Source organism: Bombus pyrosoma, linkage group LG2, assembly GCF_014825855.1.
Source record: "Bombus pyrosoma isolate SC7728 linkage group LG2, ASM1482585v1, whole genome shotgun sequence".
NCBI classification, from domain to species: Eukaryota; Metazoa; Arthropoda; class Insecta; order Hymenoptera; family Apidae; genus Bombus; species Bombus pyrosoma.
The window spans coordinates 1,635,546-1,923,903 of record NC_057771.1 but is presented as its reverse complement, the minus strand read 5'-3'; the positions used below and the strand labels follow the sequence as shown (position 1 = coordinate 1,923,903).

The 288,358-nt window shown below is 32.2% G+C and overlaps 25 protein-coding genes and 4 long non-coding RNA genes across 62 annotated transcripts in view; 11 read left to right on the top strand and 18 right to left on the bottom strand.

The window, feature by feature from the left end:
- LOC122574267 (protein trapped in endoderm-1) overlaps nucleotides 1-8,749 on the bottom strand; it is a 9,625-nt gene extending 876 nt beyond the window's left edge. Inside the window, exons 1-6 of one of the 9 annotated variants that reach the window (XM_043741686.1) lie at nucleotides 6,637-7,658; nucleotides 6,270-6,440; nucleotides 2,796-3,023; nucleotides 2,391-2,596; nucleotides 1,390-1,636; nucleotides 1-618 (exon numbers count right to left, since the gene is read on the bottom strand). The exon at nucleotides 1-618 is cut by the window's left edge and continues 876 nt beyond it. In XM_043741686.1, the coding sequence (XP_043597621.1) occupies nucleotides 1-618; nucleotides 1,390-1,636; nucleotides 2,391-2,523 (998 nt within the window). In that variant the 5' untranslated portion in view covers nucleotides 2,524-2,596; nucleotides 2,796-3,023; nucleotides 6,270-6,440; nucleotides 6,637-7,658. Of the gene's footprint in view, nucleotides 619-1,389; nucleotides 1,637-2,390; nucleotides 2,597-2,795; nucleotides 5,228-6,269; nucleotides 6,441-6,636; nucleotides 7,659-8,292; nucleotides 8,444-8,471 lie in introns of those variants that run through there. The other 8 variants (XM_043741728.1, XM_043741694.1, XM_043741703.1 and 5 more) reach the window with 8 other exon arrangements.
- A 4,126-nt stretch (nucleotides 8,750-12,875) lies between these two features.
- LOC122571921 (laminin subunit beta-1) lies at nucleotides 12,876-25,776 on the bottom strand. Of its 2 annotated transcripts, XM_043736265.1 has the most exons (13): nucleotides 25,137-25,776; nucleotides 23,428-23,554; nucleotides 22,120-22,167; nucleotides 21,694-21,780; nucleotides 20,888-21,113; nucleotides 20,396-20,695; nucleotides 18,879-19,441; nucleotides 18,524-18,703; nucleotides 18,052-18,377; nucleotides 16,872-17,925; nucleotides 16,194-16,701; nucleotides 15,010-16,093; nucleotides 12,876-14,912 (listed from the first exon to the last, which is right to left on the bottom strand). In XM_043736265.1, the coding sequence occupies exons 2-13, from the start codon at nucleotides 23,489-23,491 to the stop codon at nucleotides 13,941-13,943; spliced, it is 5,412 nt and encodes a 1,803-aa protein (XP_043592200.1). In that variant the 5' UTR covers nucleotides 23,492-23,554; nucleotides 25,137-25,776; the 3' UTR covers nucleotides 12,876-13,940. The 2 variants fall into 2 exon arrangements, with proteins under 2 accessions (XP_043592200.1, XP_043592210.1); XM_043736275.1 differs by lacking the exon at nucleotides 21,694-21,780 and having other exon boundaries at nucleotides 25,137-25,452.
- Nucleotides 25,777-27,225: 1,449 nt separating this feature from the next.
- LOC122571940 lies at nucleotides 27,226-28,490 on the bottom strand. Its single transcript, XM_043736311.1, has 3 exons — nucleotides 28,199-28,490; nucleotides 27,593-27,826; nucleotides 27,226-27,518 (listed from the first exon to the last, which is right to left on the bottom strand). The coding sequence occupies exons 1-3, from the start codon at nucleotides 28,355-28,357 to the stop codon at nucleotides 27,342-27,344; spliced, it is 570 nt and encodes a 189-aa protein (XP_043592246.1). The 5' UTR covers nucleotides 28,358-28,490; the 3' UTR covers nucleotides 27,226-27,341.
- Nucleotides 28,491-31,409: 2,919 nt separating this feature from the next.
- On the bottom strand, nucleotides 31,410-40,327 carry LOC122571929 (glycine receptor subunit alpha-3). 2 transcript variants are annotated; one of them, XM_043736288.1, is made up of 9 exons: nucleotides 38,138-40,327; nucleotides 36,629-36,773; nucleotides 36,266-36,348; nucleotides 35,970-36,113; nucleotides 35,709-35,791; nucleotides 34,994-35,128; nucleotides 34,626-34,726; nucleotides 33,931-34,245; nucleotides 31,410-33,258 (listed from the first exon to the last, which is right to left on the bottom strand). In XM_043736288.1, exons 1-9 carry the CDS (start codon nucleotides 38,230-38,232, stop codon nucleotides 33,073-33,075), a joined length of 1,287 nt encoding a protein of 428 aa, XP_043592223.1. In that variant the 5' UTR covers nucleotides 38,233-40,327; the 3' UTR covers nucleotides 31,410-33,072. The 2 variants fall into 2 exon arrangements, with proteins under 2 accessions (XP_043592223.1, XP_043592232.1); XM_043736297.1 differs by having other exon boundaries at nucleotides 31,410-33,225; nucleotides 38,138-40,326.
- Nucleotides 40,328-66,097: 25,770 nt separating this feature from the next.
- On the bottom strand, nucleotides 66,098-75,451 carry LOC122577718 (titin homolog). Of its 3 annotated transcripts, none has more exons than XM_043749226.1 (11): nucleotides 75,199-75,451; nucleotides 73,979-74,130; nucleotides 73,753-73,911; nucleotides 72,768-73,180; nucleotides 72,211-72,688; nucleotides 71,787-72,127; nucleotides 71,513-71,721; nucleotides 71,142-71,427; nucleotides 70,922-71,061; nucleotides 70,648-70,797; nucleotides 66,098-69,511 (listed from the first exon to the last, which is right to left on the bottom strand). In XM_043749226.1, the coding sequence occupies exons 2-11, from the start codon at nucleotides 74,099-74,101 to the stop codon at nucleotides 66,396-66,398; spliced, it is 5,415 nt and encodes a 1,804-aa protein (XP_043605161.1). In that variant the 5' UTR covers nucleotides 74,102-74,130; nucleotides 75,199-75,451; the 3' UTR covers nucleotides 66,098-66,395. The 3 variants fall into 3 exon arrangements, with proteins under 3 accessions (XP_043605161.1, XP_043605162.1, XP_043605163.1); XM_043749227.1 differs by having other exon boundaries at nucleotides 71,513-71,718; XM_043749228.1 differs by lacking the exons at nucleotides 73,753-73,911; nucleotides 73,979-74,130; nucleotides 75,199-75,451 and adding an exon at nucleotides 73,385-73,713.
- Nucleotides 75,452-76,389: 938 nt separating this feature from the next.
- Nucleotides 76,390-78,069, bottom strand: LOC122577737. Its single transcript, XR_006320410.1, has 2 exons — nucleotides 77,939-78,069; nucleotides 76,390-76,959 (listed from the first exon to the last, which is right to left on the bottom strand). It is a non-coding gene; the product is annotated as an uncharacterized LOC122577737 (long non-coding RNA).
- Nucleotides 76,954-81,057, top strand: LOC122577729. Its single transcript, XM_043749250.1, has 10 exons — nucleotides 76,954-78,580; nucleotides 78,664-78,767; nucleotides 78,836-78,907; nucleotides 78,967-79,067; nucleotides 79,161-79,264; nucleotides 79,524-79,765; nucleotides 79,836-80,011; nucleotides 80,141-80,279; nucleotides 80,343-80,542; nucleotides 80,605-81,057. Exons 1-10 carry the CDS (start codon nucleotides 78,490-78,492, stop codon nucleotides 80,825-80,827), a joined length of 1,452 nt encoding a protein of 483 aa, XP_043605185.1. The 5' UTR covers nucleotides 76,954-78,489; the 3' UTR covers nucleotides 80,828-81,057.
- Nucleotides 80,927-83,718, bottom strand: LOC122577734 (60S ribosomal protein L18). Its single transcript, XM_043749259.1, has 5 exons — nucleotides 83,574-83,718; nucleotides 82,397-82,479; nucleotides 82,172-82,258; nucleotides 81,445-81,651; nucleotides 80,927-81,333 (listed from the first exon to the last, which is right to left on the bottom strand). The coding sequence occupies exons 2-5, from the start codon at nucleotides 82,397-82,399 to the stop codon at nucleotides 81,064-81,066; spliced, it is 567 nt and encodes a 188-aa protein (XP_043605194.1). The 5' UTR covers nucleotides 82,400-82,479; nucleotides 83,574-83,718; the 3' UTR covers nucleotides 80,927-81,063.
- Nucleotides 83,719-83,858: 140 nt separating this feature from the next.
- Nucleotides 83,859-106,236, top strand: LOC122577726 (sphingosine kinase 2-like). Of its 2 annotated transcripts, XM_043749245.1 has the most exons (7): nucleotides 83,860-84,945; nucleotides 96,927-97,278; nucleotides 100,849-101,217; nucleotides 102,052-102,302; nucleotides 102,580-102,672; nucleotides 103,293-103,432; nucleotides 104,203-106,236. In XM_043749245.1, exons 1-7 carry the CDS (start codon nucleotides 84,390-84,392, stop codon nucleotides 104,389-104,391), a joined length of 1,950 nt encoding a protein of 649 aa, XP_043605180.1. In that variant the 5' UTR covers nucleotides 83,860-84,389; the 3' UTR covers nucleotides 104,392-106,236. The 2 variants fall into 2 exon arrangements, with proteins under 2 accessions (XP_043605181.1, XP_043605180.1); XM_043749246.1 differs by lacking the exon at nucleotides 100,849-101,217 and having other exon boundaries at nucleotides 83,859-84,945.
- Nucleotides 102,310-103,286, bottom strand: LOC122577739. Its single transcript, XR_006320413.1, has 3 exons — nucleotides 102,791-103,286; nucleotides 102,546-102,691; nucleotides 102,310-102,454 (listed from the first exon to the last, which is right to left on the bottom strand). It is a non-coding gene; the product is annotated as an uncharacterized LOC122577739 (long non-coding RNA).
- Nucleotides 106,237-107,711: 1,475 nt separating the features above from the next.
- LOC122577731 (ankyrin repeat domain-containing protein 54-like) lies at nucleotides 107,712-112,067 on the bottom strand. Its single transcript, XM_043749254.1, has 4 exons — nucleotides 111,427-112,067; nucleotides 111,042-111,114; nucleotides 110,640-110,859; nucleotides 107,712-110,557 (listed from the first exon to the last, which is right to left on the bottom strand). The coding sequence occupies exons 1-4, from the start codon at nucleotides 111,721-111,723 to the stop codon at nucleotides 110,125-110,127; spliced, it is 1,023 nt and encodes a 340-aa protein (XP_043605189.1). The 5' UTR covers nucleotides 111,724-112,067; the 3' UTR covers nucleotides 107,712-110,124.
- A 546-nt stretch (nucleotides 112,068-112,613) lies between these two features.
- On the top strand, nucleotides 112,614-113,523 carry LOC122577736 (39S ribosomal protein L52, mitochondrial). 4 transcript variants are annotated; one of them, XM_043749263.1, is made up of 4 exons: nucleotides 112,614-112,656; nucleotides 112,954-113,023; nucleotides 113,105-113,237; nucleotides 113,313-113,523. In XM_043749263.1, exons 1-4 carry the CDS (start codon nucleotides 112,629-112,631, stop codon nucleotides 113,454-113,456), a joined length of 375 nt encoding a protein of 124 aa, XP_043605198.1. In that variant the 5' UTR covers nucleotides 112,614-112,628; the 3' UTR covers nucleotides 113,457-113,523. The 4 variants fall into 4 exon arrangements, with proteins under 4 accessions (XP_043605198.1, XP_043605197.1, XP_043605196.1 ...); XM_043749262.1 differs by having other exon boundaries at nucleotides 112,633-112,761; XM_043749261.1 differs by having other exon boundaries at nucleotides 112,642-112,767.
- Nucleotides 113,524-113,589: 66 nt separating this feature from the next.
- On the bottom strand, nucleotides 113,590-114,671 carry LOC122577735 (39S ribosomal protein L13, mitochondrial). Its single transcript, XM_043749260.1, has 4 exons — nucleotides 114,504-114,671; nucleotides 114,206-114,329; nucleotides 113,961-114,115; nucleotides 113,590-113,870 (listed from the first exon to the last, which is right to left on the bottom strand). Exons 1-4 carry the CDS (start codon nucleotides 114,525-114,527, stop codon nucleotides 113,637-113,639), a joined length of 537 nt encoding a protein of 178 aa, XP_043605195.1. The 5' UTR covers nucleotides 114,528-114,671; the 3' UTR covers nucleotides 113,590-113,636.
- A 49-nt stretch (nucleotides 114,672-114,720) lies between these two features.
- Nucleotides 114,721-118,008, top strand: LOC122577740. The gene is made up of 2 exons (XR_006320414.1): nucleotides 114,721-114,830; nucleotides 114,960-118,008. It is a non-coding gene; the product is annotated as an uncharacterized LOC122577740 (long non-coding RNA).
- Nucleotides 118,009-118,180: 172 nt separating this feature from the next.
- On the bottom strand, nucleotides 118,181-152,044 carry LOC122577719 (rho guanine nucleotide exchange factor 11). Of its 6 annotated transcripts, none has more exons than XM_043749229.1 (27): nucleotides 151,681-152,044; nucleotides 147,190-147,425; nucleotides 145,989-146,038; nucleotides 145,709-145,766; nucleotides 141,091-141,329; nucleotides 140,759-140,980; nucleotides 139,883-140,131; nucleotides 138,947-139,228; nucleotides 138,784-138,873; nucleotides 138,574-138,687; nucleotides 138,387-138,485; nucleotides 138,215-138,307; nucleotides 137,949-138,142; nucleotides 137,569-137,858; nucleotides 137,278-137,454; nucleotides 137,055-137,108; nucleotides 130,488-130,623; nucleotides 129,992-130,073; nucleotides 129,714-129,766; nucleotides 121,813-122,084; nucleotides 120,150-121,445; nucleotides 119,916-120,026; nucleotides 119,635-119,811; nucleotides 119,281-119,501; nucleotides 118,842-118,992; nucleotides 118,538-118,584; nucleotides 118,181-118,441 (listed from the first exon to the last, which is right to left on the bottom strand). In XM_043749229.1, exons 2-27 carry the CDS (start codon nucleotides 147,359-147,361, stop codon nucleotides 118,343-118,345), a joined length of 5,028 nt encoding a protein of 1,675 aa, XP_043605164.1. In that variant the 5' UTR covers nucleotides 147,362-147,425; nucleotides 151,681-152,044; the 3' UTR covers nucleotides 118,181-118,342. The 6 variants fall into 6 exon arrangements, with proteins under 6 accessions (XP_043605164.1, XP_043605165.1, XP_043605167.1 ...); XM_043749230.1 differs by having other exon boundaries at nucleotides 121,813-122,072; nucleotides 151,681-152,043; XM_043749232.1 differs by lacking the exon at nucleotides 139,883-140,131 and having other exon boundaries at nucleotides 151,681-152,039.
- LOC122577738 lies at nucleotides 142,200-147,336 on the top strand. 2 transcript variants are annotated; one of them, XR_006320412.1, is made up of 3 exons: nucleotides 142,200-142,332; nucleotides 142,423-142,723; nucleotides 147,202-147,336. It is a non-coding gene; the product is annotated as an uncharacterized LOC122577738 (long non-coding RNA). The 2 variants fall into 2 exon arrangements; XR_006320411.1 differs by having other exon boundaries at nucleotides 142,217-142,345.
- Nucleotides 152,045-152,306: 262 nt separating the features above from the next.
- LOC122573608 (tectonic-1-like) lies at nucleotides 152,307-156,794 on the bottom strand. Its single transcript, XM_043740228.1, has 8 exons — nucleotides 156,659-156,794; nucleotides 156,322-156,582; nucleotides 156,073-156,245; nucleotides 155,626-155,982; nucleotides 155,309-155,542; nucleotides 155,072-155,231; nucleotides 154,783-154,979; nucleotides 152,307-154,701 (listed from the first exon to the last, which is right to left on the bottom strand). The coding sequence occupies exons 1-8, from the start codon at nucleotides 156,744-156,746 to the stop codon at nucleotides 153,616-153,618; spliced, it is 2,556 nt and encodes an 851-aa protein (XP_043596163.1). The 5' UTR covers nucleotides 156,747-156,794; the 3' UTR covers nucleotides 152,307-153,615.
- Nucleotides 156,795-157,542: 748 nt separating this feature from the next.
- LOC122577730 (trafficking protein particle complex subunit 13) lies at nucleotides 157,543-160,660 on the top strand. 3 transcript variants are annotated; one of them, XM_043749252.1, is made up of 10 exons: nucleotides 157,543-157,684; nucleotides 157,832-158,000; nucleotides 158,200-158,284; nucleotides 158,387-158,514; nucleotides 158,583-158,706; nucleotides 158,782-158,878; nucleotides 158,951-159,177; nucleotides 159,240-159,340; nucleotides 159,440-159,587; nucleotides 160,414-160,660. In XM_043749252.1, the coding sequence occupies exons 1-10, from the start codon at nucleotides 157,642-157,644 to the stop codon at nucleotides 160,504-160,506; spliced, it is 1,215 nt and encodes a 404-aa protein (XP_043605187.1). In that variant the 5' UTR covers nucleotides 157,543-157,641; the 3' UTR covers nucleotides 160,507-160,660. The 3 variants fall into 3 exon arrangements, with proteins under 3 accessions (XP_043605187.1, XP_043605186.1, XP_043605188.1); XM_043749251.1 differs by lacking the exon at nucleotides 160,414-160,660 and adding an exon at nucleotides 159,731-160,391; XM_043749253.1 differs by lacking the exon at nucleotides 160,414-160,660 and adding an exon at nucleotides 159,673-159,800.
- Nucleotides 160,507-161,980, bottom strand: LOC122577732 (GPN-loop GTPase 2). 2 transcript variants are annotated; one of them, XM_043749256.1, is made up of 5 exons: nucleotides 161,722-161,980; nucleotides 161,432-161,637; nucleotides 161,244-161,358; nucleotides 160,976-161,171; nucleotides 160,507-160,888 (listed from the first exon to the last, which is right to left on the bottom strand). In XM_043749256.1, exons 1-5 carry the CDS (start codon nucleotides 161,840-161,842, stop codon nucleotides 160,651-160,653), a joined length of 876 nt encoding a protein of 291 aa, XP_043605191.1. In that variant the 5' UTR covers nucleotides 161,843-161,980; the 3' UTR covers nucleotides 160,507-160,650. The 2 variants fall into 2 exon arrangements, with proteins under 2 accessions (XP_043605191.1, XP_043605192.1); XM_043749257.1 differs by having other exon boundaries at nucleotides 160,976-161,033.
- LOC122573603 (proteasome assembly chaperone 3-like) lies at nucleotides 161,852-162,388 on the bottom strand. Its single transcript, XM_043740214.1, has 3 exons — nucleotides 162,324-162,388; nucleotides 162,091-162,198; nucleotides 161,852-162,014 (listed from the first exon to the last, which is right to left on the bottom strand). Exons 1-3 carry the CDS (start codon nucleotides 162,386-162,388, stop codon nucleotides 161,852-161,854), a joined length of 336 nt encoding a protein of 111 aa, XP_043596149.1.
- A 344-nt stretch (nucleotides 162,389-162,732) lies between these two features.
- On the top strand, nucleotides 162,733-168,766 carry LOC122577723 (PAX3- and PAX7-binding protein 1). The gene is made up of 16 exons (XM_043749243.1): nucleotides 162,733-163,288; nucleotides 163,593-163,771; nucleotides 164,308-164,467; nucleotides 164,589-164,688; nucleotides 164,804-164,961; nucleotides 165,036-165,118; nucleotides 165,187-165,386; nucleotides 165,503-165,692; nucleotides 166,640-166,763; nucleotides 166,892-167,080; nucleotides 167,224-167,423; nucleotides 167,521-167,671; nucleotides 167,750-167,945; nucleotides 168,030-168,228; nucleotides 168,336-168,454; nucleotides 168,683-168,766. The coding sequence occupies exons 1-16, from the start codon at nucleotides 163,102-163,104 to the stop codon at nucleotides 168,732-168,734; spliced, it is 2,487 nt and encodes an 828-aa protein (XP_043605178.1). The 5' UTR covers nucleotides 162,733-163,101; the 3' UTR covers nucleotides 168,735-168,766.
- A 605-nt stretch (nucleotides 168,767-169,371) lies between these two features.
- LOC122577720 lies at nucleotides 169,372-176,134 on the top strand. 2 transcript variants are annotated; one of them, XM_043749236.1, is made up of 22 exons: nucleotides 169,376-169,650; nucleotides 169,939-170,174; nucleotides 170,319-170,564; nucleotides 170,655-170,813; nucleotides 170,896-171,038; nucleotides 171,125-171,272; nucleotides 171,343-171,527; nucleotides 171,615-171,934; nucleotides 172,019-172,194; nucleotides 172,264-172,481; nucleotides 172,567-172,783; nucleotides 172,864-173,065; nucleotides 173,154-173,370; nucleotides 173,441-173,598; nucleotides 173,668-173,810; nucleotides 173,885-174,018; nucleotides 174,114-174,240; nucleotides 174,315-174,497; nucleotides 174,567-174,896; nucleotides 174,984-175,239; nucleotides 175,353-175,632; nucleotides 175,743-176,134. In XM_043749236.1, exons 1-22 carry the CDS (start codon nucleotides 169,638-169,640, stop codon nucleotides 175,912-175,914), a joined length of 4,263 nt encoding a protein of 1,420 aa, XP_043605171.1. In that variant the 5' UTR covers nucleotides 169,376-169,637; the 3' UTR covers nucleotides 175,915-176,134. The 2 variants fall into 2 exon arrangements, with proteins under 2 accessions (XP_043605172.1, XP_043605171.1); XM_043749237.1 differs by lacking the exon at nucleotides 175,743-176,134 and having other exon boundaries at nucleotides 169,372-169,650; nucleotides 175,320-175,495.
- Nucleotides 176,135-176,313: 179 nt separating this feature from the next.
- Nucleotides 176,314-179,425, bottom strand: LOC122577725 (DNA-dependent metalloprotease dvc-1). Its single transcript, XM_043749244.1, has 5 exons — nucleotides 178,691-179,425; nucleotides 178,433-178,593; nucleotides 178,242-178,350; nucleotides 178,029-178,148; nucleotides 176,314-177,943 (listed from the first exon to the last, which is right to left on the bottom strand). Exons 1-5 carry the CDS (start codon nucleotides 178,790-178,792, stop codon nucleotides 176,471-176,473), a joined length of 1,965 nt encoding a protein of 654 aa, XP_043605179.1. The 5' UTR covers nucleotides 178,793-179,425; the 3' UTR covers nucleotides 176,314-176,470.
- On the top strand, nucleotides 179,420-182,566 carry LOC122577728 (coatomer subunit delta). The gene is made up of 8 exons (XM_043749249.1): nucleotides 179,420-179,558; nucleotides 179,740-179,779; nucleotides 180,232-180,455; nucleotides 180,576-180,964; nucleotides 181,043-181,213; nucleotides 181,292-181,605; nucleotides 181,709-182,025; nucleotides 182,132-182,566. Exons 1-8 carry the CDS (start codon nucleotides 179,556-179,558, stop codon nucleotides 182,219-182,221), a joined length of 1,548 nt encoding a protein of 515 aa, XP_043605184.1. The 5' UTR covers nucleotides 179,420-179,555; the 3' UTR covers nucleotides 182,222-182,566.
- A 539-nt stretch (nucleotides 182,567-183,105) lies between these two features.
- Nucleotides 183,106-185,109, bottom strand: LOC122577733 (DNA-binding protein RFXANK). The gene is made up of 6 exons (XM_043749258.1): nucleotides 185,091-185,109; nucleotides 184,096-184,377; nucleotides 183,875-184,007; nucleotides 183,583-183,803; nucleotides 183,360-183,507; nucleotides 183,106-183,279 (listed from the first exon to the last, which is right to left on the bottom strand). Exons 2-6 carry the CDS (start codon nucleotides 184,369-184,371, stop codon nucleotides 183,212-183,214), a joined length of 846 nt encoding a protein of 281 aa, XP_043605193.1. The 5' UTR covers nucleotides 184,372-184,377; nucleotides 185,091-185,109; the 3' UTR covers nucleotides 183,106-183,211.
- On the top strand, nucleotides 184,529-187,471 carry LOC122577727 (probable arginine--tRNA ligase, mitochondrial). The gene is made up of 5 exons (XM_043749248.1): nucleotides 184,529-185,069; nucleotides 185,423-186,578; nucleotides 186,663-186,790; nucleotides 186,886-187,109; nucleotides 187,209-187,471. Exons 1-5 carry the CDS (start codon nucleotides 185,034-185,036, stop codon nucleotides 187,357-187,359), a joined length of 1,695 nt encoding a protein of 564 aa, XP_043605183.1. The 5' UTR covers nucleotides 184,529-185,033; the 3' UTR covers nucleotides 187,360-187,471.
- A 21-nt stretch (nucleotides 187,472-187,492) lies between these two features.
- LOC122577721 (transient receptor potential channel pyrexia) lies at nucleotides 187,493-209,010 on the bottom strand. 5 transcript variants are annotated; one of them, XM_043749242.1, is made up of 14 exons: nucleotides 208,585-208,605; nucleotides 208,347-208,466; nucleotides 208,090-208,244; nucleotides 206,278-208,016; nucleotides 204,388-204,514; nucleotides 204,201-204,304; nucleotides 203,797-203,970; nucleotides 203,630-203,715; nucleotides 203,459-203,534; nucleotides 203,261-203,386; nucleotides 203,143-203,185; nucleotides 202,877-202,992; nucleotides 188,597-188,759; nucleotides 187,493-187,749 (listed from the first exon to the last, which is right to left on the bottom strand). In XM_043749242.1, coding segments are annotated over exons 2-14 (3,003 nt in total). In that variant the 5' UTR covers nucleotides 208,349-208,466; nucleotides 208,585-208,605; the 3' UTR covers nucleotides 187,493-187,657. The 5 variants fall into 5 exon arrangements, with proteins under 5 accessions (XP_043605177.1, XP_043605173.1, XP_043605174.1 ...); XM_043749238.1 differs by having other exon boundaries at nucleotides 208,347-208,989; XM_043749240.1 differs by lacking the exons at nucleotides 187,493-187,749; nucleotides 188,597-188,759 and adding an exon at nucleotides 199,617-199,783 and having other exon boundaries at nucleotides 208,347-209,010.
- Nucleotides 209,011-209,708: 698 nt separating this feature from the next.
- Nucleotides 209,709-214,888, bottom strand: LOC122577701 (serine/threonine-protein kinase VRK1-like). 2 transcript variants are annotated; one of them, XR_006320408.1, is made up of 11 exons: nucleotides 214,613-214,888; nucleotides 213,385-213,555; nucleotides 213,101-213,226; nucleotides 212,833-213,029; nucleotides 212,512-212,755; nucleotides 212,227-212,427; nucleotides 211,819-212,042; nucleotides 211,497-211,747; nucleotides 211,306-211,439; nucleotides 210,933-211,208; nucleotides 209,709-210,863 (listed from the first exon to the last, which is right to left on the bottom strand). XR_006320408.1 is itself a non-coding variant. In XM_043749181.1 (10 exons), the coding sequence occupies exons 2-10, from the start codon at nucleotides 213,548-213,550 to the stop codon at nucleotides 211,141-211,143; spliced, it is 1,611 nt and encodes a 536-aa protein (XP_043605116.1). In that variant the 5' UTR covers nucleotides 213,551-213,555; nucleotides 214,613-214,888; the 3' UTR covers nucleotides 209,709-211,140. The 2 variants fall into 2 exon arrangements, 1 of the variants encoding a protein (XP_043605116.1); XM_043749181.1 differs by having other exon boundaries at nucleotides 209,709-211,208.
- An 881-nt stretch (nucleotides 214,889-215,769) lies between these two features.
- LOC122573430 (RNA-binding protein 25) lies at nucleotides 215,770-225,300 on the top strand. 3 transcript variants are annotated; one of them, XM_043739793.1, is made up of 12 exons: nucleotides 215,773-215,971; nucleotides 216,486-216,628; nucleotides 217,524-217,848; nucleotides 217,930-218,124; nucleotides 218,205-218,320; nucleotides 222,197-222,408; nucleotides 222,500-223,118; nucleotides 223,256-223,673; nucleotides 223,747-223,968; nucleotides 224,513-224,688; nucleotides 224,753-224,899; nucleotides 224,976-225,300. In XM_043739793.1, exons 2-12 carry the CDS (start codon nucleotides 216,521-216,523, stop codon nucleotides 225,066-225,068), a joined length of 2,631 nt encoding a protein of 876 aa, XP_043595728.1. In that variant the 5' UTR covers nucleotides 215,773-215,971; nucleotides 216,486-216,520; the 3' UTR covers nucleotides 225,069-225,300. The 3 variants fall into 3 exon arrangements, 2 of the variants coding, with proteins under 2 accessions (XP_043595728.1, XP_043595720.1); XM_043739785.1 differs by having other exon boundaries at nucleotides 217,494-217,848; XR_006318740.1 differs by lacking the exons at nucleotides 224,753-224,899; nucleotides 224,976-225,300 and adding an exon at nucleotides 224,305-224,436 and having other exon boundaries at nucleotides 215,770-215,971; nucleotides 217,494-217,848; nucleotides 224,513-224,648.
- The last annotated feature ends 63,058 nt before the right edge of the window (nucleotides 225,301-288,358 follow it).

The following is a 288,358-nucleotide window of genomic DNA, read 5'->3' as shown; positions in this document are numbered from 1 at the left end:
GAATGCGAATGCGTCGGTTTCGGTCCAGTGGTCGGTAGTTTGCTAGAAACTGGACACAAAACTTGCTTATAGGCCTCTCTGTACAGCTTATTAGTGCCAGCATAGATGAAAGGATTAATTACAGAGGAGGCCCACGCAAGTACAGAACCTATCACATGAAAAACCGGGACTTTTATTTTGTCATCGATCACGTTGACCAACATCAATGGCATGAAACACAAAAGGAAACACAAAAATATGGTCAACATCAATCTGGTCACTCTGGAATCCTCTCTTCGTTGAAATCCTCCAGTTTTCCTCCTGGAGGCTCCAGTATGAGCCTCCAGATTCTTTCTGCTCTTTCTTACACGCCAATAAATGCAAAGATAAGATACGCTTATTACCACGCAAGGCACGACAAATCCTAGAACGAACAAGAATTTCTTTGGACTCGCACCATTCTTCTTTAGAATCGTACAGGAAAATGTAGATGGTTCTAAACCGAGTGTCCCCCAAAAACCGAGTAATGGCGGCAAAAGTAGGGAGAAACTCAGCGTCCAAATGGCGATCAGCATTAGAATGATCCGTTTCGTGGTGTATAATTGAGCGTATATCTCTGATCTCGAGATCAGTATGTACCTGAAATTTATCGATTAATCAGTTTTATATGTAGGGTTCCTTCTCGAATAATTTATTACTTATTTATTTGAGCTATTGTAATTGTTAGTAGAGGCGGATTTATTCTAACACTTTGACAATATACTAAAGTCCCTTATATTTATAGAAAAAAGAATATCGACGTTAATGCAGTTAATGTCTGTTCATAATTTGGTGGACTAAAAAAATCACAGTGATGTAAGTGAAAATTTTGATTTTCATTTCATTTTTCATCTCAATTCTTAAAAGTATCGTTCCTTTAGTTTCATAATTACTTACGAATTTAGAACTTTGTTCTCTACTATGATACGTTTCCATGGTTTAGAAGAAATATGATGAATTTTATATTATAGTAGATGCGAAACATTATTTTGCAAAAAATATCAGCAGACAGACTTGTGCGTCTTTAAAACATTTTTTCAACGAACAGTTGTAATTTTTTGATAAAGATATCGATGCAAATTCAATGAGGCCGATAATTTAATACAATATCAGGAGCAGCTGTTGGTATTGGATTTATCATGCGTACATTTGATCCTATTCGGATGAGCAATAAACGATTAAGTTCCATAGAAGTATGCTGACTTTGTAAAATCAATAATATAATTCGTCAGCATATCTCAAAATAAACTGAACCAAACACTTTGTCGAGATCAGGTGTCTCCTTATACGCCAAAGTATTAGAAACAATAGAATAATTCTTAATATGCTCTGAGTCTATAACGAATATGATTAAAGCTATTTTATACAAACCGATTGATCGTAATCGCCACCATACTGAGCAGAGACACTGCTACATTCCCATAAAAGAAGAGCGGAAATATTTTGCATAGGGTTTCACCCAGTACCCACGCCTCGTTTAAATATCTGCTCGCAGTTAATGGTAAATTTACGGCAGAGAAAATCAAGTCTGAAATACTAAGACTTATCACGAATGCGGTCGTAGCATGCCGTCTCAGCCTTGTATATTTTAACAGTGCTATCACCGTTACTAAATTACCTGAAATGTAAGAAAATATTTAAGAAATGTAAAAAGGGTAAAGTGGAAGCTATAAGTATTCATTTTTAAGAATTTCATTCAGAGATTAATGATTAATTATTCGAATTTTAGTTCAACGCTCTGTCATTCTCGAACATGTGAATAGTATTATGTTTAAAAGGGTATATAGAAAAATTTAACAACGAATTTCTGAAAGTATTTTTTCAAAACAATTCTCGTGATTATAACTGAAACATTGCCACCATAAAGAGAGTGCAGAAGCAAGTGAACAATTGAAAAAGGAGATATTAATCGGTCTAATTCCTGACACTCTCTGGCATAAATTAGGGGCGTTAATAAGTCATAAACCGAGAAATGCCACCCATGGGTCAACGAGAACTTAACCATAGAATTTAAACGTCCAATTAAGGGTTTATCCATTATGAACTTACATCTGTAGGCTATTTTCTTTGTATACTATAACAAATAACTCTGGAACTTCTTCCAACAATAGAATCTCTAAAATAAATTTTTCAAACTTTTACGAACCTTATGATCAAATTTAATCTTTACTCTAAGTCGTATTTCGTAAACTTATGAATGACTTAATTTTCTGTATCTTCCATATTTGATTAATTAATTTTGTAATTTCATTGCAGCTTTTCTATTTGTGACAAAGGTTAATGTGTGCGCAATTACGATACGGTAATTTTTAAAGAACCTCATTCATAATTACACATATTACAAGCGTAAAGTTGAAGAAACTGGATTTTACCCGCAACTCCGACGATGCTAAAAATTATCGCACAAATCGCAGCTGCGATAGTAACTGATCGTGGAAAATGCTTGAGGCTCTCATCTCCGGATACGAGATCGAAAATTGTGCCGTTTGTTAGAGAATCATCCATTTTGTATCGTGTTCATATGCTCCTTCGTTGTGACATGTTTTCAATAAGTGAAATGCAAGACGAAATGAACACGCTTTAAAAAAAGAAAATGGTGTCATTAAAGAACACTTACGCTTAATAATGGCAAGATATTTACAATGTACTCTGACCGTTATACAAAATTTGTAAATTTTTCATTTATATGTTCTAAATGAACGGATATTAAGACGTATACGTATATATAAAATTCTAAGTAATTTTTTAGATTTGAGTTAAGTATATATCGTACTTACGTGTCGGTATCAATATTAGTCATCGTATCTGCACGTAAAATCACAAGGTCTCAATTCTCTTCTCTTTGAAATTCATAATCCAATTATGTACTTCGAAATTTTTGTACGAAATTCCATTTACGTTGTACTCAATATTTTCAGCATCGCTGCATAAAAATACGTAAAACAAATATTTACCAGTTAAGAATTTTCCAATGGTTTCCATTGACTCCATAAAAAGTACCTCTTCTAAAACAGAAGCAACCACGTATTGTGATTAAATTTATTATCCATAATTAATAAAAAATCTTCATTTATTAATCAAGATCAATAGCAACAAATTTTTGGTCGAATCATTTTCAAGCGAATAGCACTTTTGATAACTCCAAAACTTTCCTTCCTTACAACATCAATCCTTTCCTTATCTTTATACACGAATTAAAAAGATCCATACGGTATCAGAAAACAAATTAGTTTCATTTATTCAAAACATACTAGCGTTACGTTTCCACGAACAAGATCCCTTTATCCAACAATTCGGAAACGGAAAACGAAATCTGAAAATCCAACGATCCGATTAGCCACAACATCTCTTATTATTCGAACGACACACAAGTGCCACTCTCGATTTGCATATGCATTCGACGATACAGTCGTTGCTCCGACGACCCTCGACAGTGTCTGGAACGATAAAACGCACGAGGGTTCCTTATCCGAGGCAAACCATTCAAATATGATTCTCTCTACGCGTTTCGTCTTCTTTTTGCTCGTTAGTTAGCAGCTTCGTTAACTCGTTCTATTCGTATCGTTCGTCGATTTTCTTGCCATCTCTGTGGCGACGTCAAAAAAACGGGACGAGAGAATCCTTTAGACGTTGACCTCGAGGAAAGAATTTCCTCTTATAGCCCTTTCGTCTCTCAGGCGGGATTTCAACTTGTTGCGACAGCCGCCTTCTACTCCGAACTATCAGAGTCCGATGAACTTCGACCTTGTCTTATTGAAAATAATTGATTTTCGCCGCTTTCTCGGAAATACTGTCGACGCGTTTCCTCTGATACGATACGTTCGTATTCGTCGATAATCACTTTCTTCTTGGTCTTGAGAAACGCTTTCGTAATCTTGAAAAGCAGTCGGTGAACGTATTGAAAATCTTGGATCGTTCTTAATTTTTAATTTATTCTAATAGTCTTACAAATTCAGAATTAAGTATTTTTAAATGAATTAATATCGTAATAGCGACCTGTCGATTCCTTCGTTCGGCATCATCGCTTTCACGATTCTAGCTTGATTAAGCAAATCCAATCGTAATTGAAAAGATAATCGCTCAAAGATAGCTATTTTAGAATATTTTCAGCCATCTATGTAGTTTGAATTTCTCACTTCTTCCTTCTCTTTTTATATCAAATCACTATCGATAACGCTTCACAAAGGGTCGCATTCAGTTCAAATGCCTGTTGTTCAGTAGCACACTTTATTTCACTATTCCATCCTTCACTACTAAAACAGCTTCAACGTACGCGATAACATGTTATCCTAATTCTATAACCTTCATTTGCTCAACCAATCGCAACTCGACTATTTATATCATTTTCGTTAATTGTTCACAAAAATATCTAACTAAAAACAACTGTCGTTTAGAATTAACGAAAAAGAAAACTATTTGCCATATATAGCATCAATACTATTTTATGAAATTCTAAGGCACACTTTGTCCATGAAAAGAACCCTGTACAATTATAATTTACTGCAATTTTCCGGCAATTCTTCGAGACAAGAACACTTGTTGAGTCTTGTAGTCTAGCTGGCACAACGAACATTCGTCGACTGACCAACTTGGTCGACGTATTACTCCCCTTTTACACGAGGAATACACGAGGTCTCCTTATCTGCCACTTCTTTCACTTAACTCTCTCGCTTCCTCCGCCGCTGCCTTTTTTCGGCTGTTTCGTATTCCGCTCTCCGAACCCTTGCCTCTTTCACTCGAGCACCACTGCCGCCAAGGAATCATAATTAATTAATCTCTCTTTGGAGATCATTGTTAAGTACAAGCATCGTTCAAGTACAATCGAGCGAAATGATACTACTCCTCGAGCTATGCCGGCCGTCGCGTCGTGTCGTGAGAATTCTCGGATCCTTATTCTGCATCTTTCAAACGATTTCTCTTTCATAGCAACGGAATTCTTCCGATTTGCATATTCCACATTCTATTATTTTTTATTTCGATAGTAAAGCTTCGCATACTTTATTATTAGACAGAAAATCCGTATGCAAATTCATATTCTCATCAACACATCTAAAAGCTAGAACCTAGGTACAGATTTGTTTCACCTACTAAATATTATAACGAGTGTTATATTGAATATTTTATATATTTCTGTATATTATGTACATTCTATGCGTCTTAGCATCTACGAATTCTCCATAGATGCATAAAAGTCCGCTATCTATTTATTATTCATTCTCTCCGTTTACTTTTTTCTTTTTTTGGGGGGGGGGGAATTATATGTGAAATTTAAAGATATGCTTATAATCGGTCAGATCTAAATTTAATATAAAGAATGAATATTTAAATTATAAAATATAGGAACTTTTCAATTTTCCCATTAGCTATAATAAACACTGTTATTTCTATGCTAATGAAACAAAGCATTCAATTTGATCTTCATCATATACAATGTGAAGGTAAAAATTGTGAATGGACATACTATATTATGCAGAGGTGGAAAAATTACTACCTACGAGTAGACATTTCACGTGTTCTATCTAATCTACTAAAATTGCTTCCTTAGGAGTCTGCGTAGATTGCGTAGGCTTAATAGTCTGCTAAAATTAGCATATTGTCTGACAGAAAATAATAATTTCGAAATCAAATTTGTATAGAATTTAAGACATTTGTAAGATCCTATTTATTTAATATAATATGATCGATACGAAATTTCGGATATTCTTCCTTTCTATAAAATTTTTGTTTTACAAGAATTTTTTTCGTATATAGATGGCTATAAATATATAATGGAAAAGTAGAACAACAAACGTCATAGTAAAATTTGATGTTCCAATTTATTTCTTTTCTGTTGCCATCGCCGATGTACGAACATGACACGATGACTACATTATTGTGTAACAGAAAAATAATGCAAAAAAATAAAAAATAATGTAAAATTACAAAGTGAATCATTTAAATGTCTCGACTGTTCGTGTTAAAGGAAAACAAGAATGTTTTAGTTGTATAAAATAAATGTGAATCTTTTTTTAAAAATCAATACTACGTACGAACATTACGTAAAAAGATAATACGTAAATAGCTAAAAAGGGAATGATATTCATAAATTTAGAGAAGTTTTTTTTATAAAAAAAAAGACTTTAACGTCACGAGGGTAGATAATAGCGATATGAATTTCTCTCTTCTACTTGATGAATATATGCTGGTAAAGTTAATTTCTTTAATTTTGCACTGCTATCCGTTCTAGATTCATCTTCTTTAGTATTACTTACACCTCATGATTGAAATTTCATATATGATTTAAACCACAATCTTTCTTTACTTTGCAGTACTTCCGCTTGGAATAGCAGCAAAACTCTGAACACTCAACACATACACTCCTCGCCAAAAAGACAGCCCAGGTGCTCTATCTTTAATTTCTCGAGGCGTGTAAAGTTTTTCGTCTGTAACGTATAATATCAAAACATTATGAGGTCAGAATATGCGGTTCGTTGAAAATAATTAAAAATATTATGAGATTTAGTGTGTAACAAAAAAAATTGTTTTATTTTAAGAACGAAATGATAGCACATGTGCAGTAAGAAAATAATAATCAACATAAATTGTAACTAACAATAATTACTTATCAAACATATATACTTATTTAATAATGGGTACATCTCCCTTTATTTTCTATTACTTCTATTATACGATTTGGTATCGATTTATATAGTTTCTGGATATAATTTTGACTTAACGTATCCCATTCGCGTACAATTGCATTTTTTAATTCCTGTACGTGTTAATACTGCTTTCCATTCACGTATACGCCGTGAATAAGTTCTTCCAAGCAATTTTCAATAATATTAAGGTCCAGGAAGCGTGCAGACCACGGCAAAATAGATATATTATTTTCATTAAAATATGATTGGACCAATCTTGATGTGTATACAGATGCATTATCTTGTTGAAAGATGTAATCAGGTCCAGAAATGCGTTTTGCATGATTATTTATTTGTTCTTTGATTAAATTTATGTATCGGATACTATTCATTCTTTTATTGATGAACTTGATACTTGTCTTACCGAAATAACGGATGCCGTTCCAAACGATCACGCTGCCTGCTTCCATTTGTCGTCGAATTGCTGATATTGTCTCTTTTCTTATATCATGAAAATAATATTGGAACCCATCAGGACCATCCAAGTTGAATCTTTTTTCGTCTGAAAATAGTACCCTTCTCCATTTCTTTTTCCAATGCACTCTTTTTTTTGCAAAGCGTAAACATTCTACTTTGTGTTTCGTTGTTAACGAAGATTTCTTTTTCAAATTTAGCCTCTTAATATTTTTTCAGGATAGTAGAACTCGACGAACACTTGAAACACTGGCACTAACACTAGATTTTTCCATTATTTGTTTCGTTGTTAACTGCGAGTTGAAAGCTACATCCAAAGTTGCTCGCTTATCACGATCGGATAACGATGACGACCGACGAGTACTTTTCTTTTTGCCATAATCTTCAACATTTTTAAAGAAATTGTGTATCACTTTACGACTTCTTCTTATTATTTTCAATATTTTTGCTACTAATAACTGTTACTGTTTTAGTTCAAGAATTTGCTTTTTTCAGACTCGTTTAATTTTTTCCGCGTCTCATACTTACAAATTTATATAATCTTTACTCGTTGATAGATCATGGAGTACTGAGCAATTTCTAAACATATTAACAAAGTGTGCTATCATTTCGACCTTAGTATGGAACAGTTTTTCTTTATTGTATACAAACATCTACGACATTGTGACTTATTTCCAGTAAGCCGCATATTCTAAGCTCATAATGTTTTGATATTATACGTTACAGACGAAAAACTTTACATGCGTCGTTGAGAAATTAAAAATAACATCTGGGCTATCATTTTGGCGAGGAGGTAAGAAATTTAGTTTAGAAAAGGTAAATTGTGAAAAAATGAGACATAAAAATTATTTCCAGCATCTACAACGTACATTTAGATCAAACAATATTTAAATAAATTGTTTCCTATTCGTTTATACAAATAAATGGTTAAAAATTATTTAGATTTAAGAAATGTTTTACGTCTCTCAAATGAAAAATTGTTATATAAATATAAATTAAAAATTGTATGTATTGAAAAGTAACTATTTTCCTTGATAAAAATATTTTTTTATGTTGTTGATGAATATACTACTATTTACAAATAATCTAAAGAAAATGATTACGTAAATTACGATTCTCAACATAACAAATATTGATTGACAATATTGAGCGACAATATTTATAAGTCTTTGGCATTTACCTCAAATCAGAATCACCAATTCTTCAATAGCATTTTTCTCAATTACAATCCGTCCTTCGATAACCACAAAACGAAAGTCCACGTTTAATTTTTCGAAATTAGGATCCTTCTACTATATCTAATACTACTTTAATTGATTAATTAAATAATAATTAATTACTACTTTAACTAAATCTTACTTTAATTAATCGAAACACAACTGCATTCTTTTTCACATAGAACTACGAGTCACGTCACATTCACATTTCTCTTTTTCCATGAATCAATTTACTTCAACGTAAAAGAAGAAACATATAACATAATTGTAGTGACAAAAATCGGAAAGGAATTATTTCTTTGAATTATTAAACTCTTTCTTTTTAACTGTTATTAATGCTTTGAAAATTTCACCCTGTAAACGACTCGTTTGAAAACACGATCTCTAAAGTTCCAAGCTTTACGGTTGGTTCGTTCCTCGCGGCACGCGTTTCACATACTGACGGTTGTTCCTTATAGTGAGATCGGACTGATGGTGAAAATAGTCGAGGGATCGGTTGTCGAGACACGATTGGCACGCGCTGGAATTAACGCGGTCAACCGGCTGCAAGAGGGTGGCGATGAATGGCAACGTTTGCACATTTTTCCTTCTGCACGGGCCATTAATTCTTCCATTAATTTAGTGTATCGATTGGACATTATTGGCGCAAAGTGTCGAGTAATAACTTATTTATATTGTTATCAGCCGATTATCCGATAAAAATGTAATAATTCAATTGGAAAACAAGTATGTAATATACTTGATATTTGAAGAACGAATCGTATAAAAATCATTGAACTTTCGATGGAGATTAATTAATTGATTCTTCATTGGATACTCAATAGTCGGAAAATTAAGTTACTTCAATTTGTTTAAACTCTTCCAAACTTGTACCTCAATCGAGAATTATTTTAAATATTCAATTAATATATCGTTGCACTACTCGATCATTTTATTTAAGCATTTAAACAGTAATCAGTTGTTAGGATTGAATTAATATATGGAGCATGAACTATACCCATGCACAGACAGAATATGAAATAATATTTTAATAATATCCTGATTATTATTTACATACTACGATAAAAAATAATCGTATAATTTTTACTAGAGTTAGGATAATGCAGTATTCCTATATTATTATTTTATCGTACTTTTTTATCCACAGCAGGAGTCCCATCAAGCGTACTAAACATAATTATGCGTCGACTTTCTCATGAAAAATTTCAATACAACTTAACTCCCCATTGATGTTAAAAGATAGCTATAAAGACAACTTACCACCCCGGAGGCCAGCTGTTGGCGGACTCGGCACAAAGCCAGAGCTTAACAATCGAAAGGAACGGTCCAACAAACAAAACTTACCCTCGGCGTCCCTTTCATCCCCTCTATAAGTTTCACCTGGTTCTCTACCCTGTGATTAAAAGTGAACTTGGAAAATTCTCGTTGGCCTGTCGATCCTAAATCCGAGAATCGTTAATTCGCAAAAACTAAGAGAAATACATATCTGTTCTTTTTATCCCAATTTTTATTATTACCTTTCTTCTATTTTTACATTTGTTAATCTACATAGAAAATTTAATTAAACTAATGTGTAGCAAAAATACAATTTAATCTCAAAACGATGTAAAAAATAATATAAGGACTGATTAACAGCGTAACAAATTTTTAAATTGCTTTTCCATAACAAACGGAAGATTTGGCTTGTCGCATTTAAAGTATAAAAGCTTGAAGAATGCATAATATAAATCGTTAACATCAAATTCTATAGAATTTATTTCCAAACCTTAAAGCTAGACACGTGTCTCATACCTTTTTGTTATAGAATATTCTACTAATTCCACTAATTCTTTTTATTTCTTTCGTCTTCCTAAACATCTATACATTTTAATGCAATGGTTTTCTTCCGTTCCTTTGTCAGGAAAATTCCATACGAATTCGTTCTTTTCTCCAAAATAACACGAAAATACCAGAAAATCGTCTCGCCTTCCAAACCGAGGCTGTTTTGCATAACCAACCCCGATTGGACCGGTTCACGTAACCTGCCTAGTAAAGGAATGCACCGTGAGAAAAACAGTATTCTTATAGCCGTTTTCAGGACAACGAAGACTAAACTTTTAAACTTAGGGCGAAAGGTTCGTGTAATCACACTGTGCATACAATGGACATTTTACCCAAACCTTCACTATCGTTACGACAATATTTCATCTTTGAGAAAAAAACGAATTCATCTCGTTATTTTCGCTTTCGTCCTTTCGAAAATAATTTTCAATTTACATAGCATGTTGTTTTATGATTACAGGAAGGTTTTTGCGTCTATAAACTAGCTAGGTTTTACATCATTGGTAAATATTCTTGGGAATAGAATTGAAATTGTGTAACTAATTCGAAAGGGCTTTTTCGCTGAAAATATCTCTTAGGATAAATTATATGTCGTAAATATGTGTCTAAACCATTGAAAATTTGTCAATTGCATTTATTATCGATTTTTATCGATTTATTATTTATTTCTTATCGACTTTTTGGTTGTGTTCCAAATATTTAAGGCAAATGTATAGATAATGCTGGTATAAAAACGCCGGAATTCCGTCGTCTATATTTATTACCGATAAGCTATCTACGATAAAGCATCCAAAAGCAGGCCTCGTCTTATATGCATTCACACTTTCATACTGATTAATTTTTTTCTACTCAATTAACAGTGGTGCTTTTAAGCTTTAATATAGAAATTTTACTATTTTACTTGAATACATACTATAATAGTGTATTATAACAATATTCGAATCATACACTACGAGTAAATTTAATAAACAATTATTTGAAAAAATGATAAATTTCGTTTATAATTCGTGTTAAACCGATACAGTTCCAATATTTTTATAATTTCCGTGTCCATTTAGCACTTCTCAATTATTCAATAAAATATAGATATAAATATCGATAACATAAATACGATAAAAATATTAGGACGAAACAGAATAAAATAACCAACAGCGAAAATGACCATGTTAATATTTACAATAGTTTCCATATATACTTGTAAGAAAGTTATTTTACTGCCTACGAAATATAATTAACGATTTATTTACGGCAACCGATTGTAACTTTATACTTTACATCCTGACCGGAAAGACTAAGAATCTGACCGTACATAATGCTTACTAATATATATGCATTTGCAGATAGTCATAATCTTCGTCCAATAAAAGTAATCGGTTTTATAAGTTTCACGAGGCATTAATGATAAAGGTCGTGAATTATGCATTGAAAAACTCTTTGTTAATGATGAGTCACCATTAGACTGAGATACTTTCCTCTGTATCACGAATCAAGCTTACGCATTTTCATCAATTTCCACTAAACGATTTTGACATGCGTACGTAAATGATCATTTTTTTAAATATATGTACTTGCTTGAAGTTGTTTATAATTTCAAAATTCTGTTTCTAATAGTAATGTCGGACAACCACTGGTGCGCGTTCTGAATGAACTCATTATGCATAGTACCACGAGCCCATACACCATTTCAATTCAACAGTGCCGTCTATTCACAAAATACTACAGCGTCTGAAGTCGATTCTAAAAGCCAAAAGGCTTAAGCACGAATAGGTGCGTCGAAATAATAAATGAAAAAGATTCATCTACAAGAAGAGAAGTTCGACGGTTGATATGTAAGTGCTTTTTAAAACATAACCAATTTTTTCATCGTCATAAAAGTTTTATCTTGACGCGTGCGTTCTTTACATTTTGTTTCTGACGAAATGGCAATAATTTCAGATATATGTTTATAATTATTAATTCGTTTATTTAATTGTTTCTAAGCTTCTAAAAAATAAAAAGAATAGTAAAATCATGTGGAAATTGATTAAATGAGAACCTCTGTTAGATTCGACGCGAATTGAGGAAGTTCAAATGCAGACAGACGGGACACGATGTCAAGATTTTTGACAGGGGCACGAAACAGCGGGGTGCACGTGTAGATCGAAACCAGACTCTGCGATAATAAACTACAAATACTATTTTTATAAAGGAGTCGTTACACATGTATCGACCGAACTGAAATATGCTGGGAACTTTCCTGACAACCTATCCTAATTTTCTCTTATAGGAAGAACTAGCAATAAGTACAAGATAGATTCAAAGTTGCTAAATTCATTTTATGAAAAATATTTCAAATAAAAATTTTTTGTTTACTTATGATATATATCAAATAATTTTTCATGCTAATAATGCTTTGCTTTAATATGCTGTATGATTAATAATATGTTTACGACATAGAGTAAATTCAAATAATACAGAACATACCAGGTACATATTTTAACACGGGATCTTTATTTAAAATAAAATCCTAACAACGAAAATATTTTATCACCGCGGTTCCACGTTTCCGGCAAGTCCTTCCGTCTTTTAACAGCGACACAGCCATACGTTAAGCAAATATTGTTATCACGTCGAAATCCACGATGTTTCATGTTATCGTGCTATCGTCGGATAAGATTTTCTTTGTGTTTTTCTTACAAATTCAAAATAACGTTAAATATAACTTTTTAATAAATGAGATGAAAAATTGTTTTTTCAAAATTATTTATTTTTTTTTAATCTGTACTTCTCTCTCGTTGTACAAACGTAGCTATTCATTAAATACAATTAAAAATCGTTTGGTTCATTTAAAGCTTTGTTCCATTTCTCGCCCGAACAAGAACAGATATGCAATAATGGCCGTTACTGACAATATCAATAGTTCGGTTGTTACTCTAAAACATAGATTTATAAATAACTGTAATGCTTTTTTTATCGAGGAATTCTCTTTTTGGTATTTTTAATAGCTTCCTCGACACGTATTATTCGTACATTTCAAATCTCGTGACTTCCATAACATAACACATTTATACAACTGCCTAATATTCTACAATAATTTATCGAAATTCTATTATATTCATTAAAAATATGTAATCAATGAAAAAATGCAGTTTTGCGAAAAGGCGTAATAATATATTTACAAAATATTGATAAAAATTGTATCTATCTATTGCGCCCGTGTCTTATTACAAATGCAATGTATGTAATAAATGCAACATATTTTATATAAGTACAAATCTTATCTTGAGATGTATAGAACAATAACATTTATTGTGAATCAGGTATCGATATTGATACTTTAATTTCTATTATATATTAACTAGCTCAATCATTTTTCTCGAATAATAGACGATTTATGCGGTGTCCGGTTCATTTTAAAATGTTTGGTCCATGATAATAAATGCAATGAGAAAATTCGATTTTCGTTTATTGGCACTTTTTACGGTCATTTGAAAAACGATTTAGAGGATTTTCCATTATTAGATTTTCGAAAAGTTACGTACGAATGCGTGTATAAAATACGTAATATGTCAACAAATAAATGGCCCCTTCGTTTACCACTATGGCACTGGAAAAATTATTTCCTTCGTTTCTTTAGAATCAATATAATTTATTATAGAATCCGAATAATTTTTAGGAAAAATAAGTCTCGGTTTAAGATTTAACGATCCTCTCTTTAAAGTGACCCATGTTCTATATATTATTTCTTTATATTCACATTGATTCGGTCATAGTAATATATGTTATTTCTTTACGTTTTAATTACAGTCACTCAAGGAGTACAGTGCTTGTACCGTTGGGCTTTTTGTTCGATTTCCGCCAAATATTTCTCCATCTCTCCATTTAAAGAATCAACCTCCGCCATCAAATCGGATAACATTCTTTCGTTATCTCTGTAAACACTCTCCATACCGTCCAAGTCCTTCAATTTCGTTGAAGTATCGGCTGTCAACTCGGAGGCTTTTTGTAAGAGCTTCTTCGCCCTCAATATATTCCCTTTGCTCTTGTTTGCCCTCGAATTCAACGCTTCGTCCGCTTTTCTGTATTCCATAGCGAGTTCCTTCGTCTTAGCATCGACCTTTTGCGCTTCATCAGCTACCTTCCGCGCCTCGACCCTAATTTCTTCATTCAAAACAAAATCGTTTCTGACCGATTGCGTTTGTAATTGTTTCAAGCGAGCGTCCAAAGAGTCGACCGTCTGAGTGGTGCTGTTTGCCTGCATCTGAGCTCCCCTGGTCACCTCGGCTATCTCTTCCAAGTCATTTTCGAATCTCTTGACATCGCGTTCAGCTTGATCGATCGCTGCTTGAGCTCGATCTTGAGCCCTCTGAGCATCACTCAATAAAATTACCACTTTGTTAGCTAGATTTTGTTTCGCGATCGCTTCCTCTTTTGCTCTGTCAGCATCGTTCTTTAACTTTTCGGCCAACTGAAGGTCGTCCCTAGTATCCGCGAGGATTTTCTCGGAATCGGTCAAGGAACCGACGATACTCTTAATACGATCGGCTAATATTTTGATCTCGTCGGGCTTTAGTTTGATGTTTTTAGCCAATACTTCGTTGGCCAAGTCTCTGACCATAGCTGGTGTGGGTTGGTCCTCCTCTAAGATGTTACGGAGTCGTTTGTTTATGTCAGCGAGATCTTTGCTCAAAGTATCGGTTAGATTACGAGCTCTTAAGGCATGGTTAAAGGCATCTTGAGCATTCGACCTGGCTGCCGTTGCATCGCGTTTCACTTGAACCATCTGGACAAACAAAATTTGGAACATAGAAAACTTCGAAATAAAAAGTTCGTTTTAGCAAATTTATGAAATGAAATTGAAAAAATATGTCAGAACTTACATTACGAAGTAACTGTTCAGCCTCGTCCTTGTGGTTCTTGATCTCAGCAGCCTGTTTCTTAGCTACGTCCAGAGCTTGATTAGCCTTTGTCACAGCACCCGCGTCGCAAGACAGTCCACCACAGAAACCACAGCCAGCGCCGCCACAGACGCTGCTGCAATCCGTCACGTTATCTCCACACATTTCAAGATTTAATCCTGGCATAATTCCATCAAAGTTCTTCAATTCCTCATTTATTTTATTCAATGACTCCTGGTTTCTCTCCTGTGCCTCTATCACGAAAGCACGATTCTTAGCTAACAAGCTCTCAGTATGTTTGCGGAATCTTTCAGCGTCGGCCAGAACGTTGCTAGTGTCGTTGGCCATTTTTTCCGCTTGTCTAGACTGTTCCGCCATTTGCTGGGTAACGTTAAGAGCGCCTAGGACATTCTCTTCCTGCAATCTAGTCGCATTTTCTTTGAGATCGGCAGCAGCTTGGTGCAAGTTGTTCGTTCTATTCTTCAAATTTTTAAGAGCAGCATCCCCTAGATTTACTCTTTGACTGACATTCTCCAAAAGATTGTTCACTTCTTCTAATTTCTTGGTGGATTCTAATTTCTTATTATTCAAATCTATAGCCAAGTCATTTAATTCGTCCAAATCTTGACTTCTAATGGAAGCGTTACTGATCAGTGCTTGGACTTGATCCAGAGATTCAACCATGTCGTCGAATTCTTGGCTGTAGACACCGGTCGTTCCAACCTTTTGAATTCTCGATGCCTCTTCGATCACAAGATTCGTCTTGTTTCTCAAACCAGTCAGCGTCAAGTCCCAATTGTCGAAACACTCTCCGCAAGGATTGCATTGAGGCGCATTTCCATAGTAGCCACGATCGCACTGATCACATTTTTCGCCACCGATTCCCTTGTGACAGACGCACATTCCTGTTTCTCTGTCGCACTGCTGACTGGCAGAACCGGTTAAATCACAATCACACGGATAACATTCGACATTAGGGTTTCCCCAGTAGTTGGTTTGGCACTCGTTACAACGTCTTCCTCCGAAACCTGGTCTGCACTCGCAAGTACCGTCGTACGGGTTACATCTATCGACAAAAATAGTAGAAAGTACATTTTAAAAATCGACTTTTTTAGGCAGATTTATTTGAAAATATTTAAATATTTAATAAAAATTGGCGTACGAACCTGTCGGAAACGCTCCCAACCGCGTCACACTCGCAAGGATCGCAACCTTGGCCACTAGCGATTCTCCAATGATTCTCTTCACAAGAATCGCAGAGTAAACCGATAACGTGAGGCAAGCAGGAACACTGTCCAGTTCGATGGTCACAAGGACCAGCGTTTCTATCTGTACCCAAAACGTCGCACATGCAGTCCTCGCAATCCTGTTCCAGAGCATTTCCGTAAAATCCTGCCTTGCAAATCTGACAGTTGGCTCCATCAGTGTTGTAGAGACATTGAAGACAGCGTCCAGTTTCAGGATCGCAATTTCCAGGTCGACGTAAGTCCGTGTTATTGTTGCAATTACAGGACTCACAGCTACCACCGGGAACTTCAGGATTACCGAAATAGTTCTCCGCGCAGCTTTCACAACGCGGACCGGTGTATCCATCGAAACATTCGCAAATCACGTCGTGAGTCACCGGGTCTAGAGAACAACTCTCGGCGTACGAATGTCCAGAATCTATGGTTCCTATAAATTTGTGAAAATTTGGCGAATGAATAACACTTTAGTAAATAAACATTATGCATGTAGGGTCTATACAAAACAGCCGACAAGATACCATGAAAATTTTATATCTATACATAGTATATATATATATATATATATTTATATTTCATTACTAATCTAATCTAACTTACCCGGACAAGGACACGCTCTACATGGAATATCCACACCGATCCTAGGATCACCGTAATACGTCTCGATGCATCTATCACAATTGTGTCCGGTCGTGTAGTCCCGACAATTTATACAGGCGCCTGTCTTGGAATCACAACTTTCAGCATGACCATTACACTCGCACCGTTGACAATGAGGGAAATTCCAGAAGCCAGGTTCGCATTGACCGCAAGTTCTGCCATAAGTATTTGGTCGACATTTGCATCGACCTGTTTCGATGTCGCAAAAATTATCCAGCGCCCCTACACCGTCGCAATCACAGGGAATGCAACCCTCCGGACTAAATCCGTAAGTACCAGGCGCGCAACGATCGCAACGCCTGCCAACAACGTTTTGTTTACAAGGGCACGTGCCTCCGTAATTTTCACACAGCAAACTGTGCGATCCAGTCGGATTACACTCGCAAGAATGTGCTCCGTCATAAACGTAGTAACCGATACTATTTTGATACTTCTTGCAAACGTCCGGGATATTATTCGTTATGGCGTTAAAATCGTTATAGAAATCACTACAATGATATATTTCGTATTCCTGTCGACGAAGTTCACCAACTACAGGCGTTTTAAAGAAAGGAATGGAGTCTATTTTCGGTCTCAGGACGATAGAGTCGACCAAAATGGACGCGGACGGTGTGTCCATGTGATTATTGAATTTACGGAATTGTAACAGAATATTGTATCGTTTCCCTGCTTCCAAACAAACGGATGGTTGCACAACGACGCTTCTCGATCTTAAGGGAAGTTGCGCGTATAGTTGATCGTACTCGGGTCTCCATTCGGCACAAGGACCATTCGGATCCACTGGACTTTCTCTCTCGATGATTATTTGAACATTCTCCCAAGATCCAGCCTGAACTGGCTCATATCGTACGATGATATCGTACCACAAACTTTTACGTATATCGTCGATCGTGAAATTCAACACTGAACCTTCGAGTGCTTTCATAAAGCCAGTTCCGGTCCACGTACTATTCCTTCCGTCGCGATAGGGCTCTCTTATCACCACTTGGCAATTCTAAAATAGATTACATTACAAACAAAGTTATAGAAATATTCGCAAGAAGAAATTGTGTTTTATATTTCGGCAATCTATAAGTTGACCTTTTAATTATTTTTAACCAGAAAAAAATTGAATAATTACATCGCTGGCTCTGGATAATTCACCCTCGTAAATGAGAAAGTCTAACGATCCAGTGTAGTAGCTTTGTTCAGGTTGGTTACAAGTTCTGCCGCTGACGTGAGGTCTACAGCGGCACTGGCCAGTGACTACGTCGCAAGAATTCTCATAGGAACCACCAGGATCGCAATCGCAAGGCTTGCAACCGTCTGGATCTTCCGAAAGTCCCCAATATTCTGGGAGACATTGGTTACAATCGCGAGCAGTAACGTAACGCTTGCAAGTACACTCGCCAGTTACCATATTACATCCACGATTGTCGATGGTACCCAGGATGTTGCAGGTGCAAGCTAAACAGAACAATTTATTTTCACTTCTTTTATTAATTTTGGAAATTTATATCATCTGCTGCTTGAAAAATCTGGAGAAAAATTTAACCAAACGTATCCTAAATCGTGAAAGAAAAATTTGTGCTAAACCGTTTACGAATCAATACCTTGACATCCCTCGGGATTTTCAGGATCGAAGTTCCAGAAACCATTTTTACAACGATCGCAACGACGACCTTCGACATTTGCTTTACAGTTACAGCGGCCAGATTCGCCTCCGGTGAGAGGATTGGTTATCGAATCGCATATACCGTCGTCCAAGGAACCACCTAGGTCGCAGTCACAAGCTACGAATAGATAAGAAAAAAGAAAGTTTAAAATTCCATTTATCATGAAGTACACTATGAAGAGAAATTCGGATTATCTTTAAATTTCCCATAGATGTATAAAAATCCGAAGTCTTCTAATGGAACAAAATCTACCAAAGATGTGATTGATACTAGTAATAGATAAGCAACTTACGCAGACATGCTTCAGGATGAGTAATATCTTTAGTCACGTCGTGATAGAAGAATGGTTTGCAGAGTTCACAGTTCTTTCCCATAGTATTGTGTTGACAGTCATCGCAAACACCGCCAGATACTCTTCCAGAATTTTCATAAACAGCTTCGTCGAAATGGCAAGAGTTCGTGTGATTGTTACAAATACAAGGTCTACAAGCGTTCGTCTGTTTTCCAACAGCTGGTTTCCACGGAAGGTCATTGTAAAAGTCTTGACATTTTTCACAATTCAAGCCCGTAGTATTATGAGTACACTCGCATCTGCCGTGCACCATGTTTTCCTCATCAGGAACTCCAGGAAGCGGAAGACATCTAGACGCGTGACCGTAACAGGAACAAGATCCGCGAATCACTATGTTTTGAATGGCATAGTAATATTTCTCTCGAATTTCTGCGCGGTCGTCGAGAAGATCGTCTCCTAGAGTGTGCAACCTAGTCATGTTTATGCGAAGGTTCGTTATTTTCAGTTGGTTCTGCACTTCCTTGGAGTAGGGGTTGTCTATCTCCAAATTCTGAGGCAATACTCTGGAAACAATGAAAAATTTATTCAATTATTATTCAGATAAGTAAAGTAATTGTGTTTAACACTTAGCCAACCGCGCGCGCCACAATGAGCTATATGTTACTCATCGCGCTCGGACAAGCTGTCCACCGCGCATTTTTCCAAGTATCGAGGACTAATGTTCACTACTTAAAAAACAAAGAAGTCTAAAAATTATTTAAGTGGTCAATTATATTTTATGGTAATGATATTATTTAGAGATTTCACATATTGTTTATACAAAACATAAAATCAAAAGTATATAATAAAAGTATAAAAAATATAGGTAAAATTAAAAACATTAAAGATGATTAAAGATAAATAACACGACTTGAACGTGAAATTAAAAATTCATAATGCATTTTAATATTTTTTCACAATGTGGTGTTGTTCGATTATAACTTTATTTAGTCATAACTGATAGTGTAACTTTTTAATTCATTTTAACAGCACTAAATTGGTGTATTTTATCATACACTGTACTTTATAAAAGTAGAAAAAGTGGCGCAATTAATTGGAAACATTTCCAGGTAAACAATAACTGATAATAACAAAAAAGAAGAAAACGCGTTGCAAAAATCAAAAAGGGAGATCTCCCCGTTCGGTCACGCAGCGATGTATTTTACAGAGGGGAGATCTCCCTATTCAGTTAGCTAAGTGTTAATCCATTGAGAACCAAATTATTTGTCATAATTTAAAAAATGTAAACATAAAATCATTTTCATCTGTCACACTTTCTTTATACAATAACGATTCTTAATTATTTTCCATCAAAATAATCATATACATAAAATCATATCTCGAATTACAAGACACATACTCTGTAAATTAATCACTGAAAGATGTAATCATTAGAAATGTCAGTTACATGCAACGTATCTAAACGCAGCGTTGTGCTATTGAAGTTAAATGATCCCTGGTTATCGTTATTTACATACCTAAAGATAACATCACCTCCAGACGATGGCGCCACGGCGGAATACCTCGTCTCGCAGATAACATCCGTCAGTCTCTGAGGTTGTTCCGTAGACACTCCAGGGAAGTACTTTTCGCAGTTGTGCGCGAAGTATCGATACACTTGCCACGTTTTACCAAAATCGGACGATCGTTCAATCAACATCTTCGCCGGTCTAAACGTTTTGAAACGGATGATGCTGTGGGTGAAATGGAACTCTGCTTCCAGATCGAAGCGTATCGTTACGTTCTCCACGCCATTTTCCGCTTGCCACCAATTTTTACTGTTGGATTAAACGAGTAAAATTGCGACGCCATTATGTAAGAATGATATAAATATAATTAATAGCACCAAAGTAGAAATTTTATTTTTCTTATTCAAGATAAGTGTTTGAATAGAAGTGATAAAAGATATTTTTGTAAAAAAAAAAGGAAGTATTGTAAAACATAAACGTATAATTTAATGGATTACTTACTCGGTAACTACATTTTCGATGTTATGTTGCTTGTTAGGCGACGATGCGTCGCAAAAGAAGCACTTCTTCCGCTCCTTTAAATGCGAAACGATGCAGTACCTTTCAGGTTTTGTAAGACCGCAAGTAGATGATGCGGCCAATCGATTTTTTCGACCGATTAATAAATTTCCTGTAGAGGGGTAACACGAGCTCTGCTCGCAGGGATGCTTCCTCTTTATTTGTGCGCCTAAAGAGAACATAATCGAATTTTAACAAATTTCTTCGCGAAAGAAGAATCGAGTTAGCTATTATTTTAGTAATTTATCTTCATCCCCTTCAGCCAGTTCAAGTATCCTTACATCGTCAATTGGTAATTACGTTAATCGACTGTTTGTTATTTACACTGGGTTAACAAGATTCCCAGATACCAAAAGTTAGTGATCAAAAATATAGTTTCCAGATATAATTACCTCAACCAAATTAAAAAGATACGAGGAAAGAAATGTAGGATTACTCGCTAATCTTTTTGACCTTCTGCTTCGAAAGATGAAACGTGAATGTAAGTCATCGACTTGCATAAGACAGGAAAGATCTATGTTAGATCGTTCGAACGATGTAGCAAAAATTATTTTAATCAACAAGAAGTACTGTCGATATTAATCATGTACACCTGTGATAGTTTAATCATAGAACATGTCATTCCATGTAGACAATATATTAAGCAACGTTATCATTATAACGATAATAGAGCAGCTCTATCATGCTGGTTTTAATTGTCTGTAAACAATGAATAACGTGAGTTTTTGAAACCAGCGAGAACGGACTACCTCTTGGATTGTGAATGATCTGCCTTGGCCAATAATGGCGATCTTCGCTCACCTCCGTAGGTGACATATCTCCTCTCTGGATTGATCCTATAACACCCCGCTTTTATCTCCAATGCTCACTGCTATCTAATTCTATGTATTTTTACAATAAATTTCTTAACAGTTGTTAAAACTTTATTTTGATATAAATTCTTTAAAATGAAACTTTTATTTTAATGTATATTTTGGAGATTCAAAATATTTCCTATGTATTATGTCCTGTATATGTGTATATAAAAACTATATATGTATTATAATTTATATCAGAAATGCTGATGTTATCAAATTGAAATGAAATATTGATCATTGAGTTGCATTCACGGTTTTCCGATTCTTTTTATTGTTTTTTTATTATTTTAAAGTAATCGAAAAGATATTGAAGCTCACCTCTGGCTGGAATAACCCTTTCCCTGCCAGATTGAGGCTCTGCGATATCTGAAAGCGGAAATGATCTGGTTAAAAAACCATTTTGTAGACTTAATATCTCTCTACATGTTTTATCATTCGTCGTTTAAACCGATAAACACAGACTATCTTACATAAAATAATCAACATGAATTTCTTTTACTAAAAATTTCCTCAAAAATATAGGAAATCTTTTAACACTTTTTTTTTTAATCTACAAATCTAAAGAATACTGTTCATTTTTTGGAGACACTGGACATGGATAATAAATATAGGATGAAAATTAATAGCTACGATTTTTCGGAGAAAAGTTTAAACGAAGATAGAATTATTCAGTTATCACGTAGAGTTCTACTACCGGTTGAAGCTATCGCAAGTAACAACCGGATGTTTATGATGTAGCTTCTCTAGAGACCGTTAAAAATGAATGAAAATTCTCCAAAACTCATAAAAAATTACGTTTTATTGATTTTAAATTTCTGATAACTCTATTATATTATGTTATTCACTAACAAGAATTCTAACTTTTTCTAAATTCTTACGTTATCATACATAAATATTTCAATATAATTTGCATAGAATATTTTACCGTAAAATTATTTTGTTCTATAACAGTTATAATTTTAAAGAAAATAAAATGCTACTAGATATCTTCCCATATTTTCTTAAAATATTTAAATTGTAAATGTTGGGATAAAATGGAACATTTAAACGAGCAAATACTTTACAAGAACATTTTTTAATGATCTATTGATGCTAAACGCCTTTTGATATTATTACTTGAGATTTCTAGAGCGCTTAGATTTTGGAGACTGAAATAAACTTGAGAAATTCAGAAGAAAGGCAGGTCGAGGGGTCGAATCGCTATCTAATCGTGTGGATAAAGTGTCTTCCAGGCCACATTAAGAATAATAACTGGATAGCATGTTAAAATCAAGACGAATTTCAACTATACTGTTTTAACCTAATTTTTTTTTCTTCTTGTTCAACCAGAAGCACATATCGACAATTGAAATATTCAAAGTAAATTTTAGGAAGCTTCAATTTTCTTTAATCAATCTTTATGAAAGGAAACTTTGTAATTTTACAAATATATTAAGTTGACACCAAAAATTTTTATTCTAATTTTTTCGAAATAATTATTATCTTATAATCTTATTGTATCTTACAAAATTTTATTAAAGTCATGTATACAAATGATATAATGCTCGATAAGTACAAATGCGAAAAAATTAATGATAACTGCGGCAAATATGTGTTGAATTAAACGTATTACTAAATAATACTTACCCGACACAATAATTATTGCAAGTAATAGTGTTGCAAAAATTGCCTGAGAAAATGCTCGAGCCATATTTTCTCCTCCCCCCTATCGTTTAAATTTCTCGAACAGAATTTAAGCCATCGGCATTATATTCTGGAAACAAAAAACATTTGCTTTTTAAAAATACATTTTATTATTTTATTATTTTATTTCGTCTTTGAACAACAATGGCAAAATGATACTAAAAGCGATCATAGCTGAAATTTTTCTTTGAAGTTCGATGAATAACCAAACTTATCTCGAGGTAAGTCCATTCCAGAAAGATTTGAAATCTTGGAATTCTTATTTTCTTGGAATTCTATAGAGAAAATTTCCTTTGAACGCTGTAGATTTTACAATGTGTTTCTGTCAGGCATAAGTCTTTCCAGTATCTGATATTTACTATTTTTTTGAAGAGGTAATGAATCACCTCGGTTGTAGATTTTACTTTTGTGTAGATTTTACCAGTAAGATTTTATTTTCAATATGTATTTTGTGTTACAAGAGTCTCCTAAAAAATTAGAATTCAAATTTCGTCAGTTTTATATCAATAATATTAGTTGCTTTCACATAAATTTATAAACCTAGTAAACAAACATAATGCTCGTATATTAAACAATTTGAGCAATAAATAAGTGCAGGATTTATCTACAGTGTATTAAGAATCACGATGTTTGCCATACATATTTCGAATCGTCAATGAAGCACTTTCGATACAGAGAATCACATTAGCTATTACCACATTTTTATAAACGATAATATATATATATATAACTTTTTAGTCTTTCGATTGTTTAATATTGGCGTATAAAAAGAATCACTACTAATGAACTCCAGTTTTGTAAATGTTTATCGCGCATAGTTCAATGACCAAACGCTTTCGTAGATCTGGAACGTCTGATAAGTTGTTAAATGTTCACGTTGAACGAATATCTTCTTTTTTTAATGTTTCAGATTCGAATATTTTAAGCAATGTAATTGAGATCGTCCTAATTCATTATTTTAGCAATATATTAAAAAATACATATATTATCTCCCATATAAAAAAGTATCCTACATTCAAGACAACTTTATATTGAATGTAATAATCACAAATATTGCATATCACAAATATTGTCTTTGTTATATTATATTCAAAATATACTATCTCTACTATACTACACTCAAATATTACTGTACTTTATTTTATTCCAACTTCCTTATTCCGAAAAGTTTTACACATTTCCATATAAATAATTACTTCTTATCAAACCTATATCTTAAATTTAAAATTACAAAACTCTCAATCTGCAATTCTAAAATTTGAAGCTAACTTCTAAATCAATTTACACTTTACATATCAACAATTTTTGGTCATTCGATATTTTTATTCCTAAATGGTACCTATTGTTAAACGTTAAATTCTTCCATGCAATTCTCTAGAAGGACAATGTCAACAACTAATATTCGCACAATTTTTAAACCGCGTCTAATCAAAACCACACACACGCATTTACATACATATATGCACATAAGCTTTCTTTCGTATCGGTCAGATTTTTAATACATCATTACTTGACAAAAAAAAAGCAGTAAGCCGTTATTTCTAAAATGATGAGGCTTACAAACAAGTAAACGATCCTGATACGGTCGAGAGCGAAGCAGCGTCGAATGAAGAAATGAGAATAGCAGGTACAAACTGCGAGAAACGTCTTACCTAACTCGGTGTATCGTGTATCTCCCTTGAGAGAGTGCCTCGTGTTGTGAGCTGGCAGACGCCTCGATAGATCCACAACGAGAATCGAACGACACAAGTAAACTGATTGAAAAGCCAATGATCCAGAGTGCACTCGATCCCCGCGATACACTGTTCCGATCAATGAGATGAGGAATGGACGAGAGACAAAGTCGTTGTGAACGCCTCTGGTGACGCGTCTCTCTCACGGTGTTTCTCGGTTAAGGAGAGCCTCCGACAGTGGCCAGTGCCGTACGTAGAATGAGGTCCCTTCTTCGTCGGCTCGTGACGAGGGTGCTGACACAGGCTGAGGGGCAAAGCGAAGTTTCTTAGAACGATACCGGAGTAGGGGAACGAATACGGGGGCGTCTATCAAGGAAAGGTTTACTTAGGGATTAGCCGCTTGCAATAATTTTATCTGCAAACGAGGAGACTCGTTTAGTTTCTCTTTGTTTATTTGATAGATTAAAGGATCCCAAACGAAATTAAACGAAAGGTTGAATTGATTCACCGGTTATTGTAGTTGGCTTAGACTTAGTGATAGGTCAGAAAAGTTATGTATTTATTAGTTTCGTGGATTCCATTCGCGGGAATTGATGTACTAAGTTTTTAATTAGAGGTCTGAGAATTTGTTTTGCGAAAGGTATTTAAAAATTCTTTAAAAATTTGTATACTTACATTTGTGTATATTTTAGATATTTTATATGTATATTTATTTTATATTGTACCTTGAAAGTATTAAAATTAATAGAATCTTTAACAATAAAACAATATAATCTTTAAAATACCATAATTACTGTAAATTATTAACTTTAGACTACGTACACATGTATATTGAGCAAGCTTTTGGTAAACCATTGTGTTCCGTTTAGCCCATCATGCACTAAGGGAAACAGCTTAATTTATGGCACCCTCAAATGTCTTCTCCTTTTCTTCTTAAAATCGAGGGTGACAAAAGTTAGACGATCGCTCCAAGCGTCAAGGCTTTTTTACATATATATACATACATGTATGTATGTATGTTAAAAGGAGGAGGTAAGTTATTGTTATTTTAAAACTGAAAAACTAAATTGTCTCTGTGTAACAAAAATTATATTCGGGCATTAGTAATACGTAAAAAGTTATCGTGTAACAATGCAAAATTATTACTGATATAGTAGTATATGTATATACATAAAAGGTACATAATACATAAAAGATATGCTGTCCTGTGATATTCACAAGGCGTTGTGTCGCGCTGCGATGTACATTACATCAACCAGTTGGCTACGGTTCACATGTGCAGCACACTTGTATTCGGTTTCCTTTATTCCTTTTCGCTTCGGTTTATAGCTAGCACACCAAACTGTTGAGACTGACTGACTGACCAGTATCTCGGTTGTTGGCTATAATCAGAGGTCTTTTCTACAAAAACGACTTAGTACAATCGTTCGAGAAGGTCCCCTCCTCCTTTTGAATTTAGATAGAATTACAAATATCTACGATTCTTATAACATATTAAAATTAATTAAAGTATTATGCAAATAGTATTGATAAATCTTTGGTATTTGCTGTCCATGGTTATATAATTATTATAATTACAATATATTATAAAATATATTGTAATTTAAAATTGTTTGAAATTGTATCTTTTTAATCTGCCATATTTTGAAATATCGACTAATTTTGTTTTAAGTTCAAAATGGAACAAGAGTACAATGACCTTTATAACAGAAGTGCAGTAATGAAGTAGAACTCGTACACGCGAAATGTGACAAACGAATGTGATCATCGAAAAGGAAGGAAGAGTAGTGTGGGCTGTTTTATCACTATAACGTATCCCGGTTATGATAGTAACGTACGATTGCCTCCTCATTCTTGTCTTTTCTCTGTCTTCCCTATTTTTTTTTTTTTTTTTTTAACTAACACACCGACACAGAATCAACGATTAATAAATCACTCATACATTCAATAATTAATTTTTAAAAGAATTCTCTGAATTATTTATAATTGATATAGCAATTCTTTGAAAACTGTTCAAACGAACAAATGACATTCTTAAATAAAATTATTATTTTAATTGGCACTAAAACAAATGTAACATCTTTATTTCTTAAAATGAAAATTAAATTTTGTTTGTGTTATACATCTTTTTAATAATCATACAAAATATAACAATAACATTAATGTGTAAAAAATATAATTTTATTACAATTGTTTGAATTCATTAGTAGATTCATTAGGAGATTCAGTAATAGATTCATTAAGTAGTAGATCTATATAGGCATTTGCTATCAAATCTTCATGTTTTATACCTAATTTAGACATTAAGTCCTGAGCAATCTTCTCACCAGTTTCTATATCCTGTTCATCAGTCAAGACTACCTAAAATAATGATACTACTATATTATTTTATAAGTGCAAATGTGTGATGATCTATTCCTTGTGGTTCTACGAACCTCTAATTCCAAAAAAGTTCCTAAACCTTCAACATCATCAATATGTACACGAGTTTGACCAATCATATACAATTTTCTAGTCTTTTTTACAATGCCTAGACAACCATTTGATGCACTTAAAATATTTGCGACACGACTACAAGCAGATTTGTTTAGGGTTACTTTTTCATAATCGCAAAGCTTTGGACCAAACTTAGTAGATCTTTTGTAGTAAATTAATTCTCCTGAGTCATCCTATATGAGAAAAATATTTATCTTATTACATAATTAGGTGATTGTTAAGATCAATAGTAATAGTTATTCTCTCATATTTTACTGTGTCATTGAAAGCATCGTCATTGCTTTTTGACTGGTTTTATCTTTTGCATCAGGTTCTAATATATATTTCTATCAAATTGATAATCATTGTTATATGAAGAGGAGAGGAAATAGAAACAGGAATTAAAAAATGTATAACTATTTATTCTCTGAAACCTTGTATAATAAACACTGTTATTTATATGTATATAGTTTTATATATAGTAACATATATATGTATATATGTTATATATATATAGAAAAACAAGAAAGTAACAATCCTATATAAAAACGTAATTATTTTCTTACTTGGAATTTTCGTAATTTTAATCTTCCTTCCCTGACTTTAAAAAAAGTATCATGTTGTTTCATGACTTTCATGATACCGTTCTGCTTTGTTAATTGTATAACTCGAAAAATCTTAAGGTCTGGATCATCAATTTTTGCTTTTATTTCGATATTACGCATTGTTAATGATTTATAATAATAATTATTGTATTTTGATATAAATCACTCACGAATACTACTTTTGTATACTACTTTTGTACTCGATACTTAAACTACCATAGACGAAGCATAAGATAGATCTATCATTCAGCAGCTCAACACGTACATTGCGTCACATGATTCAAAGACTAGGCAAACTATTATCATTTTCATATCACTTCCAACATTACCGATCTAACACAGAGTAAGTTTAATTTATCACAGAAAAGATATATTTTTTTATATAAATGACATAAAACGATATTTATTCATTTTACCAATTTCAGTGGTTGGGTATATACATATATATGATTATCTATATAAATATAATTATATATATATATAATATAAATAATATATATATAATTTGTTAAATGTAAATTTGTTACATGGTCGATGTTTTGGTTTCCATGATATCAAATTATACGAGATACTAGATCTATGCAATACATCGTCTATGATTAAAACCTAACCAATATCTCTCTACCAACATAAACTTAGCAAAACAATTTGAAGATTTGAATCAAGACGAGATAAAATCATCGTATGTAATCAACGTATTAACCTTCTCCTTCTGACTTCTAAACATTTAATCCGAAATAGAATAAATGAATCGCATCGCTGTAAATGGAATAAACTAAACTAAATGAACTAATTAACAAAATCAAACACATACCAAATTAAGGTAAAAGTAAAATAGTAAAGGAAAATAGAAAAGTAAAGAATTCAACAACCACAAAATTGATACAGTCATTATTAATTTAATATGTAATAGACGACGTTATTCTTATATTAAATATTATGTAATATACAATGGTGTGCTTGAAAATGATTTTGCTCTAAAGGAGACATAATGTTAAAGCAATCTTTTACATTTGCTAATAGACCTTATTGTTTCTTTCTTTCTGCTTAAATCAGCAGACGAACTCCTTTTAAATTCAATAATTATATGTATTATGGATATTAGTTTAAAACTTTTTTATTTTTTTCGCATCTTTAAAAAACTAGCAATTAATCAATAGCATAATATATATAAATTAATTGGATTTCTATATTCTACAATAGATTGTTTGAAGTTTTGGTTAAAACTTTATTTCATTTAAAGTGCGAAAACAATTGTATTAACGCCCTTAATTGTTTATCGAAAGTATGTAATCGTTAAAATAAATATCGTATCGAGAAAACTAAAACATCGATTTTAATCGATCGTGAGGAGTATTCAAATCGATATCATATATCGTTTCTATCAATCAATTTTTTAATGAAATGAAATGGTAGTAATATTAAATTAAAAATGGTAGAAATTACCATAGCGTATGTTGTTTTCTCTTAAATATAGAACAGGGATGTCTATTTATGCGTCACCTTTTAACTCTTTGAGGTGGTCGTGTTTTAGTGAGAGATAAAAGAGCGGATAAAGTGCATTCTCAAAATCCTTGAAAACATAGAAGACTGATCCTTAACAGCAACGCAATTTTTAATATTTAGGACATCCTTCAACGTATTTTAAACATAGAATGAATAATGAACTTTTGTTCGAGTTAAAATATAGTAACGGCAATCCTATAATCGCAAAGAAATTGAGAAATTAATAAAACAAATATATTTAAATAAAAATTGATTCGTAAATTTTTTCGTAATTCGAATTATGAGATTTTTTATTTTTATGTTTACATTTTTCCGAATTTGTTACGCGTTATAAGTTTAAACAAATGAATGTATCTTGAATGTTTCTCAACCTATTGATTTTAACAGTATTACACATACTATCAATCATAAGTTCGATACCACCTCTTAAGGAATTAGTTTACAGAAATTTTAACAATTCACGCGCAAATCTATCTATTACTTAAAGAGGAAAAATTGTTCCTACTACTATTAAAACGACTACTTTTAACTGTGTAATTCCTAATCTACATACACTTCAAACGTACCTGTCTTTGAATTCTAGTGCATTATTATTATGTGTCTCATTACTCAAAATAATAATTAAATCGAATCAAACTATACTGCATATATATACTGCATGCAGGTAAATGACAATTACTTGTGATTTATAAATATAGCTGTTTACTTACTACCCTTCAAATTGTAATACTGAAAAAGATAGTGTTAATTCTGTATTACCAATATGTATAATTAACTTATATTTAGGTTAATTTTATATTTTCTAGGGCCCCCTCCGCAACGCGCTTGGTACGACCATCGTGGGGTTTTAGTCGGTAAGTCCGACATTACCGCGCGGTCCATAAGGATTTCCCCACGTAAAAAAAAAGTTGATTTTATATTTATGATGTACTGTTTGCGTGTGTATACAACTAAAACAAGAACTTTAAGAAAAACTATAAAATGTCCAAAATACTAAGAGATATAATATACACTTTAGAAAATATAAAAACTTTTATGATAATAGGTAAAGGTGGTAGTCGGAAATAAAACTTATGATCCATAGTATAGATAAACAGTAAAAAATTCAAATATAGAGCTGCATAAAGTTTATGACAGTCAGAAATGAATTTAGGCACCCCTTGTACAAAAGACTAAACAGAGAAAATCAGTATGACACATTTACGAGTAAACGCCATCATATTTCGGCCGGATTCGTAAATATAGTATTGTAGTAGTTTTCTCAAACGAAACAAGTGTTCTGCTACGTCTATTTGCTGTACACGTGCGTTCAACGCATAGCGTTAATTAAAAGTCTTCGAACCAGAGTTATGTAAAAATCCGTAAATACTGGAGATTTGAATTAGGTTAAATAACGTACTAGAAATCCACAATTCTACAATTTTTCGACATTTATGCATAACTGATTCGAATCTTTCTATTCGAAACGTTTAATTTAAATCCATTTTACGTTACGTTTCATTCAATGTTTCCCGCATTTTTGTGAGCGTTTTTAGTACTGCATTCTCTTCTCTTTCTCCTCCTTCTGTTTAATATCATGACTACATTATACATATATATATATATTATATATATTTATATTTATATTATATATATAGATATAAATAATAATTTATATTAATTATTGTAATTTATAATTATATTATATATAAATATAAATATATATATAGTATATCTAGATTATTTATGTATATAGATATGTATCTATAAATGTAGACTATATATAGTCTACATTTTTTATTCATTCGTGCCGTCGCGATAAAATTTCGCCAAGAAAGATTTAGAGTTTAGAATTTTATTCTATAACAATTTTGATATTTTTTCATCGAAGTTTCTGGAACGACATGTGTTTCACTGAAATTCCATATTTTGTAATTACTTTGATATCGTAGCACTGTGACGTACGCGATAAACATGTTACAAATAATTTCGGAAGCAAAAATTTCAAAAATTACAACAAGATGATCAAGCTTTCTCGGAACAAGGATATTCATTACAGAAACGTTTTAGCTGTAAAGATATGAGAATAATCTTGTGTAATACCTTCTCGTATTTGATAATCATTGTTAATAAACGGAAAGACAGCGAGCAGAATGTAACGATCTTGTTACAATACCTGTCCACTGTTAATTTACTAATTAGTTTAATTAGGTTTACGTTAATAATTGTACAGTTATGAATTATTAACAATTAATTCAGCGACATTTATCACCAATGAGTAAGTTCTTACAACAAAACACGTATTATCTTTTAACAATAGTATAGTTATAAATTTAAAACAATTTAATAGTAGATTCTCGAATATTTTAATATGCATTCTCAATATTTCACTTTTTGTAATCTAACGTGAAACGATTGTGAAATTATTGAACAGGTCAAACGGTGCATTCAAACAGTTCCATATTCCACTTATCATGAACGAATGTATATGCAAATTCTTCGATACAGTTTTAATATTCACTCAGACGCATCGATCACCGTTAACTACTGTTTCACGTATCTTTTTTCTCTTTTTTTTCTCCTTTCGTTCGCTCGTAATGAAAAGGATAAAACAGCGTATTAATCGATGCCTTTAAAAGAATACAATTAACGATCGCTTATTTTCTCGTACCACTTTTCTGCCGTTATTTTGTTCTCATTTTCCTTTGAGTTACGATTCGATAAATGAACGTACAGTTTATATTTGTAATCAATGGATTTTATTATACGAAGTATATATCACGTGTATTCATTAAGTAGAGTGGGTTGAAAATAACGGTGCAATGGAGAAGAAAGTCAATTTTTATTCACAAAGAAAGAGTTAAGTTTGATACTTTTTACTTCCATTCAAACATAAACTCTATAAAATTATATATACAAGACCTCAATAATTTTTGCGATTTTTAGACTTTTCAAAATACTTTGAGCAACGTTCCTTTTTTATAAGAAGAGAACGCTTTTATTTATTGCTTCTACACGTTCTTCTTCATTGTACCAAGATTCTTCCATCTACTCTATGCAACTTGAAACCCTCGATCTCTAGCACTGTTCTATCAATTAGGGCAACAACCTGAACAAAAACAAGCCTATCAATGAAGATTCACTTTCAGAATCGACTTTCAATATGTAACACTTTCTCAATCAAAACATTCTATTCGACCGTATCCTTGAAGAATACAGCTACGATCAGGACTCGTTTCCGCATCTTCTTCCAGCATCGTCTCTTCCTTTTCGTCTGATATCTCGTTTTTCAACATCGACGTTTCCGTTTCTATTTGTTCGAGCTCGTTGCAATCGGTTTCCACGATAGCTTAAATGTACTCGGCGAACATTATCCAGTAAGTTACATTTAATACGGCGAATAAGAAAGGGAAGAAGACACGCGAGACTCGATCGATGTTGAGGGCACGCATTCGCGCCCTTTGGGCAGGTGTGGGGCCTGGCGGTGGACCGGTTGTCGATTTCTGCGATCGGCCGGATAACAATATTGTGTTCTCCTGCGTGATAACGATCGCAACTTGAACTGCCGCTGTGCAGACAACGCTTCTGTGCCTCGGAACCGTGGAGAGATGAACGCATGGTCGATAACGCGGTGAAATAATTTTCGTACCTTCTATCGAGGAACCTTCTAATTTCTTTCTCTTCTTTCTCTTTTTCACCGCGCCGATAGATTTTTGGCTAAGTTAACTTCAATATACTTTTTTTTTCAAAGTTACAGATGTTAACATAAAATTTCTCAAATATCTCTTTCGTAAAAGCACGATGAATTAAAAAATATCATTGCGTCTACATTTTATGATTCTTAAAGAAGATGACTGTGTTTTAGCTATCGATTTAAATCAAAGTTTATTTAATTTCAAAGTTTTTGCAAAGTAACAAGCTTCTTCAAATAATTGTAAAAACTACTTACGTTAGAATTATTTTTAAAAATATCCAGCAACTATCTGTCTGGAATGTTATTTAAGACACGATAAAAAGGCATCAACATTTGTTGTAAAAGATGATGCGAAGGACGTAAAACGTTATAAATTTGGATAAATCAACTTTCTTTAAGCCAATCATATTTTCTACGCAATTTTCAAAAACGCAAACGATAGAACGAACTTCTATCCTCCTTCTCCGAGGCACAGAAGCTGTCTGAGTCATTTAGATGTTCATCCAGGCGTTACCTTAGTAGCGATGTCGAAAATTTTATCGAGCTTTGCGGCATCGGTGCCGCTGGAAGATGGCGGCTGAGGCGGAGGTGCCGGTTTCGGAGGCGTATCTGAGTCGCCGAGAACGATGTTGACCAAACAATACTCCATCAACGCCATGAACACGAAGACCGTGCAAACCGACATGAACGCATCCACGGCCTTTAGGTACGAAACGGGAGGCAAAGAAGCTTGACTCTTCGCGTGTTGCGTCGAAAGGGTCAGCAAGGAAGTTACACCCAGCGTTACCCTGGCTGGTGCCGCTTCCGGTTTTATCCAAAAGGAAACCCACTACGCAAGATATAAATAACTGATTTCGAAATAAAGGTAACGTTATAAATGTTACAAAATTAATAGGAAAAGTATTAAAATAAATGGCTGATTGTTGATAATTGTCTTCATAAGAGTTAGAAGTTAAATGAAGTGTGATTAAGATCGGATCAAAAGTTTGAAATATGAAAAGAGAGATTATATCTCTAAGAAACAGATCGATTAGTCTATATTTAAATACGACAAAGTAAGATTGCAGGATTGTAGAAATGAAATAAAAATCAGATTAATCATTATAGAAAAAATATCTAGAATGTTAATAATTTTAAAAGCATAGTGTGTTCTATGATAACAGAAAAATAAGACATCTTTTATTATCCGTATTTCAACCTCGGACTTACCGACATGATAACGATTAGACAGGTAGGAACGTAAGTATGAAACAAGTAATAGCCAAGTCTACGTTTCAAAACGAACACTACCTCGAGGCAAGTGAAGTTACCTGAACATTAAAAAGTTTCAATTAATTCTATTAATTCATCTACGCTCGACTCTGAACCTTTCTTAACTTAATAACGCGAAGACACGCCGGACATCAACATTTATCCACGAACAACACCATTCACACGAAAGTCACTTTCAAGCGAAACTGATTCTTGGTTGACGTTCCTCTTCGATTTCGAGGCATATTTAAAACAGTTAATTAGGAAGAAAAAGAGCGTTCTTTCTTCCATGGCTAAAAACGACGTCGACACGAAGCGTCACTTACCAGTAGAGTAGACTTGCGTGCAGTCGGCCGTGTAATTCTTAACCAGTTGCAGCTGTGGCAGCTCAATGTTTTCATCGACGACGAGTGGCACGTCAGGATCCCATTGGAAGATCATTTCATCCGTCGTGTGCGATACTGTTGACCGAGTTGTTTTGTCCTTGTGAAATGGCACGGCATTCACTCCGTAAAATTAAAGGAATATTCATGCAGGTCTACGGTACCGTTCCGAAATGAAACACGATTGTCCGATCTCCTGTGACTCAACTCGATTCTCGCTAATATTGGACGTCTTTCGAGGACTTTTTTACACTATATCAGCGACAGTACATGTTCTATCGATATCTATCGATCGTTTTCCATCTTTGATGCTTCAAAGACGTGACTATGTTTTAAGGAATCGTGGCGAATTGGTTGGAAAATTGGAACGCAGATAAAAATGTATTATCGAAAAGTGAAGATAAAGTAGACTGTGTAATAATAATAGAAGGAAATCGTAAAAATTCCCGAAAATTGTATATGGAAGAAACTGTAATGAATTAAATGGTAAGATTAGAGCGCAGATGATGAAGATGAATCGTTATGAAGTGAGGATAAAATAAAATGTATGGTAACGATGGAAAATATAAGAGGAAGTTGCGCTAACATTCTATTTTACTACAGATAAAATATAAAGTGAAGGATTTAGAAGTTGATATAGAGGGAGAGCGTCACTCACAGCTTTCCATTTGTAATTTACACTCTTGCGTGTCGTGAGGATAGATCAGGAAGTTCATGGCACAGGATAACTTCAGCGTTAATCTGAAACATCGTACAAAAATTTTGTTTCTTTAATGAAGAAGAAGAAGAGACAGAGGTGAGAAATAAAAGCTTTCTAATCAAGAGCTAAAACAAGCTATACTACTATTACTACCACTGTAAAAGTAGAATAAAAATGATCGACAATAGTATTGAGAATCTTAGAGCTTTCTTTTCTTACTTGACCATGTATAAAATAGTCTTGTCTTTGTACAACCATAAGTAATGATTCGGTATAGTCATCGTTTGAAAAGTCACCGATTTGGCATTCTTGAAGAACGAATCCGGCCGCCACATATTCTTCAACCAATCGACTTCCAGCAATCTTGAACGATACATTTGATAATTTTTTACATATATTTATAAAACAAAAAAAATAGTATAAAGAACACTATGCCTAAAAATATTTTCCTTTAATTGGAATTTACGACAAAGAAAACAATATTTTTTAAATTAAATCATGATAATTCCACATACCTGTATTCAGATGTCATATTTTCTGGCAACCGTAATCTGTTATCTTTCCAAGTTTGAGCGAAGAATATATCAGCTGCGTAGGTCTGCAAAAGTAAATCACGAAAATCGACATATCAAAGTTTAATATCAATTACCCATTAAAGCTTAAGTACTCTAATTTCTTTTGTGAAACAGAATATAGCATTTATGATTAAAGTAAAAATTTTGAAATCACTTCAGCGATGTAAAAATTAACAGCCACGGAAGTTACGAGAATCTCTTTGAACTTGAGATCATATCCATGTTAAGGCCATAAGCAGTTTAAAAACAATGTAATGGTTAGTGAATTTAAAGAAGTCTTTTAATTTAAAAATTGCACCTTACCATTGAATTTTCATCTATGGAATCAAGACCCATAACAGTAACATGGAAATAAACGATAGTCGCCTGTCCATCTTTCTTTGGCGGTCGCATTTTATCGTACAGTTTAGGATCTTCCGGCAGCAGATCGAAGAACTCCAAACTCCTCCTGAAATTTCGGATCGCAATTTCAAAAAAGTTCAGACATTTTGTTAATCGAATCATATAATCTATGTATAAATTTCCACATAAATATTTTGTGTTAATAGTAATCCATAAATCAGAATTATCCTCATATTTTGTTAGCACCAAAATTTTATAACGAAACAAAATCTTAAGCGATTAAAACATAGAAGTAATTTGCGCAAAATCTTTCTCGGATTCACTCCCAGAAATTTGTTTCACAAGCGTTTCACTGTTTTCTAACTTGCAGTTTTCTACCGTCGCGAAAGAAAAATGAGATTTCACTGTATGTTTCAATGTTTCTTAACACACTGTGTACGAAACACACGAAGCGAAAAATTACGACTGAAATTCATAAAAGCTCAGAACTGCTTCTCCACACACTCCCGCGTTCGTTTATTATGCTTCGTTGATTATTTTTTTACCATTTTTAACACATTGCTTTGCGACACTTTAATATCATACACATATTTGCACAACTACTTGGAATTATCGTAGATATTATCAAATTATTTTGACATGAACAACAGTTTTATTACACGCTACACATTGCGCTTTATCGACTTCGCTGCAATTTTGTTTAACACTTTAAACTTTTGCTTCCGAACTTCTTCGAAAGTATCTCAAATTCTTCATGGTGATTTCATCGGGTTTGGAATCCTCTGCTTGCGGTGTTCTGAAGATTTCATATACCAACTAAATATAATATTTTATTCAAATTTGAGAAAACGTTTAGATGCCTACATTAATAATTTTTACATACGTATTATTGTTATTTTTTCATTGGAAAATGAATAATTGAGAACATGATATAACTAAAGGGAAATTCATTAGAAGTAATCAAAAAATATCTATATGTTACAATTTCCTGAATATTATTCTGAATATGAAAAAATTGATATTTTGCTAGTAAACAAAAAGCATTACAATTTTGTTCCAGATTGTCTATCGAAAGAAACCTTTTTAGAACTAAAATCTTACTCAAGGAAATACCAAAATTTCCACTTAAAAAACCAACAAACTCTAAGGCACGGAAAAAATATAACTACAAAAACAACGGTATTCGATATAGTTATTGCAGTATCTTTGCATCAGAGAATCCTACATTCATGGGAAACATTTCTTACCAACAATTCTTTCTTACGAACTAATTACTCGTAAAACAAGAAAATTCTACAATTACATCCCTCCAACGAGATATGTCGTTAAGATGTTGGAATTCCCGAGAATCTTGGTACAAAGATATAAACCGAAGGAGAGGATCTGGCCTTGCGGAGGAGCTTAAGATGGCCGGCAATGTCGACTGGAAAAGCGGAAGAGGAAGAGGCCATCTACGGAGAAGAATCTTACTGAGCGTCTGCGGTGCGTCCGAGCAGAAGAAGAAGCACGATCGAGGAAAGGATTGCGGGAACCATGCTGCCTCCATTCGTCTCGTCCATCGACATTCTTCGTCGATCAGCTCTCAGCGCATCTTCCTCGTGGTAGAAGCGGAATGAACCAACAGCGAAGCGGAGAACAACGAAAAAGCGTTCCGGACAGGGAAGACGACAGACGAAGGCAAGATGCAGGGAAGGCGAGACGGAAGAGAAAGGAGAAAAGAACGTTGTTTGCGGCAGCTCCTGGCTAGAAGACAAGGCGGCTCTCAGTTGGTGACAGTGACTACGATTCCTTTGCTTCTTTCTTCTCTCTTCCCCCTGAACGCTATTCCCCGAATCGCGAGAACGTACAACCGTCGACTGACTTCTTCAAACGACTTTGCCGAAGCTGCAGAATCCTCATCGTTGCTTCGTAGAGAGGCAGAGGTGGAGGTGGATGCTCGATGGTAGCGCGGTGGTGGTAGCGATGGAGGTGGTGGACCAGCAAGTACCACCGGAGGTACATCCCAATATACCTCGCCGCCACCCCGCCGTTTCTTCCTCTTAACTCGATACAGAGGGATGAAGAAAGGGGAAAGAAGGGGTAACTCTCTCTCGCGAGCTTGGTGACGTGTACAGAAAACGAAGACAGGGGTTGGAAAGGGTCGAGAAAGAGAGAGTACCGCGCGAGGACCGACGTGTTGAAAGAAGTGGTGGTAATCCCCAGTGGGTCCCTAAAGCGTTACGAGATGGTTCCGACGACACGAATTTACCCCAATGCGGCATGTCCGTGACATCCTCCGCTTTAGATAGGTGCCGTAATCGCGCACAACTCGCAACACACTCCACCATCGCATGCTAATTGCCACGATGAATACTACCAGGTAAGAATAACGCACCGATGAATAAGGAACCATGCGAAATTCGCACGTGTTTCGTTCGCCCACTTCGCGTCGTTACATCATGATGTCGTTACATATTTTTCTTCTCAGTAGACTTGTTTCCTGGAATTTTAAAGCGCACTTGGGATTTAATGTTATTTACAGAAATTATCAAGCCGTTGATAGAATAGCACAAATTAATTTCTCATACTCACTTTCTATTCCATTCTCTGTTCACAAGAACATCATACTTAAAAGCAACACGACAGAGGTGTCAGTGGAACAGTTAAATTGTTTTTCATTGCCGGAGATTCATTAGCAGAATTCATTCCGCACGATGAAAACGTGTCTATTCGCTAGGTTTAGAATACTCCACGGAGAAGCGCGTAACGAGTGGTGAAGAACAGAATATCAAGGCACAGCTTTCTTTGATGTGGTTGCAACCTAAGAACGTGTACAAGCCAAAACCACCTTTCGTTTTCTTACGTTTTCTGATAAGATCTCTAAAAAGAAGAAGGATCAGGAAGAAGACGTTTAATGTAATTAGCGAAAAATAATTTTTATTTGATATTTTGAAATTTCATATACAAAATATCAACAAAACGCGCCAAATATATTAGAAATATTATAAAAGCATTGAAATACTCAATCTTCGAATTGCAAAGAAGATTTAACTACGACACATATTTTCTTTAAAATAAGAAAGTAATTACAGACTTCGTTGAACGCATATAAACGTTCAAAGGCCAAGATCGTGAATTTTGCTTGATGCATACATGCATTTTTAATCTCAAAATAATTAGGAAAAGACAGATTTCCATAATTGATACTTCAAACTCTCCAAAACAATTGCTACGCGATCATCAAAAATCAAAGATCTGATAATCGACAAAACGAACCCAATGAAAAATTGAAAGACCAATCGAAATTACGATGAAAACACGGGCAGAAAGAAGAAGAGAAGAGTGGAGAGGAAGCACGTCACCGTTGACGAGAAGAAGAGAAAGCAGAAGAATCGAGGTGGAAAGGAAAGGAATGGGTCCTGCAATCTCTCCTCTCGCTCTCGCCACCCTCCTTAAGGGTGACTCTCAGAGACGTTAACTACCGTGCTATTTGAAGACATTGTCGTCGACCAACGGGACATGCCGCTCGATATATCGATCCTCGAAAATTGTGCCGCGAATAGAACGCTACGTGTTCGCGTCGCTCGTGCATCGTGAAGTGGCCGCTCTTCGAGAAGGTATATAGACACGCATGAGCACTCACGAGCGCGCACACGTACACATGTTCACTCACTTTCCCGAAATTATGTATACAATCCCGTCTATAGTCACCGAACACTTACGAACTTTAAATATAAACTTCCCTAAATCAGACTTATCATAGAATATTCGAAGTATAATATATGTTCATTTTTCCTATAATACACAGGCTTAATGAGTTTCAACGTCATTTAATAATTGAGGGATTCAGAAGAAAAGTAATACAACTGAGGAAATCCGTAGTTTAAGAAAATCCTAAAATTCAATTTTGAAAGGAAGTTAAATAATTAACTTTCTAAAAAGTATTGCAGACTTATGGACACTAACATATATATAAGTGCGTGGTCTTTTCGACAGATGCTATGGAATATATTTTCATAACGATGTCTCTATTGGTCGTTAACAATGGGATTTAGAAATTCATTGGAAGCCTGAAGTATTAACAATAGAGTATTACCTTTTAGAATCCTCTTATGTAAAAGATAAAATAGGAAGCGAGAAATATTAAGTGACGAGAAAGAGATAGGCGTCAAAACTCGAGGAGATAAAGCCACCTGCGGTACATCTCACTATAGAAATGCACTTCTCTGCAAGGGTGGTTCGACATCAAAAGTGGCCCCGATCGTTATCAATGATTTCCAGAAACTTTGCATTGTTATCAATAGCCCAAAGCACGCTCGTCGTTGTCCTTACCCCGAAGTCATCACTTTATGTTCACCTTTTTAAGAACAAGGTCGTTATTTTTCCTACACAATATTCAAAAAGTACATCCATTCTGTCTTTTATATGAAACGTTTGAAATATAATAGTTTTAAAATAAGGGAGGAGAGAGATATTATTTTTATCGAAAGACTGTTACTTAGAGTAGAGAATTTAATATGCATATTAGAAATAATTGGAACCACCGATATAAAATATACTTATTCACCAGCGATACATCTCCGTATGTCCGGAAATGTTTTTCAATCGAAGTATTAAATCGTTCTTATTTCTCAGCTTATAGTCAAATAATCATTACATATAACTATTCTCATTAAACGAATGATACTGATACTATCATTAACAGTGGATGATAATCAAGATCAATGTTCTACCTTAAAATGACACTTCTTTACCACGTGGCACGTGAGGGAGAATCTGTGTTCGCTCTCCTTAGTATATACCACCACAATTAACAACGTAAGTTTCCTCAGAAATCTTGATACTCTTCGTCTACGTAGAATCGTAATTCACGTCACGGTAATGTTTACGAAAATTCTTTCCGATCGAATTTTGTTGATTTACGTATACGTACATTTAATAGAGTAATGTGTAACGTCCATCTTTAAAAATTAATTATTTAATTTTGGTGTAATAAAGCGTTATACGTGTTTTCAACAACGAACGAAGAATTTTTCGTATTTCTTTATGTATAAAACTTTTCTTTCATTTTAGGAATACGAAATAGCTAAAAAAATAAAGGAAGAAAGAAGTTTTATGAAGGGCTGCAAATCATAAGGTCATTGATCTTTTTATAAATGCCAGGGATTCCACAGTTTATTAAAATTATTAATTAAAAGATTACAAACAAATTGTAAACATCCAAAATTAAACACTTTAAGAGAAATTTGATCAAAGAATGTGTATAAAACATGAAATCGCGAAGAAAAGTAGAAATTTAGTATCGTCGTATAATTTATGAATAATACTTAGTCAAGGCGAGTATATTTACTTCTACCTTGACCTCGTGACATTACCTTGAAAATGATAAGAACGAATTCCTTTTCCCTTCACTGATTCTAAGTCGTAGTATCGACCAGCCTCTTTGAAAGACGCGTTTCCACAATGCCTTTCTAATTGTTGAGTGCTGTATGCGATATGGCAACACATTGGCGCAGACGTTGCTACGTCTGGATTCATTTGAGAATGAAAATTATCAAGAAAAATAAAAAATTCAATGTTGCTTCTACATCCGAATAGTACGATAAATATCTCTTGAAATCGGTACCTTTGTCTTTAAAGATGAGTTTGCATTCTTCCTCCAAAAAGGAACACTGAAATTGATTTGATTATCATAGGATTTTCTTTAGTTGTGTCTTTTATATTATATTCGAAACTTAAAACATATTCGGCCATTAGGGTCATTAGCAGTCTCAAAAAAATTAATTTTATTTGCTGTAAATATTTTGCTTTGTTTACGGTTGTATGGTAGTGTTTCTTCAACATTTAACATTGAGGGCCAACGTTAAAACAAGGTTTTATTTGTAATCTTTTTCAATCATCTCATTTATGATAAAAAGGTGGTTGTACAATGTACAAGTAGTAAATTCTAAAGTGAATTTCACAGAATAATGTTAATAACATCGTCGCTTTTTTTTTACTTTTCAATCTATGGTATTGATAAGTATGATTTATATATGATTCGTAAAAAGCAATAAAATACACCGCACTTTCGAATTCCCCATAAATATATAAACATCCTAATTACTGTATTAAAGAATATAAATAATCAACTGAATAGCAACCAGATGTACAAGTATTCCCAAAGAGATACTTCCTTTTTGTATATCTTGGAAAACTCCCTTATTTCGCCAGAATAAAACCGATATTGATCGATATTCTTAGGTTCACGGCAATACGATGACAAACATACATGACACATGCCAAAATCAGATATATATTTCGATGCGTCTGGTGACGTCATTTTTCGTAGTACTGACGTCGATACTGCAGCTGACTGTCGTTAGAAAGGAAAGAGCCGAGAAATGGATTGCTGAAGGAGCGGTTCGAGTGGTTCACGGCATTCTGCTATTCCCAGTGGTGTTGCAGGCCCAATGACCTGATTGTCGAGGTAAAAAGAAGCTGCTCTCGATGGTTCGTTACCACGAACCGCCCCTCTCCGTCCCCCGACAGCAGGATCATGTCTGCGGCATTTCCACCAGTGAAAAGTGTCTCGCCGTCTATTGCCACCACTTTCGGATTCATTTTTTCTATTCCTTCGAGACCGTTCCATTAGTGTAACTCGCTCGCCACTTCTAACAAACGGAGTCGACGAGCATGAATTGGAAATCTTGCACGATACTCAATGATACATGAATAAGGCAGCTTGGATGATTGATTACAGGATATGTGTAACGTTTCAGAAGTACGATACAGCTTTCTTCGGTAGATGATTTTGTGTCATTGAAAAATACAATGGAATAGTTTGTAAAGTATTATCTTTAAATTTCAGTTTATGAGTATGATAAAATTTTAAGAGTGGGTGTAATCTTAGTTCTGATTTTCGGGAAAATTTCTTATCATGGAAAAGAGAAATGTTATCCGACGCAAATTATTCTTGAAATCTGCATTCTCTTAGCTAGAAGTATTATGAGGACTATTGTTGAAGTAATTACTTCAAGCAAAAGTCTACACTTTTTCTTTTGTATATCCGTGACCTGGAGATCGCTGTTACGAAGAAAATAGAATTTAGTGAAACAAAAAATTCGAAATAAGGAGAGGTCCATATTATTGAGCTCTTGAATATAAATTTTATTTTGGCTTACAAGGTCTAGAAACAAAGAGCTATAAGTAGATTTCTGTTGCTATTTTTTGTAGCCTTCAGCTAGAGCTACAAGTTTAACTTTTTGGTAATGTCCTTTTTGCTATAAATATATGCTATCACAGCTTCTTCTATTGTATTGTAACGCTGAGGATCTGGATCAGCATACACTATACCTGTACGTATATCTATACTTATTTCAATATATTTTTCTATTACAAGTTCATCCACTCGTTCCTCTATCAGTCAACCTCAACAAGTACTATCTCAAACTTTCAAGCTCATTCTCATATATGAGCTATTAAGAAGCAACATTGATCAACTTCGTTAATTGAAAAGTATAAAAAATTCATATTTCTACAGTTGAAAGCCTTCTGAGAATTGAATATTAATCGTGTATTTATATAATGAAACTAAAAATCTATTTTAATACGTCAAAGATAGCAACTTTGTCGTTTCTTCCGTATGCTGTTAAACACTTTTTCTTTTGGTGAAGGTTTCCCGATAAGAGGAAGCGATTATCGGAACAAGATCATCCTATTATCGAATTTAAAGATCTATATTTGACTCGCTCGAGGATGAACGCGGGGATGAACGTTTAAAAAATCGAACTCGTCTCAAGTGGCCGAAGTGTTGCCAGCTTCTCTTCGATCACTAACGGCGAAGCATTTACGTCAAAGACTGTATGACGTCACCCAATGAGCTAGAATGTCAGTTAAAAACGTTAAATATTTAATATATTTTTTTTCTGCAAATAAAAGTCGTTTGTTTTCAGAGAAAGGAAAGATCGGTGTTGAAATATTTTGCGTTCTAAAACCTTTCCTTTACAAAGAAAACATAGAGCTGCCCTTTTATATCGGTCGTTTTCAATCTTACTACAAAGCTGTCTACGAAGAATTTCGTATCAAGGGAACGTTGAATAATATCTTCCAAATATCAAGATGTAGAAAAAATGTTAAAATTACACGTACTTTCTATTCCCTCGAATGATGATTAAAAGTATAAGTGCCCTAATTATTTTCACAATTAGAAATTTTTCATTTTATAGTGGCAAATGATAATACTTATCAAAGTAAACATAAATTTCATTCTACCACAGTTTTCTTATTTTCATTTATATTGAAAGTTAATACCTTGCATCTCCTTATAGAAATATATTTTCTATAAAATTTTATAAATTAGACATCTGTCTTCTAAACGTAGAATGACAGGTTCTTACAAAGTAATTGCATGAAAAAAGTGTCTGTAAAACCAATGATATCTATCGATTATTAAAATCAACAGACAAAGTTTGTCATTGACGATGTCATCGATGGTTGAGTGCTGGCTACGTATCGTCGTGATATCACACTTTGAGAAATACCTGCTCATAAGACATTGTAACTGTGACACGTACCTCTAATTATAAGAAAAAAACTCATAGAACGAGAATACCATAATATCTGCTATCTCTAAAAATATAAAATTTGTCTTCACCTATAAATAGACAACTGGTACTTAGTGGATTAAGTATCGTGTTTTCAGCTATCCGGTCAATAGATCCCTTATGTAATTCATTCTGTTTTCGCGATCGTATCATTTTTCTCTTTTAATTATGCACTGCTTAAGTATATCTGCGTATAACTGCGTTGTAATTAATAAATCAAGTATCATTGGAGTCTCTTTAATTGTCAGTCTTTGAATTAACAAGAGTCAATTTCGTAATACTTCTCTGAAATATTAAGGCATGATCTTCTCATTCTACGGTCGAAGCTCGATCTTGAGGAAAGTAATGAATACATATCCTAACGTCCCACGAACGCGAAATCGCTTCCGTCAGTCGGCAGCATAAAATGAATATGTATATACTTCTTCGTGTAAGACGTACGTTTTCGTAGTACATTTATATAACTTCATTTCATCTTTATATCAAAGGTAATATCTCAAAATCTGCCAAATGTTTAGAGATTGCACGATGCCGATGAACGAAACAATGACCATTATTATATCAGAAAGAGCTTTCTCCTTTTAATCAATTAAAGTTTGATCGAATTAGTGAACAATAATCCAGATGAATATTTATAGATGAATGGACAAATTATCAGACGGTAAACACCAGTAACAGTATTCGTGTTCCGTTAGATCTAACAACAATACTACGGACGCAGCTTATACCGAAATCAAGCTTCCAGTTTGAAAATTGAACGATCATTGAAATAACGATTGACACAACGACGATCAAAAAGGCGATCATTGATGTAACGACGATCGATCGATGTTATGATATTTAACGAAGCAAATATTATCGATGAAGATCCTGCGGTCGAGTGTAAGTACACGATGACACACGTCGTGCCATCGGTAGTGTTTTTGCGATGTCAGCTGAGGTACTCTTGGCCGAGGCACATCGAGAAGTACGGTCGGATGTGGAGGGATACCGGTCGGGCTTAGCTTGCCGTTGGAGAAGCGTTTCGAGGCAGCTGGAGACGATGCACGATAAGCACGCCCGTTCCTCTTTCTTCTGACCTCACGCCGTTTTTCATCCCCCTCCCTCACCCCGTCGAGCCGAAACTCTACCCCACCGACCGCCTGTCTATTATTTTCGACCGATTGCCAATTGTCGTGCAACTGCCGACGTAGCTGCTCCTGCTGGAAAATTCTGGTTCGCCGGAGAAAGGTAACAGGACTCCTGGAACTATCGTTGCCACTCGATCCTCCAATTTTTGCTCTTCGTCGCTCAATCTTCTATCTTCTTTCCTCTCTCTCTCTCTCTCTCTCTTTGATTTCATTCGGTGACGTACCTGAAGTGAATTTTAGAAGAGATAGATCTATACAGTGGCTATAAAAAGTACCTTTTCACTATTATACTTTTTATATATTTTAGCATTTACATACTAATTGATTAAATCGTCTACCAAATTTCGTATCGATAGTACTCTTATGACTTCAAAAATTTATGCATTACGAAAGTATACAGAACTCGATAAAAAATAATACTTCACGAAAGAAACGTATATGTAAATACTTTTTGTAGCTACTGCATTTTTAAGAGAATAGGTCTTTCGATGATGGTATATGGGTAGAATTATTATTAGGCGTGTGATAGAGATAACGTTATGAGATTGCATGGTTGATACGAAGTATCGTAATCGCTTTGTTTCGTTCTATGTGTAATACGTTGAATATTCTGTTGATTTGTTCTCTATGGACTGCTTTGTGACTATATCTCAATCTTTATACAGAACATGCTTTCTTTGCCAAAATTAAGGTACTATAAGTTTTTATTGACACTGAAATACAAGACGGATCGTGGTAATTTACTAGAGAATTATGGCATACCAATTATCGGAACTACTTAAAGGAAGACATTTTGGAGAAAAGCAATAATTGATCGACGATCGAATTAATAATCGGCGGTGGCCGATGACGCGCAAGATCACCCCGTTTTCTCGAGATTTCGAGGTCGATCACGTCCTCGTCCCAGAAACCCAGGGATGAGGATGCACTCTCCGTTTATCCCACGGAAAATGGCATACTCGGCTACTTGAATTAATTATTTCGGTGCGTCAAACATTTGACATTTTTTTAAGTGCTTACGCTTGTGAGCTTACATAATCAACAGAAACAATCTCGTAATAGTGATTCAACTTTTTCTATCATAATCTGTCTGTGCTTAAATCTTTCAAGTTTGTTGGTTATGCTAGCATTTTTCATTTATTTTATTTTTCGTTTAAGCATATCAAAATATATTTTTGTCAAATTTATATTTCAGAATGAAATAGTAAATGTCCTATCAATCATGCAAAACGATAAAAATGATAAAAATTGAGATTACGCGCTAAATTTTTTTAACCATTTTTCATTACCTGTAACCATGTTCTCGGGTGTCTTTGCGATATAAGCTTCCTGAAAAAATGTGTTTCAAAAATGGAAAGTTCGTGCTTATCGTAAGTTCGATAAAGAAAAAAGAAATGCTTGATAATAGTAAATGCTTTAATACATACTTATCTTAAATAAAGTATTCGTATCTGAAATTGAACGAGAGCACTTAGTGTAAAGACCTGGAAATAGTGACACGAAATAAACAGACAATAAAATTCCAAGCACACGACAACCCTGTTCAGCCTTAAGATTTTATAAAACACAATTTGCGCGCAATACAATCAGTTCATCCGACAAGTTTATCGTGAAATTTCGATAATATTAACATCTAGAAAAAATAACTAAATAATATCTAGAAATAAAAAGAATCCACACTTCCTTCTTTTCTGTCTTCATTTTTAACCATTTTTAACACGATTCGATTCAGACTCGATCTTCCGAATGTGCTTGTACAACAATTAGGAAAAAGATTGATGAATTCGTAAAAATTGTTCTCGTACAAATAGTCTCACGTGTTTGATTAAACAGCCTACTCCTCTCTGAAACGAAATTACGAATATTTGTCCGTGACATTCATTCTTCTTCCACTATTTCTGTCTCATCGCAACGAACTATCTCAGTTCGCTATACCGAAAGATAAATATTTCCACGAACATCGAGTGTGATTGTGTCTTACGCAATTGTACCATTAAAACAGTGTACGTGACCCTTCCAGATTTGAAAAACCTGATCAACATCGATACATCGAGGGAATATCGTTCAAAAATTCCACCATTATTGCGAGTGTTTATATATTTATAGGAAATTTAAAGATGAAAAAATACACACAATATACAAAAATGTATAAAATATTCAAAGTAAAGTATTCGTTATGATATAATAACTTTTTTATAATATTACTTTCCATTTCTTTAGTTACGTTCGTGTATTATATAAACATCTGCCCTCTAATAGTTAGATAAATGAAATTCTCCTTGCGTATAATGGATAAATTTATACTGAAAAGCAAACGAAAAGATAACAGTACAATAGGTTACTATACGTATAGTCTGATGGTCCGATCTACTGAACAAATCTCAGGTGAAGATTCATGTCTGGAAGAATCGATAGACAAATTATAACTTGCAGCGACGGTGCTAACAAACATTTATATTATCATACAAAGAAATGCGTATATTGTATTCTTAAATGTGTAAAACCAAAAAATTGACCGTCCAAGTGAAGATCCCCGTTTTCTTCTTGACTTTATCTTTGTACTCTGCAAGCGTATTGCTATTATTAATTTGGTAACTCGTGTGTATTGAACGCTTCCTCCAAACATCGGCATTCGTACCACCAAAAGACATGGAAATGCACGTTGATTTTAAACAACTCAAAATCTTAATTTTTGCTTCAAGTATTTAAAGACGTTGATTTACAAGGGGAGGCAATTCGTCGATTGGTAGTACGAAAATTAAAAGCATACAGTGAATCTATTGAATTTCATACATACACATATCTGCTTGAGATGTAATCCTTGTGACTTACGACACACTGAATCGAAGTATTCGCTTAATAAACTTACTTTATCACGGCGCAACGTTATAAATGATCGTTAGCATTACGTTTGTGAAATATCGATTACCTCGTGATATACAGTATGGACCGAATGTATAATGGAATAAGAAAGAAGGAATGTTTTTGATAAAATCTATTGAATATAATAATATTTGAGGAAAATTATCTCCCAAAATCGTAAGTTAAGTTGAATTTTTGTTAAATTTCAAAGTTTAAAAATCAATTCTATAAACAATACTATTATCGACAGGAAGATTTTCTTTCGTTTTTCACGAGAGACACAATCTTATCCTTTGGACTCTATTGCCGTTTCTCAGTCCATTCTGTATAGTTTTTCTGAAACTTCCAATAAACTTCTGCTAAACACAAAACATTTTTCGATCGTTGGCACTTTTTAGAGGTAACATTAAAGAAATGCGGAATGGAATCAGACCAAGAAACGCATGCCATTTTCTTTGCGACCTCTCGAAATGCAATCCGTCGATAAAAATTAAATGTGAAAATCGCTAAAAAAGAAAAGTGAACGGAACATGTATTAAATTTCGAAGAAATCATTGGTGGACATGCTACGGCAAAATAGCTGTTCATCATTCTCTTCATCGGATAAAAGCCACGCTGCAAGTGAAGTCGAGAAGCATTCGAGAATTTCAAGCTTGTTCCTCCATGCGCTTATATGCCACTAAGAAAAGTCCGACAACATTCGAACAAACGGATAAGTTAGAACAAAAACGTTGAACAGAATGCGTGGAATATTCAAACACGTTCCATTTTGTTTCGCTAAAACGTCAATGCTTAAAACCTTCGTTAGTTAACACAAGTCGCAAAAATCCTCGCGATCTCACGTAAAAGTTTTATAAAAATAATTATTGTCCTCGTAAGTTTTAATTTCTCGTGTCTAATTAGCGAAGATCTCCCGGAATTTTTGCTCAATGCGTCCAATTAAAGAAGCAAAAAGAAGAATATCGATTCGAAAGCTACAGGATCTGAGAATCTCGCGTAATAGGTCAGTCGCAGAAAGCCTATGAATGGGAATTTATATGAGAAACGGCTACACTTACTTATATAACTCTCTTAAAGCTCTCTATTAGATTAACACGTTCAGTATCCGAGATTTAACTTGATTGAAACTAGCCCTTGCGTTAGAAATATGGGTCGTTCAGAAGACACGTTGGTCAATTCCATAAATCAAAAAGTGATGGTATTACAAATATGCATCATTTGTTTCTCGGGAATTAAATATTAAGCGCGTACTTATGTAACAATATTGAGAAAGTAACAAAAAATAGAGATAATTAATTTGGTTTCTCAGATTCATATATTATTTGAAATTTCATACATCCTTGTATATGGCGTATATTATGACTTATTGTTAACGAATTATGAACGTGTTAATCGTTAGTAAACTGCGGATATTTATGCATTTATCAGAAATATGAATGATGCAAAAATGTACAAGAACAAATGCAAATTCTAAAAAAATCAGAAGTATGATGCATATTGTTGCATTTAAAAAATAGAACATTATTTCATTCGAGTTGAAATTGTTTGTCTGAATTTGTAAAGACATGAACCTGCATAAAAATCCGCGGCCTAATCGTTAGCTGTTAGCTATAGATTTCGATCGGCCGATCTCTTGACAGAACATTCATGCGACCCGGATTAATATGCAACGCGTCGCTCTGCATATACGATATTAGACAATATAATTTAATGACCGTCATTGTGTGACTTGCTAATGTGCATCGCGTATCGGAGCTTGCGAACTCGCTTATGATCCCTATAAAAATGAATCTCTCAACGACATGAGACAATGTTTTAGAAAGTAAAAGGTAGAAAAATATATTGCATACGCCGCTTTACCCGTTTCTCTGTGATCTCGTGCCGCGTGCAGATGTGTCCTTGGAAAGCTTTCATTCTGCGTCCTCTGTATTTTTCTATTCTTCACCTCTGACACTTCGTTCACCCACCGCGGATACACGCTGAGCTTTGTAGAAACTTACGGTAAAAGGGGAATGCGAATTTTTTAACAGTCTCTACGAAGCTTTCTACGTTCTCTTATCGTGTTTTTCTCATCACATCGTACAATCCGTCGAGTTTTCAACGTTTCACACGACGCTCTTTCGCGTTATACTGGCTCTGAAATATCGATGGACCCCTTTCGCTTATGCACCGCTTCCGGAGATTCTATTTTCTATTTGTACTTTACAGTTTACACTAACACTAGCGATCGAACATTCTTCGATTATACTTTATTCTTTAACGATGCTAATTTATACTGAAACCACATAAATACAAAAAAAGCGGTAGATAGAAGTGGATTATTATTCGTGTATGATAAAAATAACTGTAGATTGCTAAATAGAGATCGTGCCCTTTTGGTATATAATTTTGCCAGCATTGCTCCTTAGTTTGTCGAATTTGGAAGTATAAAGTGGTATAAAATGCATTGATCTCGGCACAGCATCCTGGGATAAGACACCAGTGCTGATAGATTATTCTAGTATAAAATATGTTATCGCTTATTATTACACAGTAGACAGGAAACAGAAACGAAAACCTGCAACTTTCGATTCAACTAGCCGCATCAACGATAAAAGTTATTTACCAAAAGGGTACAATTTACAGCAAGATCGTATAATTTGCCTACGATAATCCAGATATTAATGCAAGAAATGAAACTATTCTTTTCCTAGATCACACTTTTCTATAACCAATGAGAAAGATCAAAACGAAGAGTACGGGGTCCATCGCGCTGCAACACGGTAATAAACTCTTCCCAACAGACAGAGCACCACTTTCATTCTACGCGACTACGACACATTCGAATAAAAAACATCGCTTATTAAATAAACTCCTTCCACTGTTGCTTCTTCACAAAACTTCTCCTCGGTCCTTTTCTCTCTACCGTTTCGAACCGTTTCAAAATTTGAATCTTTTCGTCAAACGTCACGCTTGCAGTAAAAGCAACACTCGAAGGGTCATCGTGGCTGATCAACTTCGTGCTACATTGCTTTCTCGAGTCCGGAAGATGCAGATCGCGAGCACGATTCCTGAATAATTTGTTCCTTTACTGTTATATCTTTTCTTTTTTGCACGAACCTGAAAAGAAGCGGCCACCGAATCGTTTCGTTGTCGAATAATCGACCGAAACACCGAAAGAGGAGGAGAGATTCGCTTTCTCTATCACACTCTCATCGTTTTCGTGCAGCGTTCGATCTTGTCGTTCTTTCAGAACCAAGGAAACTCTGTTAAACCCTTGTGTCCTGTCAGAACGAATTCTGAAAACGTTATGCAGTGATTCTTTCCGTTTTTCTCATTTTTTTGCCGTTTCTTCTTTTTATTCGGCTGTTTTTCTCTATCTTTCAGACGTGCTGCACATTTACATACGCGCTTTCGATTTGGACTTTTACACAACTTTTACAGGTGGATCGATGTAAAAAAAGGGAATGGTTTCAAAAGAATCGAAGGAAATCGACAGATAGAGGAAGATACACGGCTCTTCCGCTTCTGGCCGTTCGCACGATACAGCATTCTCCGCATTCTTTTGCATAAAAGCAACTCGATCATTCGTGTATAAACTGATCTCGTCTGTACAAATGTGTGACTACACTCTGTTTTCTTGGTTTCTTATCTTTTTTTGCTTTTTTTCATTTTTTCCCACTGTTCAACAATTTTTCTCGGTGTTTTTTCTTTTCTTTTTTCCTTTTTTATAAAACGTCGCAGTTTCCTTTACTTTTTTTCTTACTTTCTCTTTTAAATATTCGTACTAAAAATTGGTCATCGAACGATACGAGAGGCAGTCATTGGATTTTCTCTTCTTCTCCATACAAAATTCTCAAATGTAACAAGAAAATCGAAAAAAAATTGAAAAGCAATTGAAAGTTAAAGCAAGAGAAAAATTTGTATAAATATTCATGAGGTTACTATCAATCCTCAAAATGATCAGAGAAAGAAACGAGAGGAACCTTTTTGTAATAGAAAAAAATGCGCCATGACTGCAACTCGCATAGTGGCATGAAACTAAAAGATTTGAACGATAACCGTAACACGTCCCAATACCCTCTCATTTGGCGCGTACAAAGGCTAAAATTGTTATCAATAACAGAAGAAATGCATTGATTAAAAGATCAAAGAACATTTTTCAAGCTCCGTAATAAGCAGCAAATCTCGTTATATATGTATAGTGATAACAATCGAATCTCGCGCTTACGCTTAAAGAGTATAAAATGCAATTGTATCCTTTATTTTTGTTTGCTTTACCATTGGAAGTAGAATATTTTTTTCTTTTTTTGCTTACATTCGTTATTCGGTGGTTACCAAAAGCTACGTAATATACGAAGATACGATTAAAAACGGTCGGTTATCATGCGTAATTGCCGTTATGATATAAAACTTTCAAAAAAGGAAAGAAAAGAAAGATTCAGCGATTTTATATCACCTCGCATATTTTTTTTTTTTTTTGCTTTTTCTTTTTTTTTTCTCTTAGTGTTCTAGAACAGCATGTGCCATTCAAGAACGAACAAAAATAACGCTGTTCGCTCTTATGCCACTGAATTTTGTACAATCTTATATGATGCACTGACCGAAGCGTTTCATGGCCGGAAAGAAGAAACAAATTTATTCGACTCCGTTTATCGCTTTCCTTTCGGCTTCTATGCATATCTAATATCGTACGAAAATAGAATACTTCACGCGTTGTAAAACTGATATCGTGTCTCGTGTAAGCAGACTTTTTTCTTCTACACCTGGGATTCTCAAACTATCATAATTTCCAACACGGTTGCAGAATATTTTTACAGAAAATTGTTCACAAATTTTGTCATCACAATTTTCAGCATTTATTTATTTCAGTATCACTCTGAGTTTTATATGACTGTAACACTGAATTTTTTTTTTATAAATAAATGAAGTGATCTTAGAATGCCTTTTTATACGAATGTAACGAAGCGTCGCAGATACTTGAATTATTATAAAGAAGAATAATAACTCGCGACAGTTTGAGAAACCCCGTTGTAAGTCTTTCGCATAGTGCTCATCTTTTTCTTTAACCCACTCGATACTATAACAGTCATCAATTATTTATTATATAAAATAAAATTAGCCTGAAGGAAATATCGTCCTTCATCGAAACAGAAAGCATACTCGTTAATGTAATGGATACATTTTTTTAATTATCATGGTCTGTTCTTTAACAATAAAAGTATTAACAAATTCTATAGTCAATTCCATTCCAATCGCTAGAGGATCGATCGAATTAACAGATCTATCAGATCAGTCAAAAGTTCGTACAAGATACGTACCTATATAAAATCCCGTGGAATATTTTCACGATACTCGCTTGAACCTTTCCTGGTACCGTTGATCATAGACGAGTACTTCTGCTCCAATCTAACGGTACCAGTCGACAAATTAATCCATTAAGAAAATAGAAAGATACGGAAAACCCAATTTTAATGAGAAAGCGATCAACGTATATAAATAAGTAAAAATCTAAACCCTAGTTGCATCTCATCTAAGTGTTAAAAATTATCCTCGAAAAAATTTCCTCGAAGTTTCTTCTTTCAAAGCGAACGCCTCGGTCGACTCGCGTTTTCTCTATAATCCCTCCAAGAAAGTTCGAGGTAAAAAGAAATTTGGTTACCGCGCGAGTGTCACGTGCACATTTTTTGGGAGAGGGAGGAGAAAGCTCACAGAAATGGCACAGCGGTATACTTCCTTTTGTTGTTTCTTTAGTTATCCTTTTCCTTTTTATCCCCGCAAGTCCCCGGCTTGTTTGAGCAGAAAATCGGAATTACTTGCAGTGGCACAGAGCCAGTAACGATTCTCGTACGATTTATCTGAGACAGCGCAACCATTTCGGTAACAGGGCTGCGCATCTCAAATAATCTCAAATGGATCCGCTACTATCACCAGGAAAGACCATCATGTTTTCAGCACCATAGGAAGGTGTTGGCGAACCCCTTGCATCCAGAGAAGCTCTGCTTGCCGAACTAAAGCTACTCGAACTTAGGTCCTCGTAACTGGCAACCGATTGGCTACCACCTGCAACAGATAAAATCAATTTTTCTTTTTCACGTCTTCATATCGATTGATTTTACGGCCATACATTTGCTGATTTATATGTTTCGCCTAAACATTCATTTTTATCACTCTAAAATATTTAGAAACACGGACTACCGGCGACTACCGTAGCAATCAACGTGTTAAAGAATGTTGGAGTTGTATTTCGTACATAATGGAAGAATTCTCAATTTCTCAATAATTCTCAATTTGTTAAACAGGAAACAATAAGAAAATTCGTAATTATCATTTTATTAAAATCAATTTTCTGAGATCTATTTTCGTAATCGTAGTTCTATCGTTTATTCGTTAGTGGATTTTTACTTACTAGAATTCAAATTTTATCTCAAGTAATATCACGATTAACGTGTATTTTGTACATACTTGCTTTAGATAACTAATCGACACACACACACAGTGTGTTTACATTCAAAATTGAATTACGGATTCTCGAATTACTTCTTATTAGTGATGACACAAAAATCAGGAAAAACAAAATTGTTGTATGCTGAAAAGCGGATAGCTTCCCAAAATGAAGCAGACTAATCCTGGGTGTGACGCTAATATTTTTATTTCTGTCGTATTCTTCTGTGCTCTCCCCTATTATAAATCTAGTAATATCGAATTGCTTCTTTTCGTAAATAAAGATTCTGCGTATCAGTTTATCTTTGTTATACTTCTCTTTTTGTTCACAATTATCTTTAAAAACAATTACATACATACATATATGCATGTGTATCGTGCATTTTACATTACAATAAATCTTTTCCCCGGGCATTCGAATCTCAACCTCAACTATTCGGCTGTCAACAACGAATGAAAACGATAGCGCCGCACATTTTTCGTTTTTTCCTCATTCCTTCTTTTTTACATTCCCACATACGATCCGTGTATTCTCGTACGATGAAACTGACCGTTAGATTCAGTTAGGTAAAAATATACAATAAAATCGCTAGACGCATTAAATACGCAATAGATACAATTCAATCATATAATTTCTCTTTAGCGTGAACATTTGTCTAAATCGTTATTGATCGTCTAATGGATCGTAGGATATTCAGAACAGGTTGAAACATTAATCACTGTTATCATGATTAATTCCAAAACTACCAGAATGATCAAAATTAGCAATTCGTTCTCTTTTTATAGAAATTTTGTAAATTCGTTAGCGTGCCTCTTTGTTTTCTCTTTGACACAAATTTTATATTTTAGTCTTAGGTAGTTTTGGTGTTGATCTCTATCGTTTATTGTGCTCTATAATATAGCAATCTATTGAAATGACATATAATTTTATGAGGAAGAGCAGATTTACATGTGACTTAATGCAAACTAGTTTCTAGCATGTTTCGCGTCTTATTTTATTATCTTACATTTTCATAAATATTTGCGCAGTGATCAATGTCCTGTCCTATGTTGCAGAAAAATTTTCCTCTTTTCTTTATGATTCTTCTATCAACAAAGTAAATACATTCGTGACAAAAATTTACAAATTTTCTACGAACATTGGGCATTAACTTTAAATTATCACACAACGTTCGAATCTCTTATTGTTAGTCGTTTGTCATTCGCAAAACACAGGTTTCTCAATCACATAAAACTCGCTTGATAAGTCTAATTCGCAAGTTATAACGGAAATAATATCCGAATACATGTAATCCAGTAATTATCTAAAGATTCATCACACGTGATCGTAATGCAAGAACCACACAGTATCTACGCGGGTGCTCGCTTTTCTCGCGAAAGATTATTAAACTAAGTACTTCGTCGAAGCTGCTTAATCTTCTAACGACCGGAGAATAATTACGACGTGTCGTGTTTGGGACCTCTTAAAATGATAAATTAATAGTACCATTTGTTTCTGATTTGTTCTCTGATTGGCAGTTGTTGCAGAGTATCACCTGGTATGACTTTCTATTTTTAACCCATAGAATCGGCAAAACGATGACGAAAATCGATAGCACATTAACACAAACACGATATTACAATCCATACGTACACATACATCGAGTATAATAATTACATTCTTCATTGTTCGTATGATAAAGAAAGCTACGCGTAAAACGCATTTCGCTAAAACAATTACTAAATAATTATATTTTCTCGTTATATTGTTATGTATTTATAAATCGTCAATTATTACTCTAAGTAATTGATAAATATTATTATCAACGCAATGACTGCCGAATAGCTACATTGTGTACGTTATCGCTTTATTAAAAACTAAGATTCTTTAATCTGTTCACGATTCGTTTAATACAATCGTCCCTCAATTTACGCGGAGTATCCGTTCAATGTGCATTCATTTTCACGTAAATTCAAAATCGCGTAAATAAAGTCTATCAGTACAAAAGAAAAAATATATATACGTATGATGACTAACACAACGTAATGTATTTTTATTCTTGTCTCATACAGCACTAACGCGTTTCAACAGAATAAATTACACTTGTTACTTTTCAAACTTCTAGGAAAATATATTTTCTGGCCGCGTAAATTGCGCTATAATCATTCGCGTAAAAAGAAAGACTCCCGTAAAAAAAAACTCGCCTAAATTAAGGGACGCTTGTGCTTTATATTGTACCATTGAATAATTATCGAAGTTTTTCCCAATATGACTGTTTATTTCATCTAAACGCTTTAATTAATTCCAACATGGCCAATAACAATCAATGATGATTATGAGGTCAGTGACAACTATAGACCTTCATAGCAGTCAACGTGTTGATTACGCATAGACCTATATAACGTATAAAATACACAATCCTCGAAGCTATCTGCGGTCCACGCGACTCTCACCGGCGTTTAGAGGATTAAATCGCCGAAATAAATACACTACTATCATTTTTCTTCGTCGGAAGAAATATGGGATAAAAGTGAGTGGCTGAGGTAGCGAAAATAAAGAAGAGAGAGAAAGATACGTGTGTTATACTATAATATGAAGATAAGGAAGTTGCAAAAAAATTTCACAATTTGGTGTTAACTTGTGCTTTTTTTCTCTCGAAATATTATTTTTTTTGCTCGAAGCAGAGTCGTGTGTCTGCTATACACTTTATACAAAAAAAAAGAGTCACGCGTTCTACCAAGAAATACAACGTTCCGTATTTTGTTAGATACTATGTGTATAATTCGTCGGTTTTTTCTTTTTCGCATCAAGTTGTGAGTATTTATAATAAATTTGATGCATTCACTCAAATAGTTTCATATTTTTTCGTCCGTTACGAACGATTTTTGCGGAAATCGAAGGAGGGATAGAGGATTCAAGGATTTGCAGACAATTGGTACCTAAGTTTATTCGATAAAGGGACGAATATGCTTTCGCTTGAATTATACGTGTAACTTTGCATTCTAACGAAACCTCTATAACACAAAATAAAAGTATTCTGGCGGTATGCACCAACATTTAAATCTCTGCGTTTTTTAATACCAACGAATGCCCTCGATGACACTGCATTTGCTACGTCGAGAGAAGCACAAACTCTTTTAGTTATCGAACAGTAAATTCATCTAATACTTCATAATACATAATCATTGTTCTCGTTTTATGAGAAAAATGACATTTATGGCTCGCCTTTGATTATTTTAAAAGGTTCAACTACGAAATACGTACCTAGAAATTTAAATTACTAATAAAACAACTTTTGAAATATTATCACGTGCGTTGCATGAATTTATATATTAATAAAATATTCCTAATAGATATTAGATTGACTTTTGATTAAAAAATAAATTTTAATATTAGTTATTTCATAACTAGCAACCAGCTATGTTTACTGTGTTAGTCATTATAAAGAAATGCAAAACGAAACATTCAAACTACAGATATCTTCTTCGATAAACATGAAAACAAATAAAACGAAAAATATTCTACTTTCGATATACAATAAAAATCTATCACCAAGTTAGTAAATTATATTATATACTCACTGAGTAATTTATATTGAACACATAAAACGCGTCTAAAGACAATATTCTTCGTAATATCAGCCAAGATTATTTATTTTTATATTATTCACAGAATAATAGAACGATCTTATTAAAATTAATTTTTTATAATTATATATACCTATGGCAGAAATCATCATGTTATTACTATATCTTGATAAAAAGATGATTTATAAGTTACCCTAAACTTTACAGATTTTCACTTGAGACAGATGTAATATTTATATTCTGACATTTAATACTTCATTATAAGATTAGTATTTTTTTATATATTATATTTCTATAGAATCGCGATAATTTTATAAATATATTGATTATGAAGAAAATACTAGAACGCATATATCCACAAGATTAATCCACAAAAATGATTGTTAGCATAAAAAGCTAAAAATGTAACAAAAAACATCACATAAATTAAATGAAGGAAACCTGCTCACATCAAGAAATATCAAAATTTATATGACTATACCTCTATATTCAAAGAGCATTATTACTTTATTAAATATTGATATAATAACAAACTATAACACTTAAAAGATTGTACTTTAAAAAAGACCTCGAACGCTATACATATAACAAAACATTAGCACTTTCATGATAAGTATGATTGACTTTTAAATTAATATATGAATATGAGTCAAGAATATCAGAAACAAAGAGTAGTATGATGCATCAATGCTGATTAGTACAAATCGTTTATTAAAAACTAATTTTTGTTTTTTTTAATACCATGTTTGTTATTGGCAGTCAACGTTATGATTTTGTAAGTGAAGATCATAAATTTAAAAGAAACTCATGATTTTATTATACGTCTATAATTACTGCATTTAGTAACATAAATGAATAAAAAACAGACAGTAAAAAGTAATATATGTTGAAGTAATTCTCACTTCTAGGAAAACTCTACATCTTTCTTTTGTATACCCGTTACCTGAACACCGCCGCTACGAAGGAAATAGAATTTAGTGAAGCAAAGGAAAAAAATAAAAAGAAAGGTCAATATAAACGTTGTTTGAATTACAGGGTCCAGAAATAAAGAGCTATAAATAGATTTTTATTGCTGTCTCTTGTAATTTTCAGTTAGAATTACACACCAAGGCTAATTTTTTTGTAAATTTTGTAAATGTATTAACGTGCTCTCTATCACTTTCAATTGTAATGTAATTATTAAAATTATAATGTACTTATATTTATAACCTCGACAACATGTAATAATAGAGAATACGATTAATTTAAATCTAAAAAAAAAACAAACAGCATCATAGCAGATATTTCTGCAAAACTAACTACTGGTCAATCTCATCGTACAAAATTTTATTTACTCCTTCGATTCTTGCTTTCCTTCAAGACCACATAAATTCGAAAAAAAATAAAAAAAGAACGAATGAAGGAAAATGTTAACAAAAACAACTCATCGCACCAAAAATAGCGTACACGTGATAAATAATTACTATAAGTAAGTTACTGCTAATGATTGCCCCAACTCGAATTAATAAATACATTCCATCATTTTTACATACTACACTCGTAAAGAAAACTTCTCCCTTCAGTAAAGGAATTAAAGAAATTCTAATAAGAAATTCGTCGTTGAAATTCTAATAAAAATAAGCTTGAAGAACGATATCATTGTTAAAGCATTGCACCTACTTTCGACATTTTTGTTCGTTGTTTCTTTATGAAAAAAAAATAAAGAGGGAAAATATGATGAAATATCGTTTCCCTCGACGTAGCAGCGAATACATACAGTGAATCACGAAACATAATCACAGCATTTACGAGGACGAAAGTGATGATTAGAAGCTTTGTACTAAATCTCACGGCTAAATCCTCGAAAAGAGACCTTGTTCGTTCCACCGAAAAGATCTCATCGTTTTCCATTTGTACTAGCAACAAACTCTAACGAGTTAGAAGTTATATATATATATATATTTATATATATTTATATCTATATAAACGAACAATCGATTTGTTGCTCGACACATGATTCTCTATTAAACACGAGAGTGGTTTCAATCAATCGGTAATCGAAATGTTCAACAAAAAGCAAAAGAACACAAAAGGAAGGAAGAAAGAAGAGATATCAGAGATTGTGGCCAAACCCTTTGAAAGAAAACATATAAATAGAACATGATTACTTGTAGAAAAAAAACAGGGAAACGTACAGAAAAGAATTGGACTAAGTAATAGAGTCGAAGATCCTGGTCAAAGACTTCCCGATTTTCTTTGATCGTTGGTACAATCAGAAAGCGGTAATTCTGCATGAAAAAATAAGCCAAGAAGATAGACTAAAATTTTGCTCGAACTCTAAAACAATCATATATTTTGATTGTATAATACTTTTAATTTCTTCGGAATACACAATGAATTTAATATTGCTCCATAGATAAAAATCAAGCGAAGGTTGACTCAGATATACCAGGCAAATATTTTAAGTCAATTTTCTCGGAAACAAAGTCCCTTCTTCGTGTAGAATCAACCCTTTACCGATTATACCACTAACTACAAAATACCTTATATGAAATGAGAACCTCTTCTCCGTGAAAGTATTAAATAGAACGTAAAAATAATAACTATATTTCTCGATTCGCGTAATACCACTGTACAGTGCTATTGTGTATTTGTTAAAATTGTTCTAAGATACCTATTTTCACTAAGGATCCGCGATACTAACATCTTCTCCGTGAAACTAAACGAACAATTCTGCGGCATAAGGTATTATTCACGAAATTACATGTCATTTGGATTATTAATGTGCTGAAAATAAAACTATAGTCCCCACACTACTAACGTTTCCGCTTATGCAACTAATCGATTACAACCCATCTTTGGCTCTTCAGGAATTCTTTCTCCTTTTTTTCCAAGATTACCTAGCAACACCTAATTCGCGGTTACGGGTTTAAAGAGGGTAGTTATCTGTGATGAAACGTGTCAAAAATATATATATATGCTATTTTATCGTTCGTGTGATCTAATACTTACGCAGAAATTGTATCGAAAAGATATCGAGGTAAGAGATTGTAGCAAGAACCTCGAGTATTTACAATTTCGAAAAGTTTCTGAAGCCACTGACATCTACCACACGATAAACGTAGTAATCTCGAGAATTGAATCAATGGGATGAATTTATCTGTTGCGTCCTTAGTGAACAGAAACTACTAAGATATTAAATATTATAAATTCGAAAGCTTTTGAAGAGAACCAAGAACTTGCGTACGTAACCAGGTACGACAAATGAAAAGATTATCTAGCATACTGGAACCGAGATTCTGGATCGATATGACATACATACAGAATCCCGTTTCCCTTTTCAAACTCTTGCTCGTATACAATGCAAGAAATATTACGCTCGTACTTTACGCACATCGATATTACATGACAAACCCTTGCTCGTATACAATGCAAGAATTATTACTCTCGTACTTTACGCACATCGATATTACACGACAAACTCTTGTTCGTATACGATGCAAGAATTATTATTCTCGTACTTTACGCACATCGATATTACACGACAAACATCCAATCATTATATGAATTATGGATTTATACCATCGATGATCTTCACAATAAAATATGCAGTGAATGTTCGCTTGTTTCGCACGATTTGTATCACAAATCAACTAAAATCCTTTGGATTCAAAAGCAAATTTTTTTGCAAAATAGTCGAATTTTTATACGTAGATACGCATATATATATAACGCAATGTAATACAATTTAGGTATACTTTATATAACACTTATTTTATACGTTTCATTCTACCGATACCTTTCCTAAACTACGCGTTATTAACGAATTTCTTTCATTCAGAAAAAAAAGTTTCCTCGAATATCAACCAAAGACCATTTCCTCGTTCGGATATACAACGGTCGATATAATAATCGACAAAAACGAAGAACAATGATTTTTCAGCTAATTTTATCCAAGTCTGAACACCACTTAGCGAAACTCGATCTTTTACTATATTAGAAATAGACGTCTCACTTCGCAATATACAGGGCTGTTGCATAAACAAATCGTTAAAATTCCCGGAGAACTCGGAACAGCCAGAGGGAAGTTTTCATTCGTTAAACGCGATTAATCCGTTCGAACAAATTTCCTCTGGATCCGTGAAAATATATTGCGGATGGCTTTCATGGAAAGCATGTCTCGACGGCGGATATAAAAAATAGAGACAAGCGCGACGATCTCGATCGGACACATTTTTGTATGGAGGCGGATGCGAGTAGCTTTGTGCTAAACCGAAACGTGTATTATAATGAATCCGTGAAAAGCCACACTGATCGAATTCCACTTTTTGTTAATTTATATAATTTCACTACATAAATTCATGATTAATGTTCAATTTTTAAATTCATTTATCACAAGAAGATGACACAAATAATAGTAAACTTTAAGGCAAATCTAAGAAACAGTGTTTATAACATCACTTTTCTATATTTTTCAACTTATAGAGTTGATCAATGCGGCTTCTTCTGAACCGCCCATATGTATACAATTTGCTCGTGCTATTAGTTCTCAATATCTTCTTTTTTTTCTTTTTTCTCTGTTCCTTTTTCTTTTTCCTAAATAATAGATTTTTGATAGCAAAATAGGAAATGATAACGTTTAACCAATTTATATTCATTATCATATAAATGCAATTAAATTCAATTTTAAAATTCAATTTTAGAATGAGAATTTCCACTTTTCCGTCCTTGTAACTACAGTAGCTCACAATAATATTTGAACACTTATGGAAACTTTTTGTGAATATATTGTATGTTTTATAAAAAAACATTTTGAAATTTTATTAACATTGTAATGAGACACGACTATTGCGGTTATTAACAAGACGCAATAAGTAATGAGACTATCTTTAGTACTAACTGTATGTTTAAAACCATGATTCATGTTGCATAGTAATTTTTTATTAAGTGTTATGTTTGCAAGAAATGTCTTGTTACTTTTATATATAGTTTTGGATTAATTTGGTTTTCAAATTTTAGAAATGCAATCACGATACTGGTGTCACTACAATGATAGTGAAATTTTAAAAAGTTTTGTATATCGCACATAATATATTCATAAAAATACTACTGTACATTCTTTGTATTAGGGCTGTACATGCTTATTATGTAAAAACCATGTCAGATTAAAGAAATTTGTTCATTATATTGCCAATAAAAAGTAGTAAAATTTTGATCTTCTCTATTCTCTTTCTCCAGAAAGTTTCATATCATTTATAAATAAAGATTCTTGGAACTAATAACGTGAAAATCCTTTAACAGTACGAATCGCAGTCGCCGTATTAAAGAAGTATTCAAAGTGCTTAAATTACCGGTGAATGGCTACGAATCGATTCGTCCGTTTCATTTGAATTTCATTGATCGTAATAAAAAGCTAGAACACTTCTCGTATGCACCACACGGACAACGTACAACGCATTCTCGTTCGACTCGACGTCGATGTAAGGCAGTCGGAACAGAAATCGATATATGTGTTTCATTTTTTTTCTCATTTTTTCTTGTTTTGATTTTCCTTTAGATATCTATGTGTATGTATGTATATATATATATATATATATATTTATATATACATGGTGCATCACAATATGTGGAACCCACTGCAGGAGTGAACAGGCGGCACAAAAACAATGAAAAAAGTTCTCATATGGACATGAGTCCGATCTGGCTTTCTTTCGAATTTATAGCCACTTTAACATTTCAATAATCCGCAACTGTTCAATGAAATGACTACCTTCGTTGTGTCAAAGAATTTCGCAATTTTTCAAAAATTCCACGTGTATGTCGAATAATACAGATCGCGGGTGGCCATTAAGTATGGACCATCTTCAATGAAGATAGGCAGTTATGGATTTAAAACGAAAAATGGCTATAAATTTGAAACAAGGTCAGATAAAACATATGTTGAGATGAACCCTTCTCATTGTTTTTATGCCTTCTGTCCACTCTTGAAGTAGGCCCCATATGATATACTTTGTATATAGAAGTTTTTTTGTCTTATTTTAACACTTAGCCAACCGAATAGGGAGATCTCCCCTCTGTGAAGAACATCGTTGCGTGACCGAACCGAGAGATCTCCCTTTTTTACTTTAGCAACGTGTTTTTTTTTTTTTTTTGTTATTATCAGTTACTGTTTACCTGGAATTGTTCCCAATTAATTGCGCCACTTTTTCTACTTTTATAAAGTACGGTATATAATAAAATACACCAATTTAGTGGTGTTAAAGTTAATTAACAAGTTACACTATCAATTATAACTAAATAAAGTTATAATCAAACGATACTACACTGCAAAAAAATATTAAAATGTATTATAAATTTTTAATTTCACGGTCAACTCGTTTTATCTTTAATGTTTTTAATTTTACCTATATTTTTTTATACTTTTAATATATACTTTTAATTTAATATTTTGTATAAACAATATGTGAAATAAGTAAAATCATTACCGCGAAAAATAATTAACCATTTAAATAACTTTTAGACTTCTTTGTTTTTTAAGTAGTGAATATTAGTCCTTGATACTTGGAAAAATGCACGATGGACAGCGTATAGGTTGGCTTGTCCGAGCGCGGTGGAAACGTATAGCTCGCTGCGGAGCGCGCGGTTGGCTGAGTGTTAAGTGTATATCTGGCGCGCGCGCGCGCGCGTGTGTGTGTGTGTGTGTGTATTATTTCCAATTGTTTATTTGTTCCACAAATTCGACTCGAATATTAGCGAACGTAAATCCAATGATTACAGCCTTGCCCTTGTTATTATCATAAGAAATTTCATCGAGTGCCTCTAGAACGTTATTTCATGTTGATTCTTTTCTAACGCGGTTACTAAATCAACATATATGTACTACTGTTATTTCTATTTGTTCGATAATTCCTCTTTTTTTTTTAGAAAATATTTTCAAAAATATCAAATCTGACAAGATGCCAGACACTTGTCGTTCCATGAAAACGGAGCTACAGCTTGTTCCACTCGTGAAAAGTGATTATATAACACGTGCTTCCTAAGATAATTGTTTTTCGATAAAACGAGCATGCTAACTTGATTAGAATGAAAATCGGAAACGCGAATTGTTCCCGGTTTATACTCCTGCTAATCAACTCCAGTTACTTGCATCAGGAGTATGTAAAGGGCAAGGCTGGCCCTAGGTACATCCATGCAATCCTCTACTCATCTGCGTTTTTTTTTCTTCGACCTATTGCCTTTCTTGGACGTGGCGCAAACTGAGGTATTCGTCGCGCTCCTCTCAGCTGTCTCACGACCCGAATACTCTCCTTCGACGTTCGTGAGCACCACGTTTGGGTTCAACTCGTCCGAAGAAGTCGAACGTTCAGGCACGATCTCCTGCTCCGAATCGCTCCTCTTCTCTAGCTCGGTATCTCTTTCAGGTTCCAAGGAATCTTCTTTCGTAAACGTTGCACCTACCAACGGTCCACCGACATTCCACTTGTTTGAATCGTTTGGAACTTTTTCATCGATCTCGCTTACAGCTTCTAATTTCGAAACTTTCTCGGATGAGATGCTTTCACTTGCAGATGAGTTTGTCTCGTGCTCATTTTTAATTTCCGACAAATTGGTCGGTAGATCCAGCTTTTTGTGAATTTTCTGTTCAACAATTTTTTTTCTCGTAGACTCGCTTTCTGCGATGGAGACAGGTTTTTTCTTAACGATGAAACTCCCAGATTCTTCTGTTGCATGTACAAATGGTTCTTCCACGGTTGTTTCCTTAACAGCTTCTTTCAATTGATCCACCATCGTTGAGGATGGATCAGTCAAAGATTCCTCTTTTCGACAAATTTTCCTTTCTTCATTGCTCGCGTCTTCCGCTATTGGATCGAGGTCAGATTCCTTCTTTGTCTCATTTTCAGCAGAGAAAGTATTTTTCTTCTTGACGATGGAGCTCCAGGAAATTTCCTCTTCAGGATATAATTCCAAGTTACACTCTCGAACTTTGTCTACCATCTGAGAACTCGAACTCTTTTTGTCTAAATTCTTTCTCAACGAAGACTCGTGTATCTTCTTCTTCAAAGATTCTATTTTCTCCAAGATAGGCGTGCACGACGAGACTTCGATAGGATTGAATGATTCAGTTTTCAGCTTATCATCCTCGACTTTATCTTCTCTTCGCGTTTCTGACTCAGCCACGGGAAAATCATTTTTCTTCTTTACTACAGCGCTCCAGGAAAATTCAGGCAACGGCTCTTGCGAGCTTGATTCCTTTAAAACATCTTCGACAGGTTTTACAGGCTCGATAGAAGCTTCGGAAATTTGTACGTTGCTTTCGTTGGTGGCTTTCTTACTCTTCCGATACTTCTTTGCACGAGTCCCACAGACCTCGGGTCCAGCGAGGATCTTACATTCAGAAACAGATGTAGTATCGGTTAGTACTTTCATCTCAGCTTTCTGCATCGCGTCGATGTCGATTATCTCGATTCCTGCTTGCGATCGTTTGGATGCGACGTTTGAAGATGTTTTAGCGGAACGAACTTTAGTTTTTCTTAATGGACTAACATTTTCAGTAGTCGGGATATCTTTTGTGTTATCAGATTCTTCCAATTCCTCTTTTCTCTCTGTACTCTTATTCTTCCAACTATCAACCGGTTTAAAGATTACAGTCACATCAGCATCCGATGTGTCGCTTTCGATCACCACGATATCCTTTGTCTTCTTAGCATTCTTAGATGCCAACGCTGATTCTGCTGTAATCTCCTGAGATCTCCTCGTGCTTCTTTCACACGCATCCTTAGCTCTTTCAGATGGTACATCATAGACGTCCGAATGGTGTATGTGTTCCATATCGTCGTCAGACGATGAAGGTTTACTCCTTGTCGTGGTCGATTCACTATCACTAGTTTTAATAATTTCAAACTTCAAATCTTCTTTGCAAATTTTGTCAGATATTTCTACTAGTTCAGAAGCATGTATGTACTCTATATCGTCATCAGATATCGTATTCTTGCTGTTCTTCCTCTGCATAATAGGTGAAGAACCTGCGCAACTTATCACGTCCACACATTTATCGCTGTCGATGCATTCAGCCTGCTGTAATTGAGTGATCTCGGAGCTTTGGATATGTTCAATGTCTTCGTCGGACTGAATCGAAGTACCATGTTTGCTGCAACAAGGTGTATCGACGATGTGATATTCACTGGAACTGAAATCGTCGTTCGAATCCGATGTCGATGATTTATATTTATCGGTTTCTTTAGTTAATACATCCGCACTTATGGTCGGCTTGAAATCTTTCTTCTTATCGGTTTCTTCGATTACAACATCCATTTCTATGATCGGTTCTACCTGCTTCAACGAACTTTTGCTTTCCACAAGAAATTCAACTTTTTCTTTGTAATTCTGAGCCATGGAAGACTTTGATTTGTTTTTACATTTCCCAATTACAGTTTCTTTCGAATACTCTCTGCTTTTACTTTCAGAATTTTTACTGTCCGTATCTTCGATCACGCTTTTTCCGCAGCCTACCTTCTGGCTGCAATTATTCTTAGAATCGTCGCAAGTAATGTCTTCAATAATGATACTATCTCCGTGTTCTTTTAGAATATACTTCTTAGTCTCGGTTTGTTTATTAGAGCATACAGAGGACCCGACCTTCTCCGACTTCTTCGCAACCTTTCCAAACTCGCAAATTTTTTTACTCTCAGTTTTACAATGTACCAACGTATTCTTTTTTTCATGAGCTGCCTTATTTTCCATCAAAACTACATTATCCTCATCATAGTTGACTACGTATTGTGCCTCGGATACGTTCCTCTCGTGAACCCCTCTGTCTTCCCTTTTATCAACTTTCCTGCACCAAGCAGCTTCCTTTGCCTGGGTCATAGGACTGCTGGGGATTTCACCCTGTTCTACGCATAGACTCAAGCTGGTCGGTACATCGCGGAAAGCTTCTTCTTTCTCGAAGTCAATAGTAGAGTTCCCAGGGTTCGTAATGGAAGCGATCTCGACGCACAACGCTTTTCTCTCCTTCACCTCACAGATGTTCTCATCCGGCACGCTGTCGATCGCAGGCTCGCCAGCTGAACGCATTTCCGCGCAGATCTCGGTGAGATCGCGCAGAGTTTGACTCTCCGGCTCGAAATCGCCGAGAGAAGCCGGACCTTCTTCGGCGCACACGCTCCTAGGTGGTTCCGGCACGTGGCTCTCCTCCGCGAAATCGAACTCCTGACTGGAGATAATGTCCTCCTCATCGGCCGATACAGTAATCACGGTGCCCAGAGGGTTGACGACTTTAGTTACCGGTTGACCCACCCTCTCAAATACCGATCGCCTCCCTAGTAACAGAAAAAGCCGTTGGCAGGTATCAATATCGAGTCACAATATCTCCCTTGTTTGTTTTTTTGTTTGGCCTTTTTTATGAGATGCATCGCCTAAGGTATAATGAGGTATTACTGTTCTCGATACGGTTCGGCAATGGAGAGAGATTTTAAGTGACATCATCGAATACTAATTCAAATGTTGCATCGTGAGGAAATACAGAGTTACGAGAACGGGGTACGTGAAAGAGAAAGAGAGAAAATAAAAGAGTAATTAATCTTGACTTCTAATGTAAAGCTGATATATATATATATATTATATATATACTCGATCCGAGTCGTCACACTGCACACCACAAAAACACAAACTTCACGTCACAATATACGTGTCGAGATCGAATGGTACATTGTAAAGAGAACAAGTTAGAACAGTTGCTTTCAACCTATGTAATTTCTTTCGTGTTCATTGGTACTTCAAAAAGGAAAAGATTCTTATAGGATTAATAACTGCGACTGCCCGCAGCCATTTGCAACTATTTACCTCGACTTAAAGGGTAGACGTTGATAAAATGTATCGCTGTTAGTGATTAGATGTAATATTGATAAAGGGGAGGGGGGGAAACGGAGATACCTGCCTCTGGCCAGTTCTGTATCCACACAAACTTACAATCTAACAATCATCCGTCACCAAATGCAGAAAGCACGAGTATCGTATCCGTATTTAAAAATACGTGCTTGGAAAAATTATCAAATACTCCCACAAATTCAAATTACAAGTTTCTAGAATAAAGTAAAACGTGATCTATATTTTGTGTTTTACAATTTTTCCCATCAAGACGTAATTGAAATCAGTGATGATCGTTTAAAGAGATAAAATTAATTTAGTCGCGTTGGAATTAACTTTACTGCATTTAGCAGGAAGATCTTCACGATTGTAAGAATCGTAAATTCAAGAATCTATTAAAATCGCGTATTTGAGGCACTCAGAAATATAAGTTTCCAAATATCCAAATCATATAGAATACTTTTGTTCTTCTTACTAATTACAACAATGTATAGAAATTTTACGAAATATCGACAATTGGGATATATCAGGATTCGTGATCTTCTACTTCAAAGCAAAGCATCACAAGTTCCATGTAATGATTACTTACCTGGAGCACGGTGTGGTGCGATCGATGTCTCTAACATAGCTTCGGCCAAATCTTCTCTCAATTGATTTTCACCACCGCCAACGCCAGCATTTTCACTATCTAAGGGATCACCATACGCTTCCATAAATCTTGGAGACTGCTCATAACTGCCTAAACAATAAAAGGAACCCACATGAACGTGCAGTACAAATATTAAATGAAATGAATACAAATATAATCTTAACAACAAAAATAAATATGCTAATATAATATTTAATAAATAATATAAACTTACTTCCTGATCCATCAATAACCACAGGTACCAATGATCTGGATGCAGCATGCGGCATATTGACTGGATTTGATCTCGCAGGACGAGATCCACCGGTTACTCCAATTTCAACAGCCTCTGCTTCGACAAGATTCACAGTAGCTCTACATTAATAAAATTTTATTGTAATGATGTTACAATCTTAAAAACAATGTTACATATGTTACATCTCTAGAAAACTAACCCACTAGTTGCATTATAGGTTTTAAAAACAAACTGAGGTCCCATCCAAAGTCGCCTATGTGGACCAGCGTGTGTTACAATTTCTACTTGACTTAACCAACGATCCTCCGCTAAATCGCCATCTTGAATGTCTTTCGGTATAATATTGACATTTAGTAAAGGGCTAGACGTTGGCAAAGGTGGTACAATCTCTAAAGTATTCGGAGATCTTAGAAGAGGCCATTGACCTTTGGCTTCGACCTCTAATTCTATCATCGTATCGTCACATACTTTTTCTTTTGGTATACCTAAAATGTGTCATTAAATAGTACTTATATATTATAATAAATATATATTGACATTAATCCTGACTTAAATTAATATTTTATTCACCTGCAGCTGGTTTGGGTTCTAAATCATATTGTATCATATTTCCGTGACATGCCATAATAAACAAAGAATCAACTGCTCTCTTCATAACTTTTGCAGTAGATTCCCTTTGCGCATACATCCAAGCTCTTGGAGGTGCAAAACAAGCACATATTTTTAATGGTAATGTTCCACTATCGTCCGAGTGCAATCGTTGTCGTTGCTGTGGCCTGCTATATAATATACGACAAATAAATTTACCCAATAATAGTAAATTCCGTAGATAATTAATAATTACCTTTGTTGAACTTGACTGTTTATGTGATTTAATGAAGATGGTTGTCGTATCTGTGCCAGAGGATGTAGTACAGTTGGATGAGGGTACGGAGGGAGTCTTGGATTAGAATATGGATACACTGACAAAGGCAACTCTGTATGAGATACGGGAGAATGAGATCTGGTACCGTCGTCCATTAAACCTGCACTTCTATGAAATCTTGAAAGTCTATTTACAACATGAGGTGTGGAATGAGTTCGTATTCCTACTGGTCCACCATATGGTGCAACAGGAAACACATGAGTAGTGCCCCGCACAGTTGATATCGCAGCCCATCGAGTATCACTCGAAAAAGCCATATCCTATTATAATAAAACACGAATCTTTAAAATACATAAAGTCTTGAAAGCACAGACATTAAAATTTGATTTAAAGATATATGTACCTGCACTTTCGCAGTAGTATCTCCACGATGTAGAATATACAAATGATGTACTGCTGCCAAAGTGGGACCACCTGGATGTGGCTGAATTCTAAATACATGAAAATCATGCCCCCTTTTGTCAGCGGTCATTAGCAATGCACCACTTAAATCAAAAGTCATAGCAACGATTGCATCACTATGGGCAGTAAAATGAGCAACGACAGTCTCTATATTCGCATCGTCTAATTCTTTCTCCTCTTTTGCTGCTTGGAGATCTAATATCGTAATCACTCCTGGTTGAGTTACATCACTGCTGGTATTATTAATGACTACTGGTGATACTGAATTGCCAGTTAAACTGGATGCAACTGTTTCCCCCAAACCACGCAATCCTTTCCCTAAAGATTTTGCTGCATATAGAACAGTTGCTGTATAACTTTGAACTCCTTCACTTTCGCAACCACCGCTACTTCTTTTTGCTGGTAGTAACTTTTTTTCACTAAAAATATTTTCTATTATAACAAAACGTAATTTACTTTAAATAACTGCTAAGATTTTATAATCGTGGGGATTTTTACCTGTAAGCAAGCCATCTTGTGCCTAAAGTAACAGGATTTGGATTTGGACCAGGACTGGCATAGCAAGTAGTAACTGTTAATACATCTTCCAATGTTCGAGCATCAAACACCGCGATCTTTTCTAAAAATGTTACTACTATGGATCGTTTATTTACCAAAATGTCACAAACAGGATTTTTAAATTTTATGCTTTTAGCTTGTTCCCCAGTTTTTAATGAAATGAAACTAATGTTGCAAAATTGAGGTCCAGGTCCAGCTGAATCACATATTGCTACCATTGGCCGTTTCAATTCAAACAAATCAACATGTTCATCATCAGTCTTTGGATTTGGTAAAATTCTCAGAGTACGAACAACACCTTGTCGCCATGATAACACTTCAGTTCCTTCTCCGGTTGCTGCTATCAACCATACCTATATTACATAATATTTGTTACTTTGACTTTACAATATCACTTTTAAAACAACATTATAATATAAGATACAACATTATATTCTATAATAATTATGAGTTTTCTAAACAAAATTTAAAGCATAAATGCTCAACTTAAATATATAAATTCTTTTATATGATCAAACTTCAAATATCATATTATTATCTCTGCAAACTACATGTACCTTGTTATTTTGATAATGAATGTGCTTGTTTACATATTATGCCTCCTAGATAAAATAAGATTCAAGTCATTCATAAACACAGACACAGTTTTAAAGCTACTACACAAGAACAGTGTTCTATAATTAGAAACTTGATAAATCTATAAAGGCCCCTCATGCTCAGTATCTAATATGTACACTTAACTTAAATCATATTTCAATTGATACATATTCATATATGTTCTTTGAAGAATATTTCCTACTTTAAGACTGTCTAAATTGCATATAACTTTTAAAAAACACCAAAGACATTGCAAAAAATTATTTTAACACACAATCTTTTGCACAAGTAATGTAAATACTTAAAGGACAAATGAACAAGATCAAACCTGAACTCCAGTTGTATAGCCAAGTACCAATAATAAAGGTGGTGTATTAGAGCCTTCATTGTAGTCTGGATACAGGGTAGGATCATTAATGTCTGCATACTCAAACCTTGCCCATGATATAGACTCTTTGTTCTCAGAATTTGGTGTGCCAGTATAAGCCTATATTTAAACAATGTAATATATATCTTAATAAAAGATCATCAACAGAATATTTTAATGTACGAACCTGTGGAACAATATCATTAATTATTCCTGCAACACTATCTATAATTGAACGATCAACTATTGGCTGAGGTGATACAACTTGTACTCCTTTATGCACACCACGCCTTGGAGAGTCTGCAGACATTTTTTCTTTCCCAAACTGAATATTTTTACCTAACAATAAATACATATAAAGTAATATTAACTACATATTACTGCATTAAAGAATAATTACATAATCATTTCTAATATTTATTAAGTCATGAAGAAAAGAAAATTATATTAATATCATTATGGATAAATATATAGAAACAATATTGTACATTTATTTTTATTATATTTATTATTATAAAAATATAATGATCAAACAATTTTTAATAATTTCCACAAACAATAAATGAACTGTAATCTCAATAAACTCGATATTTTGTGTTGTTAAATCTTCCCATTAAAAATTTATTTAAAGTTAACAAAAATCACTATATAACAAGGTCATATTTCAATTATAAATATCTCTGAAGAAACATAATTTAAATTTATGATACATTACTTACATTGTGTTAATATAAAACAGAAAAATTTGTAAATTTAAAGACCAAAATATCATATTATATAAACCTAAAACAGGTATTTAAATTAAAAAGTATAGTAATGTGCAAAAAATATAGATTAAGAATCTGTATACATTACATATTCATAATTTATTTGCATAAATATCAAATATATGCAACACACATTTCTATTAATAATAATATGAGATATAACAGATAAAAATTAAGCAAAACGACGAAATAAATAATTAATCAAAGATATTGTTATTATTTATATAAGGAAATTTACGAAATATTATATCTGTATATTTGATAATATAAAAATGAATAACAGAAAAGTAGTGGGAGAATCTATTTTACTTATTAAAGAATATTACACAATCCAACTACAGCTGTTCGTCGTGTACACTCAGGGACGATTAGTAAAAAAGAAACACAAATGTCAAAAGACGATGAAACGAAAACTTTCATGATCTCTGTTGCAATAATACGAATATATTAAATTTGAATAAAATAAATGAACACTGACATTAAAATAACGACCCTGACATTTCGTCGAACAAAGGGGTAGAAGGCAGTTTCTCACAACAAAGCCATCTCTCCTTTCCCGACCGTCGTTATTTGTCTTACGAGCAAATTTTTTCCGTTTCGATCGTTTTTGAATTAACAGAAAATAGAATCTCCGATTTACCTCGCCATAAAATTGTATTTTCATACTGGGAAGCTCGCCATCTCTGAGACGACCTTCTACTGCGTCATTCTGTAAGTGACTGACACAACACAACCAGAAAACGATAGTGATGTCACCCCGCCCGCGAAACGTTAATCTTTTTGTTCGAAATATTCAAGCGCGTCGATGGTGTTCCTTATTGCAAGAGATCGTCAGATCCGCTCTCCGTTTTGACGCGCCGACGAGGTTCTCCCGGAAAGTCGTTCGTTAAAAGGTATCACGTATCATAACTACTGTAACGGTCAGATTCGTTGAAAATACGAAAACAATAATCAGCTGATTCAGATAAGGAAATGGTAGGAAAGGAGGGGAGAATAAGAGAAAAGCGAACTCTAATACTCGTATCTAAAATACATCTAGATGGCGTAATCGATGTTCAAATTTCATTTCATCTGTATTATTAACGGTAAATGTGTATGCAAAATATGTAAATGGATAATTGCGTGTTAATCATATCTTTTGTTTTAATGGAAAAACTATTTAAACTAAAACTACATAGCTCTACATTGATTATAAACAACAGAATTTTTCATAACATCTTTCTCAATCCTAGAATGCAAGAAAAAATGTAAGTTATGAAGATTAACTTAAGAATGTTGAAAAAATTAAAAGGACTATTCTAATAAATAAATTAAATATACATTAATGTAAAACGTAAATAATTTTATTTATTATTATAGTGGTAGCACTGCACAAGTTTGTATTGTACAACCTGAAATGTTATGCTGCTAAAATATCTGAATATTACAAAATGAAATTATCATCTTTATCACGTTTTATTATTATGTTTTAAAGTGCTGATTAAATATTTAATATAACACAACAAAATGCCATGATGTTAGTGAGGAATATAATATAAAGTTATATATTTTGTGTAACATAAGCTACCATTGAAAGAAATTATGAATATATACATATGTATGTATATTATATCAATCGATGCATTATTTTCTACATGGATACTGATGCATTCATTAGTGTTTTATCATAAAAATTACTTTACAAGAGCGGTATTTTTATAAAATTCCACGACTTAGTGATAACGCCACCTAGGAGTACAATACTATTTAAATTAAATCGGTATGTCCACAATATACATACATAATATTGATAACAGTTTTTATTTAAGGAGTTACAGTAACAAATTTAAACTTCATATTTAATCAAGCCTATAATTTTCAAAAAATAAATACAAATATTTTTTTATATACATTTTATTTTATTCTATATTATTGTATTCTTAAGAGATATCACTAATTTTAACTGAGCTGTTGAAGTAATTACTTCAAGAAAAACTCTACACCTCTTCTTTTGTATATCCGTGACCTGGAAATCGCTGTTATGAAGAGAATAGAATTTAGTAAAACAAAAAAATCGAAATAAAGGGAGCTCCATATTATTGTGTCCTTGAATATAAATTTTATTTTGGCTTACAAGAACTAGAAACAGAAGAGCTATAAGTAGATTTCTGTTGATGTTTCTTATAGCCTTCAGCTAGAGCTACAAGGTTAACTTTTTGGTAATGTCCTTTTTGCTTTATTGCTTTATATATTTATATATATACTACCATAGCTTCTTCTATTATATTGTAACACTGTAAGAGTAAGATATACCTATTTCAATATATTTTCTATTATAAATTCATCCACTCTATGAGACAACCTCAACATGAGCAATTTTAGCATGTCTATATTGCGTGTTACTTCATAATTATGTCATTATCTAGCAAAGAGAAGTAAAACTTGTAGACACGAACATTTTACATGGTATATAATTATGCGACAAAACATAAATTTAAGAGGGAGAAAGATATAAATGTATACAATTTTTAATGGAACATATTTCATTTTTCACTGATTATGTAGATGAATTTAGGAAGCAAAAGTTTCAGATACGTATTCTCTTTTTTCAAAAATTATTAAACGTAAAAGCAATTAAAAATTAAACAATCCGAACGTTTCGGATCACGTACCGAATATACCCGAAGAACATTGTGACGTCACAAGTGTGCGACGGTGCTACACAATTCGCTTTCTTAATTCGCTATACAACACCGCACTGGCGCGCGTACACACCAGAGCATGATCGAGTACGTATACAATCATGCAGAAGGCATACTCGTGACATCACAAAAAAGGCACATTTCAACGCCGCTCAAATATCAGCAAAGTTTTAATTTATTTACTTTGATTCTTGATTTATTAAGTAAATATATGTAACGAAAACACGACCTAATTGTTTCTAGTAATCCAAAGTTTTGTTTTCAGTAGTATTTTTAACCAAAAAGAATGCAATAACCGGAATTAAAATATACATTTCTTAAAATAAAATATAAAATCAAATAGAGAAAGATTTTTCCACAAGAAAATTTCTTCACGAAAAGGAAAGGAAAGTGAATTTCTACTATCATAAAATAATACGGAAGTAATATATTACACGCGGTCTCGCTATCCATCATTCAAATAGAAAAGAAAGAAATAGCTTTCCTGCTGTCTCATAATCGATTTAATATGTACAATGATTAAATTTATATCTTTTGACAGGAGCTTCATAATGTAGTAGGATTATCGTGCAACTATTCATGCAGCTCGATAAATCGTGCTACCTTATGAACCATAGTACCGATACACGCAGTTATAATTGCAGAATTTAGAGCAACATTAATATTTCATGTCGGTAGGAAAATGTAGGAAATTCTTACCGTATTATCCTTAGGCTACTAGTGTACTGTAATTATCTGTGCGTGTATTTGTGCAGCGAGAATCCAACTTAATCGGTAAAGTTTGCGTGTTCTCCATGTCACCGACGTCCCCGTGCAATAAATCGGAAGGGAATGGTCCTCCTCCTCCGAGATATTCCGTTACTACAGTTCCTCCCTGCACTTCGTTCGAGACAGATCAAAGGAATAGTAACTTAAATCCAGTGTTATTAAAAAACAAAATATCTTGATTCTAAAAAAAATTTAATATATTTCAAACATGATGCGACGAAAAAGGGTACTTTGCTCTTTACCCGCGTTCTTCCGATTATTGCAAATTATAATTAATTTTTAAATTTCATTCCGTTCATGTACTTTAAGTGAAATGATTTAAAATCTTCGATCATTTATACTATTTATATTATTTAAATAGATTACTATTAGATATTAGATAGACTAGATAAGACTATTAAATGTTAAATAGATTACTATTAGAGTTTGAGAACTCAAAAATGATTAACTTTTCATAGGGTGGTTTAAAGACTGCGCGAAAGATGGCCAAAAAGACAACACCGGCGGCATTACAAACTGAAATTTCTAATAACGAAGATTGGGAAAAGCTTCTTACAAAACCAGGGTTAATAGGAATGTATAAGTTACCTATTTAAAACTGAGCTTGGATAGAAACTTAAAAAATGTTACGTGTAAAGTTTTTAATAATCTTTCAGTGGTCGACATATATTCAGAATGGAGTGGACCCTGCACAGGGATGGTAAGCACTCTTAAAAAAATCAAAATGGAAATTGGAGGAGATACGTTGAGTTACGCCATGGTAATTTTATAATTGTAAATAATTATAGATGTTAAGTAAATAATTACTGTATATTACTATAAATATAGGCAATGTGCGATTATATCACGAACTTAGAACGTTTTCAAGGGAAAAGTGAACCAACATGGATGTTCATACACGTAAGTTTAATATATAATTAAGATAAATTTTAAAGCTACAATAAATGCAATCCTATTAGAATGGTCGGATGGTAAATCTTATATTTGGTGCTGACTGCCCACAATTATTAAAAGTATTAACAATGGAATTGCAACGAGTACAAAATAACGAGGAACACGAGTATGTAAAATACATAATTTTTAGTAAAACAAGTAGCCATTAAAAATTAGCATTGTTGAAATAGAAGTTATTAAAATAAACGTACACGTGTAGGTTTTCTTTAGATGTATCGGAAAGAAGTCCAGAAGAAATAAAACGATTAAAAATTATTGAAGAAACTAGAATAGCTAAAGAAACGGCAAAGAAGGCTCGAAAAGGTTTCGCAAGATCTCTCATAAAAAAAGATACAGATATATTACTAGAACGATTACCTTGCACGTACACACAAATAAATCATTATTTCTTTATTTACTTTAAATTTTATATAAAGAAAAACCTCTATTGTCCTGGAGTCACATAATGCACGCTTTATTTTTTAATTGGTTATTAGATATATATAAATATAACACTACAATGAAATGTCTAATTTTCATTATTTGTAATAATAAATTTTCCTGTAATTTCTATTTAATATAGAAGCGGAAGGTATAGCACGATATGAAGCCGAAATGTTGTATCTGACTACTTCACTAAGCAAAGAAACTTGTCTTTTACTTTTTCCGTGGGTTTTTAAGGATGAAGAATGTCATAAAAGAGATAAAAGATCTAGCCCTCCGTACATAGAATTGGTTGAAGAAATACTAATAGGAAATTACACCGTCGAACAAGAAATACGAAAACGACTCAATGAAGATATTCTATCTACGATGTTTAATGAAGTAATATATTTAATATATCGCTAACAAAAATTATTCAAAAGCAGACTTTCCAAATTAAACAATTTTACAGTCTCATTACGTATTATCACCAAATGCTAAACAACTACTTCTAGATGGGAAGTGTATGTTTATGCGATTAAAAGTTAGCGAAACAAAGCCAGAAATTGATATTCATAAATATTTGTTAAATCTTTTATTTGGAGAACCGAAATTACCCAATATGGAAACAATTCTTAATGAAGAATGGTACGTAAATACATAGAACATATAATATTTAAAATTATATCTTTCATAATAATACGATTTGTGGCAGAACAATTCTAAAATTAACTTTTACATTAATCCAAATTTAAGCAATTTCCTTCTTTTCTTTAGTTACGCTGGTCGACATCGTCCTGCGTATATAACAAGCGAAAATGAAATTTTTCCAATCGTATGGACACCACCAAATTGTCGAAATAAGGCAATTGTTTTTCGCACTATTTTTCCAACATATACCAATACTACATATCACGTAAGTTTTAAATTTTAATATGTCTAAAATAAATATTATATGTCACATATTATAATTTTAAAGTATGAAGATAAAACTACGAAGGTACCTATAGTAGTATTCAAATATGACTACATGAGAAAGAATGAGCTGAAAATGGTCTTACAAGAATTTGAAGACGAAGTAGTTAACTTTGGCATTTTTGAATCTGATAAGCCACTAGAAGCAAAACTTATAGCAAAGAATATTACGGAATTTGAATTGAATACAAGGGAAAGAACAGGGTAAATATTAAGAAAAATTTGAAATTTATAATTAAAAATAAAAATGTAATGTCGATTTCCAGATACGAGATATTTGTATGTGTTGTAAAAAAAGTAGGATGTGAAGCGTTTTTAGGATTTGCAGGTATTGGACCTTATCATGTAAGTGAAAATCTGGAAAAGGGCATAGAGGAATCAAAACAATACTTCCCAGATGTTACTGCTTCCGAAGAAACACAATCAGACGACGAAGAAAAACCGGAAGAGTTAATAGAAAATGCGGAAGAAAACAAAAATGGAACATGAAATATTACTTACAGGTGTATATAAATTTGCATCTTATTTGAAATTATAATTTCAATTGTACGTTTCATAAAAAGTGAAGGAATTAATAACATATAAAAATGTTGTTATGAAGCCAACATTTATTTTCCAGCTAACTAAACTTGCTATATGAAAGAATGTAGAAATAGACAAACTGTCTAAATATTGCAAGTCAATGTAAGGTTGTGGTACAATAAATGATGGCAAATAAACAAAATTTATTTTTTATAACCACAACTACGCCTACGTCCCCTTGCTCTTTCAAACTTTCGACCCTTTGAGCGTACTAATGGTTTTGTATGAGAGTGTGGTACACCAGGTGCAGGTCCAAAATGTTTCACTGCTTCACGAGCTTTACGACGACCTTGCATTAAAACTGTTCGCTCACCAATAGGTGTACGTAATGCCAATTGATCAAAAGTGATCAATTCGCCTCCAGCTTTTAATATACGTGCTCTAGCTCTTTCAGTAACACGTAGAGCACATACCTATAAAAAATTATGAAATTATACATTAATAATTTTTTCAAGCAAATACAAAATAACATTTTATTTATACAAAATCAAAATTAAATTCTGATAATTATTTCTATTGCTTACTGTAAGTTTAGGAATTTCAAAAATCCTAGCGTCATCCGTCACTGTGCCAACGATTACTGCAATAGCATTTTCTCGTCCAGGTTTCTTCATAAACCTGACAATACGTGCAAGAGATATTGGAGGACGGTGTATTTTACTCATAAAAAGTCTCTTAAGAACAATCTTATTAAACTTAGAATTCGTACGTCTTGCCAGAAAACGGTAAAGCTATAACAAAAATAAATCCATATACTTCTATATTTTTATTGTATAAAAAGATACTTTGATAAAAAATCACAATAATATTTTACCAGTTTCATTACGAAATTATAAAAAAAAACAGTACAAACTTTGCATTAAAACGCAATAATATATAATTTCTTAATAAGAAATATGAACTTCTATAAACTTTCTGATTAGCATTGTGTCAGCTAATATAATCGTCTTTTACATAAAGAAAAAAGACGGAATAGGAAAGTTGACTAAATTTTTCTAGCGAACGTTCAAATTGGATCAGACTATAATAGTACTGACACAGAGTGCGGTTCGCAAAAGAAATTTATCTGTTTCAAAACTCACGTGTTTATGACAACAATATAGTATTAGATCAGTTCTAATACACAATTAATTTTCAACACAAGTTACAAGAGTGGCGTTAGTTTGTAAATAAAATACAGAATACAACTGATACAAAATTAAAGAGGTAATAAAATATATATATACTTAAAGATGCATGTAAAACACTTACTTTGACGAGAAGTCGTAAGTAGACATCTTGCGACTTAGGTTCTGTGCGCCGAACCTTTCTATCGTGTTTGTGGTTTATATCGATACCCTGTAAAGAAAATAATTTATGTTAACTTACTTTAACATTTTTCAAATTTAATAAACAACTTTATTTATATCGATTAACACAAATAAACCAAAACTCTATTGATTTTATAAATATAACAATGCCACTGCACCACCCTACCATTTTGATACACCGGAAAAGAAACGGACGAGCTTATAGACAGATCAGATATAAACCCATGTAAACGGATGTCCAAGGGGGCGCTGTTGGAGAATGGAAAATTGGCACAATGAATACCAACTATGTAAAAACTATGGAGTGAACAACTTAATGTGTAAATTTATATTAATTTTTCATCCAAATGAAAGTGGAAATAAACTTAAAAATAAACAAATTTATTCATTCTTTACATAAATCTAGGTTAGTAATTTTGATGTGTATATAAATGTATCACTAAATCAGAATTGCCAAGATAAAGAAAAAAAATTATTTAATATAAATTTTAGAAATTACTATATACAATCGTTAAAAAATATATATATAACTTTTTTTAACACAAACTTTTACATGAAGAAATAAAACAATCAATTTTTAAATATTTAATTTAAGCTACGTACAATACTCAGTAATGTGCTTAGTATATTATACATACATATGTTTGGATACAGTTTAAATTAATGTAAATTAGATTTTTATTTCTTTTTTAATCTATTTTTTGAAGAAATTAATTTATAATTTTCACTCGATATTATTTATGTAGAAATAAATTAATTTTTAAAAGGAAATGTATTTGTTTCATTTGGTAAAAGCAGTAAATAGGATGAAAACAAGTTCTATACATTTTCAATTTGATTAACTATAAATACATATATATATATATATGTACAACTAGAACAATTTTTTTACATATAGTACAATATATGTATTCAATATATACCGGAGAAGAAAATAAACTGAAATTAAAACTGAAATATTTTCTTAGTATTATCAAAGAAAAATATGATCATATTGCACGTGTAGAATAACAAAAACGGAGAAAATATGTATACAAAAACAGTCTTAATTCTACAAATTAGATAAATCTATAATTTATAAAGACAACTTATAAAGAAAGCTAACTATTTTTTGAAGCTTTAGTAAAAAATCACAAGTATAGTTTGTAGAACCGATATAGTAAAGTCATAAATTAAAATACTAAATGTCAACAATCAATTGATATAGCCCTACTCAGAGTAATATATATATATGATTGAATATATATATATATTCTGTAAAAAATACCAGGTTATGTATATCTAAAATAAATTATTATATAAACTTTTTTTAAATATACTACAAAACAAGAAACAATTCTTACATTGTACGGTCCTGAACAGGGCCCTGGTTCCTTATCTACCCCAATAGGTTTTAAATTCCTGTTTTGATTGTCGGAACATGTAAATTTAACGTTTAGTAGAGTTTACGACTATTTTTATGACTTCGTCAACTCGTTTTTACCAACTGTACAAAATCTCACCGTCATACTAAATATACATATGTAGCTTCCTTGCACAAGAAACATGTTGGTGAATTGCAATTTATCAACACAAGGTAGCGCTGGGGTGCTCCAGCAATCGGTCCGTCAAGTTTCAAGTTTCACATAAACAGTATATGCCGTGACTTCGGTGTGTTCGAAGCAGTTTGATGTTCGAATGCGCGCAAGTACAGAAGAGGCCGAGATAATGGTGAGATAATTTCTTTTAATCGAAATACAGAGTAGTACATTCTTTTGATTAATCGTACATGGTTCGAAAAAAACCTTGACTATGTTACGTGGTGGCGATTTAAATACCGTCCTTCCGTAAAATGGATTCTTTAATGAGAGATAATGTTATGAGTGTATTACTCGGGAAACTGCACGTGCTTCATTAAATTCGCAACACAACAGTTCAAGTAATTAAATGATGAAAAAATGTCTGAGAGAATGAAAGAATCTAGCAAGAGAAATTAACTCGTTAAGTGAATTGGGAATTCTTTCTTAAATGGAATGGTACGAAGCAACAATTCTTTACCGTGGCAATAAAGGAAACTTTATCAAGATAGGAAAGAGATGTCTGTTTATCACGTGCCTTAATTACCACGATAATGATCTTCTTATGGTATGATTATCAATGTGATTGGTGTATCTTACTGAATGACAGACAATCATCAGTGTGTCATGGAGGACGGTGGTCAAGTGCATTCTAACACTCTTCTTGAGGAAATATTTTATGTTACGTCGAAGAAAAACACTTACTACAAGGTGAGACTAACAGAAAAGGGTCTCAGCTTAGAGAAAGACAATAATGGTGCGACGAAGGTTGAAACGATCGTTCTAAACGACATAATAGGGTGCAGATGTATGCGTTCGAAACGCAAAAGCGCGGGAAGCTGTGTTTGTGGACCAGGTACCTCAAGATCTCAATTTAAGCTGGTCGAGTCTGTGGAAGCATATCAATCCTACGACGAGTTTGACACTTCGGCCTATCTTTATATTTATGCGTACACGCTGAAGAAGGCACGTATGAAAGGTATCAAGAGACGAGAAAGGACCACGATCACGCTACGATTCCGCAGCTTTGACAAATACGAAGATAATTTACGAGAGGCCAGCAGGTGGCGATTAGCTATAAAATGTCTCATTGTTGGCTTGCCTGTGCCTAAAAGTTTTATGAGCCCCAGTCACGAGAATCTGGAATCGTTGATTAGCGGTGAGTTCAATCTCTTTTTCGTTTTCTTTTTCTTTTTCATCGTACCAAGACATTCACATAGCGATAATTCGATAAATTATGTTTCTTTTCCCACCCTTCTAACGAAAACGTTTAAGGTAGGATCATGTTAGGTAATCAATGCTAGAAATTACGAAATAATAAAACGTGAAAAAGCTTCATTAAAATTCCTTCTACATGTTTACGCTAATGAACTTACACGTTATGGATGAATCTAGGTATTAATGATTGAATGTTAATTTCAATAACATGATTGTATCTTATTGAGATGAAAATAATTAATAAATCAGGAATGGTATTGTAACATGGGATAAAAGGTAATTAATATAAAATATTGTTTATTAATAATAATTAACATTTGTAAATATAATCAACTATTTTGTAAATATAGTTTAAATTATAGTAGGTACATTGTTATATATATATATATATAATCATCTCAAATGCTTTCTATTATGTGAAATGCTTTCTATTATATATCCAATATATGCAGGCCAAACGCCAATGTTTCTTTTCTTGAGTAGGTCTAGATTCTAGATAATGTGTATTAGAATAACTGTACTTTCATTTGCAGCAAATGTTTTTTCTTCTGCACATCATTTTTAACATTTATTTTTTTCCTTTTTAAATACATTATTGCTTATTGTTTATAGAAATATATTCATTTGAATAATGATAGTTACATTTTTTAATAATCGATTATATAGAAGACTACTTAATGTTCCAGTAAGGCAATATCGAAACGGAGGAAGTTGTATGTTGTCGTTATAGAGTTATAGAGTACATTTTTACAATGATTAATGTATTTGAAATTCAACAAAAATGATTGCATGAATAAAAGAATCCCAAATACGAAATTATATTATACGCACGTTATTCTACGCACAATTTCCTTAATTATATCTAAAGGAATATTAAATTACACACACACATACACACAAAAAAAACAATTTACAAGTTTCTTACGTTGATTCATGCAAAGATTAAGATTTTTTATTTGTATTTCCAAAAGAAATTTTTAATACGCACGCTATCAGTCATTTGCAATATCATACGAACGGATTTCCACATACATTCATTTCAGATAAACGATACAATAATTTTCTATATCTCGATTCATAACCATTGCAACTTATTTAATTTTTAAATTTGAAAAAATTTATTTATTTAAAATTTATTCGTAAAATTAAACATTGGAAGAAATTTAGATTCAAATCGCCTTTAATTACTTCATTCATTTAAAATGCATTTGCTCACCACATTTATAAATATTGCAATCATGTGGAAATCAAAGATTCATACGCACACATATTTTTCAATGTTTGCTTTCATTTACGAATCGTAGGTGTACGTTCGTCCCAGTATTTCTTGTATTTACATTTTCTCCGGAAACATAAAAGATGCGTTAGAACTATTAAATACACTACTAAAAAAGTGTTTGCGTCAAGGACGATTTTTTTGTTTTAATTGGATTTAAAACAATTTAAATGTGTAAATTCCAAAGTTTTAAATCATTATCTTGAAAGAAACATTTATGTACTGTAAAATTCAGTACAGATCAATGCTTAAAAAAGATATTGTGTTATTTCGTGGAAATAAAATGTTCTAGTTACTTTGAGCAATATACTTTAAAGTTTTTTAAATATTTTGTTTAAAGTTGCAACGACTACCATATGGTCACCTTTAAAGTTGTATTTACATATTATTAGAATAAATATGTCTTGTCTTATTAGTGTTAGAACACCAACAATTTTTACAGATTTCGTGTTTCTCCACTTTCTGCTTCAAACTTTCGGAATATGTACCATGCTCTTTTTGAATTTCCGAAATATCGTAAAACAAAGTTTCACCTTCTTACATATCTGTTCCATTTTTTCTCCTTAACCTTGTTTTACACAATAGAACATCTGCAATTGAGCAAAAAAATCATTATTCACCGTCTCTGAATCGTAATCATAATTCTTGCAGAATTTATGTTTCTTCTCGTCCTACTTCAAACTTTTCGAATATTGTTACCCTTCTGTGTTTTCGAAATGTCTGCCAACATATTTCCATCAAAAGTTTTTCAATCTCCTTTAATGCGTCATGCTTACCTCTGGTTATTAAAAGTTTTCTGGACGTTAAGAATCGACAGAGCGATGATTATATTTCCGCATTTTATTCTTAAATAATATTTATTTTGACTGAAATATTTCTCTGGTTCACAATGTCAATAATGTTATGTTAATTTAGAAGCTACACAGGTTAACATCGTGTTATTTATGCGTGTCGCTAAAATGCGTAAATCTCAGAATTATGTAACTTCTAATCGAATCTGATTATGCCCATTTATAAATTAAAGGCAATAAATCGCGTCTATATTGGGAATTTATTATTAAAATTTCGAAATAGGAGAATTAAGCATTATCGTATTTCTTAAAAACAAAAATTTATATTTATCGTCCCAATGCTCTTTTTGTACTATATTCTTTTTATTTCTTATTTAAAAAGTAATTTTAAAATTGTGATTTTCCATATTTTTGGTATAGACTAAAAATAATGATATGATAATAATAAGACTTGTTCATTTACTAATTACTCGTATGCTGTAATTATTACACTTCCCGTATATATACATGCTTGTCATTCAAGAACATTGCTAGTCATTGCATTTATTTGCAAGACAGTATAACAACATGGTAATAATAAGCGTGAATGATGTTTTTCAGGAACAGAACTTTAAACGAAGTAATATTGAATAAAGTCATTATGACTTCCCCGAAATTGAACTATCTTAGTTTAAAAACCAAACGAAGTTCAGCTTTGCATTTTTCCTCGTTTAATTCATCTTTGCTGTATGTTTCTACATAATTCTATGTATATATTGAATACATTATCCTTTTTGTATATTATTATACGGTAACGATAACTCAGTTATAGATATACATTTTTAGAATTAGTATTACTTGCTTAAATAAATAAGAAACTGCCTATTACCAGTCTTCGGGCACTTAAATTATTTCTCTTTTTGCTTTTCAATCGATTTTGTTCTTACGTCAGTACTGTAAGTCAGAATTCTGAGAATTTGAATTAATCATGTTTTTCAACTGCTGAAAATATCATGTGTTTAGTTTTGCAGTAAGCTAAATTATAACTTTAGTTTCTTTGTGGAAAATGATATATCAAAATACCGAGAATGATACATTAATAAGACATCATTTTATCAAAATTGCAGTGGTCTGGCATACGTCATTGTAAATTAATAATTAACAAAATTATATAATTAAATCTTATATATCAACAAAATATTCCTATAATAATGCTTATGAAATCGCTTATGTCATAGATAATGTAACACGTTTCTCATAGTCAATATTCAAAATAATGATACTACTTATCTTGTAAACAGGATATGATCGTTTTGTGATTATCCATTAAGTGTTGAAAATTCCAAATGTGAAAAAATGTGAGAAATGAAAAACTCATATGTTTGTTAAATTTTTGAAAGATCAATAAAATTCGTAATCATAATTTATTTTCGAAAAAGTTGTAATCTTTCGTCTTCATCCTTTTTCAATATTATTTTATTACTAATTTTACTACTAATTGAATATATTACATAAATACACAATACGTTGTTGAAAAGTTAATCGTTAGGTTATTCGTTAGTTATTCATTAGGTTCAAGTACCCCGTTTTTTTTATCAACTTTCACGTTCGTAAATATTTTGTTCATTGAAAATTGATATCAGATTCCCTTGCTTGATAACTCGGCAAGGCTTCGTGAAATATTTTAATTTACCGTAATCGAATGCGATTCACTTTGAATTTTCACTTCATTGTGTGTATACAACGCATATGTTTCCACTTGAGAAGAAAAAGACGTACAATTGTACACCTTTTTTATAGCACGATCCGCTTTGAAATTTAGTTGCACAAATTAAAGCGGTTCAATATAAAGTACGGAACACAAGAGAATAATCTTTTCACCACATATGTATGCAGTCTACCTTTTTAACAAAAGTTTCGAATAAGTTATACTATGTAATGATAAAATACACGATGATAATAAATAATGAAAATTCAGAATAGTAATAGTCATATGTATAGTAAAATGTTATTTTAAATAATAATTAGTATTTACTGATAATTGCAGTACTGTTGCTATTGTTCGTTATTGGCTCGTTATTACAAGCATTGCGTTGTGCCCTGATGCATGAAATGTTAGTTTTCAATTGTATAACGCAATAAAAAGATCGTGTAATTGTGTCTGGTATGATGCAATTCTGTAATAAGGATACATTTTTATGAACTCGAGGAAGAACTGAGTTTCCATGGAAAAATTCAAATGTAATAATTATTTAAATTTTGTTTATTATTTAATATTATTTTAAAGAAATATATGTAATATGGTATGAAATCATACGTTCAATAAATTTAGATATAAAGTAGAAATTTATTAACCCACTACGAGATTATTACTATTTGGACTTTCAAAGGTAACTGATTCCAAGATTTTGCTGCATCAATGCCAAGACTTTATCTCTTTAATAACACCAACAACCTGTGGAATAGTGAGAATTGTGTGGCTAATGAATTGCTTTCTTTATCGACAAAAATATTTTGATGATAATATTTTTGTATCTTTATCCTACTCGATAAAGAAGTTATTTTAGTAAGGAATTAGTTTGATTAAAATAAAGATGGTTTAATACATTAATAGCAGCAATATTTTTGATTTATATTCTGTTGATTTTGAATTTGCGTAGACAAATTGTATGCTATAAGAAAATTGAGAACTATAGGAAAAAGGATTAGAAATAAATGCTTGCTATTAATCTTTTCGATTTTGAACAACAATAATAGCGAATAGTAATTAAATTACATACAATATTGTAAATTGTAAACTATATAAATAATTTTAGTACTAATATTGCTGTGAATAGTACTGTCAATGGTGTTAGTCTCAATGCCATTAATATTCCAATACTATCAATAGTTTGATCAAATATTATTCATAATAGATACATGTATTGATTTTTTTTATTTGCAATTATCTGTATCAGTATTACAATTTGTAATATGACATACTTTTCTATTGCATTATATGATTCTTCATTGTAAAGATTTTTTATTTATTTAAAGTCCTGTATTTACTTACTATTGATTATAATTTCTTAATCTGACATCTAGGAATACAATTATTACTAAAAAAAAGTTGGTTAATGTCAATAATAATACTATTATAATTATAACAAGATCTAATATTTTAATGATAATGTAAAACTGTTTATTTATAGACCTATAGTTATTAAATTTTCAAGTCAAATTATATAGAACTAAAAATAAGGTTTAATTGGTATTTTTAATCACTGATATAAGCATAGATCAACATATATCTCTGATTAAAAAGTGATATCTATCGAAACTAATATCTCCAACATTAGCAAAGTTCATAAAAAAGAAAAGTCTTCCTTTTTTATAGCAAAATTACAAATCGTTTTATAACATCCTTTTTACGTCACTTTGCGCAAAAACAGTACATAATAGCAATGCTAATTTGAGCGTTACATGACGCACTAAACTTTAATACGATAAAAATGTTATCTATTTGACACTGATATTATCAATAGAGAAAGAATTTTAATAAGCTATGCAAATTTATTCGGATTGATATACGTGTATTTTAGTTAAAAAACAAATTAGCAAATCTAGAGAAGACAGACTTTTGCAGTAATCAAAACGTTAATGTGTGTTAGTAATATTTTATTTTATCTTTATTATGTTTACAAAAATTTATAATAACCAAAATCTTTTTACTTTCTTTTATTATGATTATGAAATAATTAGTATTTTCAAATCGCGAATTTTTTAAACTAATATTTGCGAAGCAAAAAGAAAAATATTTATGTCGGTCTCGCTGCTTATTACGATTAGGTGCATAAGTATTAAAACGTTGTCATGCCATGGTTGGTAAAAATTTATCGCATTTATGTCCAAGGCAAGAAAATTATCGCGCCAGTCGGACTCGGTCGAAGTTCGATATTTGCAATGATCTACCGATAGCGTATTCTTTCTCAGATTGAATATTTTTTATTTGTTAATGTTTGTAAACATATGCACATGCTTGATGTATTGATGTTTGAATCTATGCATATCCATATTTAATATTATAGAATGTATAATAGTGTAAAATATATAGAATAAATAAAATGTAATAATAAATAGTGTAATATAGTAAAAAGACTAAACTAAATCGCATAAAATAAACAACCAAAAAACCAGCATATCTTTTTTATAGATGAATTATGATACTTGTATGACGCACAGTAATGAAACAATTCACCGACGTGTAGATTCTGACCGAATGAGTGAAAAAGGTTAATTTTCATTGCAGCCTATTCATTTCGTGTTTTTCCGTCTCTTTTCTCAAATAATACCCATGTATTTATTTGATATAGCGCGAATTTTCATGTTTATATCTTATTGAATATTCTGTCAGCGGTTAATTTATAAACAAAAACGTATAATGCTACTTACTACTAAACGTTTAATACTACATACATACATATGTGTATATATTTGTATATTGTTCTATGTTGCGTGTTACAAAGTATCTACATATCAAGTTGTAATCAATACAAAATTTCTGCTTGTCAATGGTTCAGTGTATTAATACTATAATGTATATAGCATTACTATCTGCACTAAAGAAATTTTTTCATTACAATATCTACCAAAATCTACTCGTTGATAGTATAATGTTATGTATAATACAATGTTATATCGTTATAGTTTTTTATTCATATCAGTAAAATTGTTATAAATTTTTTGGCACAAAAGCTATTTGTCGATAGTACACAATAACGCATCTCCGAGTTTTCATCGCTATTTATCTTCAGTGATGAAATTTTCACATATTTTTGAATGGCTGTTTCATACAGAATGATCAAATTTAATATGTTTTAACTTGATAATTTAATAAAATCGAATTGCATTCGAAAAGTAACAAAACAAACATACACATTTTTTTCATCTCTCACAAAATCAATAATTGAGGCAATATTTCAAATATCATGTTTTCCGGAACATCCTGTTTTCATCCAGACAGTTTCGCTTTATATCAAACTGCAGGTTAATTTATATTTTATTGTTGGCGCAAAGGCAATCGATATTGGTTAAGAGGAAGGGATTTATCCTGCATCATAATGTTTGACCATTAGTTCCAACATGCGTTTCCGTTAGAATAATGTTTTACCATGGGACATGCTTGAAACTCTCGAAAGGGGGTAACTTTAATGGAGCTCTGAGAATATAAAAGAAGATTAAACGAGAGGAAATACATATTATGAAAAACGTTTTTTTCTCAAGTTTTGATCTTATTTTCTTCTTCTCTTTGTTTTTTCTTCAAAAAAATACAGCTGCAAGGATTAATTTCTCCGCTTTTTATCAGTCTGTTGTTCAATAAAACACAAGGCCTTGTATTAAATACATTGAACTATTGCTGTGCATTCCGTTTACGTCACTCCTTGATTTATTGTGCATTGACGAAAATAACCGTCCATCTACTCTGTTCCTCTTTTGACACAGTCCTTTGAGATCGATGTAGTTCAATAATTCACACTAATTTTTGAAGATAGTCTCGAATATACAGATCACAGTGGCTGATATGTAGGTACCTACATATTGTACATATTTTTTATACTAGTCGATATCATATAATTTATTTCAAGTTTCATATTAGTATACTTAGAAAACTTTTATGTTTAATAAAGTATCGTCTATATTATTCAATAATATATGACGAATGGATGAGTGGTGTGTTTATTTTATATTGGTTTAGTGGATTAGATATATTAAATAATAAATTGGTCGATGCTACACGCTGACCACATGTTATTTCACATTCCAAAGTGTGCTATTCACCTGTATCGATACATACTAATCCCTAACATCAACATACTGTTGAGCATATTCCACAAGCGTAACATTAATTCAGTATGTCTAGCTTGTTTTAACGTATAATTTTAACATAAATTATTTATCTTGTAATAAGTAATATATTCAGAGTAAAATCATTACCATTTTTTCACGTTCCATATTTTTGTTGTAGCTTTTATAATGTTTTTAAAAACTTTTGTCCATATGACATAATATTATAAAATATGTTGGCAAGATTTATACGGAGTTCTGCTATTACATATCTAATATTATTTATTTTGTTATTAAGTGATATTTAGTAATATATTACACAATATTATTCACTGCACAATACATACCGTTTTGAATTCGCTAAGGATACGCTTCGCTTGATAATGCTTTCTAAAATTTCTTTGGAAACTTACACTTGCCACGTACCGTTCAACCCTAAAAATGCTCATCCTCGCAAATATATAAATATATTACACACTCGCGTATAGCTTAAATATTGTGGTGGTATGTCCGTGCATTCACAGGGTTCTAATTTCTAAACGTAACAGAGGCATGCTTTCCTCGTCAAATATTCTCTCGTGCGTCGTTGCAACGTTGGAACACAAATGATTACCGGAGTAGAGCTAGAATATTTATTCGTGTGTGATTTTCAGCTTTTTTAGAAGGCTTTAAAGTGACGTCGATTTCACGCAAACTACAGACTTTCAAGTCCTGGAGGTGCTTTAAAGTAATAACTTTAATTAAAATGCTGTTGTGAGTCAAGCATATTTAAAACGCGGATGATACTTATATCTTACAAAAGTATTGGAATACTTAGTATAGAAACTTTTTATCAGTAGAATCGTAAAATTCGTTTTAAATTCTATCCATATAATTACGAGCCGTGTTTTACAGTACTAATGAAATTTCAAACTGTTTTTTTATAATATATATAAACATATATAGTGTAGTCTATCATGTTTCTATAAGTAGGTATTTAAATACTCTCGTCAAACAATGTGTTATTTGAAATGCCAACAATAAAAAGAGCAGTAAAAAATAAAACATAAATCGGTAAATAGTCGAAGTCCGTAGGTCCAAACACGTAACAACGATGATGAACAATCCCTTCTTCATCTATCCGAGATATGACGCGAAAATATGAATAGCATTAGGAATCGGAAATAACACATTCATAGCTTAAACCTGACCACCGGTTTGAATAGTTGGTGATCGGGATACGCTAAAAGTTTCATAGCGACTGGCTGATTCCGTCAATTCTCAAATTGTTCTCTTGACAAGTTTGTTTACAGTGCGCGTTTGATGAATGGCCACGTATTACTTACGTGGTCATCCGTTATATAACATTCGGCCATATGCATAGATGCTTTATTTATGAGCTTATCAGTGATATCGACGTGAAACAAATGTGGCAAACCGTGCGTACATAAGACGCAAGACAAAAGAACAATTGGGTCGTGTATATGTCGCGTCTTCGCGTCGCCAGAAGTGTTTCGACATTTTTCTCAAGCAACAGACCATGTGGCTACCAGCCAAATTAATTCAAAATGACCTACATAAAATTGCTGATTGCATCTTGTTACAGGGATCGATCGTTGTTCGTTGTTTGCGGTTATCGAATATTGGTTCAGTTGCCCGAACCAAAGCTTTTCGGTTTGTTGCTCCTCGAATCGTAGCCGATTCTGTGATGAAATTGGATAAGGGCGAAATTCATTTACATTTTTAGCCAGAAATCGTTTCACGATATCTGTTATCTTTGATAATATATTTTTTTGCACTTATGTATCTATGCATGTATATATACGTATATTGTAAATATAGATATAGCATATGGCATAGATCAGTATGCGAAAGATGGTGGTACGAGAATAATCCGTGCAAAATACACATGTACTTTATTGTCGTCGACCTTGAATTCCAATTTGCAGAAAAAGCGATTTTTATAAAGCGATGCTAAAATTTTTTGACTTTGATTGAAAACTGTTTTCAGTTTCTAGTAAAAATTGTCGCAAATGGTTTTAATAAATTCTTATCTTCCTATTAAAAATCTTAAACAAGTCAAATTAGCCATAAATATACTTTGGAAACTAAATCGCGCATATCATATTTTTCGCAAGATAATTTTGCAAAGTTTAGCATAAAATGGTAAAGAGATTAAATAACAGAGTCATGCACGACGGTTATGTTATTATACCTTTTTATCCGCTATGTTGAATACAATTTTTGTCAAATTATATAAATGAAGCTGCGAGGAACGATATAAGATGATATACGATTAATTCACTCCAAAAATTTTCTCTCGACTCTCAGACCTTTTTAGTTGGTGTTACTTTATCTGTACTTTCACTAGTTGCGTTTAACGACCCATACTCCTAGGTTTACGTAAATACAAGCAGAGCCTGTTTAAATTGCTGCTCAGACAGAAAATAGTAACGTTCGTTAGTTCGGAAACCTATTTCCTCCATTTTTCTCCCGGAGATGTAGGCAACACATTTTTCAGAAGATGGACTTTCTCGTTCTATAAATTTGATCGAACACAGATTGTTTACGTTGTTAGGTTTTATATAAATAAACGCAACTATCGGTATAAAATCTGTTTTGCAAAGTCGTATCAAATATTCATTTGACTATACCACACATAATTTTTAAAAATTTGTTACTATGTACTTTCATAAAATCAGTTATTCACATTTATATAAATATTTAGTAGTAAGCTTATTCCAATGATAGTCCATACATCTCGATTAATTAAGAAATGCTCAATTATTATCGCAGTAATCAATTCCTTTGTTCTTTTTTTATTGTATTTCAATCTCAACTAATTGCGAGCAAAGAAATCCTTCATGCAATTCAGAATTATTAAATAGGAAATATAATTTTATAAAAATGCATAAATTATAAGCTAATTAACCAATAATCGTATATAATTAACAGAAAATTGTATCGCAAATATTTTACGCAAAAATAAACAGCATGCTTCATGATAAAATAAAAACTAGGTATACATTAAAATACATTTGTAAGAAATTATTCAAGATAATCGAACACGACTGAACTGCAGAGAAATCTCCGCAAAGGGGTTTGCTGCGGTGGCGTCTGCAGGGGCGTCTTCCAAAGATTAAAACACGCTCGTTGCGTTACACGTCACGTAATCATCCAGGGGTTTCTTGCTTCGTAGAAATTTTCTTTACCCTCGATTAACTTCTCCTTATTGTACGAGATTATATGGCCAAAGATTTCTCATAAAATTTTCAAATATATTCTGGACCTCAAGATTAACAAAATACAATCAAACTCGGGTCTGAAACATATATAGATTCTAGCTTTCTACTGTAAGATTGAAAAAAAATATTTTAGATTTTAAAATTAACGGAAAAGTTTCAGTAAACATAAACACTAGGACCACAAAGAACCAAAAAGAAAATAAAGCCAATTTCAAGTATAGCATGAATTACTCGCGTGACTTCGAAACTGAAATGATTGTCAAGAAAACGGTCAGTATTGCAGCACTTAGGAATTGCAATGACGTGCATAATGTGCCTACGGTTTCATAAGAAATCACCCATAAATTGTACGCATAACACGAGTAAACGTGATTGTATCTTGATACATTACCAACTAAACAAGTCAAATACTGAAGAAATATTTTTAGAAAAATCAATACAAAATATATGACATAATATAAACTTGGAAAATAATAATCTATCGAACTTTTTAACGAAAGAAAATTTCCTTAATATATAAAGAATTGTTTCTCCTAAAGTAGCAGTCTCCACTTTCATTAGATTGCAAATGAATGCATTTTTCATTAAAAAAATCATTTTAGCTTTTTCAAGTCATGAAAACGTACCACGGTTAAGTATAAAGTTATAACTTAATTAATTATGAAACTAAATTTAAATGATAGTTTTAATAGTTGAAACATAACTAAATGCTAATTTTCAAAATCATCGCTTATATTACTATGATCTTCAACCCGCCATATGACATTGCAGCGTACAAATGGAAAAAGAACAGGAAAAAGGAAGCAAAACTCCTTTGAATTGATTGCAGCGTGTCCAGGTGAGCAACGAAAGATCCTGGTGTTGCTGAATCCAAAGTCGGGACCAGGAAGAGGTCGAGAAACGTTCCAGAAAAGGATCCATCCGATTCTATCGGAAGCTGAGAGGCCTTATGATGTTCACATCACCAAGTGTCCCAATTACGCACGCGAGTTCGTGCGTACGAGGGACATCTATCAATGGAGCGGGCTGCTGATGGTCGGAGGCGACGGTATCGTGTTCGAAGTAGTAAATGGGCTTTTTCAAAGGCCTGATTGGGAAAAAGCTCTGAAGGAATTATCCCTTGGTGTGATACCCTGTGGTTCCGGTAATGGTCTGGCGAAATCCATCGCGTACTCTAAACAGTAAGTCTCTTTTAGGATCATCCGGGTTCGTGATTTATTTTATGTGTCTGGCTCGGTCGTTCCGAGGAAGTCGTTATTTCCGCCCGCAATCGGCTCGTTCAGTTTATATGCATGCTCGTAGGAAGGCGTTTCTGCAATTTCGGCAGACAATGGATTTGTTTTAATAATGATTTTACTAAAATCTTCAAGAAAATTCTTCTCACTCGTGTATACCTTGTATTTATGTATTATAGAATTTCTGTACTGTTTAATTAAGTTCAAATATATTAAATTTAGTATCATGGAAATGAAATATAGAACCTGGTAAAAAGATGTTTTATTGGCAAATAAGAATATTCCTTTTGTAACCACTATATTTTGTAACCACCTTTTTGTACTATATAACGTACTATAATTGTACACTATTCTTGCCTCATTCTTTTAATTTTCTGTGGAAAAATTTTATAATCTTATAACGTTACCGTGCTTCAAACATGTTGTTGGAGATTAGAATGATAGTTATATGTATGTTACAAGAATGAAATTATTTTAAAAAGCACTTAAAATAAAGATTGAATGATTTGATAAATAAATTGTTAGAAAATATCGAAGGTCGCATAGAGAAAACAGATACAGGCGCCATTTAAAGAAGATATTAGTAAGCGAGTGCATCAATCTGCACCATATTGGTTCATTGTATCGAATATTGTTGCAGAGCAAAGGGTTAATTATACACATGTGAGCGACATAACATCGCTTAACAGGCATCACTGTTATCAATTTATTCTGTAAATTAGTATGAATTTCACGACAGGCAAGTTGCAATCTTCGAACATAGGCATTGTTACAATCACATAGTCTGTATCATTTATTTTAATTTTCCTTGGCTCTTAAACAGAATTTTAGTATAGATAAACAAGATAAAAAAGATTTAAATCGAATCAAACTAATTTTTATAAATATCCGAAACGAAAATTTATATGCAGTAATCTATTTATCCTTTCATTAATATATACATAAGATGAAATATTCAAGGTCCACTGGCTTAGATTTATGATACGATGATTAACTCGGTGCATTGCAAATTTTCTGATCAATGAATTTGTAATTTTTCAACAGTTATGACTATTCTACAACGATATGCACGTGATAAAATTTCGTGTTTTTAAGGATCGGACGATAACTCGGATGAGCACTGTAAACTAACGATAAATCGACCTAATTTTCGTTTAGCCATTAAAGCGTCGAGGACTACAAGTGCCCCTGCATTTTTCGTCAAATTCAATTGCTTTCATTATCTTTCATTTAGCTTTTCCTCTCATTCATATTTCCTACGTCATAACAAATTTCTAATATCTATCCTACATCATATTCATAAAATGAATCATGAAACTATAAAGCGATTATGATATTATCATCGTTTTACTGACGTTAAAAATTTATTGGAAATATTTATTAGGTAAAAAATTGCGACAAATTATAAAACTGCAATAATTTTAAACTCCTATTTATTTTTAATTTTCTTTAAGTAAACTTATAATGTAATAACATTGTAATACAACGATTGCATATATATTTGTTCTTTGAAGTATTATCGAGTAGATAGTATCGAAATAAGTATGCTGTTATTTCTTATGAAATAACTGACGTATATTAGATTAATCAGCATCAAGCTAACATGAAATTTGCACATTTCTTGATATCCGTGGTTTTCATACCTATTTAAAGAATCACTCGGATTTTTCCGCTTGTTAAATGCTCACTTGTTGCCGTCAATAGTCGTAAAAAATTCGTTAAAATGTTGTACAATATTTACGATATATATATATATACGATAACAGATATAAATATGTTTTAAAAAAAAAATATTCATATACTTTTGTGTTGTTATCGTTTATCATTATCGTTACTGTTATTAAAGATGCGTAAGGCACTTGTTGAATATCTGTGCAATAAAAAGTAAAAAAAAAGTATTACACAATCAGTAACATTCTACGCTATAGTAGGTATATTAAATCTTCATGTCTGAAAGCAATATTGTTCTAATAATTTAAAAACGGTCGTTTGTTCATTATATTTTCACTAATATTTTTGAAATTAAGAAACCAATACTTTAATTTCATGAATATTTAAAAAAAAATAAGTTGCACATTATAAGATAATAATTACTTACATTAACTTATTATTGTAATGAGAGAACTATATATGTAGTTAGTATCGGTCATTGGGTGACGTTACTTATCTTATGTAACTCAAGAGAACACTATCATATCGATGTAAAACTAAAGCGTTTTTTACTCCCGCACGTTTAATACTAATGTGTTTTAACGTTTCAATGTGTTTCACCATCCTTGAAGTATACTTTCCATATTGTAATTATGATCATATCAAGCAACAACCGAGATGAAAAATATCAACAACAATAATATTCATAGTACAGATAATGAAAGAAATTTGCACGATCGAAGAAATATTTAACGTAGAATATTTTTCGAACTATATATGTAGCTTGTTGATGTGGTTGTGCACAAGTTGATACCTGGTACGTGAGTCTTCAATTTTTGTTCAAACTTTATTCTTAAATCGTAACGAGAGGTAATGCGTTGTAAATGACCTTGTTTCATTTCATTCGATATCGGTCTTTACGAACACGTTTTTGGTTTCTCACAACACTTCGTTTTATAAAACATACGCTATTCTATGAATCATTTGAAACTACTATTCGTTTCGTAAAATTTGTGTTGATTATCTAGAAAAATTATAGACTGCGGTTTAATTATTGGACATTTCCTTTACTATAAATGGCCCCCATCCACACACATACACACGCAGACATATGTAAACTTTGTAAAATATATATGAAATAAAATTAAATATTACAGAGCTCCAATTGAGATTATTCTGCGTTTCCTGTTTTAAGCATATAGCTTAGTATCGATTTTACATTGAGAAATAGAGGCAATTGGATGAAACGCGGCGATAACGACAAAAAGTAGTTATTTAATACGCGTTTAGCGAAAAGAGAAAAATTGTAAAGGAAATTTCATTGTTACAAAATTATAGTAATTATGATATAAGGACACAAGAAAGATTCAATTTTCTTGATGCAGCATTAAATAAACTAGATAGTCGATCATTATTCTCTTGTGGTCATCCGTAATATTATCGATTCTTAGTTACAAAACACAAACAGTTCCAAATTTCACATTACACAGAAAATTAAAAAACCGAATAATTATATTAATAATAATAAAATTAACCCTATCGTTCTCTTTAGCGTTTAAATATATCACCCGAAATAGATGTTATATCTTTCAATAAATATTACTAAAATAGAGAAATATTTGGTGTCTATATTCAATATAATTTTACTAGCTTTTGTGTACTTCACGCTTTTTATGAGATAAAGTACTCTAAAAAAGGAAACATTTGTAACGATACAAACGTATAGAAGAAGTGAGAAGAATAGCAGGGTTAATGGAAATCGTGCTATAATTAAATAATTACAATTATTTTATTTAAGAAAAATCGTAATTTGCTTTAAAAATAATAATCATGCGCATTTACCAATAGTAACGGATTCTATTTCAGGGAGCCGTACGATTATAATCCTCTTCTCGTCAGCGCACTGTCCGTGGTGAAGTTTAAAAAGGCGCAGATGGACCTGGTACGCGTTGAAACAAGGAATCAGATTCTATTTTCGTTTTTATCGGTCGGCTGGGGTTTACTCGCCGACATTGACATTGAGAGTGAACGTCTCCGTGCAATAGGCGGTCAGAGATTCACCATATGGACTATCGCCCGGCTGATAGGTTTGAGGACATACAAAGGAAAGGTATCTTATTTAGCTTGCGATAAAGTACCGTCCGTGGAGAATTTGGGTAATGGCAAGGCCTACAATGAGTACGCACAGGAAACGCAGATATCACATTCAAGGAGCTGTGGCGATGATTTAGATCGGTACGTTGTTGCTTTATCACGCATTACCTCTATTATTTGCGCATGAAAAATGCCAAATGAAACAAGCATCATATTCGACAAGATAATCCTTTAACAGAATTCTGAGGTCAAATGGGAAAGATGGAGTGAAAATTTTCGCTTAATAGATAACAGACTAGTACGAATACAAACTTCAATTATCTGTTCTTTGAAGTAACGATACTCTTGTGCAAACATCTTACTTTCTCGCAAAGTATTATATCGATTAACGTATTATAAAAGTCGTAAGAAATATGTAAATACATTTGTCAAGTTTACGTAAGTTTATAGAAACTGAAATGACACTTTGCATATGGATGTCTCGAGTTTACGTAACATTCTGAATACATACATACATATACATTGTAGTTATCATACGAGATACGTTCTCTATTAATTTTCTATTGACTATAAAATAAGAATCTTATTATCACGAAAAAAGACTTACGTAGAATATCAGTAAAATAACGCAGAATGTCAAACAAGAGATATTTTTGTATTCAGTATCTGGAATATTGGAGAGATTCTATCTGAATTTAAAATGACATATGATGTAATTCGTTCAAAGTTTCATCTGCTTTGTGAATTTATTCTTAATAAATCCGATAGAAATAACACCGAAGACAATCGTTTAAAGTCCCAACATCAGGAACTCATAAAAATTTTATTTGTGGTTTGCATTTATCAGCATACAAGTTCAATTCTCAAATTACAGTATTTTGTAAATTGACGTTTGAAATGTATATTCTCAAAAAATGCTTAAATAAAAGTAATAAAATATGAGTTTTTTTAAATATTATTCTATCATATGTTTAGATACAGCAAAATCAGTGAATCAAAAAGCTTCCATGATACAATCGATGGAGATCCTGCTATTTTTGATGGATCGTTTGATAGCTGTGATGATAACGAAATAATAAGCGATAATATCACTCTGGAAACAGAAGCTGAGAGAAGACAGAGGCTAGACAGCTTCTACTCTGCGACATCCGCAAAGTCAACTTATTTTAGCACGGGATCAATTTCTAGTTACCATAGCATCGATGATCCCAATAATGAAGATATTGGTAAGCTTTTAATTCATACATTAATAATTTTCATATCTCGACGAAACGTTTTTCTTATTGTGTGCTGTTACTCGCATATCATATTTTTACTTTATCTACTTATGCTCGCTTGTAAACGTCTTATGTATTATTACATATTATGTTCTTAGAAACTAAGAGTAGATAAAAAAATTGGTCTAATTTCTTGATTAGTTTAGTACATTACAAGCATCTGAATTAATTTAAAGTTGCTGTACTCTGTACCTCTTCCTAAAATAATAATATGGCTATAATTAAGATCCAGAGAACAGTAGTCAAGTTATGTATGGTCCATCCTCAAGGCTGCCCGCTCTAACTTCAGAAGTATCAAATTCTTGGACGCAAATTGAAGGTAATATCTTTAATAGTTTCTAAAATAACAAATAATAATTTTTATTATTTTTAATAATTCCCTTCTAAGGTAATAAAAAGTACCGTTAAAATAGAGAGTAATATTTAAAGTCTATTACCTAATGCATATGAAATTAGATGATAAGTTACAATTTATGCAAGGCAAATGTATGCTAGTTTAGCCCTTAATAGTCTGCATGCATCTTACGTTGCGTTTCTTTACACATTATGTAATTCGCAGCTTTATTTGCCGCGATGCTAAACTTGATAATGCTAGTACACTTGCTTCCCGTTGAAAAACGGCATCGGGAACAGCATCGCAAGGACAAACATTGCTGCAAATAGTATTACTAACCATAACCCATACTTGTACATAGTGTATACAGTTAGCTTATGAGTAAAGCTATGAAAATGCGTACAATATAACCAGAACTGGAATATACTAAGAAAATGTGCAAACAAATATACCAACGTTATTATCCCATTTACACAATAGTATCCTAGACTTAAGTGCCTAATTTAAATGATGTTATAGTAGGATATTTTAATTCGAATGATATTTCCAATATAAATCAATGAATATATTATTTAATGAATTTGTTTGTGTGCTTGAAATTTCAGGAGAGTTCGTTATGGTTCACGCGGCATATCAGTCTCATTTGGGCCAGGATTATTTCTTTGCACCTCGTGCCAAATTGGCGGACGGTGTTATTTGGCTTATGATAATAAAAGCCGGAATTACTCGAGCTAATTTACTCCAGGTAAATAGTTCGATTAAAAACAATATGTCTGGCTTATCTAATTCTAATTCATTGCCAAACAAGTGAAACGTTTTTAAAAGCGGAACGCTTATTAGGTCCTTATTTATTGATAAAGTAATTTAACCCTTTGTGATCTATTCGTCGTTTTAAGTAATACAATGAACTTCCATTTCTCGATTTATCTTGGGTATATACCCATATATATAAATTATAAAGAACATTATCATAAAAACATATCTGAGCTATGTTGCCAAAAGATCTGCACATCTGAATTCCATCATCTGAATTTCACAATTTATACACATAGTTCAATGGCGGCTGGTTCAAGAATGAGAATGCTTCCGCGATTCAAATAGATTTGCGAATTTTTCGGTGACATAGCTTAACTGTAATTCAAAACAGGCTTTAAAAATATACGATATTGATAGATAAATGAAAAGTAAACAAAATTATGCTTGCGTATCAGACATGTACTTAGACTGTTTTACCAATTTATCAAGTTATTATTAACCAACAAATCTAAACAACTTTCTTGAAACAATTTGTACGTTGCCAAAACTTTGATTACAAAGAACTAGCCAATTTTACTATAAGAAATCTAAATTAATATATGAAAAATTTCAATCATTCTAATATAAGTAAGAAAATGCAACTTTTTTTATAAGGTATTATGATGTAATTATGATGGAATTAAAATGAAGTTAGAAGCAGATTCAACATATTATAAATACGATATCAACATATTAAGAATTATTTACTATGTCTGTTAGTTCCTGTTGGGATTAAATAATGGTACCCATGTAACACGGTCTGGTGTCGACATGATACCGGTAAAGGCGTTTCGAATAGAACCAGAAGAAGGAGCGAACGGTTACATTACAGTGGATGGAGAAAAAGTAGATTATGGACCTTTGCAAGCCGAGATATTCCCATCTCTAGCGTCGGTAATGTCTCCTTGATACAAATTAGCATTACACTTCGTACAGAGTTAGCAATGGAAATCAAATTGTACAATCCTAAAATCTTAAGTTCAATAAGATATACGTTGTGGTAGCATGGCCTGGTGACAATACTGTATTAATATATTCCAGTTCGCAATACGTAAATACGATTTAGCTCAAAGAATTGCGATAGATGTACATCCTAAACTATGATATTAAATCGTTTCATCAGATGTATACGAGTACATATGTATAAATTAGCGATATTAATGTAGCTATAATTTGTATAGGCTCAACTTGTTATTTCCTAGAGGTTTATCGTTTGTACGACATAATCCGATGCTGTTATTTGAAACTTTACAGACGTGTTTTACGCATCAAAATTAAATACATTGAAAATACTAATTAGATTAAAACCTTTTTTTATTTTAATTAATTTTTTATCTGGAGATAGTTTTATATTAGTAATTTTAACTGTAATAAAAATTAAAGTATTCCCATGCATTTTAAAGTACATTCCTAATTGCATCACATAAATAAAACTCGATTGAATTTGCATCCAAAGGAGATAAAAATTTCAAAAATTCATATAATTTCTCTCCTACAACGCATTCAGTTTCCAAAAAAAGTCATTTAAAGATTAACGGCTATTTAACATTCCTTTGTGTAACTATAAAAATTGTATAGCTTAATTCACTTTAGAATCTTTCAATTTATAAATATTATAAGTATCTTAAACACGTAAGTTGTTTAATTATTTAAAATGTATAAAACGTCTGGAAATTTTCGGAAGCGGTTGATGAACCATACCATATAACACCGTTCAATAATGCTTACTAACTAGTTATCTGTAATTTTATTAATTAGCCTAAATCCTAACTTTTTGGACTGTTTCCTATGCGACGTATAATAGTATAACTTCAAAATATTTCATGGATTTTATGCTAGTTTTCCTAATCCTCGATTTACACAACGAATTGGTCATGAAAGTTAAATATAAATCGAAATCAATATTAGAAGAGTATGATAATAAGTCGAGTAATTCGATGATTAGATTATCTTCCTCCTTGTTATTTACCAAAGGGTATTATTAAAATTCATCAAGGATTAACGATAATTTCCTCCGTTCATTACCTTCTGGTTGTTCTTTCAGTGATGTAAATAAGTACATGTATTATATTTCTTAAACGATTGTATAGCATATAATACGTTGTAGCTTCCATTGTAAGCATAAAAGAATTAATTTCGATCTTCTCGATCGAATTTGTAAAGATTCTAATTTTTTAAGCTTGTATGCATTTTATCGACCAGGTTGTTATTATCACGCGGTCTAAATGCTGGCATACAGTATTGATTTAATCGCGATAGTTCTCAAATCTTGTACATTTAGACGCATTTTAGATTAAACAAAGAACATGTCAATCTTTCGATACAACGCACAGATACCGTCTTTTGATCTTACGCTTACGAAATATTTTTTCGAGACATCATTAGCCGCTATAAGAACGACATAAGAACATATCATGATAATTAACAGATAATATGCGGCACGTTAAAGATCTAATATCTGATTTATAAGAGTGCACAATTTAAAAAGAGAAGAAGAACTAATATCGAGGGGACACTAGAGAGGTGTTTGATACTGTTATATAGTTGCGCTTTAATATCGAAACGAAGAACTTTCATTTATTATAGAAAAATTTCATCGATGTTCTCTTAGTTGCTAAAAGCATTTTTATAGAGATAATCGATATAACGTTTAACAAATATTGCGATGATTATAATTTGTATAAATTGTATTATTTTATACGTGTAAATTTGTGCCAAGAGATGCGTAAAGATAATTAAGAAGTATATAGATGATTTCCTTTTTCTCTATATCATTTCTTTTAAGGTTTTATTATTCCAGCTTTAGTTTCGTGCCAAATCTTGTGTTTATGCTTGTGTCATAAATGCCAAGGATCGTCATGTACATTCGCATATATTTCGAGGGGTTAAAACTTTTCACAAAACAAAGAAATCAATTATATATATTTATTATTTTATTTATTGTTACATGCTGTGCAGTACAAAAGGGTTTGTAAATTGTTAATGTTTTCCCAAAAATCAAATGAACACAAGAATTTTATTCACAAAAGGCACAAAACAAAAGAACAGTAAATAATATTGACATAATTCTATTTGTGCTATTTTCAGACAATCAATTTCATTTCATAGCACAGTCAACAAGAAGAAATAAAAATTATCATCTTATAAATTATGTACAAAATATATTGCAAATTCAGTATGGATAAGATTTCAATGGCACACTTGTAATAGAAAATTAATGATCCTTTATAATTGCAGATATGTTTACAATTGCTAGGAAGAGTTCTAGTTGATCCTTTCTAGTCACATAACACATTTGTATGCTCCTTGATGTTATCAATTTAATATATATAAAATTTTTCCAAGAAATGAATTTACTTCAATTAAGACACATTTTTTTTAAATTTATGCACCAATATAGTAATGAGCTAAGAAACTATTGTGAATACTGAAGAATGCTTAGAGCCTCTAAAGATCGATAATCAAAGTTTTGAGGTTAACTACAATGATTAAACAATTATTTTATAAAAATGTTTTTTGTAGAAATGTGACTAATAAGGGTTTTTAACTTAAAGCATAAGGCTGTAAATGACATTTTTGTTCGATATTTGTCCCAAAATTTTCAACAAATGTAATTGTGTTACACATGATCTTTTTCTAATTTTTTTCATTTCTATTAGTTCCCTTCAATATATATTATACCATCAAAAATAGGACAAATAGTCATCTCGTTGTAAAAGAAAAATAAAGAAGTGCTAAATTTTTGCATATTCTTAGGAAAACGCTACATTACCGCTCAAAGGAAAAAAATTTGTCATCGATGAGATCAATATTGTAATGTATATTGATTTTTGTTATTCCGCTATTTTTCGGCGGAACGATCGTTAATGTTTTTGAGAATAATGAAAGTTATTTAGTATGATAGCAAATATATATGATAATAAAGTTCTTTACATAAAATCTCTATCATCCCGTGGTTTGCTTAAAACTATTATAGTTAATGAATATTATTTCTTTGCCTAAAAATTGCATATTTATAGTTGCCAGTGTGTAACATATTAGAGTATACCAATATAAATGTGAGTCATGCTGAATCATATTTATAATTTGATGAGTATTACGAAAGTTGCAAGTTATAAAAAGACATTACTATCTATATTTTACGATGATAGCACAAAAATTAATTACAAATTATTTATAATTTACGAAAACATTCACACTTATAAAATTATGTACATAAAAAAGAAACACTAGTTTATTACTTATTTATTTCGATATTGATACAAGGAAAATCACCACAAAATTTCTTTCAATCTGGTTAATCAAACCAAGCTTCTTTCAATCTGATACAACTATAATTTTTCCAATGTTATACATATTTTTATTTGCATACAGCTACGACATAACCAGAAAAAATGAACGAAAAGGAACTGATATATATCAGAATATGAGGAAAACTCACAGTTTTCTTTAATACACTTGATTGAAGTAGCTTATACACAGGGAAAATTAGAGTATAACATAAATTCGTATGAAACAAGGTATTTTTTTTTTATTTATAGATCTACCGTAAGTATTGCTAACAGGGAAATCACTTATTTACAGTTATATAAATTATAAACTTACACATAAGTTGCTTATAAGTTTATATATAGATGGAGAACACAAAACACGAACCTTCACGATTGTCAGTTCTAGTCTTACAAAAGTATCGCGACCATAAATTGTATTTCCGTCATATCAAAACTCGTATCATGATATATATATAGAACTTAGCTTTCAATAATACACTAGAAAAATCACTCTAATTCATTATACTTGAAAAATTACACCAATTTTCACTATCATCTTAATATTGTATAAGAATAAAAAGTACTGTAAGATTCAAACAGAATTTCATTTAGTTAATATCATGCAATATTATGTAAATGAATAATTTGCAAGAAGTTATACAAAACCTTAACTATGTTCAATGTTAAAGATTAAATATTTCACTCTTTTTTCAGTTGAAAATATCAATGTAAAAGATATAGATTTACAAGGTAAATGCTGACAACTTGAATTTGACATAATTTGTTCATATGTTCACACATTTATATAATTCTCATAGTTAGTGTTGAGGCTGCAAACAGAGTGAAAGAATATATACAACAATGCGACAACTACAATATTTAACAAAATTGATACACTGTTATAGCACACAATATTTCATATGAGAATCAAAATATTTTGAAGACATTTATTAGGAATGCACTTTAAGATTCTTTCTATTTGGAATTTTTTATGAAAGTGAATGAGGATATATGTTTACAACCATACTTTATTTGTTAGTTTATGTATTTGTCTAAAATTTAAAAAATCTCATATATCCTAAAATAGTAGATAAATAATAAAAGTACAAAGTATGTATATGCTACAATATATCTTGCAGCCTACTTTTATATCTTTGTTTTGTATTGTTTGAAAACCTAAAAAGGGGGACATCAATGAAATATTTAATAACTCAAAGATATGTATAGAAAATATTAATATAAAAAGAAATTATTGAAGAACAAAATAATACATGTAAATATGTATATTATGTAAAATAAATATGTAAAAAATAAAGCAAAATCCTTTTTTCAAAATTTATAGAGATAAAATTTACATAAGCAACCTTACTCTATCAATATCTATAAATTGTATAAATTTCAGCTTTCATTTTTGCACTCTATTTGCAGCTTTATAAATTTAAAAAAGTTAATGTAACACATCATTTTTTAATCGTTTTGAAGAAAAACTATTTGCACGTTATATGCATAACAACTTATCAAAATCAAATCATATTAATTTCTTAAATTAATAACCCTACAGTTATTTAGCAATTATTATTTAAACCAACTAGTTGAGTAAAGGAAAGGAAAATACAAACTTTCATATTAGTGTAAGTATATATATATAGTTAATATATAATATATAATAATGAATTAAAATTTATGATGAATATGAAATTTATGAGGATTATGGTTTGTATCAAATACATACTTGATTTAATGATGTTATATCCTACGATTTATTTTTTTGTACTGTATGGAATCCACATCAAGTTTTGTAAATACAATACAATCCAAAACAATAGTAATTTAAAAAGACATGAAAATATAGCACACAAAGTATAACACTTGGAGGCCAAGATGAAATTTATAAAATGTGTTTCATAAAATACTTATAGCTAATTATTGAAACTTGATTTGTTTTGTGGCCCATAGAAACATACAGAATCAAATCAGAATAATAAGCGAGCGAAATATAGTTTGACTATAAGGAAATGTAAATATTTCTTTTTATCGTCAATGAGTCAAAGATATCAACAATACCACAAGCATACATAAATAGAGCTACCCAATGTAATAATTACATACTTCTTAATCCGCGATACTTTACTTTATTAACATTCGCACAACTTTCCAAATTATAGCTCTACTCTGTTCTGCTGTATATCAAAACTTTACCATTATATTGCGCACTTATATAAATTAGAAAAAAAAAATTTCAGTGTGTAAATTAATTGATTAAAATGAACTCATTTCAAGCAAACTAAATTTAATGCATACTGTTAATCACTTTTTTAGTTTTACATAAATTTATTTATAAAACTATTAGTTTGGTCAAGTGAATAAGTGATTACTGTGTTATAGATAGAGCATTTAAATTAGCCAACAAATCTTTCACATCATCCTGAACTTGATTCGATGTGTTTGATAAAGATAAACGTGAACACAAACTACTCAAGGTTTCCATATTTTTGTGATTATCTTTATACTTTTGTAAATATGCCAACAACATACTAATTATGCTTTGCACTTCCTCTTTGATCTTCAACATATCCTTCCCTTTACAGTTTTGCAATAACTTTAATTTTGTTTGTGCTAAGTGTAATGGATTATAACCATATTGATCTAAGCACAAGGGATCCGTTCCAGCATTTAAAAGGAGTGTAACTACAGATATTTTGCTTGTCACGGCTGCTAAATGTAATGGCGTATTACCTACAGAATCACGAATATTGGGATCTGCACCATGTTCCAATAACAAACGAACCATTTCTGTATAACCCCTGTAATAGTATATAATATTACTACTATGAAATATTTATTAAAAATTGGTAATTTAGTGTTGGTTATGCGGGTCAAATTCACCTGCAAGAGGCAAGATGAAGAGGAGTTCGTCCTTGTTTATCACAAGCATTAGGTGAAACACCAGAATTTAAAAGACATCTCATCACCATGGTGTTGTTTGTAGCTGCTGCAATTCTCATTCTATGTTCAATAATACGTCTATGAGCATCAAACATAGAAAGAACGTGACGGTTTCTACGTTTTTCATTAACAGATTTAGTTTTGCTACAATAAACATATCCTAAAAAGAATAATGCAGAACATTATTAGTAAAAGACAATTATGTTGTTAAAATATGTATAAGGTAATCATTAATATTTTCTTGTTATATATATTTTGTTAATTATTATTGCACAAAAATTTGTATTTCTGTAATTTGAATTGAAAGTATCATAATTAAAAAGGATTTACACAGTAACTTACTATCTACTAAAAGTGTTCTAGCTGTTGGTGAATGGATAGAATTATACTTGTTAGGAAGCTTAATCTCAGAAACCTGCAACAAATTATTTTTGATGACATACTTTATACGTTACATTGTGATTACTTCTCAAAATTTGTACGATATTTTCTTAATAAGAAAAATAAGTAGTTATATTAATCACCTCTATATTATTATAAGTAATCTAATTGTTCGCTATAATTTATTATATCATAAATTAATAATTTCACATACTAACAATAATTACATTATAAATAACGAAAAAGTATTAAACGCGTTCATATTAATAAGAGGAGAAACAATCAAAGGTGATCACCAAAATATAAAAGTATGTAAAAATATTTTATATAAAAAAACAATACTTACATTAGGTGGTACACTAATACATGGTATTGAACTACTTGCTGATAAAGAATCTTGAATAATATCGTGTATACCTGATAAGCAAAAAGCCAAATCTGGATTATATTTAGCGTGAATAATAGCCTGTTCAATTACTTGCATATCATTCTGATTATTATTGCAGGTTATTATTGCAGGAGCTGATCTGGCATTACTAATTTCTTCTATTGTCGTATCTTCACTTTGAGCGATCGAACTATCGTCTGAATTGTTACTTGTTTCAATTCCTGAATCCACAGATGTCATTTTGCATTTAAACATTCACCAACGTATTAAATACAAAACACTTCCCTTCCTAAATCCAACTTATACTACGTATATATTCTCCTACCAGGGGACAAAGACTCAGGACTGTGTCGGTATAACAATAATAACAGTTCTGAAATTAGTCACTTAGGTTTACACCATATTGCCAACTTTATAATTCGTTTTAAAACTTCAAACAATTCGACGTTTAAATGAAGAAATACATAACAATAAAGATTAACTCGAACAATAATTTTTTTTTAAAAACTAATTATATTTAAAACTAAGTATTTATAATAGATTGATTACTTTAATAAGATTTGCGCTTCAATAAAATTTATTTAGACACTGAGTTCAGCGTGACGGTCCTAACGATCTAACGATTCTAACGTTTCTCTATTTTTTGGGTCACAAAGTGACCCATTTATTCGCTTGGATTTACATGAGAATCTACGATTAATTTGTTATCCAATAAGACAAATTCTTACTAACTAATGCTAGTAAACATTATTTTGATTGGAATTTACAATATTAAAAAGCGAGCGATTTATGCCTCGTTGACAATGTTCTTTCCCATGGTAACGAAAATACATACTAAATTTAAGAGCAATCACAGTTGTTACTGATAAATAATTTTAAAATTTAATCGATAAATTTGTTAAATAACTTTTATTCGTTGCATCAGCTACGCCGCTGTACAATTAAATTCGCGACATTGTAATTTACCCTATATCACACTAAAGGGAGCCACCAGTTGACAACAATAAAAAGTTATGTATAAAAGATTTTATTTTTAATATACATATAAAATAAATAGGTACAGTTATATAAAAAAAATTAATAAATTATATCTTTATATATTTCCTTTGTCATGTGAAATATAAACATTAAATGTAGTCTACCTCATTAATACATATTCTATGGTTTATGTACCTAGTATCACCAGAGGTATCGCTTAAATGAACTGTATTATAAATATTCCTTAAAAATATTGTCGAAATAAAATGTCATTATCTACGTCAAAAATAATACTTCGAACAAGCTACTCGACGCGTCAGTGTAAAATAGTATTTTAGTTTCTATGAGTAATTATTTAAAATAGTTATTTAAAATAATTACAATATGATGAAATAATTACTCTACCAAAATCATATATATTCCATCACAATTGTTAAACTTCTTTTACTGTTTTTATACAACAACTAAAAAATTTGTCCAGATAACAACTATATTTTTGTTTTTTAGATTTTACTGTTGCTATCAATAAATTTCATACAACTTTCCCAATATATTTGGATCAGAAATGGAGGGCGGCGTAAGGATAAATTTTATGTGAAATATAAACTTATATCTATATATATTAGTTGTGAAATGTCATATGATTTAATAATTACAGAAGAAATTTGACAAAAAATCCAAATACTACTGGTCCATTGGTTACTTTGTCTGATTATTCTTTTAAAGATAATAAACCTGTCCCATATGCTTCAAGACAATTGAAGCGTATACAAAAGCATCAAGAATATATGGTATTATTTCAAACATCATTTTCTTAATAAAATTTTCAGTAAAATGGTGTAATAAATAAAATGCTTAATTTACAGAGAAAAATTATTAAACTAGTTGGAGAAATTGATTTTGCAGTTGAACGACATAGCAGATTATTGAAAGAAAAGGAAGAACAAGAACAGAAAATTTTGGATAGTCAATTGAAACCTAAAGGTGTGTTGCCAATTGTCAATCAATAATAGTTTTTAATTCATTTCACAATTTGTAAATAAGTGTAAAAAAATAAAATATGCTATATAAATTTTACTACTTTATTTTTCAATATCTTTCCATTACTTTCATGTGACAATTTATCAAAATGAAGCAAACAAATTTTTTAAAATAGTATGATAATTTATTTTAAATCTATATATATAACTTTATTTGAGCTGGTAATCACTAGGATATTTTATAAGTCGTGGAATTTTATCTCTTTCCTCTTGTGGAATATCATACAGTTTAACTGGAACAGATCTTAATTGTTTGATCTGATTGGTAACATTATCTAACATTTCTTTGGGTACATTATCATCAGGAAAAATGTGTAACCTCTGCATGGTATATCTTCTTTGTAGAGTTCCATCCATTGCTTTATAAACTGCTTTCTTAACAATCTATATGTTATAAATAAAAAAATATATATAATGTAATAATACATTCAAATTTTTTAATATATTAGTAGTTCATGGAAATCTATCAACTACCATAGTAGGATCTTTACTATGTAATTCCCATGCAAGAGTCCAAGTAGCTCCACCATGGAATCCAGTATGATGAAAATATACTCGCTTTTGCCACTCATCTCCACGCAATGCAATTTCTTTGCTATTTATTACTATTACGTGGTCACCACACTGGTCTATATAAAAATTAACATTTGGAATATCATTTATGCCAATCTTGCAATCTGTGCTATTATATCCATATGTATGTATTTCATTTGACTTACTCATAGGATGATATATAGGTTTGTATAATCCCATAAGGTATTTTTTTATCAAATGTGCACTTCTATATGGATTTTGCCAAGCTGCATCGAAAATGTGCCAAACACATGCAAAAGTACCCCAATGCTAGAAGTGAAATGAATAGATGATAAATTAATTAATTAGTGTAATATCAAAATGTAGTGACAGACATTTAAGGTGCACTTAACGAAAAAATGTTTAAAGATTGTTTTTAAATTCATTAATCTAAAAAGTTTAAGAAAACATAAATAATGAAATGAAGTAAATAAAAAAGCTAACCTGTCCTTTGCGCAGAAGAGACATTCTGTAGTTTGTATTCAAAATTTAGTTTTGAATGTACAAATAATAATATATATTTTTAGATTGTGTTAAACATCGTATTTTTAGGGTTAAATTCTTATATCAAGTGTACGATCTTCTAACTAAAATTTTCCTAACGTTGGCAATACTTAGACTATAAAACACTATTACCATCTAACGTTGAATAGATGGAACTAATCAAGGTGGCAAAATCAGAAAATCCAAATTTTTCAGCTGTTGGGCAGAATTTTTTAATTTTTGAGGGCTGAAATGAAAGTTCAGAATCTACGGAATCAATTAAGCAAGGTTAGTTACAAGCAAGTTTAAAAAATCGTCCAACCAAGAATTTTTAATTTTACTGCCTATCGATAAAACGTATAATAAAATCATGTGATTTATATCCTTCCAATTTAAAATTATTCTTTCGTTTGCAAGGTACTTCAAGGTCATTGTAATCAAGTTGTTAAACTTATTTTTACGTATACTATAATATCGCATTATGCAAAATATATGTTGACATACAAACAAATTTTAATGAAACGTTTGAAACACTATCAAGATGACCTTCACAGGCCTTTCTTTCATCACAACCAAATGCACATCTCGAAAACATTTAAGTCCTCTTTTAGTCCAATAATGTTGGAAATAATTTAAATGTTCAATTTAAAATTAACACTCTATATACTTAATAATACACAAAATATTTTTGTTTTTGCGCAACATTATCAGATAGATAAGTTTTACATTTATTTACATATTTAAAATATCATATTAGGACCAAATTACAAAAGTTATTAAAATAAATTTGAAGAGGAGTTTTTTGGTAACGATAATGAAACTGTATTTCAAATGTGTTGAATTTGTCTATTAACACAGACAAAATATAACATATAAATTATTGAAACTAATCTTCATATTATATTCAAGTATAAAAAAGTTAAAGCAATAATAACAAATTAAATCTATTTAGATCCTGACTTTCTGATGCTTTTATTAATACCTTATGATGTAAGTTTAAAATGTATAGAGTAATACATGATAAAAATTTAAAATTATAGGAAAATAAAGAATGCTAGAATTTGTTTGTGCAGGTAAAACAATGTAAAAGAATTACAAGATAATTTACAATTTATAAGTATTTTAATGCAATAATAATATAATAATAATAATCAATAATATCAACTAATAATGTTATTAAATACTTTATACATGTACATAGTAATGTATTTATAATTATTCGCATTTTATCATTAAGGAATTATTAGTATTTAATAGTAGCAAAGATTTTATGTAAACAGGTAAGTCTTTTCGCACGATCAGTCCTTTGTTACAAAAAGTAGTACATTTTGTTACTCCAACTGTGTTTTCTAATTTGAAAGTATCACTGAGAAACCAATATTAGTATTAATTAAACAGCAGTAAAATATTTTTTATAATATTTCACCCATGCATGATTCTATATATTTAGTTATTATAAATTCATTTGAGAAAGTGTTTTACATTAGTTATAGTTTTTTCTTATCTATGAATATTGATAATTTTGAAGTTACCAATCATGTTCAGGATTGTACAAATAGTATACAAATCTTTGTTTACTTTCTTATTTCTATTTCTAAATTCCATTATAATCAAAAGAGGAACTTGATTGTTCATTTAGGCAAGTATAGCACCAAGAGGTAAATATTGTTTTCCAAAGCAAATGTTGTTAGTAAATAATGTGGAAAAGTCAACAGGATAGATACAAATTCATAATTTTGTTCTTGTGTTTATGCAGTTTTACATAATAATGAAAAGCATCATTATATATACATATATGTATACTGATTGTATAAATGATATGGACATTAATTTTTCAATTTCGTGATTTTTCTATAATAAGTAAATACTATTTTATAAATTAATCCCTACTAAAAGGAAGTCTTACTGTAAAGAAAGTAAAAGGATTTAATTTTTCTCTCTTACAAAAGATTCAGAACGTGATTTATGATGCTTAATGCATTAAAAGTAGGTACATTTTAATTATATTTCATGAATTATTACTTAGAATGATTTGGTTGTAAACAATTCTTTGAATTCTATTACAAGTTCGTTATTAGTAACATGTATTTAAAAATTCTTAAATAATTTTTGTAAACACACTTTTATGATTCTTTATGTTAGATTTTATGTCGAATTAAATGCTTGTGCTTTTCAAGTTATTAAGAAGAAGGTAAAAAGATCAGAAAAAACAAGGGTTAAATAATTAAATAAAGTATCGACAAAAGAATTGAAATGAAACTATGAACTAATACACTGTATTAATGTGATTTATAAATTTTAATAACTTAATTGTTTTTCTATCTTTTAAAAGTTAAATACAGTTAACTATATATTAAGAATAAAGTTTTTAATAAATTTGTTGGTCAAAATTTAATTATTTTCATATTGTTATTGTAAACTATTAGTAAGAATGTAGAATAGAATTATTCTTAGCATTATATGAAATTCTGCTATTTCCTTTTTGTTTTACTAACTTTAGTAACTTTTTGAATTGACTTTACATTGGTTTAAGTTATTGTAATTGTTGTAAAATTACTATAAATTATAAAAATAATACTTCAAGGCTGCAATAATTTTAATAATAATAATCATAGTCATGATAATAATAATAATAAACATTAGGATGCAAACACATTTGCCTTATGTTTTGTATCATAACAGAAATAATATGATATATTATGTTAATAATTACCATTAGGTGCTTTTCGTTTAATTGATACAATTTAGAAATCAATCAGCATTTCCGCCACTGGATCGAATATCCTGAACATTTGGTCACGAAATACAAGGCAAGTATGTAAAAGCGTATTATTCAATGATAACTAGTTGAAAATCGTTATTTTCCATTAATATATGCTTTGCATTTTTTTATATACTTTGAAATATCGACGCATCTTCTGATCATATATCTTTATATAAATGCAAATTATATTTCATGACTATTGAATTATTATAGTAACACAGTTGGTTCCAAATATGCCGTAGCAGATCACAAAAGGTAGTTTCTTGAAACGAACGACTAAGTTGCGCTAAACGTATACAACACATTTACGTAAATGTTTCTGTATAAAATGCACTAGTAATAAGTATTTCAAAGAGTTGACTTGTCTCCTAAAAAGCATCTTAAGGAAAGATTTTCAGTATACAAATCGATGTATATAAAACAATATGTTATAGAAATCGATATCATTCAAGACATGATGTAACAACTTTTATACAATAAGTATTATTAGAGTACTATAACAGTGTAGATTTTAAAATAATTCACAGTAAAAGAATTCTTCAATAATCATATAAAGCTCCTATTTAAATTATTAATCTATGTATTTGTGTGTGTATAGTATATGAGAGAGAGAGAGAGAGAGAGAGAGAGAGAGAGAGAGAGAGAGAGAGAGAGATTAAATTTGAGTTATAGCAATCTCTAGAATTCTCTTTTTGAACAGATTTCCTTCACCATATTATTTCAGAAATTCCGTCGTTATACTATTGGTAATAAAAAATTTATGTAATTTCCAGTCATTGATATAATATGACGTATGCGCGCCATGCTACTACGTCATGTAGATCCAGTTACATAAAATCTTTGGCAAAGGTATGATTAATCATTGACCCATGACTCTGTAAATACGTATCTAATATTATTGTATTCCATAAACAGCTACTCGCCATTTGTCATTTTTTACATAATTTTGATTTCTTCCAGTATGAGCATTCGGAAACAATCTTGCTCGTAAAATGCACCTGGTCGACATTATTTTGATACAATAATCATGCACGTTTCAACCAACACTATCCCCCATTACTATTGTTTCTGTTTCATGTTCTATGTGTTCTGATTCTTCATTTGTCTCAGATTCACCACGTGCATCCACAAATTCCTGTGAACAGAGTAATATTAAATTTATGACATAAATAATCTAAGGAGAAGTTAGAAACGGGAATAATTTACTAGCACGTTAAATTAAGATCCTTACATCACGAGTGGGATCGTCAATACTGCTATCTGCATTTAAAACTTCACCTAAAAACCCCCCCAAAAAAGGAAAGAAATTAATATTCCGAAAATATCTTTATTCCAAGAAATGAGGTGCTTTGTAAGTATTATGATTCAAGCTATTGACTTTATAACGGACAACCTACTTATGTACGTTGCAGTTTTTGTAATTAAAACAAGTAAAATTTAATTTTGTCAATCGTACGTAAGTATATGGTCGTCATTGTAGATCAACGAATATTATCAACCTACATTCTGAAAAATTGAAAAAGTAATGAACTAACTGGATTTCGTTTGTGTTTGACTTGACACAGTGCATGTTTCTGAAAATTCACGACGTTGTATATCTGCATCAAGGGCATGAAGACGTTCTCTACTTCTGCGTAACTCTTTTCTCAACGTTTCACGTTCCTCTTCCCTTTCTTTTATAATTTCCTAGAATATATAAGAAAATACATTTTACTGAAAAAGTATTGATTTTTTTTGTAACTTTAAGTATTAGGTTGTCTCAAAAGCTTTTTTCGTTTTATAAGGAAGTAATAGAAGTACAAAATTTTTTGTTTTATTTTATTTTACTCAATTATATATGGTCGATTTGGTTATAGAACAAAACATAAAATGTTGTTCTTTTATTACTTCTATAATTTATTACTTCTTTATAAAACGAAAGAAATTTTTGGGACAATCTAATACACAAGTACATTGTCAAAAGTGAAATATTACCAGTAATTGCGACAATTGAGAGGTCAAAGAGTGACACACTGGTTGTAAACTCGCAATTGATATCGCTGGTTGCTGAGGATGAAGGTGCAATCGTGGTGATGGACAGCCAGTCGCTTCGCAACTTGGTGGTGTTGTTAATGCCGATACCCCACGCGATGCAAGGACAGTTTCCGTTTCACTTACATTTAACGCGGAATTTAACATTCCTACTAATTGATTCGCTGCGAAAATAAAATAAAATATTACATATCTCTAGAAATATTGATAGGATTAATAGACTAACAATTTATTCGAGAAATTTCTGAGAGATAATTTATATATAATGATAATACTATTATTTATTAATAAAAATACCTTGACTAATAGCAGCGAGTATAAGCTCGGAAGGTTCTTTTTCCATGCTCGATGGCTCGGATGCCATGTCTGCTACATGTTCGAAATCCTCTTTCGGAATATTTAATATATCTGCTACCAATAATTGTTTTTCGATTAAAGCTTGTTTAATAATCTCGTCTTTTCTTCTAAGACATTCTGAAAATTTAGAAAAAATAATCACGTCGCTTATGAAATATATGTTATATCAACCGTTAAAGTAACAAAAGAGATACATATTATATAATAAACAAATAACATACCTATTGGTGTAAGCACTGGTTCCGCAACATGTACAGGCGGTACTTCTACGTGAACTTCAAGCGGGTCAATTAACGATGCTTGTGTACAAGTAACTAATCGTAATGGTTCTCCTGTACCAAATTAAACAAAATATCACACATTATGTAATAAATATTCTACACAAGATAATCTTTAAAATTTTATTTCAGAAAACAACATAACAATATACTAGATCATAATAAAAGACACAAAACCTGTTGTCGAAGGTTCAGACGAGTGTTGGTGTGGCTGTTGCTGTTTCGTTTGGTCAGTCCTTGAAATCTCAGGCCCAGAAGTATTAGGCAGCTCTCCTTCTTGCTCCACACTAGTATCTTGCGCAGATTCCTTTGTTTCTAGTTCATGTTCCTGTTCTTGATCCGTTTTATTAGGAATATTGTCATGTTCCATCGAAGAAGGATCTTCAATTGTAGGTCCAGGTTCTTCTGGCAGTGTAGTAGGCGGAGTAGGTCTTCTGCCTTGCTTATCACGAGCCTTGTACGCTTCAGCTGCCTCGGAGATGTGCTTAAACCATTGCTTTTGTTCCGCAGGCGAAGCTGCGACTAAATCATGGATTTGCGCACCGTTTTGCGATGTGTTGACCAGATAGAGAGAATTTTTGTCCACGGCGTTATTCCTGACGAGAACAGTGGATACCTTTACGATAGGACTCAATACAGAGTTCGCTTGGTTTGGGTTGATGAATTTTAGCAGGTACTTTTCGTCCTGTCGATGCAACAGGAGTATCGTGTCGTCGAGTAACACCACATGCAGGTCGACCGGTTTCGCTCGATTTTGTTCAGTTCTGCGCCACTGTAACGGACCTTCGTATATCAATTTACGTTTCGTAATGTCTAGATTCTTGAATTCCTGAACGGTCGGATGATCGAATTTATCGAATGCAGATCTATCAATTGTACGTTGGATTTCTGCCAACCTTTGATAATCTTCAGCCTCGCGTACGGCTTGGTTAACACAACTGAGAATTTCCTTGCTTCGATCGAGACTTCGCAAAACCGCGGCTCGTTCCTTTTCGTTACTCTCTGGCGTGAATTTCGCCAAATTCTCAAAGAGCAGAGGGTATTTGGTCAATCGAAGCATTCCCGTCAGGATATGATCTTTGAGCTGTAGCCTTCGACAAAGGGGATTAGCCTCGATCTCGTTCAGAAAGGAATTCAATTTCGGATCCTTGCGACGACGGTCTCGTAAGGCATCCAAGGCTACTTGCTGTTTTGCACAGTAGGTGGATGCGGCTCTCTCAAACGCCTCTCCGTTCTCGCCATCGAACATCTCTAGGAGAAGATCCCCGACATCACCAACACACGGGTTTTCCTTCTTTTTGCGTTTCATCGTTTGATTGAAGCGCGAATGAATTGTTAACATTTCGTCTAAATTGGAAAATAGTAACTGTATTTGGTCTAAGGGAAGTACTTGAGATTCAAGGAGCGGCTTGTGGAAGACGTGTGACAATACTCTAAGCGCCCGCACGTGTGATCGCTCCGTGTGAAAGAGTTCTGAAAAACAATACACAGAAATTACGTTTTACAGAGAACTTTTACAGTAACTATTCCTTGTTTCACAAGAAATATAGAATAATGTCTAATTTCTAAGATAAAGCCTTTACACCAAAGTACAAAATAATTTTATAATAAAACTAATTCGTCTTACTAATCTTACTGTTTCACAATTATTTTTCCTACTTTTACGTATACTAACAACTTCATTAATTATTAATTATTAATAATTACGAATTAAATACAGTATCACATCAGGAATAATTTAAGAGTTGTAGGGAAAAATAGTGTCATCACAAGGGTTAAATAAAAAAATGGACAAAGAGTCGTCTATGTATGTCACAATGAAATAGAAGGAGAAACAAACCATTGATAACTTCTTGTCGTTTTTTCTCCGCGTTACTGAGTCGCGCAAGTACATCCTCGGCAACGCCTTGACTCCAATCTGGTGGATCCGGTTCAACATCAACATCGCTGTCCCACGAGGTCGATGTGTTGGTTGCAGAGGTTGCTGGGTGTACCTGTTCCAGACTGGTACTGGGACTGTCCAAACTTCTCGTCGACAGGCTACTGTTCGACGAACTGCCCGCTGAATTCCCAGGAAATGTCCCAGCTTGCTCGCAGTCACTGAAACCAGCCCTATAGTCAATCGTTAGCGAATGAAGCATTCTACTACGTTTAAACTGTACCGCTACTACAGCCATTTGAAACCTTTTCAATACCTATACGCAAATTCGCTGATGTCACTGCCAATTATGCTTCCTCGGATTTCCTCGGAAATTAGACTGTCGTTAAATATATTTTATAACAAAGAGTGCTATATCTATTTCTACTATAATATTTTCTTTTCTTTGTAATCTTTCTTTTTCTCAAATTGAATATTTGTTAATTGTATCTGACACGATTATTGAGTCAACCTAATGAAAGCAAGAAATACGCTTTTGTATACTTATAGGTATGATAAGGTATTTTGCGATCAAATTTTCTATAAATCACAAATGTTGATCAATGAACTTTTCTCACAGTTTCACTAAATTTTCATTAATTCTGATAAATTGCCCAAGCGTCAAACTTCACTGCTTATCAAAAGCAAATTTATACAACATCAAAATTGTACATATTAATTTCCCCTATTATTAATCTTTGACTTTAATTTCTTTCAAATGTCAATCTCCAATTACCTACATTGTCTAATCTCCGCTAATTTTTTATAAGAATATATTCATTTTTCAAGCAATAATATAAAAGTTGCAAACTTGTAGATACAAATTAATCATTAGGGTGTCAAACAAGTAACAAAGCGTTAGATAAAGAATTATACCTCTCGGACCTTGTACGACGTTCATTAACACCGCGTCTCTCGTGATTAGGGGCGTCGTTAGGAAGTTCTTGTAGCCGTTCTTCGATGTTCGAGCAGCCCGGTGAAATGTCGTTTGACTGATCAAAGGGAGATGACGGTTCCGTAGAGGATATCGAACTAGTTAAATTTTCGTTGCCGCGAGAATTAGGTCGAGGACGGACACGTCGAGAACCACGTTGTCTCATCTTTTATATCTCCTTAGCCCTAAAGGGCTTCCTCGATGGGGTAAAGCTGGCAGGCATGTGCTGCCTCTGCTGTAAACGCGATGATGTTACGTATGGACATTTTTGTGCGGGACTTCCCCAATGAAGGAATATTACGTTACATCCACGAATAATTCCACTGATTCTTTTCTTTCGTTTTCTTTTTTTTTCTTTATTCAACAACGTGTACGATTTAAGATTTTAAACGAGAAATTAGAATTTGTATTATTTAAGATTAGAATTATCAAAATGAGACTTTTTGTATACGTCTATATATTTTTTTATTTTCATTCTACTAATTTAATTTTATTCATCTATGTGTAGGATATTTATTGTAGCGTATGAAAGGTCGATAATTTAGAGTTAATTGTAAGTGGCAATTAGATTGGATGAAATTTGGTAGTGCATGAAGATGAAACTGTTCAGTTCGTTAAGATACCTTTTTAATTTGTCGATATTTTCCGTATTATAGCAATAAATACTAAACGTTTGAAATAACCCATAACTTTACTGACAAATAAATTTTGTAAGTAGATTGGTAGAAGCAAATTGTTATGTTAGAAGATTTCACCAGCTTAAAGGTTACGCGTTCTTTCTACGACAAAAGTCGGTTGACAGTACATTGGCATTTTGGCTAGATTGTCGCATTTATTATACCTTTGCTTGCATACCCTTTCCACCGAGTTCCAAGACAACTACCAAAAAGCGAGGAGATCTTAATGAAAATACTACCCCTTTAACGCCTCGGTAATTTAAAATTATGACATATTTGGTCACGATCGATATAGGAAAATATAAATTTCATCAGGAAAAAAAATTATTTTCATATTTTAAAAATAAAACGACTCAGATCTCAGTTGCTAAATAATTGATTGATGATGAATTGACTGAACGATTTTCACTGGATTTTGAGAGGTTTTTTATGTATTTGAAATAATCGAATAATGAGGTCGATAAGATGTATCAAGTAAAAACGAGAACTTAATTGACATCGATCAAGCTAAGGCTTATCGAAGCCGCTCCTTCATCACTTTAATCAACCTCGTAGATATAGAAACGACATCGACTTGTGGTTGATACACTACCTTATGCATACAGTTGTACGTACTCATCAATGGTACGACTATTCTTCCGAAGTGTACAAAATTGACGAATAGAGTTCTTTGTTTCGCGTTGATGCCTCCTTTAACAAACGTTTGAAATTTGTTATGAAATCTTTTGCAATCACGCGCAAGAAATCGAGCTTTCTTATCGATTCGACAAATTTTATCAAATTAATGATTTCTTAGCTAGGAATTAAAATATATAATTTCTTACTGGGCGAAATCATCGATCGATGTTTATCGATAATTCGAATAATTTCCTTTAATTGGAAGATACCAGTTAATTGTAGCTGTCATAGTCTCAAAATTTAATTGAGACATCCAACAATGATGAATTATTGGTGGCGATTTCGATTACGAAAAAATTGACGCTTGTGCAGAATGGGCCAACGATAAAGAGGCTGGAAAAGAAGCTAAGCGTACGGCCGATGTATTGATTCGAAAGTATCGATTGCCTCAAAAATAAAGGACAAGACATCTATCCGTAGCCTGATATCGTTTTGGTTCTCGTTTACAGCCGTGTACACGTATTACGGCCGGATCGATACAAAACGGATCACTTTCTTTTTCCTCCCCATTTATGCGCATCGATCTTTTTAAAACCAGATGCATTAGCCAGCTAATTCATGCGAATCGTACTAATAGCCATGAGATATTAATGACTAAAAATGTATACGTGGGCTAGAGGAAATAAACTCTCTATTGCATTGCATTTATCTATAACCCTTTGAAAGCATTAAGCTTTTCGTTTCTTGTTCTATTTATTTACTTAAATTAAAAATGATAAAAAAGATATAAAAGTATATTAGAAGCTTCAGGAAATATCATTGACATTATAGTGTTCGTATTTAATTCAAGCCTACGATTGTTTTAAAAGAGAGAAGAAGAATGATTCTGAGAGATAAGGAAATTTGTCAATGCCATGAACATTTTCTAATTATTGTCTATTGATTTTAATTGTGATGAACGTGACCCATATGTCAGACAGTTATTCCCAGAAACCTATCCCTCCATTATGCGAAACGCGTTCATACAAAGTTAATAATTTTCAATGAACTAATTGCTCTCAAATCGATTCTATGCATCACTAAGCTAAGCACTGAATCGTTGAGAATTTTTTTTCTCCATGTTTGATGGATGTAATCAAATGTTTCAATAAGTCGACGAACAAAGAGAAAGACTAGGGTACAATAAAAAAAAAACAAAAGGTATCGTACCGGCGGAAGAGAAAGCTATAAAAGAGTAATTAACCATAATGTACCTCGCTGATATTAGGATCCAACGTGCTCGTCTGCATGTTCTATCGAACAGTCATAAAAGGGACGCCTATTTCTAATTCAGGATTTAAACGATATTTACTTTTACTAATTATCTTTAAATATTATTTTACCAACAGATTGAACATTTTTCCTTCATTTAAAACTCTAATAAGAATAATAAAAAATTTTTTACTAATGCCTATTCATCCACAAGATATTTGCAGTAATTTCTATACTCACAACAATCCAAACAGATTCCAATATTTATTGAATGACGTTTAAACACAGACGACACTGACGGCGGTCCAAACGAAAATAAAGTCGAGATACAGTGAAATTCTTTGCAAGCGCTCTCTCTTTTAAAAATTATGGGAAAAGAAATAAAGAAACTTTCATCTCTCTCATGAGAGAGGATTTATAACATTCCTATTCTCGACGCGTGCTTGCAAGGCGTTTTACGTCTCTCATGCTCGAATCATTAAATCACCAACGCATTAGCCGCAAACCTTGCTACACGTGTATTTTTACTGTTGTCTCTACAACGAATGCGCGCGCCGTGGCTTGATTTTTATTAATGATATTACGAAATTATTATCGTTTACGTTTTTCCAAAAATAAACACACGACAATGACGAAGATACCGACACCAGTTATTTATTTATCGAACCACGGACTCAAAGAGCCGCAATGTAGTTTCATGCTTCATCAAGTAAAAGTGAACTTCACAGTTGTTCCGTAAGGTCAATAATCTTGTGTAGTTTTTCAAAGAAAAAGAAAGAGAAAGGAGACAATAAAAAAAGGAAGAAGAAAGAAAGAAAGACGGGAAAGAGGGAAGTAAAAATACACCAACGATTGTAAAATCCTCAAGAACATTAACAATCCGCGAGTACAATTCATTGCGAGATTAATCGTCGATTCATTGGATTTTAAACGCGAAGCAATAATTATTCTTCCGTTTCCTCATTGAGAATTGACATCGACTTAAGCTCTGGAGCATTACTGCACACGAGGGATGCGATGTCACTACCATGTCAAGCTGATGTGATTCGACCTACATTTCCAATAATGCGATACGAATGTATACCGTTGTAAGTGATTAACAAAAATTGCAACGATGCTGCAGATTTAAAACTATTGTAACGCACGTCACAATTGTAGAATTGTAAAATAATAAAAAATTGCAGACATTATCGGTATGCAGAATTTAAGTATTGAACATTCTTTGAATTTTTCATCGAAGAAATTTGCTCTTAAAGATGAATACTGATGAAAGGATAGATCTAGTTTCGTAATAAAGGAAATGTAAGCTTCGATAAAATTTTCAATTCAATTTAAAAAAATTAGGTAAATAGTAAACAACGAATGATTCTTTGTTGTTTAATGTAAATGTTCAATTTTATTTATGCTATGAAGTAACTAAAATACAATTAATTGTAAGTAGTCCAAAGTGCGTTATCATGTTCATTGACGCAGCGTCACTAATGCGAGATCGTAATGACATCGCATCGCTCGTATGCACCTATTGTTCTTCATAGACTGATAATGGATGAACAACTCGCGAAATACAATTTAATTGTTCAGATATGTTTCTAAAAAATGGAATGAAAAGGTTTGGATTCTGAATAAACGAGTTAGTTAGTTTTAATAGGATAAAATAGGTGAGTTCGATAAAGTATTAATAACTTGAAAATTTTGGACAACGAAAGAAATTGTAACTGGAACTATAAATGATTGTGAAATGTCGGTATGGTCAATTGATTCGTTTGTTCTTTTGCATTCTATTATAATATTGTACTTATTATAACAAGATATCCATTTTCTTTTTAATTTAAACGTTTTAATAAAGAATTCCTGAAATTTACGATTAAACAATTTATAACACCGTGCGTAGCGTGTAAGTGACAATGTTGTGTGTAGTTAAAACGAGTGACATCCATATGCGTAGTTTAGGAATAATTTCCACTTCCTTTAATTTTACTAATTTAAATACTTTTATCTCATGGCGCTAATTCTTTGTACAATTATAGTTATTCTACTCCATTCTTTAAATTTCACAGCAAATTTGGATTTGAACTTCGAAGCAAATTATATTTTTCAATTCAATTTTTACTTTATTAGGACGTAAATTCTAATAGAAGTATGGACTTGTACGATATTACTATGTTATAGGATATCTTTATATAATAATTCTGTGTGAGAAATCTCAATATACATTGTCTGAAGAAAAGGCATTGAAATCACCAAATAGAGACTCGAAATTTTTATAATATCGTTAAAACCATATGTCAAAAAAATTAAGAAAGGTTCTTTACTAAAATATTTTGCAGTATCTGAATGACTTAAAGCGTAATTTATAACAAAAGTTAATCGTCAAATGAAATCGACTGATCCCCTGATCTTATTCGAACGTTAAAAAACGTAAATTAAAAACTAACTTCGTCCACTACAACGTTTTAACTCTGATTAGTGTATATTTAAATAATGCCAACGTTTCACAGTCATCGTCTGTTTATTTTCAAATTAATGAAAACCTACTCTCGTTCCCTCCAAAAGTCCAACTTCAGCCGTCGGTGCTTAATTACTATTGGCTAAAATTCCAACTGGATCAATCATAATATGCATCACAGCCTCGAACAATTATATAATCTAATGTACGAAGTTAAAAATTTGTCTGGCACAAAAAATGCGATCGTTCGATCAATTTACACGAAGAACAAATCGATCGATAGACACCCCAATGAGTTTAATCTCGATTCGCGAATAACACGAGCGATCGTCAGAAACAATCAAGTAGAAATCAAGTCGACAGACAGAAGGAAATCGCGAAACGAGACCGTAGAACAATAATCGATGTTCGATGCGTTTCGGGAAAACGGAACGGGTGAACGCGTGGGTGTTTCGTACTGTCGAAGCGACGCAATAGCTACCCGCGGAATTGAACGTTTAACGTCAGACTGAAGGTCTTCTGACTGGCATGCATACACACCTTTGCCAGAGGAAGAGCAACGAGTCGAGTCTGCGCTGTTTGCACGTGAACGTGGATCTAGAGCGTCAAGAAACGAGAAGTCGCCGGTTAAGAACCGGAGGACTCTGCCAAAAATCTATACACGGTGTGTCTGCAAAATTCCAGTCCCGAGTGAAAAGCCGGGAATAGACTTTCTAGCTGATCTTCGAACTACGGATCAAACATGCGTCTGATATTATGGACGAACAAAAAGAGGAGATGAATATGTCAGGAAATAAAGGGAGGTATTAAGGACTTTATTAGATATTTAATGGATTAGGATATGTTGAAATTGTGGATATAAGTATAGTCTTCGAAACTATACTGTTAAAATAAGATAATCGAATGGCTTTTTATGTAATGAATATATGATGAAGGAGATGATGTAAAGGAATATATCTGACAAATGAAATGTAGGTTATAGTTTTGGTAAGTCAGTCAGTTATAATATTACATAAAAATGAAATACTCAGAGATAGTAAAATATAAAGATAGTAAACAAATCTTTATGATGTCTTTTCCCATTACTCCTTATATTTAAAATTTATTATTTTGGCATAGATTATTCTGTCCGTCTGTGGTCAACATGTCATCAATGAAATATTCGAATAAAATATGGGAAACGTAAATGCGTTGCCTCTTAGGTAGTTTCCTTACTTACTCAACTTTAAGATTTTACAGTTATACCCTATATTTATTAGATTCCAGGTAAGCACGTGAAATACAAGACGACAAATGACGATGCCTCAAGGAATTTTATCGCTATTAAATGTTTTCACTAAGAAATTGAACGAACTTGCAAATTTCAGCTTTCAGAGATAAATTGCACGAGAAGGTAGGAAAAATATAAAAATTAGGATAATCAAAGTAAAATGATGGAAGTTTGTTATATGTTATTCGATCAATTAATATTGTTGCTTCATAAATTTATAAACAGTTTCAATAAAATGAAATCGTATAGAGTAGACCCATATTTCTCAGTAAAGGCTTCTTAAATGTACATCGGGGAACGCAAGCTATCAATGTGAAATCCAAATTCGTTTGGAAATAGTGCCGAACTTCGTAACGTTTCTATTTTGGCAATTATACAATTGCGTAATAAAACAGCAGTGACAGTTTGACGGAGCAGTAGAAACAATTTGAGAAATAGTTTATTGTTTCGCATCGACAACAGCGTGAGTATTTCGTTAAAATAAAATTTATGGAAAATCTGTGAAATATTAAATCTAATAAACTATCGAAATTCTACGAGTAAACTCAAATTTTTATAGTTAGGAAATTAGAGTTTTCACTCGTATTATCAATTATCATGCGTATATCAAATACATTGTCTACTCACTTTGTTTTGGAGAGGTTTGGATCGCTGGTCTTCCTCTTTTCTCGTAACTGTCGCTACAATGAAAACAGTCACATGATACTCAGACATACATACCAACGATAAATACTAAATTAATTTGTCCGAAATGAAATCTCGTTTCATCGAAGTTTATGTAAAAATCAATTTTGCGAAACTCAAACGATATTTCCGGTCTTGAAATTTTAATTCGTTCGACGAATCATCTGTTTATACGTTACACGCTAGAAAAATTTCGAAATAAAAGTTGTTGGAATTCTTACCTTGTGATGTATCCGCTCCTTGTAACTTTCAGACCTATTTATGTTTGACGTCTTTGGCTTACTGGAAATATTTTGCTGCACCCTAAGTAATCGTAATTAATAAAGCATAAATTAATGTCTATAGCAAAAATCAGCTGAAGGACTGCGATTAATAAAATGAAAACATATTGATGAAACTATGATACTAAATCAAAGCTCTTCGAAAATCACATGTTAGAAAAAATAACGCGGATCTTATAAATACAAAGTTATGAAATTGATGAGATAACTACGAGATGAAAACAATTTGAAAACAAATTTCTATAATATGCTTGTATCATTGAACGGTTTAAAAAATTGTTATGACGAAATATGAATAAAAGAAACGCAAGGATTTGTTACAAGAATTCCTATAAGTTGCGCATGTCTTTTTATTATAGGGATCAATAGAACAGGGTTGAAGCAATTCAAAGAAAATGTTCTTTTTAGCAATCTCATGCAAGTATGAAGTGCATACATTTCAGAAATATCTTCCCGCGAAGAAGGATTGTCCATACTATCGGCGTGATCGGAGGCTCCGCTGTAAGCGGAAATGCGTCCTCTTTCGCTACTACTACGCGTGTTTCCGGCTATGACGCCCCCACGATGTTCTCCTAAAAACATGAAATAAACGAACGTATTCATTAATTATTTCAATATCTGTACTGGTCTAATACACTAATTTGGCTAATCGCCGATAAATATATTTTCAATTTTAATTTACTTATATTCAATCAACTTTGTTTTATATTATATAGATTACTTTTCCTATACATAATGTTTATAGGATATCAAAGACTCTTCTAGACTTTTCAGTATAATTTGAATATAGCGTTAGAAGAATTGATTGTAGTTTTCAATATGCATTTATTGTACTTTCCGTTTTTGTTAAGAAATGAAAGAATTTAACAGGATAAAGAAATCGTAGTGTAACAGAATCGGTAACACAGTATAGTTAAATTATTTTGATTCGCATGAATGCACCATAAAAAAAAAGGCCATCGCAGGTGTGTTACAAGCGAACCTATCGATTTTCGATATTATACTTCTGTACGCTTACTTTTCCTTCTCGGATATACTGTTCTTTTAAAATGCATTAAATTTATAAACAGTGTTTTAAAAATACAAATGGATCTCTAAATACTCATTGTTATTATAGAAATTTCTCCAACTTGTAAAATTCACACAAATCTATTGTAATAAATGTATTAAGTATAAATTAAAAAAAAAAGAAACGTAATTGAATTTAACGTGCATATTATTTGAAGAATCGATTAAAGGCAATCATGATAATTAGACAAGATCGCTGTTCTTCGTTCTTTTTTTTCACAAATTAGAGTATGTCGAATATGACTAATTTTGTCCAGAAATTCCACATAATAATACGAAAGAGTCTTCCTATCGCAGCGATAATGGAAATGAAAGGAATATTTCGATTTAACTCGTCTATTTGATGCCAGCAAGCATCAAATTAACATGGTCCATGATGTCTGGCATTTCTCCAACTATCCAGTCTTATGTGGAGGCTTATCAGGTAAGGAATGCGGTTCAGGGTAAAAGCAGATCATGAGAGCATGTGCGGAGAGGGTGGTTACATTTAATCTCCAGCTAAGCAAATATACAAATCAAAATCAATTTATCACATCAATAAAATACCGTAAATCGATCAAAGGAACATAATTCTAACGTAATTCTCTAACTGTAGACAACATGCAATCAGCTAAATTAAATAGGTATTTTTGAGCTGACTGAATACACCAGTGTATAGTATTATATCCGTCTATAATCGCCGATTTAAAATTCTTCGTAGAAAATTTCGCATTCGTTCCGTTCAAAGAAAACTAAGCAATTATTCGATAATAAGTAAATTATTTTGTCACAGCCGTGAGGTCTAGAAGTCTATCACCCACTAAATTAACATCCAACAATATGAATTTAACTAACGTTTGTCACAATTCCTTTCCTAAATTATCTGAAAGACCAAATGGACGATGATTAAGCATCGCTAACCCCGTGAAGTTTGAAGATCGAGGAAGGAGGTCAAATAATCCGAGTGAAATCGTAATATCATCAAAGACCACCGATGTCAGCATTTCGCTGACTGGAAAAAAATTAAATGGCTAAGTAAATATCCAATGAAGGTTCGGTACCGCCTAAAAATAGCATCGTAAAAAAGTTGGTGTTCTTGAACCCCGTAAGCAGACAGATAGTTATAGATCAGCAGGGGTAGGTATGCTGAGGGGATGCAACGAAGGAAAAGCTTAAGTCTCGAGTATTTTTAGATAGGGCGATGTAGGCGCGTGTCGCAGAGGCCGGAAATCGTTTTGTGGGCCCCTCCTTCCCGTTTTCTTCTTCGTTGTTGTCGTTGCCGTCTGCGTTCGTGCCGCACAAGATCTGTCTTATTTTCTTTCCTCTCGTTTCAACGCATACTTGCCACACAGTTACAGCAAATGACAATCATCATTCAAATAAAGTCACTCAGTCAGAAATGAAAACTGGCGATCCAACTATCGGAAAATCTTTTTCATACGAAACAATTTTTCATATCTTAGAAATATTTAAAATCTGTTTTTGCATGCAAATTATTTAACTATTATATTAATAATAAATCATATGTTGCTATTTGAACTTGGGATAGAGAAAAAAAAGAAAATGTCTTTACCATACAGAATTAACTAGTTTTGTAAAAAAAATACTTAAATATATATTACCTAATATATATTATTAAATATATGACCTCTGTTCTGTACTCTGCATTTTATATACAAGTCACGGTTGCACCTTGATATCTGCTTCGAACTTTAGATATTTCATCATAAAAATTATCAATGTATTATATTTAATACAGGACCAAAATACTCGTATCTTCATATAAGCTTAAAATACTTTTCTGTAATATTTCAAAGTTCATCCTTAACTACATGAATACTTATAGTTTGCATCACAGTATGATCACGATAATTATGTCTGTATATACTCAATACAGAACGATGAAATTTATATTAATGAAAGAGTGAATTCAAAGGTTGAAATGTTTCTTTACGAGGAAGAAATCCATGTTTCTCTTCAATGAAATCACGAAGAAGCATGTATAGATGCAAAAAATAAACAATCCGTCTACATGACTGCGTGCGATTTCCAGTACATTCTGGTCTAATTTTGTCTAGACACGTAGTATTTGTATAGCCGCAAGGTTCCCCGTTCATGAGATATCTGCCGGAGAAAAGCCAAAGATGACGACAAAATCGCCACCCATATCATCTTCAATATTGGCTTTATAGCCGCAGTGAAAATTTATGAACGTATCTGACGAGCAACACGCGGCAAGAATTTCTACTGAGTGGCTTGTTAAAGCTTCGCAATTCCTGTTTTTAACTTCTACGACTCCACCGAAACGTTCCGACGCGCCAGAGAAACATTCCCTTCCGAAAGTTCACAACTTTCAATGTTACTAACAAAAATTTGATCAATCAGAGTTTACCATTGCCGTATAGATCAAAACTTTTAGAACGTATCCAATTTTATGAAAATTTGAGAAGATCGATAAATAACCAAACAAATTGAATCCCTTCAAAAATATCGCGAATCATGTAGAAGTAGTTACAAGACTCGAAGAAATACTTCAAATTTGATTTTCGATTTTATATTGATCTTCTTAGTTGATTTCTGATTTTTCATTTTTTACACTCATCCGATACATTTATTTGGCAAACGCGAAAGACAAAACGAGAACTGTTGAAACAAACCTGTCTCTTCCTCTACACCAGTAATTTCCTTCAAACCGGTGTCGTCAGGCTTGCTCGAAGAATCAGTCCCATCGTAGAATACACTATCGTTCACGTTTTCACAACACGTTGATACATTTAGACGATCCAAACCAACGATCAAAGCTGTTTCTATAATTTTGCTCGGTTCGCGTGTCTTTCTTACAGCGGCAAAAGTCTCCCAAACTTTACCGGCAAATGAGCCTTTGCTCATGTGTGGCACCACGGTTCTCTGCTTGATCGTTTTCAGCTTCGTTTTCTTTGCAACTTTGTCTTTGCTTACTTTTTCGCGCACCACTATCGAACCTAATCCGATTGATATATTTTTCTAACGTTTCTCGCGAATCCAAACATCCATTATAGAATCCATTTGAAATTCGAAGAATCTCCATTCGTGTTTAGTAGATACGTTATTATTTAATTAATTATTTCAAAAACTGATTCTGAGAACTGTGATTTCTTGCAATAGTTTATGAATCATAATGTGAAACACGACATACGTTAAAAAGTTACAAGCTACAACTTCTCATAATCAAATATTAAATAGTGAACTTCTATATTGATAAATTCTATTCACATCGGTATAATTAGTTTCCTTTCCTAAATTAATTTATCGCTACAATCTTTAACAATACTATTCACGTAAAAATACATATCAGCACAAACTTTACTGTTTCAATAATCTTCGTATTTCCTCATGAACGTTCCGATAACGATATCGAAACGACGATAATGAAAACCAGAATGTTTAGTCACTAGCATCACGTAATTATCAAAAAGAAGAAAAAATACAATAAAACGCGCCGCCTAGAGGAGGCTCTTCGATCCAAATGAATTATTAGATATTCACGCCATCTTTACCGTCACCCTTCAGCTTCCGATTGAATCTGTTCCTGCATCTTCCCGAGGAAAGCCTGAAGCTAGCAAAGCCAGCGATCAGGGGCGAGGGGTTGGTGGTCGTTGGGTAAGGGTTGCAGTCCGGTTCCCCCTCCAAGGGATCACGCAACTGTTGCACCTCGACCATGTGCACACCTCGATGTTTCACCACCGAGAAAATAATAATCGGAGTGGTTTCTCTACTTCTCGCGGCAACAACCGAGCTGACACTAATTTCCCTTGAAGTCGCTCTCGCTTCTTTTCCTCGGAGACTGCCGTTGGTTTCCGGTTAGACCCCACCAGGCCGCCTCCCCCCCGCTCGTTTTACAACTACGTTCACGCGTAAGTGTATTCACGAATGTATAGGGTGTGCGTGTGATTCTGATTTTCAAATCCCTCCGACCTAACCCTCGGGGAACATCAAGGACGATCTTCACGTTCAAGATATTGATGTACTTAAAGTCTCTCTTAAAGGGTAGCTCTCTCTTGCTCGATTTTTCTTCTGTTAGCTCTTACAACGCCGAGAGATACTACTTGCCGGACCCCAGCTTTGTTTTACTTGTTTACGTTGTTTGTTACGAGCGTAAAAACGTTAATGAGAGAAGTGATCGCTGTGGAATTCTTTGTGGCTTGTTGAGACTTTGAGGCTTTTTCGTTAATTTTGTATACGTAGTCGTTGGTTTTATGAATGGATACTTTTGAGAAATTTACGGATTCGTATTTAACAGAGAATAGATTGTGATAACATGTACAAGGTTCCCTAAATATTATAAAATTCTTGAAAATTAATATAAACAGTAAGAGAATAATAAGTGAACAAGTTAACAAAATGATAATTGAGCTGTTACAAGTGTAACTCGTTTAATTTATGTGTGCAACTTAGAAAACTTACAACAGAAAGTTTTTGTAAGATGATTATACGTATTATCTTTAAGCAAACAACAAATTGCTTATACACCCTGTATATAAATACAAATCTATGTGGTTGTGATTCTAGGCCTCTTTCTGTGGTTTCCTCTCTCCTCTATTCTTCCTTCCTTCTTCTTTTCTTTTATAAATTCAGTAGAAAAGAATGCAGTGCACAACCAACACAATTCGTTTTGCGAAACTTCCTTATCGGACAACGCGATTATTGTAACAACGAAACTTGATAAAAACCTACACTCCGTCTCAAACATATGAAATATCGATTATGTACTTCAACATTGACACTCTTCTCTTCAATTTTTTGTTTTAAACGATTAATATGCATAACATTACTTAAAATAATTACTACTTTCGATAGAATCGTCACTAGAAACGTGGAATAATCCTTAATATTTTTGTAGCGAATCGATGTATTTTTACAAAACTTGCATATATTCACGAAAACGTTTTATCAAGCCAACACACTATCAATTTAAAAGGCTGAGGAGAGGATGTCGATAAAGAACCATCGAGGGTCGTGACAAACAATTTTCAACGAATCTTTCAAGTGGGAATTTTTGCACAACTAACTTCTTTACACTTCTTTCACCATTGGCGATATGCTTTAAATTATTTTTTAATAAAAGAGAATGAGAGTTATCATTAATTTACAATAAATGTTAAGTGCTCCCGACGAGACAAACAATCGTAACAATGGCCGACGTATGACCTACGTTCGTCAAGGAACGCCTCATTCGAAATGAAGACAGTAAACTACGAGATAACGGATAACATTAACAAAAAGGAAGAAAAATATATAGGCATCACACTTACATAGTTAAACAAGCATACGTAATTGTAAGTTGCAACGACAGTATGATGTACAACAAAACATTGCGAATTGATATAGATATTATCGTCATGGAAAATGTATGTTTAACGAAAAGTTGAATTTATTTGTACTTTGTCACTCTAAACAAAGTACATATACTTGTATTTAGCAGCACAAAATTATTTATGGTGCATCGTGTGCGGTGCAAAATATAGATTTTGTTCTGAGAAATACACTAAAATTAATAGCATTTGGCAAGTTATCACGCTATGTAACGAATGAACTGATTAATATAGACGTATTCTTACTTTATATATAATATGAAAAAAAAAGATTTATTGTCGATTTTCCACGAATTAATAAATTTGACTATCATGAGATTTAAAAAATTTTAGTATATCATCATATATTTAAAAATAAAGCAGTAAATATGTTATTGTATACTACGAGATATAAAATATCAAAATTTATTTCCTTTGATTGGAACAAAATATAGCTACGAAAACTTTAAAGACAACAAACAATAAATGATTAAACAATAAATCATAACGTTAACGCAACGGCGTATGTAGTTACAAATTCCATTGTTTTATACGATTACTGCAGTTAAAAGTATATTTTTCTAATATTATTTCATTTAATAGTTTAATGCAAATAGCAAACTTACCATTTTCACCATCAGTCAATGTACCGGTATCTTCTTCGCTCCTTTTAATCTTGTCTGTAACAATAAAATATCCTATATTATAAAAATAAACTATTAAAAGACAAAGAAGCCTACAGAATTCACATTTGTACATTTTATTTACAATATACGTGTACATAGAAGAGAAGAAGTACAACAAATCTTTCTAAGTCATAGAGTGTAATGTAAAATTCGAATTATTTACCATGAAGCATGTGATTTTGAGGATGATGATGGTGTGATGATGGTGGTTTCCTTTCAGGCCTGATACGCTCCATCAATTTGCTTATACGATCATTGCCTCTTTCCTTTCTAACCAATGGTCCAGGACAATTTTCTTCTACTACTCGAACACATTGACGATGAACACTTAGAGAACAATCTGTAACAAAATGGAAAAGTTGCTTCAATTTTTAATTGTGTCGATATTCGCACGTGATCTCAAATTTATATTTTCTAATTTTTAATTTAGTAATATCTATATAAATTTACACACCACTACATAAATATCCTTGAGGTCCAATTCCACCAATGATAAGTTGACAATGATTACAATAAGTAATAGTAAAGTATTGATGAGCTACAAAATGATGACCTCTGATTGTCATTTTTCTTGTTTTTCCTGTAAGCAGGCGGGCTTTGAGATTTGACTTATCTTTTGCGACAAAAGTAGGTACTCGGTCAAGTGATACTGGTCGAACTTGAAAAATTTTTGTTAATATTGTTGCCAAACCAGCTGCTGTTGTGAATTGTCGCAAATCTACGTGTTCTTTTTCAATATCTTCTCTGAAACATTATATAAATAATAATGTAACGCTATATGCCATTATATGTTAAGAATTAAAACTATGTATACTTTTTTGTTAATGAACTTACAGATAAGGCTCCATTTTGGGTAAGAGGTATGTTTCTATGATTTTTGTTTCTCGCGCCTTATCAGATGCACTTTCATCCAACTGAGCGTCGCTTGGGCCAAATAACGTACCTAATCCAGCAGTTCTCTTTTGTTGAAAGTCTGCAAGTTGCTCGTTTAGCTCTTCTTTTGCACGTGTACGAGCTTTCCAAAATATCTGCCAAGAATACAATATTTTATATAATCATATCCAGCAAACTATGCATATATACTTCTGCATAACACATACTTTTCGTAGAATCTCTTCCTTATCAGATTCCTTTAAAAGAACGTCGTCTATTTCATGTGCTACATTTTCGTCTACATTATGCAGACGGAGAGGCTATATATAAAACAGTTTTAAGTTAAATACGATCCCCATATATTCAAGAGAAAAAAGATATCCTTTTCAAATTACTTACTGCACCAGGTACTAAAAAACTAGAATGAATTTCATATGCCCACTTCCTCATTTCTTTTGCATTGCCTTCTTTGTACAGATCCGTTACCAAGTAGAACAACTAAAATAATATGAATAATTTAAAATGACTTTGGGTAATAAAATTCAATATTCGAAGACATCACTACTATATATCACGTAATACTTACCAGACTGGAGGGATCACTGTTTGACAAAACATAATTAATAAATACAGCAAGGTGTGCATGATGTCCCCATAATCGAGACAAAGATTTGAATGGTCCATGATCTTCTAACTGTCCCTACAACGACAATTAACATAGCAATTATGAACCAATATGAATGATTTCATTTAAAACTAAAAACAAAAAACTATATATAAAATTTATAAAACTCACAACTTCTTGATCACTCATATCATCGTCTTCCATTGACATAATTGGCTGCTGTAATATTGGCAATCCAGGAATGCCTTCATTTAATATTGTCTAAAGAAGGAAAAATACATGAGTAAGTATCACAGATTATTTAAGGAACTCAGCTTTTTGATTAAAAACTTACATCATTAATAGTAGAACTGGAGGTATCATTTCCTGGACTAGCAACTGGATATGGTGGAGGTGGAGTTCCTGGAGGAGTGATATGAGGTAATTCATCTATATCAATGTCACTATGCCTTACATGCCTTGGAGGAGAAAGATCATTCATTGACTCTGATGCTATTAAACGTCTACTAGCTTCTGATGGAGAAATAGTTGTTGTTCCCAATTGTTCTGGACTGGATTTCGTTCGTTGATGTTTATTAAGTGAATTTGAGGAACCCAAGTTTGCACCCTGTGAAAGCTATAAAGAAATTAAATACTTATTTATTAAATAATAGATAATCAGAACATTATATCAGTAAATTAAATACAAGAATAAACTAGAATATTGAGTGATTCATTATGCAGAAATACTATAAAATTGTACTATATGCATTTCATACCACACACCATAAGAATTGCTAAACACTGCAATCACAGTAAATAAAATAAAACATATACTTAACAGACAATGTTTAAAGGTACATACTGCATAACCATAAATTTTTCTTAAATCACATAAAGTACATATCACAAACATACTTAAAATACATTACTTAATAAAATTACTCAAGCAACACTTCAATGAACAAGCACAGTTTCTGAAATGTAATATTTGTCATAAGTTTTTAGTGGAACTACACATAAGGTATTTGCAAAAGAAGCAAAACAAAGTATTATTATAACATAGGTACTTGATTATTATTTAACATAATTGTGATAGATGTATTAAATGATATGAATTTTAATAGGAATGATATTTATAAAATATATTTTAAAATATAAAAGTATAAATTGTCCAATATATAAATATCTGTTAAAGGTATTCACATTGTGATTCTGTGGTACTTCTCTTTCACCATGCATACATTGATATAAATTATTTATTTAATAACTTAGCGATTAGGCTACTTACAGAGTTAGGTATGCCATGACTGGTGGTTGAGGGCGTTAAATGAGTCAACAGATGACGCTCCAGCTCCAACTGGGCTACGTGGTGCGTATTTGTAGTAGGCGGAGGTCTGGGAGGCAATGGTGGCGGAGACAGGCTTTGCATGGACAAGGATTTACGAGATGGTAGAGGCGGTGGTACATCACCACTGCTACTACTCAAGGGTGAATAATAACCCGGGGAACACGAGGTGTTTGTTACCAACGAGCAAAGCTGTAAGACACAACAAAAGCTGGTTAGATAAAGTTAGCAAAAGCTTAAATACATCCCTATATGGCTGCATTTGAAAATTTCAATTGTAATACAAGCACACATTGTATAAAAATTGTATTTATACAGCTCAAAAAATATACGTATAAAAGCAGAACGTAGGCTTTGTTATTTCTTATTGTTTACCATAATATACTGTAAGCTATTAATAAATATATCAAAGATTACCGAACTACTATAATAATCAATGATTAAACTTATATTCATACTCTCATCACTATGCTTTCCATTCATAAAAATAAACATCTCAATAATATCATGCCGAGCAACTATTTAATACACTGAATAACATAAACTGGAATTGTCAAACATTGACACAAAAGCAAGACACAATAAAATATATAGGGACATAAGAAATGTTAATGAATGTAAGCGTTAAAACGAATTCACGTCTTTATGAATAAGATTATGAATAATAAGATAATATTTATGATGTAATATATGTATGAACAATGAACAATTATAGTTTACTGGTATAAAATTAATGCAGGATATTAATGCAATAATTAGAAATTTTCAAAATAACTTGAACGTATTATTAAAGCATACCATAAGATTAAAAAACCATACCTGTTCATTGGTTGTAATAGCAGCTAGCTGGTCCTGCAGAGTGCGTACCCTCCTTTCGGCGCCCGCTAGTTCTGTTTGTCGTGCTACAACATTAACATTACTACTACCAGTACTAGCTTTCGCGAGTTCGCTGCGAAGCTTATCAACGTAACTTTGTTCTTTCTCCAACATAAGCTGGAATGTATGAACGCGCTGAGTTTCCAATTGCCGTTTTTTCTCATGCTAAAATATAAGAAAAGGATTTTTATTATATTATACTTTTATTATATTAAAAAGCTATTGAATCCAATTTATAAATCTCTTCGTAAATAAAGCAAAAAATATCGACTTACATCAACGGGTTGAGGTCCCGTAATACGTGCGTTACACGGTGCACCGGTCGCTGGAGCAGTCGACGCCCTGAGTAAAGAAGTCGCCGGTTGTGAGGGTGATACCATCGTGGTACCGGCTGATAAACTAACTGGTCGCTGGTGTCCACCCGCCAAACCAACTTGCAGCCCTGTGGCCGTCGTTGTCGCGCTATTCGTTGCAACTGGCTTCTGCTGTACCGTCAGTACCACCTGCGTCGAAGCTGCAACAAGGGTTCAAGGACGATGATTAGTCACCTTTCGCATACCTCCGCCGGTCCTTCCCCCGCGTTTGACCCTCCACCTTTCTTTTGAGAGTTGCTCGAACAGTCAGTACTTGTATTTTCTTTTACAACAATTTAGATTCCTCTCGACTACAAAATGTTCTCTATGGATAATCTGTGTACACTAAATACTACGTAATTAGGAAAATTTGTCAATTGAAATCATCAGTAATATTGTACTGTACTGATTTTAAGATTTTGACATGCCTTTATGCTTAATGTAAATTGTGTGTGTTTTTTTTTAATTATTTGTATGTATTTAATAAACGATCATGCGATCGTTGATACGCAATATCTGATAAGTAATCTGAGAAGTATAGGTCCTGTATACGATATTGCGACAACCAGATGTTCATTAAGAAATCGTAAAGTCCTATATACTTTGTAAAGGATTAAACTGTTAAAATTTATCGATGACAAATTTTTGATAGACCTAAGGCTACTTATCCAAGCAGAGTATAAAAGAATTCCCAGATCTCTTATCAGACAAAAAAAATCGTAATAATGAATAAAAATGCAAACAGAATACATTTATCATGAATAGAATGTTTATATAGAACTAACTACAAATCTAGTCTCTGCTTACGCCATCAATGACTCATTCCTACGCTCAGCTGAGACGTATGACGTCATTATATTTTTCTAATTCTGGAAATGCATATCCGTATCAGAAAATTGATTAACAACACCGACATCAAAATCTCAAATTCGATATATAACTCCGCAACGACGGCTTGGATTTCGAAAACGCGAGTGTATCGTGGTATCTCTTCCTCAAAGTTGCTGCCTAAACAAGCACTCCGAAAATATGCACAACTTGCCAAATATTTGCATTTTTATGGAATCAGAGAATATAAATATTACTCGAGGAACCTGCAACTTTACACAGTTTGTAACGGCTGCAATTTCGTGTTTCTCTGATACGAAGGAATCACAAATGATCGTACGAGAAATAAGTAAAATTCCAACGAACAATAATCCGTGTCCTAACGGTAAAATTACATAATTGCGAACATGAACGTAAACGTTTCAGAAGAAGCTGAAAATACCAGAGTACGCTTTCGTACGAGCTTTCTTCCAAGCTTGCCTGAGGTCATACGTGGTTCGCGTCTTCATATAGATACACAACGTCGACGAGAACAAACACGTTCGAACCGGTAAATCGATCTTTCAATGAAATTTTGGTATCAGCGATTCGAGGATGTACAGTTTCACGGAGAGATATCACGCGCATCGAGAGCCGTGTCGTCTGCAAAACTGCGTAAAACGATTGGCGATGACCGAGGCGATACGTGGAGCAGTAAAGACATTCGTACCGAGAAACTTGGCCCCAGGTACGTGTATTAATATGAATGACGAGATTCTTATGTTTACACGCGCGTATACGACTAATCCTCGATATATGACCAGATCTCGTCATTTGACTATGTGCTATAACACCTCGGTAAATCCACTTTAATACTATAATTCGTTTTTGCAACGTAAAAATCTCGATAACTGGGAATTACTAGGAAATAGATCTACGGATGTTTTCCTATCGTAACGATGGAAATCTCCTACGTGTGTGTTTTGTTTTTCAGCAAAGTTTACTTTTTGTCTTTTATTACAAGATATTGCTGTAGTTATTTTTAGTTTCAATTATTTTTCTAGACAATTTTTTATAGAAAACATTTCAAATTTTATGAATGAAGATACGTTTTGTTTACGATAAAGAAGTACATAATTTCCTTTTACATCTAATAATCAAATTTCTTAAGCCAAGAACTTTAATCTATAAAATAAAAAGAAGTTTATGATACAAGATTGGATTTTCTTCTTAAAAGATTAGAATTTTCCTGAAACTTTATATAAACTTTATATCTGGTAAAATTAAGATGATTTTTCGTTCCATTTTTCTGTATGATTGAGTACTTGAAACGTTACTCTTTCTTTATCGAAATACAAATTAGCATAATGATTTGGAAAATCCCGAAGGAAAGATTGACTCAGCTGTAAATGGCAGTGATTTAACGGTCAGTTAAGGATCTTCTCGTATTCTGCACATGAACGCCTTTCCTCATAAAACTATCTTTATTTATTTTCACAAGACAAAAGTTACTTCAACCAGTAAAACGTTCTAACACGGTTAATTCCCGTTAAAATACTCATACTAGTCTATACCCTGTTTGTTCTCAGTAATTCTCATGCTGAACATCTGCAAGTTTTCTAATTTGCAAATTCAAATTATTTTACCGATACATCTTTAGAAGTGCGTTTATTACACGGAAAAACTTCGCCAACTTTGGTATACTGTTATGACTTGGTATGCAAATGAGATTTTTATTGTATTTGTTGAAAAATGTTTGTGTTGAATCGATTTTAAATATTCATGAGTCTAGCGAAATCTGAATACGTGTAAGAGTTGCTGCCTTATGAAATGATTAAGTAGGACAGTTAGCGTACTTTGGAAAGTTATTAGATTTGGATACACAACACCATCTCACATTTAAAAAGTGTTAGATTACGCGACATATTGCATCCGGTTTCGAAATCTTTTACATGTTACAAACTCTTTTACAACTCTCTAATTATTTATTTTACTTTTGAATTATTAGCTAGCAATAATGATTACAGAGTGAATAGAAACATACAAATGAACACGACATAAAAGGAAAACTAATTGCTTTTTACACAAAGAAATTTATTTTACTCCAATATCTCAAGGAACTAATCGCAACGTGATAAAATAAGAGGGAATAACGCAACCTGAAATAACTCTCGTTTCATTTCGTTCACGCGTTATGCCTGAAACGTAATAGAATTTTGTGGAATTACAGCACAGTTAAAACTACGATGGAAAAGACACGTTTATAGTCATTGTGTTGTACCTGAATTGTTAGGAAGAGGAAGATAGACTCTATGAACCAACCGTCACCGCTATAAACTCGCATGCTTACATCACTGGAAACGTCGCCACAGAAGCTTCGTTGACGTCGGTATATCCAAGATAAAATCACCGACAATCATTCGTGATCTTTATAAATGTCTCTTTTCTCAAATACAACAAACAAATTTAACTCTTTTTTTCGATTTTTTGTAATATATAAACGTTGGTCATGCGTCACTGCACTTGACATATCTCTCTAGATACTTTAATTTATAGAAAAGACAGAGACAGATTGCTCGATGGAGTTTCGCATACTCAAACGTTTATTATCCTAACTACACGTAGAATGAACTTCCTTTCGCAAGCCTCCGCGCTTCCTTCTTTTTTTACGCAATTTCTGTGATACAGCTTCAAATTAAATTGCATTGCCCGCTCAAATCGATGAGCTTTACGGATCAATTTCGATAAAAGCTTTCCAGACATGAAATATACCCCGACAGGTTTTGATCAAGCACCAGTTTGAGTATGGAAAAACAAAAAACATTGAAAAGCAATATGAGGTTTGATTCTACTTTTACTCGATTTCGCTTAATTGAACAGAGTTTTGTGAGAGCTAGAATAAATAAATCGTAATGTAATTCAATAAAATTAAATTGCAGTTTAATCTTGTTCAGAGAATCATTTATATCAATAAGATATCAATTATAGTTCTATTAGATATATAACCATTTATTCAATTTACATTTCTTTCTTTTAATATCTAATTAATATTCTAAATACAAGATGCTTTTATTATCTAAAAATAATTAACCATATTACTCTTCTATCTCAATTTGTTACTTTGAAGATAATTCTTTTAAAACATAATACCTAAGTACTTTATCTACTTTTATAAAACACAGGTCAATAGCCTGGCCTATACTAAGCTAGATTGAATTATACGCACCCCTTGTGATGATCAATGACACATAAGAATACCTTAGAAAGTATGAACTACCCCATGTGTGTTTATATTACAAGTTTACTAGACTGACTACGTAAAAATGCTCAATCGACGGGAAAATCCTATCATGGAGAAAAAATATTCTTCCCCTTTGTATTCGTGAGTATATAAAGGAAAACTAGAATAGGAAATAATATTGTTATTAATAAAATATTAAGCGATCAAATTTTTATTATATTAAACAATAAAAGATAATAAATATCATTTGGTACAAAACCGAGATCTTTCTATAATCTCTCTATAATGGAATTAATACTTTCCGCTATTGATAATGAAAAGTACTTTGAAACGTTTTAACATTTAGATAGTGTCCGATTCTGTAATATGTCGGTCTCTTCACAGAGAAACACTTATTCTGTTTCGCTGCCAAATAACGTACCCACGTCTTGGAAATAAAAGAGAAAGAACAAAAAAGAGGTCGTAGAAAAGAAAGAAAGTATGTAAACTTACACTTTATGAGCTGTACAACATCCGTATGCGTGGACTGCATTACATTCACGCCGTTAACCTGGAAATACCAATCATGGTTATAAATAGTGAAAATATATTGCAGCAAATGCACATTTTATAGACGCAAGTAATTTAAATTCACACATGGTACGCGTTTATTGATCGTTTAAATTTTCAAAAATAAATATTTCGATTCATAATTTACATTCAATCGATAATTTCACTGGAAATATCTTAGTTAGTGTTACTTCGCGATAACGTAAATTCGAAATAGGCTCACCTTGATGATTTTGTCGCCCGCGTGAAGGCCAGCTCTCGCGGCTGCACCGCCTACAATATATCATTGTTTGCTTTTAACTCTTTTCTTTATGGAGACATTTAAGTATTAGAAAAATTTGCGAACAATTTAATAATCATTTCCTTAGCCAAAATTATAGCTTAACTTTTATCACTCTTTACAGTTTACAGACAATATTTGGAATAAAGATTGAATAATTTTCTGATACAAATATAGACATGATGCAAAAATAATTTGGTATGTGAACCATTATAAATTTTGTGCATTGAAAAAAAATTCTTTATATAAAAATTGGCACAGATTTTATATTATGTTATTTATAAATAAATTGAAAGTATTTCTTCAAAGATAAAACTTTTATCGTGAAAACATATATTACAATGTTGGTTTAAATGTAGCCTAAAATGTTTTACATCCCATTAATTAAATAAATTAATTTTAGTGGTAAATGTGTTAAGTATCTGAGCATAACTCGATGAAATGTCATCACTTTATATTACTCAAGACAATTAGTATCATATTAAGTAGTAGTAGCACTTGTACTATTAATACACTACTAACTTGTAACATCAGTATTGTGTGAACTTACTGTTACAATTAAATAAATACAATTAATAAATTAAATGTAATTAAAAGAAGATGATAATACGTTGTTCTGAACAATAAAAACGACTACTTTCTTAAACAGTTTAGCTATTAATGTATACAAAATGCGTTAAGAAATACATAATGCGTTACCAAAAACAGTAACATATACATTGAATATGTAAATTATAAGATTCAACAAAATACCTGAAACATAATAACAAAATTAAGGACACTAAATTGGCTCTAATATTCAAACCAAATTAAACTTGCATAATTTATTAAAATTTTCGAAACAAAATATAATAAATAATATAAATTCAGTATATTATAATAATAGCTCCACTGGTTCATATCTTGCACATCATTATTTAAAATATTTACTAAAAATACTCAATATATTCTGTCAATATAATTTCCAGCGTCTATTTCGATCAACATATGTAATATCATATCCCTAAACCCTTTTATTAAAGCCACCAGTGAAATCGATTCTGTCATGATTATTATAATCCAATGTATTAACATATTTCTAAACTATTCTTTTTTAAAAACGAAAAATCGACTATATGCAAATGTTAAAACTCCAACAACACACCTTCCTTCACAGATTGAACATAGACAGGGTTATCACCGGAGACTTTCATCCCGTATCCGGCCTCGTCCTTGTAGACGACGAGGGTGGCAACGGGTGCTGGTTCAACGGTTCCACCCCCGGCGGCGCCTCCGCCACCCCCGACGCTGCGTCGCAACGCCGCCGTTCCATTCATCCCTTCTTCGATCTCCGCCTGGCCTCCCCTCACCTCTGCCCCGGCTGCAGCACGACTGTATGACCTGCAACCAAAATGAAATAACATTAACAAGTTTCCGAAAGTCAAATAATCGTCATTCGATAAACTATTGCTTTTTTTCAATTATTCTCTTTCTTTCTGCGACTCGAACAATTGCCACGAGAAAAATAAAGCTTCTGCGCGAAGAGCAGAAAAGTAGGGAGAAAATACAGTTGATGGGAAACATCGATTTCCTAGACCCTTTTAAACAGCAGAGGTAGGAATACGAGTTTTACCGTGTTTTTAACCCCTTAAGAGTTCACTTCATTTTAGCAAGATGCGATAATATTTTTTTTAGTTCGTTATATAAATGTTTATAGAAATGTAATAAAGAAGATTTTCTGGAAAAAATGATAGTTTTGTATTAATAATAAGAGATTGTATATATATGCAATCCAATTAAATACGTAATATTATAGAAATAGAATATTAAGTCACGACAAATGTAATATTACAGAGATGGATTTAAGTGAATAGAACTATCAATGTTAATATTGGCTTTAGAAGAATGATAAAGAGAATGTTGTATATGTTATAGTGATAATTAATATTCTATCCTTAGATATTGGATGGACGAAATTAAAATAACAAATAATAAGATTTACTATCACATAAGATTAATAAATATTGTAGATGGTCGACTATTTGAAGATTAAGATTTTTTGGGGAAAACAATAAAAGCAAACATAAGGAAACTTTCAGTGTTTAATAATTTAACATGTAACAAAATTTTCTTTCCACCAGAATTTTTTCAAGTCCGAAAATCTGCTTTTTGAACTTAATTCTTTCTATGGAAGTTACGTAATCATTGGATCGTAATCTTTTTCACTTGCAACATTACCTCAATGCAAAATCGATAAAATATGGAAATTATCCAATATATAAAATACTATAAATTTATTCTTCTGATTTACAAACAGATTGAATAAAATCTGTAAAATCATCTAAAATACAGTGACAATCAAATTTGTCGAATACAAAATATTTTGATTTAATTAACAGATCATGCTTTAAAATGAGGGTATGTATCTGAATTAAAACAACTGTTATATTTTGAAGAGTAATTGCTCCTTAACGAATGCAGGATATTTGATCATTTACGGTGTACGAAGCTAATAAATAATCATGTCCCCTTATCAACGGGATTATATCTATCGTTGCTGTGTACTTTCACGAGCTTATAATCATATGTATTTTACGTCCCTGTTTAATTATTATTATTACTGCGTCGTCCATCAATATACCGAATTTATGTGTTGTACGATTTTCAATTAATTGTCATATAATAAAACCTAAAGTAATGAAACTTCTTAAGATGTCTTGTTAATGGAACAATGTAAAATTGAAAAAAATGAATCGTTATTTAATTCTTTAGTAATATAAAATGCTTTTTAGAAATAACTAACGCGCTCAATAAAAACTTATTTAAAAAAAATACCTTTTCTGTTTATCTTATTTAAAAAAAAGTAGTCAAAGAATTAAATTTCTACATAATATTTATTACATATAAAAGTATCGTATATAGAAGACGTGTCTTCTAAGAAGTATTCAACTTTTACAAGATTTATTCGTACTTTCAACAGTAAAGACAATCCATCCAGATTTATTATTAACTGTCCCATATAAATAATAATTCTAGAAGATTCTAATAACTATGATAATTATATAGTCATGACTATAAAAACTTATCGAATCATTGGTGAAGCACGATTAGAAAGAGTTAACGATTCACTTTGTGCACATAGTAATTCTTTAAAAAAGAACTTTTATATCGAGATGTTTATTACACTTGTATTCTTACAGATAAATCTCTAGAATCCAATACTTTATCCATTTTTTCTTTTTCAATAAAAAATTGTTTTCCTATAGAAGATCGATAATCACATCAGGACATATTCGATGCTATACTTGTTATTCTTGAAATAGCACAAGACTGGCCTACTAGATGCATATTTAACCCTTATCCGACTGAAATATTTTAAGAACACGTCCCACTGAAATTTGTCCAGTGAAGACAAATTAAATAAAACTGTATACGACATTACAGTTTATATACGCGGGAATCGTATCGTTTCTTTTGATAGAAAATGCGTGTAATTAATTTCTAATAAACAAATAACTAAATGGTACCATAAATACAATTTTGAAGATTTAATGATTTATCAGTTCTCATTAATAAGATTGTTGAGCATAAATTTTCATATTATGCTCCTTTATAGATCGATTATTATAGCTACTGAAACTAGTTTAATAGAACGTAAACAATGGAATAATAATTGCTTCTTTACTGACGAAGTAGATTTTTTGTACAAATAATTTCTTTATTGCTCCGACAAAAATTATTATCATGTTAAAAGTAAGCAAATTGATTTCATTAGCATGAAAATTATTCCATATTTGATTTCGTGAATTTTCTCGTTACATTTTCAGAAAAAAAGCTTTTTATTCTTTGTTTTTGTTCCACGATATCGATCATTATGTAAAATAATAAAAAAATATATAAAGCACATCCGACTAAAAAGAAACAAGGTTTTCTATAAATGCCTAAGTATGAAACGGTATAACATTACTGAAAATTAAATGATAATTAATTCCGTATAAGTGATATACCGTAATATAACATAGTGTTCAAAGAAGTTAATGCACTCGATGCCTAGTTTAAATTAAGGACAAGAACATTTCAACGCGATTTTATTCTTTTGCCCACAAATTCTTCTAAATATCTAATGGAACTTATAGTAATCTGTAAATAATTTTATACCTCATTAAAGAAAGTAACTGCAATTATTACAAATAGTAATTTAATCGAGTTAGTCCTAAATTATGTGATATTATACACCATAATTTACATTTTAAAAAATTAAATATCACGTTAATAAATAATAAGCTATGATAATAAAACAAGAACTTAGAACATAATGCATTTTATATAGATTTTAAAAATAATATTTCAAAATAATTACAATGAATTATACTTGTCGTAATGCGAGAAACGAAAATTACTTTTTTTTGTAATAGTTGCATAGGAAATTACCATAAAATCATCATATAATTAAAATTATCATAAAAGATAAAAACCGAGGAATAAAAATCTTAATTTATAAGATTTTTAATTTAATAATTATTTATAATTTATTGATTTATAATTTAATAAGTAATTCTTATTAAATTATATTATATCGTAGTACATCTTAAAAGTATTCGTCATAAATAGCAAATATAGTCATCGAAAATTTTCAATTTTTTATTTAAACTTGGTGATACATCACATCAATTTATCGTAAGGTCGGTTTAGTAGTAACTTCGATATCATATTGGTAATTTACACACATGTTTTGTGCAAAACATGAGCCGAATCCTCTTACGACGAGTTTTGAACGAATCGTGCGCAGTAATGACATTCTGAACAACTTTTTTTCTTGTTAACAATGTACTATCAATATCACCAACTTATTAAATCACTTTTTCGTAACGAACGATTATAATAAATATTTAATTTGTGATAAACTTTGTTGTTTTTTTTGTACTTATAAAAATTTAATATAAAATATTTCTTTCTTAAATGTCGTCTATATATTATAAACGAAATATTACTCCTCAAAAAAATACAGTTGCATAAAATGCAATATTAAGGTTAGTATATAGATCATTATATTTAATTTAAGTAGAATAAACAGAAAATGCTGATTCCAAAATTTTCTATATATTTATTCCTGCCAAAAATCATATTGAGGATAAAATAAACAGTTCCATAAGACATCAAATTAAATCGAAATATTTTTCTTCTAACAACGCACTATGATTAAATTTCATTACTAATGTTACTGCCATGTTTAGTTTGCTCATTCTCGTCCCTGAACTGTAAGACTTTTTATGTTGAGGTATCGTAAACAATAGAATTACGCGAATAAGAATTATATTAAAGCAATGTTAAAAATCGAGGGTTTATTTCAATAATACATCGCAACAGTCATTGACGATCGTTAAAGTGTCGCCAATTGGAAATTATACGATTCTAAGAAATTATAAAACAATGACAGCAACTAAAATTGAAAGAATATGTCAAAGAAAAGCTAAGAAACCATATATGACATCACGTTAATCGATATAACAGGTTAATAGGTCAGTCGGTTCTTATACTTTGTAAGCACAAGGAGCTATAGAAAAAGACAATCGAAAAAAGAGAAAATACACGAATATACGGTTTCAAGAATATCTCGTGAATAGGCGTACCGAAGATAGAGCAAATACATACATACCTTTCATTTAATCTATTTTGTAGTGGAACGAATCTTGTACCAAACACTAGTGACAGAATAGAAGCGCAACAAAGCGAGATATCACTTCACCTTGGCACTATATTCCACAAGAATTATATCACAATTGTCATAACAAAAGAACACATATGAATATGGCTGGTGACGGGTAATTATTCTGCCTCTAGCACTTTCACGGCACATTTTGATATCTCTTGATAATACATTATAAGGGAACTATTTGGTTAAAAAAGAAAGAGCACTTCTGTACTAGTTGTACAAACATGCACGCACCATACGTGAATACGAAGGCACTGATTTTTTTATAAAATACACATTCGATAAAACGAAAATACACTACTAACAAGTGTCAGCCATCTTGTATTGGAGCGAAGCACAACCCAACGTCCCATAGTGCAACACGACAGCTGCAGGAGCTCGTACCATAGACATATAGCTCGTACCAAGTTCATAGTGGCAAGATTTTAGAGAAGAGACAAACCAAGTTTGATTGGCGAATGATTTAAATTGACGACTCTCATTGGTTAACGTTATATTAGTGAATTTTCTTTCATATTATGATGATTCTTTTGAAATGCGTTTGATGCAGTTTTTAACCAATCATCTAATATTATTCTAAAATATTACTGAATCATTGGATAATGTATCTGTAATAATATGCACATAGATAAAGATATATGTTATTAAATCGTTGACTAAACTTTGCAGATTTCTTACCGGAAAATATTTATTAAAATATTTTTTCTCAATTGAAATAATGATCTCTAGCTTTTATTACCTTTTCTTATTTCCACAGTAGAAAAATGCTTATTCCTTGGATGTGAAAAAATTATCAATTCAATTCTTCACTTCATGGTTATCTTTGAAGAGCTACACTTTCAAATCGCTGCATTAATTGAAACAGGTAGTTGTCCAAAGGTACACTAACTGAGAAGTAAGCAAGGTGAGAAAGAACTCATCCCGACTTTGATATAGTTTCAGAGGTGGTTTTAATAACGTGCAATCCAGCATTATCAGGCTGCAAGATTACTCCTGACCGCTTTGACACCAGTAACAATAGAAAAACGTTTCTTCTTTCATTTTCTTTTCGTCAATTGGTAACTGTTAAGTGCAGCTTTGAATGTTTTACCAAGCATCAAATATTCATAATAAATTACACTTTTTCCATTCTACGGTACACAGCAAACTACTTTATGATCGTGGATGTTGTGTCTTGGAATATATGAAGTATATTTGCATCCAAATAACTTCGTTTGTAATAATGTATCCACTTTTCGTCTTATGTGATAATGCAACTCAAAAACTTTTCTTTTTGAAAAACGGAAATGGCTAATTTTCGAGAAACGGAAGAAAATCGGCGCGAAATATAAACTGCTATAGCCTATCAGCATCTACGAGTGATTCGCAAGACTTAGTTAACGATGTCATACATTTGCATACAAAGCAGAAAAGATTTTGATTCAGGAATAATAGATTCAGAAAAAAATTTTTTAATTACATCAGCGATAACAAAATATTAAAAATTAAAAAATATAAATATATATATATTTTTTATTACTAGGGGAATGAAACGAGCTATTACAAAGCACTTTCCATTTATTTATTTTAAACACACATTGTTTCATGAGTAAAATAAATTAAATGTATCATAAAATAGCAGTTTTAGTATTTTATATGATTTCTCCTTCTTTTATTTATAAATGTAAAATTACTTTTATTCTATCCCATGTGCATAATTTAAATTGTAATATGTGCCTTATGCACTTTGATAAAACATACATTTTGATAACAAATTAGTGTAATCATTGAGATTTTAAAATCAATAAGATAAATTGTACAAAATCACGCTTTTAATATCATAGTAAATAAATATGTATCCTAAGTACAAATATGAAATATATACTTTAATAATTAAGATCAATAAAATAAATTGTGCAAAGCTACAGTTGATATTATACTGATTAAAAAGATACTTGACTTAATACAGGTTGAACTACTCAAAAAAGGGTAAAAAAAATCATATGGCAAAGTAATATCTAAGTTAGGTCCTCCTGCAAAGTAATACTTTGATGGTTTCGATATATCATGAAATGTAACATAACTAATAATGTCTGTTTTAAGTATATCTGAACAGTTTTCATATAAACATTTAGACCAAGACATATTGGATTCTGCAGAAAATTTAATACCAATCCCTACTATAATGTAATTGTTTAATGTTTCGGATTTTTTTAAAGCAGAATATAAAATGTTTAAATGTACAGATGTTATTAGTCCTGAACAATATAAACGACCATTAACAACCTGTGCGACTGTAGTATTTTGTGGTATCCTATCCAGTAAAATTTGTGTCCAATCAGTGATATCATTGCTAGAAAAATTGCCTGTCTTTGCAACATAAATATTGTACTGGTCTGTTTGTGTAATATTAAATAGAGAATCTTTCATTAAAAAATGCATAGTAAGATTTTGTAACTTTATACAGGACATTGTACTAAAATTATTAGTGTGTATAAATACAGAGCACTTTAGCTTAATATCTTCTCCAAAGGTAAGAGTATACCTATCGATTTTATTACATTCACCAGCTTTTGTAGCCATAGGTAATGTCAAAAAACTACTAGTTTTATTAAAATTGATGTATCTAGTTTCCACCTTATTAGTCTTATTTATTTTTAAGGTGCCAATAATTAACGGTCTTCCAATAATATAACCAGGATTACCACTCAGAAAGAAACTTTTCTCTTTATCCAATTCTGCCCATTCATAAGTTACTTCAAATTGTTGATAAAAATGTCGAGAAACATTACCTATGTTAAAATATACGTCAACATTATTAATTCCCATAGATCCATTGTGAACAATCAAGTACTTTACACCTGTTACAATGTTATAACACTTTCCATTGGAACATGATCCTAATACAGTATTATTGCTACAAGTTTTCCAATAATGTTTACAATAATAACTAGTTAAAGATAAACATATATTTTGGGGGCAAACCTGGAAATTATAAATTTAAATGTTATTAACTTTTTTAATGGATATATAACTTTTTAAAGATAGTTACTATCTTTTATATACCTGATCCAATACTTGAATATATGTTTCATTTAATAAATGAGGAGATACTATAACTGTAAAATTATTAAATGCCATAGGAAATAAAAACTTATTTGTGTTAATTAATTCAGTTTGCAAACACTGATCTTTCCAACCATGAAGATATTTTAAAGTTTTCTTAAAAGAACACAATGAAGTAAATCCAGATTGTAGTATTTCTAAATTTATAAAAAAGAGATATTGATAAAGAAACATTAATGTAATAAGATTTTAATATACTAATAAAAATAACGTTATACATAGTATATACCAAAAGGTTGAATATAATTATTATGTACTATCCACATAATACCATCATCTTGATAATGACTAAAAGTATTATATCCAGGTACATGTAATTGGTCTTCCCATTTCCACGTCGGTCTATTTGAATTTATTGCTTTCCTTAAATCTTTTTCGGTTTTTACATCCTATATAAAATAAAGTAAAATAAAAATTATAATTTTATAGTAAAATGTAATTTGACATGTATACATACTAATCTTACCAATTTATTGTTAATATCATAAGTAGGTGGAAGATTATCATATAAAATACAAAAGAGATTGTTTGCCAATTTTTCAAGTATAAATGGAGTATTATTTCGTTGTATAAAATTTCTATTATAACAATAACGTTTATCAAATAATTCTGGTTGATGACTTTCACAGTACGAAAACACAGTAAAATGGAAACTGTTACAATCTTTGTCACAACAGCAATTAATGTCACAAGATGATATCTATTATATAAACAAAAAATTTTAAATTAACTTAAAAAAATTACGTGTTTAATCCAAAATTGTATTAAGAAACAAAAATTTACTGTTAAATCACATTCACATATATCAGAATGCATTTTATATACACTTTGGTTTCTGAATTCATTATTGAACTGTATTTTATGAGGAATCTCTGTTGTTGGTATTATTTGAATTTTTGGAGTTTGCGTTGGATACATAGAACTACTGATAATGTTATTAGTTGTGTTATAAATATTTTCAGCAGTAATGCTTGAAGTTTCTTCTAAAATGTCCTTTTCTATTAGTTCATCACATTCTGTTTCATTCATACATGTAAATATTTCTTCAAGTTTCTTTGCATATATTGATTCATTTAATATAAAGTATAAAACCATTAACATAAATTTTGTTGTAAACATGTTGACTTTTGTTTCTATGTGCTTTATAATTTAGGATATATTCATTGACAAATAAATTCCTATTCCACGTTCTTTAACTATACGATATATTGAAATAATGTACATTCATACATGACATCCATATTTTTCAAAATTTCGTGCAATTATATGCAATTCAATTTTGACTGTACCCATACTTTCTGTAAGTAACTCAAATCTATCCAAGGAATTAACTAAAACGCTTGGTGATTTTAATTGTAAAGTTATCCCCAAAAACTTATCTCTTAGTCTATCTTTCCAATTACCTATATATCAGGAATAAAATAAACATGAAATATAACAAAGTGTTAGTAAAATTTCATTAAAAAATATTCAACCTACCAATTGGTTTCCACGTATGACACTTTATTGAATGCAATCCAGGAGATAAAGGGATATTACAAACACCATACGACCCAAATAATACTCTTCCATGTGTATCTCTATGAAATATTTGTAACAAAAGTTTTGGTGAATTTTGAAGAGTTTGTGTTGTATAGTGTACATCTATGGGATGGTCCCAAACTGGCTTATTTGTATATAGATCACAACTTTCTTGAGTTTGTCCCTCTTCACAACCATCTAAAACTTTCCATCCACTACCTATGAAAAAAATAAAATTATCAAGTATATGATAATAAATAATAATAAACGTTTTATATGATAATGATTCCATTACCAGCGTGAAAACTCCACTTGCATAAAAGTCGTGTTTGTGTGAAATCTTTTGCGGACGAAATTCGACCAATTATATGCAATTCAGCCATTCCATAAGATCACTTCATTTTATTACATATTGTAATGAATTAATAAATTGGTGTCATATGTGGCTTTAAACATACTACGCTTGTATGATGTAGTATACATGTTTTGTAACAAAAGTTTTATTAGTACATAATCATTGTTCGTTATCGTATTTCTGATCAATACATTCTTTCCTTTATCTCCAGAACGTAAGGATTACGAATGAGAAGTTGAAAATACTAGTTCAAATAACAAATGTTTAAAGAAATATATGTGATACTATTATACATACATATATCTTATTCAAACAATTGAAAATAAATCAATGATCTTTGAATTACAAATGTATTATGATACATTTGTTGACATATTCAGGGTGCGGTGTGCGGTGCATTATATAAGTACGCCCTCTTGTCAAGTTTTAATTATATAGTGCATTATAAAATTTTCAATTTTATTTTTTTCAATGTTATACATGCTGTAACGTCCTATAATGTTATATGTAATATATTTAATATTTAAACATTTTATCGAATATTATAGATTGTATTCATTTTTATTACAGATATCTTTTATTATAAACGTCCTGTAAAATCGAAAGTATTGTATCGTCTTCTTTCATGTTTCTTTCAGATTTCTACAATTATAATACTCCTAACTATTTTTGAATTTACAAAACAAAAATCAAGAAAATTAGCAGAATGCTTCTAAAATACTATTTTTAAAGATAATCTAATGCTTTTTATTAAACTATCGATTTGATAAATCGAATCGAATTGAATGTTATGTGTATTATGTATCACAGGCGTAGGTTATATATATTTTCTAAGTGACATTTAGTGATAGCTCTATTCTCATTTGACATTAATAAAGATTTATTTTTGTAAACAACTCTGCTATTTATCTTTCACAATCTAAATGGAAACTAAACCAAAAAGTGAACATCTACTAGAATTGAAAGGTAATAAAAACGATTTTGATGTCGTTTTAAATTAAAAGAAAACAAAACATATTGTTTATTTTGATATATTAACTAAGACTATCATATAGCACTATGTATACTATATATAGCACTAATAATTGTATCTTTATTTTTTACCATTTTTAGTAATGAGGTTAACACGACCTATGCTTGCAAGTCCAGTAGTTATTACTTGTGATTCAACAGATCTTCCTGGTAATACTTTAAATAATGAGCTTAAGAATGATTGTACTGCATTACAAGGAATGGAAACCCTTGCAGTAGGACAGTTTATGGTATTACCGCAAAGTTTCGGGTATGTACATGATTATATATCACAATTAAAATTTATTTTGAGCTTTTGAGCTACGTAATTTGTAATTAATTATCCATACTTCATATATGAACAGTGATAATTATACAATGTAATAATATATGTATATGATTATTTTATTTAAATATAATTTCACAAAAAATAATTTATGTTGAAATTTTATGTATGTATATTCTTTCAGTAACATTTATTTAGGTGAAATATTTTCAAGTTATCTTTGTGTACATAATGGCAGCAATCAGATCGTAAAGAATGTTACTGTTAAAGTAAGTTAATTGTGCAAATAAATTAGTCAATAAGATGTAATAACTGTATCTATGCTATGTGCCATATAAAACTTATAAACGATAATATATTTTATATTGTAGGCAGATTTACAAACAAGCACTCAGAATATATCTCTTTGTGGTAATAGTGGAGAAATGAAAGATTTAGCACCTGACAGTACAGTTGATGAAGTCATACACCACGAAGTAAAAGAAATAGGCACACATATGTAAGAGGCCAACCATTAAAATTGTAATATGTGTTGAGTAAATAATTAATCAATGTATACTTTTCCAGATTAGTATGTGAAGTAACTTATACCCCAGGAAATTTAGGTAGCACTGCACAATCATTTAGAAAATATTTTAAATTTCAAGTGGTAAAACCATTAGATGTTAAAACAAAATTTTACAATGCAGAGGTAATATTATGGTAATAATTTTTTTATAATAGCAATATTTAATTAATTAAAATGATATGTATAATCTTTTTGAAGTCAGATGAAGTATATCTGGAAGCACAAATACAGAATCTCACAGCTGGCCCAATTTGTTTAGAAAAGGTTTCGCTTGAATCATCTCATTTATTTAGTGGTGGGTTCACTTAAAATGATTGGTTTAGATGATTATGAACCTGAATTTGTATGATAATTATTATATTTCTAGTATCAACGTTAAATACAAATGAAAAGGGAGAATCTATTTATGGATTAGTTAATATATTAGATACTGATTGTAGTAGACAATATTTATATTGTTTAAAACCACAATTGAGTTTATTGAAAGATCCAAAAATGATGCATAATGCAACAAACATTGGAAAGTTAGATATTGTTTGGAGAAGTAATTTGGGGGAAAGAGGAAGATTACAGACAAGTCAATTACAAAGAATGGTTTGTAGTTTATCATTTCATTTGTAATTATATCATATTTGTAATCCTTTACCTAATTTTAGGCACCTGAATTTGGTGATATACGAGTTACAATGAAAAATATTCCTCTCACAGTTTACCTTGAGCAATCAGTGAATTTTAATTGTCATATAATAAATACGTCGTAAGTATTTATATCATGTACATATATGATACAGATAAGAAAAATAGTTCTAAATTCTAATCGTTGTACCGATTAAAATTTTTATTTTATTACCATTAGTGAAAGAAGCATGGATTTAATGTTAAGTTTGGAATCAAGTAGCTCTATAGCATGGTGTGGAATATCTAATACAGTGATAGGAACATTGAAACCTGGTGTTTCAATAGATATTCCTTTATGTTTAATTCCCTTACGTAGTGGTATAATAGTAAGTATTTTTGTATAAACATTATAATGATGTTACGTTACGATATGCGTTACGGAAAGTAGTACATTTCATTTGTCTTATGAAGACTAGTACATTTCATCATTTCCATCAATAACTGCATGTTTAACATTAATCACGATAAGGGGAGCACGATTCACAGTACACCACGAAATATGATATCACAATATCATATTTCGAACATTGCGGCGAAGAGTGGCAGGTTCTATTTGTCCTATGAAGATTCAAATGAAAAAGGTACGTAAATGAAAATTTTGAAACGGTACGTCTCAAAGTAGGATATTATAGAATATAGATTATAAATTGTATAAGATACTAAAATTCAATTATTTAAAAAAAATTTATCAGCATTAGTGCTTAAAAGGTCTTATCCTAAGGGAATGTATTCAATGTTATAGTAATATTATTAATTAAATAAATTAGTTTGTTTGTATTTCATTAAGTTCTACTTATTTTACTAGACATTTATTTCACTTAAAAGAACCGTTTACCTTTTTATTCTTGTAATAGAATGTTAGACAACCTATTTAATATAATATTTTTGACAGCTACAAGTGCAACACGTTGTTTTTTGCAACAACTACTGAAACGTGGTAATTTTTATAGCGCAAAAACAATACGAGTTATTCTTTGTTGCTACAAATAAGAACATGTTACCTTTCGATTTAAAATTGAAAAGCGCTGCTTTTCATGGTCACAGAATCCAAAGAAAGTTGTCTTTGTAAGACAAATGGAACGTACGAACTTTTCGTAACGCATGTCTATAAATATTTCAGCATATTATTTAATATTATTATATATACTTTAGACAATTTCGGGATTAAAATTAACGGATACATTTTTGAAGAGGGTATATGATTATGATGACTTGGCACAAATATTTGTTAGCCAAACAGACTAGTCAAAAGGTTAAGTAGTTAGTAAAATTACGTTCATTAACCTAATATATTTTACTAAATAAATAGACATTTATTAATATATTAAGGAATACCAATATGGAAAGGAAAAAAATAAGAAGGACAATGATTTTTTTAAAATAAATTCTTTAAAAATAAGCATCTATTGTAGACATTTTTTCAGTTTCACTCATTGCTCCTACAGCACAAGCAAGTAAAGTTTGAACATCTTGAGGTTCGTTACCGCCAAAAATATAACCATTAGCCTTATCCACTGCATTTTTTACTTGTAATAACAATGTTTGATTAGAAATATCTAATGGTATAAAGCTAACAAGACTATAATCTTCTATAAGTGATACAAATGCTGCATTTAATTTTTTGTATCTATAAATGTAAAATATTTCAAATTTTATACTTGGATTGATTCATAGAAATTTATTAGAAATAATAAAATTCAATAGAAAATCTTACTTTGATGTAAAAGGGCCTTCATCCAATTTATCTAGCAAATAGTTCAAATCCAACACTTCTGTATAAAAATCTATATTAAAATCTAGGCAGTGACTAAATTTTTTCATTTCATCAAATTTGGTCATTACATTAACATGAGGTAAACCTAATTTTAACATAGTTGTTGTACAAAGAATTAAAGAAGATAAATATTTACCTATAATAAAAAAAATATCTTTTTTAATTACAAGTCTGTTAAATTATGGTGTACTATATATATAGAAATTACCAGCATCGCTGCAATGATGAGAATCAACAAGGTGTACACTGCATAATCTTACTAAATTTTGTCCTAATTTTTCGGCAATTGCACTAACTGAATTGTGATGTGTATATAACTCAACCTATTAATAAACATGAATACAACATGTAATTATCTTAGTAGTGCAATATTTATGTATGTATATAAACACAGACCTGCCCTGGGCAATCAAATATAAGATAATGATCTTTCAAATTTAAAACTTTTGTAATTAACCATTTTATATTAGCTTCTAAAAATTCCATACAGTACACCAGCGCTCCATTTGGACCAAGTCCATAGTGTGACATTACTTCCTCATGTTTAATTAATTCAGATATATCTACTGTTGGTGTATATTGCATATTTTCATTTGCAGGATCTGTAACATAATAGTATGTTCGTTTAAATACACAAATGTAAGGTTTCGATTACTATTAATCATTAAAATACTATTAGCTTTTACCAATATTAATAACAGCCACTTTTCTTCCAAGCTTCTCCAAAAATTTGGTCATAGCATAACAATATGTAGTTTTTCCACTCCCAGGTGGACCAATAACTAATTGACCAAATATTAAACTCATATTTGGTTCTCACACTTTCATATCATTTATAGCTGCAACTATAGGTTTTAAAGTATCTGGTTCATAATCCTTTAAAGATATTGAAATTAATAATGGTTTATCTACATTAATTTGCTCTGCTATATATCGGGCAGCTGCCACAAGTTCAACATCATCTTTCCCAAACAATACTCTAAAATCAATGTTATTATTTACTGTTAAAATAATTTGTAACTATAGATACGTTATATGATGATAATATTACTTACTTGGTAGAATATATACTATTATTATACTGATTGAATGAAGATCCACGGCTTATGGCTATCAGTGATCCAAATTTTTTAAAATGTGTTATGATTAATAATATGCGGTTACTAAAAACAAATATAAATAGTTATCAATCTAAAAAAGTATTCTTAAGCAGCTTAAATCTATAATTTTGATCTAAAACAAATACAAATTATGAAAACAAAAATGAATATATTCTTTATTCTATTACCTATAAATCTTCAAAGCAATATCGGTATGATGACCGTGAGTAACTACACAAGAATGATTTTTCATATTTGCTAGGTTATCTGTAATTTAAATTACAAGTGTCGAAAAATTTATAAAATTTATAGTACTGAACTAAACATAATTTAACGAATAAAGCATACCTATATTAATTTAAAACATGTTAAATAATTTCTGTTAATTTCATACAAAATAATCGCTCAATTTACACTATATGTCTCTAGTACATTTTAAAATTATAGTAAGTGTTGTCTACACTGGTAATATTATAGTAATTTTCTTCAAGTTACATTATAATGTTATGATAACAAAAGCCTAATATGAAATAATAAGCTTGATATAAAAAGAATTAGAAATCATAAAATTTCAGAAGTAATTAGCGAGAGAAATGAAAATTTATCTAAAAATTAAATGCTCATGAAAATTAACAAAGGTAAGCCAATCAGTAACTCAAACAGGGAAATGCATTAAATTCATGTGTACAAAGTTTAGAAGCTTTACTTGGAGCCGATTCTACAACGATTCTTATTCAACGGATAATCCATATTACAATTTCACGAAGGTGTCCCGTTTTTTTATTAATGTTGCGTATTTATGAATTTAAAATACGTTATATGAAGTAGTAGATGCACATTTTACAAAATTTTTTGTTATATTAGCTTACATGATATGAAATTCTGAATTATTTTTTTAACATTAGTAATTTAAGAAGTTAACCTAAGGACAGTATATATGTGTGAATAGTTTAAACAGACTGGTTGATGTTAAGGACAATGTCATTATTTAATAAACCGAAGAGAAACATCCGCCGTCGACCTTTCAACGACGATGATGAAGATAATGAAAATAGGATGGAAGTGGAGGACACCCAGCCTGTAAAATCGAAAACAAAGAAGAAGGATAAACCAAAGCAGACGCTCCTCAGTTTTGGAGAGGAGCTGGAAGAAGGTAATTTTTTTGAAGATTGTACATGCACGTACATATATACAGATGCATTTATCATAAAATGAAAATGTGTTTCGGGATCTTTTATTTATAATAATTTCAGCTAAAACAAGTCGCATACGATATTAAAATTACGAATTTCGTTATATTTAATGTTGAGATCATAATAAAATGGAAAAAATTAATGCAATTTTAGAAATAAATAAAACATTTCAGTTAATTATATTTTATTCAGTCATTATAAAATTCTTTGAAGAGGCTCCAAATATTACATATAATAAAAATCTAATAATCTGTTATCTTACAGCGGATGATGGAGAAGTCTTTAAAGTGAAGAAATCATCTAGGAGCAAAAAATTGATGAAACAGCTAGATCACGAAAGGAGAAAAAAGAAAGGTGAAGAGAAAATGCAAATGGACTCTGAGCAACCACACATGTCCGTTAAAGTGGAAAAAGAATTAGAAATAAAGACAGATGATCTAGTAGTAAGCTATTTCTATGATGTTTATTATTATTAGAATTTCCCAGATGTAAAATATTTTGTTATTCTTAAATCAAAATTTATTTCTTTATAATACTTCATATTTAGTATTCACTGAAAGTATAGCAAAAATTGTCAATATGTGCAAATATAACTTTGTTAGAATTTATTTTTATAAGCTGTGTTATTTTTGAAATGTGAAAATGTTTTAACATATTTTATGTGAAATGTGATTCTATTAACATAATAAATATACATTCATATAATGTAATACAAATAAGTTCTAAATATATTAAGTATGTATATACATATAATTATTAAAATATGAATGTGTACAATTAGTTAAATCTTTTTATAAGGAAGATTTTAATATTACATTTTAACAATATTTAATAATTTTTTACTTTTCTGAAATACAAAAATATTTTCTAATCTTTCAATATAATATGTTATTAGCTACGTCTGTTCAATAATAACTATTAATCAATTAATTGATTAAATTATTATTTCTCCTATTAAGTTAAAATTTTTTATTACTAGGTGAAAATAAAAAATGCAGGACCTTTAATTCTGAATGGGCGAGCTGCATTGGCAGCTGGAAAGGATGATTATACATCTGATGAAGAGGAAGATGAACCACGTAGTCATAAATTTAGAAGAAATACAGATAAAGCTGACACAATGAAAATTCTTCTTGAAAGTATGTAATGTTTTTATTTGTATCTATGATGTTCAAAACTTTCATTATTTTGTATCTTTTATGTTTATATTTTTAAATATTCTAACAATATTGTTTACGAATATTATTTTGTATCTATAAGGTGGTTGCATACCAGATGCTGCAATGATCCATGCAGCTAGGAAATGCAGACAAAAGGCAAGAGAGTTAGGAACTGATTATATTCCTATAGAAGAACAAAGGTAATATGTTTTGTAGCATAATTAACATGGTATAGTCCCTATACAATTTGATTAACTGCTATTAAATGTTGGATTTATTTTGCAAAACATTTGATAACTATATTAATTTTTTTAGCGATGATAAAGGTAAATCAAGACTTATTAGGGAAGAAGATCATGATAGAAGTGATGATGATGATTCACAAGACCGAATTGATATGACTGTTAACACTGAAGCGCGTGATAAAGAGAAAAGGAGAGAAGCCTTTCTTGCTTCACAAGTACCATTAAAACGTTAGGTTTTGGTTATTTATTATTCACGATTTTTTCTTAAATAGATAAGTGAATGCATTGTATGTATTTTTTAGTTTCTGATGATGAAAGTGAACATGAAAATGAAGAAGAAGAATGGGAAGCTCAACAAATTAGGAAAGGAGTGACTGGTGCACAGGTAACATTTGTATGAAAAAATTGTGCAGCATGCACTATTACATTTATAATATAAATAAAAATATTTAGATTGCAGCAGCGCAACAAGACTCCATGATCCAACAACAATATTCAATGGGTATGAACGTAAATTCAATGATGGGAAGTGGAATATCTCTGGAAATGGTAATGATGCCAGCTCCACCACCTCCTCCAGTGATTCAACCCCCAGATCCTACAAAAATAGTACCAATCACTCCTCAAGAAGTTGTGAATAAAATGCGTGCAAGGTAACAATAACTAAATTAAAATTTTGTTCTAATACAGTTTTGAAACTTTTAAAGTTTATAAAATATGGAAATAGTTTTTATTCCTATAAAATCAGAATGAAAAATATAATTCGTAGATTGGACAGTTTAAAAGAAGTGCATAGACGTCATCAATTAGATCAGGATCGTTTAGAGCAAGAGTTAGGACAAACTGTGAAAGAACTGGATGATGCTGAAATTCGTGCACCGCAGCTTGCGCAGCGCTTCAGATATTACCAAGAGTTGCGTGGGTATGTCACTGACTTGGTAGAGTGTCTTGATGAGAAGGTGGGTTTATACGCTGTCACGTTTTTTTATGTGCACTGGGGTTTTCCATGCAATTTTTGGCTGCATAATTACTCAGCCATATTAGAAATATATATATATAATGCATTTTTCTTATTAAGTAAATTTCTTGATGAAAAATGTGCAATATAGTTTTCCTTTAGAATATTAAAATTTTTGTTTTTAAATATTTTATATTGCTAACACTTGTGTTATATATTCATTGGCTAAAATTATGATAATTGTTGCTGAGTATATAATTAATTAAAAAGCACTATATTCAAATACTAAAAGATGTAAAATATTCTTAGTTTATATATATTTAAATAAATCATAAAATATTAAAAATATGTGTTACGAAGTAAAAATTAAAGGATATTTTACGTATCTATTAATGAATTAGAATTTCTCTCCCTATTATTACATATTTTTTGTATTATTTTGATATTTAATTATTATTAAATGTATTATTTTGTTTTATTTTGATATTTTTGTACATATCATAAGATTCAGAAAAGAAGAAAAATGCATATTAAACTAAAAAATGGAATTTGCAAGAAAAAAGTATAGCATATATGTAATGTATATTTGCATTGCCGGGGGTCTGTATCTTCTCTGTATAAAGAAATTATTTATTGTGTAGTAAAAATATTTTTAAGTATTTATAAGAATTGAAAAGATATATTAATATGTGTGGTAAGTAAATTGTGATATTAATTTCCAATTTTTTAAGCAAAAGATATCCAATGATTGTGGAATTACAGATTAAGTTCCAGCAAATGTTAAAAACATATATTGTTTCACCTTTTATAAATTATTTAAAATAAATATTAAAACATATTTATTAAAATATTACTACTTTGATATGAATATTTTCTGGAACAAACACAATTCTCAATGTCATTGAGTTAATTTACTGTGTCAATGTTAACATATAACTTTTTTGTTAGTTGCCGCTGGTCATTGGATTGGAGCAGCGCTGGTTAAACCTTTATAATGAACGTGCAATAGAACTAATGGAAAGAAGACGACAAGATACAAGGGATCAAGCAGAAGAGATTACAACAGCTGCAAGTCAGTTATTTCAGTATTATATATAATTATCTGTGACTGATAAAAAATATATAATGGAACATATAAATATAATGAAAAATGTATTTTGATCAATATAATTTAGATGTGAATTACTTTTTAAATTACAGGAGGACAACCTATACGAAGAGGGCCAGAAGTTGAAGCTCGTATCCGTCGAGCTACAGAGAGAGAAGGAAGAAGAGCTCGTCGAAGAAGAGCTAGAGAATTAGCTCCTACATTACCAAAACATATTGATGGAATGTCTAGCGATGATGAAGTTACTGAGCAGCAAAATCTCGCGTTTAAACAAACAAAAGGTTGTACTTTAACAAGTTTAATTAAATTTAGTTTACGAAGAAGTAGAATTTATAATGTTTACTATTGTCTATCAAGTATAGATTAACACTATGTTCTAATTCTTATCTTTTATAAAATGTCTTCTTTCTATATTTATTTTCAGATGAAATTGATAGTGACAGTAAAGAAATATTTTCTGACGTCATGGACGAATATTGCACAATAAGAGGAATACTTTCAAAATTGGAGTCTTGGAGAGAAACTGATAGAGATGCTTATATGGAAGCTTATGTATCTTTATGTATACCTAAAATTATTTCTCCGATTATTAGATTACTATTATTGACATGGAATCCTATTATGGTACGTGTATTATATCAAACTTTCATATATTTTAGTTATGAATGTAATAATAACGGAATAAAATACTAACTCTAAATCAAAATTTTTGTTCTTTTAGGAAAGTGCAGATATAGAGAGAACAAAATGGTATAATACTTTACTTTTATATGCATTAAATAATAAAGAAACAGAAGAGTCACTTAAAAGAGATCCGGATGTCAGATTAGTACCATTTACAATAGAAAAAATTGTTATACCTAAATTAACATGTAAGATTATTTTATTTAGTATAATTAAAATTCCAGTTGAAAACTTTGCAATAATTTACAAAAATTTTTTATTTATAGCTATAGTTGAAAGAATATGGGATCCAATGTCTACATCACAAACGTTACGACTTGTAGGCACAGTAAATCGTCTTATTAGGGAATATCCAAATTTAAATGATACAAGCAAGCCATTAGAGACATTATTTAATGCCATATTGGAGAAAATTAAATCAGCAGTTGAAAATGATGTTTTTATACCAATTTTTCCAAAACAGTTAGTATATAATATTTATCTTTATTTAAAGCTATTAATAATATTTTTGTAACAATGCTGATAATTTTTAATTTTATATTTTAGAGTCTTAGATACTAAACATCAATTTTTTCAAAGGCAGTTTGCAATGGCTGTGAAACTTTTAAGAAATTTATTGAGCTGGCAAGGTCTTCTTGGAGACACACAATTAAAAAATTTAGCACTTGGTTCATTATTAAATAGATATCTTTTAGCTGGTTTAAGAGTATCTGTTCCGACTGATGCATTATTTAAAGCAAATATGGTATGTTCATACTGTTCATTTTAACATATTTCATATAACTCTTTAAACTTTTAAGTAAACGTTACTCAGAAAATATCTTTTTATAATACTATGTTTTTATATAATAGGTAATGAGTACACTCCCTCGTGCGTGGTTGCAGGGTGAAACGATAGAGCATCTCAAAATGTTTGCTACACTTATTCAGCAACTCAGTGAACAATTAGATCAAGCAAATCCAGCGCATAAGTAAGTATAAATTTTATAAGCTTTTTTATATCAGAGTCGTAATAGTTTATTTTTTATAATATATAATTGCTATAAATGATTAAATAAGTAATCATAGATACTATATCTGATATTTTAGACTTTGTATATTGAGAATAGATTATTTTTGTATATAGAATATATCAATTTTATCAATAAACTACAAACTTAAATCTTCGCGTATTTTAAATTAATTATTCACTTTTACAGCGAAGCCTGGGAATATTCGAAGTCCATCTTAAAAATAATCAAACCTTTGTAATGTATTAATTATATATGCATTTCTTAATCATATTTTATGGTATTTTTATTTTATGATATTCATTAATAATGCCTATCTATAATTTTATACTCATATTGAAAAGGTCTTGCATATGAAAAATTGCAGTACAATTAGATGTATAATATATAAAAGTGTAATTTTTTGTATAGAAATAAATTAAATAAGATTCTGATTATATAATATACTTTCCAATAGTAATTGTAAATAATGAAAATAGAAATATATAAAAATAAATATGTAAATATTAGATTGTGCCTATTATAGTTTTCCTATTATAACTAAAGAAAATATTCTTATAAATTTCTCATTTTATTTATTGTACTGTATAGTACATAAGCTAATATATATTTCTGTATAATAGTGACAGTCCATAGTTATCTAAATATTTTTGTTTTCAGCAAAGTTTCTAATGTATAATCCTTTTAATATAACTTATTTTGTGGAAAAAATAAATTTTAATTTTTTTATTATATAAAAACAAATCATTTATTATATAAAACTGATGTACCCATTCATATAAGTAATGTAAATATGTTGTATTGTGCTTTTATAACATTTGTTATTATGAGTAAGATTATACTATAATTAAAATCTATCGAGGAAATGTAAAATTTAAACATTATTTTGTTTTAAGTTATTGTTTGAAGTGATTATTTATATGATTAAGGAAAATTATGATGTATGATTTACACATCATATAAAAGTATACAGAGAAAATGTAGTAGGCTGATTTATACGATTGAAGATAATTTAGACAGGAGATAAGTTTTATTCACATAGATAGTGAAGAAGTGTTCATGGGTCACAGAGATAGGGACAACAAAGGTCATCTCTTGACTTCTATGAACTCAGTTCATTTTTGTTAAGCTACTGTTGTACACTATGAGATTCACAGGTACAGAATAAACATTTTTAGTTATATATAACTCAAATTAAATAGTGCATAAGCCATATTACAAAATATTCAATGTTGTCATTTTATAAATAAGTAACTTTTATTTAAGTACACATATAATTAGATTTATATAATCTTCATAATTATAACGTATTATGAATAATGTAATTCGTTGAATTTATTTAAGCATTGAAAATAATTTAATATAGTTGAATATAGAATAATGAAATTAAATTACGTGGAGCAAAGATGTTTCAGCCATTATTAATCTAAAATATTTACTTACAGATATTAATTATGTGTTACAAATACTAATGCACAAATTAAAGGATATTATATTTTTATTTTTTATTTTCTGTAACAATCATGTTACAAATGGTATATTTCAACCAGGAAAAGAGTATATATATTCGTACAATGCACTTTCAAGTTCTGGTGTCTTGTTACCATCTGGCGCATCATCTTCATGGGGTTTTAATGGAAAACTTAAAATTCAAGCAGAACAAAATATTGCTACAATGCAGGTAAATTTTATAACTGATAAATAGCAAAATTTGAAAAATTGATTTCATATTTCTTTTTGCTTTATAATATTATCTGCAACAATATAACAGTAAAATTAATAATTAATTTTATTAAAATCTTTTATATGTGATATTTACATACAGTTGGAATCATTGAAGATGACTATTTGGAACGGTAAAATTCAAGAACAAGGAGAAGATCAAGCTGTTTCAGAAGATGTGACTGATCTTCTAAAACCATTTCAAATTATATACAGAAATGGTCTTATTGAAAATTTTAGTACAGAAGCAATATCGCCATGGTCTGTAAATATAAAAAGGAGTATAGCAGGAATTTTACAATTAGATCTGTCTAACTTAGAGAAGGAAACAGCATTTCATTCAACTGAAGTAAGTCATTACATTTAATAAGAATTTTTACACATTTTTTAAAGTATACTAGTTTTATATTTTTATTTTAACTAATATATTATATTATAGAAAAATCATTATGGTCAGTGCAATATTGAATATGTTGTCAATCCTGAAGAAGAAGATGAATGGATAATAAGAAAATTTTTTGATCCACGAGCTTGTATTGGACATCCTCATTATACGTGGTCAAATGTCCCTAACATGTTGTGTCCCAATGGAGATCAAGTATGTTATATGTACCTTCATTTATTTTACCAAATATCTTATTATTTTCTACCATAACACAATAAATTTCATATATGTGTAGAATCCAATATTGAAGTCCAGTGAGAGATTATACAAAATTAAGATAAATGGATCTTTAAATGAGATTTTGTTTGTTAATGCTTCTGGAGGTATATATGTTCAATCTTTTCAAAGTTTTGGAGAAGCACATTTTCATTTTACAAGGTATATTTAAGAAATGAAAATTATTTTATTCTAAGAAACTTGTTATAATAAACAAAACTTTCATATTAATTTCTTGATATACACAGACAGATCTTTAAATTAATTTCGGTGAAAAACACAGTAGATAAGATACCCATTAAAGACTTATATTTTAAAGTTCTACAACATGAACTTCCAGAAGTTGATCTCACTCAAAGTAGAGGTACTCTTGACAAGAATACTGTTTTTAAATCTGTAAGTTATTGGTTAAAAAAAATTCTTCGTTTATAACTGATATCTAATAATGCTATTACATATTTTATAGATAGGGACTTTATTAGATCGATTAAGTCTGAGACTTGAAAATCCTGGTTTAGATACAGAGGCTGATAATTTACATAATACGACGATAACTGTATTGCTTTATTATCTTCAAATGCTGGATGTTGCTGATTTACGTAATGCATACACAAAAATCTCAGGAACAAGTTATAAGGAAGAAACAATACGGTGTTCAAAATTTTTAATAATTCTTTAAAGTTTTAGTAATTTATATAACATATAAAATATATTGTTATTTTTTTCATGTTATTATAGAAATATGTTCCTTGAAGCACTTCCACAAGTTGGCACTAAAGAAGCTGCATTGTTTATATTAGAATTAATCCAAGATAAAAAAGTTTCGGATATGTCTGCAATTCAACTTCTCACTCAGTTACCATTTCATATACGAAAACCTGACGTTCAATTATTAGTAAATTTACAAACATTTCTAAATTTACCAGAAAAAATTTCTGTTGAAGTCCAAAATACTGCTATTCTTACATATGGCACATTGATTTACAAGACCTGTTTATTGTACTGTCCATATGAGATGTTAGATGATTACGTACGTTTATATCTTGATAAATTTACAGGTACGTGATAAATATATATTAAATAAATTTCACATATCTGTTTTAATCATTATTCTAGTATTATAATAAAACAATAATTCATAGAGACAAAGGAATACGAAAAAAAAATGATTTGGCTAGAAGGATTAGCAAATATACAGTTAGGAAGAGTAGTTGAATTCTTAGAACCTATTGCAAGTGGTAGCAATGCAGAATCACGTCATTTTCGCGTTCTTGCTGCATGGGCATCACTTTCAACTGCTCCTTTAAGACCTGATGTTGTAAGTAATTTCTGATAATAATGTAAAAAGCTATTAAATACTACTTTTTTATTTTATTTTATATCACAGATATATCCTGTCTATTGGCCAATTTTAATAAATAGAACTGAACATTTAGAAATGAGGGTAGCAGCATTGACACTACTTATTGTTTCTAGTCCTACACCAAGCAGATTAATATCATTATATTGGTATATGCAAAGTGAACCCAGTCAACATTTATATAATTATTTTTATACTATTTTGAAATCTATGGAACGTACCACCCATCCTTGTTATATTCATATGTATGTAAGACCATAATTCATACAATTCCTTTTTGGAATAATAAAATTCTGAAATACCTTTTTCATATATGATTCTAATGTGTAGAGGTGTGATCGCTGCACAATTTACACGAGTACTTCGTCCAACTACAAATTCATATTTAATTACTGGTAACTATTTGTTTGACTATCAAGATACATATAGGAAATTTGGTGCTATGATACATGGTATTGTTATTGCTAATCCTTTAACAAACATACCTGAGGTTTTATATGTAACTGTAAATACCTATGGTAGTGGAGTTAGTATCAACCATGTATCTGTAAGTATTTGATTTAAAATTATTTAATTAATTACTGTAAGGTGACATGTTTTAATATTTTAAACATTATGTATATGTAGTTATATATTAAAGCTGAAGGTCTTCTACATTCATTATCAGCACATCTAGATGGTCCAACACAAGTGAAGGATATATTAAAACAATTTAAGTTAGATGAAAAGCAAAATGGACCTGTACATTTAGAAGTAATTGCACGTATTCAGGAAAAAACAGTTTTATGCCTTCATCTGAATGAAACAAATATTATTAAAGGATTTAAATGTAAGTTTATAAATTATCTGTCCCGAAAATTTCGAACATAATTAAATATTTATTGCTTTTTATATTTATATTTTTATTTATTTTTTAGATTTGTCTTCTTTACCTGATAATATATATCATATATATCAAAACATGGAGTTTCATGTTAATCAACAACGTATTAATATCCCATTAACAATGGAATCAGTGCAAGTTACAGATCTGGGAGCAAATGCTAGACTTGCAGTTATTGCAACATCGTTATTCTCTATGAGAGGGAATTTTACACATGTTTCAGTTGGTCGTAATAATCATGTTATACTACGGTATAATAGAATAATTTATAATTTCACTTGTTTGTTGCAATGTTTCACATTATACAATTAATATTTTCAGAACATCTATTCACAAATCAGAAATAATAGAAAATTATAATCCTTTAATTGATACATGGCATAGTGCAGAAAGGGCACATTCTATTCATGGATATCTTCCAATCAATATTACACTTGGATTTAAAGATCGTCCATTCATTTCATATAATACTCCTGGAGGTATGATACTAATAATATTTAGATATAGAATTTATTAAGAATTTTATTATTTATATTATACCTTTTTAGAACATCTTAAAATGGGCATTACAGCTCATGTTAGAACATCCACTAATATAAAAGGATTAAATATTAAATCAAAATTACGTCAAATTTGTCCTACTTGTCCTCAATTATATATAATTACAAAATCACCAACATATAAACCAAAGGTAGATACTAATTAAAAGTTTTATTTTCTATAAAAATATTATTCATTCAAATATTAATTAATCCTCTCTTACAGACAATAGATTTATTTCAATTTGAATTATCAGAGTTAGGAGGTCAAGCATATGTAAAACTTTTTGACTGTGAAAATGTAATATCACGAGAGAAACTAATTCAAGATGTGTTTTCTTCACATCGAGCTAATTATCAGTGAGTTAAATATTAATATATCTGTATATTCTTTGTTATAAACATTATTAGGTAATAAATATCATTTATTGTATGTTCATTCTGGATTGTTTTAGTATATGGCCATTTTTGGAGTTTGCTTTAACGGCCCTTCATTTCTTAGATTATTACACATATGTACCACCAAAAGGTAGCTGTGGTTTAGCTGCATATATTAGTACAATTGATGCGCAGCGTACTCAAGTTAGTATATTAAAATTTTTTATATTTTAATTGCGAACAAAATAATAAATTTTACATTGAACATGTTTTATTAGGTAAAATTTGAATATATTAAAGGTTCAAATCATCATATGTTGTCTTTAACACATCACAATATAGAATCATCACAAATTCTTCAACAGTGGAATGTAGCTGCACTTTACGAGATTACCAGCTGGATATCCGATACGATTAAAATTAAAGCGACTAAAGTTATACCAGGTCAAAAAATTTTGAAGGTAATTTATATGCAACATTATAATTAAAAGGAAGTATAACACAAGATAACAACATTTTTTACTATTTAGTTTTGTTTAGAAGCAGAAAAAGCAATACCTTGGGAATGGGATTTCCTAAGCACTAAGCCAAGTGATCCTGCTAGAATTGCATTAAATGCTGTTTGGGGATATTCTGATACAGCAAAAGGCAAATGCGATGGATCTTCAATTACATTAGATTTACTTGGCGAAATTAGTGAAAAGCAGCTACAAATTGCTAAAGAATCACAATGGCCTTATGAAGAATGTCGAGAACAATCTAAAAGGAAACGTTTTACTCCATTCTCTAATGCTTGCTATGAAGCTTCAAGAGAATTATCAACCTTGAGAAAATATCAAGTTGTTGCGCAACATGAAAATGTAATTTTAATAACTTAAATGCAATTTTAATAATCTATAATTCAAAATATTGTTTTACATTAATCTTAATTATGTAATTATAATCAGATACCACAAAATTTAATGAGATTAGCTTGGAAATTTCGAGCTTTTTATGACCTAATTGGTGGGAACAGTAGTTCAGATCCTAATTCCAAAAAATTTATTGTGACAGCAACATTTCCGAAAGGATCAGATATTGGTGAATTATCGCTTAATAATGACAAAGTAGCAATTGAATATAATTATAATCTTATAGATTATTTTTTAACTCGAACTAGAATTCATAAATACATGGATTTGTCAATATTGAAGACTTTTTTTGGTAAGCTATTCTTCTTCTTTCATGATTCACAATTGTTTAGAGAAATAGTTCATTGCAGAATTCATTCTATTTGATTACAGTACCTTACCTGTCTTAATCACTTCCAAATTTAGGCACGTGTGTCGTGACACCAGACTATATAAAATCAATTCACAACATCACTTATCCTTTTCACAATAAAGGTGAAGTTTTGTTGCTTGGCCAGTGTTATAGTGAAAATCCAAAATATGCGTTGACGGCACGAAATGATTTATATGGTATTAATATCAATATATATGACGAAATAGATACAGTACGAATTATACCTAATCAAACTGGAGGAACATTATACAATAATACAATATATATTCCATTGCCACAAAGCTTTATGTTTCATTCATTAGGTTCAAAAAGGTAATTAAAAGGACTGTACTAAAAAAACAGTTATAATATTTTATACTATATTAAATACTACAATAAACACATATTTATGTTATATTTAATAAGTTTTTATTATATTTCAGAGTAAGATTGGACAGCAATACTATTGATATTATAATTCCTAATCTCTATTTATATATGCATTGGACACAAGAACAAATTCTTCTGTTCTTTCCAACATATCTGTTAGAATTTACCTGTGGTATATGTGCATTAGGCACTCTTGACAGTAATAATTTATATGAGAAACTATAATTTTTATGAGAAATTAATATTTTATTTATAAAAAATTGATTTAATATAAAAAATTATTCAACGTGATTTAATATTTACTTTGTAATTTATGTTCGTACATCACATACAAGACATTTTAAACATGATTAGAAATTGTTGTTTCTAATGAATATATGATTATAAGATAAGAAAATGTATTGTAAAAATTGTACAAAAATTTAATATTGTTATTTACAAATATACTTCCTTTATATATTAATCTATAATTACTTTCATTGAAATTTATTTTTCTAATATATAAGAAAATTTAACATCAAAACTGTAATGTACTTAAATTAAAAGGAATATATTTTTCGGCTTCTATTATATATTTATCAAATAAAGTAATTTAATTACTATTTTTAAATATGAAACAGTAAGATTTATAGAAAAAATGTTTATTAAATAATACAAAACGATAGAGTACACAAAATTTTAGGATTTAGATACATATTATAAAATAACATTCATATCACTCTACTTCCATACACTTATTAGTTAATGCAAATCATAGTCAAATGTTATAGATTCAATGCATTCACGTATTTGTGAGACACACATCTAAATGCTGATTCATTTGAGATTCTATTATTAATTTCATACAAACAGGACAAGGATATTTATTCTGTTCAATTGATACTTCAGGAACTGCATTCAAGATTTCGCTGTTACTACAATGAATCGATGAAGATATGTCGTCATTAAAAACATTCCCAATACAATCTTCTAAATGATCATTTAACGAGACTCCAAAAGGAATGAATTCATTACATACTAAACAATTATGTGAAACAGTATTCATTACATTATTTTTTTTAACTTTTGTGTTCTGATTAGCATTTTTCGAATTTTCGGTAACTGAGAAACTGAATGAATCATCACTAGACGCACTACTAATAGAAATTATACTTTCGTTTATGCTTGTATTATCATCATCTGTATCATCTAATTTAATAACTAAATTATCATCTGTTTCTAGAAGACACTTATCAATATGCTCATTTATATCTATAAGATTAAAACTATTACTACAAATAGGACAATTTACTTTCCTAGAATTTTGTAACTGATCTAATTTTGGCTGTTTGCTTGAAAAAGTACTTGATTCATTTTTTCTTTTTTTAGCAGATGGCAAATTATTTGCTTTTATTTCCAAATTTGCAAAATTACCATTATTAGAATTTTTTATTGTAATTTGCTCTTTACTTTTGTCTACTGTTTTATTTCTTGAACTTAAACAAAAATCTATATGTTTATTCATCTCATTATTTGGCACAAAATTATTGCATATTGGACATTTCACAAGTTTTGTTTGTACTTCATTTAATAATTTACTATTTTTAGCAATTGGTTTCTCCATTTCTACAGCATTAATTAATGAATTTATTGTTTTCCTTGGTGTAGTATTCTTATTTAAAGCCTGATTATAATTAACATTATATAATTTGTTCAATAAATTACTTTGGCCTATATTAGAGCCACCAACAACTCCAGAAGATGAAAATTTAGGTGTACTAGAAATTTTAGTAATACTGCTAGGACTACCATATTTTTGTGAATTACTTGAACAGTTTGGACCTCCTGTACCCCAACCATGAACATTGTTTGTACTATTTCCAAGTTTTTTAAATTCATTTAAAGAATTTTGATTATTTACAACTGATTTGATACTTTTTGGAATGGATACAATTTTTGATTCTGTGATAGGTGAAGTAGTTTTCATAAGCCAATTGAACATAGTACTTGGTTGATTATAATTTTTAGAAGAAGGCTTTGTTTTCTCTTTACTTTTTGAAGATTTTGTTTTAAAATTCTCTGGTTCTTTAATTTTAATGAATTGGCCACCACAAGTTTGTTGATGTTCTTTCCACCAAAAATCAGTTGGACCTGGAGCACGATTCATAGCTCTGCGTACTGTTCCAAAGTATGGAGCTTTCTTTTGACAAGGACCATTACATCTCCACCAATGTTGTTGATATAATCTAACTTCATCATGAAAATTATGATATATCTACATAAACAAATATTTAAAAAAATGAAAAAGTTGCTAAAATTATATAATAAATTATTATATTTATTTTATTACATATACATACAGTTATTTTTGTACCAACTGCTTTATTTATTCTGTTCATATGTTCACAAAACTCTGGACCATGTCCATTTCTGTCACGATTAGTGTTCGTGAGGAACAAGTATCCATGAATCATTTCATGCTGTAATACATATTCATATAATAAGGAAAGCTAATAAGTTTGGTTAGATTCTTTAATAATTAATCAAAGATAATTATACTACAAAAATCTTACTAGTAAGGTCTCAACTAGATCTTTCCTTGGTCTAAGTTTTAATAATGGTGCACTAAGTGAAATTATACATTGTCGACTTCGAGGATGAAAAGTACATATACCAGCACAACTATAATGTATAAGAGTAAATATAATATATGGTATAATAAACACTTTATCTTATTTAGTGTTCCTTGAATGAAATAAATTACCTTGTCATTTTAGGACTCCATTTAACTTCCACAGGAAGCAAAACATTCCAGAAAAAACGCTCATTAAATTGTACAAACAATGTATGAATATTAGGTGTTGGATCAATTAATTCCAAGGTTTCATCAATTAATGTTCTTGGTATATAATCTTCCTTATCTTTCTAAATTTTACAAAATCATTATAATATAAAGTGTCACGTACAAAGTATATATCAATTATTAACGTTAAATGATAATATAATAGCAAAATACACTTACATTTTTTGGTAAGACTGCATTTTCTGTTAATCCAAAACAATTATCTTGTTGATGTAGTTTATATGCCAATTCAAAGTCGCGAGATTTTTGTGATTGTATCATAATTTACAAATGTTAATAAAGACAATACAATATTAACTTAAAATATTTGACTACACAAGCTGGAAAATTTCATTTATTAACCTTAATTCATATCAACAGTATCCTTCATTAGTTACGTATACGTGCAGTATTAAGTAGTTTCTCATTTTACTTTATTAATATAATAAACAATGTTATTGCAGCGTTCTACATTAACACAAGAGATAAGCGAATAATTCTGGTTCTCTCTGGATACTTATTTACAAAACGGTTGCGGATTACAATGACATTGATACATATCAAAATCAACGTTCTGTGCACATTCCATATATACATATATACCGTATTTTTAATACCATATATCGTATTTCTATTGTTTGGAATAGGTTTTGGATAATACAAGCTTAAATTTTAGCTCAATATTACAATATGATAAATTATTGGTGCAGAAATTGTAATCAACATCTATATAATTTATTTGTGATTTAAAAAACAGCATATAATGTAACTGAAGTATGTTGGTATTTAAATTTGATATATATATCATGTTATGTATTTACTTATATGATAAACATACTGTGACATACCAGAAAATTTCAAAACGATACCAATTCTATAATATCGCCTAATTCATGGTACATTCATTTCATATCTTTCGTCATGCCACGCGTCAGAATACTGCGCCCTCTGTTTGTAATCTCATATTTATTGTATATGGAAGATTGGCCTATGTAAAAATTGTATTGGGTTAATCGTACAGCATATAACTAAATAATTCAGCAAAATGGTAAGCATTCGTCTATCATTAATTTGGAATCGTTGACAATGTACGTAAATTGTAAAAGATATTTATGACAAGGCCGTGCGGTACAAGTTGCCACAGATGTCAATCACTGCTCGTGGTTCTAAACTAAACATATAAAAAATTAAAATGTATTTCAACATTACATTATTTTTTATTATTTTAGGTACTTATTGCTGCAGCAGTCTGCACAAAAGCAGGCAAAAGTAAGTAATACTTATTTCCTCTGACCACACCTGTTTATACATATATGTGTGTTCTATAAATGTGTTGATATCAAACATTATTACCGTCTTAATTGTCGAGCAATCTTGATCTTATTTGTTTAATACATTCAGCTGTTTATTTTGTTTTATATATACAGTTACTTTTCTAATTCTTTAATTGTAACATTTATAAATTTAGTATTGAAATAGTTATTTAATATTATTGTTATATATTATATAAATGAATAAACAGATATTTTTAAATAATGTAAATTTAATAATTTATGTTTAATTATTTTATATAAATTTTTAAATACTTATTAAATAACAATTTACAGTAAGTATGTTTAAAATATTGATATCCTATGATCTTAGGGTAAAGTATGTGCTATATGCACTTTTAAATATTGCTTGTAATTAATGAACAAACTAATAATCTTTATGAATTTTAGCTATTATCTCTCGCCAATTTGTTGAAATGACAAAGGCCAGAATAGAAGGTTTGCTTGCTGCATTTCCAAAGTTAATGAGTTCTGGTAAACAACATACATTTGTAGAAACAGAATCTGTGAGATATGTTTATCAACCTTTGGAAAAAGTATATATGCTATTAATTACAACAAAAGCTAGTAATATATTAGAAGATTTAGAAACATTGAGGCTTTTTGCAAGAGTTGTAAGTATATTACAAATTTAAAATTAATACAAGTATCTATTACTTCAATTTTGTATATTTAATTGATTCCTAACTAATGTTTAATAATTTGGTTAATAAGTTTACATAATAAATTTACAGATTCCTGAGTATTGCAATTCAATGGATGAGCTTGAAATAGCTGAAAATGCATTCAATTTGATATTTGCATTTGATGAAATAGTTGCATTAGGATATAGAGAAAGTGTTAATTTAGCACAGATTAGGACATTTGTAGAAATGGATTCACACGAAGAAAAAGTTTATCAAGCTGTAAGAATGACTCAGGAAAGAGAAGCTAGAAATAAAATGCGTGAAAAAGCAAAGGAATTGCAAAGACAAAGAATGGAAGCAGTTAAAAAAAGTGGTCTTAAAAGTCCTGGATTTGGTAATTCTTATGGAAGCAGCGGTAACTTTACATCATCACTTAGTGTGAGAGATACTACCAACTTCGTACCAGAACCAGTTAGACCTTCATATACACCAACACAGTAAGAAATAATGTAATGTAAATGTAATTTTATTAAAAACTATATTCTACAACATATCTTTATTTTATGTATATATAGAAAGCCTGTTAATACTGGACCAGGAGCAATGAAATTAGGAGGGAAATCTCGTGATGTTGATTCTTTTGTAGATCAGTTAAAAGAAGAAGGAGAGAATGTTGTAACAACACCTTTACCTACAACAGGAGCAAAATCAACATCACTTACACCACAGATAATAAATACTGAACCGTAAGATATTAATTAATTTAATTTATATACGTATATGTACTATCAATAAATTTTAAACAATTGCTTTTTTGCGTTAAGAGTCCACCTGCGGCAAGAGGAACGTCTTAATGTAAGAATTGGTCGAGACGGTGGCTTACAACACTTTGAATTGCATGGTTTAGTAACATTACATATTTCGGATGAGAAATGGGGTCGAATTCGCGTACAATTAGAAAACAGAGATTCAAGAGGAATTCAATTACAAACACATCCAAATGTAGATAAAGAATTATTCAGGACACGTGGTCAAATAGGTTTAAAAATTCCTACAAAACCGTTTCCATTGAATACTGATGTTGGAGTATTAAAATGGCGATTGCAAGCTCAAGATGAAACAGCACTACCTATTTCAAGTAGGAATAATTTGCTAAATACAAATTATATATAGCTTTAAATATATATCCTTTATCCATTATTGTGTAATAAAGAAATAATCTTCTTTGTTACTTAAAATAGTTAATTGTTGGCCATCTGAAAACGGAGAAGGTGGATGTGACGTGAACATAGAATATGAATTAGAACAAGTTAATCTCGAATTAAATGATGTTCAGATAAACATTCCGTTACCTATGGGATGCAATCCCATAGTAAACGAATGTGATGGTCAATATACATATGAAGCACGAAGAAATATGCTTGTATGGTCTTTACCAGTGGTTGATGCAACGACAAAATCAGGTTCAATGGAATTCTCAGCACCGTCGTCTACTCCTGCAGATTTCTTCCCCCTTCTTGTCTCATTCTCATCCAAGACATCATATGTCAATATAAAAGTACGCTCTCTTGTATTCATATTACATATATAAATATACAACAAGGAATAAAATTTCAACATTCATGTATTCATAAAAAACTAAATAATTTTATATTTTTTCGTAGGTAACCGAAGTTTTACTTGTAGAAGATGAAAGTCCGGTTAAATATTCAGTGGAAACAGTTTTCTTTACTGATAACTACGAAGTGGTATAAAAGTATCTATTAAAGAGTAAGATAATTGCTTGTGCTATGTACAAAAATACAGGACACTATCCATTGGAATTTTGAAGATAAAGATTTTCAGCTTATTTATATTCAGGTTACAATTTTATTGTCACATAAACTTTACTTTTATCAATGGATGCTTGAATGTATTTCCAGCAATTTACACACATTTTTGAAATGATTTGTTCAATTTAGTACATGTCTAACATTGAACTATTGAAGAAAAGTGTATACAGATGTTTCGTAATTGGTAAATACAGAATACGAGAAATTTTATGAATTACACTTATATCAATGTACAAGAATCATGTTATATTAAATAATTTTATTTAATTTTCGTATACATATATACACATACATGCACAGATACATGAACATTATAATTAACTACAAAGAAATAATACGAACATAATTGGTGGGTTTTTAACAAAACATTAATTTACTCTTATATTTGCATTCACTTATTCTTATTATTTTCTTTTAATATTATTATTAAGAGCATTTAATATTTTAATATTCTTCATTCTTGAAAGGGCAAAAATATTTTTTTATTTTCAGGTCTAGTACTTTTATATACTTTTTTGCTACTTTTTTAATAAAAAAATGACAGATTTTTGTAGATAAAAAAAAGAAGGAAATTAATGTAGTCAATAACTGCATGTAAATAGTTTTAAAAGAATTTTATTTAAATTAGACTTTTATAAATAAGAAAAAACTTATTTACCATTTAATTTACTTATTAAATATGTATAAATAATCAACAAATTGTCCGTAAAAGAATATTTGTTTGTAGGAGAATATAAATTTCATTCATATGCTTTTTTTCAGGAGACATTTACTATAAATAATTATATAGAATTAAAAATAAAAAATATTTATTAAAATATTCGGGTGTAAATATCACTATGTAATTTGTACAATTTTTTAAAACCTATACAAATTTTAAGGTTATATTTACGTTATTTATATTGCATTACTTTATTGCAATATATTTGGTGATATGTTTACCACTTGTTGTATTAAATAATTTTCAATTACTGCTTTAGCTAAAAAACAATTAAATCAAGCAATTTTTTAAATATTTCATATAGCGTATCCAAATATTAATTGTATGATTTTTGCTTACCAGTTAGTGAATTATTTAATACTGCTGCATGATAAGCACTTATATTATACATATTACGACGCGTTATATCCGCTCCTCTAGATAATAATTCGTAGCATACATGTGGATGATCTCCATTTGCTCCATATATCAAAGGTGTATTTCCTTCCTTTATTATTAAAAACAAAAAATCAACATTTTAAATTTTTATTTGGTAAGAAAAATTACTATATGTAACATGTACCTCATCGCTTGCATTGGAATCTGCACCATGGTTTAACAACAATTTTACAAGATCATGATGTCCATAAGCAGCTGCTAAATGCAAAGGAGTCTCTCCATTGAGACCACGATAGTTTTTGTTCGCACCAGCTTTAAGTAATTGCCTTGCACTGCCTAATTGTCCATATCTTGCAGCCCACATAAGACCAGTTAAACCCTTTTCATCAGGTGTATCAACAGTACCTTTATAACAATTTATTAATAATTATTAACTATAATATGTATTATCATTTGTTTGTAAAAAAATAACATACTTGGATGTATGTGTTCAGGTGTAAGTTCACCTTGGCCAGCTAATGTATGGAATGTAATATCGCTACCACCATAAAGTTGAGATATTTCTGTTTGTGTATTACCTCTTTGTAAATTAGTAAGTAATGTAGGAGGCTGGAAAAAATATTAGGTTAGGGAAATATTTATAATATGCCTTTTATTTAAACATTTGAAATAAGATATATATAGATATTATATATACCTTATATGGTTGGAAGGCACTGGTTCTTGTAGCATCTTGCCATGCTCCTGGAGCCCAATGCCATTTAGTTTCTATAGGTTCAGACTTGCACCCAATATTTACATTTTCTGGCTTACAAATTAATGGTCTTGGTCTGATACCAATTGTTGATTCTCCATCACGCACAATACTTTTGGTTTCATTAGTAGGAGTATCACATTTTTGTTCTTTCTCTTCTTCATCATCTTCTTCTTCCTCTTCTTTTACAATTAGTTCAGAGTGAATTTGATTTTCCATACTTTTCTATTTCATACATATATTTATATATATTCCACACAGAGTTATATTAAATAATAAATAAATGTAAATAATAAAACAGTACACGGTTGTAAATTAGAAAATACTTTAATACAGATACATTACGTTTACAAAATTTGATTTAATGCACTATCTATATAAATGATTTATTTAAATAACAAAAATTAAATACACATGTTATATGCCATACTAAAAATGAAAAGTTTATCTCCCGAATATTTTGTATTTAAAAAATATACACAAATGATTTATATATTTAGCTGATTATCGTAATTGAATGCTTATATTCATGAAAATGAATTTAGAAAATTTTTAGAAGATTCATAACAGACTTCGTAGAGAGGTTATAATTTCATTGTTGTTTGACATATACCATTATTTTTATAATTCTTATAATATATTGTATGTCATGGATGTAAATACTTTGCAAAAATTTGAATTTAATTAAACGATACATAAATATTTTTGTGAAAAAAAATAGAATAAGTAGAAATGTACATATATCGTAATGATAATACGGACAAGGTTTTCCACAGGATACTGTAAAGGAGTTTTCAAAACTTATATTTGTATTAATCTTAATGGATTTTATGCCTTACGGATTAAGAGATCTATTTTAGAATAATTTTTATTATTGCAACATGAGCAACTTCATAAGGACTGTAATATTTAAAAAGGTATCATTTTAATGTTATTACCTTGGTTATGGTGTTTAATATCTTAAGAAGTTTAAAAATACATACAGTTAAAATTGATTTAATTTTTATAACTCTGACTATGTTTTATATTTAAATATACTGTTTATTTTTACTTAACCAATTAATAACATATATGTTACATATGTGGATGAAATAATTTTATTGTTAATGCGAGTTATTTAAATTTTGAATTAAACGTAACTAGCGTTAACATTGTATTTACTAATTATAAACTTTTATGTTGTGAAGATCATATTTAAAAATTTCCTACATATCTATAATACAATAAATTATTAAATTATGTGTAATTAATTAAATTCATTTTCTTTTAGATTATAAAACAACTACAAAATATAGACAATGCATGTCAATATAAGATTATGTCTAATTTGCATATCACATTTAATAAGGAGATTGATACATATACCTTTGTACTTCCTTTAAAATCAAAAGATTATAATTTAACAAATAAAGTGAAAGATATTACAGACAATGATTTAAAGGGTGATTTTGATAATATTACAGTCCAAGATAATGCTATACACTTTAATGTGCTAAGAGATAAGTATATAAAGCAAATTTTAGAAAACAATCTCTCTGGTGTTAGACCACCACTTGTGGATATTAATAAAAACATTATAGTAGAATTTAGTTCACCGAACATTGCCAAACCCTTTCACATAGGACATCTACGTTCTACAATTATAGGAAACTGCATTGCTAATTTAAATAGTTTCTTCCAAAATCAAGTTACAAAGATAAATTATTTAGGTGATTGGGGTACACAGTTTGGCTATGTTTATATAGGGATGAAAATGGCAAACATTGATAATATAGAAATGCAAACAGATCCCATTAAAACATTGTACACAGCTTATGTTAATGCTAATAAATTAGCTAAAGATGATCCAAGTATAAATGAGAGTGCTAAGGAAATATTTAGACAATTAGAATTAGAAGATAATGAAGTTTATAAAAATTGGGAATCAATCAAACATTTTACTGTCTTAGAATTGGAAAGAATGTACAAAAGAATAGGTGTAACATTTGATCGATATGATTGGGAATCTATGTATACAGCTAAAAAAATAAATAAGATAATTGATAAGATGGGAGAAATGCAGCTGTTAAAATTAGATAATGAAAATAGGAAAGTAATGCCTTTGAGTGAAGAAAAAAGTGTTCCTATTATAAAAAGTGATGGTACAAGTTTATATATAAGTAGAGATATTGCTGCTGCTATTGATAGATTTGAGAGAAACAAATTTGATGCTATGTATTACATCGTAGAAAATAGTCAAACTGACCATTTTACTAATTTAATCCAAATTTTAAATAAAATGAATTTACCTTGGGTAGATAGATTAAAACATGTTAAGTTTGGAAGAGTACATGGTATGAGCACACGACAAGGTACAGTGGTATTTTTAGAAGATATTTTGAACAAAGCAAAGGAAACTATGAAACAAAGACAATTGGATGCAAAGAGTAAGTTTATATTATCTATAGTCATACATAAAATATAATTGAGGAGTGGTAATGAAATATATCCATATTATTCAATTATTTTAGCAACTAAAATTCCATTGGATAAAATAGATGAGACTTCTGATATTTTGGGTGTTTCTGGTGTAATTATTCAAGATTTAAAACAAAGTAGAATGAACAGTTACAAGTTTGATTGGAATTTAATGCTTGATGTAAGTTATTTAGATAAGTTAAGATCTTTTAAAGAATATTTCAAAGCTATTTAGTGATATATTGTTGTTTAGTGAAATATATATTTTAATATCAGATGAAAGGTGATTCTGGAATAAAATTGCAATATGCTCATTGCCGTTTATGCAGTTTGGAAGAGTTATCTGGTGCTACATTAGTAATAGAGTGTGATTCAAGTCTTTTAAAAGAAGCAGAAGTTGATCAATTAATTTTACTAATTAGTCAATTTGATGAAGTTGTGCTTAAATCTTATGAAGAATTAGAACCATGTGTATTAACAATTTATCTTTTCCATTTATGGTTAGTATAAATATATGAAATAGGTATATTAAAAATTTTAATACATTAATTTTATATAGTCTTTTCTATACGTTTATTTTTTATATTTTTCTTCTCTAGTAAAGCTATCAATATAGCTTGGCGCAAATTGAGTGTAAAACACCAATCAAATGACTTAGGAAACCAAAGATTATTATTATTTCATATAGCAAGAATTACTCTTGCCCAAGGTATGAAATTACTCGGCTTAACACCTCTTGAAAAAATGTAAAAGGAAAAATAAAACTTTTATACAAAATGAAAATATTATATAATACAATTAATTTAATAAATTTAAACATCATGGTTATGCATATGTATTATATAATGTTTTTCAAAGGTTAAGAATAACATCTTTAAAAAAATTTTAGTTAATAATTTTATTGATGAATTATTTTTTGTCCCATTTTCTACAGAACATCCACTTTATATTAACATGCACTTTATCTTGAAATATTTAATGGGTATTTTATAAAAATTCATTCAAATTTAATATATAAATTTCAGTGTGCAGAAAATTAAAAGGAAAATTAACGCTTTTTCCACGTAAATTTTCTGCGAGCTCCTTCCTGACCCCACTTCTTCCTTTCACGCCTCCTCCAGTCATATGTTAGAAGGCCAGCTAACAAAAGTAATTTTTTAATAATTCTCTTGTATAAATAAATTGATAACTTGTAAAACTAAACAAAATTTTATTAAACTTTGAAACAACTAAAAGTCTCGAGGATAAATTCAAATGACATTTCACTTATTAATCGATTCCATTATTATCGAAACATCAAATAATAAAAAAAATGTATAATAGTACAGAAGAAATTTTTCGATTATAATAAATATTACATTTCATTATAGCACATAACTATTTAGGAATTTTATAAAACGATAATTTGACTATATATTTTTGGATTCGATTAAATAATCATAGCTGAATGAATTTAGTGACTGACTTCATTGTAATTATAAATTGTATGTAAAAATCATTGTTCTAATGGAGGATGTGCAGTTAATTGCACAGTAGTAAGATTTTTCATTGTAAAATACAACTTATATTTCTGAAAAATAAATTACAACTTTTTTTCTTTTCAATAGCTTAAAATAATTAGGTTCAAGCTGAAAGTTAATTCTTGCTAAGTGACTCGCTTTAATTACTATTTAATAGTTTAATTTCAGGGTGTTTTCAAATAAAATTGTATGCTATCAGAAAGAATATAAGTAATTTAGTTTGCAATTAGAAAATCAAGCAATATTAATTAAATTTTTTATAATTCAATTTTTCTGAAATATTTTCATACATATTTTAGAAAATCAATGCATTATTAAAATACACTATTAAAATACATTCAGAAAGCTTAAAAAATTCACATTTTCCATGAAATCAATTAGTACTATTCCTATATAATATAATTTATATCTAGAAATTGAACAATTACCGTGATAAATAAGTAATTAGAAAATTGGGTTCTCCTTACCAAGTCTCATTCTTTCTCTCATTTGACTATCGACAAAGCTTTGAAGCCCCTTTGCAATACCAAATCGAACAGCGCCAGCTTGTCCAGTAGGACCCCCACCAGAAATGGTTGCTTCAATATCAACTTTGTCAATCATTTCCGTAAAAATTAATGGAAATATGATCTGTAATTCAAAATAGGTTCAGTTAAGAATAATTTCTATTGCCTCTAAAATTAGCAAAACTTAAGCGTTCGTTTGAGAATCATTAAAATTTATGTACCTCAGGGCGTATCATGGTTACTTTACTATATAACGTGCATAAATTGAAGATTTTTTATACCTATATAAAAATTTCTGTTTTGCAAAAGTTTTGAACGTTAAAAAATGCACTCGTCAATTCAAAATTTCTTACAGTGAAATGTGTCCGTTAGCAAAAGGTATTGATTCTTGGCAAGTTTCCTCTCCCTTTAAAATGTTGCGAACATGATGTACTTTATACGTTTAACAAACACCATACTTTGAATAACGTACTTTGAATAACGTCGCTACATTTTTTCATTATCAAATACTTATCTATATTTTTATAATTACTATTGCTGTAAGTTTAATGTTTATATTTGATAAGTATTATAAATATGGAATATAAAAGAGTTTATCTAAAAGGTACAAAAAGAAGAATGGAAGTTAATACCATCAATCTTAATGTCTCATTGTTATTAAATATATTTCTCTTTCTACTTTCACTTTCACTTTCGGTTCTGTGGCCCCATATGTCACTCGTTATAATACTTAAACTTATGATATTTACATAGAAAGTCGATCGATTTTGTCGGATTTTGATCGACGCATTAAACATCAAAATATGTTTTTGATCATTTGCAATCGTTCATGTACACATTACTAACTAACTACAGTTAAGGTGTGTCCACGGTTCCCAAAGATTAAACTACATTTTGGTAATTTCAATTCAATCAGTACCTAGCTGATCTCAATTATTCTTTTCCTTTGTTAGATTTTTCACAACACTCTCCAGCATTTTATTAGTATCTAATAATTGCTCCTTCAGCAACACGATCGTGTCCTCGTAGGACTGTAGTTTGTTGGCCAGATTCTCGATAACAAGTTGTAAATTTGAGTCAAAGCAGTCCTCGCTCTGCTGTCTCATCCTCATTACATGGTCGCTCAGATTAATGTTATCATCGTTCATAAACGGTATATTTTTCTGTGCGATTTCATAAGCAGCCTTTAGAATGTCCTTCGGAAGCCTTTTCTCCAAAGGATTCAACGGTTTCACTACCAAAACCCTTTTTCTGTTTTCTACGTTAATCTTGTGATCGGACATCCATTTTCGAAAAGCGTATGGAATCGAACTATTATGTAACACCATCTCCGTAAACAGGATCAATTTTGTCTGGCGTACAAGTTTTGTGAGACCAGCATGATTCCTTAATCCTTGAATATCGTGAACAGCGATCCCAACCAACAAGTTCATTAAGATCACTGTGACGAACACGATGAATAGCGTGAAGAGGATCTGGGAGCATACCGACAATGGATGATAAATAACGAAAGGTCCCTCGGAGTTTCCTTCTAAACCATCATCGATTTGCGTAATCAGTCCCTCGAAGTCCAACTCTCCGGCCATCATCGCCAGCACTTTAATGAGTCCCGTGAAAGGGTTGCCAAACGATGGTTCACCGACGAAAATTACGCAAAAGCTAATAGTGAACCCTATTAGTAATCCAGAGTAAGCGAGCAACAGCTTGGCAAATTCGAACTGTATGTGGGTAAACATCGCTACATATGTGCCAAAAGCTGGAAGTTGGCCAACCATCAACATTAAGTTTGTCCAGGCGCACAGTATCGCGAATGCTCCGACGTAATTTTGCCAATCGTATGTACGTCCTGTGTACACGAATGACGTAACAAAAACGCTAATTATAACGATGCCATCTAGCACGTTGTCAATATTGGAAAAGTACTGTTTCGCGGATGTGTACACCATGAAACCGAATATCTTCCTAGGAATGGAGATGCAAGTGAAGATTAATAAGAGATACCATTGGATCTCAATCACTGGTCGTCTGAACAGAAATCCAGAAATACGTTTGCTACTGCAAATCTTAGAGCTATTTGCCTCGTCGTAGTTGTAACATTTGTAAGCTAGCGCTGTGAGCACGTAAGTCGTCATACAGATCACGGTCATGGCGTAAACTAGGATCCTGAGTAAATAAAATTTTCTTATCTTTTCCCATTTTAGGTGCAAGAAAGCCATTACCAATGGGTGCGATAGTAAATCTTTACGACGTTCCTGGACAAACGTGTTTATAAAGCTGGTCTCGCATTGATTGCCACTGGGGAAGAGTAGATCGAAGTGCAGCCTCATTTCGAACTCTCTGTTATGAGGAACGGGTCTTCTGAGTGTTATTGAGGCATCTAATCTCTGTCGGAACACCTGTAGAGATTCTGGTATCTTCCTAAGTATAATGTTCAAGGCAGAAAGTCCGGCACTGGTGGTCGCACTAACGTCTGCACCGGCCCAAATCAGTACATCGACACAGTGAGATTGTTCGTTCAGGGCCGCTACATGAAGAGGAGTGAAGCCAGTTTTGTCTGCGGCATTCACTAGGGCACCGTGTTTTAATAGAAGTTCTACGAGCTTTGCAGAAGAATAAGTAGTCATCACAGCGAAATGTAGAGGAGTTCTATGAGCTCGGTCCACCGCGTTGATGTTGGTACCAGGCGAATCTAGAAGTAATTCAACGCATTTTATCGACTGAATGAAACAAGCTACATGAAGCGGCGTCTCGCCCATGTGATTCTTTTCGACAACGCTTGCTCCTTGTTCCAACAATAACTTCACTATTTTTACAGCTCCTGCTCTGATAGCGCAATGTAAAACTGGTTCAACAGTCTCCTGATAAAGATACGTGGTCGGTTTTGCGCCGTTATCAAGAAGTATTCGCGCTACATCCGGCGAATTTCCGAGGACAGAGAAGTGAAGAGGCGTATAATGATTGATTGGATTCCGGTAATTGATATCAACGCCCCTCTTTATCAAATGCTCGATGCAAGCTACGTTACCGCTTAACGAAGCAGCTAGGATGGCGTTCATACCCGTACAAGGCTCCACGTAATCGAGTCTCGCGCCTGATTGTTCCAATTTCGGTAGCAGATGCACTAAACCACGGTAACAAGACCACATGTACGCTATATTCCTCATTCGTTCTCCCGGCGGCATCGCCGGCAAAGTATTGCATTTTTCTAGCTCAAGCAGTATCTTCATTTCTGCAGTCGTAAAGATCGACCACATGATCGATCTAAGATCGTTACTGTTGATCTGCGCTTGTTTAAATACGTCGAGATTATCGTAGAAGAGAGATTCGTCAACTGGCGGAGGTGTACCGGCATCAATTTCCACGTGATCGTTCGTGGTTTCGATCAAAGGGATGTCATCGATCACGATTTTCTCCGAGCTATTCGACTGTCGATATCTGACGGATCTAAAGGAAGCCAATCTAGTGGATAAGAGATCGTTTGATGGATCGTTCAAATTCGACAAAGAACAGTGTATCGTTTTTCCTTCACCAGGTAATGGTAGCCTCAAAGTTTGTGTCGTTTTGTCTTTAGCAGTCTCGTTAACATCTGTCTTTGTCAAGATGTTTTTGTCATCATCAAAATTGAGACAAGAACGGCGACTTCTTAGTCTGGTCAAAGAATAATGCCTGGTCCTTTTTTTGTGATTAGCCAGCGGCTTCATTTTTGACTGACTCGTTTTTTCAACATTTTCGTGTGCTCCAGCGTCTCCTTCTACCGTTCTCCAGTAATCGTTTTCGTCAACCGAGAGACGACAATCTTTTAAACTGGTTAACGAGTATCGCCGCAGCCTTTCCTCGCTAACCTTAATCGTTGCACGCTGTCCGTTAATCTTCGGTATGTCGCTGGAGTTCTCGTACATCTGTTTATCGTCCATTATCCGTCGGAAAGGAATTTTTTTTCGTCTGTAACCAGGATGATGAAGAAACTGCGACGTAACACAAGGCACACTCTACTATCGTGTATCACCTCGAAAGAACGTTCCAATCGTCATACCTCGGCCTCACTCTTTTCTTCGTTTATCACGTCACGTCCCAAAGTCATTTAGATCACTTTAAGAGAATGCTCTCGTCATTGCAGCACACGCGACTACCGGAGTCACTCGCCCGAGTGACTTATATTAGTCGACTCGTATGGATTCATTCTATATATAAGTTCAAAGGAAAAGATACGCTTCCGTTGGAGGAGCCAGTACTCCTTCGAATAGGGACCTTGAACTTAGAAACTAAACGAGATAGAGGTCACATCAACCTAAACTAACGTTGCGGTAAACAATTTTTAGTAAATGTTCTTTTCTTATTTATTTATCGTACGCGTGAATTCTTCTGATTTCTTCTTCATACTGTAAGTTAATCACTCTATAATCCTTGGTAGAATAAAGATTTCTTCGAGAAAATTCTTCTTCTTTATTTAAAGCTCAGGTAATGTTTACATATGCATATTAGAATTTTATTTTATTTCATTATGATAATTATTTATCGTAGTTCTAAATTTAGAATTTATAATCATCGTTTTTACATAAAAACAAAGAATGAAACTTGGATTATGTAACAACTATGACCATTATTTGCGTCATATGCTGATTAATTTTTTTCGACGTTTTAACAACGAAGCCTGTATTTACATTGTATTAAGGCTATCATCTCGCAATGGAACAAGTGGCAATGATAACGAGAAAATGTGTTTTAAAGATCAAGTATTATGAAAAAATGTTTCGTTGAAATATGTTAGTGCTAATTTGATATTTCTTGGTTTTATCAATTATTTTTTTAAATTTAATGCAATGTATATCTCAACAAATTTGTAGGAAATTTAAAAAAAAGAGAATATTATTAAGTAATTCTTATTTTAATTCTTCTTTGCACCTCAATTATGAAAATTATTGGGTTTAATTTTGTATCTTTTTTCATGACTCTGTTTGAGTGTATTCCTCGTACTGTTCGAATACTTTTTATGGTTTTTTCTTCTCTCCATTGTTGTCTTTATTTCAATATAAGGATCCAACATTAACATGCAACGATCAAACAAAAAATCACTTATATTTCCTATTATAAATCCTCTGTTATCTCACTGCCCATTTTACAAAAATTTTCCAACTTCGATGCTTTTTCATCCAATTTTACAACTTCCAGTTTTTCCATTTGCATTTACTATACAGGATCATACACAAAAAAATTCACTGTAACACTCTGTGACAATAATTTATTAGACGATAATCCTACGATTTCATATACGATCAGCAAAAAATAAAAATTCACCGATAATTTATTCGAATACTTTGGCAATTAATACGGAGAAAGCCAGTGTCACGCAACATTGGGTACCGTTTTCTAAAGCCGAAACACCAGACGTTGCAAGAGATCGCGCGCATGTGAGTCTTTTCACAGATTCGCCGTTCTTTAAGATGTTCCCGTAAAATCTAGATACACTCGTGGACGTAAAACTTAGTGTCCTTGTTTAATTCCACCGTGGTCAGTAATTATATTCTATCATTATATAGGCTGTATATATGTATACCAGTTGTTCAGATTCTGATTTTCTACGAATTGGAACCGGTTCCTCCAAGTAGTTCTTGAATATCCCGTGAATACCAATGACTAAATTTGAATGCGTCCAAAAAAGACAAGTTAAAGTAGATTTATAGCCTGCGGCGATTTAAAAAGAAAAGTATATATGATTTAATACGTGAATTATTTTGTGCTGTTCTCTCATTGTATCGATCGATCAAGTGGAAAACCAATGTAACTCGAATAACTAAAGCTGTTAGAGCAGTCGGTACCAGTTAGGTAACTTTTTTGCGTTACTGTATACTTTTAAATGTAAATTTTGCCGTGTTGAAGCATATCGATTCAATTAGCGATAAATGGGGAGACTCCAGAATCGTGCTTCTTGTTATAGAAATAGATTCTTTCTTTAATTGGTGTGAAAATTCTAGATCGTATTTAAAATTTATTAGGGATTATATCAGATCAAAGGGATAGATATCGAGAGAGACAATTAAAAAAGCTTTGTAAGAAGTAACAATTGAATCGCTGATAGATTAATTGCCAGTCAAATTCCCAGAAACGATTGTGTTTTTATAGGTGAAGACGTTAATGGTCATTTCAGAAAAGCACTTCTTTCGGACTATTGGTTAAACGAACACAATTTTTTGTTACAATACAATCTTTTCTTTTTTTGTTTCAACATAGAAACTACAAGTTGAAAGTCACTGTTATACTAGATAAAAAATTCCATTTAAAAAAAGTCATTATGCGAGGTATAACAAGATTAAAGGATCACAAAAATCGTCTTCTTATAGAATACATGATGCAAACTGTAAATACACGTTAATTAATATATCGATTTGTATTCTCCGTTTGAAAATGTTTCTTGATGTCTGATGCTTGCACACCTTTCGAAACGTATTTAAGCTTATAGGAATATTATTTCTCCAACGTATCCGCAAGTATGTTGGGCAATAACGCGTTTCTTGAAATTGCAGAGTGGACAAAACTGGATCATAATATTTTGTCTCCAAGAACGAAAATATTTATTTATTTATTTTTGGAAGAAGATATAATATAATATTTTATGATATATAATAATTATATTTTATGAAATATAGCATAAAAATTTTTTTAGCATAATAGAAATATGTTTAAAACACTTGTTAAATATATACACGTAGATTGAGTAAAGCTAAAAATTTCAGTGTTCAATAATTAATTGTTACTTTCTAGGATAATGAATCATTACCACGACTGAATGCTATCGCGAATTCTAATCACTGCCATGTAATTATATTTACGGTTAAAGTTGCAAACAGGTACATACATAGGTCGAATACATACATACAGAAACTAAACTTCAACTTACAATTATAATTATCGTTGTCATAATGTTTATATAATCATTACACTGTGAATATTATTATATATGAAAAACAAAATTAAAGTTAATATTGTTAGCAAAGTCTTTCAAATATCGAAGGTAATATTTAAACGAAGCTACTCCAAACTCGACGTACAATTAACTTTAAAAGATTTTACAAAAAATACGATATAATAAGTTTTTAAAGCTTCGATGTTTGTGTCGTTGCATAAATTGTACCTTTTGAAAGATTTCATTATATAAATATTTATATTTTCTTTCTTATATATTTAGACATGAATAATTTCCAAATATCTATCGCACTAATTACTTTGATGAAACTCTATTTCTTAATATTGTTGTCAAAAAAATATTTTTTTGTTTAAAAAAAGTATATATTTCAGAATCACTTTATTTGCATGTTTTCGTATAATAAGTAATAAATTAAGATTAAAGAAAAAAGTTAAAATATATATTATATGATCTTATTTACACAACTTTTTATACAATTAAGATATTCTTATAAGTATAAAATTAAATAGTATTAAAATACTTTGTTCTGTTCAGCTTATTCTGTTAGTTCTCTATCTGATTTCTACGTATTTTTATAGTTTTGTTCATAATATGGACGGACTTTAATGCGTTGTAATACAATATTTTACAAATATTGGGTACAAACCCATACATCAAAATATAATCGTTATATTATTATTTAAATATTTCATCTCAAGCTTTTTTTTCAACTTTTATCACAAATTTATAACGACGTTACGTAAATTTTCGTGACATTCTTGACACGCAAAGGATTTAAAATCACCAATCATGAGAATTATAAAAATTCAGAAAAGAAAGGAAGGGAACAAATTTAGTAGTTAAATTACAATGTTTCCACTCCATATATGACTCTTTATGAATTTTGCTTTAAAAATATGCAAAACATATGTTTAATCAACGATCCTCAATATTGATTACACACGTTCGTTTTAATCATTTGGATTTTCCACTTTATATTCTCTCTCACTGCCAGAAGATTATGTTGCGTTTTATAAAATTTTAGCGAGGACTCGATAGTCGATACACATTGATCCGAATATTAAAAGCACGTAATTGTCATCTTCTATAAGCGAATATTCAAGATTGTGAAAAATATGGTATTATAAAATGGCCTGAGGATTACTCTTAAAATTCTAAACGTACGTATGCACAATTCCTGCATTTCTAAGGTCGATTGGGTGATTTAAGCTTCCTCAGATTATTCACACGATATATCTTTGCTATTAAGATTCTAAGAATTCTCAGAGTAAAAACTTAATTATTCTCATCCTTTTCTTTGTTAACGATGCGCTTGTCATTCATTAATGCCATCACGACATCCTGAAGAAGTTGGTGGTTTTTATCGCAGATCTTTTTCAATTCTGTTAAATCTCCTTTGACCGAGTAATCATCGACGGATACGTCTTCTTCTGGAGAACGTCGACGAAATGTCGAATATGGCTCGCTTTTTAAATACGTATATGCAGTAGCGTTGCTTTTCCTGCTGCACAATGTTCCAGACATATTTTTCCTATCCTTCACGACCTTGTGCGCAGCAGATAACAAATCACGAGGCAATCTACTCTCTCTCGGGTTCAGGGGACGAACAGTTAAAACTGCTCTCAAGGGTGAAGGTAGCAGCAGAGCTGTCCATCGTAAAAGTTTCGTTAGTCGTTTTGGTATCAGTCCGAGAAAAAGTGCCGTTTCGACGTCGCAAATAAGCTTCGTCTGGCGAACGAGTTTTGCAAGTCCCGCCGTTTTCTGTAGTCCTTTTATATCGTGAACTGCGATGCCTACCAGTAGATTCATCAACACGATAGTAACGAACAGAAGAAACAACACGAATGACAACTGTGCGGAAACTTGGAGTAGAATCCAAGAGGTACCGCCTGAATCGATCGATTTCCCATCTTCTTCCCGAGGAAAGAACAGGTCCTCGAAATTTAACTCTCCAGTCATCATGACCAAAACTTTGATCAGACCAATGTGAGGACTGCTAAACGATTTCGAGCGTGGAAAAATCACGCAGAAGCTTGCGGTGAAGCCTACTAAGAGACAAGCATACGCTAATAAAAGCTTGAATACTTGTGCTTGAACACTGGTAAACATCGCGACGTACGCTCCGAATATTGGCAATTGTCCTATCATTAGCATAAGGTTGCTCCAGCCGCAAAGCACGGCGAATGCACCTACGTGGCTTTGCCACGCATACGTTCTGCCCGTATAGATAAAAGAAGTGGCAAATACGCTTAGGATCACGCACCATTCGACCATGTTTTCGGCCTGCGTGAAGAACTGGCGGACAGAGGGATACGTTGGAATGCTGGTCAATTTGCGAAATGCTTCGAGAATCGTAAGCACCATTAATGCATACCATTCCATTTCGAGTAAAGCTGGGTGTCTGTAAAGAAACCCGTTGATACCAGTGGTATTTGCACATAATGGTGGCTGGGTGTTGTCTAATTGACCGTGCGACTCGTTGTAACAGTTATGCGCTAAAGCAGTCATTACCCATCCTGTGAGTATGAGAACGTAAAATAGGTAGAAGACTAGCCTGCCCACGTAATACTTTCGGATTTTCTGCCATTTTAAATGGAGAAACGCCTGACAGAGCGGATGTTCTAGAATCTCTTTGTATCCTTCTTTCACGAATGTCCCGAGATATCTTATTTCGCCTTGTTGCTGGTGCATCAGCAGAGGATGAAAGTCGAGACGAAGCTCCGCCTCTCCGGTGGCTGAACCATGCTGGTGAAGCGTTATCGAGGCATCTAATCTTTGTTTAAAGACGTTCAAAGAAGTCGGCGTTTTACGTAAGATAATGGATAATGCGCTAGTCCCGCCTTTCGTTCTAGCGCTAAGATCCGCTCCATGCTGTATCAGGATATCCACACACTGAGACAATTCGTTCAGAGCAGCGATATGAAGCGGTGTATAACCATATTTATCGGTTTTATTGATATTTGCCTTCCACATTATTAACAATTCCGTCACGTCATAAGCCAGCAACGATCTACCTAATGCGAGATGTAAAGGCGTTCTTCCGTCGCTATCTTCGATATTAGGATCACAGCCACCTTTCTTTAGCAATATTTCCACGCATTCCAAGGAATGAGATCGCGAAGCTATATGTAAAGCTGTCTGATCTCTATGATTCTTCAAGTGAACATTTGCACCTTTTTCTACCAACAGATCGACATTTTCCACACAACTAGACTCCGCTGCGAGATGTAGAGCAGTGTCACCCTTTTTAGTCATCAGATCTAGCTCGCAACCTGCGTCTAGTAGTACCAACAAGCCAGCTGAATCTCCTCTGTCCGCTACGTGGTGTATAGCAGCGTACCCATTACAATCTAAATTATTCAAGGTATGATTATTAGATACCAGTAGCTTTAATACGTTGTAAGCGTTTGATCTGGCCGCAGTATGTAACACGGTCTCCTCTCCGCAAGGAGATTCCTGACTGACGCCTAGCTGAAGGAAATATTGAGCTACTTTAAAAGCATTTCCAAAAGCAGCGTAATGAAAGGGTGTATGAGTTCGTCCCAGATGAATGTTGGCACCGTTAGTGAGCAAATATTGTACACTCTCTAAAGAGTTACTGAACGCGGATAAGTGTAACGGAGTTAGTCCTTGTCCTTGTTCCGAGTGGTTTAAATCCGCTCCGCACTTGTGCAATCCAGCAATCGCGTCTATCCGACCAAGGAAACTGGCGTGAAGTAGCAAAGCGTTTACTTCTTGTTGTTTATAGTATTTTACGAAATGCTCAGGATTCTTTAGATCCATTTTATTCTCCTCCAGATCGTCAAGGAGTTGCAATCGACCACCGATGTGTCTCATATGCTCCACTAATAGATTCTTGATTATATCCTTGTTTACCTGCAAGGTGCAATTTATTTCCTCTGTACAAGAGCTCTCACTGGCACACATAGAATAGCAATGTGGCTCTTCGATAGGAGGCGGAGTTCCGTATTCCAAACTTTGATCGTCGGAGGACCAATTTGTCTCTACTTCTGTATGATGCGGGCTCTTCGACGCCAACCATCGTGTTAAGAGCAGAGAAGTCATGGTCGTACGCTTTGAACTATTCGGAATCGATACCGTTACGTCCTCCATATCGATGATCCTCTCCATTTGTACTTTCTTTTTCGCCGGTGGCGAACTCGAGGCCTGCGAATGGTTCATCTCCATCCTTCTCGGTTAGCGCTTTACGCGATTACATCATCGATCTACAAAGAGCATTGTCGTGAGTAGTAAAAGGGCTCGCGAGGTATTAATTCATGAATGAAGTCGATGGGGATTCGTGAACGTGCATTGAGTAGAAAATTATGTGACGTCGCTTTGCTTAATCGATCGATCCTGTTAAATCTTATTCATCAGACGCATTTGTATGTTGAAAAATTGTCATTTATACTTCGGATCGTCCAAGGATCCTTTAACAAAAGCTAGATTTTTTTTAATAAATGTAAACTTCTATTGGAGCATTCGTGATACGTTTGTTTATCGTTAAAATTATTATTAAACTCTATAACAGTTTTTTATTATTATTTAAGAGTCATCCTTTGATTTTACTAATAGTCAGCATTTTATTAAAGTATTTTTCAATTTAAAGTAAAAAGAAATCGTTCTCCCGTATTCCCCGCGAATAACATTATATAAATTTTTGCGATCTATATTTTATTATTCTACAAATCCTATAAATCTCTATCTTATTATCCTATAAAAATGTATTTAATAATATTCCTAGATATGCATCATGGACTCAATTTAGTAACTATGATGTTATGCAGCAAAAGCTAAAAGGTAATAATATCATGATTTCGAATACAATTTGTTTCAATTATGTTATTAAGACACTTATAGCATTTAAAGTCGCTCAAAAATCTTACAAATGCGAATAGAGTAAGTGGAAAAATCATTAATTTTACAATTGATTGCGATCATCGTGGTGAAATTTATTTAGTTTTTAAATATTTTTCAAAGTTTTATTTCAATTTTACCATCAATAAAGTATAAGATGATCTTTTTGATGACGTCTGACTATGTATCACGCGAGGCGCGAATGACAATTGGAAAATCGGGCACATAGATTGATGACTGCAAAGTGCTGTGCCGTTACCTTTAAACTGATATTATTTATTTACAGATCGAGTCCTTCAAGTATCGAAAACAAAAACATTCTCGACATACCGATTCAATTTAGAAAGCATGACAAAACTATACGGAATGACGTTTACACATATGTATTTCACATTCTTAAATGATTAGAATCCAGGATGTAAGCTTTTAACTAAAGTAGAAAATATATACGTTTAACGGAACTACGCAACGAATAAGGAATGCACGAATTACGTAAATTAAATACATCTAACGATAGCGAACAAAGAAAGCTCATTTTTTAAATATTAAGTGATACGTAACTAATTAAAATATAAGTCAATTTTATCAAAAGTTTCTTCTAATAAAAATTTTGCAAGTTTCCTGAAAATATTAATTTTCGTAAAGTATTCTAAATTAAGTTGAACTAAAATTTTTAAGTCGTAGTTAAACATTTCGTTTAACTCAACGATAATTTTTTTGTTACTCTGAAACACGTTGATGATTCAATGTCACAAAAACAGAAAATACTTGAAAAATGTTATTAAAGACAAAATTGCAATAACCGGATGTAACTTTATTTCGTCACATTACATTTATTATATGTCCAAAATCAAATCCTGCTTATACATACACAAGCTTTAAACATTTACACTTTTCATTATCAACTTTCATCGTTCGAGATTGAATTTGTATATTTTTAATAGATAATATTTAAAGTCCTTTTTCGTATTATCAGATACAATTATTTCAAAATTCATAGGATGGCTCTTTAAATTCGAAAAAAGAGTTTTCACTGACTTTCCATCACAAACGCGTTTCGATGTTCGATGCATGGTGCAAACTTTTAACAATTTTGTCTCTTTACCGATAGCTTAATAATATCGAGAAGAAAATCGATCACTGTTCTTCTCTCCGTTCTTCACTTCTCGATCGTATTCACGTGCGAATACGATCAATTTCATCGAACGAACGACCGTACTACTCAATGTGACGGTGTTATTGTTACAACATCATAAGCCTGTCGTTCTATCTGACGACTCGATTGATACTGAACTCGAATCGAGCTTCTTAGACGCATTGTCTGTTCTGAGATCGCGGAGAGCACGATAAATCACATACATCAGAAATATCAGCAATTCGCGAGGCTTGGTTTCATTTCCATTTATAGGGACTTTCTCATCTTTGTATCTTATGTTTATCCTGTATTCATAGATTTTAATAATGAATATACCATAAAATTTGATCGACTGGTATTTATTTTTACTAGTTTTCGCGATACCTTGCACATATCTTTTTTGTTGCGATTGAAGAAAAGCAAAAAAGACACGTAACATTGCGGGAAACGGAAAATTTGAAATGTTAATTTTAAGTTTATCTATAGGTACGTTATATATATTCTTAGATCTTTTTACATGTAAAATGTACTTCTCTTTTCTAATCTCAGAAGATTAAAAAAGAGAATTCTGTTTATCTTTTCTTATTTTTCAATAACTTTTTAAAATTGTTCTTTATAATGAAAGGAATCTAAATATGAAAATTAAGAAGTAAATTAAGAAATCTCAAATAAACGATAATTATCATTAATAACTTTTTTGGCCTAAATTTAGTTAAAATCTTAAAAACAAATCGGAGAAACATATATTGTTTCAACATCATCATTGGAAAGTTATTTGTCTTTGAAATAACTGTTTGATCAAATTCCATTGTATGAACCACACACACATTCTTCATTTATATATTATAAATTTTAGTATAACTTTCAATATAACTTTGAGATCAAACAAACTAATTTTAATATAACTAACTATTATATATCTCTATATGTACAGTATAAAATAGTATTAACTACTATGCATAATTATCATTATTTTAAACAAAATTATTTACATGTGTATTAGAAATTGATATGTTATAAATCGAAATTAATAAGTTTGACTAATACTCTGCAACATAGTACGTACTTACCTCTATTATGTTGTATAATAGTATCAACTTATATTAATTATTTAGAACACTTACCTATTTTCATATAAAAAATATGTATTGTAATTTTCTTATCAATATTCGTTTTTTATGTATCGTAAAATGATTTTTCAATGAAATCGAATTATTCATATATAGAACACATACGAATATTATAAATAGTTACTTAAATTATTTTAACAGCGAACTATTATCACATTTAGCAAAATGAAATTATTCAAACTGTTTTTCGTACTTACCTGTTCACGACATTGCATATCATCAAAGTACGTGATATCCTTTCCATTAATGGTAATTTTTCCAGATCCATTGCCTATCACTTTAACCTCACCTCTTGAATTTTTTCTTGCACATCCTATAAAAGAGTCATGATTTTGAATTTTAATATTAATAAACAATCTCCTTGCAAATAATTTTTCTAATTTCGAAAATAATATTTTAATATTCTTAAACCATACAATTACAATATTATGGGAATAATATTGATAGTTTATTTTATACTTACTGTCGACAAGTACAAAAGGCCTGTTATCACTATCATATTCAAGCTATAAAAAAATAAAATGTATGTTCATTTTTAATGAGAAAAGAAAGATAGTTGATACAACAAAAAATATACATACTTGTGGAATTTTCATATCCTCATTAATATTTGGTAATTTTCTTCTATATTCCATGATAAAAGATTCTACATGCTTTGATACAGGATGATCAACTAATCTCTGCATACTTTTTATAAAGTAATCATACTAAAACAAATTAATGAATTTAAAGTATTATGTTTACAAAATGAAGCTATAGAGCCATATATCATTTATTACTTCTTTGTCTAAAAGTTCTTCAAGCAATATCTTTTCTAAGCTCTTCTTCTGTAGCCATTCTGAATTCCCTACATTTCTGAAACAATAGTAATAAAAAGAAAAAATATTACTTTATCTACGATCTAGAATGAGTTAGAAATATAAATATAGTCAAAGTAATTGCACATTTACATTTTATACTCTGGTGTCAATTGGATATTTCTTTCCAATATCTGGTCCTCTATTTTGTTTAAATGAATCATTGATTCTGCAATATTCTACATGTAAAGATATTTGTTTAATAAAGAATAATGTGTTCATATGAAATGTACAGAGAAAGGGATTTAAAAAAAGCTTACATGAAGTATTTCATAATAATTAGGTTTAGTAGTGTAAAACAAAAAATGATGTGGTCTACCAGTTTCATCAAATTCTGCTTCCTTCCTATTCCCATATACATCTATAGGGTGAAGCATCATAGGTCGAGCTTCTCGGTCATATAAACCAGATGGAAATAAGTACCTTATTGCTTTCTGTTAAAAGTAATAATTCTTGTACAAATTCAAATTTTAGCATATAAAAGTAATTAAATTTAAAAAGATATCAATTCCTTGTATTATTATTTTCTTATTTGCAATATATAATGTAATAGAATCTGATATATTAGATTCTTATTAGTTGAAGATACATAAATTCTCAATTTTAATAATATTGATAGTTGATCAAGAGAGTATTAACTATAATAATAAGAAATATAATTTACATTAATATCTTCTTTTGTAAAGTTCTCAGGATCTTCGCCCATTATATTAGCTAAATGTCGTTTTCCAATATCATACTCAGCTATTTGTTTTTTCATAAATTCCTCTAAAAGCAATAAATAATTATCATTTCATAGATTTGTTTTAAAATTTCCGAATTACTTGTACCATAATATGTTTATAACTTACTATAGTCTTCAGATCGTTTTAAGTATGCTCTCATAGCACTACTAATTTTTTTTCCAGTTAATTTTGCAGATTTATGAGGAATAATCTCATCATTAATGTTTATACAATATGGTTTAGAGATAACGTCCTAAAATCATAAAATCTGTATTACTGTTTAGTTTACTATTACTTTTAAGGTTATAAAAATTATTTGGTAATTAAAGAATACTTATTGAAAGAATTAATTAACACTTTAATATTTTTAATTTACCGAGCTTTGTGTAATATTTAATATACTTCCAATAGCACCAAAATTATTAATATTTATTACGTTTCGCAAATTTACGAAACGTGTGAACATCAACACAGCCATTTTTATCGATTAATAACTAAAATGGATTTCTGAAATAAATAATTATCATGTGTTTCAGGAAGATATGAATCTAATGACAATATCGTATGTCTTTTTATTTCATATTTTACGTATTATCATGTACGATTATTTTTTGCCATACACTCTTGCTGAATAAACGTTCTGTATTTTTGGTGATATCAGACCGATATTAAAAGTAAATATTAGTAACTAAGTATGTATCAATACTGCCTGATACACACATACATATGTATATGTATATTTCACACACATACATGTTTAAAATTATATCTTTTCTCAAATAACTTTTTAGTTTAAGGATAAAAGTTTATAATTGTAACATATATATTTTTATTAAAAAATGTATTTTAAAGAAGAAATAGTAAAATATTATAGATTTTTATTTTTATTATTGAATGGAAGAGTAGAGAAATTATAATATATTAATAATACATTGTAAAAAATGATGTTAACATTATTTATCAAATATAATCGTGAAAGATAATATATAATGAAACAAATAATTATAAAATCATTTATAAAAATATTTTGGATTAAAAATTAATTTAAGAAGTTTTAATTTTAACATTAACTGTAACATTTTCTCTGTGACATTAAATAAAAATTGAGACTTTACACAATTTGAAATATACATATGTTCTTATATTTAAATACAAAGTAATAAAGTTTATGCTTATTCAAGTTAATGTTTACTAATAAAGTCTTACAATGAACATTAATAGTACATTGTTTACAGGTATAAAAGTTAGGATCAATGTTTTATTATTTATTGATATTTTATCATTTTTTAGATATAGGTAAATCGAATTACTAATGTGTAAAATTTGTATTCAGTGAGAAAATTATCAATTATATATATAAGAAAGGATTTTAGAATTGAAAATATGAAAATTTTTTCTTCGATAAAACTACGAGTGTTTTACAATAATATAAAATTTAAAGTATTATGCTGAGAAGTTTTTTTCAATTATTATGAAATTTAACATAAAACGGATCATCATTACCTATGAGTGTTTAAAGTTTAAAGTATGAATACTTTGTGTTATATTATATTTTAAGTAGAAATTTATATTTTATGAAAATCGTACGTTTTTTCGATTTCACTTCAGTGGACGGAAAGGTATTAATAATACTTGTATAATACTTTGTTTTATAAAAAAAAATACGGAAGTATAAAATAAAAATCTATAGTATAAAAAAAGTTATAAAAAAAATATAAAATCTAGTATACACAAATTACATGCAACGGTAACTTTAGAATACATAAAAATAGATTTTTAAAGATATTTAACAAAATTGTTATATACAATACATAATGTTACATAAATGCATGAATATGAACACTTATTTATTAATGATATTAATTTAATTCTAATTCTGGGATATATGGTTCAGTAATTGCAGTGACTGGACAAATGCTTAAAGTTTCCTGAAAATGCAAAATGGGATAATCAGACCAAGAAATAGAAAATATTTTATTTCTATGCATTTAAAATAAAATGAAACATAATTCTTACCAATCTTATTAATTCTGCAAATGTTGGTCTTTCCTGACTTTCCATATTCCAGCAAGATAACATAACTTCGTGAAGTGGATCAGGAGTATCTGGTAGTTGTGGTAATCTAACTCCTTGCTCAATTGCTTCTTCCACTTCACTATCAAGTGAAAAATTAGAATATGGTGTACCACCCATACTAAGCATTTCCCACAAAAGTACACCAAAAGCCCAGACTACTGCTGGTTGGTGTTTTTTTCTATTACCAAGGCACTCAACAGACATCCATCGAGTATATTTTATATCTTCTAAAGCATATTTGGATATTCCATGTCCCATTAGTTTAGGTATCCATTCATTTGAGAGACCTACACTACGTGCACAAAGATATTCATGTATAATTTTATAATTTTCAAGATGTTGCAAAGCAGATGCTATCATAGATCCTATAGGTAGAATATGTTCAACAGGAAATGTGTTCCCAGATCTGGCAGCTAATAGACAATTTTTTAATGTTTGAGGTGGTAGTTCAAGTACAACGTGTAATGTATCATGAGTTTCACATGTTCCTATAAGATCCGCAACATATTTCATAGGAGATGCTTTAATACAAACATCTAGTTCTCGTAACATATGTCTTTTGTCAGATACTTTTAATAATTTGTCAGCTATACTATGAACAGCTACACTACAAGATTTGTCATTTTTTTGAATAACACCTGTATGTATTGTCCCAAATCGCCCTCTACGTATCGTAGTGTCATTAATCGTCAATAAGTTTTGTGGTATAATCCATACCTTCTTTTTCAGTTCTTGATAATGATTTACCCTTTCAGGTACATCCTCTGGAATATATGCTAAATTGTCAACTTCGTACAATGGACCTTGCAATGTAAGTTCTTGTTGTTCTGGAAGTTTCCTTATCCGAAACTTTTCATGGCGTTGTCGCAATATTAAATAAAGTATTATTGAAGCTATAAGTAAAGTTCCCAAAAGACCAATTGCAACACATAGTATGATAGTTGTCAAATTTACATTGTTATTTCCATTTTCATTATAATTTGTCAGCTTGTTAATTAGATCTGAATAAGCATACTGCACTTGTCTTTGAAATTTAGAAACTACTGTTAAGCCTATTTGTGGCATTACTTGAGTATTTAATGGTGCATTATAATATGCGCCAATCATTTTTCCATCTCCTACTATAAATTTTGTATATTTGTAAAATTCTGAAGATTCAAATTCTCCAGTAGTATAATATCCTAGACTTTGCTGTATTGATGTTTCATAATTGTAATAAGTTACATTAGGACCTGATGGAGGTATTGTACCAGGTTGACAAACAAATACTTGGTAAGTACTAACAGGACCATATTCACTACTTCCCTCTGATAATAAAACAGTTATTGTGGTACTTGTTTGTTCTATTACTTTTGGCATTATTGGCTTATTAGGTGGTCCTATTAAAGTCCATCCCAAAATATATGTAGGTTCACTATCTGTTTGGGTGTTTGCAGCAGTGATTGATATATTATACTTTGTGCCTGGTTGTAAGCCTTGTAAAATGGTACTATTTGAAGCTCCTCCTTGAATCTGACTTTCTACGGCTGGTACTAAATTTGAAGCAAATGTTTCAACAACCACTGCCTTTAAAGTATAAGATGTAATATTTCCATTTCTGATATTAGGCGGTTCCCATGTAATTTGCAAATTATTAAATCCACTGTGAATTATTTGTGCACTTCTTGGTGGACTAGGACCTCAATATATATGTTTTTAAGTTTATAAATATCAAAAGAGAATGAAAGTACATAGTATTTTTAAAAAATATACCTGTTTGTCCAGTTGAATAAATACTCATTGCATCTTGACTACCACAATAATTGTTCTGATCAGCAATACAAAGAAAAGTACAAGTAGTAGATATACCTTTCCTACCGTACCTACTACCACAAAAGCATTGTTGACCATTCATTAATCCTGCAAACCTATTAATTTTAATGTGAATTAATATTAAATTTTACTTTAAAAATATTAAATATTATAACATTTGTAACAAACGTTATAGTAATATTACAACAATAACTTACATATAATAACGTGAACGACATTCTTTGATACATTCTGTAGGTGCATTAGCGTGATTTAATATTAAGGTTGGTAAATCGGGATCCAACGCGGAACTTCGAAAACAACCCTCATATTTTTGGCTAAGTACATGATCACAGAAATAGAAAAGTAGAAATAATATTATCATTATATATTGTAATGTTTTATAAATACAATTTCTATAATTCAATTTTTATTTATACTACTAATTGTAAGTACATTGCAGATATTAGTGTGACGTTCTTTCAGAATAGTTTAAATCTGAATCACTAAACGAATGGTGACATTATATTTAAAACGAAGAAATAAGGTTAACTGTGCACTGATCTTTATTCTTCGTAATTATTAAGATAAAACAATATAGTCTTTGGTTTTTTATCATTTTTATTATTAGTGATAACTTTTAAGAATCTTTATACTGAGTGAGATATTAAAATTCACAAAATATTTCACGGGTGTGGTAGCATCTAAGTACGTATACTTATTTACTACCTATATCCATTACTATGATTGTGATTAATGTTCATCCACTTGTGGCGCAAGTAATATTTAAAATTTAAAGTGATATTGTAATAGCATACATATTAGATATTAGTTTTAAATATCGTGTCATTTTTGTATTTAATATTTATTCTTCACAAAATCTTTGGACATCTTTTTTTAATTTCATTTTGATGCTTACAATAATTTTATACTTTGATCTTTTGAAGTAAAAGAATTGAGTATAATTTCATTAAAACATTCATAAATTTGATATAATGATAAAGTACAATAAATTTCCTTCCATTTAATGTAATAATATCACATCAAAAAATAATTTTAATATCTTATATTACTAATAATAATATTAATTATTAACTAATAAATATGTAACTATAAATAAAAGATAATTAAATAAATTTATTTAAACAATATATTTTATATACTTCATTTTATATTTTTTCAAATACAATATACAATAATATATAAAATGTATGATAACATACACATATAATTAAATTCTATACCTGGTATATATGCATTATTTTTGCTATTTATTTATTATTCATTCATACTATTAGTAATCGTCCTGATTAGAATGCAATACAAATTAGCAAGTAAATTTTATTATATTCTTTTTATTATAATCTTGTTGACAATACTTTAAGAATCTTGTGCAGTGCTGTTAATAAATATATATGTATTGTTTGCTTAATATAGTAAATGTTTAATCACATCTTCTATAACTAAATTAGAATAATATTCATGAAAATAAAAAAAGCTCATGTCAGGTATCTTACATTAGTGAAATATAATAAATCAGAATATGATGAAACACTAGCATTATAAAAAAAGATTACAAATGCACATGTATTTATTTAATTACAATACACTTTTAAGTCTTTAACAACACTGCTTTTCTGGCACAGGTACATGTAACTTAAAAAAATACAAATTAGTTATCACAAATTTACTGTAAATAAATCGACGATTCCATCTATACATGGCTCTTATGATATAAATATATACAAGTATCAATTGTATTTCATGTAACAATGTTATGTAAATATTAGATCTGAATCAATACAAATTTGGTTAAGTTCTACTAAAAAATGACATAAGATAATATTACATGAGATATTGCAACATATTAGAAGCATAACTGTGTATTTTCTAGTTACATGTTGTACATATATAAAATCTAGAACCAAATAAAAATATTAATTGTATTATTTATACTACACACGCATTCCTGTTGATATATTGTAACTATAATAACAAATATAAACTGTTATATTTTAATCATATGTAAGCATTTAATGGCTTAATACTGAGAATTAATAACAGTTTACAGTTGTATTATTTTTACCTACATTTCACTACTTCTAATTGTATTATTTCAAAGTATACTACAACTTCGTTTATATTATAGACAATAATTAGGGACTCTATGCTTGTATATATATCTTGATACTTCGAAGAAATCTTTTACATAATTTTTGCTAATAAATTAATCTCTATATTTTTATGAGAATTAGGAGTAATTCATTTAGGATTGGCTCACAAAATCAAAGTATTAGATTACTTTAGCAATGTCCGAATATAATAAAATAATTTACTCACAGTCACTTTTAACTTACAAAATAATTATAGTAATAAAAAAGAAAAAAAGATTAAATATAATTTAAACATTAAAACTATAATTTATTTTAATAAAGCAACTTAATGAAATATTGACATTATCTATTCAGCATATCATACTATTGACTCATTTTATAAAATAAACAAATAATTCTTAAAAGTTGATGAAACGTGTTTTCGATGCAACATTTAGATCACTTGTTTATTATGACATTAAATTGCATATTTTTTATATGCAAAAGTAACGATTTCTCATTATTGCGCCTGTTAGCAAGTCTTCTTTGAATTGTATTGAAATAATGTTCTTAAAGGAAGCAATGTAATTTTTTTAAAGTGTCCACTGAATTATTTATAATTATTTGTTCGAGATACAGTTACTAAAAAAAAAATCTTATATTAATATACAGTTTGTTAAACAATAAATCATGATATATAAGCAGTCTTACAAAAGTTGGTGCTCTAAATACACCTGAGACATTCCTAATAAATGAAATTTTGTCCTTTAAACAGGAGTTTAATCAAGAGTATATTCTTACAAAATCTAAATGAATTAATAGGAAATAATACTTAATTCATTCATTATTTAGTTAACTCGTTTGTGATTCCATTGTTCAAGGAATGAAAATGTATAATATTTAGCAAAATTTGTCATACTCATGTTGAGGGACCTTTTTTTCTTTTGCTGCTTTGTATTTGTTTGTAAGATTTTTTATTTCCAAGTCCTAATAGATCATATATAATGAATTAAAAAACGTAGATAAATAAAATATAGATAAAAGTAAAGTTATATAAATAAGAAAAATTTGAAAAATATCTTACGTTTTAATTGAGCCCCTCGGGACCGTGTCACACGTGGTGAAATCTTCGCTAAAGAAAGTGTTGTCAAGGAATTTTTCTTTTTTAATTGAACTATTTGTTCCATAGCTGGTGTCATCCACTTTGTTTTAGGATCTCTGTTTAAAAAAAGAATTATTTTACACTGTTATTGTATATAATTTAAATATACTCACTCTAATGTTTTCGGTAAAGATTTATGTCGAAATGCGCCTGATTGTTTCTCTTTCATTCTCTGAATTACGCTTAACATGGCATATGTAGGTAAGGATGGAGGAGGTGGAGATGGAGGTGGTGTAAGTGGTGAAGGTGGAGTTTGTAGACTAATTTTTGCGAGTTTATCAGGATGGAGCGCTAGCACTGCTTCCCAACAAAATTCTTTTCGTTCAACTGGATATTTAGGTTGTGTATTTCGAGTTATGCGTATCTAAAAATAATAATGCATATTGTTTTATTATGAAATAAGATTTAATATTAATAAAAAATGTAATAGTATACCTCGCCATTTACAGGTCTACAAGGTTTCCTTTCTCGTAAGTACGGTCGTTTGAAAGACATGGGATAAGAAATATTTTCATTAGATTCTCTTAAAGGGTGCAAACATGTAGGAACATCATTTTTTTGCCTAGAACCAGACTGAAATAAACTACGTAGATAGGAATAGTTAGGTTTAGTTTCAAATCCCAATTCAGTAATATATTTCATATACTCCATAATGGCAGCTGGTAAAAAATATTAATTATTAATATTTAATTTTAAAAATCTGTTAAATATATCAGTCATGAATATTTTTAAAGTAGCAATTTGTCTAATTAAAGTAGAATGGATTTACATTATTTTTCATATTTGAGTAAAATTAAATTAAAAAATATTTGAAATATTGATATACAAAATACAATAACTTACCAGGTGGTTCTTTTTTATAAGGAAAACATTTATGCATAAATAATGATAAATTTGAAAGTAAAATTTCTTTTTGTGCATGGACTTCTTCTGGATCCATTGCTGATGTTACACTATTATTTTCTTTTTCCCAAGGTAATTTGCCACACAACCATTGTAGTATATTATATCCTAATGTTTCTAAATCTCCTCTTCTTGAGTGTGCTACGGTAATATCAATTTGTAATAAACTAAAGTGTAATTATGTTGTAAAATATGAAAGACACATAACAAATTTATAAAACTCACTTCCATGATGTGCATCTCTTGATGTGAATTCTAATGTTCCTTCATGAGCTCTTCTTTCATCATGAACAAATGGCTTATGTACACCTGCACTTGTACGGAAACGATAAGCCAATCCATAATCAACCAAATAAGCTTGAAATTTTTTTGTTGTTATATCTTCTGCACTTAAAGACAACAAAATATTTGATCCTTTAACATCTGCATGAGCATATCCTTGACTGTGAATATATTCAAGTGCATCTAACTATAAAAATGTGAAAAATAATAAGATTACAAAATTATTAACTAATTTCTAAATTTTCTATTTTTATAGTAAAGTACCATTTGAACAGCTAGCCTGTTAACAAGTTTGATTGGTAATTTTCTCCCATTTGATATAAACAATTTTCCAATATCAATGCCATATCTTGGAATTACTAAAAATCTATACTTTTGCCCTCGATATATGTGAGAACCAGATCCTTCATATGTTGGAACACCTATTCGTCTTTTTCCTTGCGATTTGCACCAGGTATCAACTAAAATTCATAATAATGGAGATATATATGAAACATAAATTATATATGTTATATACAACTAAGTTACTTACTCATATGTTTACGAGCTGCTCTTATATAAAAATTCATTTCAACAAATAGTGGACCGTTATTATGTGGTTCAATTTTTATCACATACTTTGCATCTTGTCCAATTGAAGCATTAATGTCATTTGATGCTGGAATGTAAAATTTTTAAATTTAATATTAATAGCAACAGATAATGAAATAGTAAACACAACATTTAAGTAATTTATTAAAGTACGTTTCTGTTTGTTTGATCGAGGTTGGCACTAATTTTATTTCAATCAAGCAGTATTTGAGTAAGGAATATTACCTAAGTATATATCACCAAATCCACCGTATCCTATTGTATGTCCTAGTTTCCATTTGTTTTGAGTAATATCTGTTAATATCTCTCCAGCTGGCAATTGATCAGGTAATTTGCAACCTAATGCTGCTACTCTTTTAACAGATATCTCTTCACCTCGTCTTGGTGCCATTATCACTATATAGTTATTTATATAAAATTCAACATTCTATTAACTTATACACTATACTATGATGGAAATATTAATTATTTATTAAGAATAAAAGATTGGACAATATTATAGTTTATTATAAATTCTACATAATTCCAGAAGAAAATTCTTCTATACATAAAATTATAAAATGATCAATTAATATAGCTGCAAATAATTACTTTTATATGAATTAAAACATTATATAAAATGAATTATATTTTTAACCTATATTTAAATTTTATATTTGTTATGAATACACTAATAGAAATGTTCAATATAAATAAGATATAAAAAATAAGTATAATCTAGTTGAATGCAATGAGTTTATATATAAATACATAATCCTTTTAATTATTTCTTGATTATGTATGCACATTGTTAATTATACATAAGAAAAGTTATATATTTATGTACTGAAACATATAAAATTATTATTTTTATATATATATATTTAAACTGGATAGAAGATTTTAATATATATTATGAAATTACAACATGAAAATCTTTAAACTTTTATACCAAAATAATAATACATTTTATTCAAATTAATATTTGAATATATATAACCTATACTGTAAACAATTTTATTTTGTATTATAAATATAATTAAATTTCTTATTTATTCCTTTAATTAAATAAAATAATAATTTGATAGATAGATATGCATTACTATATAATAATTAATTTTATAATTCAATACTACAGTATAATAGGAGTGATGAAAAAAGTAGAAATATGTTTTCTATATTTTTGTACAACAGTCGTCACTGATGCAGTGGAAAATGCGTTATTTAAATACTACCTAATAAGGTTTTTAATAAATACAAATTACGTAAATATTATCATAAAAATTGTCTTCGCTTTTTCTAGTATTTTCCCAAGAGTTCATATATAATTCGCTACCTTGGTTTTCAAAATATTGTTTCCTATTTGTGTAAATTAAACAAAAAAATATAATTTTAAGGATTCCATGTTCAACTGTCAACTAAAATAATTAACTAATAAAAAGCATGAAATATTCTTCCACTTTAGCTTGTATACCTCAGAAGACGGATTAAAGGACATCGCACAAAATTTCTTTAATTGTTTGGCACATTGGAATCTTTAATAATTTAAAGTATTTCTTTTTTGTGTTTTGAAACTCTGACTATCCTCCAAAAAGATTTCACCTAGCGTAAGAATACACCACACTGCCATTTCATGAACTAAGGAGTTTAACGGAAACCGATCAACTGAAGAGGGCGTCCTTAAATTTATATCTTCTTGACTAAACATTTAAATAATGCTAATGTTGACAATAAAAAAACCCGCTGTATTATTTTACTGTTCACTATATTGCCTATTATATTTCCAATATTTTAATCTAACATGATGAGTTATGATTGTTACATAATATATTCATTTTTATTAATAGCATCCGTTTTAATAATTGATTTACTATGTCATAGATAGTTCACTTTTAAAAATGTAATGCCAAGAGAAAAGAGAATTAATGAATTTTCTTACATACATATATTTTTTAATATATTTTTTTCTAATGTAATAATATTATCATTGGTAGTATCTGGTAGCATCTACAAGAGTAGATGACCATTGAATATTAGAAATTTATATAAATTTTATCTATATAAATGAAAAATGTCAAATATATTTTAATTAATTTCCTTAATTGATTTTGTATAAAAATGTTTATTTAAATATCTAGTAATGCTGTTCAATGTTTTTGTAATTATTTTTTACATTTTCAGTATAGAGGTTATTAAGTAAATAATAAAAAGTACGATAAGAAAAAAAAATTACTACACAATTCTAAGTATTTCGTAAATCTGTAAAAAAATATTGTAAAGAATTATATGCAAAAATTATACAATTATAATACAATTCCATGTGTAAGTAAACCGGGTTTTCTGGCATTAATTTATTTAAACATAGATTTGTTTCATAACATTTTAATGGTGTCTCTGGTACAACAAAATATGATAATGAAAATTAAAATTGAAATTAAAATTAAAACTAAATGCTGCTCTACTGAGGAAATGATATAATTGTATACAATTTAAAATATTTAATATTAATTTATTTTGTTTTAATATGCTCTATCAAAAATTCAATAAATTACAGAGTAGAAGTCGTAAGTTGCTGCATATGTAGCTTGGTTCTTTTACGATGAGTCTTCGAACCCATGGGAAATGTAACATCAACCATAGCCTTCTAGAAGCAATCAGCGCATGAAGCCGTAATGGACGAAAAGAAGTAATTACTAGCTGACGGATTGTGAAAGTGGAAGTTTCAGTTTGTGTGTTTATTGTAATATTCCTTTAGCTTTAGAGTCCTATTAAAATGACGTAAATATTTGTTAAATGATGGTTGATGCTTTATTTCTATTTTCAAATATATTATGTAAGTACAGTATTGGTTCTTTGTTGAGATCATTTTAATGGTTAGAATACCAAAGCATCCATTAGAGTCTTCTCTGATATCTATAACTATTACTACGAAAAACATGTTTTCACACAGCAAACTTACATGTTGAGTAATGTTTATATGTCTATGCATAGTTCAAATATTTGTTTTGTAATATTGATTACTAGAGTATTAAATTCATACTTGTATTTTATTATATCTCAAGAAAGTGTGCTTAAGATTGTTATGTATCAAAGGTTATTTAATGTCAATTTTTTAAATATTTCAAGTACAATATAATTAAAATATGTTTTTGTAACTACATAATACAATTTACAGACATGAGATTTCATTTATTTGCAATCATTAAATTTTTATTTTTAAAATTTAATAGTTGTAAGTATGGATTATAATAATATATATATCAGTATTAATAAAAGTTCTATGTTGAAATAAAACTCTATATCTTTTATATATTACTTCCACTAAATAACTGTATTACATATTTTAGTGAGAACACTGCCATAGTATTATTTAAAATAAGAAATGTCTTACCCTGGTCAGCCCCCAATGGGAATACCAGGCATGCCACCAATGCCTTACATGGTTGGTGCACCTCCACCAATTATTGGCGGTGTAATGCCTATGGCACATGTAAGTAAATATAAAATTAAATATTCTAAAATTTGGGCATGTTTGTTTTGTATGCTGTTGGTAAATTTATGATCTCCTGTTAACAATCGTTTGCACTTGCTGTTAATAAAATTTTCAGTGGTTTCAATAAAGAAACTAATTATTTTATTAACTAAAACTCTAATACAGAGTAATGTAACTTAATATAATTTCTTTGTTAGATTAATCTCCTAATATTTTAATCTGTCATTTTTCTTATTCATTTTAAATGATAACGATTATATATTAAATAATTAAAATAATTAAAAATTGATATATTGTTTAATTTGTAATAATGTAATTACTTTATATAACCTATTTTTTTTTAAATAAAAGATAAAAAGTAATATATTCAAGTGCCAGAAATGTTAAAACAAAAATAATAAGCATCTTTACTTACTATAAAAGAAAAATCAAAAGCATGTAATGTTTGATTTTATTAATGCTGTGTAAATAAATTAACATGTTAAGTAATAAAAATTCACAAAAATAACCTTATATTTTTAAATATCACTAATTATATCATAATTAAACATTTTTCTATATGTTAATGCAGTTGTTTTGTATAATGTATTAACATCCTGTATTTAAATTACACTATGAATGGAATGCATATTACTTAACTATTTATGCTATAGGATTATTGTATGAGACATTTTCTAAAAGTTATGTTTTCTGGCACAAATTTTCATCTTAAGTTCTTTTTATTTGATATATGCATGTCTTACCTTTATAATAAAATATAATACAAGGAAAAAGATTAACATACTATTAGGGGGAGGGGAGATTCTGGACTGCATGAGTAGAGATGTGCATTATTAAGAATACTACCATTTATAAAACATAGATGATTCCAACACCCGTATCTGCGATGCAGACCTCAGCTCCAGCTGTTCGGTATGCACGTAACCAAAATCGTCATGACAATAATCGTCGCCGTGAAAGAGAATCTGGTCCGCCAGTTACTGTATTTATTGGTAACATTATGGAAAGAGCACCTGATGTGATGATTCGACATATTTTGGGTGCATGTGGTCATGTGCTTTCATGGAAGAGAGTCCAAGCATTTGGATTTTGCGAATATGCAGGTCCTGATGCAGGTCTTAGAGCAGTTAGATTACTTCATGACATGGAAATCGGTACAAAGAAGCTTGTTGTCAAAGTTGATGCAAAAGCTAAAGTCGTTTTGGATCAGTTCAAAGGTAAATTTAAAATACTTGCAGTATTTACATGCATACATATTATTCATTTATTTTGATTTGTTACTTCTTTGTGTATAATAGCAGAAAGAAGGAAAAAATTAAGAGGAGGCCAATCGCCTCTACAAGATGAAACATCAATTGAAGGGGCAGAAGGAGAAGAAGGTGAAGATTACATGGATGAGGGTATGAGAGTAGTGGATGCAGATGCATTAGCACGTATTAATCAAATTATAGCTGAACATGCCGCTGATTTAGAAATGGCTCAAGCTGCTCCTGGTAGTGTACTAATTCTATTCATAGTAATGTATTGAATTAAATTAGAGAACTAACAAATATTCTTTAATTATATGTTATAGAAGAACATCAAATAAAAATGGTTGCTAAATCTTTGAACCTGGATGATGCAGAAATAGAAGAAAGTAAAAGAGACTTGATTACACGAGAAATTGGAAAATTCAGGGAGGTTATGAAGGTAATTATTTTCATAATTATTTTGGAAATCTTGTTATGTCATTCCTACTTTTCTGCCCTTCTTTTTGGTCGGATATGATATACCAAGATATTAGAAGGTATTATGAATTGTGGTCTAATAGGATTGGGTAAAAACTTTGCAAAAGTTTAGGTATAAGAATGCTAACAATTATTGTAAAATTGTTAGTGTCGATTATGTGAATTTTTTACGAAGCATTATAAACATTATTCTATAATATATTGTAATCTTCTCTAAAAAGAATTATTTTATGTGAAAAACTATATTAACTAATTTAAATTATTTTAATGGGCAATAATGTTTGTTACACATTCTTCTGTGTGTATGATAGGCAGCATATTTAATTTCTTAAATTTTTTGCTAGAAAGAATCATATCTTTTAAAGCAAAATTTTAACTGCAATATATTATATTACTATAGGCTTTTATTTTTTTCTGCATTTAATATGTAAGTGTTATAGAGATAATATTTATCTGTTTCTGTTTTGTACAAATGATTAAGAATATGTTTGTAATACTTTGTAGTATTTATTCTATTATCTTTAAAAAACATGATATTCTTTTTCGTTTTTCAAATAAAAAAATAAAATGAATCACTTTACAAATAGGAAAAATTGGAATATACTAACTTCTTTCAAAACTATATATTTAATAAAAAAAAAATGTATTTTTAAATTATAGTTGTAAAGAGTTTGTACTAAGTTTAACAAGTTTATAATACTTTTTGATTATATCAATGACTAGTGAATTCATGAATTGTGTTTAATTCATTTTTAAATGGTTGTATTGTTACTAAGTTACAATTGGTATGTGACAAATATTTAGATGTTTCTATGCTTTAAATACTATAATGAAATGCATTGTAAATATGTATTATGAACGTTTATACACGTTTTATGCATTTGATTATATCTATGTTTCATGTTAGACTATTGATCGAACTCGCAACATATTTATATAGAAAATTAAATGCATTTGGGCAGGCAAAAGAGGATTACAAGTGTATAGTTGTAAACTTTAGCTTTTAAGTATATTGTGATAAAGTGCGTGTGTGCTATGTTAGCTCTAAAAAATTGGAGCCGTGACTCGTTGCTATAATTATAATAACAGGCAGCGTGCGTCGCACACAGCAAACGCACACGCCTAGGAATGCTGTGTGTGGGGACCACTCTTTCACTCACTCATTGGCTCTGAAGGGAGTCAATCACAGCACATCCCTCGTATTTTCGCAGGCAGCTGCAGCCTCGTCGGTAAGTCAGAGTATATCCAACCAACAAAACATGAAAAAACAAGAAATGTGCAATATTAAGACGGGAGAATCTCGTAACTCTACAACATGCTGACATCATGTAGCCAATAAATCTGTTTCTATTGAAACTCCATTTTCTTAATTCATCGCATATAATTCTGCATTATATTAATAGCATTAATGCTATTGTATTTTGAATACAAGTTATTCCATATAATCAAATTTCTTTACCTGTTTCTATAGTTATTGTGCTAAACTGCTGGCACCAATATTGTTATAAAAATGCAATGTATTTTTATATAACATGATGTTTAGTTTTAAAGAAATGACATTACAAAATCAATTCTTATAGTTCTAAAAAATGAAGAACTTGTGTAATGGTATTATAGAATGCAAGATAATAAAGGATAAAGAGTTGGAAGGCTTTAGTAATAATATTTTAAAGTAAATGCAACATTATTATTATATAGTTGAAATTGTAATAAAAAGGTTTTCTATAACACAGATGATTCTCTCATTAATTGATTCAATGGAAGTGCTGTCAATCACTATGAGGATTATATATTCTTTGAGTCAATTAGCAAAAGAATTACTTTATATGAGGTTGATATGAATAAGTTTAAAAAATAATACTAAATTAATAATTATAGATTACTAAAAAATTTGATTATTCAATTTTTCATTGAGTGAGACTATAAAATTAATTAAGATTGTTGTATTATTTGTTTTTTATGAAAGATAATTATAATTTATTTTTATATTTGTATTAATGTCTAGCAGTTTAGTACAGATATATAGAAGATCAGCAAAGTGCCATTCCATTTGTTTTTACACATTGTTTAGGATCGGTAAAAAATGTTTTACATTGAACAAAGAAATTTGACGCTGACATATTTTATAATATATTCTTAGATAGATTATTAATAGGATCGAGACTTTCTGAATCCTACACACAATGAAATGATTTTGTCTTCACAATGGCGACTGTTCAGTTGTTGTCTTTATTTTGTGTAAACAGCTTCTGTCAGCGTCTCGATCAGACATGTAGTACCTAGGTGCGCGCTCCTCCATTCTCCGGTACCACCACACTGACTGACCAAGTCAACTTCACACCGTGAGTAAACTCCACAACCATGAGCCAACACAACCATTCGGTTCTTGTAGTTTTGTTAGTGAACTGCCCATCTGAATACTTATGACCACTGATATTTCATGTTTCAACAGTCTGTTTTTTTCCTCATATGTGCATCTACTTTTATGCACTCAGTTACTCTATCCTTATTAGATTAAAATACTATGGGTTATTGTATGGATATTTAATTTTGAAAACTAAGAGAAAGCAGTTCATAATTTTGAATATGTTTTTTCTTATATAGCATAGTCCATTGATGGCTTTATATAGGGTTTATTAACAATGTCATAAGCAGGAAGGAATAAGCAGTGTTAGGTTTCATAATTTTTTGTCACTAAAGAGTAATATTCATTAGAGTCTATGATTTAGGACTCTCCAAGCAGTAACCCATTATTGTTATTATTATATCAAGTAAGGATGAACCATATTAATTTATTTCTAAGACGTTACGTTGATAATACGGGACGATAAGGGTGGGCAAACTATTGTGCATTTGATATCCAACAGTTTGCTGCATCAACTGCATAGCCAGAAGAAAACAAAGTTGACAGACGTGTGACAGTTTCTTGGCAAAAATGAAAGGTGTTTTGGTGGAATCCCTTCTTCGTGATGACTCCGCTTCTGATTGGTATAATACTTTCTAATAATTATTGAATATTGACAAGAAATCTAAATATCACCCCTTTCGACTCTTAGACTTATATAGCTTTAGACACTATTGATTTACAGGCACATTTGCAATGTTGTAAGTACATTGGGTGGCCTCTACAATGCGTCTGTTAGCATTAAGGTATTCTTAATTTAAGTAGAGCTTAAGAAATTTCTTATGCTTGTTTCCAAAATTTATACCTGCACTTAGGTAATTGATATGTAAACAAGATTTCGTGTAAGATGCTGCTGAGCGAGCATACTCCAGCGGAGTGAGTATACTATATTGAGATGAACAGAATTATGATACTTGATATGTGATTAATTTTTGTACAACTAGTAATCGTTCAACATTGCAATCTTTGTAATGTTAAAGATACTAAAAGTAAAGCACAATTTGTATACAAAATGTAAATATTAAAAAAATATACAAAATGTTAAAAATATTTTTTAAAAGAATTTTCATAACGAATTAAGATTTCTTTTTGAAGTATTTATTTCAAGTAATCATTTTGTTGATATAAAGATCCGTGTAATATTACTTTTAAAATAATATCGCTTGTTTGTGCAAATATTTTGTATGTATCAGGGCATCTATATTTTGAATTAAAGAAAAGAAATGATAATACTGCACTGTTATAGTGTAGTGATATTTTACCACTTTTATATTCATTAACTAACTTTACACTTACAGTAACCTTTTTCTACCCTTTAATTTTTATAACTGAAGAGGATATACGATTGCTAGTTTTTGCGTTTTATTATCACAGCCTGATAAGTTTGCTTTGAATATTTGGTCTCACCTATTTTTTTATTTTTGTTTTTTATAGAAGCAGGAGGAGGAGAAGGCTCAAGTTAAACGGAAGAAAGAAGCTGTTGAGAAAGAAGAACGGGAGAAACGTGAAAAAGAGCGACGAGACAGGCGTGATGGCAGTAACACTAAAGACGATCAAGACGGCGATCCTGGTAGTCCCACGTCTCATAAAGGTCGCAGTAGTAGTACCGGAAGTAGTAGAAGAGACAAAAGGCGGTCTAAATCTAGGTATTAACATTTAACAATTTCCGGGAAGTGTTTAAAAATTCATTAATTTACAATATAAAATTTATTGTAAGCATTTTCTATCTTTCTTAAGATCTAAGGAACGAGAGAGGGATCGTCAGAGGAGCGACAGAGATCGTGATAGAGATAGAGATCGAGAAAGAGATAGAGAAAGAGAACGAGAAAGAGATCGTGACCGCGAAAGAGAGCGTGAAAGAGAACGTGAAAGAGATAGAGAAAGGGAAAGGGACAGGGAACGAGAAAGAGAACGTGAAAGAGAAGAAGCAAGGAAAACTGAAAGAGAAATTATGCGTGAAAGGGAGGAAGAGGAAGAGGCGAAAGAGAGGAAAAAGAACGAAAGAAGAGCGAGAGAAAAAGAAGCAGCTTATCAAGAGCGTTTGAGAGCATGGGAAACGCGGGAACGTCGCAAACAAAAGGAATATGAGAAAGAAGCGGAGAAACGCAGAGCAAAACGGGAAGCGAGAGAAAGGGAAGCAAAACGCTTGAAAGAATTTCTCGAAGATTATGATGATGAAAGAGACGACGCTAAATATTACAAAGGTAAAGAACTTTCACGTCGTCTAGAAGAGAGAGCATTGGAAGCAGAAGCCGATTCGCGGGATCGTTGCGCCGAGCGTCAAGAGCTTCAACGCCTTCGCGATAAACTTTATGCTGACGCTTCTCATCCAGATCCAGCGGCTGAGTTTGAAAGGGTAAAATGTTCCTAAATAATGTGATATTTTGGTTTATGACTAATTACAATATTGATTTTTATTAAGATATGTAATATGCATTTATCTTTCGTTGTATGTAAACTATTCCTTCTACATGAAGACATTGCTTATTTCAGTTAAAAGCTGAACGGGAGGAACAGTATAAGCCTAAACCGGTTATCACGATAATAGACGAAGAGGATGAAAAAGTGGTGAAAAAGGAAAAAGAAGTTATGCCGCCCATAGAAACTGAACCAATTGAAAGTGATAGTGACGAATGTGTGCAATTTGATGATGTTTCTCAGTCAGAGGCACCATCTAGAACACCACCGCGGCATCACCACCATCATCGAAGACATCATCGTCATCATCAGAATCATCATCGTGATGGCGAAGAAACTGAAGAAGTTATAGAAACAGATAGAGAAAGTGTAAAGGGTACAAGATCGTCACCTTCTAATCAAACAGTAACAACACCAGTTCAGTCCATTCCACCCACATTAGATGAAGATTCGCGTATGTCTCTCGTTAGCGAACCAGAAAAAACTGGTAGTAGTGAGTAAATGATGTGATTTATTTAACTTATACAAACACTCTATTTGTGTGCCACATTTTACTTTTATTACAGGTAACTTTGTGCCATTCGCTATGGGAAGCGGAGGCAATCGTGGTGGTGATCATGGAATTGGTAATAAAACTCCTGCTAGTCCAAGCACGGCTATTAATGTTAGTACGCAACAAACGAATCAGAATAAAAAGAAAGGTCGGATCGATGTTAAAGACGTATTTAACAATGACGATGATGACGATGGTGCTAATAACGCAAAAAAGCGTAAACTAGTTCCTTTAGGTAATTAAAAAGTATAAATATATTTTTCGTTTAGATAATGTATGATCTTACTACAATTAGTTTATTTAAGATGGAGTAAACAGGTGTTGGTTAAACAGGAAACGATGGTTGTTTAACGTGAACTAAATACAATAACGTGCTATAATTAAGACAACTAAATAGTTAATTTGCAACTCTCGTCACCACGGTTCCAACGCTCTCTCTCACGCGGACCACATTCTCTCGACAACGCAATTCGCACTCTCTGACTCCTCGATTCACATTCTTTGACTTCTCAACTAACACTGACTGTTAATTCGTCTTTCTCTCTTAGCATCCCTTTGTCTTTTCTCTTAGCCCCACCACGCACGTGTCCCACAACCGCTCGTGGCTAGGGTCATGCAGACCTTTTCCGCGTAACTATTCGATTGAAGGACCGACGATACATTGGCCTGTCGGCATTTAGGCTTTTTCGCGACATTGTTTATGGTTCGCCCAATATCTCTTAGGCCTCTCGTCCACGATACTACAATAATATACGATTTTTATATGAATTCTATTCTAGACTATGGTGAAGAGAAAAAGAAAAAATCTAATGAAGAAGCTCCTAAAGCTGGTAAAGAAGAAAGTACAAAAAGTCAAGAAGAGAAAAGAAAGCATATAAAATCCCTTATTGACAAAATACCTACAGATAAAAACGCTTTGTTTGGCTATCAACTTGATTGGGCAGTAATAGATAATGTAAGATATATTATGAATGAATATTTATGAATTAATTTTTCATCAATTTTTGTTATTTTTATAGACATTAATGGAAAAGAGGATAAGGCCGTGGATTAATAAAAAGATTATTGAATACATTGGAGAACCTGAACCTACATTGGTAGATTTTATTTGTAGCAAAGTAATGGCCGGCAGCTCGCCTCAGGGCATACTTGATGATGTACAGATGGTAAATAATTTTTATTTTATTATTATTTATTTATATAATATTTTTGTTATTGATTTTATAATATCATATGTTGTAGGTATTGGATGAAGAAGCAGAAGTTTTTGTAGTCAAAATGTGGAGGTTATTAATTTACGAAGTGGAAGCTAAAAAAATGGGCTTAGTTAAATAAATGAGATATCAATTCAAAAAAGTACTAATCGACTTAAAAATTCATACTACACATCAAATTCTTTTGGTTAAAAATTGTATTATTTAGGTTATGTACCTCAATACGTGATTACTTATATATAATTTGTAGGATCTTTCGCTAACCGAAAAACACAATGTTGCTCGATTGATAGGTAAACTAAATGTGTAGCAATTGAAATGTTAAATACAAATTGTAATTACGATTTATAATATTTGAGTTGTGTCTTTCCAAATTTGTTTATTCGTAGTTTTAAAGGGAGTTGTAGCATGTTTATAAATGATAGATTTTTTACATTTTTCAAGAAGCTTGACGGATTTAATTTTAATGATTATATAATTTCATCATTTACAAATAATTTTTTCAAAATTTGTACATAGATACAGTAAAAACAACTGATTGTTATCATATGTGTACATATATAATATATATTATTATTATTATTACTATTATTATTATCATCATCATCATCATCATTATCATTATATATTACATGCGCGCGCGCGCGCCATACACACGTAAGTTTTCTGTTAATATTTTTTTGGTTTGTGTCACAATAGTTTGACGTTAAACTAGCTACTAAAAAATGAATAGTGATAGCTTCTACTGAACAAGAATTATGATATTTAAAACAATTGTTTTTACTGTAATATAAATGAAGGAAAATTATAAATTTGTATTGAAATTATTAATACGAGGTGGTATGTATGAAATAAATTTTTTTGAAGGAGGTAAGTAGCAGTGAGAAATATTTAAGAAAATTGGAAAATTATTACGATAAGATTCAAATATATTAAACTATTATTGTATTAATTAAATAATAAACGTATCTGTGCTTTTTATCTCTTTTACATTATGTTGTAGTTTCATTAATTTTCTTAATCTAATTAAAAAGCTAAGATCCAATAATTTTTTAATCCCAATTTATTATGCCCTATTGTATTATGTTAATGTTAATTTATAATATTTCAGTTTTTTAATGTGAATAATTGTTAATAAATTCTAAGACATTGATTTACGTAAATTTTAATTTTATATTTTCTAGAATGTTTCCTAGAATAACATTATATAATTTGGAATAACACCACTAATTGCTGAAGATTTCGGCCGCCTAAAAATATAGATAAAGTTTCTAACTTCACTTAGAACGCATTATTTTTACGTTTTATAGCTCTTTTATTCAGCTCTATCTGTGCAAAGCTCCCAAGTTACACGTATTAGATTTAATGGATCAGCCTACAAAATTTGCATCGTTTAAGATATTTTCTATTAAATGCATTAAATTTGAATAAAATCTGTAATTCCAACTAGAAGATTTCATGTTTGCGGTTGTCAAAAATAAGAAATGTATAACAAGTGATTTTAAAAATCAAGGAAGATTGCCAGATCGAATTAAAAGCAAGAAAAGAAAACGGTAGGTTTCATCAAAAAAGAAAACTGGTAGAAACAATTACGAATTCTATTCTGTAGGTACTGAAGGCGAGTGCGTGAAATCTGTAGTAGAAAGTCGGCGAGACGGGTGTCCCGGCTGCGTAGTACCACTTCTCATATTATTTGTCGTTAAGTGCATGAAAGCTTTTTTCGAGGGCTTAATACAAGCTCTCGGTTAATAGCGGAGCATTATTGTGTTCACGGGAACCCGAGTACGGCTCAGCTTAGTGTCGCTCTCTCGCTCTCCTCTCTTCTCTTTTCCTCTTTTTTCTTCTCTTCGGTACTATACGAAAAACGCAGCAGCCCAACCTTTTATGGATTCTTTGTCGCGACGCGATTATGTACCAGCCAGTCTTCTCGTCACCACCTCTTTTTCCTGCCTTTTTCTTATGTATTTATACACACGAGCCTCAGTGAAATACACGCGTGTTTCCTTTTAAAGCGGCCTCGACGCAGTCTTACTGATGCACGACTGGCTGTGACCAATTTTTTCCCGTCGTCGAGGGACAATGCTTTTGTGCACGAAATGCATTCTGAATACGATAAGAATAGTGTGGATTGATGATTTGAAAGACAGACAATTGACAATCGCATTATATCTGTTGGATAAATGATATAAATACGTTATCATGATTGAATTTTTTAAGAGTTTTATTTAAATGTCGTTTTTTTGTTATTATTTGATATTTTTATACTACCAATTTTAATATCACTAATTTTTAGCAGTTTTGCCAATTTTCTTGATTATGTATTGAACAATCACAACTTATTCGAACATTTTGAATTTCATCGGATTCAAAATAATACTGTTGTACAAACATCGTTTCATTTCTATTGTAATTGAAGTATTTGACCTTAATAAATATTAGGTTTAATATTTTACTTGCTTTGGAGCATAAAATTTAAGCATTTTATATATTATATATATATTCTAGATCTTGAGGAAGATTTGTATTAATAATTCGCTTCATATTTTCTAGTGTGTTGTAATATCTGGGTAAACAGCGTGGAGAGGAGAGGGATAGGAAAACGAGCAGAGCAAGCTCTCGGTTTACCACGGCCAATTCAATGACTATGGTATACTGTACAGAGCACATTACCTGCAACAATTGCATTATACGCTAGACTATTGTGTTGGTACCACATCCACATTAGATTTGAAGACGCTCCGGTTTAATGAATTTTGTTGGTGATTTTGGAAGAGCTTCTAGTTAAATATTTACAGATCTGTCGGATAATTTTATGGCACGATGAAAATTCTCATTATATAGTATAGAAACTCTGCAGAAGAAATTAATTCTTACTCTTGACACTAATATTTATAACGCAATAACGACATCGAGTAACAAGATAGAACTTAAATAATGAACGAAAATAATTTGTGAATTAACCAGCTGAAAAGGTTGTAAATATTATTTGAAACATTTCATCGCGATATGAAAGAAATTGTTTGGCTCAACCATCAAAACAGGAATCAAGCGGCCTCGTACACGCCACGTTAACCTCACGTTTCAGGAAGATACAAACGAGGAAGAGAAATTCCCTTAAGAGATTCCATTCAGGAAGACAGGAAATTATGTCTGTCGAAATTAATCGTCAGCGCGTTAACACGTAGTCGAGAACGATAAGGCGCGCGAAACGCAGGAGTGCGAGGTGAAAAGCGTCGAAGAAGGACGAAGCAAAGTGAAACACAGAAGGCAGAAGGATACGCTTAGCATTTTACAGACGAAACGTGCTCGCCAGACCGACGATCGACAAGCAAAAAGCGAAGAGGAGGTCGCGGGTGCGAGCGTTAAGGTAAGCGGGGATGGAAGCGATGGATTCACACAGGGATGGGTGAAAGGACTCAAGGAATCGTCGCACGTACCTGCCAGAAGAAGATGAAACGGTAACGAGTGTAGTTCACGGTAACTAAATATTCGCAGGATCGTATCGGGGCCAACGACGGAAAAAGGGGAGTTGAATGCTCGCTTTCGTCGCGTCACGGCGCCATTCGACGTCGCCATGCTGTGTATGCATGCAATCGTCGTCGTCGCTCGTGGAGACAATTTATTCTCACGGTTTCGCGCGCAATTTGCCACGGGCACGTGTAACGAGGATAACGAGAATCATCGAATGAAAAGCCAACGTCGTGGCTGCAAATTGCGTTTCACGCGACATTTGCTATAACGCCTGCCGCGAATATTTCTAGTGGGCCCGCGGCCCTCGTGGCATCGCTCCCGGCCGTTCGATCTTCTCCGATACCGAGGCAATCGACTGTTCTGTAAGAGATACTCGATACGCTCTTTAACTCGTCGCCTTCGTCATCCTGTTGCTTCTCTTCCGCGTCAATCTCGTTTCTCATATTATCGCGAATTATTTGTAGAATAGTTTTGAAGAATCGCTAGATGTTCGTGTTTAATCCGTTTAAACGTTAGTCGAGGAATCGCACGTATTAGATATTGGGTTAGATTTTTATGATACGGCATAAATAGTAACTCGTAAAATCTTTAATCTGTTTGAATAACACAATTAAATTTGTAATTAGCTTTTAATTAAATTTTTTTAATCGATCATCATTGTTTGCGCTGTACTGTAGAGGAACAATTAGCTCGAACATTCCCAACAGCAGAAGGTTATTTTATTCGGTATTCTTAGCAAAGTAAAGCGCGGTTGGTTAAAAAAAGGGAACGAGGGAACGATTAATGCTCGCGCCAAGTTTTTATTGCGGGAATTCAATTTCCAAAATAAACATTTGCAAAGAGAACAACTGTTGACAAGTCCATTCTCGTGCGAATTTCAACATTTACGGTGAATGTCCCTCGACATTTTGCCTCATATATTTCCGCGTCCACCGTTTTCATCGGCAACGATCGATACCGGCTATTTTTCCTGCTATTCCAGTCAACTGCACTACACAACGTGTGAAAAATGAATTAAAGCTTCGAGCTAGTAGTTTCCTTTTCTGGACAAGAGAGAAGGAAGAAGGAAGAAGGAAGAAGAAAGAAGAAAGAAGAAAGAAGAAAGAAGAAAAAAGAAAAAAGAAGAAAGAAAAAAGAAGAAAGAAGAAATAAGAAAGAAGAAAGAAGGACAGCGGAAACCATTATGGAAACCAACGATAGAGGCATGCTGGCGATCCGGTTCGCGTTGCAAAAGCTAGCATGTCGCGCAAAACCGTAAAAGAAAGTGGCTACGACAAGACTATTCAAATATTTGAAGTTCCTTTTGCTGAGGAAGAGCCTTATGATGAAATTACCGCGTCCGACTCTAAATATAAAAACGCTCGTAAAGGAAGTACACGCGTACTCGCGAGCCAAGAGGAAATGAAAAGTACCGCGTGGCTAGATGTTTCGTTATAATTTTGGGCGATATTCTTGATAACGAAACTCGTGAATTAATCAAAAAGATAACGGTCTAATTTATAGAAACGGAGAAAGAACGAATATCGATGCTTGAGCCTTCGATCGTTGTTAAACATGAAGCATACGTAGTTTTATTGGTAGTAAAAATTGAAGATAAAATTTCCGTATTTATGATCATATAGAAGGATGCGTTGTGGTGCGTGGATCGTTGACGTAAGATACCTTACATTAACTCTTTAGAGACTGCTGATGCAACTAGCGAAGGTGTTACGAAAAATGTTAGGTAATTTGTGAAATTATTTTTTTACATCATTTTCAATGGTTTCATTTTAATATTCAGTTGCAGTTGCTATCGTTTTGTAACATGTTGGCACTCTTTAGAAAATAATACGATCCTAGTAACCACTTTTGGAACTATTGATTTCGGTTAACAACCTTTCGTGTGTGAGCGAAAGCGCTTTAGTAATTCGTATATCGTTTTACATTTGATTAGCGTGTAAAAGCTGTGTAATTTTTTAATTAGAAAATATTATATAGATCAACTTGCATTTATTGCCGTAAATCCATGTTGCACGTTCGATATTTCAATTACATCTAATTCACAAGTCTAATTAATACAAATTACAAAATGGCGAATTATTTTTTGAAGCCATTTTTTTACGATAAGACAAGTATTATTCCAACGCAACTTCTATGTTCACGAAATTATTACAATATTACAATAACTTAGAAGCATTTTATACATTATAAAATTTATAAAATTTTAAATTCTATTAACAAAACCATTGTCGACATTTCTAACAAGAAGCTTAATACCAATAGCAAGGAATTTATCCTCATCCATAAACATCCCGGTTTACTCGTCTGAAACTACTACTATCCAACTGAAATTATCCGAAAACCACTCTTGTTTTCCATTGATGACAACGGTGATACGATTTCGAAATCCCACTATGCTAAACAATCACATTGGAAAACGGAAACGGCGGCGACGAGAAAGCTGATAGAAGAATATATAACACGCGTGTTGTAAGTTCACATCGTGGCACGTATGCGGTTAACAATAAGTGATGGGAGTGTAGGATGCGTCCGAGGGTAGTTGGAGGATGGAAGCGGATCGTGGATGTGAAAGAGAATGACGCACTGGCGGGCGCAGCAACCACATAAGCGCGAAAATGAAGAAGCAATTATTCTAATGGAGGCTTTGGGAGGATTGTAGCCGGGACAAGTGAGGTAATCCATGAATAATACCTATACCCTTCTACCCTTCTCTCATCCATGCTACTCTACCAGTTACTATCCCATATTCTCGTGGCCCTGGTGTCGTCTGCCTGTTGTCCTCCTCCGCCGTTCGCTAATATTATGCTAAATTCCGGTAATCCTTGAATGCCAACCTAGCCACAGATACAGTATCGCTATCTCGACTAACGCGTCCGATTCGAGGCCAGTAACGCTCTTGGTCTTCGTCTCTTTCCACTTTGGTCGTTTCTTTCTCGTATCCATCTTCTCCAGCTGTTCTCCTTCTCGTTTTTTCTTCTATTTCTCTCTATTCTTCTCTGTTCGAATGCTAATCGAGGATGTATGCCAGTATTCGCGGAAATCTAAGACGAATCGTCGTGAAAAGGGAAGAGCAAAAATCGAGAGGTCAAGTTGAGGATTCAAACGGGAATTTCTGCCCGAATCCTCCACTGGTTGAGGACCATTTCTCGTTCTATTCGATCCTTCTCTACCATCCCGTGTTCTATCCGGTAACAGGATTTTTTGGACGAAAAGGCAACCCGCACTTTTATCCGACTCTATTCGTCGAATTTTGAAAGAATGATACCTGCTCAGGGAAGTTCTTATTTACGTGTATTCAGTATTTAAAGTCGCTTTCTGGCCTTTTCCTCGAATAAAGCCAAGCGTTTTCGCGATACGTATTATACTTAGACTTTTGTATAAAGATTATTGGTACCAAGTCTGAAATCGAATAAGTTAGACTTAGGAATATCTTCGAATGCTGTTTTTAATACTGTATGCGGATTATTTTGTACATTTTTATCCTGTCTTACTTGTAAGTGGTAGTGTTAAAAAATGTGTCTTAATATACGTACCTGGAATAACCTGGAATTTAATTTGAGTTGTATTAAAATAAATTTTAATTTTTTAGATATCGTTATGTTGTTTCGTTGCAATATAATTTGGTAACGTTTTAATTAATTAAATGTTTTCGACTGTACCTATTCACTCGCAAACGATAATCAGATTCATATACAGTCTATTATTCTTTCTAAATCTTAATAATTAATTAGAGAATGCAATAGTATAGGCTGTTTTGTACAGTAACATCCAAGGAATTTTATTAAATAGTCAAAACAATTCAAACACGAAACGATATGCCTTTAATGTAACCACCGTCGCGGAACGAAACACGTACCGTAGGTAGTATTACGGCGAACGACGCTGAGCTCGTTTTCTCATCCGTGTAATATTACCAAGAGAACACAAATCCAGTTTCCTATTTCTACATCTGAAAATGATACGTATACGCTGTTATGGAAATTCAGTGTTACTTTTATGGAAATATCCGTGGCACGTCATTGCTCCTGTTCGGACGGGATGGACATTTTACCGTGATTATCCCCACTGTATCGAATTGTCAAAAAATTAAATGCCACTATTTAAACCGCACTCGTAAAACGCTCGACTCTCCAGGAAATGAAAAAAAAAAAATATTAAGTACTAATTTTTTATTTTCTCCTTTTTTCTGGATTAGCATGAAAGTACCGAAAATTCAGTTTCTACGATACAATTTCTTAACTTTCTTTCTAAGCTTTCCTCTCGTACTCTTGATTTTACCACATCACGAATCGTGTTAACCTATGTAACTGAAATCTTGGTAGGCATTTCGAAAAACGGACTCGGGGGAGACAGAAGTAGAGAATAAAAAGAACGAGCGGAGGAAGATGGCGGCGGAAGAAAAGACTTAAGGTCGAGGTATACGCTTGTGCAAAGGAGACTATTCGAAATGTTTCGGTCCACAATCTTTTTTCCCCCCGTTCTTCTACTTTCCTTCGTGGCTTTCTCGTTTTTGTTCGTTCATTCTTTCCTGCGCGACGCTCTCGTCGCTTCTTTCTTCCGCGGCACGGTGCCGCGTCGGAAAAAACACAGCTGCACTACTTTATATTACCATTCTTTGGGAAACCGTGGGCATACCACCACAATTTCTGCGTCTAGGATAAAATCGGAAGTAATCATGAGAAGTGGGGATCTCGAGGGTGTGTGTGCGCGCGCGCGCCAGTACAAGCAAGCACACAGTTGGAATTGAAGGGAGAGCCGTGAGATAGGGAGAGATGGGTTAAAAGGGAATGACAAAGACGGGGAGAGGTATGAATTGGTGAAAAAGAGGCCGCAGAATCGGCGGCCAGAGGGAGAAGGATGGAAAAAAGTAAGTGAACCCCGGAGTGCAGCGTATCAGAGCTTGTGCAACGCTGCATCAAGCGGCTGACGATGCACTTAGGGATATTAGTAAAGCCCCGTCGAATAAGAGCCGACGTCTGGCCTGTCTTCGTTTATCGCCGCCCGAAATGCTGCTTTTAACGCGTTAATCGCCGTCCCGTTATGGACAAGGTTAATAAACTGCGTACGTTCTACAGAAATTTTCAGTTGGTATCCTGTACAGAGAGTGTATTTCAGAGAAAGTGTTTCGGAGAAAAATTTCGGAGGAATCAAGAATCGTGTTTTATTGATGTCTTGTGAATCAGATTCCTGTTAGAATTGGAAAAATTAGAGAATTGAATTTTTCTATGGATTTACGTTCATTGCAGATTTTTTGTTTTTCGGCAAATATTTTATGTCCTCGTTGAAATATTTAACATTTGTGTAGACAGAAAATTTTATATGTAAAAATTAGATAAATCTTTCTTCGAGAGTTTTAGACATTTATCGAACTGTCTGATAGCAAGTAGTATATGATAGTACATAGTCAGGCATTGTGCATCTGATAGACTTCACTGCTCTTTTTCTAATTATAAAGTGGCTATCATATATAAATAAATGTTTTATATAAAATATAGTATTTTCTTCACACTATTTAATTGTAAATCATTTAACACCTAATTTCTTTTTAATTTAGTTTTGAAGAAGAAATAAAATTCATCCTACATCTGGTAAATTCTACTTACCAAATATTTCACTTACAAAATCATCGAAAATTTCCAGGATAACATTTAATCACCTTAATTCGATACCTTCGTTAAATAAAGCAACCAAAGACGTGTCGCCGTGCGCAAAGATACAATGGCGGAATTTACTTACGTGCCGATTCCTCTTTCGACCATAAATGAGAGTTATTTCAGAGAATGATAATTACAAAGCGTCTACGGGAACGAAGTTATATTCAACGGAACTGCCAGGATTAAATATTTCATTTATGTCTGCAGGTCCGACTTAATCGGTTTACGTTCTTTGGGAGTTGGAAAAACCGCCTAGCCCCAGAACCAGTAGAAAGATTTACTGCCGCTTGAAATTCTGTAGCTTTATATGTGTAACACCCGCATACCGAACAATTTTGCAAACCAATCGTTACAAAAGGAATTTTTTCTTCTTACTGTAAAAAAATCCATAAATTCGCATTAAATCTACTGAATCAAAACTTTTATATCTCGATATTCTATATCAGTTACGTTTTTGTTTCATTAAAGTATTTCTGCTACGTTTTTTCTATACAAAATTGGTTGTTCGAAGAAATATTTAAATCATTTTAATCCTATCTCTGTTCCGATATCGTATTAAGTAATAATTGCAGTTCGTATTTGGCCAGGCTATAGAGTAGAGCCGCAATGACTATTCTCGAACGGCATAGTACATTGTGTGTTCGAGACTCGTTACTCGATTAGGATCATTATACCGTTTCTAATGCGAATTACCAAGAATCGTAAATTTCGGCCATTACCCGACCACTAAATCGGCTGTATAATACCATTTTAGCAGTTTTTATGAAACACGATGTATGAACTAAAGGCAAATTCACAAGGTTGGTTTTGCACAGATTTATGGTCTTTTAATTTTCTACAGGATAAGCAATGCTTCGGTACATTTTTTATATCTCACACGAGAAGTTATCGTTAGAAGAATCGTGAAATTATTTATTAATAGTAACTTGCTTGATAAATGAAATAATAAACGTTTCAAGAATGAATATCGTATGTTACAAAATATTTAACAACAATAACCGAAGACAGAACATGATTCATGGATACCTAAAATTCCGCAATTTAATGGTTTTACAAAACCAACGAATTTCTGTAATAATTGATACTACCTGTGGGCGCAATAAAATTAACTGTTTATTTCATAAATTGCCCATGAAATATTGATATCCGCAGAATCATCGACGCAAGAATGTAATTGATTTAATTTCCTCGCAGCCGCAATTTCCACCATATTCACTACAAAAACTCATTTATTCGTTTTTTGTTAATCATAACCAAACGAATTGTGTTATTATTTCTAGCACGCTGTCTTGTTCATTATTTATTCATATGGTAATGATAACACCAAAAATGCCTTTGTTACAAATCACGCGATAGAAAGCGTGTTAACTCTTAAAATTTAAGGTTAAAATCTTAACGTATTGTTTCCCTCCAATTTAATTATTTTATTACCTATATCTGGTTCAATTGAAATTCCAAGTTTCGAATTTTCGACAACGCGAGGCTAAGGTGGAACAGTTCCGAATGCTTGAATGTCCGTTCGACTGCGTGAATGGTTTCGCACCCTCCCATCCTTTGAAGCCGTATATTCGTTTCGCATGCTAAAATAGGTAATCGGAAGTCTGCGAAATGAAAGGAGGCTGCGGCCTTCCGACCACTACCTGTTGCTATCGTGGACAGTAGGTAACTGAAACCGGCGGATGGATTTCATTTCATCGACTGCTTCGGAATGTAAGGAAATTTCTTTCGGACCGTGTTCCAAGAAACGAAACAAGGGAGAGACTGCTGCTTCAAATTATTTTGTAGCGATGTAAAATGCTATTTTGTGTAGATAATGTGAATGAGGTCGCTATGCCTTACGGCATTAACAGATTTCATGCACGCCATGCAATTTTTGTAAATATTCGAATACTTAATGACTGGTGAATGAATTTTTTAATGTTTTATATAATATATTCGTAAAAAGTAAGCTACTGTAAGCTACTAAGTTTAAAGCTTTTATAACGGATAAATTTGTCGTTCTAAAATCGTTAGAAAACGATCACAAATTGCACGGATATTCGATGTATACATAGAAATTGTGCTCTGTTGGTGCGTTTGGGATTCCATGAAACTAGAATTGACAAAGGGTAGCTTGACCAGAGTTGGAGAAACAGCTGAGTTGCATCTTGAGCAAATTTGTCGGAATTAGGAGCGGCCATAATCTTGGCTAACTGGAAGCAACTTAAGAACAGTGCGATACAAATACCAAGACCACTTTCTGAAGCCTTTGGATTTCAGTCGAACGGAAAACTGACGCAGAATTTCCACATGCATTTCGTGGAAGGAACCTTGTCATCACTTCTCGTTTCCATCAACCGAAAACTAGGAACGAATCCAGAAGTTTGCCATTTTATTTTGTGTTTTGACCTGTGCCGCGAGATTCTCGAGGTAAGCGCTTTAGTTCTTTCGGTACTTCAACGAGAAATAGCAACTTTCACATAGCCACGTGTACGCCGTGTATATGTCGTACAATTTTTCTAATGACCATTTCTACTTCGTGGTTCTCTAAAGATTGTTTAGGCCAATGCGTAAAAAGTTCCAGAGGTGTGGGCATTCCAGAGGTGATGAATTCTACTTTTGAGAGTGAATCTATTACATGTGTTTAGGCAAGATTATTAAAGATATTTCTGTTATGTAATTATAAGTGCTAATGGTAAATGCTTTAAAATGGTATTTTGAATCGCATGAAAAAAGTGAAAATTTTCTGAACTGAAATGTGAATATTATTAAATATAAGAATATTCAAATCATTCAGCATTATAAACTTATAAAATTTCTAGGAAAAATTACGAATTGGTCATTCTGTCCGCCCTAACAGTCTTAGCATTAATGAATTTCTAATCGGATGTAGTACCAATTAAGCTTCGATCGGCAGATGATTGGATAGTTATTGAAGAGAAAAGGAGAGAGAAAATCGAGATAGAGAGGGAGTGACTTTCAATCTTCTGTTCACCAGCACGGGAGCAGAAAGTGCACGCTCTGCTACCCTGACATAAATACTGCTTTCGTAGACAGAGCAAAACTTTCAGCCACAGTCCAGAGACTCGACTGCCGAGAGTTCGCTGACCAAAAGTCTTCAGCTTTCGGAAAAAGGAGCTCCGAGTGCCTCGCTACCATTTCCCGTCCGAAGGAGGGAAGAAAAGAGGCGAAGCGCCGGAAATTTCTTCCTTCCTCCCTGGTTTCGGGCAATTGGACTTGTACGCGCGTCGAGAACCGCGACTAAGCACGCTATCTCTTCTGCTACTTTTTCAACCGGTCTTCCAGGGGCTCATGGCTATCGGGCACGCATATGCTTACTCCGGATTGATATCTGGTATTAAGTAGTCACTTGCTGGAAGCTAGGTGGATAGGGTGGACAAGTGACAGGTTGGAACCGGATGTTGGTTTCTTTGAGAATTGTCGTTGCTTGTATTTCTTTGAAATTGGTTGACTGTGTGAAATTACTGGGATGAGGTTGAATTTAATCCCTTGATATTCAACTGCACAGAATTCGGCTTTCTTTCTTACCACAAAGGCCACAAAAGGTATCGCACGTACTTTTATTTTCCAATGAAGCGTTTTTCTTTTAGATTCTACATTTCATTTTCATAAAATCAAATCCTTGTAATCATATGAAAAATTGCAATCATGTGCTTAGTATAATTGGACCTAGTTAATTAGAATATAGATACAATAGCGCGCGAATTCATTTTGTAATAACTATATACGATCAGAGAATATAAAGTAGACAGTTTAGAAGATGCAAGAACTTTATTATGCAAAAATTCTTAGGTGTTATTTATAATCGATTCTTCGAAGTCTTCAATGAAAAATAACTATATATTGCCATTATATGGTCGGCTGGGAATTCAACTAAATATTCATTAAAAAGCAAAAAAGGAAATTGAATACTGCTACTACAGTTTGAAATAAAATCGTTCTTAGTGCAACTAAAAAAATTCACATAACGAGAATATCACAATGCTGTCGCGCAAATGCTGAAACTCGATATATTTAATATAACAGGCGAAGTAAGGACTAAATGGAGTTTTCCTTACGGTTATTTCGTATTCAAGTGTCAATAGGACGAGTGCGCATCGAATTGCAATATAGGAGGTCGAGTGGCGACCAAGCGGGGATCTCTTCGTCTCGGATCTTAGATAACGAGTTGCCCATTGGACTTCCTGATACTTTTTCCAGCCATTTCCGCGATATAGAAGTCGAAGAACTTCCGTCGCTGGTGGAAAGTATCGGTCAATAAAGATGCATAGCTCAAGCATACAGTCCGAGATACCAATAAACGGTTATTATTTGCATTAATTCTTGACGCGAGCCTCGAAACTTTTTGGTTACTATTGTCTATGGGTATTCTATTCAGGCGAGGTCAAGCGCCTGGAATTTCTTCTTCTTTTTGACACGATTTTATTTTCCTTTCTTTTTTTATTGCGACGCTGCAGATCTGACATAGGAGATTTATTGCAACTTTTTTTTATTTTTGATTGGATAAATTATAATATTACGCAAAAGTTTTAATCCATGCATCAAATGGAGGTGGTATCTTTCACAAACAAATGTAATTGAATGTGATTGTTAGAAATTCTGTTGTATTTGTTAAAAAGTATTTAATTCAAAAATTAATAATTAATACAAGGAATGAAAATGCTCAAAAATCGCTAAAACTCGTAAGATATACATAATTTCATTTAAAGAAATCTGAAAGATAATTATGTATACATTTTTCGATATCCAATACGTTTTATATAACAAGTAATATCAATCGATATTTATTTACCGCATAGATAATAAAAATTCAGATAAAACAGAAATCTGACGGAAGGAAGACACGTTAAAACATAGCGATCGTGTCTCAAGTGTTAATATTCTTCCATCTAGAAACTTCCTGCCTTCCTGCCCTTCTTAGAATTCCGTGAGCGCATGCCGTGAGATTAATATTGACGGCTTCGAGAGCGTACCGATATGCACGCTGGAGCAAATTTAATTTTCGTGTCCTGGGGATATCGGCCGGAGGGGAGTAACGGAGGATGCTGGCTATCTCCGTCGGACTGCGGACGTTTCTTACCTGCGTTGGTTACGGCCGGATGCGTAGCCCTGTCCAAGAATATAATTAAAACTTTACCGCTGTATCCACAACAACTGATCGAAATATAAATCAACAGGCTCCTCTAAGTTTCTTCGGATCATATTTTCTCAAGATACTCGTCTCGAATTCCAGCGCCATAAAATCTGACCCCGTTTCGAAATCAACCGACTATGATCTTTTTAAAGATCTCAGTATTGAGTTGTACAGACTTCAGAGAAGCAGGAATGATTGGCTGTTTTGAGAAGTTAATGAATATTTTTTTTATCATTTTGTGAAACCTTTTCAATTGCGTTACGTGATAAAACTTTGAGAAGGATCAGTGAATGTATTTTCGAGTGCACAATTTAAATACAACTAAATTCATAACTATTTTCAAAAATGAGATTAGGTAATGTATATGATAAGGAAAATGTTAATGAATGTATTAAATTTATTCGATGATGTGATACGGTACGCTTCTTTCAATTCATCGGCACAAAGTTTCGCCAGAAGGAATTTTTCTTTAACACATTGGATGCGCTCTGCCCATCAACCTATCAAGTTTTAACAAGCAACACCTCGCGCTGCATAGTTTAAAACTTATGTAATAAATCGAATCTCTCAAGAAATCTTATTAGTATGCACCCTTCGGCAAGTCGCACAATATTAAGTTGATATGCGACCAGCCTCGGTTCGAGTTACTTTCCAATAAATAATAAAATTTCTCATAACTCATCGAACTCCGTTCTCAGACGCAACTCAGTGATTTGTTTAATTAAAAGGATTGTTCATTCTCGAATGAACTCGGAAAATGGATATTTTTCGAATTCTTATCTTAATCATGATTGCTAAACTGTGGATGTTTATTTACACCAAACAAATTTATATTTTTATGAACACAACTAAAAAAATAGAATCTACATAAATATTACGAGTATTTTAACTTAGATATTTTGGAGATTTTTGAACATTATGTGCATTTTATTGACTGTTAAATTTCCTATAAGTATAAAAAAGTTCTATAATTTACAAAACAACACTAAAACTTTGAGGCAAATTGGATATATTTTCTAATCAAATTTAAGATAGGTATGTTACATCTTTGATAAGATTTTTGCATATTTATCGCGACTCAAAAAGATTCCTGTAACCTAATGTTTTGAGAAATGATTTTAAATCGCCACGAATTTCAAAATTTCCACAGAATATATTTTTTTTTTAATTTCAACGTTGCCAACAAAAAGAATCTAATAATCGGTAATAACGTAGGTAGAATCGGCGCCTGGTAATTACATGGCGCAGGAAAGACGTTCGTGCTGGCGGAAGAGGGATTAGGGCCTGGTAGAATCGAACTCGTTGGAGGTGCACGGAACGCGGCCTTTGCAAGGCCGTTTGTCATGCAAATACGCTTTGCCTGGCATGCAAAAGTGAGCTACGCCGATCTGCCGAAAAAAAGGAGGCTAAGCCTGTGGAGTTTTCTAATTTATCCGAAACGCGAGCAGACGGCCTCGCAAAGTCAGGTGGCTGAGGCAAGAGCAAGAGCAAGGGCAGCAGCAATATCCATTAGCGAGTGCTAGATATTCGCAACTGTTTCGTCAAGAAGAACAGAGAAGGAGAAAGATGTATAAAGAGAGACGAATAGATAGAGGGTAGCTTTGGTCCTGAGATAGACAGAGGGGTTGCCAGAAGTGGGAGACGTAGAATGGGAATGAAGTGGAGGTTAAAGGAATAAAAAGGGAGCAAGGGTTCGAAGAAGTATGGGGAGGGCATGGTGGTGGATTGTGTATTATAATCGAGGGATAAGATGTTGAGTATTTTTGGAGACATCGGGGGTGAAGCGTATAAAGGGAGCATTCGCGAGAGAAAATATTGCAGCCACGATTAAATGGGCCTTACCTCGGCCCGATTGAAAAGTAATCGTGTGTGCTCATCAGAACCTTATTTATAGCTTCAGTATGTGTGAAATAAGTATTTCTGTGGCGTTATGCGCTTTACTATCCCGGGGATAATAAGGTCTCGGTAAAATTAAGGGTTACAGAGAAAGAGGCGAAGTTCTTATTTGTTCTGATTTCTAGTCTGCTGCCTCGAATGAATATATGGCGGACGCCCAATCCGCCATAAATATTTCGAATATTTTGATGGACTAAAGAATACTGTGGAATAAAGAATACTGTGTTATTCAATTCGCTAATATTTTAATATCTTTAGTACATTCTTATATTAAATTCAGTTTGATGCAGAGTATTTTAATAAACTTAGAATTTCTCAATTATCTTCTGGAATCATCAGTAACTATTTTCTGCTTATTCGGCGATACGGTTTGTATTACTTAACGGATACATGTTTTAATAAATATCACAACCACTATGTATTTCCAAGAAGAAAGTTTAACATCATATAACGATAAAAAGTTTTCAAAATTTTCCGCGTTGAATGTCCTGCAAATTAAACCTTAATATTTGATAAAAAATATAAAAGCTTCTAGAAAATATGCTTTCTATATGACTCACTAAATATGCGCGAATGAGAACGAAAGGAGTTTTATATTTTAAAAGGAACGAATTGATATCGAATGGTATAAAAATGTTTTCAAAATAATTTTCCATTACGACTATTTTTATGAAATAAACGTAATTATTAAATACGCATGTTTTTTATATTAAAATCAGTTTGCAAATGATCGTAACACTATGGTGATTACAGCGTCACAGATGAAACGAATCAAACTTTTATTCTCAATTTTTTTTACTTTTCCACCTTCTATCTCTCCCGTTTTCACGGTTCACGAGATCGGAACTTTTCATCTTACGTCGAAGATACTTTCACGTGATTTGCCAATAACTTATGTACAAGTAATTTCTGTTCCGTGATTCTAAGTGGAGAACTTGATTCCGGAGCACGTATCGTGGAAGATTTAACGTTCAGCAAGTAAGAATCGTTTCTCCTCGCACGAACGCTACTATATTCTTCGAAAATTCTTTCAACGGAAATAGACTTTAGAATATCGAATGTTTCACAACTTTTGACAGCCATGTATTTTTCACAGCGAATTTTATAAGTTAAAGCAAAGCAACATATTTTATGAATTAATAATCAGTGTAATATATAATACGATAGCCTAATATAAATTAAATTCCATTTATATAATATTTTTCATGCATCTACATCTTTCATTTAGATATATCAAGAACAGTGTATTGTCGTTATTTCAATAAAGATGTAATGATCTCAATGTAAAGTAATGTGTGTTGATTAATGAACGACGGGTTATGCTGTAGTTACCCTCTTGAAAGTAATCCTATATGCAGTAAAAGACCAAGGTTCACGGATTGTATCCATTCTTGTTAAATAGGTGTCTATAGCAAGTGAATCAACGTCAGTTACTGGCAATCATTTATCACCAACCTTCTTAAGAATACTCGCTCAGTCTATGTGAATCGTTTGCTTTATACGAATAATCCAAAATAATTTGAATGATATTAACATGGCATGATACAGGCATGAATGGATTTAAATAAATTTACAGTTGTTTGTTATGCGATCTTTCTGTTTTACAAAACATTTACAAACAATATCTCGTGTCAAAATATGGTTAAATAATTCTAGGTAATGTGCACGCGAATATTTTTGTTCAGTTATGATTATATGCTCATTTCTGCAAGTTTGCAGTACACCGACATAGATATGATTACCACGATATGGCCACCATAGATTATATTTGTTAAACAAATACAAGCAACTTGTCATTATAGATATATTTATGTCTATTTGCCATTTTCATTTATCACCGATCAAGTAAACTATGATCTATTCTACCAGTCATATGTTTGATCACGACAACACATTGGTTTATGCCATTGATCGATTGTCGCGTCATATACTGATTCACACTACTTGTAGCGGTCTGCGCACGTGTAAATACACGAACCAATGTTCATACTACTTGTTGTTGTTATTAATATTATTAAAGTTGTTATTATTAATCAATGTCTTAATATTAATGTGTTTAAATAGTAGTCTCACGACTATCGATTATCGTATAGTCTAACTATACGATTACGATCGAATGCACGAAAAAAATATGTATTGTAGGATTTTATTATTATTTAGAATGAATTAAACAGTAAACAATAGTTATTTAACGTGAACTAAATACAATAATATACTATAACTAAGACAACTAAAAACTCTCGTCACCATGGTTCCAACGCTCTCTTTCACGCGGACCACACTCCTTGACAACTCTGACAACACTCTGACTTCTCAACTCACACTCTTGAGCCCGACAACGCCGGCACTAAAGAACACTAAAGAACTCTCTGGCAACACTAAAACTCTCGCTCGCAACACTAAAACGCGACAACGCCGGCAACACTAAAGAACTCTGGCAACACACAAAGCTCGCTGGCAACACTAAAGCCCGCTGGCAACACTAAAAGCCTGTTAACTCACTAACGGCTACCTTTTACATATACTTGGTCCGCACATGTCCCATGGTCAAGTAGACCCTGTCAATTACCTAGGGTTTTTCTCGATATTACACTATATACCTGGCACGCACATATCCCAATATCAAATAGACTTTCTTAATTATTCAAGGTTTTCCCCCGATACTACGATATTTTTTGTTTTATGTATATGTCGGAGATGAAAGAAAATCCCGTAATATTGTAATCTAGATTCTACCATAGCCGTAATTAAACAGTTGCCATTCAATCCGATTGTATTTATTCGAGATTCATTTGGGTGCGAAATCGAGAATGGTCCATCAAGCCGTACTATCTGACTGATAACCCACGGGATGCAACTAGTACTTTGAATACTAATTATAACGTCACTAATTTCGGTTCTCTCCTATTTCTTTGGCTGTCAAACCTCTGAACAAAATTTCGGTGTTGAAGCGAACTCTTGGCTTAGGTGCAATATTTGATTAAATGGTAAATAATAGCAGTGATAGTGAGTCTAATGTAAGAAAACACGATATTTTAGATGCACCCGAGGACGGGCCTTTCTTTTGGAGTGATTAGGAAAATTTCCAATACCCTAGCCCGGACTTTTATTGTAGCTACCCTTAAGTTGTAAGACGCTAATCCGGTTATGTGTACTCAGGGTTTATGACAATGGGCTTGGGCTCGAGGTGACATAATGAGACACCGAACGTAGCCGCGGTCACGGGACGGACATGTAACAACAGAGGCATGGAATAATTATGCAGCTCTCCTTAAAAACAAAGATTGACTCGAGAGGTAGGGAGAAGACTATATAAGGGCAGTTCCATTTGTACGGGAAGTTAGTTAGTTATCGAGAAAGTTATGGAGTTAGTTATTGAGAGAGTCATTACGACTCGTACGTCGAGTCACACCAGGATCGTGTATTATATCGGATTCGTCTTCCCGTGGCCTTGGATTCGTATCGAACCTAAGTTCATTGTCATCGATCTCTCGTTTGTCCGATTACCGTCATTACCTGTAACCTCCTGTAATCATCACCTCGGAACTGTTAACGATCAGTGAGAATACATAACCACAATGGTCAATTCGAGTGAAGGTTTATCAGACGCCCATACTTCAAATCCTTTTCCGACATATACAATACAATTTCGATGAGAAACAAATTTCTTTTAATTTTGTACCACACAAATGTAATATCTTTAACAATCCTTCCATTTCTATCTGTCACATTATGTCATATACTTACAATAAGGCTGGATTATATCTAGTTTGGCGATTACTATTTCGAGCAACTATATATTACTAGAGTCCAGAAATGACGATGTCGATATATTTCATATATTATAAAATACTGAAAATTGTTAATTCTTCTAATTAAAGAAATAAAAACAAACAGAATATCACTGTTATCAAGCAAAAACGCCTCCGTGACTTATAATTCCACGAGAAATATATCCGTCGTTTTGTCCAAGATTCGATCGCATTATATATTGTTTGTAACATTTTTCTCATGGAATACGCGATATCTGGTTGATCGAGCGGCACATGTAACCATGTAAAGGTAACGTTCGTTTCTCGACTCGTCGTTTTCTGATACGGCCAACGGAGTTCAATGTGAGCGAACCCCGTCTAGCCCCGTAGCTTCCACAGTCCTCTGTCTTTTAAGACTTTTTACCTACATCGAAGCTGGAAGTCGAGGCGTTTCCCGTCGATTCAGCCTCCACGATGCGGAAAGGGTTGGAAAAGTCGTGGTCAGAATTGGATCCGGATTTTGGGTGTTGCAAGCTCCTAGGAGAATGCGAATGAATGGCGGGGGTAGGGCACAACACGAAAAGGGCGGAGGAGCTGAAGCTCCAGCCAGACTGTAACGTTGTTAATATGCAAATCTTATCATCGCCGATTTATTTGCGGATCCTTCTATTTCTCCTAAAATACCCCAATTTATTCCTCCACTGGTTTAACCGTACGTTTACTAACTGGTTCAAATGCACATGTGTTCCATCTGATTCTTTACCTGCCTCTCTGTGATTCATTACGATCCGCCGGTTCTATGAAATCACGATAACAGGGCTATGTTGAGAGAAGTCTCATTGCAATTTTGTGTTTATTTTGTCTGAACCTTTATGAATGCGTTTGTAAACGATGTTCCCAATTTTCGGTTCGTTTGATTGGCTATTTGTTTTTATCGATATTGATTGAAAACGTTTAATTGAATTGCGTTCAGGTTCTTAGGAAATATTATTCTTCAGGATTTATTAGTTGTATAATATCCTAATTGAATATGTTTGAAATTTGCAAGAAATTTATTTATATTAAATACTGAACGTTTTTCATTCTTAATCTTGGAAATCCTTCTTTAAAGGATTTCATAAATTTTTAACATACGATTGAATTATTTCGAGTTGTGACATCTTTGCGATTTATAGTATACGTATAGTATCCCTTGTACTCTTATTGCAACCGAATATTGAAAATCCACCAAATCTATTAAACTTTAGAAACTATCCAAATTTTTGTATATTCAGCATACTCTCTTTCGAAAGTATTACTCAAGAAAGTTATTATTTTTTAACTTGTACGAGTGATTTAAAGTATCCTATCTAAACGAAAATGAATGGCAACAAAAGATGGCAAAGAGACTAAACAGCTCTAATCTTCCCATGAAGTATGGTACAACAAGAACTCAGCTCTGGCTGCTAGCGAATGTTTTTCTCGAAACGGACGCAAAACTTTTTGCACGGTAATGATAAATGCTCATGAACGAGTCTACGAGCATCTAAGGTCGTATAATACGTTCACGTTAGATGGGCGTATTACTATCGCGAAAAGGTGCATTGTTTCGCGTTCAAGGACGTTATGATGCTTCATTATCGGATATTGGATAAATTAGTAGCAACTAAACCAGGATACGGTTTCTGCTGTTAGTAGATGAACGTTAAGAGGGTAGATCTAATCAGCTGGTAATTAAAGTTAAACTATTATAACGCTCAAAACCTCTTGAAATGTATTAATTATATACTGCAATTAATCAAACAGAGGCGAAATTTGAGACACGAACGTTTTGCTCTTACAGCTCTTGCTTGCTAACGTTAAAAGATCGTTTATTTTCCTAATCCCTTAAGCGTCAATGTTGCATTAATGTAACATCTTATCTGCAATTTTTCTCATTGTCAGCTAACGTAAATTATTGAATTTGATATTTTAACATCGTGATTATACAAGAGAATTCCAAGGACTTGTTTAATACTTTTTTCAACCACAATTTCTTTTTGCACCTATCTCTTACGATTTATTAAAGTCCGAAGAAATTGAAGTATCTATAGCATTGTGATAGCAATTTTCTCTAAATTATAGAATCTTTGCCTTATGTTTCTGATTTGTGAAGTGGACTTCTCTATGTTATCTATTATTCTAATATATTTTTTCACTTCGATAAAACAAATTACTTTATTTGTGTCCTTCAATAATGTTGTATTTATGCAATATTTACGAATTATTTCACTGTTCGATCATTAGTGAGTTAGTGATAGCGAAAGTGTTGCATATTATACGTAATATTATATTATGTTATAAACAATAAAACAAATTTTGATAGTATTTTCTTGTAAGAATGCTGTTTATAAAGAGAAATAATATATATTTTGGCGAACATAATCGTCGAGAAAGCGACGTGGATTTATTTTCGAGCGTCATAGAGCGAAAGTATCGATAGCTTTCGAAAAAGCTAGACTAAGATTGAATTGGTCCGCGGGGACGGTGGCAAGAAAGGAAAAAGACGGGAGAAAAAACAGAAAGTGCGGAAAAGGACAATAAAAGATCAAATAACTCTTGCCTCTTATCCTCTGGAGAGCATCTAGCGATGGATGAATATCGCCTTCCTCTATGACTAAATCTTACGTTTGGGACTACTGAATTCCAACGACGAATGAATTATATCGTCGCCCTAAAGAAGGATGTTCATACTAGACCTTCTTCGAAATTCAGATTTTTTTTTAGCGGTACGTAACATTTCACGGTACCTCTTAAAAATTTCCAATTTCCTTTAAAGAGATTAATTACATTTATCATTCCACGAGTCGTATGTCTTGAAGTTCTCTCTAAATGTGATTTTTAACATTCTATATCTCTTGATTATAGAAAGTTCTTATTTATGAGAAAGAACGTTTCAATCGGTCACAGAGTTTTTATTTTAATTTGGAATCTAGGATTTAATAAAGTGTAGTAGTATAGAGTAATAAAATATAATAGATAAAATGCAATCTAAGAAATTTCGGCTACGTAATATTTTTCTAGAATATGAAAATTAGATACGATTCTCTTACTTTGAGCTGGATATTAAAAAATTCCTTTCGTCGTTCGAGGAAAAACACTAGTGCTTCGATAAAATGATTATTATTATTAGATATCGTATAACGGCACAACAAATTATTTTGTAGCCATGAAATTAAGTAAGCAGTGCTCTTATCAAATTTCCTTTAAATCAACGATTCATTTGCGTGGAAATTAATCAAAATAAAGGAAGATTAAAAGTACAATCAGCCATGGCGTTATACGAATTGCGTTCGATATTTTAATTAAAAGAGGAAGCGAAATATTTAGCAGAATTTCAACTACGATTTTTCATAAAATTTATATCGGGAGAGATCAATTTGAGAATTGGACAGTTTCGCGTTACTTTCATTCGATATTTTTGATAACGTGACTCCGCATAAACTCGCGCGAACTTCAGGAATTTCAGTACCGTGAAAAGGCGAGATCGATAAAAATTAATGCAAATGGAGTTTTTCATGGGTATGGTATACTCGGTGAAAATATACGCGGAGGGTTTTGTTTTATTCAATAGAGACAAATGCTTGTTGACACGGACTGGTGTTTTCGCCGGTTAGTTCATACACGATGCAGCGCATTAGCGATTCTGATGTATTTAAGTATGCACGGTTTCGTCCTCGTGCTTTTCAATTTTTCTCTCGGACTTCTACCGGAAAAAACACCTGTCTGTCCGACAGGATAGAAAAATCTAAAAGAGAATAAAGGCGTTCGTTACGAAGAAATATCGAGTAACGTTGCAACATCGAATCATTGCTCGATTCTTCGATAAATTTTGTAAAGGTGCAAGTACAGGGAATTATTTAGGTTTGCTGGAGTTATTCGTGTATTTTAATGACGCTGGGAATATAAATAACATTTTGTGTTTTAACTGCTTCCAAGATATTTCGTTTGTATTTTAGAGAAGTTTAGAACTTCTACTGTGTATCATTATGTTCATGATAATCTTGATTTAACAAATTACAAATCAATCTAATATTAATTCAATCAAGATTGTGGAACAAAAGTAATTCGAATATTTGAAAATCCAAATGCAAACTGTTTAAGTTTACGCCATTCAGGATGGAAAATTCAGCGACTATTAAGGACGTGATGAATTCAAGTTGTAAAAGTTGTTCGAATTTGTGTGCGCTTGGAATTTTAAGCGAAAGCTTCACAGTGCAGTTCAAAAGTACGCCCCGAGAGAAATTTATCGCGAGATGTACAAGAGCGCGAAAGCGCGTTGCGATTTTTAGCAGCTCGATTCCTTCTTTAAAACGTTTCCTAACTGGATATTAGTTATCTGGCTGAGATGAATTTCTGTGTCTGAGAATCTTTCTGTGAAATGAATTTGTTTTAGTTAATGTTCTCGTTTCTTGCGACTCGTAAATCCCATGAATCGACTAATACACTTCAGACGGTACTATTAGGACGAGTGCTAGCTCTAAGACACGAATAAACTTCTAGCAAAGAATTATTCAAGATATATAGAGGCATTTGCAAAATTATATTAGAATATGTTACGCTACGTTGTGTGTTAATTGCATTGCGTTGCGTTTCATTATGTTGCGTTGTGTTACGTTGCATGTTGCATGTTGTACAGTGTTACCAGTTAAACTTTCGTCACAGCAATTCGATGTATAGAGAGTCGGGAGATGGTATTTTTTTCAGTTGCTTGGTGGCCATTAATTTCATATCATTTTTCATTTCGAAGTTCTGTATCCAACACCGATGATACACCGCTGAAATAAATTCATGTTGTCGGCTAACCGGCGTGCAGAGCGAAGAGATTAATCGCTGACCGCCACGAATCATTAAGCAACAATTACATACTAACAACGATCATCAGTAACGCTTTTCCATTTACATAATTGTAGCGTCGTGAGGTTGATTAGTGGCTAGTGTCCGATATGGAATCAGGAAAGACGATTTTACTGGTCTGCTATTATGTCAGAGTTAAATTCAGCTTGCTGTTCTGTTAAGTATAGCTTTTCTTGGATTTATATCTGTTTCATTTCAAGATAGTGTATCAAGGAAAATGTACTTGCTTGAGGAAAGGTTTGTAAATCAACTCTAATAATCTGATAACTGTTCTCTCTTTCCTTCTTCTGCGTGTGTTTCAACATGTATCCGCGAACAATTCAAGCAAATTACCACCAGACGAATTCTAACATCGACACACATCTGCCAAGTTAATTTTCTCTTCAATTCGACTAGAGCTCCATATTCCCAAAAGCTTCAGTTCGTTTATTCGGTGGTCTCACAATTTGTGCGTAAATCACTACTCTATGGAATTCCTTATTCCAGTCCATTATCACCTTAATTAACACATTATAGAGGATCCACTTCTTTCTATGCCATTAAAACTCATTAATTCTTTTATTTCCAGCCTCACTATGCGTACATATACACATACATACATACATACATACATACAAACATACATACATATATATATGACTTTTCCAGCAGTGTTAGGTTCATACATGGGCATAGAAATGCCTACTGTGAGTGTGTAGAGACGGCGAACACGCGTACGAATGTATATGGGACATACGCGAGAAGGATGCGAGGTTGGCTCGGAATTAGACCATGTAAGGAATGGTTGATGGGCGTCTCGGTAGCCGGTGAACTAGCCGGTTTTATGGGACGATGGTTTTACGAGCGTATCTAACCCATCCGCCACCCCCTAACATTCTTGGCTCGTACGTTGGAGAGGAAAAGGTACATGGAATCTAGCGGAACGAACTTCGCCGAGTTACGCTCGAACCCCGTCTCTTTCACCTTCCTTCTATTTCCCTTCCTCCTTTTCCCCCTTTCTCAGTAGTTTCGACTTTTAAGGAATCTTAAGGAATCCCACGTTATCCGTGATCGGCCAATTCCTCAATGCATGCTCGTAAAAATGTCCATAAAGCGGATATATAATTGTATCCATTTTCTATTTCTTGTTCATGTTGCACTGAACGTTGACGCGTATCACTGCAGCGACGGCCGATCGTTGCCTAACTTGCACTACTGGCGCGAAAAGTAAATGTTTTGGATATGAAATTCCAGGAATTTTGGATTCTGCAGGCAGGTTTTTCTATATAAAAGGAATTTTTGTGATACTTGGACCTCTCACGTTAGATAATATTATATTCTTATTCCCTTATATATTAATGTTATTAGTGAGATTTAAAAAGTTATAAGTTGCGAATTTTCAGAGCTAATAAATTCTCTTACATAACAATAACAATAACAGGTTTGCCAGTAATATGGATAAAGTTTAGTAGCTGTGTTTTATAACTTGCAATTCAGCTAATTATCCAAAATTAAAAACTCTAAAATTTAAAGAAATCTGTTTGTCTTCATTTCTCTGTTGAATATATAATCGCTGACATTTTCTTCAGGACCTATGATTTTCATTAAAATTTTTTTTCAGGATAGGATAAACTCATTGTCTCGTGATAATACGTACAGAAAGAAGGTGAACAGTGAGAAACAGTTTTGGGAAAACGGGTCTTCGGAGGGCAATTCACTTGACAGGACTACAAACAAGTTTCATGCGGAAAATCAGACATAGAAAACGAACTACGTAGGTCAAGGTGTGTATGGCCAAAGGGACAAAGGTATCGTGAAGCGACGTGTATAGATATCGATTGACAGGGAAAAGCAGTTCGAGAAACTAGGGGAACATAAAGGAGATTGAACGAGAATGTACGGTACACATGTAAAGCTGATGGATACACGTATCTATCCTCGTGATACTACATACTATTGACTGGCCTTTCTTTGTGACTTTCGATAGCATACATGAAACTCTTACGCAGATCCACAAAATTGTAACTTTTTATATTGCACCGTTTCTAGTTGTATCGAGTTGTTCGAGAAGTTTGTAGTGTGTTTGACAATCAATGTTTTATACAGATGGATATTAAAGAAAGTTAAAGAGAAACATCTGAAATCGATTAATTATAAAAATTTTGTTTTTATCAATGTAAGGTTGCATTTCGTGTATCGATGAAAAAGAAGGCCAAAAGTGTCGAATGTTGACTAGAATATTCAATTCCAATGTCACCGGATATAACATATTCACGTTATTATTTATTGCAGGTTTTGTAAAACTCTTTTAATTATGAAGAATTGGATACTTTAAGGGTTTAAATTATCTTATTGCTGAGAAGAATAAAAAATTGTTTGAAAAAGAAAAACTTCTGATATTAATACACTCAATAACATTCAAGTAGTGAATGTAATAATAAATAAATTATAGAATATAATTTTTATATGATTTCAAATTTCATAATCAATTCTATGGCATCGTTTTCTCCGTATCTTGTGCCAGATCTGGCGAGTTGTTTTTCTACGAAGCAAGGAAACGAACGTGGGATCCAACGCGTCGTGACCACGACCACCAGCAGCAACGAACGTCCGTTCTGTGACGGATATGATATTGCCGGAAATAGAAACGCGATTTCCCGTGCGATCTATGCGTCTGTAATGCCGAATACAAATGGGATATGGATATACCCAGTTCACTGTATGGTGGTAAATTATACAGGTGTAGGATGTGCAGAAGGGCAAGGAAACATTGCCAATGGCGTGGTAATCTTGTCAGTGACTATATTTTCTGTATTTATATGTTATTTACTGATTCATTTGGAAACATCGCAATCTCGCCGTTCGACGAATCCTTACTTCACGATTCATTTTAATAAAAAAATTGTGCTCCATTAATATTTCTCTATAATATGACGAAGAATCGAAAAATTACGTAATTTTTTTACTGGATGTTTGTTCCTATATAATCTTTTTAGTGAATATTTATTTACTTATTATGGCATGTTGATAAGAAAATCATTGGAAATTGCCTAGATGCGTGAAAAATATATCTCTATATGTTTGGATTGGTTAATAATTAACGAAAGATGTTACTTTTGGTGTGTATACTATCAGATATTTTATTTATCGAAAATGTTATTCTAGTACTGCATTCATGCATCGATCTATAAATAATACGCACGAACGAGTGGAGATTAAAGCGGAGCCTCTAGGTTCAATTAAATATTAAATGTAAAACGCTTAAACGCTTAATTTGTACCTGTTGCGTCAAAATTAGCAGAGAAATAATACAAGGCACGGTATATATATTCATCGACCAATTCACTCGTTCACTTCTTCTTATCAATGAGAACTGGGTTGATATAACGAGTAAAAAGATGAGAATAAAATTAACTTAGAGAGTAATCACATTTAAATAAAACAGATCTTCCAATAATCTAATAAACATAAAAACTTGAGTCAAATAAGGTTATTGACACGATAAATATTTGATATTTTAAGTAATATTTTATTCTAATTAAAATGAAATATTGTGACAAATTCTGATAATAACCTACGACACAGAAACGTATCGATTTTACGATTTATCGCTATATTTTGCCCTCTGTCTACGCTATTGGCGTTCGTGCAGTTACTATGCGGACAATATACACGAATAATCGGTCGACTGAACTTCCCAAATCGTTACACTTTCGATCGTATAAGAACCGTGTTATACGCTTTTCGTTCATGCTCGCCAGAATACCAAGCAACAGGAAATTATCTTTGCGAGGTGAGAAACATTTACGTTTGAACTCTAGCAGGAAAATAGAAAGCAAAGTCGTTACATACTTATTATTGTTTAATACTTTCGTGTGTATTGAATTTATTCTCGAGCACAACTCGAGAGATGAAACGCGACACAGAAACTGGAAAGAGAAGAAAGAGAGTGTTTAAATAGCGTATTCGATTCTCATACATATTTTGTGGACTCTGGCTTAAGAATTGAAATACAAAATGACATGGAAATTAATGCAGAGAATATTACGATTTTATTTTTATAAATACAATAATTTTACATATAGAGTAATGTGAGATATTTCTTTCTTGTTGGTAAAAATAATTGGTTTCATAAATGAAAATTCATGAATAAAGATTTTTATTCGACACAGCATACGCGCGAAGTTGTTAAAACACTCGTTATTCGTGCGTACGGATTGAAATTCATGCTGATAAAACTTTACTGACAGATAATAAACCCTTGTTTTGTAAATTGTTAAAAGCCAACAGCACATTGTAAAGCACGGAATAATGAGAAACCTTTTTTAGTAAAAATATCTCGGTGAAACTAGATAATATCTTATTAATCGAGCCGTTTCAGCGGTTTATGATATTTTTTACGCATTGTGGTACGTTACTTAGAAGAAAAAAAGGCAACATAGAAATAAAATACAAAAAATCGAAGGGAAAAGAATGAAAAGAATTGAATTTTCCGCGTTTAGTTCGACCGGGGAGCAGCGTGTCCATTCGATAGGACGAAAAATTTTGGGATGGCGATATTTCACGGAAGTAGCGTAATAAAACGGAAATTCTGTTAGTCCCATTATATCATAGATTTACGAGCAAATATTTTTATAATTGTGATCCACAGAATGCACGCAAAATACCCGTATACAATAAAGCGATCTGAATTTCAAATTTTCAAACAGGAACAAGTGCTCGCGAGGCCTTCAGGCAGTTGCGGTTTTCATCGTACGTTTCTCCAACACCACGTCAGCGCCAAATTAAACGCACTTCATTTTCAATTTTCGACCGAAGACACTTTCGCGATTGTCCGTGAAAAATATAAAACATAAATATTTATTAGATTTGACGAGTGCCTCGAAGTATTATAAAGTAGCGTTTACATAACATTCTAAACTATAAATAGCTTCTTGGATTCAATTCTTTCCTTTTAATGTATTAAAACTGTAGTTCATAGTGGACATTTTCGAACAATTTTTTATATGAAACACGAAGGAAAATTATATATTTAATATAATTTATATTCTAGTTCATTTGTTACTCGATAATAAATCTTTTTCCAAAATAACGAAATGCAAAAATAGTAAGGTGGATGTTTAAAATTATTCTTCCATGTAATATTGTGGCATGCATATGAAAGCTTCAGTTTCGATTTCAGCGGAGAATTTTTCTGTTGCAACGTTTACAAGTACCTGTTTTACTAGGTGAATCGGGAGCGATTTATTGTAATACGGTAGTAGCATACAGTAGCAGAGTGGTCATGATGCATCGTACATTGTTGTTGATGATACACTAACCGATTGCATATGGTAGTAGTGTGTTGGATGTTTAACTTAAATAGGTTTTATGATCAATGGTAATAGAGATACAATTTTAAACCATATATTGTAAAATGGTGCCACCTTCGTAAACAAATTTTCCAAACATGTAAACAAGCTATTGTTCTCGCTTTAAATCAAGACACACACGAAAATTGTCTCAAATAAAATTCTTTTCCAGACAAACGTAAAATAATGTCACACAATTTAACTTTTCAGTTCAATTTTATATTTCCAAACTTTAGTCTTTATAAGCGTTTTTTATCGAGCAGGGAAGAAGTAGAAGAAGCAGCGGTAGCAATTTTTTTTCCATAAAAAGAGGTACGTTAGCGAGAATCGATTTTGCCACTTAGAGACGTGGGGTATCAAATAAACGTTGGGAACCGACGAGCTCTATAATAATCAGTGGCAAACGAACCGCAGAACGATAGAACACCTTTAGATCGTTGATTTATTTCGCGGGGGCCTGTTAACGAATGACAGCAACCATTACCGACATGCTGCCGCATGCAGTCGTCACATTTGCACGCACAAAGGCCTAGCAGCGTTGCATTGTAACGGAGAGTACGTCAAAGACACTCGTGCTACTGTCACTGGCTCTGTGACCGTGTAAATGTCTAATACTATACACGTACACAACCAGCATGCGTAACTTTGCGCCGGATCTGCGCCGCGGCAATTTAACGTCCTCGGATATGATCGCGTACAAAGCTGTTTATCGTTGCAAGATGGACAGCTTCAAGACTTCGTGTGTATTCGTTCGTGTCGAATTCGTGTGTAATTTCAACAACGGTTCGCTAGCCAACATTTGACTGACGTTGCACATTTGCTTTGTTAAACGTTGCTGTTGCTTTCGTTACAGCGCGCGTGTTTTCCTTCAGCTCGTTTTTCACGTAGCCTGTTGGAAATTGGTACCGGCTATTTTATTAAACTAGTTTCTTCCTAAACTAACAATTAGGAACGATAAATCACTCTTTAACGTTTTGCATTCCAATTAGTTTGCGTATTCGAGTTCTCGATGAAACGATCACCAGCGTAATAGTTAATAATTTGTACTTTCGAACTCTCCGATTATTTTTGTATATCTAGAGTGAAATATCGTGGCCGTAATAAAGTTAACGAAAGAATCGTAATTGAATGAGAAAAGTTTCGACGAGCAAAACGGCCAATGCTTAAAGGAGCTATTAACGTTAAAGAAGAAGTATGAAATTCGAAATACAGTCTAGGTGCGTTATTAATTAACTAAGAAGTTCGATTAAATTTAACGCTAATTTCAATGTGAAACAGATTTTACACCTTATAGATCTTATATAGAAGTGATTTCTTTTCTGTGGTTTAACGTGGTTCTCATTTGTCACGTGTCAACGGGAACGAGCATTAACATTCCGCGCCTCGTCGTCTAGAACAGAAGAAAATGTCGGACAGATAGTATAGGAGTTAGGCAATGAATAGAATCTATTCGAAGTGGTATGAGACCGACGGATACGTTGACACGATGAATAATTACGAACGTCGAAACGTTTCATTTTCACGTCCGCCTACAAACATTCACCGATTCACTAACATACATTCAGAGGATTGAAGGATTTTCGCTGAGTAATCGTTCAAACAAGGAGTTTATTATCCTGATTTCTTTACATCAGTGTTCATGTTTCTATATTTTTGTATTCTGTATATCTTTTTAAAAGTAAAAGATTACATTTTAAATATGTACATAAAAATGCATTTAACCGATGAATTTATTCGCTGAATCGTCGATAAGCACGGCTAAAGAAAAAATCCGAATAACATTCGTTACTGACCATAATTCGATCAAAGATGAAACTTTCGTTATTCCAGTTTGCGTTTCCTCGAGACTTCGCAACGACTTTCTCGTAACTCTCTTGCGAATCTTCATTAAGTACGCACTGAACTATGAACAGCTTCCGAAAGTTAAAGTCACTTATCGGCGATGAGCATATCTCCGGTAAGTTTAATCTACCCTGGAATCTAGATTTCCTGCCGGAAATCGGGACATTGATCCTTGTACCCGACGACGGCAGATTACGATCCGGGAATGTTTATTAAATCCAACTATGTTTCTTTCCGCTAGCCCTCCCCCACCTTTCCTCGATCGTTCTCGTTCCTTCTACTAGATTAAAAGTCACCCCTCGCAGTCCTCCTGACACCCCTGAAACCCCCAAGCACGGTCGTTGTTATTATCGTTTCCTTTTCCTCGCTTTTCTCACTTTTAACGTGTCACTTTGCACGTAAACGTTTTCTTTTAATGATCTAATAATTTCAACTTTTTCTCCCTCTTTGCCTGTTACTTAAGAGATTTACTCGTAGGATATTGAAATGAATTTATCGAAACGCAACTGGGAAATATTTTCTATTTTACATTTTACATAGTTATTTGTTTCGCGTTTTTTTTTTGCGAAATATATGGCGGTGAAAAAACTATTAATTTTATTTTAAATTGCTTGTCGAGAATTGTATATCCTTTGTATCCTATAGAATTTGATTCAATAAAAATCTACTTTGTGTACATAAATTATGCGAGGAAAAGAATTTTTAATCTAGACTAGCACTGGTAAAATTACAAATAAATATTATGTTAGTATACATTTATTTGTAAATTAACATTTTAGAATAGCAGAAGGAAGTGCATTCGTTTAAAAAATTATACTCCAGACAATGCACGACACTAAAACGTGTTCGTCCATTTTCTTCAATTACTCCAGTTATCTTGGCGTGATACCAATTATTTCCCCTGTTGTCAGGAAAATTATCGCAATTAACGGCGACGTTTATGAAGTTGAATGAATCGTGTCTATCTTCATTCCTGCCATTTTTCTTGATTAAAAAAGTTTAATCCGACCTTTTCATAACGTTATTATTAAATCCGCCGTTAAAAAATCACATTACGCCTTAATAAAACGATATTGAAAGTTTATTTGTTTACTGATTAATATTTCATTTTATTTCTTTATTCAGTCAATTATTACAACTGCAGAAATTAACAAGGAATATTCTCGGAAAAATAAAGGGCGAAATATCATGTATCTTCATTCTTAATATCGACGCTTTTTGTAAATATTTAATATTACGATACATACACTCGTCTGTATTTAATATTATATAAACTGATTGGAAACGCGTGTAATATTTAATATTGGATAAATTCGATTCGATTTTGAACGCGTGCAAATGGATACCAGGTTCATTTGAATCCTGGATAATCCCATGGCGTGCATTCTGTGGATTCGCACTCATGCCAAACTAGCAGTCACTTGGACCGACTGCACAATCTATGAGAGCGACCGGCGGAATTTCATTAGCATCGAACTGCTGCCACCGAACTGTCCAAGTCTACCATTCGTACCACCGTTTCTTCTCTATGTCAGATTTGTCTACTGTTCCTGTCGGCCTCTTTTATGGCTGTACCGACTTGTTGATGATGCCAACATTTTCATTAATAACATATAGAATAAGACCGATGATGTCAAGATGTCAAACATACGTGAATAAAAACAAAGTTGAATTTCTAATTAATATTTTCGGAGGTTAATCAATAGAACTCTGCGTATAAATTAAACTATGTGTAGTGGAGCTGGTTTAAGAATTCTAGTACGATAATATTAGAAATGGGCATTTCTCTTCATTATCTATGATCTGGAGAATATAATTTCTGTTTAAGTAATATCTAAAATAATATGAAATATAAAGTTATATAAATAAATTTTAGTATAAAGACATAGTTAGCAATCTTGTCAAGGTTTCTTAAGTAGAATCGCGTTAATGTTCTTCGTATTCAGTACACGTACGATGCGAGTATGTCTTATCAAAGTTGATCTTGGACTATTCCCAGCAAACACAAACTGTCGGCATCTTAACGAACCAATACTGTGCCGAATGTAACTGAAATCGATCGATACGCTTCCATCCCCCTTCGTAATTTGTATGCAACAAACTTGCCAATGCTCTTTACATCAATGGTATCTTCGATTCCCCAAAGAAGATTTATATCGAGGACGCAAGAACTTTAGAAACTTCTGCTTTAAACTCGACTTACTTTAGTTGAAATATTTTTTTAAATATACCTTTAATACCGTGGAATTAAATAAATTATAGTAATGGTTAGACTAATTATTAAATTAATTTAATATGTGAAACATGATCTCTTTTATTCTTCAAAGAACTAAATCACTGTTAATTCTGGATCATTTCATCAATGAATGGATCAAATCGGTTGCACGAAACAGTTGGCAAATCTGAAAGGCGGTTCAATCATACGTTGATATTTCTACGATACGTTAATATATAATTACAAGCAATCGTAGATCTAACGTTGAACAAACAGCCGCGATTCGTATTCGATATTAATCGGGCTGCAAACGACTGCAATTACAATTAGATGATAAAGCACGATTGGAACAGTCGTTCGTACCAATACTACCCTATCGATCGCTTCACGTCTAAGCTAGTAGATTAAGAAATTTAACTGATCAAAGAGAATATTTGCCTTTGAGCCTGTGTAATTGGTGTAATTAACATAATGTGTAATCCCGTTTAGCCGGTGTGATCCGCCAGTTCGAGTGTCCTATGAAAACAGCTTGAGCGATCTTGTAATGCGTTCAAGAATCTGATTATATTAGCGAGAGAATACGTGTTAACGAGTATTTAATCTTTCGAGGATTCAATCTAATTTGCGTAGCGGATAAAATTTTGTACGTATTTTCTTTTTTTATAAGTTAACTAGATATTTGGTTTTAGAGTAAAAGACGTATGTAATATTGTGAAGGTAAACACGAGAATACATTTAGCGAGAATGTACTACTTGATTTTTGGCCCAATGAAACTGAAAAGATTTTCCAAGATATTTATTCTTTTATTTATAAACTAGTCGGATTCTAGTTAATTCTACAGCAAAACAAGTAGCACTGTAAAATATCGCCAGAACAAAAGAAATTAAACGAATACAGAACACGTACATTAAATGAGAAAACTTCGAGCGACAAGAGAGAAACGTATACAACGTGAAACTAAGCGTAACACCTACAACCGATAATCATGTGTTAATTTTCACCTTCCATCGAATAAAAAGAGCGCGAAAAAGAAAGAAGCTAATCCAGACTATACAACGAAATTCTTATAGGCAAAGGAACAACCTCCGATAAAAAGAGGCACACGATAAAAAAAGAAGGAAACAGAGACGCGGGGAGAACAAGGATCTGACGATAGAAGAAGCAGATACTAGAAAAGAAAAATACGAAAAACCATGAGGCGAGCGAGAGAAGCTGAGAGGGTGAATAAAATGGGAAGAAAAATAAAAGACTAAGACAAAATTCAGTGTGCAAGAAAAAAAGCACGCGAGCATGAAAAGAACTACGAAAACGAAGTTGTAGTTCAGTGAAGGAGAATTGAAAAGATTGAAGGGTTGAGATAGAAGAGGAGAAGGTAGTTGTTGCTGAGCGAACGTTTGCCAACGTCTCCTAGACCATTCTGAAGTCTATTACGGATTCCGTGGAATTATGCCGATTAGCTGGGGTTCCCCGGAATTTACACCGGACTAGCGCTCAATACTAGCCTCCGCGGCGAAATCTCATCTCGTGGAAATAATTAAAACCCATACCTACGCCACGGCACTGAGATCCCTTTAACTAGCAGCGGCTTCTCATCCGACTACCTGTCGCTTCAGCCTCCAACGTCCTCCGCGAGTCGAACAAGAGCCTCGACAACGGATTATAAGCGAAATCGCTCGGGTTTGGATGACTCGCGTGCTTCCAGATATAATCCTGAAACTTCAGTTTACGTCCTGGTCCTGAATGCATGTTTAAAGATTGATTGTTAAGTATTTGCAATGTGATTCCTGTATGTACGTGTATGGCTCAATGTCGATTATAAGCAGTGGTTTGATACTTGATAGTAATTTTAAATTGGTTTAAATTGCGAGATTTCAGTTTACATTTAGATCGTGGATGGAGCTTGATCAGGGATAATTGTTTGATACATGATCATTTTTACTGAAATATATATAATTTTGTGCGCTACATCGGATCAGCCGCGCAGTAGTGATACGCATATATGTGTGTGATTATGTGTGCGAGTATGTGCGTGTGCACTCGTAGAACAAAAGAATGTCACTGTTCCGTAAGCATGGTAAAAAGTGAGAGTAGAAGAGTGCTGAACCAAGTGTAATGGGTATCTACAAACATCTTGTAAATCACATATTATATAAATACAAAACTATTTTATTATCAACCCTACATGTGATAAAAGTGTTCTTACATATTTATATCGGCGATTACGATCCACAATTCTCAACAATTTTGCTCATGAGTAGATGGTTGAATATCGACCACAGTCTTGTGACTTAATTATTTTATTTAATTGCTTTAATTTAATTTAATTTAATTACTCTAGATCACGAATATTCGCAAAAGAAAAATGCTTACTCTTACACGATCATTGGATTATGAGTATAGGATTATAAGTATATTGAATATAATTTGTTACAGATACTGTTGAGTAAAATAGGATATTGAGACGAGGATGATTAAGCGTTTGGTGTGTGATCGTGATTGAATGCATGAATTCTGATCGTTGTTAAACAATGATTTCTGATTTCGCTGTGAATTACATGTCGATTAGAAGGAGAAACGTATGGTTTGGTTGAGGAGAGAATTCGATACTAGACAGGTTGAAAAATTCTTGACTGGCCTGGTTATTCCGGAGAGGATACGTCAGGTTGCTTTACTTGCGACAGTTTCTTAAAGCGACGAGGAGTTTTTAAGTTATGCAAAGCTATGCGACTTTGCGATCAGGATTCTGTGGTAAAGTCGTTCGACGCGATTCTTGATGAGAAGAATCTTTGAATCGCAGTGGTAGTTTGGATGATTTGATTGAACGAAGCGATTTTTAGACGGTCAAAGTAATTCAGTTTCAGTGCTCTTAGATATTGAGTAATTCCTTCCTCCTTTTACTTTTCTCAATTTTCCTTTACTATCTAATGACATAACGTCGTTAATAAACTATGGTGGTCAATATCTTTTAACTTCGCAAAATCAAATAAAAGATCAGTTTCACTAACACGATTTTACAGAAAATCCAAAAGGTAAAAGGATTATCATATTCTTCTCTTGTAGTTTTTACATTTGATTGTATAAAAAAATAACCATCTATCTGTTCATATAGTTTAATAATCCACCATGGCAATATCGCAACACGTTCAAACCACAAATAACATTCACCACTTCGCAACAGTTCCTAACAAACTGAAATTCAAAGCATTCTTATTACAGCATTAACCATCAACGATTACATATGGCCAGCGCTGATTACAGGTCTCCGTTTCGCGTTTTACGTGATAACGAAATATATATTATGCAAATATGTTTGTCGTGCTTCGTCATCAAATTCGGCTGGCGGATACTGTGGAAGCACGGCCGGCTCGGTGGCCCAGTGCCGATAGCATTATTATATTATTCGACTAATGTTATTGCTGTGTTATGCGCCGGCCAATTAATATTGCGGACACGGGGCAGCTTTCCACATACACAAGGAGAGAGAGAGAAAGAGAGAGAGAGAGAGAGGCTTCGCCTTGGTACGCGATATCCCGATGGAATCGACTTCGCGATAAAATTGATTAACGCAACGCCAGTAGCGGGCAACCACACTTTACTGTTTTAAGCAGATCACGCGAACTGTACGTATACTACACTGACAACGGTAAATGGAGTAGAAACTAGCTGGAATGAAAGTTTCTACCGGGCTCTGCCAGGCCTCGAATCACGATATCCGGTCCGGTTAAAGAGCAAAAGACAATGGGCCAAAGACACGATCGCGGAATTAACTGTTTTAGCCTCTTAACTCTTTCCGAACGAAGCATTCTTACTTCGAATGGCTTTCATTAACCTAGATATGCTTCGATTTTTTCTTCACCATGTATTTTTCAAAATAATGTTGTCTACTCTTCGTTTCCGTTTCAGACTTATGGTGGCTCATGGAAATATTTGATCATTTGACACGAGAAGCTTGTATGAATATATATGTAATAATAATAATATATAATAATAATAATAATAATAATAATAATGAATAATATATATGCGTTATATATTTTAATTTATTATTTCAACTAAAGAAGTATCTTGCAATTATCCTTATGGCAAGGTAATAGGCATATAAAACTTATCTGAGAAACAATTTTAATTATCGTTTTTCGACATCCTTTATTTAAAAAATCGTGAAGTTCATCAAGTAATTTTTGAGAAAATGAATAGGAAAAGAACTTCAGAACAAAAGAAATGGCAAGAATGAATGAGATGCGTTATAGCATTATTAAGAAGTTTACGATAGATCGGTTAATAGGGAAGAAAAATCAGGAATCTTAGTTGAATATCAAGAATTTCGCTAGAGATTTCTTTGGTTTCCAGTAACTTTGTTGTTACGACTTTCGGATTTCTTCCATTTTCAGGTTTTTTGTCAGACCTTTGAAACTAGCAAGGATTTTGCTGATTATTGGAAAGTGAATCTACAAGATTTTAATTAAACGAAACTCGAGAAATTCCTATTTTTCCTTTGTGGAAATGCCATAAGAACATTTAGCTAGAAACAGTCAGAAATTATATTTAACATTTCCTTCCTTTTTAAATCATATTAAATCTTTGGAAGTGCCCAGCGCGTTAAACACTGTAATACGACACGCTCCTCGCTAGAAAGAACGTAGGCTTATGGTGGTAGTACGAAGGTATTTGAAAAACTTTCTCTTTGTTACGAGGTAACAAGTTATAATAGTACCTAGGAAAGTTTTAGCTATCATTCTGTTCCAACGACTTTTTACGCGAGACGAGCCCTAACCCGACTCAAACTTGTCGGCCATTCATGTGTGGATAAATTGTCAATGAAAAATAGACAGAAACGATCCTCGTGACGAATAATGTGCTAGCTTTTCGAATTTTTATATCTTTTTTATTCTTATTTAAATATTAATATTGTGGAAGGCAAGGAGATGAAATGTCAACGTTAATGAGGTACAAGTAACGCTCTGCAGATTACTTAAAGAAGTATAATAAAGTTGAAATGGATATATAATTATACAATATATTTAACAATTCCTTGTTGCTATATTGTATAATTTCTTACAGTCTAATAATTACATTCTTTTATTATACGTATTCACTAGTTCATATATTTTCTGTTAAAATCAAATTAGTGCCAGACAGTAATTAGAGTAACGATTTAATTACGAATAATAGGACCGATAATTACATTATTATTATTTAATAACTATCATCAATCCCTAAATTGCTATTTATTACCGGTATGCTATATTAACTACAATAATTACTCCTAATTACGTTAATGACTCATACACAAGCTTAATGCAACTCCACCGAATGATCCTCGATTAAGTTAATTGCTAAATAACGGGTGTACACTAATTGCAAGTATCTTGCGGTAAATATTCGCGGAATTGTATAAAATGAGCTCGAAAAGGATCTGATCGTCTCTAGCTGAAATCCATTGTGCCATTGAAATTCCTAATCATGTTGAAGATATTCCTATTCGCGTCGAGTGAACCGCGAAGTGTTATTGAGTCGCCTTATTCATGGTGTGCGTAGTCTGTAAATTCGTGTTTTGAAGCAGGTACCATATTAGAATTCGAAGTTAGCAATCGAACTAATTAACAAAAACAATTTGGAAATCACATTGATCATGTGTATTGTATTACATTATTCATATTTTAATTGTAAGAAGAAATTTATGAAGCTTCCTTTATATTTGGAAAATATTCACTTTCGCCATGCTCTTTTCTGTTTTAATGTTTTTAGGAGTTTTAATTAGAGCTATAACGAATCTATGTTCAAAAAATAATTCAAAATTGAATCAACGTAACAAAGTCGCAGTGAATCTATGTATAAGCTACAAAGTATTAATTATAATATTATATGTCGGGTTGGCGTTATGATTAGAGTTGGGGTTAAGGGCGTGAAGCGAATCTTTGTCGTGCTTAGACATTGTCGTTATGCAATAAAGAAGATATTGACTAGAGCAAATATGATTGTTACAGATATCGACAAGTAACCGTGGTAATTAGATACTCGAGACGCTAATGGCAATGATCCTAGGTTCGATAACGAATCCGCGGTCAACGGGATAACGGGTGTATGTTCTCACAAACTCTAAGTCCGACTCTTGGTTAACAAACGTGAAAGATTCACTGATCGCAAATACGTTATTCCTTCTCGTCGATGAGATCGCACGAAAGAATGAATTTCCGTCGCGCTGATGCCACCGAGGAAAACTATGACGGGGTGTGTCTAAGGGCATGAGATGGTGAACCAAAATTAGTGACGTTACAATTAGTATTCAAAGTGCTAGTTGCATCCCGTGGGTTATCAGTCAGATAGTACGGCTTGATGGACCATTCTCGATTTCGCACCCAAATGAATCTCGAATAAATACAATCCGATTGAATGGCAACTGTTTAATTACGGCTATGGTAGAATCTAGATTACAATATTACGGGATTTTCTCAAAGTTCCAAAGGAAGGCTCCGGTGTTCTTTCATCTCCGACACGGCCATTCTGACTATCACACGTCCTCGGGTGTAACTAAAATATTGAGTTTTCTAACATTAGACTCGATACAACTAACATTATTTGCAAGTTAACTAAACGTCCCAATAATTCAAGGGTCCAGTTCAACAACAGAAACTTCGGTCGGATGTTCAATAACAAAGTACAAGAAAACAAAAATCAGGAACGTTGCAATTAGTATTCAGAGTGCTAGTTGCATTCTGTGAATCACCAGTCAGACAGTAATGACACGACAGATCATTTTCGATTTCCTACACGGATGAATCTCAGTTTGTTGGATCGCACTATCATGCTGGGTGTATTATGAAAGCGCTGGACACCACAGTGAGCGTAGAACGAACGCGCTGGACGCCACACTAGGCGTATTACGAAAGCGCTGGACACCACAGTAAGCGTAGTACGAACGCGCCAGACGCCACACTAGGCGTAGTACGAACGCGCCAGACGCCACACTAGGCGTAGTACGAAGGCGCTAGACGCTACACTGGGTGTATTATTATGACCACAGCATTTAACATAGTGTCAATGATCCTCTTAGATCGGTGTACTCACATCGTTATTATCACTGTCGTCGTCATCACCGCAGACGTCCAACCCAGCAGGAACGCAACTATCTGGCATTTTTTTTTAATCTATCATGATTGTATTTATACGACAGTTTACCGTCTAATGTCTTTAAGATATACCTGTCTCCTTCCAAAAGTTCTGCTATTACAAATGGACTTCGGAATTGTGATCTAATTTGGTTTGGTATCTTTCCTCATTTTTTTTTTCGTAATACAAAATCACCGAGATTAAACCTAACCACTATAACTTTAGTTTTGTCAAATCTACCTTTATCATACTTAGCGCTATTCTCTATATCCTCTATTGCCTGCTGTCTTACATCGGAGATATCTACTTCTCCTTCTTCAATATTGTCGGGTAGCAATAAACCGTGTGGTCTTACTGTTTTACCGGTTAGTAATTCTAGCGAACTCGATTTAGTCACGCGGTTGGTGGTGCAATTCAAGGACAATTGTATTTCCTCAATCGCGTCTTGTCATGACCGCCGGGTCATTTCTATTATTGTACACATGTTCTTCAGCATGCCCATAATACGCCCTACCTGTCCATTGACTCTACTAGCACTGGTTGCTATTAAGTGGAGTTTAATAATTTTTATTTTGACAAAATCTTGGGATTCTTCGCCCGTAAAACATCTTCCTTGATCTCCTATTATCCGGCAGGGACTGTCGAATAAAAATATAGCGGACTTAAGCGCTTTAATGGTATTAAGGTAATCTATTTTACAAGTATGATGCAGGTACGCGAATTTAGTGAAAGCATATCGACCAAAATAATAACATATTCTTTCAAATCACTTTTATCGCTTAGTTTGCCCGTTACGTCCATGTGCACTGTGTGTCAAGGTATGCTGGTCTTAGGTATAGGATGTAGTTCGGCTTGTATCTTACCTGAACTTGCCTTAGAAACTGGACAAGCATGACAGCTCTCTACGAATTTATGAACATTCCTTCGAACTAGTAATACTCGTACAGCTTCTCGAGCGTTTTATCCCAACCTAAGTGCATAATTGACTGATGCACACGATTAATAACGGACCACCTAAAACCTATCGGGACACTGAGCAAGCAGAGAGTTCTGCTTTTCTTCGTATTCTACAATAAATGGTATCGGATCGTAATTCATACGTATTTGCGATGCCTTCCGCAAGCTCATCGTTTTGTAATTTATTGGCGATTTATAGAATTTGGGGGATCGCGACGTCGTTCCGCTAATAGCTAATCTCCTGAGATTTCGACCAGATTAATTTCTTTATCTGCGACTTCGTTAGTTATACTGCGATCCAAGTCTATGGGATTCCGCTAGAAGAAATCTACGTGGGCCATTCGTTCACCTTCTCAATGCATAATATCAAAATTAAAAGTTCGTAAGTAAGCCCAGTACCTGTAAACTTTGTCATTTAAATTCACTTTATTGCTAGATGCCTACGAAGAATTACAGTCGATAACAACAAGAAGTTCTCGTCCATGTAAATAGTGGCGAAAACGTTTAACGGCGTTAACAACTGCCAACGTCCCTCGTTCATACGAATGATACTTGGATTCCGTGGGACTAGTTTTCTTACTATAGTATTCTACTACTCTGTTTTACCGTCAACCTTATTCATTAAAATAGCTCTATATCCATCCGAACTAGCGTCAGTGTGTATTTCTATCGGATAATTGGAGTCGAATATCATTAACACCGGCGCGTCAGTCAGTACGGAGATTACCTTTTGCCTTATGTTTTTCATGCTTATCTGTCCAAGTTATGTTTCTGTTACCGGAAGTAAGTGCATACAGGGGTTTCATTACCTGTGAAAATTTAGGGACGAATTTTCGGAAATAGGAGTGTATTTCAGACCTATCGCTGGGAGACGCGGTCAACGGGAGTCGTAAATTTCCGTTACGATTGCAAGAATCGACACCACGATTTCGTTTAGGATAATAGGGGTGATTGTTGTGGTATAACACTGCGATTAACAGGGTTATATATACACTGATGAGATACAGTAATATAAGTAGCGCAGACGATAGTTAGAGATACGATACTCTGATGAATAATGAATGTCGTAAGAGTTAGGCTCTGATGAGATCACCGAAATAACTAATGAAGAGACTTTTCGCGCTTATGCAATTATGGAGGAAAGTTCAGTTTGGGTGTGGTTTTTTTTTGACGAAGAAAACGGATTCGTTGCTCCCACTTTTCGTTAGTGGAGCAACGATCCGCGATGTCGATTGGTTCCAGTTGATGTATGAAGAGAGGGGTTGAAAACTCCTACCAATCTTGCTTATTGATGTCCTTGTTTTAGGGAAAACCCGGATTTTCCGTTAAATAGTTCTCGGTTTTTTTTTGTTAAGTCATTACCTGCTTTCTCCATAATAAAGACGCTATAGATCAAAAATATTTATGGGATTAGGAATTCCTTTAAGGCAAACATGTAAATTGAGAACATATCGGAACAATGACTTTAAAACATTAACGTTTTACGGGGTCATTGGGTTTATTGAGGGACGGAAGGACGGCGCGTAAGTCAACGGCGGTCAAGTAGCGCGGATGGAACGCAAATGTTTTGCGCGACATAACAAGGAGGTTAAACCTATGAACTGCCTGTGCTGTGTGACGGTCGTTGGCGCAGGTAAAGAATTGAATGTGTGTATTTTACCCGGGTTGGGACGAACTTCTCCGTTATGAATCACATATCCCAAGATAGAGTATCACTGTCTTTAGAAAAGAGTATTTGAAAGAATTAAAAGAGAATCCGGCTTTTACGTGGGTATTTAAAACGTATCCAATCTTTCTAAAGCTTTATCTATCGAGTCGGCAATAATTAGGACGTTACCCAATAAACAACAACGTACGAATAGGCGAGGTCGTCTAAGGCATTGAGAATGGCCTTATGAAAAACGGACGGTAACAAATGTTGTATACTCCGTAGAATTAAAAATGAAAAAAGTATCTCGCTTTTGCAACCTCGCGATTTGACCCGCAATGAGAGGTAGGGGATACCGATCCGCGACCGTATCTTTATTTAGTTCTCGAACATCTACACATAATCTATCTGAGGGATCTTCCTTCTCCACGAGTAATATAGGGCTCGCAAACGGTGAATTACTAGGCCTTACGATTTTTGCTCAAATTAATTCGCTTATTCTCTCACGTGCTATTCTGCCCTCTTCCTCGCTAAGTCTATAAGGACTTCTTTGTACGGTGATGTTAGGACCAATTAATCGTTTCCAACTGGCTTGGATTTACGCGAGTACGCAGGAAACCCGTAATGAATGAATCTTTGAATTTTTCGAGAAGAGAAATCAATCGACTTTTATCATTCCCATGTACGTCAGTGTCAACTTCAATAATATCGATCTCGTTTTCAGCGGTGTTATTACAGACGTTAATTAATTTTGTTTTACACATAGCGAGGCTATTTTGTGCAATATTACGTTAACAATTTGACTTAAAATTTCACGGTCAATCACGATATCATATTTTAAATAATTATCAGCAAGAACATGAGAATTTATCTATAATGTAAAACCATTAGTACATACGATGGAGAAATATTTGAGACGTACATTTAATACAAATATTTCTTTTTTCTGGCGTTGCTACTATATCAATCGTTCTTTTGCCAGAAAATCTCAAGTCCACGGATTCTTTAATCCGCTTCCACTACGTAGAAGTCGATTCGACGCTCGTTATTGAAGTTATAGTTTCTTTTCAGGGTGCTGCTTTGTAAGGAATTTTTCTTTATAATCAGATTGACAGCTGCACACCATGCAGCCCGCGGAGCCCACGGTTTCAGGGTTAAAACGTGGTAGCGAAAGATGTTTAGGTTCGTATAAGCGACTGAATTAACTTGCGCACGATGCTCGTCCGCTCTTGCACTGTTATAATCGGCACTGATCCCACTTCTGATCTCGGAAAAGGATTTGAAGGGAATAACGGCAATCGGACAAACGAGAGATCGATGACAATGAACTTAGGTTCGATACGAATCCACGGTCACGGGAAGACGAATCCAATATGATGCACGATCCTGGTGTGACTCGACGTACGAGTCGTAATGACTCTCTCAATAACTTTCTCGATAACTAACTAACTTCCCGTACAAATGGAACTGCCCTTATATAGTCTTCTCCCTACCTCTCGAGTCAATCTTTGTTTTTAAGGAGAGCTGCATAATTATTCCATGCCTCTGTTGTTACATGTCCGTCCCGTGACCGCGGCTACGTTCGGTGTCTCATTATGTCACCTCGAGCCCAAGCCCATTGTCATAAACCCTGAGTACACATAATCGAATTAGCGTCTTACAACTATTTCCTATTTTTATTGCTTAAGGGTAGCTATGATAAAAATCCGGGCTAGGGTATTGGAAATTTTTCTAATCACTCCAAAAGAAAGGCCCCGATGTCCTTTCATCTCCGACATATATATCTGTGTATTTTGATTCAGCTTTGCTTAATACGATCAGTCAATAAATATGACTATGATAATGAGTTTTATAAGTTTAGTATCTATATTCTCACGATTTTTAATCTGGAGTGTATATTTTCTTTGCTTTTTATTCACACATCTAGTAACTTTAACTTGATGTTTATAAACTGGTAAAAATGTAAATTAGTTTTATCACTCATTACGATATTATATGGAAGAAAAAGGACAAAAACTGATGTATTTGTAATAGGAAATTCAATATTTAATAAAGGAGAACGGGATTGTAGAAATTACGTTTATTTTCGATAGGGGAAATTCACACTTTGTAAGAAAGTATTGAAATTCATATTTTAAAGACGGTTTTCTGAAATAAAAGTTGTAATCACATTTAGTACATGTTTATTCTTCTTCGAGATTTATATCTTAACCTCTTAGCCGGTTGAACTAAATGATCCATTTCATTTGTTTTGCTTCACACCTTTTTGGGCTCGCAATGTTTTATAATAGCGTTAACAATGTACAGGCAGAATATATAGTCTTTGTTTTTGATACGCCAGTGTCAGATATCAATTGTTGCTTTTCGTTAAAATAAATATACCATTATTAGATGCTCTTTTTAACATGCTGATCCGTATCCTTATAATTTTTTAGAATCTTCAACCTCAAAGTGCCGCTTCAAAATAGGAAACGAAGAGCAATTTGAAAAATACTATCGCGCTCTGAGTGTGAAAATTGTGACGTAGGTCTATGTGTCGTACCGTGCTTTAAGATATATCACATTTAATTGTATTATTAATTGTTACAGTAAATTATTAAAGTTAAAGTATGTGCATCATATCTTTAAAAAAAATTATAATTTAATTATCAAAAACTTCATTCCAATGTGCTTGCGTAGAGAATACTATATCGTTTACGCGTAATTCGCGTCAAACTCTGCCGTACAGAGAAACAGCCTCGCACAAAATTCAACCGTACCTAAGAGGTTAAAGAATTGTAGAAAGATTATGCTTTCTTGAGAAATTGACTGTGTTAACACGACCGTAGTTTCTAAGCTATGCTAAGTTTGAATTTATTCGCTGAATATAAGATTTATCTTAATAGGGTTCGAATAAGTTTCAGAAGAGTATTTATCTTTCTCGAATGAGAATTTTATTATGTAAATTCCCTCTTGAATTATACAGCTTTGGGATTTAACGAAAGCTTACAGCGATTAGGTTTATCAGTACATGTTTTATGTAACGCGTATCATTCAACATTGAAATTTTTATGATCTGTCGAAAAATTCCTGTTGCAGCAATCGTACTGTAACATGGATCTATTTAATAGATTTTTTGAAACTCGTAGAATTCCTCTACATCATGCAGCTTTCTTAAAATCCGCGGAAAACAAATTCCATTTTCTGTCGCGTCTCACCTATCTAACACACGTACATTCTTTAACGACCGGTTTGAGCGCGTTACGACCGATCGTTTCGACGAATCGCGACAAACGTGTTCATTAGAAGCATCGTACGACTATAGTTTGATGTTGTTGTTGTGATGTAACATTGGTCTCATTAAAAATGTAAGGTCGTGATAAAATCCGGGAACAACGACGGCAGGTTATTACGCGGTTCTGGAAGATTGCGGCTCCACCAGGCCCTAACTTGCCTCACAACCCTCTCCCGGTTACAAAGGTCGACGTTTTATGGGTTTACACGTCGCGTAAGATTCGCGATAGAGCGCGAAACGTGCCTCACCGCTCTTTACCTTTGCCATCATGAGAAGCACACACGAGCCCTTTGTTTGCGGTAAAAATGATTCATCGGGCCTTTGTTTGGAAAATCACCAGTTGAATTCACGTACTCGCCAGTGAGAATTGATTATTTCTGGAGGATTTCTTGAGATTTGCGTATTTAGTTTCTTATATCAGGATTTCTTATTTCATAGGATTTTGGATAGTCTGGGTATCGAATGAATAGACAGCTGTGAAATTTACAAGCTAATGATTTGCTTTGAAAGTTACTGTGGTAGAACATTTGGTGGCTACAAAATAAATTTTTATTTACACGTACCTTTATTTTCTAGCGTCTCTGTATACAGTAAAAGTTGGAGTTAATCGTAGATTTAGCATTTAAGCTATTCTGCTGTAGATGTTTTTGAGCCTTTTCATTTTTAGTTCTTTGAACTTTTTTTATTTTCTTTAGTTTTGTATTCTTTGTTATTTCTTTAATCTTTGTTATTTAATTCCGCGATTATATGATTAACTCGAGTGATTTGGATGTGTAGTGTGTATACAGTGCGTGTTGTACGTATCGTGGTCATTGTATACTGTGTTCGCAAGAAAACAGAGGCTATATTGGACGTTTAATATAAAATGATTGCTATTTTTGGTATTTTTTTTTCTGCAAAGAGACTGGACATTCGCGATGTGTGTGTGACTTTTTTTGTGGAAACCCGTGGTGCGTGTAAGAAATTTGTATAAACATTGTTCATGTGCGCTATTATTTATTAATTATTTATGGAGGCAAAAGATTAAAGGAAACATTAATCCTCTCTGCTTGAAAATCTCATGAGGCGATTTTTGACATGTTACAGATTTTAATGACTAGGTAGGTATAATTTTTAATCTACGACTTTCTTTGCAAAACGTCGTGCAGAATGGTTTACGTCTTCAAATATCATAATCTTCTTCTCTACGAATTGTCCGAGGCAAGATGCTGCCCATGTATCGATTTAAAGATCTCTGTGCACCCTGTTGCTTAGGCTGGCTTACTTTCGTTCGTGTAAGGAGGTTTGCTCGCATATATTTTGACTCATTTTTAATTGTCAATAACTAAAAAACAAAGCCGAAAACGTAATTTCTTAATTCTTGACTTTCGTCTTATTTCGTCTTCAAGAATCACCTTTTAAATTTTATAACACTTGTAGCCGAACACCCTGTATATGAAGTTATTTAAAAGATTCCATATATTTATAAAATAACTTAACTCCATCTATTATAAGTCACCTACATTCCAAACACACTAAGTTAAGGCAATTAAGTTTATACACAATTAAACTGTAAAGATAAATAGTTTAACAGCAACAGAGGTATCAGTTAGCAAATAGCATTAACACAGTAATATTATCTCAGACACGCGGTGCGATGACCGAGGATCGTTAACCAACATTGTTAATCTTTAATTATCTGAAATTAAAGTAAGCACCGAGATTATCACTGCAATCGAAAGTCGTTCGAACAATTACACTTCTCTCGACTTCGCTTCCTATACGTACATGTATATATATATATATATCTTTAAAGCATTATTGGGGCGCCTTGTCTCGAACGATCGGACGTCACAGTTATTCGAGTACGTTTGAAGCAGAGTTGGTAAACGAGTTACGGTCATCGAGGTAACCGTTTACAAGCATATCATCCGAACAACTGTAGCTCAGACACGTAATTGAGAACATCAAAGTTTTCCTTTATTCCTGGTCGGTACAGGAAGTGCAAGACAAGGGTAAAGGGAGAGAGAGATAGAACCGAGAGTCGAGATGTAAGTTTGTTATACCCAAGAGGCGAAGTTTCTTGATATCCCACAAATGAATTTGATAAGCCCGGCAACAGTATTGATGTAGCGCCAAATATTCCGCCGCGGCAAACTATTTGCAAACACACTGTAAAGACACGTTATTGCATTATTTTATGGCTGATTTTAGCAATGTCGACGTTCTGCCACTATATTATCCAAGGATGAACGATGTTCCGTCGCATAAACCAGTATTACTCTGATGAGACTAGCGTCATCGCTAATTTGCGATTAACGATTGCTATCAACCTGTTCCTAGCAACCGTACAAAGACATAAAAAAATATAAATTGTATCACGTCAATTTCCAAATTATAAAAGGTTAATTTCTTCTTCCCGAAAGCTTTCAATCCCATGCAAAGGCTTTTAATCCCATACTACCTTATAAGAATTCCTTTAGCGCGTCGCTGGCATTGGAATCTTAACTCGGCGATCCGTTTACGCAGCTCAGCTTCCGGTTTCATCGTTCCACAAAATCGCGACTTGTTTGGCGGCAAATTTATCGGGTTCGCGGCGATTTCTCAAACTTTTCGCCGCTCGAACGAGCGCTAACAGAAAGACAGGATTACCTTTCCCACTCTTTTTCTCCGTTTCCTCCTCAACCCTTTCTCTTTCTCTCTCTATCCACCATCCAGAACCCAGAATCCAGAGGGGTTGCCTTCTCGTCTCTCATCCCCTTTTTCTCCTCGACGATCCCGTGGAATTCCTTTGGGAACTTTCCGATATTCATATCTGCTTGCTACTACATCAAAAATTCCAAACTCGCCTCGCTCAGCCCACGAGTTCCCTCAGTTATAAAGGATTCGCAGCCACTTATGATATCAGCCTTCTATCCTATCTCGGTCATCTAGCTCTCCGCCTTCTCTTCGAGCCTCTTCTCCAGCACTCTTCTCCTCCTCGACATCCTCCACTTTTTCGCTACCCTTCTTACCACCCTTGCGCTCTTTCACAACCTCTTTCAAGTCATGAACACAGGACGGTGTTTGAAAACGACTGTCGAACTACGAAGAATTATCGGACATTGCGCAGACTAATGTCGTCTGGTGCCCGAGCGGAATTTCGTAGGATTCAATAATGTGAGTTGACTGAGAAGATCCTTAAGAATATAAAAATTTAATGATAGACTGTATCTTTTTTATGCATTATGCAAATTATGGGAAATTTAAAGATACAGAAAGGGATAGAATGCGCGGAAAATATAGCAATATTCAAAGTAAGTTAGTCATTATAATATTTAGAGAGTGAAATCTATATTTAGATTTTATTTCTTTAACGTAGTATTTAGCCTAGCAAAATATGAATTTGTGTTAACACTCGTTAATCGCATTGTAATAATTCGCAGTCTATTAATGAAAAATGATCAAAATTATAACTTTTCCTCAGTAAAGCGGTCGTTATCAAATATTCCGCATCGTTCCTTCTTACGGCTATCCGTTCGTCGTTATCAATGTCCGGAAGCCTCTCTCCAGTCGCTCGCTCTCTTTTCTCTTACCTCCGTCTCTATCTCTTCTGTTTGTTCATCGTCTCTGTCTGCTTCTACCGATTTGTTCGACCTTTTATCCTCCTCTCTTCGACGTAACCGTTTTTTCCGTCTTTTCCGGTGTTTCCGCGCCGATCTGGATTAACGAGCCGACCCTTTTTCTGCCGTCTACTTCGGACTCTGGCCATCCGGCCCGTACGTGACTCGCCTCGAAACGAGTCTCTCGATATACATGTACTGTATAGATATGTATGTACTATGAGAGATTGCTACTTCGGTTCTTCTTCCTCGTCACTAGCTTCTATTACTCTCGCTTCTACTCACCGTTTTAATAAGATTTTTTCTCTTCCTTTATTTTCCTCGTTTCTCTTCATTCAAGCGGTTTATTCTTTTCTATTCTTTCACTTTTGACTTTAGTGTTCTTCGTATGATTAAACGTACCGTTTGATTTACGCCATCGAGGAATTTTCTTTGATTTCGATGGCAGATAGAATCAATCGCGATGGCCATCGTGCAACTTCTTCTATTGTGAGCTTTTTTCCCGGTTGAATATTTCCCGGTGGTTTCTTATTCTTTGTGGACGAGGTACTCGATTTCTCGATTCTGTAAATATTGAAATTTTTTAAAATATTTGGCAGACTGTTGGTTTCTTTAAGATGGAGCTTCAATATGGCAATATTCCATGTAAGTTTCATTTTCTGGGAAAACAGGAGTAGAAAAATGCTTCTGGCTTGATATTGAACATTTCAGAAAACTGAAGAGTTAATAATGAAAGTTGAATGAATGTTCTATGATAAAATTTGCAATCGAATATTCATATGATACACGATTAGTCTCATTATGCTAATTAATAAAATTATTCTTTAGCATTTATTGTTTATATTATTATTATTTATTATTTATATTATTTAAATGTAATTTTATTCTTCTGCAGGGAGATGCTTTAAATTAAAATACTTTTTCTGAAATAAAAACTTTATTAACTAATTATCTAGTTCTAAAATTGCGATACAAACGAACAGAGTGCCTACAGGGAATCCTGGTAACTTGAGTAATTAATTGCTGAAATATATCGCACCACCGAATTATAGTTAAACTAAATTCAACACTAATACGAGTTTAATTGATTTCAACTCCATCACAACAATTGTAACATCGTGTATGCTTCGATCGATACGCCGATTTTTGTTCGCCATGTTTAGGTATAAAAACATTACCAATGAATATTGCAAAACATCTGCTAAAAATTTCACAGCTGTCCCTCGTTTTACGCGATTTCACCCGAAAATCAGGTCGACCAAAATCGCCGCAGTCTCGACTACAATGTACACGATTCGCAAAATCGAAGCGAATTCAGTTCATGGCACCAGAGTTAGACAGGATTAGAAATTTATAGCAAACACATCTCGTAATTTCTATTTACATTTCAGATTGATATCAAATATGACCAATATAATCGTGCCAGTCGTGTCTCATTACAGTGCTAACGATATTTCAAAATGTTTTATATGACACACACAATATGCACATAAATGTTTTCCGTGGCGAGTGTCCAAATACTTTGGTGTATCAGTGTATCGGTGAATTCGAACAGTTTCGTTAATAACCACAGACGGCCGGTTGTTCGTCGACGTCGAAAAACCAGACATCGATTGGCGACCGATGCGGCCGAATAAATGCAATTTAATTAATGAGAATGCACGTGGAAGTTTTATTTACTATTTTGATCGTATCGCGATCCGATTGCTGTCGCCTTGAGTGTTGATCCTTAATTAATGGCCGGACGTGGAGAGCCATCCTGTCGTCGTATTGCGGATTAATTCGATTCCAAGTGTCTATTAATTATCGGTCGGCTAGAATTGCGTGGTTGTCATAGGATCGAAATTCTAGCAAGAGGAACGCGCCGTAAACCTTTCCCGTATTGGTGGCCTTCTGGACGCGTGTGTACATGAGCCAGAGGGGACTTTCACGCGTTCGTGGATGGATGGAGAGAATTCTACGGCATCAAGGAATAGCGTGGAAACGAGAGTGACGGAGGAATAGGGCAAGAGGGACAGGGAGAGTCGCGAACTCGTTAAGCATGAACGACCGATCGTTTGAGGCTTGGAAATCGGTTGCGGTGTAAACGTCACGTTTCAGAGAGCGTCTACAATGGCTCATTAAATTGAATAATCATCGAGGTCATATCCCAGCCGGCGAGGATGCGGTATCTGCAATTTATTTGGTCATCGGTCGGCAAAGTTATGTTAGTCCAGTTGGCCAAGTACTATCTTCGAGTGTATTGAATCTGGATGAGATGTCTACAGCGATATAGACTGTCATAGCAAGATGTTATTCTTCTCCCCTAATATCGAGCCAGTGAGATGATGACCAATCCTATCGGTCTATCGAATGAACTTTGGCTCATGAAAATTAGCTAACTGGCGTTACGGTTTTTTAAGTATTAATAATATTTGTTCACTATTAATGTAGACTTAGCATGAACAAGTTTTCTAAGAAGTATCGTGTATTTTCTATATTGTACGTAAATTCTAATCGATTTCCTCGCTTTGATTTTTATGTAAAAACTGTATATAAAATCATTACTTTAATATTTTAATATATTCAGTTATAATATTTTATTATATCATTATCTCGATTCATAACCTAATAAATTGTCCTTCTTGACTTTAATTCCAATAAAATTTCAACCTTTCTTCCACCATATTTCTCATCGCTATTCCTATTAAATATATACATATTTCAATATTTTTCATATTACTCCCTATATTATGCACACCCTTTGAATCGTTGCGACACCAACAACAAAATTAATTGCTTCAAAAATAACGTTTTACATATTTTTATATTATAGCTGGTTTATAAAATATTATAACGTGTCCTATATAAGCGAAAAAAAGGCAGGATTTTTCCTTTTTAAATGCTTTTTGTCTCGTTTCGATCCATCGTATCGTTTCAGAGATATCGTCGTTTGAAGCGGAGAATAATTTTGAATATTTTAACGTGGATATGCCTATTGGGTGGTCGAATATCTCTTCCTCGCACGCGAGCGCTGACCTATCTCAAGCTTGATGGTTGTGCGGCGGTCAGTGACAGACCCTGAGTGGGTGTCTTTTTGCTACTACTACGCGACGTACGCATTTCCAGAAAAAAACTAGGTCACCACAAATCGTTCATATTTATGTTCGTTTTAAATGGTGTGTCTTGTACGTTATACTTTAAACTCGAATATCTTCGATGTTAATTGAGATGTCAGCTTGAGACAAAGTGTATTTTTAAAGTTGTGCTTTCTTTTAGCTACTGACAAGCCAGCTTTGGTGATTATGGAATTTTTGTGGGAGCATCGTGAGTTAAAATTTGATGTTAAATATTGGCGTCTAAATACAGGGAAATCCGACAAGTCCATTTTTGTTGTGTGACAGAGAGTGACAAAAACGTCCTAAAACTTCTTACTTCATCCTAAAATCGAATGGAACGATATTTTAGTGTAGGATTTGTTGACAAGACTGGGAATGTAACTTATCATATTTTTTATTCGTGGCCTTCATATTAAATCGATTTGAAAGTTAACTCTGTAAATGTGATTATAATAATTTTTAATTTACAGATCAAAACAAACCAGCCTAAACTTTCTTTAAATTCACTTTGTGTCAAGCGACTTTAAAATGGATTGGCGCACATTTATCCATTAAAAAATAGATTAATGTAAACATTCACACCATAGAATCTTTCTGAGCCCGGTACTTTCGGCCAAGCCGTCTATTTTATTCGCGGTATATGCGTCGCAGAGCATCGATTTGGCAACGAATTTCACACAAGCAATGCAAAATATAATAACATGCATCGACGTGACTCGTTGTCACAACGTATAATGCCCTCGATGAGTACATATTTTCCATCGTACACGATAATATACCGATTGAACGGACGTTTATGCCATATCCGTTTATCACGTGTATCGCTTAATTAATCACTCTTCGTACTTTCATTGTTCAAATCGGACAGAAACAATTTGGCTTTTATTACTCGTGTCCATTTGAATTGGATTTGGTTCGCAACCTTGCCGAAACATTTCCGCGCTACCGACATATCATCCTGGAAGAATGGCCGAATATAAATTACTGTAATAATAATGTCTACATTCCGTTGTCCTACAATTCGGACGCGTTTATTTAGAATTGATTAAACGATTTGTGATTATCGTCCGCTCCGTTGTTTATTAAAGTCGATGCCTTTCTCCGCAATCAAACGAAATCCTATTTAAATCATAACTAGCCTGTAATCAAATTGTTACCAGAAATCTCGGCCTTGTTAAATCCTATTGAAGTCATAATTAGTCCGTAATCGAATTGTTACCAGGAATCTCGGCCTTGTTAAATTAGAACAAAATAATTAGTTGGCGTTTTCATTAAGACAGCATGGTTTGTAAATTCAATTATTATTGTTAATAAGAGTTTCAGGCTTTTGAAATCTGCCGAAAGCTGAAGAATTAATCCAACCTTCTTGCCTTCGACTTCTTGCAAATTTCAATTATTCCATACAAAAGTAAATATTATATTAATTGCAAAGATCGTTATATAGAACTTCGCGGAAAGTAACAAAGCGATCCTTGAGCGAACATTGAGGGAAGAACGGGGCAATTTGTCTGTGCACGAATGAGAGAGAGAAAGGCCTTTCCGGTTCGAGGTCACCGATATTCAACGGTTTCATTTTGTTAGACCCAAAATCCGAGAGCAGGCGGAACGGGTTTCGGTGTTTGGCCATCAGTCATTTCATGACGTGCCGGCTAAACACGATACAACACTCATTCCATTTGATCCCCGAATAACGGCCGTTGCCCGATGTCTCTTTGAACGATATAAATGGAAACGCGTATCCTTTGCGGTCTTTGTACGACGCAAGCGAAGGGCAGCAAGTTGGATGATTCTGTTCAGGGTCAACGACTATCAATGTCCGAATATGCCGTCACTTTTTTTCCGTGAGTGTTCGCGTTCTCGGCAGACTCTCAGTATTTTCTGATAGAACGATCCGTGTAGAAATATGTACACATTTTTTTCTTCTCTTTTTACCCTCTTTTCCTTTTCTTTTCTTTGCTAGGTAGCAGGGAGTTGTAAATTGTGATGGTGAAAGTACCTGATGTATTTTTGGTAAAATGAAATTTCATGATCGTAATAGAAGTGTTGACTGGATGAGATGATAAAGAGAAGTCGTTGACGTGTAAAGGTTCGTGTGAAGGTTGAGAAATTATTCAGACTGGGACGATAGCGAAATTTGTTTATTATTCTTTCTTGTTCCCGAGTGATTGAAAATATCATGAGATTGTAAGTTTCGGGGGTTTAGCGATCTACGTCGATTAGTTGAGTTAATACTTTTTTATTTTTTATTTTATTTAAATATCGTATGAATATTTATTAGTAACGTCTGATCATACATTAACTTGTACTACGTAGATCAACTCGTAAGTGAAATTCGCCATTAAGCGATGCTGTTTCTTTTAAGTAGGAGGTCAAGGAGTAGGAGTAGGAGGCTTTTGCGATCAGTAGAAACAAGAAAATTGATTAATTTATATTGTTCTTTGTTCTTTTGTCCTTTGTATTTTGAACAAAATTTAGAAATTGCTATACGGTCATACATATGCCATGAAATGTTTGTGTAATTTTTGGTATGTAAAGTTTAAAATATAAGCGTTAAAATTTTTGTGCACCGTTCCACACCCGATTAATGTTCGATATTTATATTAAATAATTTATGTAGGCTCGTTAGACTGTCGTTAAAGAACGACAGCGGCAGGTCATTAAACTGAATAATCATCTAGGTCAATGGGATGTTTTGATATGCTGCATATAATACAATATACAATATTGTATATCTATACAATATATATTTATAGAGCAGGAATCCTGATGAACTTCAAAATGAGTCTCTTGCATGTAATATAAGAGAAATGATATTATACGTTGATATAAATACGTTGCAGTGAAGAATAGTTATAAATATTTTTCCAATTTATACAAATATCGGTAATCACGTATATTTTGTCATTTTAAATTTCTAATAAAAGCGGAATTTTTACAATTTAATAAGATTAAAAATAAAATTTGCAACATCAATTAAACGTTGAAAATTTCTAATGAAATATCTATCTAAGTAAATATCACGACACATAATTTTAAACGTTGACTACACAGATACTAAAAATGATTGACAATGAGATTTATACATTAATCGTTTCTTTATTCAGTTTCATATATATATTTATCTCCGTTGGTACCAGCAGTGCGTTAATTCATTGGTAGGCTTAGTACAAGTATCCATCACGGGATCACGTTATTACACGATACATTATTTAATTACATCGACGCAAGTATGCATATCGTTAATCATATTCATATATTATACCGTATGTGTATATGCATATGTTATATTTATATCATACGTGTATGCGCGTAATTATTGTACAGTGTGCGGCTACGCCCTTAAATATTCGACTCTCGAAGGGGAAGATGATCGTATTCACAGTATGACAAATCCTTCTGTTCGTTCATTTTTTATTTCTTTTCTCACAAATAATGTACGTTATGTATGTATGTATAGTGCAAAATATATTAAGGCCAGGCCATTTATAGGAGGACAATTCTCAGTCCTCCTCAAAGACTAACCATTCATATATGTTTACTTCTTTTTTTTTAGTTACTCTCTTTTATTTTGGTTTATTATCAAATCCGCACATATATTGATCGAATATTACTTATTGTTAATTAATGGCAATGGAACTAATACTAATTTAGCATTTGGTAAATGACGAAGCACAAAAAGCCAATTCGAATGGATAGGTCGATGCTAAATAAAATTGTATATTATGTTCTTTAAGTGTAAATCGTGATCTTTGGAGGGAATGCTCTGTTATTTTTGTTAATATTTTAGTTATTTTTTATCGAATATCCAAAGATGTATCAGCACTATGTAAATAATGGTTGTCAAGTTTCAGAATTTTTGAATTTTCGAACTTTTAATCTTTCGAGTTTTAAATTTCAAATAAAAATATAAATAGTGCACTTGTTAATAAATTGATGAGGATTCTGTATAAAAAAAAGAAAATATTAATATTATAATTACTTACGATGATCGTGGTCTCTCATAAATGTTAAGTCATCTTTGGTTACCTAATGGAATTAATTACAATATTGACAAAATGACAGAGCATTTTCAAAATAAAATAACTTACATCACAAAAATCCAGGTCCTGAAAGTCTCGAAGATTTAGGTCGAAATCGCTTAAAATTCGAGTCAGAAATCCCAAAAAAGTATTTCCCGGATATGTAAGGAAAAATTCAACGGGGGTGAAAAGCCACCCGATATGTTATCCGATATGAGTTTTAATTTCTATTTCTCGTTGATAGTTTTCACCCGCGCGTCAATCGACTTACTCTATTAAATTCGGTACATTTTTAGAGATACATTATATTTATGCGATTTCCTTTAATTTTTTTAAACATGCTATGTTTCCCGATTGCCTCGTAACATGAGATTTATCTGGATCTTTTAATATAATAGAATAAAAACGGTTCGTAGAACAAAAATATTTACATCCACTCAGAATCAGTGTACTAATAATTAAATAATATAGTATATTTTACAATACACTTTTATATCGATTGTTTCGCTTTGCATAAATATACATTTCATTCACTTACACGTTTCGTTCTCCGTATAATTTTGCAGATGAATTGAAATTTATAATTTAGAAATGATCGATGATATTCATGATGATAATCTGTGGATAAATTTCTTCGTTAATGTTAATTAAATTATCTAACGATAAAAATTCTATCAACTTTTCTCTTTTTCATTTTCGTGTTATTTTTTAAAGAAAATGGTTGATGGAATCTTTTTCGATATTTAAGATTTTGTTTCATGTTACCAAACCATGGAAAGCCGATTTTGTTGTGTAATTTGATTTCGTATTTTATTTATATCTTACACTCTATTATATATATATATTATATATATTATATATATATTATATATATATCATATAAACGTCGTAAACACCTACAGCCAACAATTCAATAACTTTAATAATATCGTTTCATTATATTTCGTATTTTACACAATCTACACATAAATGTATTCTCATATCCACTAATATTAAATGTCGCATAATTTCTTCTTTCTAGATACTAACAGTCATCGATTCATTCATATTCATTCATTTCGCATGTTTGCAATTGCGCGTAGAAATGTTGTTTATTTGTGAATTATCAACTTATATGGAACCATCCTCCTTGTTTTTTATTTTTCGTCTTGAATTGTTGAATTTTCATATTATTAAATTCTCAAATATTTGAATTCTGCATTTCAAATTCACCACATTAAAAATTATATTAAGCCATGAACTATAAGATTTCTACCATAAAAATTTCAATTAATGAGTTATTATCACTGGAAGAGTAACGAAATTAAAAATATTTGCGTAATTTCTTACTTTCTTTCCAAACGAACCGCACTTTTTCTTTTAAATAAATCTTTGACTGTAATTATTAAATCGGACGTCAAGAACAAAGATTATTTTCTCACGCAACAAAGGAATTCGTTCCGTCGAATAAGTTAAAGGGAAATTTGTTTAAACTGGCGTTCGTTATATTTCAGCTTCTAATTAAATAAAATGTTCCGTACGATTTTCTGTGAACTAGTTGCTTTGTTTATACAAAATTTTCCGATAAAAGATTTCTTAATTATTAACAGGATAATGCCGTTATCGGAAACATTGTTGTAACATTAACATCTTGCATCAAACACTGATACATCTCTCTAAAACAAAATTTCATTAACTAGAATGTATTTAAAAGGGAAGATCAAAAGCGATTAATAGATGAAACGCGGCATCACTACTTCAAATTCACACACTTTGGCACGTTCTTTCAACTGAAGTGAATTATTTTACTTTCTTTTTAATACCTTTTTAATATGCTTGAAACGAATATTATTCGTAAAGAATCCTAGAAAACTGCGTTTTCTCAACAAATCTGTCAAGTTGTCTAGCAAAAGTGCGATCTATTTATAAATCTAAACTTTAATTTTACTTTGATTTATAGTGAGAAATAAATCATATCTCAGTCTCTTTATTCCAACAGAAACTTCAAAAATATATTAAACATCCTCTACAATATTAATAATATAACTTAAGATGATATAGTTCCATCTCACAAATCTATTATTATTTACTATCATATATCATTATCATGTATATGATAATTCAAAATATGTAAATTTAAAAAATCGCATAACCTATCTATATACATAGGATAAATGAAATTTTGCTCGTTTTCTTTTTGTACGTAAAAATCGTACATATATTTCCTAACATTACATACCCGTTTAAGATGCACACACACCCTCTCATACATCCGTACAGAATCATCCATGATTCGCCATAATAATGCTCAACGATACTTTTCTCTCTCTTTATTTGTTGGTTGCAAAAGCAAAGGGATACATTTCTTACATTCTTACTAGCTCGGAATATTTTCCACTTTTGCGTTTCTTCGTTTTTTCATAATATTTTTTTATTCGTTTTTACACTACATACGGTGGAAGCTCATCATACGAACAACGTGGCGTTCTGTGCATGCACACCGATATAACAGTATCGAAAGCACGGATACAACTTCATTTCTCGCTCATACGACGACTTTAATTAATGACTTTGTGCTTTATTGCGCGACTCTTTTGTTTTTGACCTTTATCTCGTCTCGTGCTCTCTTTTTTCTTCCAGTTTTCCTTCTCGTTTTCTTTTTATTCGTGTATATGAGCGACGAGACTTTCTTGTAAAAGAGAGCAAAACGCACGCTGCACGCTGAATGAATTAACTATACTTTGTCAGGAAACTGCGTTTATCGTTATCGTTACACTGTCATTTTCGTACAACGTATACATGCTTACTTTGTAATTCTTGAATCATTGTATATATATATAAAATTTTATAGATTAGAAAATCGATGATATCTTAATCAGAGGCGTAATATCTTTTCCGTATAAGTGATATAATTTTTGAGGAAAAACAAATTTTTAAGGAATGAAAGTCCAATGAAAGTTACGAATAACTAGAAAAAATTACTGAAATTAAGAAACAAATAAAACTCTTCTAGCTAATTATCAATCGATATTGTATTAAATGTCGGTCATTAATATGTAAATATGTAAACAATTGTGATAATAAATTTCCGTTTCACAAGAATGAACTGTTTTTCATTTTTGAACTTATTAAACATTGGGACATCCACGAAACGTATAATATGCTACCAAAGTGGATGAAATTTAATTGGCAAAACTTATTCAAAACTTTTCTAAGTTTGATAAAATCTTTTCTCACGAAAAGTATATTAACTTTGCATTCGTGTAACGATTACCATAAACTCAGTTTGTCTGTACAATTTTTTTCGTATTTATTACAAATCTAACGATATCTTCAGACTTGTGTACTCCTAATCGTTGCTTAAAAATGTGAAATCATATCGCTACTTTATAATTGATTAGGGATATGTATTGGATTCGTATAGGTTACTAATAATTGCCAATTTATTCCTTGTCCTCTTACATAATACAAGAAACAAGAGAATAGAATGATACAATTTATATGTTTCCTCTCGATGATACCTACACCAACAGTGAAATTTCTTTTGAATATTTGCGTCCAAATTTTAAATATTCTAATGAAACGAATATGATGTACGAATAATGTATATGTATCTGGCAATTTTAATTGTATTTATTAGTATCGTAAAAATTTGTAAAGACCCCAGAGGACATATTCCAAGATTTTCTGGCTCTTCAACAAGGAATCAAAATAACAGAATTAAAAACCTCACTAGGAACATTAAATAAAAGGAAAAATGATCAAGAGCTGTCGAACAACAAATTGTTAAACAATCTCTGCATGATTTCTTAGAAATCAAACTGTTCGATTCTACTTCTTGTTAATTTTTTACTTCCATCATACAAATACACGATTCATTTACGTCAATAAATTTATTCGTCGCAAGAAGACGATATAAAGAATAGCAAATTCTAAAGTGAATTTAAAAAATAGTATTTGCAACATCATCGCTCCTTTTATCTTATAGAGTTGATCAATGTGGCGTCTGAATGGCTTACGTATCAACTACGCGAAAACGTAACTTATTCGCGTTATAATCAAATGCAGAACTACGATTCGCACATGATCCTTTGTGAACCGACGATAAGCAACATTTGCGTAACTAAATTTCATTCGTTCACATTTATCTCGGTTGTCTGATATCCCCGTCAACGATCATAATAACCCAGCGAGTCGGATATGAAGGGAACAGATTTTATTCCACGCCCTCCATATGCATGTTCACACGTTGAAAAAAGACACGTGAATCCGTGAAACAGAACGCGAAAAGGGATAGAGAAAAGTAGGGGAAAAACGAGGGTGGAGATGAGGATGGGACAAGAAAAAAGTACACGAGCCCGGGGTTTAATAATTCTATCATTGCAACAGATCGGACAATTCGACAGACCGGTCTTCGAAGAGAGACAGAGAAGGCGAACATACAGTGCTAACGAGATATCTCGTTAAGCCTAGAACGGACAATCGCACGGTGGAGCGAGCTGTTCGATATGACGAGATCCACGACGAGATCTTCGTTCTGCCGTTACGTTTCTCCGATATTCATTAGAATATTAATTTCACGTTCGTCAGCCCTGATACAATAACGTACCCCTGTTGGTCGACGTGCAATTGTACTCGTGACCCAAGTTTATCTCGGTACGACTAAAGGTTCGACTCGTTTCGCGGTCTGAATAAATAAGGAATCAGTCCGCCGATTTTTCTCCATTTGTTCAAGCGGTGTACGCGAGGAAAAATTCGAGTAGAAATTCGTTCGATAAATTGCCTAGCCGAAACAATTACCCTCTTTTTACCAAGTATTATTTGGTAACTGAAAGGGGTGATTAATTTAAGAGAATTAATGAGGTGGAGAAATCAGAAAATCTTTACTTTTTGTTTCGTTGTTTCTATTGATATCCTATTTGGCAGTAATTTATAATTCTGTTTTTGATTTTATGCATGTTTTCTTCAAATAAAAGTTACTGTTAGGAGTGACTACAAAAAGTATTTTTGGATCATTGTATATATTACGTACTAATTAACTAGGTCCAACTATAATGAATTTCGCATCGTTTAACAATTCGTATGAAATTACGCTTGAATTGATGAAAAAGATCATTTAGTAGGCCAAGTGTACTGTTTTTTCGGTTCTTTAAATGTTTTTCCTGTTTTCTTCGAGTGGTTCAGTTTTTATAGTCATTTACTGTATTTAACTACCTGGCACATTGGCGCGTATTTTTAAAACCACTTTAAAATACTTCTCTGGTCTGGTTCTTTTGTTGAAAGATCGTGTAAGTGGTGCTACATTAAAGTGTGGACTTATACACGTAGGTCAAGTGGATTACAGAGTAACAGGTGGATGGTGAAATTGCTCTAACGAGACGTGTCTTCTTAATTGGAGAGATAAAAATGCCTACCTCGGTGACGTAACGAATTTAAATCTATCGCTTGCCAAGCGTTTGCGTATTACTTGCAAAACGTGTTGTTTACAAACAACCAAAATTTAGCCTAGTGAAATTATTCACTTGTAAAATAATAAATGAAGTGTTGTACAATTTTCGAAGATAAGATTCTACTA

Excerpts from the sequence above, each read along its gene's own strand:
- LOC122577719 (XM_043749229.1), bottom strand. The coding sequence starts at position 147,361 with ATGAATGGAACGGCGGCGTTGCGACGCAGCGTCGGGGGTGGCGGAGGC. Across the intron at positions 138,308-138,386 it reads GTTTTTTAGTACCTGGTGCA|CCTCTCCGTCTGCATAATGT; the intron begins GTAAGTAATTTG and ends TTTTATATATAG. Across the intron at positions 129,767-129,991 it reads AGGAGCGGATACATCACAAG|CGACAGTTACGAGAAAAGAG; the intron begins GTAAGAATTCCA and ends TTTTCATTGTAG.
- LOC122577730 (XM_043749251.1), top strand. The coding sequence starts at position 157,642 with ATGGAAACTAAACCAAAAAGTGAACATCTACTAGAATTGAAAG. Across the intron at positions 158,707-158,781 it reads CAAAATTTTACAATGCAGAG|TCAGATGAAGTATATCTGGA; the intron begins GTAATATTATGG and ends ATCTTTTTGAAG. Across the intron at positions 159,178-159,239 it reads CAAGTCAATTACAAAGAATG|GCACCTGAATTTGGTGATAT; the intron begins GTTTGTAGTTTA and ends ACCTAATTTTAG.
- LOC122577727 (XM_043749248.1), top strand. The coding sequence starts at position 185,034 with ATGAGCAACTTCATAAGGACTGTAATATTTAAAAAG. Across the intron at positions 186,579-186,662 it reads AAGACAATTGGATGCAAAGA|CAACTAAAATTCCATTGGAT; the intron begins GTAAGTTTATAT and ends CAATTATTTTAG. Across the intron at positions 186,791-186,885 it reads ATTGGAATTTAATGCTTGAT|ATGAAAGGTGATTCTGGAAT; the intron begins GTAAGTTATTTA and ends TTTTAATATCAG.
- LOC122577726 (XM_043749245.1), top strand. The coding sequence starts at position 84,390 with ATGACAGACAATCATCAGTGTGTCATGGAGGACGGTGGTCAAGTGCAT. Across the intron at positions 84,946-96,926 it reads TCTGGAATCGTTGATTAGCG|CGTGTCCAGGTGAGCAACGA; the intron begins GTGAGTTCAATC and ends AATTGATTGCAG. Across the intron at positions 102,303-102,579 it reads TCCCAATAATGAAGATATTG|ATCCAGAGAACAGTAGTCAA; the intron begins GTAAGCTTTTAA and ends GCTATAATTAAG.
- LOC122577734 (XM_043749259.1), bottom strand. Across the intron at positions 81,652-82,171 it reads ACTTACGACTTCTCGTCAAA|CTTTACCGTTTTCTGGCAAG; the intron begins GTAAGTGTTTTA and ends TTTTTGTTATAG. Across the intron at positions 81,334-81,444 it reads TTGAAATTCCTAAACTTACA|GTATGTGCTCTACGTGTTAC; the intron begins GTAAGCAATAGA and ends AATTTTTTATAG.
- LOC122577720 (XM_043749236.1), top strand. Across the intron at positions 170,175-170,318 it reads AAAATATTGCTACAATGCAG|TTGGAATCATTGAAGATGAC; the intron begins GTAAATTTTATA and ends ATTTACATACAG. Across the intron at positions 174,241-174,314 it reads TTGATGCGCAGCGTACTCAA|GTAAAATTTGAATATATTAA; the intron begins GTTAGTATATTA and ends ATGTTTTATTAG.
- LOC122571929 (XM_043736288.1), bottom strand. The coding sequence starts at position 38,232 with ATGTCGATGGACGAGACGAATGGAGGCAGCATGGTTCCCGCAATCCTT. Across the intron at positions 36,114-36,265 it reads AATATGACATCTGAATACAG|ATTGCTGGAAGTCGATTGGT; the intron begins GTATGTGGAATT and ends GTATCGTTCAAG. Across the intron at positions 34,727-34,993 it reads CACGCAAGTCTACTCTACTG|GTAACTTCACTTGCCTCGAG; the intron begins GTAAGTGACGCT and ends TTTAATGTTCAG.
- LOC122577731 (XM_043749254.1), bottom strand. The coding sequence starts at position 111,723 with ATGTTTAAATGCAAAATGACATCTGTGGATTCAGGAATTGAAACAAGT. Across the intron at positions 110,860-111,041 it reads TAGAACACTTTTAGTAGATA|GATATGTTTATTGTAGCAAA; the intron begins GTAAGTTACTGT and ends TATTCTTTTTAG. Across the intron at positions 110,558-110,639 it reads CTTCATCTTGCCTCTTGCAG|GGGTTATACAGAAATGGTTC; the intron begins GTGAATTTGACC and ends ATACTATTACAG.
- LOC122577728 (XM_043749249.1), top strand. Across the intron at positions 181,214-181,291 it reads CAGATAATAAATACTGAACC|AGTCCACCTGCGGCAAGAGG; the intron begins GTAAGATATTAA and ends TTTTGCGTTAAG. Across the intron at positions 182,026-182,131 it reads CATCATATGTCAATATAAAA|GTAACCGAAGTTTTACTTGT; the intron begins GTACGCTCTCTT and ends ATTTTTTCGTAG.
- LOC122573608 (XM_043740228.1), bottom strand. The coding sequence starts at position 156,746 with ATGGCTGAATTGCATATAATTGGTCGAATTTCGTCCGCAAAAGATTTC. Across the intron at positions 156,583-156,658 it reads CAAGTGGAGTTTTCACGCTG|GTAGTGGATGGAAAGTTTTA; the intron begins GTAATGGAATCA and ends TTTTTTTCATAG. Across the intron at positions 154,980-155,071 it reads TAATTATATTCAACCTTTTG|AAATACTACAATCTGGATTT; the intron begins GTATATACTATG and ends TTATAAATTTAG.
- LOC122577735 (XM_043749260.1), bottom strand. The coding sequence starts at position 114,527 with ATGTCTCTTCTGCGCAAAGGACAG. Across the intron at positions 114,116-114,205 it reads ACCTATATATCATCCTATGA|ACCAGTGTGGTGACCACGTA; the intron begins GTAAGTCAAATG and ends ATTTTTATATAG. Across the intron at positions 113,871-113,960 it reads ATAGTAAAGATCCTACTATG|ATTGTTAAGAAAGCAGTTTA; the intron begins GTAGTTGATAGA and ends TATAACATATAG.
- LOC122577701 (XM_043749181.1), bottom strand. The coding sequence starts at position 213,550 with ATGGCACCAAGACGAGGTGAAGAGATATCTGTTAAAAGAGTAGCAGCA. Across the intron at positions 213,030-213,100 it reads AGCAGCTCGTAAACATATGA|TTGATACCTGGTGCAAATCG; the intron begins GTAAGTAACTTA and ends TATGAATTTTAG. Across the intron at positions 211,209-211,305 it reads CCGAGGGGCTCAATTAAAAC|GACTTGGAAATAAAAAATCT; the intron begins GTAAGATATTTT and ends ATGATCTATTAG.
- LOC122577718 (XM_043749226.1), bottom strand. The coding sequence starts at position 74,101 with ATGTCTGCAGACTCTCCAAGGCGTGGTGTGCATAAAGGAGTACAAGTT. Across the intron at positions 72,128-72,210 it reads ATACTACTGCGAAAGTGCAG|GATATGGCTTTTTCGAGTGA; the intron begins GTACATATATCT and ends TTATTATAATAG. Across the intron at positions 70,798-70,921 it reads GGTTATTGATGGATCAGGAA|GCAGTTATGAGCAGTCTCCA; the intron begins GTAAGTTTATAT and ends TTTATTGTTTAG.
- LOC122577725 (XM_043749244.1), bottom strand. The coding sequence starts at position 178,792 with ATGATACAATCACAAAAATCTCGCGACTTTGAATTGGCATATAAACTA. Across the intron at positions 178,149-178,241 it reads ATCTAGTTGAGACCTTACTA|CATGAAATGATTCATGGATA; the intron begins GTAAGATTTTTG and ends TATGTATTACAG. Across the intron at positions 177,944-178,028 it reads CAGTTGGTACAAAAATAACT|ATATATCATAATTTTCATGA; the intron begins GTATGTATATGT and ends TTGTTTATGTAG.
- LOC122571921 (XM_043736265.1), bottom strand. The coding sequence starts at position 23,491 with ATGGCTCGAGCATTTTCTCAGGCAATTTTTGCAACACTATTACTTGCA. Across the intron at positions 22,168-23,427 it reads TGCAATAATTATTGTGTCGG|ATATCGCAGAGCCTCAATCT; the intron begins GTAAGTATTATT and ends TTCCGCTTTCAG. Across the intron at positions 21,781-22,119 it reads AAGGGTTATTCCAGCCAGAG|GATCAATCCAGAGAGGAGAT; the intron begins GTGAGCTTCAAT and ends GGGGTGTTATAG.
- LOC122571940 (XM_043736311.1), bottom strand. The coding sequence starts at position 28,357 with ATGCGTAATATCGAAATAAAAGCAAAAATTGATGATCCAGACCTTAAG. Across the intron at positions 27,827-28,198 it reads TAAAATTACGAAAATTCCAA|GATGACTCAGGAGAATTAAT; the intron begins GTAAGAAAATAA and ends TTTCTCATATAG. Across the intron at positions 27,519-27,592 it reads GAACTTTTTTGGAATTAGAG|GTAGTCTTGACTGATGAACA; the intron begins GTTCGTAGAACC and ends TCATTATTTTAG.
- LOC122577723 (XM_043749243.1), top strand. The coding sequence starts at position 163,102 with ATGTTAAGGACAATGTCATTATTTAATAAACCGAAGAGAAACATCCGC. Across the intron at positions 165,119-165,186 it reads AAGGAGTGACTGGTGCACAG|ATTGCAGCAGCGCAACAAGA; the intron begins GTAACATTTGTA and ends AAAAATATTTAG. Across the intron at positions 167,424-167,520 it reads TGACATGGAATCCTATTATG|GAAAGTGCAGATATAGAGAG; the intron begins GTACGTGTATTA and ends TTGTTCTTTTAG.
- LOC122577733 (XM_043749258.1), bottom strand. The coding sequence starts at position 184,371 with ATGGAAAATCAAATTCACTCTGAACTAATTGTAAAAGAAGAGGAAGAA. Across the intron at positions 184,008-184,095 it reads GTGCCTTCCAACCATATAAG|CCTCCTACATTACTTACTAA; the intron begins GTATATATAATA and ends TATTTTTTCCAG. Across the intron at positions 183,508-183,582 it reads ATTCCAATGCAAGCGATGAG|GAAGGAAATACACCTTTGAT; the intron begins GTACATGTTACA and ends TTAATAATAAAG.
- LOC122577736 (XM_043749261.1), top strand. The coding sequence starts at position 112,713 with ATGTCATTATCTACGTCAAAAATAATACTTCGAACAAGCTACTCGACG. Across the intron at positions 113,024-113,104 it reads GATCAGAAATGGAGGGCGGC|AAGAAATTTGACAAAAAATC; the intron begins GTAAGGATAAAT and ends TAATAATTACAG. Across the intron at positions 113,238-113,312 it reads AAAAGCATCAAGAATATATG|AGAAAAATTATTAAACTAGT; the intron begins GTATTATTTCAA and ends CTTAATTTACAG.
- LOC122573603 (XM_043740214.1), bottom strand. The coding sequence starts at position 162,388 with ATGAAAAATCATTCTTGTGTAGTTACTCACGGTCATCATACCGATATT. Across the intron at positions 162,199-162,323 it reads ATTGCTTTGAAGATTTATAG|TAACCGCATATTATTAATCA; the intron begins GTAATAGAATAA and ends ATTTGTTTTTAG. Across the intron at positions 162,015-162,090 it reads AATAGTATATATTCTACCAA|AGTATTGTTTGGGAAAGATG; the intron begins GTAAGTAATATT and ends CATTGATTTTAG.
- LOC122577721 (XM_043749238.1), bottom strand. The coding sequence starts at position 208,513 with ATGATAATATTATTTCTACTTTTCTATTTCTGTGATCATGTACTTAGC. Across the intron at positions 203,387-203,458 it reads AAGAACTTTTAGACAAAGAA|TATGATTACTTTATAAAAAG; the intron begins GTAATAAATGAT and ends AATTTGTTTTAG. Across the intron at positions 187,750-188,596 it reads GAGAGAAAGAATGAGACTTG|CTGGCCTTCTAACATATGAC; the intron begins GTAAGGAGAACC and ends TACTTTTGTTAG.
- LOC122577729 (XM_043749250.1), top strand. The coding sequence starts at position 78,490 with ATGGCCAAAAAGACAACACCGGCGGCATTACAAACTGAAATTTCTAAT. Across the intron at positions 78,581-78,663 it reads TACAAAACCAGGGTTAATAG|TGGTCGACATATATTCAGAA; the intron begins GAATGTATAAGT and ends ATAATCTTTCAG. Across the intron at positions 80,280-80,342 it reads ATACCAATACTACATATCAC|TATGAAGATAAAACTACGAA; the intron begins GTAAGTTTTAAA and ends ATAATTTTAAAG.
- LOC122573430 (XM_043739785.1), top strand. The coding sequence starts at position 216,521 with ATGTCTTACCCTGGTCAGCCCCCAATGGGAATACCAGGCATGCCACCA. Across the intron at positions 223,119-223,255 it reads CAGCGGCTGAGTTTGAAAGG|TTAAAAGCTGAACGGGAGGA; the intron begins GTAAAATGTTCC and ends TGCTTATTTCAG. Across the intron at positions 224,689-224,752 it reads ATTGGGCAGTAATAGATAAT|ACATTAATGGAAAAGAGGAT; the intron begins GTAAGATATATT and ends TTATTTTTATAG.
- LOC122577732 (XM_043749256.1), bottom strand. The coding sequence starts at position 161,842 with ATGAGTTTAATATTTGGTCAATTAGTTATTGGTCCACCTGGGAGTGGA. Across the intron at positions 161,638-161,721 it reads AGTGGCTGTTATTAATATTG|ATCCTGCAAATGAAAATATG; the intron begins GTAAAAGCTAAT and ends ATTATGTTACAG. Across the intron at positions 161,172-161,243 it reads TCATCATTGCAGCGATGCTG|GTAAATATTTATCTTCTTTA; the intron begins GTAATTTCTATA and ends TTTTTATTATAG.